This window comes from Gorilla gorilla, chromosome 8 (assembly GCF_029281585.2).
Source record: "Gorilla gorilla gorilla isolate KB3781 chromosome 8, NHGRI_mGorGor1-v2.1_pri, whole genome shotgun sequence".
NCBI lineage: Eukaryota > Metazoa > Chordata > Mammalia > Primates > Hominidae > Gorilla > Gorilla gorilla.
In genome coordinates, this window is record NC_073232.2 from 70,140,207 (window position 1) to 70,428,564 (window position 288,358).

Sequence of the window (288,358 nt, forward strand, 5' to 3'; positions counted from 1 at the left end):
TTTGTGGTGAGAGCATTTAAAATCTGTCTTACCGATTTTTACGTATTCGACAAGTATTCAAGTATTTCAGGTATTCAACCTTGTATCAGCTATAGGCACCATGTTGTACAGTAGATCTCCTGAACTTATTCCTTCTAGCTGAAATTTTGTATTCTTTGACCAGCGTATCCTAAATCTCCACTACCACATACCACACCAGCCTCTGGTAACCACCATTCTATTCTCTGCTTCTATGAGTTCGACATTTTTAGATTCCACATGCTAGTGAGATCATGCAGTATTTGTCTTTCTGTGTGTGGGTTATTTCACTTAGCATAATGTCCTTCAGGTTCATCCATGTTGTCGCAAATGACAAGATTTCATTCTTGTTTAAGGCCTTAACTCTTTGTTAAGGCCAAAGAGTATTCCATTGTGTATGTGTATGTCTTCCACATTTTCTTTATCCTTTCATTCACTGATTGACACTCAGGTTGATTCCATGTCTTGGCCATTATGAATCATGCTGCAATGAACATGAGAGTACAGATATCCTTTGACACACTGATTTGATTTTCTTTGGATCTGTGCCCAGAAGTGAAATTTCTGGATCAATGTTTTGGGAAACTGCCATGCATTTTTCCATAATGGCTGTACTAATTTATGTTCCCATCAAGAGTGTACAAGGAAGAGTTTCCTTTTCTCCACATGCTTGCCAAAACTTATCTCTTGTGTTTTGATAACAGCCATGGAAGATAAGTTTATTCTTAAGTGAACTCTACTTGATTCTTCAGAAATTAATGAGGAGTAAGTAGAGGCAGAAGTCTAAAAATCACCATTTAAAGAAAATATTGAAAACATGTTACAGAGTAGATTTAATGTAAACATGATTAAAATTTCATCCAATTTTTAAAGAACATAAGTATTCTATGCATTCCATCCAGAAGTAAAAGAATAGTGAAAGAACTTTAAGAACACAAGCATTGCATAAATTGCTTAAAGAAAATAAGTCTGAAAGGTTTCATGTTAACATAGTTTTTAATTTATTCACTTGTGTTTAAAGCTTATACACATACATGTGCATACACACACCCACATTCATGCACTCACTATTAACCAAACCAGTGAGAGAAACTGTCTTGTTGAGTCAACATAGGTGTTCAACAATTATTGAATGAGTGAGTGAATTAATACAATTAATATATGTGCCCTGCTTTTATTAAATATTACCATGAGGTGTTCTTTCATCTGCTTCTCTCGGTCATCTTCATCTTCTGAGTCCTGACTCCCTAGTGCCTGAGTTCCTGGCCACAAGCACCCCTCTGTGTTCATTCTCCTGCTCTAGAGAATGGCCTGTTGGCAGAGGGAACAGTGGAGATGCTGATTTGAGCTGGGCTTTGACTGACAATAGATACAACTTGATGTTTAATGGATGCTATGACACTGTGGAAAGGAAATCCCTTCAAATAGATGGGTATTTTCAACCACTCATAATCATATTAATCATTTTTACAAATCAGTTTTCTATTTCTAAACCACAATTTATCCGCAAATTTGTCAAGCTACCTTCGTATATTCGAAATTTCTTACTCTTGGGTTAGTCTCTGATGGCAGTGAAAAGTTACACTTTGCAAAATGTTTTATAGTATTCAACATTTGGGAAATGTATGGTTTATAAAAATAAAAATGACATGTCAGAACTCATAAATGGATAAATTTAACAAAGCCTTTCTCACTTAATCCTTTTTCCTATGACTTCACCATCTTTTCCCGCATCTCTGCAGTTGTAGTTTTTGGCATATGTGTTTGCTTAAAATAATGCTAAGTATAAATCAATGTATGCCACTCTAAAAATGGAATATAAAGTAAAACATCATATTTTCAGCATTTACTAGCACAAAATCCCAGTACCATAAAAACATGCCCATGGTACTTGAAGGCTTGAGGGTGGGTAAAATAGTTAGTATAAGATGATCCAATTTTCTTTTTAAAATAAGATGTGTGTGAATAAAATCTATGAGGCTATTAACCAGTACTTTAAGAATTGTCACCACTGTGTGACAGATTTATAGGAGATGCTTATTTTCTTCTTTATAGCTTTTATATTATTTTTATATTTGAGGATAATTATTTTAATAGCAGGGGGGAAAACCTGTGGCTTGGATTTTGTGTTTGTACTCATGAAGTTAAATAAACATGTGCACCTCACAAGACCATATCATTCAGACTAAGAAAGGAGATTCTAGGCCGGGCACGGTGGCTCATGCCTGTAATCCCAGCGCTTTGGGGGGCCAAGGTGGGCGGATCACGAGGTCAGGAGAACAAGACCATCCTGGCTAACACAGTGAAACCCCGTCTCTACTAAAAATACAAAAAATTAGCCCGGCATGGTGGCAGGTGCCTGTAGTCCCAGCTACTCCAGAGGCTGAGGTGGGAGAATGGTGTGGACCCAGGAGGCAAAGCTTGCAATGAGCCGAGATTGTGCCACTGCACTCCAGCCTAGGCGACAGAGCGAGACTCTGTCTCAAAAAAAAAAAAAAAAAGCACTGCTGATACCAGTGGTATATGTATTATTATAAGGGACTCTATACTGACCTCAGACAGCTCCCTGAGCTCAGTTGACCAAGTGAGATAAAGGGGAACAACCTTGGAATATCTCAGTGTAGTAGAGGGGAAGTGAGCACAGCATTTAGGATGGATCTTAATGCCAGGCCAGCCACTTAACTGCTATTCATGTGACTTTGTGCAAATTACTTCACTGTTATTTCTGATAATTACTTATATATATAGCACTTCGCTATATATATTTGTGTGTGTGTTTCCCTCTCTGTAATATATGTGTATGTATATATGTATAATAGTAGTTCTGAAAGTCAGATAATGTTAGATTAAGTGATTTCTGCTTCCATTAATGGATTTGCCAATCGTCACCCAGTTGAAGACTGATTATTTTCTAAGATGATATCCTTATGATAAAGCCTTGTGACATTTCCAGTGTTTAAGTGTTCAGCAATTTCAAACTGCTGCGTGAGTAATTTCTGGCTATAGATTCATTGAATTATGATGATTCCCCAAAAGGGCGACATTAATAAAATTTATTTTATAATTAGATTCTTATCCTTAATCATATCAATGCTGACACTTATTGAATACCATCACCAAGCTAGAGATTCGCTAGCTACAGTAAAAGTAACCCTTCCCCAGCCCTTCTAAAATGAGCCTGAGGGATTCATTTGCAATATATTGTGATGAAACTGAGAATTGCTCTCAGGGAAGATCATAGCTTTATTGAGGAACCTTGGCCTTTCTAGCTGCTATAGGCACTTGGAATTGTTTCTGAGAGACTCTGTTCAAATGACTAGGCATTTCTGAGCCCAGGATCCCAGCAGAGCCAGTGTTGACTTAGGTGGTGATGAAGGTTCTAGATCTGTCGTCTTGGTGGATCATTAGCACAAAAGGTGGAATTGGCAAGGAAAAGATGTACTATCCCAGGCTACAAAATACTGTGAGGAAACACATTTGTCCCTACATTGCATCTGCTAAACATTGACAACTGCTTAGGGAAGGTTTTACTATGAAGGGAAAAATACAGATTGTTGAACCACACGCTACTCTTAGGTTACAAAGGCTCAGTGACCTACTTTCCACTTACCACAAAGTAAGTTTCTCCAAATTTAATGTTGGTCTAAATTTCTCTAACTTTCTCATTATTTTTACATTTCCAATACTAGACATTCCATGAACTACAGACTGTTGATGTTTGTCCTTATTTTGGAATTCAGTATTATTAAATAAATGCTTATTTTATTTTCCCAAATATTGAACATTCCAAAAATATATTTTTGTGTTCTCATTACTTATGTGGCCAACTAGATGCCCTCAATCTGCTAAAAAAAATTATAGATCCAGTTTTCTTACTTCATAGATAAAGCACTTCATGAGGCAAGCTGAAGCAAGCCAGTGCCTTCTAAACCTTGATTATTCTTTCATTAAAATTGGATAGTAACATTAATTTGCCTTGGTGATAATGAGGAATTTAGAATTTCTCAATTTAAAAATTCTACATGCAGTAAACTGTAAACTAAGTTTTTCTCAGATCCAGTAATTCTTGACAAGCATTGGAGGGCGGAGCAGCACTTAGCATATGAGGTGTAAGCACCAAAGGGACAAGTGCCTTTGCTCATTGTCCTCTAGAGATGGCTTCAAAGCCCCAAAAGGAGTGGGCCCAGATTCACACCTAATATTTGCCTAAATTCTCTTTAATTAACTTGCAAGTCCCAGTTTATGGGTTGTAACTAATAGAAAGCTTAAAGAAAAAAGTAAAAACAAAATTAGTTTTAGATTTTTCTTTTTAACTTTTTCCCCATCAAGAAGCACAATAAATGAGTTTTTTTTTTCAGTTCTCTTCATTTCCTCCTATTTAATTTTTTTAAAAATTGGTATTGCTCAACTGTTTCTTCTCTTTGCTTTCTCAGTTGTTTGTAAAGAATTCAGAACGTGGTTGCATTCCACATTATTTTAGGAAAAAGTGGGCAATGGTCCTTTTGAAATGTTTCCTATTGATATTTTATTGAAATTGGCAGAGCGCTAGAGTGGATGGTGTAGTTTCTGTGAAATCGTTTGTTTGACTGTGTTACACTCCAATTTGCCTTAATTTGTTTGGCCTTCGTGTGCAATGGAACTTAGTTGTATACAAGTATGTGCTTCCCCATCCTCTGAATCATGCCTCCATTGAGGATAGCCATCTCCCAGCTACTTAGGTTAAAGTTAACCAGACAGATGACAGATCTGTCACTGCTGCTCTGTAATTCATGTGCCTCTCCCTAGAACCCATTTCTTTCTTTCTTTCTTTCTTTCTTTCTTTCTTTCTTTCTTTCTTTCTTTCTTTCTTTCTTTTCTTTCTTTCTTTTTTTCTTTTCTTTTCTTTTCTTTTCTTATCTTTTCTTTTCTTTTCTTTTCTTTTTTGAGACAGAGGCTTACTCTGTTGCCCAGGCTGCAGTGCAGTGGTGCAATCTTGGCTCACTGCAACTTCCCCTTCCCAGGTTCAAATGATCCTCTTGGCTCAGCCTCCTGAGTAGCCAGGATTAAAATCCCACAAGTTTATTCTATTTGCGGAATTACTCATTCTTAGTTTTCCTTCAGTTCTGTCATATTTCTTAGAACTATGATGAAGTTTGGAATTAGGCATTGCACAGTAATAAAGCCCAGAAAAAAAATAGAATAAAAATGAAATTTCACTACATGGCATAGAGCCTTACCCATTTCAAACAATGAATATGTTTTAAAGTTTTTAAGAAGGATGGAAAACAGTCATAAAAACAAATTATAGGGAATCATTTTACAGCTCAGATTTCAGTAGTAAATGTCTATCAAAATCACTTGTTGAAGATAGAGTTAAGAATTACTGGAGCTCCCGGTCCCATGGTGTGGACTATAGTCCATGGAGAAAGTATTGTTCAATTTCAGGGTGCTTCCCTTCCTCACAAGTTCGCATATGTCTGATCAAATGCCACCTCTTGCTCATAAACTCAACTTTGATATCCATCTTGCTCCTTGAAGAACTTTTTCCAAACCTCAACTAAGATTCCTTCTTTCCCTAGAAGACAATCACCCCAACTATGAGAATTTTGTGTGTATTTTGATTATACATGCAATTGTCTCTTCCAATAATGATGAGAAAGTGTTCAATATAATTATTTTATGATGCCTTTAGTCTGTCACCAAGTGTCTTCTCACTGAAGAATCAGGCTGATATTTTTTATCTAATGCAGTGATGGGATATATAGAACTTTAGAATATGATATATGTGTATAAATTACTTAATGCCTAGTGACACACTTATATCTCATTTTCTTGCATATGGCTTTGTTCATGTTAATTTTTTATATTTTCTTAGACTTTAGGTAATTTTACAAACTTCTGATATTATGTACATGTTTGATTTCTTATGAACAAAATTTGAAAGGGCATAACATCCTACCTTAAAGAAATGACTACTAGAAAGGATACAAGAATGTTTTAATCCATGAAATAAGTTGCCAGATATTATAACATTTACGTTTCACTGAATCAGGCTTTGAGAAGGAGCAGACTATCTTACATGATTGGTTTAGTTAGTTGATATTATTCTATTGCCATCTACAAAAAAATCTAAAATCCCCTCTCAACTTCCTCTGCATTTCCCCAGCAAACTTTCCTATTGTTCAGTATAGACATTTTATAAATCATTAATGAGTTTTGATTATGTTCACACCACTGCCATTTCATGAATGAACTTTCTGTATTTCAACTAGTTCCTTTAATCAACTATTTGACAACATAATCAAGTATAAGTCACACTTTACATTATGTTTCACAGCCTTTTCACAGTTTTCTAAGACAACTGCCACTGTCATCGTCTGTATCATTAGCCCAACAACTTAACAACTAACTCTTAAATACTTAAAGAACACATGCATAGCAGCCTAGTTGATTAAACGTGGGACCAAGATTTCAATCCAGTATCAGCAATTTTTTCCTACATTCTGTGATTTTGGTTTTATAACTTGATATATTGTTGCTAAATAAAGATATTTCTATAACTAATGCACAATTTTTTTATTATAAAACTCATTTACTTTGAATTTTAAAAATTCTAGTGGAGATTTTGATGTCTTAAAGACAAATACCGAGGTTGTAACTAAGGTACATAATTTGGCAATATTCAAACCATGAATCTGAGTTTAATTTATTTCTTTTTGGCCTCTTTTTCCAACATTGTATTGCTTCTAATTACATGAAAAGGTCATTGAAGTTCAGTCTTTCACACTTTCAACTTGTAGATTTATGCCCAATTAGAAATATTTCTATTCCGGGGTTTTCAAAATAAGGGCATTCTTTGAGGTTAATTTAAAAATGTACATCTTGCATTGATACCTCAAGATTTCTGCAGGTTGAATAGAAACTTAGCTAAGGAGGTGAATGTGTTCTTAAAATGATGTAAGAAGGGCTGGTAACTATTTAATGTACAGATATTTTTTTTAAAAGTATTGTCAAGATTCTTTCAGTGGCAAATTGTCTTCAAGTTAGCTTAGATACAAAGTAGGGTTTATAAGAAAGATACTGGGTGATTTCATCTCATCAAAGAAACGGCTTCTAGAAAAAAGGAAACCAGGGACAAGAATCTGTCAGCATGCTCTCTCTTCCCCACTTTTTGCTGCTTTCTACACAACAACTTCTTTTTCCTTTATGGCAGCCTGAGTTCCTTAATGTGTCAGGAAACATGGCTGCAGACATTTTTCAAGTTTAGTGTCTTTGGCTCCTATCATTGACTCTTATTCAGTTGCAGTTTGAACACATCTGATTGGCCTGGATTGGGTCTGATGCCATGCCTTGCCATTGATTGACTGGAGTTATCAATCAACCTATCAACCGTGGTCAGGATGGTGCGGTTGTATAAACAATAGCAACAGTGAATCTAATTATAAAAATATCTACCATGTCCATTAGAAGGTTTTATGGCACAATTAACACAAAACTTAATTCAACCTGGTATAAACACAAAGGAGCAATTCATTGGTTTTTAATTCTGGAAGGTTTCAAAGTTGGGTGTGCCTCAAATCTCTTAATTCAGCATTTTAATTATGCCATCAAATATGCAACTGTTTCTATTTTTACTTTGTGCTACTCCAGTGTGAGCCTCACCCTAAGACTGGCTCCTCTCATTGCTGTAGGGTTGCTTCTCTCACAGTGGGTACTCCTCACCCACATTAGAAAGAGAGATGGCTTCTATCCCTTGGTATGATAGAGATGGGTTGCATCATCTTACAAGAGTCAATTTTGCTCCTCTATTCCTATTCTGCATTTAATGACTTGTTGTTAATAGCTTGAAATTGGCTATTGTGGGAGTATTTATATGATGGAAATTGGCAAATGCCGCAAATCGCTCGGAGAGTTGGTTGTTATATTTACTAGCATACTACTGCCTCTATTCCAATTTCCAAATGTCAAACAAGGGTGTTGAAATTCACCTTTATTGGATTAGGTTAGGTCACACGTCCATCTTTGAACCAAGGTCTATGGCCAAGGCACTTGAAATTATAACGTAGATGTGCATAATGATTTTGTCAGCATGCTCTTTTAGGGAGAGTATTCTAACAGCAAACAGCTAACAGGATGTCTGATTTGAGAGTCCACTCTGCCATAGTATGTGCTTATATAAAACAATGTAGTTTTGGTCATTCCCAATGGGGAGTTTGTAAGTAGGTAAATTTTGTGTGTTGAGGTGATGTGGATCATTAGATATGTGTTCAAGTTAGCATCTCCATGAAATAAAAGTGTTTTGTTCTTGTGGTTTGTAAATGAAAATGGGAAAAATATTTCACATCATTAATCATCAGGGCAATTAAAATTAAATATCACAATGAAGTACTGTTTCACACGCACCAGAATGGCTAATTAAAAAGACTGACAGTGTGAAATGTTGGCATCCCTGCAGAGCACTGGAAGTCCCACATATTCCTGGTGAGAATGTATCTGATATAACCACCTTGAGGTATCAATTGGCAGTTTCTTATAAAATTAAATACATACCCAATTTGGGGGCCAATAATTTCATTCCCAGTTATATACCCAAAAGAGTTGAAAGCATGTGCCTAAACAAAAACTCATACATGAATATTCATAGCAGCATTATCCATAATAACCAAAAGGTGGAAACAAACCAAATATCTGTCAACTGATGAATAAACAAAATGTGGCATCGTTATAAAAAGCAATACTATTCAGCCATAAAAAGGAATGATGTACTGACACATGTTACAACATGGATGGACCTCAAAAACATTACGTTAAGTTAAATAAGCCAGACACAAAAGGTCATATATTACATGATTTTATTCATGTGAAATGTCCAGAATAGACAAACTCATAGAGACAGAAAGTAGTTTAGTAATTGTCTAGGGCTGGGAGAGCCATATATGGGAAGGATGAGACTGGAGTGATTGTTAACGGGCACAACATGTTTCTATGGGCAATGAAAATGTAGAATTGGCAAGAATGTCAAATGTCTAAAAGGCAGTGGAGGAGAGTTAGTTGGCAACACTGATCGGGGGATCATTCAACAACCTGAAAAAAAATCTTACCTTAGTGTAGGTATCTAACTTCTAAAAACTTATTCTGATGAAATAATGAAAAACTTCCTCAAATATTTATGTACAGGAACGTTATATATATATATTTGAGACAGTCTCGCTCTGTTGGCCAGAAATGTGGAGAATATAGAATTTCAAGCAATAGGGGATTGATGGAACATGGGATGGCACATCTATATTTTGGAATTTGATACGGGCATTAATATATTAGATTGGTACAAAAGTAATTATGGTTTTTTCCATTCCTTTCATAATGATATAATGTTTTATTTTATTTTATTTAAGATGGAGTCTTGCTCTGTTGCCCAGGCTGGAGTCTGGTGGTGCAATCTCAGCTCACTGCAACCTCCACCTCGCAGGTTCAAGTGATTCTCCTGCCTCAGCCTCCTGAGTAGCTGGGACTACAGGCATGCACCACCACACCCGACTAATTTTTGTATTTTTAGTAGAGACGGGGTTTTGCCATGTTGCCCAGGCTGGTCTCAAACCCCTGACTTCAGATGATCTGCCTGCCTCGGCCTCCCAAAATGCTGGGATTACAGGAGTGAGCCACCACACCTGGCCCTAATATAATGTTTTAGAAAATGTTTAATCACGTATAAATACATGATGGATGTCATTTCATATTAATACAAATTAGGTTACAATATGGGGGTCATTTTGTATTAATACAACTTAGGTATGGTCCCAGTTAATATTTTAACAGTATTTGTTCACCTATAAAAATCACTAGATATGTTGTAGTAGTAAACATCTTTTTAATTTCTGCTTTATTTTGTTTTTTATTTTTCTTTGGGGGATGGTAGGCTGGAGCATATATTCGCATTATAATTAGAAAACAAAACAATAATATATATTTTATAGTCCTTAAACTCTTATGCTAATAGTGTTTGTGTGAACATCTAAAACGGTTGTTCAATAAACATTAAGGAATTTCTGATGATATCTCCATGATAGGAGTCCCTTATCTGGACATAAGCTTGGAGCAAGTTTTCTCAGTAGCAGGACTATTGACATGTTGGACTAGGTAGCTTTTTGGGGGTCTCAGAGGGTCCGGAGTGTGGGGGTTGTCCTGTGTATGGCAGCATCTTCAGCAGCATCCCTGGTCTCTACTCCACTCTACAGTGTGACAGCAAAAATGCCTTCAGATAGTGCCAGGTGTTCTCGGGGAGGCCAAACTGTCCCCAGTTTACAGTCACTGAATTAAAGGAACCATTATATAAAGAAAGGAAATTCTGAATTGTTTCAAAGTGGAATGTATCTGTTGCGAAGTTCTACCTGTTTTCTTATACCTGTTCTTGTTTTGTAGTTAAACATCTTATCAACAGGAAACTAAATTAAATATCTGTTGTTTCTCATTTTAATTTTTATAGCAATTGCATGAATCATCATAACATTTTTGTTTTTACATTTATGGCATTAATTGCTTGTGTTGGTTCTAGTCATAATGCGGTTGTTCCATGCCTTGTCCAGCTTGTTCCTCTGTGACGGGAAGCTGTGTCAACGATTATGTGCACATTATCAGGGGTTACAGCGTCATGTCCACCCCATCTGCTACTGTGTGTGGGAATGAGATGCCAGCTCCCCTCACCATCATCAGGCCAGTACTGCTTAACTTCTACTCTAACGAGCAAATCACAGACTTCGGATTCAAGTTTTCCTATAGGATAACCTGTGAGTAGCCATAATGACAGAGTTTGGAATTTTCTTCTTTTCTGAGTAATTTATGCAAGGAGTTTTCACTGTGATTCATACAGCACCAATTTGAAGATTCAGAGAATTTAAGGGAAAAAATTGTCAGTGAGGTTCATGATAAAAAAATACACATTTATTCTTAAAAAGAAAAGGATCTTTTTCATGAACTTTGGCTAGAACTACTCTGAAAATCAAATAAAGAATTGACATTCATTTTGTAATTTAAGTTAAATAAACACTACTGCTATTTTTTTGTTTTTCATACCTTACACAAAGCTGCCTGTTAGTCCAAATTATCCAGATGCCTGTTTTATTTCCCCAAGTCATTTTGCTAATATAAAAATTAATATTTTATAAATTTAGAATTTAGAAGAAATATAAAAGAATGGCTTTACAATCTGATAGGACTTTTTTAAAACACTATGCAAAAAGCACAAGCCCTAATGGAAAAGACTGATCTGTTCAGCTATGCTATAATTTACAACTTCTCTGTATCAAAGGCAAAGTGAAAAGAGGAGCAACAGACTGGACAGAGGCATTTGTTGCTACCCAGAAAATTCTAAGGTTGCATTTCCCAGTCTTGAATAGTCTTTTCCCCTCCTGCTTGGTTAGTTTGCTGACAATATTTATACACTATCAATGGACATCTCAGCTGCAGTCAAACTGGCACACACATCTTTCTTGGGTCTGTTTCATCTTTGCTCCACCAAACCCATTGCTAAAGGTGGAAAGCTAAATAGTTTCCCTTTGAATAAATTACTGTTCCCATCCGCAGAGAAGACTAAAAACACGTATTTACTTCTGAAAAGGGCCTCCATAATTTGTCCACATTAGCTGCTATCTGCATCCTGACTCCCGTAGTTTGTGAAGTATGATTACATATGACTGTGTAGTTCTGTTGGCTCAAGCAGAATTGAACCACACAATTAACATTTCCTCTCCCATCGTCTTGTTGAATAAAGAGAAGGATTGATTTGTTCTATTATTTTGGCACAACTGCTGCTTTGGAGAGGTAAACTCCTGCTTTATATTCTTCTTCTCTTTAAATCCTCATTTTCCTACGAGGAAGTAGTCAAGATTCAATATGTTCTAGTATAAGAGTCCCACTTAAAGAGTGTCATTGATGTTAAGACTTCAAATCTTGACATTGTACAAAGATGAGAGTTATTTAGGTCTTGAGAAACTTCCAGAGACCACATAATTGTGTATAAAGGGAAAAGGAGTGATCGCTACCCATATCTGACATGTAATTCACTTACAAATGGACCCAGGGGTTTGAACACACAAGTACTTACAGGCACATAGAGAAGAGTGCTCCTTGCAAGGTGGGCTCAGCTGAGGCAAAAACAGTAAAGAATTAAAGAGCCTTACATGGCAGCCACAATTTGTTCCTCATTTCTGAGAATGTAAAGTGGAACGTGTCCATTGATAGTGTATAAGCCATAGAAATACTTCAAGATGCATTAACTCCATTATAATTTTAGAATCATAAAATAAATATACATAGATAGGTCTTTCCACTGCAGTAAGAGTGATCATCAGGTGGCACAATCTGATCCTCATATGTAAACCCAAGCAAAAATAGTAATTTTACATTATTGATAAGAGGGCCTTATTACATTTTTATGTCTGTTGTTTTATTGACTAATGGGTCTAGCTCAAGGCTCTGAGCTGTTAATTGCTGGAATCCTGGAGGGGAATGGGCCTGGCCTCCTCCTGCTTGTTGAGGATTAAAGATCAGTGATATTAATACAAATTGGGGCAAGTTTAGTCCTTACCAGTCTCACAACTGACTGCAAATCCACAGGGCTGAAGAGCTATGCATTTCAGCCCACAGAAGAAACTATACTAGAAAGTTCCAAAAATGATTTCCAGTACTTTACCATATAATATTGTATCCCTGACAGAAAAGACTTGGATCTCTATTATTTCAGATTTTCAGATCACAGCCTTTCCTAGATCTTATGCCCAGAACAGCATTCTGGCGCCTTTTCCATACTTCGTTACTGCTGTCATCCCTCTCTCAACCTGTCAATGAAATACAGGGAAGGGATGGTGACACTCCAGCAGGTGAAATGTTCCTTCTTGTCATTTTCACTCTGGCTATTAATTTGACTCAGACTGATTCCTTTCCAAGATGTGCCTTTAAATATTCTTCCCTGTTTCTACCCTCTTTCTGTCTTTTATTTTCCCTCCTAGAGGAAAAAAATCAGAATTATTTATAAACACAATGAAGGGAGATATAAGTCACTTTAAGAAAAATAATTATTATCTCTCTTAGGGAAAAATGCATGAGTATAGAATCTCTCAAAATCATTTTTCCATGCTGGGACTAATCATTATTCTCTTCATATTCCCTTGTCTTCTGTTGCAGCCTGTGGTGGTGTGTTCAATTTCTTTTCTGGAATCATCAAGAGTCCTGCCTATTCGTACTCAGACTACCCAAACAATATGCACTGTCTGTATACCATCACCGTTAGTGACGACAAAGTTATCAAGCTCAAGTACGTAAGACAAATTGGCTTTCTTAAGAAAATCCTCTCAGCATTATTTACAGAAGAGCTGTTCCTTTATTGATGGAGAGCACGGATTCCCATCGGCAATCTGGACGGAAATCTACACAGAGAAGTGAGGTTCCTAGACGATAGTTCAACCTGGGAAATGACACTCCCCCTCTCCACACAAGCTGGTAGTAACTAAGGGTGAAAAACAGCACTCGCCAGTTAAAACAGTCGTTGTAGTTTCCCAACACTTGTGAAGGAGCGTCATAAAATGGATTGTCAATGTACAAACCCATCTTGAAATCAAAGGAGAGAGGAAGGGCAAGAGAAAGCAGTTGCCATTTGTTGGGTATTTATCATACACAAAGAATTTTGATTCACACTTGCAATAATTGTCTCATTTTATTCTTAAAACAGTCATATGAGGTATATATAGATTATAGATTGGGAATTGTATAGATTATTCCCATTTCACTGATGAGGAAACTGAGGCTCAGAAGGGTCCGGTTGCTTTCCGAAAGTAACACACACATAAAGAGTCAAAATCCGTATTCATGCCAGGCTTCCTCCAAACACCACGTCCTCAGTGTTTCCCAAAACTGTCTCTCAAAGGATACATTTTCTTCTTTTTTATTTTTTTTGAGACAAAGTCTTACTTTGTGGCCCAGGCTGGAGTGCAGTGGTGCAATCTCGGTTCACTGCAACCTCTGCCTCCCGGGTTCAAGAGATTCTCCTGCCTCAGCCTCCAGAGTAGCTGAGATTACAGGCAGGCGCCACCACGCTTGGCTCATTTTTGTATTTTTAGTAGTGACAGGGTTTTGACATGTTGGTCAGGCTGGTCTCGAACTCCTGACCTCAAGTTATCCGCCCGCCTCAGCCTCCCAAAGTGCTGGGATTATAAGCATGAGCCACCATGCCAGGCCTTAAAGGATACATTTTCTAACTACTTAAGACATCTATTTTTATTCCTGTATCAGACCACCTCTAAACTGATGCTGTAAGAGATGGCTTGTGTCATTGGTCAATTTTCTCCCCAGTCTTACCTACTCCCAACAAGACTGATGAGGGCAATGCAACCTCCCGTTTTCCAGAATGATAAAGTTCAAGACTGCTTTCACCTGACAGCCTATTTCAGTGATATATGGCATGTGGTGGGAAACTCTGAAAGGTAATATAGTTCATGGCCATATAGGACTTTCCATATAGAAGCCTGATGGGCTAAGACCACACCTACCTACCTCCCCTCTATTTGTCTGTTATCATTTTCTGCCCTAAATATTCTGTACTCCCTGCAGTTTACTTCCAGAAACCTCATGTATCAGTTGGCTCTCAAACTGAAAGACATCTCTCATCAAGCCTGATTTGGTTCCTGTATCAGGCAGTAAGTGTTCTCTATAGGCTGGACCTCAAAGAAAACTGCAGCCCCCACCTAGACTATTTGTAGGAAAACAGAGTGTCCTTTAGGTCCTGGGGACAAAAGAACAAAAACTGTCAGATGGCCAGGAGCAGGAGGCTTATGAAGTATGCCTGCCCAGGCGTGGAAGCGTAAGGGGGAGCTGTTTGCTGCTGTGACTATCTGTTTCTTGTATGTGTAGGATTATTGCCTTGTTCTGTTCAGGTTGCTTTAACAAAATTCCATAAACTGGGTGGCTTATAAACAACAAAAGGCTGCAAAAGTCCAAGGTCAAGGCAGATTCAGTGCCTGGTGAGCTCCTGTTTTCTGGCTCATAGAAGGCACCTTCTTGCTGTGTCTTCGTGAGATGGAAGGGATAAGGGGTCTCTCTCAGGCCTCTTTTGTAAAGTTCTAATCCCATTTGTGAGGGCTCCTCCCCCATGACCTAATCACCTCCCAAAGGCCTCACCTCCTAATATCATTGGCTCATGGAACATATGAATTTAGGGGAACACAAACATTCCAACCATGGTATACACACCAACTCATAGAGTTATGTTATATATTCTCTCTCTCTCTCCTTCTGTCTCTCTCTCTCTCTATATATATATGTGTGTGTGTGTATATATATATGTATATATGTGTGTGTGTATGTATATGTATATATATGTGTGTGTATATATGTGTGTGTGTGTGTGTGTGTGTGTGTATATATATATCTCTCTCTAATCTAGGTATATTTTTTCAGTTTTCAGCCTGGATCCTAGAGCTCACCATAATCAAATTTATGTCTGCATGTTTATTTTATTTTATTTTACTTATTTATTTATTTATTTTTTCGAGACAAGGTCTCACTCTGTCACCCAGGCTAGAGTGCAGTGGCATGATCTTGGCTTACTGCAACCTCTGCCTCTCGGGTTCAAGCGATTCTTCCACCTTAGCCTCCTGAATAGCTGGGACTACAGGTGTGTGCCACCAGCCTGGCTGATTTTTTTTGTATATCTATATTTGGTAGAGATGGGATTTTGCCATGTTGGCCAGGCTGGTCTTGAATGCCTGACCTCAAGTGATCCATCTGCCTTGGCCTCCCAAAGTGCTGGGATTACAAGTGTGAGCCACCACACCCAGCCTACGTCTGCAGGTTTAGAGAATTATTTATTGTGAACTGAGGGTCTACATTCTATGAAACAGTTAAGATTCTAGGTGTGGTAGAAGATGCAGACATTGATAAAAGGCTCTCAAAGATTCTGGCTACACAAGTTTTTCTGTCAGTGGGCTTTTTCAGATCTCTTCTGTGCTCTCCTGGGAAAATTATGTAAAATAAAAAGCCAAAGCAGATTTAAGTCCTCTTAGAAACTAAGATTTTATCTTTCTTTGTGGATTCTTATTGTGGAAAATACATATGTTTTCTGTTGAGAATTAAAATGAATGCGGTGTTGCTGGAAATTATCTAGCTATTGTTCTTCCCTGATCTTTTACAATAACATTAAATGTTACATGTGGTAAAAGAAAATCAATACTTTTTTCATCTTCCTCATCATCAGTTTGAAAACTTTCAACCAACCAAAACCTTTTAGAAAAAAGATTAACAATTTTTTTTCTCAAGGCTGTTAAAAGGAAGAATTTATTATATATTTTCTTTTTTGTGTGTGCTGTTGGTGTGTTTATATGCATTGTGAAAATCCAAGAGTGAATATAGTAGGCTACATTTCTTAAAGGTATTTCATTACAGAACTTATGCTTGATCTTATGGACCTAGTGTTTCAAGGAGCACACTTTAGTAATAAACATAATTGAATGAAACTAAATCAGAAGATGATATGAAGAGAACATATCTGAGAAATAGTCCATCACAAGTGAATTTTAATCATTACCAATACACAATATTCTATGGTTTACAAAAAGACCCCACATGGAGGGGATGAATTAGGAAGTTACTGTCCATCTTGTTAAATTTATAAAATGATGAATACTACAAAGTAATATGACTAATTTTTAACTAACATATGAAAACTTCTATATCCAAAAGAGTACTGCCTTTTTTGATGTTGTCCCTTGAGAGGGCTAAATACTCATCATCACTGGTCATCAGAGAAATGCAAATCAAAACCACAGTGAGATGCTATCTCACATCAGTTAGAATGGCAATCATTAAAAAGTCAGGAAACAACAGGTGCTAGAGAGGATGTGGAGAAACAGGAACACTTTTACACTGTTGGTGGAACTGTAAACTAGTTCAACCATTGTGGAAGACAGTGTGGTGATTCCTCAGGGATCTAGAACTAGAAATACCATTTGACCCAGCCATCCCATTACTGGGTATATACCCAAAGGATTATAAATCATACTACTATAAAGACACATGCACACGTATGTTTATTGTGGCACTATTTGCAATAGCAAAGACTTGGAAACAACCAAATGTCCATCAATAACAGACTGGATTAAGAAAATGTGGCACATATACACCATGGAATACTATACAGCCATAAAAAAGGATGAGTTCATGTCCTTTGTAGAGACATGGATAAAGCTGGAAACCATCATTCTGAGCAAACTATCCTAAGGACAGAAAACCAAACACTGCATGTTTGCACTCATAGGTGGGAATTGAACAATGAGATCACTTGGACACAGGAAGGGGAACATCACACACTGGGGCCTGTCATGGAGTGGGGGTATGGGGGCGGGATAGCATTAGGAGAAATACCTAATGTAAATGACGAGTTAATGGGTGCAGCAAACCAACACGGCACATGTGTACATATGTAACAATCCTGCACGTTGTGCACATGTACCCTAGAACTTAAAGTATAATAATAATAAAAAAAGTAGTCCAGATATTATTTCCAAGCATATTTTGACCAATTGTAGTATCATTACAATAAGTATGTAGCCATCTCAAGGGACAACTTATTATATATTTTCAAAATTATTCCATATTATGGAATATTTATTAGAGCTACTGGCAAAAATAATATTTCCAAGCATATTTTGACCAATTGTTGTATCATTACAATAAGTATTTAGCCATCTCAAGGGACAATTTATTATATATTTTCAAAATTATTCCATATTATGGAATATTTATTAGAGCTACTGGCAAAAATAAATTGGAAAAGCAGGCTGGGCGTGGTGGCCCATGCCTGTAATCCCAGCACTTTGGGAGGCAGAGGCAGGCAGATCACCTGTGGTCAGGAGTTAAAGACCAGCCTAGCCAACATGGCAGAAACCCCATATCTACCAAAAAAATAAAAATAAACAAAAAATAGCCAGGCATGGTGGTACACTCCTGTAATCCCAGCTACTTTGGAGGCTGAGGCAAGAGGATTGCTTGAACCTGGGAGGCGGAGGTTGCCGGGAGCTGAGATTGCGCCACTACACTGCAGCCTGGGCAACAGAGTGAGACTCCATCTAAAGAAAAAGAGAGAGAGAGACAAAAGAAAAAGCAGAAGAACCTACAAAAATGAGGACAGGATAACAAATAATTTAAACAAGTTTAAAAAATAAGCTATAATAAACTCTAAAGTAAAACCATGTAGGAAGCCTTGCTTATTCAGGAACTCTGGAAATAGTTATTTAAAATGACAAAGAATAAGGCCTAAATTAAACACTGTATAAGACAGAGAAAAGTTAGGGATGCATCTGTCAGGATAGGTTATGCATGGTAACAAACAACCCCACAGCACAGCAGCTTAACTCAACAAGTTTATTTCTCATTCAAATGAGCATGTTCAGTGTGGCCTGGCATGGAAACTCTGCTCATCGTGGTCATTCAACAACCCAGGCTGATGGAAGCTTCATTTTCACATTTGCTTCCATGATCATCACTGCAGTGGGAAGGCAATGTGGCAAAGCAAGTAGCCATTTGTAAAACTTCTTCCATAGAGTAATATGTATCCCTTCTGCTTACATTTCTGTGGTCAAAGCAACTCCTAGCAGCCATGCCAAACATCGAAGTGTGTACCTAGGGCAGTCCTACTGGTGCTGGGGAGGGAGAGAGCTGGGACCATGTGCAGAAGTGTCAGTGACCACCACAGAGATCTTATATGTGAATTTCTTGTTCTTCACCTGACCTTAATAGAAACTCCATTTTAAAAGAGGGAAATGAGACTGTGAGAAGGAGAATGGAGCTATGATTCTAAAACCAGCATTTCTTCTCTCTTTTATATTAGCATGCTTTCCATAAGTTCTACTTCATCTCATAAAATAACAAGGGAAGAGTAAATACCATATTTTTAATGAGACCTAAAAACCTGAAGTGTTGCTGGGATAATAAATATCAGTTCAACTTGTTGAAACTTGATCTCAGGTGGACTTTAATATGCCCTAGACTGTGAATTCCTTCAAGTCTAAAACTGTATCTTACTCACCTTGACATCCCCAGCTGCTATCACAGTTTTTGTTATACTGTAATTACTAAAAACAAATTTGGCTAAACTTTTGAACTTATCAGTAAAATACTGTCTGATTTCTAATATTTCCTACCAAGTGAGGCTTGAATGCTCTGCTGTTAGTTATTTCCTTGTTTTTTTGCAAGCGCTAAAGGTACAATTTAATAGATGTCCAAATGGAAACATCAGTATTAACAAGCTACATTTCATAGGTTCAGAGATTTTGATGTGGTTCCTTCCACCTCCTGCTCCCATGACTTCCCGGCAATTTATGATGGTGCCAATACCAGCGATCCCCTTCTTGGCAAATTATGTAGTTCAAAGCGCCCACCAAACGTGAGGAGCTGCAATAATAATATGCTCCTGGTGTTCAAGACAGATTCATTTCAAATAGCAAGAGGCTGGAAGATATCTTTTCGGCAGACATTGGGTCAGAATTCTGGACATGTAAATCTATTTTTCAGGACTATTACCTTTCTGCTTTATTCATCTTTTCCCCACCTGACTATAGTTGCTTTTCACTGAAGCTTAGAAGAATATGCCATGTAAAGGCTTGGTTTTAAAAATTATGTATGACATATTTTAATGTTGTAAAAAATCACTCAACAAATGTACCTCTCCAGCATAGAAAGACAAAGTCTTTCTACACAATCACATTCAAAAGAGGCCTGAGACTCATTTTATCACCTATAGAAATGGTATAAGTTGAGCCTAAATGCAGACAAGGGCCAGGTCAAAAAAGAAAGCCCCATTGCCTGTGCCAACTTTGTCAGCCGGGCTCAGTGGTTCATGCCTGTAATCCCAGCACTTTGGGAGGCAAGGCGGGCAGATCACCTGAGGTCAGGATTTCAAGACCAGCCTGGCCAAAATGGCGAAACCCCTTCTCTACAAAAATACAAAAATTAGCTGGGCAGGGTGGTGTGGCCTGTAATCCCATCTACTCGGGAGGCTGAGGCGGGAGAATCACTTGAACCCAGGAGGTGGAAGTTGCAGTGAGCCAAGTTCATGCCATTGCACTCCAGCCTGGGTGACAAAGCGAGACTCTGTCTCAAAAAAAAAAGGATAACTTAGGTAGCATGGTGGAGGAAGGTGCAAAGAACTTACAACCTGGGAAGGAAGAAGCTTATGATAGAAATATCAATGGGAAATGTCAAAGCCGTGAACGAACACAGAGGGAAAAGAGATAAAGGGAACAGCAGAAATCTGAGAGACGGAAGGTAGAATACATTGGACTGTATTCTACATTGGTCTACATTGGAAGGTAGAATACGTTAGAATACAGTGTTTGGACTCTGATGATATTTTAATGAGGACGTGAATTGAGGGTGACTTTCTATAGGTAATTTGTTGGATGGTGGTGCCTTAGGAGACTAAGATTTAAGGGAGAAATGTTATATTTAATTTGGGGTATTTTAGGTTGGAAGACCTGTCTAAATGGAGCTGTCTAGTTGGAAGCTGATGCTTGAGAAGGAATTTGGTCTGGGGAGCGTGGGGGGAACAGGTAAAATTAGGTGTGAGGATAAACTGAAAATATGCCCCAGATTACTTCCACTGCATATGAGAAATAAATTATCAACATCAAACACTGCATGTGAGAAATAATCACCCAGATCAAATTAACTCAGAACTTTGAATAATTTAAAATAAAAGGTAATCAATTACCTGTTTGGCTATTCTAACATCATCAGTGGCACAGTCTAAGATCATTAATATTCTACTCTGGAAAGTGTTTTGATCGTTTTCCATTTGAATATAGATGTGATTAGTGTTCTAAAAATGCATAGCTCTCCAAACAAATCCCATACTGTGTAAAGACTAAGAAAAATCCAGGCAGTTTTCTGTAATGATAACCCTAATTCACTTTTCAAAAAACTCTTTCTCTTTCTCCGATAGTGTGGGTAAACTTCACTTCTCTGATGCAAAACAAAGTTTACCTTCAACTTCTTGATATTGGGCACATGAATTTTTTTATGCATTTCTTGAGGAAAGCAATTAGACGTTGTGTTTTGAAGGCTTCCCAGTAAACACCTCCTGACAAATTGTATCAGAAAATCCCTTTGCCACCTTTCCTACTTAGCTGTCTTAACAGTAACTTGAAAGCAAGTCTCATGGGCAGTCAGAGAGTGTTGCCTTAATAGAATCGTGTAAGTGAAATAGCATACAAAAGATACAAGGCTGTTTTGAAAGAAAAACTAATTTTCCTTTGGAGCTTTTTTTTTGCACAAAAAAGGGATATATTCTTGCCTTTAGCACAGACTTTAGACCAAGTGGCATATGTCTGCATTTGCTTTGCTACCTTTCAAGTTGTTTTTCTTTTTCGTAATATATTCTCATAAGAAAATGGTAATCATTGTGTTAACACTCTCTCACTGCTGTCATCTGCATGAAGCTTCTCAAGTGAGCCAGGGTTCCCTAGCCTCATTAAATTACTGTGTCTTTCCAAGCCACAAAGAATAGATTTTTAGACTTATTGTGATTTAACAGAAGGAAAAATCTTACACTGTCAGAAGCATTGTCTGTGCATGAGTCATTGAACAATTACAGTCACTTACTGTTTTCCTCTGGCCACAGTTAGAGAAAAGATTTAAGTGGAGAATGCAGAAACGGAATTCCTTGCCAGTGTTGTGTTACCCCTATTATTTCATGAACATGATTGTTACCTCTTTTTCATTTGTATAAATGCCATCGGCCACTTGGAAATACTTAAGAAGTCATTGTAACTACTCTTTGATGGTAATGTTTAAGTGAAAAACCTGAGTATTATAATTTTGCCTTGCAGTGGTCTTACAAAGCTTTCGAGATCACACTGACAAGTTTATTGATCATTCTGCGTAACTTTTAAATTTTGTTTCATTTTAATTTTTGTTGTTTGTGGTGAGGAAAGGAGGAAGGAACAATAAGAACAGCTTTGATTGTAGGGTTTATAGAGTCTTTTAGTTATAGATCTGGATGAAAACACTTAAACTTGGCTAATGAGGTGCCCCTTTCACTTCCAACTCATTTATGTAAAACAACCCTGTCTTTCCCCTAAAGAGAGGGAAAGTAACTTTGTGGACCAGATAGTGAATTTTCATTTACAAGACGGTTTGTTCAGCCTGGAAAAAAAATCTTCACTTTGTAAATAATTGATGTGAAGAGGAGACCACGTTAGTCTATGACATTTCTGTTTCAATCTTAACTAAAACACTAAGCAGGGTTTTGTAGATTTGCTATTTAGATTGTACACTTGACAATGCTTTATGTACATCTACTTCAATTTTTCAGGAGTCGATGAAGAGACTGGCTTATCTAATTACGTGACCATTAGGTTAATTTCATCTTGTGCATTTGTTATATTTGTATTGCTAGTGAGTCACAGCAAATTTGGAAGAACTATCTCCTAGTTGCTAATTACTAAATATGTAGTGAAATTGGGTCTCCTTTTTCCACAGAACTTCTGCCGCTGGAGGCCCATGTGCATGGGATGTGAGGTAAGGAGAAAGCACATTTGGCAAGCAGGAGCTGATCTCTAACTGCAATGGAAATGTGCCTGCTTGTTTCCTTCATGTGCTCCAACACTATATGAATAATTGAATAATGAATGGCTGACAACAAGCAAAATGATCACACTGGGCTGCAGCAATCTGTGAAACTCTGAAATAATCTGCAAATCTGAGCATTTTTCTTAACCAAGTTCATAGTTTGCATCAGATTGTCAACAGCTTCTATATTCCTATAAAGTTTTAAAAAGCTGTTGGTTCTGTGGATTTGGCTAAGTGGGCATGGCCTGTAGGCAGAGCGGATACTTTTAAGTGCCTTCTGTTCTGTTAACTTCTGCTAGATTAGTTGCTGCCCCTTCCTTTACCAGTAGGGTCAGCTCCAGCCTTGACTCTGCTTATGTGTGTCCTGCACAAAGCGCTTCAGACTTGCAAACATCAGAGCCTCCAGTTCTTCTTCCCAAATGAGTCTCTTACCAGAGAGTTGCTCAGTCTATTCGCAATATGCTCATCACACTACACACCAAACTTCTACACATAGGGTTAGATTAGGGGCTTTCAGTTAACTTATTTATTTACCGTGCAGTATCATCGTTGTTTCACTTTTTTCTAAAACGATGTATTCTATAACACTTCAGCAAAACTTCAGTGTAAAAAATGGAACTTGGCCCTACTAGATGTGAGGTCTGCAGGCATCTCAACTAGTGAGTTCCAAGAAGACAGTGAGGAGTGCCCCCTGCAGGACAGCACAGGAGGACAGATGGGGAAGATGGCACCCTCAGGGACAAGCGGTGGCAGTGGCTGGACTCAAAGCTCCCAGGCAGTCCCTGTCGCCCAGAGCACACATGCTGCTGACGAGAGCCACTGTCTGTCTTCCTCCACCTCGGGTATTTGTCACGTGGAGAATGAGTCAGGTTCCATTAAGGTCAGACTCAGAGACCTTTGCTAAGAGACCAAGGCAAAAATACTCAAGCATGTATATAACAAGGACAGAATGAATTACAGTCCAACAAATGTAGAAATATGGCCAGATAGGCCGAGCACAGTGGCTCATGCCTGTAATGCTGGCACTTTGGGAGGCCGAGGCAGGCAGATCACTTGAGGTCAGGAGTTCGAGACCAGCCTGGCCAACATGGTGAAACTTCGTCTCTACTAAAAATACAAAAAATTAGCCAGGCATGGTGGCACATACTTGTAAACCCAGCTACTCAGGAGGCTGAGTGAGGAGAATCACTTGAACCCGGGAGGCAGAGGTTGCAGTGACCCGAGGTCACACCATTGCACTCCAGCCTGGGCGACAAGAGTGAAACTCCATCTCAAAAAAAAAAAAAAGTAATATGACCAGATGGAAAGAGCTGACTGATGTCATTGCCTGGTGGTATGGCTTTAGAAAAGTCCTATAACATTTTGGAACTCAATTTTTATCTACTAAAAAACTGATCAATTTGAAATATTGTAACCGTAACCGTTTATCTTTTAAGAATGTGATGGGGATGAAGCAGATAATTTCTGGAAAGCACCTTAGCTGTCAGAGTGAAAGAATCTATGCATTAGAAAGTAATATTGAAGTCCCAAATTCTCAAGCCCTCCCCCCAACCCTATTTCTAAGGTTAGGGGATGGCTGAGGGTGGGGTGGGCAGGGATCAACATTCTCAACAGGACTACGTCATGCTACAATGATTTCTTGTTCGTCCCTACCCATTTTGCAGTGACACCTAACCCTCAAACCCTAAAGTACATTTCATAACCTAAATCTGAAATCAAAAGCTACATTCTGATTAAATCCTCACAACTTGCAGAGGCCTGGTGCACAATTGTTACTCCATCAATATTGTCCATATGAGTGATTTACAGAATAAATGGATAAATTGTGCCTACTTCAAAATCATATTTTATAATGAGAAATAATAATACACCATATAGTGTACTTTAGATTTTAATCTAGATTCAGCTCATTCTCAAAATTCAATTCTGATTTATAAAACTGTTGGTTAAGCTCTACACGGGGAGGTAAACTGAATCACTTTCATCCTCAGATAATTAGGAATACCAGATCACACTCAATATTTAGGTCATCTGTGTTTGTTGCCTGTGGATTTTTGCCTGTTACCTTAACATCTGGAAAATGTCTCTCAAGTATGTTAAAGGAAGGCAGTGGGAGTGACAGGAGGAAGCTGAAGGAGATAAAAAAAGAAACAAGAAAGGAAGAAGGAGACAGAGAAAGCTGAAGAGAGTCTAGGGCCACAAAGATGGAAAATATGGTCACAACAAATGGAAAAAAACCTAACATGTCCAATTCAGACTTCTGCTTCCAGTTATTTTTAAGTTTCCTGGTTTTGGTGTTAAATTTAAACTTTGTGAGGCATTCTAAAATAGCTAATCAATACAAGAATAAACTTAAAAATTCAATGGCATTAAAAATATATACGTATGTGTCTCTGGGTACCTCTTCACAGCCTGATTGAAGCTGTCAGCTCACGTTACTGTTAGAAGTACAAATGCAATAAGTTGAATTATAACTTTAATAATTTGATAAATCACTAATCAAATAACTCTCAGTTTAGCAATAATGGGGGTATTACTTGAAAGCAACGAAGCCTTGTTATTTTTCTGGTGTCCTAATGTCATTTGCTCTCTGTGATGAAGTTTGAGAATGAGATGAGCTGAAACTGTAAACCCATTTAAAGAAAAACCCAGCTAAGCTTGTTTCTACCCTTTTAAGCCCTGTACCTTTTACTGGTGATTAGTCTTCCCTTGGGGGATGATACCAAAGATAAGGTTATCTTCAGGTTATTCTTTATGAGTTTTATGGGGAAAGGTTTTTTGCTGAGCTGAGAATGTGGGAACGGGATAAAGAAAACATCAAATGCTTAGTTCACCAAAACTTTACAGAAGCAAGTAGACAGGAGTTAAATACCACATCAGTAAGAAGAAAGGAAAGGTTCTTAATAAATATATTTCAACACCGGAGTCTGTGCCCCTACTGATGACTAGATTATCGTTCCTGGTCTTGAAGGGTGGCGCTGTCCTTGTGAAAATAAAACCAGATGGTATTGTGGAGACCAAACTAAGTGATAAAATTGAGTTAATGTTAAATTATAAGACAACATTTTGAAAAACATTGAAGGGAACAAGTGCTGGGAAGAAGCATTTATTTTGTGTAATATAAAACATAAGACACAACCTAGTTTTATTGCAGGTAACTGGTTATTTTGGGTTAAATTACCCATAAATTTCCTATAATCATCATCCTTACTCAGATCAGCCTGGCTTTGATATAGTATTCCCAGGAAGGTAAAAACAAAATATATGCAGTCAGCAATAAAAATTATAAAAGATTCTTTTGTTATAAATGAATTGTTAAGAAATAAAATAGTGGGACTGTGTTCTTCTCTTCATTCTAATATGTGGAAAGTCTGTTAACTTTATGCGGTAGCTGTACATTTTGCTTGCTCGCAAGTAAAGGCTTGTCAGGAAATCCCAGGGCATCATGAAAATGATTGCCTGTCCCTGAGACTGTGCCCTACCAGATGTAGCATGAGCTGCTTGACGTATATTACTTCATCTTCAGAACCACCCCATGAGACAAGAATTACCCCATTTTACAAAGGAAGAAAGAAGATTAAGATTAAGAGATTAAGTAATTTGTCTATGGTCAAAGGGTTTGTAAGAGGTAAAGCCAAGCTTTTAACTAGGTTTGACTGTCCGCCAACTCAGGATTTTCTTAATAAGCCTTCATTGCCTCTGTGGGAATTGATAAAAATGCCCAGGTATGCTTTTTTTTTTTTTTTTTTTTTTTTTTTTTGAGACGGAGTCTTGCTCTGTTGCCCAGGCTGGAGTGCAATGGCATGATCTCAGCTTACTGCAGCCTCCACCTCCCGGGTTCAAGCAATTGTCCTGCCTCAGCCTCCTGAGTAGCTGGGATTACAGGCGTGTGTCACCACGCCTGGCTAATTTTTGTATTTTTAGTAGAGACAGGGTTTCACCATGTTGGTCAGGCTGGTCTGGAACTCCTGACCTCGTGATCCACCCTCCTCGGCCCCCCAAAGTGCTGGGATTACAGGCATGAGCCACTGCACCCGGACCCCAGGGATGCTTTTTAACAGAACTGTATGCAAATGGCACTGGAAGCACAAAAGAAGGGATCTAGGGTACTTGGATATTCGGTGGAAGAAAGGACACAGGATTCTTACAGGATCCACCTCAGAGAATGTGAGTCCTGAATTATGGTGCAATGGGTAAGAGGGAAACTTGGAGCACCACATCCCAGATTTAAACTCAGTTTGTACATCTCATTGAGGTTGACCTTGGACAATTTACCTATCCACTCTGGGTCTTGATTCTTTTTTTATCTGTAAAAAGAGTACACTAATAGTAACAACCTTACAGGGTTCAGTGATGATTAAATTAGAAAATACTTGTCACTCATTTAGCATGCAAGAATTTTTAGATATAAATAGTATTATTTTGGAAGGATAAGAAGGCATTCATTGGCCAGGCATGGTGGCTCACACCTGTAATCCCAGCACTTTGGGAGGCCAAGGCAGGCAGATCACCTGAGGTCAGGAGTTTGAGTCCAGCCTGGCCAACATGGTGAAACCTCATCGCTACCAAAAAATACAAAAATCAGCTGGGCATGGTGGCAGGCACCTGTAGTCCCAGCTACTCAGGCAGCTGAAGCAGGAGAATCGCTTGAATTGCTTGAATCTAGGAAGTGGAGGTTGCAGTGAGCAACCACTGCACTCCAGCCTGGGTGACAGAGTGAAACTCTGTCAAAAAAAAAATAAATAAAAAATAAAAAGAAGAAGAAGAAGAAGAAGAAGAAGTCATTCATTGGGAAAATGGACAATCTATGGGGAAGAAAAACACATGTACAAAGTTACAGGTGCATCCCATTTCAAGGGATACCGACTAAACTGCCCTTTGTAATGCTTTGGGGCATAAGGCGGAGAACAATAGGTGCTGAGAGAGGAGAGATAGGCAAAGGCTGGACATGGAGAGCTCTGTATCACGTGCAAAAGTGAGCCAGTAATTGTTTTGAGCTGGAGAGTGCTATGATCTAGTCAGATTTATTTTAGAAAGCACATCCCAGCACCGTGGGGATGATGTTTTGAAGCAGCAGTCCAGGGAAAAACTTAGGAACGTATTGCAATAGTTTAGGCATGGGATGATAAGAGCGGTGGTACTATGAAAATAAAGAAAGGGATTGAAAGGAGAAATCCTCAAGATATTGAATCAATAAAACAGTGTTCCACTTGAAAGAGGCAGCTTGGGAAAAAGAAATAATAATGCTCCTAAAGTTTCTGGACAATATCTTGTGACACCATCATTCAAACAGAAAATTACTAGGAGAGGACAGCGCTTTGCAGAATAAAATAATGAAAACTTTGGGCTTTGTCTGGAGAATTTGATGCCTTTAGGATAGCCAGCTAGTGTTCAGTAGGTAGTCAGATAAGAGAATTAGAAGATCAGTAGAATCATCTTGGCTAGAGTTTTGCTCTTTTTTATTTTGAAGCCAATGTGGCACATATACATTTGTAATTATTATATCTTTCTGGTGGATTGACTCATACCATTATGCAACAATGTTTTTAAATGCTTCTTGCTTTAATTTCTTCTTGTTCTGATTTAGTATGACTTCCAAAGCTTTCTTTTAGTTCATATTTGCATGATATATTTTTAAACCCTTTTGTTTTCAACTTTTCTCTATCCTGAAGAATATATTTGACTTTTGTTTGGCTATGTCTTTCAGTTGGAGAATTTAATGTGTTTATATCTGATAAAATTACGAACATTATTAGTTTTAAGTAGACCTTTGTACTATTTGTGTTTTGTTTGTCCCACCTCTTTTCATGTTCCTTTAACTCTCTTTTCTTTTTAAAATTAATCACTTTATTACTCCCCTTTTAAAATTATTACTTACACATCCTGTTACTCTTGTTTCAGTATTTACCTTAGAGATTACAGTATTCAACATTGATATGTTAGAATCTAATTTAAAATTAATACTTTTATCATGTTATAATCAATGCAAGGACCTTGGAACATTTTAAATTCATTTACCCACTTCTTGTCTTTTGTACTACATATGCCAAGTATTTAAATTCTACATACATATTAGGTACACAAAACATTTTTATTGTTTTACACAATTATTAATAATGTAGAATTACCATTGCTATTATTTTTCTTTTCTTCCTGAAATTCTATACTTCCACATGGGATCAATTTATTTCTTTTGGAAGACCTCTCTTTTATGTTTCTTTTATTGGAGATCTTCTGGTAAAATATGTTCTTTGTTTTTGTTTTTCGAAAATGACTTGATTTTCTTAAATTTTGTGGGATTCTTTCTCTGAATATAGAGTTCCAGTTTGGAATTTATTTTCATTCAGGACTTTACAATGCTATTCCATCGTGCTGTGGTTTGTATTATTTTGATTAGGAAGTCATTGCTTTCTATAACTGGGGACCCCCATCCCTCCCCTGCTCATCTCATTGTAGAGTACTGTTATTGTTGCTGTTGTTGTTCTTTAATTTTATTTTAGCCATTCTGGTAGGTGTGTATTAACATCTCATGTGGTTTTAATTTGCATTTCCCTAATGGTGAATAATTTTCATGTGCTTTTTTGTCATCCATATATCTATTTGCTGGTGAAATATATATTTATATCTTTTGCTCATTTTCTGTTTTTTTTTTTTTTTTGCTTGAGGCGGAGTCTCCTTCTGTCGCCCAGGCTGGAGTGCAGTGGTGTGATCTCAGCTCACTGCAAGCTCCGCCTCCTGCGTTCACGCCGTTCTCCTGCTTCAGCCTCCCGAGTATCTGGGACTACAGGCGCCTACCACCGCTCCTGGCTAATTTTTTGTATTTTTAGTAGAGACGGGGTTTCACCGCATTAGCCAGGACGGTCTCGATCTCCTGACCTCGTGATCCGCCTGCCTCGGCCTCCCAAAGTGCTGAGATTACAAGCGTGAGCCACCGCGCCCAGCTCTTTTGCTCATTTTCTAATTGTGTATTTTTCTACTGTTGGGTTTTGAGAGATTTTTATCTATTCTCAGTAATGATCCTTTGTCAGTATGTGGTTTGTAAATGTTATTTCCCATTCTATATCTTGCCTTTTCATTTTCTTGCCTTATATTGGCGTTTCTTTGAACAAAAATTTTTAATGTTGGAAGTTCAATTTATCAACTTTTTCTTTTATAGATATATGTTTTTGGTACCAAGTGTAAGAATTCTTTGCCTACCCCAAGGTCCCAGAGATTTTTCTGCTGTTTTCTTCTAAAAATTTTATGATTTTACATTTTTCATTTGTGTCTATGATCCACTTTGAGCCCATTTTGGTTTAGATGTGAGATTTAGGTGGAAGTCAAATTTTTGCCTCTGTATGTCCAATTGCTCTAGCACCATTGGTTGAAAAGGCTGTCCTTCCTTCATTGAATTGCTTTGGCACCTTTGAAAAAAATCAGTTGGGCATATTTGTGTGGGTCTGTTTCTGGGTTCTCTGTTCCATTCCATTATGTGTCTAATTCCTCACCAATATCACCCTGTCTTCATTACTATGGCTACATGGTAAGCCTCAGTATCAGGTGGAGTGATTCCTCTCACTTCATTTTTATTTGTGAAAATTGTTTTAGCTACTTGAAGGCCTGTGCCTTTCCATATAAATTTTAAAATAAAGGCTGGGTGCAGTGTCTCATGCCTGTAATCCCGGAGGCCAAGGTGGGAGGATCCCTTGAGACCAGGAGTTCGAGACTAGCCTGGGCAATATAGCAAGACTCTGCCTTCACCAAAAATGACAAAATTAGCTCAGCATGGTGGTGCTTCCCAGGTAGTCCTAGCTAACTGGGAAGCTGAGGCAGGAGGATCCCTTGAGCCCGGGAGTTCAAAGTTGCAGTGAACTGTGATCACACCACTGCATTCCAGCCTGGGTGACAGAGCAAGACCCTATCCTAAAAAATAAAAAATAAAAATAAATTAAGCTATATTTGCAGAAAAATCTTGCTAAGATTTGTATAGGAATTGCATTGAATCTGTGCATCAATTTGGGGAAAATTGATGTCTTTACTATGTTGAGTTTTTCAATCCATGAACATGTGTGTATCTAGACTTATTTAGATCTTCTTTTATTTATTTCATTATTTTGTAATTTTCATCACATAAGCCTATATATGCTTCATTAGGTATATACCTAAATATTTCATTTTTTGGAATGATTATAAATGGTATTGTTTTTTAATTTTGGTCTCCGCATGTTAATGGTTAGTATATTAAAATTTGATTGATTTTTGTGTATTGTTCCTTTATCCTGAGGTCTTGCTGAACTCACATATTAGTTCTAAGAATATTTTTCTATCTTCCTTGGGATTTTCTGCAGATAATAGTTAAACTTGTGAAAGTGGCAATTTTATTTCTTCCTTTCTGGTCTCTCTCTCTATTTTTTCTTGCTTTATTCTGGTAAGAATTGTAATACTATATTGAGTTAGAGGGGTGTGAAATAAATATCATTGCCTTGTTCCTGATCTTAGGGAGACAGCATTTAGTATTTCACCATTAAGTATGCTGTTAGCTGTAGATTTTTGCAGATGGTTTTTATTAAGTCAAGAAATTTCTCTTCTATTCCTTGTTTGCCAAGAGTTTTTATCATGAATGTGTGTTGGCTTTTGTCAAATCCTTTTTCAGCATCAACTGACATGATCGTATAATTTTGCGTAGTAAATTATTTTTTAAATTTCCAAGTTGGAAAGAGTGATTCTCATAAAATGTCCTGGGACTAATGATATATACATAGAGCATTTTCAGTGATATCTAAATAATGCAAGATAAATTATAAGATAATGATAAAATTTTCCTTCTCCTAAGTTCTTTATACAAGTATTGCCCTTTTTCTATTAACTATAGCTACTAATTAGCTTGCTGAATTTAACTTTCTTTTAGTAAATTACCATTCTTTTAGTTTTATGATCCTAAATATTACCAGACTAAATACACATTTTAATTTAGATTAAGCTAGGTTTCAAATTAGGATAACTAAAGTGAGTCAAATTGAGTGAAGCTATTAAAAACAAACAAAACAATAAAAAACATCACTACAAAAACTACTAATATTTTTTCCTGTATAACATAAATATTATACCTAAAGTATTGTACACATCAGAGGTTAGGAAGTAAAATAATAAACACTGTTTACTTTTAGAGAAAAAGACAAAACAGGATCATCTGAAACCTAGTTGAATGTTTTTATATGAATACACTGCTTTGGGGCAATTGTGTATCTGCAGCTTTAAAAATCACAGTAAGGCTGATTCCAAAAAAGGATAATGCGGTCTAGCCCTGCATCCCTGTGTGGTAGAAATGAAGCTGTCTAGGTGCGCTCGCATTTTCCTAAGGCACCAGCTTTAAATACCTTTGTATTCTGCTTCCTGTAGTTTCCAGTAAAACCTCCTTCAGCTGCAGCCTAAAGCCACAGATGGCTTGCTGGAAATAGGAAAGTGCCTGAAGTCAAGCCAGTACGTATCTTCCTGTACAGCTTGCTGCACACCTTCTCAGCAGTGGTCGTCCAGAGACAGGCAGAGATACTATCTAGACAACCTCAATAAAATGTCAGCCACATAGAATGTGAGCCACAAAAATGTCAGTTCTCCAAATAACAATTTAAAAATGTATCTAACTCCACTGAAGCCTTCAAGATGTTTTACCCTAGAGAATGTAACTATTTTTTCCCTTATCAGATTGATCCTGGCTTGAGCTTCACTCTGAGGTTTAGTCATTGGAAGATAATAATTCAGGATTTGGTTACTGTCTTTTAATTAAGTAGATTTAGACCTGGATCTCACTGCTTATTACGGAGTTATATTTCCAATATTTCTTTAGCCAAAACATTTATTTTCTCTGAAGAAATGAATCTTTTGTGTGACAGAGATATTTCCAATTTAGGGAAGAAAGTTAGAGTGACATTTATTCCTGGACACAGGATGTGTCATCAGAGAGTGACTGACACACCTGCCTGATGAGGCAGGTGCTGATGGATGAGAGCTGTCTGAGGGGTTCAAAAATGTGTAGTAATGAGGAAACGATGGATTGATGATGCTAAACATATCAAGGTTAAGACGGCTTATACATTAAAAAAAGGCAATTTCAAAATATCAATATAATAAATATATATGACCTTCTGATGCATAGGACTCCATTTCAGAGTCACAGAGTCGCCCTTGTTTATATTTCTCTACCATTGAAACACAGAAAGAGTAATGTGGCAATAGCTCCTTTTGGGAAAGAACACTTCTCTTGTTAATATTGATCCTTACATTTTCTCAAAGACACATACACTTACATTTATTTCATTTTGCATAGAGCAGTTGTGCTATGTTTAAGCACTAAAGTGGAGGAGTTAGAGCAATTGCTATTTCCTGCACTACACAAATACCTGTTCACTCATGTAATATGATATTCACTTCAAATATTTGACTATTTTGGCCAGTATTATCTGATGATAATTTTTCTCGATTTTCTTTATTCTGTGTGTATATTTTATGAATTGAGCAATAAACTCTATTATAATTTGATAGCTCAAACAAGCTATTAATATTAGTGTGTGTATTAGTCTGCTATTACCATGACAGTGCTGCATAACAAACCGTCCAGAATTCAGTGTCTTTTAATAAAAGCATTTGTTTTTATCACTTATGGGTCCACAGACTAGCTTGCCTGCCTCTGTTCCAGGCTGCAGGTTGGCTGTACTTTTCTGTAAAGTTGAGTCCGGGTTCAGTTCTGCTCCACATGAATCCACTTTTTCTTTGAACCAGCAGTTACTCAGGGCATGATATCTTAGTGGATCACAGGAGCACAAAGTCCTAGACAAAAATAAAAACAAGAACAAAACATAAGCACATTTACGGCCTCTGCCTGCTTCATGACCACCAATACTCATTGTCTAAAGCAAGTCGTATGGCCAAGCCTAACATCAAGTGCACAGAAAAATATACTCTATCCATTTTAGTGCAGTGCAAAGAGAGAGACTGAAGACAGAGGGACTGAAGAGTTAAAAATCAACCAATTAAGCTGGGCATGGTGGCATGCACCTGTAATCCCAGCTACTCAAGAGGCTGAGGTGAAAGGATTGCTTGACCCCAAGAATATGAGACCAGTCTGGGCAACATAGGAAGTCCTCATCTAGAAGAAAGAAAGAAAGAAAGGAAAAAAAGAAGAAAGAAATAAAGAAAAGAGAGAGAAAGAAAGAAAGAAGAAAGAGAGAGAGAAAGAAAAGGAAAGGAAAGGAAATGAAAGGAAGAAGAAAGAAAGAAGAAGGAGTGAGGGAGGAAGGGAGGAAGGGAGGAAGGCAGGGAGGGAGGGAGGAAGGCAGGGAGGGAGGAAGGAAGGAAGGAAGGAAGGAAGGATGGATCAGTCAATCTACCACTCAATCCGTCCAAACACAACAGTGATTTAAGGACGCTTGTTCTGGGGTTCCCTGGAATGAGGGTGTGTGCCTTATGGCATTAGTCATAGCAGTCGTACTAAACAATAAGTGTGTGTAATGGCATTCACTGTACCCAAGTACAATTGCCATTTTGCCCTTATGAACTTATTAGTAATAATTAATAAACAAGTAGTGTTAAAATATATAGCTTGAATGTTTAAAAATAACATTGAGTTTTGAAGCTGATGTATTAATAGAATAATGCCCAGCAACATCGTTTTCCTGTCTACCTACCTCCAACTCTTCAGCACTCCTACCTGCAGCCCTCGCTACAGCAATGTCCTTTTACCTGGTTTCATCTCCTTCAGTCCCATTCCCTTACATGTAAAATGCTGGTTGTGAATAAATTTTTAGATCAGACTTGATTAGCAAGTACATCCTGATTCTACTACTTCTCTGATTAAAAATCTTTCAAATGGATCCCATTGGCCACAGAACATAGTCTAACAGCCAAACTCTATATAATCCGGCATTTGAGGCCCTCTATAGAAGACTTCATCCTGTTTTCCCAAACCTAGTTCTCATTATTCTCCTCCATGTGCCCTATTGTTTTCTCAGAGTTATGCTTGCCCATGCATATAATGTAAATTCTTGCCCATTTAATCTTGGATCATGAGATTCTTTCAGGCTGGAGTTGCCAATACCAATTTCATTTTTACATGGTTTTATTCTATTTATGCTTCAAGACCCAGATCCAAGTCACCTCCTTCTTGGAACAGTCGAGATCCTTGTAGCCCAAAGTAATCTTCATCTTTTTCTAAAACTATAAGACTTTTCTGCCTCTTTTACTGAACCTATGATTTTCTAAATTGTGTCATCATTATGTACCTATGTCTTGTCATTACTAATGGACTACCATTGATCTTTTTCTACTTAAATACTAAATATACTTCCTTGAATATTAAAACAACATGTAATAAATAAATTTATCAATCCATTAATACCCTCAGTCATTGTTCTTCTGTACTATGCATGCCAATAAGCTTAAGTGGTTTCCTTAAGTAACAATCAGTTCACACTGAAATCAAAGCTGTTCAAACTTCACAAACTCCAACTCTCTTTAGTTTGCAGCCCCATTTCAGATGAGCAGAATCATTAGCAACATGTGGTGCAGCACTGTGTATTGCTTACATTTCAGAATAATTTTGTCCTAGATGCCATCTGTGATTAAATATGTCAGGGACTGGGCCTTTGGAAGCATTTCAACTTCGGGAAATGTCTGACTGTGCAAATACTCTGTGGTTTTGCCTGACTTAGAAGCTATGGACAGGGCAAGCCTGACCTACTAAGTAATGCACCTGTAACAAAAATCACCCTGGACATTTGCTATCCGTTGGATTTACAGTCAGAGTTGAGGAAAGCCACCATTGTTTGTTTCCTGCCAAGGTTCAAGTACAAAATTTTAGCACCCCCTAATGTTGAAAGCAGTCCTTTCACTGTGAGCAAAATACGGAATAAGAAAAATAGACTGAAGGCCAATCCCAGTGAAGTTTAACTTTGGAACTAGTGATGACCTCTATTTGTGTAGAATGCAAGCTTTACAGACATTACTTTCAGCACCTATTTAATTCTTGTTCCTACTAGGGCTATTTTGAGCTTATTTCATCCTCACCATTTCTTATAAAATTGTCAATAAATTGTTCGTCCCTTTAAGCTCTTCTTAAATTACTGCTGAGCTATCTGCTTAGGCCATGGAGTAGACAAAACTAAATCCTATGTTCTGAGGATTGTTTTTTGTATGTTTTTATGGTAGACCATTTAATTATCTTGAGATTATTATTTATGTCTCCTCTGTATTTTTATTCTGAATTATAAAATTTTTATCTCAAAGAAGGCCTTTTCTTCCATAAAGATTTTTTTCTTTAGCTTCTCATGTTTTGGAAAAGAAAAAGTTAAATATAGAGTGCGACTGAATATAAGCTGGACTGCAGTGTAAAATGCCACTCGGCCTCTTTCTTTTTTTTTAATATATATATTTTTATTATACTTTAAGTTCTAGGGTACATGTGCACAACGTGCAGGTTTGTTATGTATGTATACATGTGCCATGTTGGTGTGCTCCACCCATTAACTCGTCATTTAACATTAGGTATATCTCCTAAAGCTATCCCTCCCCACCCCCCCACCCCGCAACAGGCCCCGGTGTGTGATGTTCCCCTTCCTGTGTCCAAGTGTTCTCATTGTTCAATTCCCACCTATGAGTGAGAACACGTGGTGTTTGGTTTTTTGTCCTTGTGCCAGTTTGCTGAGAATGATGGTTTCCAGCTTCACCCATGTCCCTACAAAGGACATGAACTCATCCTTTTATAGGGCTACATAGTATTCCATGGTGTATATGTGCCACATTTTCTTAATCCAGTCTATCATTGTTGGACATTTGGGTTGGTTCCAAGTCTTTGCTATTGTGAATAGTGCCGCAATAAACATACGTGTGCATGTGTCTTTATAGCAGCATGATTTATAATCCTTTGGGTATATACCCAGTAATGCGATGGCTGGGTCAAATGGTATTTCTAGTTCTAGATCCCTGAGGAATCGCCACACTGTCTTCCACAATGGTTGAACTAGTTTACAGTCCCACGAACAGTGTAAAAGTGTTCCTATTTCTCCACATCCTCTCCTGTTGTTTCCTGACTTTTTAATGATCGCCATTGTAACTGGCGTGAGATGGTATCTCATTGTGGTTTTGATTTGCATTTCTCTGATGGCCATTGATGATGAGCATTTTTTCATGTGTTTTTTGGCTGCATAAATGTCTTCTTTTGAGAAGTGTCTGTTCATATCCTTCGCCCACTTGTTGATGAGGTTGTTTGTTTTTTTCTTGTAAATTTGTTTGTGTTCTTTGTAGATTCTGGATATTAGCCATTTGTCAGATGAGTAGATTGCAAAAATTTTCTCCCATTCTGTAGGTTGCCTGTTCACTCTGATGGTAGTTTCTTTTGCTGTGCAGAAGCTCTTTAGTTTAATTAGATCCCATTTGTCAATTTTGGCTTTTGTTGCCATTGCTTTTGGTGTTTTAGACACTAAGTCCTTGCCCATGCCTATGTCCTGAATGGTATTGCCTAGGTTTTCTTCTAGGGTTTTTATGGTTTTAGGTCAAATATTTAAGTCTTTAATCCATCTTGAATTAATTTTTATATAAGGTGTAAGGAAGGGACCCAGTTTCAGCTTTCTACATATAGCTAGCCAGTTTTCCCAGCACCATTTGTTGAATAGGGAATCCCTTCCCCATTTCTTGTTTTTGTCAAGTTTGTCAAAGATCAGATGGTTGTAGATATGTGGTATTATTTCGGAGGGCTCTGTTCTGTTCCATTGGTCTATATCTCTGTTTTGGTACCAGTACCATCCTGTTTTGGTTACTGTAGCCTTGTAGTATAGTTTGAAGTCAGGTAGCATGATGCCCCCAGCTTTGTTCTTTTGGCTTAGGATTGACTTGGCAATGTGGGCTCTTTTTTGGTTCCATACGAACTTTAAAGTAGTTTTTTCCAATTCTGTGAAGAAAGTCATTGGTAGCTTGATGGGGATGGCATTGAATCTATAAATTACCTTGGGCAGTAAGGCCATTTTCACAATATTGATTCTTCCTATCCGTGAGCATGGAATGTTCTTCCATTTGTTTGTATCCTCTTTTATTTCATTGAGCAGTGGTTTGTAGTTCTCCTTGAAGAGGTCCTTCATATCCCTTGTAAGTTGAATTCCTAGGTATTTTCTTCTCTTTGAAGCAATTGTGAATGGGAGTTCACTCATGATTTGGCTCTCTGTTTGTCGGTTATTGGTGTATAAGAATGCTTGTGATTTTTGCACATTCATTTTGTATCCTGAGACTTTGCTGAAGTTGCTTATCAACTTAAGAAGGTTTTGGGCTGAGACGATGGGGTTTTTCAGATATACAATCATGTCATCTGCAAACAGGGACAATTTGACTTCCTCTTTTCCAAATGAATACCCTTTATTTCTTTCTCCTGCCTGATTGCCCTGGCCAGAACTTCCAACAATAGGAGTGGTGAGAGAGGGCATCCCTGCCTTGTGCCAGTTTTCAAAGGGAATGCTTCCAGTTTCTGCCCATTCAGTATGATATTGGCTGTGGGTTTGTCATAAATAGCTCTTATTATTTTGAGATACATCTCATCAATACCTAATTTATTGAGAGTTTTTAGCACGAAAGGCTGCTGAATTTTGTCAAAGGCCTTTTCTGCCCCTATTGAGATAATCATGTGGTTTTTGTCTTTGGTTCTGTTTATATGCTGGATTACGTTTGTTGATTTGCATATGTTGAACAAGCCTTGCATCCAGGGATGAAGCCCACTTGATCATGGTGGATAAGCTTTTTGATGTGCTGCTGGATTCGGTTTGCCAGTATTTTATTGAGGATTTTTGCATCGATGTACGTTAGGGATATTGGTCTAAAATTATCTTTTTTTGTTGTGTCTCTGCCAGGATGATGCTGGCCTCATAAAATGAGTTAGGGAGGATTCCCTCTTTTTCTATTGATTGGAATAGTTTCAGAAGGAATGGTACCAGCTCCTCCTTGTACCTCTGGTAGAATTCGGCTGTGAATCCATCTGGTCCTGGACCTTTTTTGGTTGGTAGGCTATTAATTATTGCCTCAATTTCAGAGTCTGTTATTGGTCTATTCAGAGATTCAACTTCTTCCTGGTTTAGTCTTGGGAGGGTGTATGTGTCGAGGAATTTATTCATTTCTTCTAGATTTTCTAGTTTATTTGCGTAGAGCTGTTTACAGTATTCTCTGATGGTAGTTTGTATTTCTGTGGGATTGGTGGTGATATCCCCTTTATCATTTTTTATTGCATCTATTTGATTCTTCTCTCTTTTCTTCTTTATTAGTCTTGCTAGCAGTCTATCAATTTTGTTGATCTTTTTAGAAAACCAGCTCCTGGATTCACTGGTTTTTTTGAAGGGTTTTTTGTGTCTCTATGTCCTTCAGTTCTGCTCTGACCTTAGTTATTTCTTGTCTTCTGCTATCTTTTGAATGTGTTTGCTCTTGCTTCTCTATTTCTTTTAATTGTGATGTTAGGGTGTCCATTTTAGATCTTTCCTGCTTTCTCTTGTGGGCATTTAGTGCTATAAATTTCCCTCTACACACTGCTTTGAATGTGTCCCAGAGATGCTGGTATGTGTGTCTTTGTTCTTGTTGGTTTCAAACAATATCTTTATTTCTGTCTTCATTTTGTTAGGTACCCAGTAGTCATTCAGGAGCAGGTTGTTCAGTTTCCATGTAGTTGAGAGGTTTTGAGTGAGTTTCTTAATCCTGAGTTCTAGTTTGATTGCACTATGGTCTGAGAGACAATTTGTTATAATTTCTGTTCTTTTACATTTGCTGAGGAGTGCTTTATTTCCAACTATGTCGTCAATTATGGAATAAGTGCGGTGTGGTGCTGAGAAGAATGTATATTCTGTTGATTTGGGTTGGAGAGTTCTGTAGATGTCTATTAGGTCTGCTTGGTGCAGAGCTGAGTTCAATTCCTGGATATCCTTGTTAACTTTCTGTCTCGTTGATCTTCGTAATGTTGACAGTGGGGTGTTAAAGTCTGCCATTGTTATTGTGTGGGAGTGTAAGTCTCTTTATACGTCTCTAAGGACTTGCTTTATGAATCTGGGTGTTCCTGTATTGGGTGCATATATATTTAGGATAGTTAGCTCTTCTTGTTGAATTGATCCCTTTACCATTATGTAATGGCCTTCTTTGTCTCTTTTGATCTCTGTTGGTTTAAAGTCCGTTTTTTCAGGGACTAGAATTCCAACCCCTGCCTTTTTTTTTGCTTTCAATTTGCTTGGTAGATCTTCCTCCATCCCTTTATTTTGAGACTATGTGTGTCTCTGCACGTGAAGTGGGTTTCCTGAATACAGCACACTGATGGGTCTTGACTCTTTATACAATTTACGAATCTGTGGAACATTTAGCCCATTTACATTTAAGGTTAATATTGTTATGTGTGAATTTGATCCTGTCATTATGATGTTAGCTGGTTATTTTGCTCATGAGTTGATGCAGTTACTTCCTAGCATCGATGGTCTTTACAATTTGGCATGTTTTTGCAGTGCACTCAGCCTCTTTCTATCACACTATGTAAATAAAAGATTTGTTGGCAGCAATTTTCTTGGTGTATTGGGTAAATTCTTCATAAATTCAGTTTTCAGTCTGACAGTGTTCATAAAAGCGAATATAAAAGTAAAACATATGGACATTTTCCACCAGTTTTATTATGCAAAATACTTGATTTTGTATAAAATTGGATTTTTCAAGGCTAGGGAAATCTTCAATAAATCACATCAGCAGTTCTTCAATAAATCACATCAGCAGTTCTAAAAACATATATAGAACCCCGTGTGTTTTCCCACTGAGCAACTCTATGAGAAAGAAGGAGACCTGAAGGCTCTGCTATGGAAGCAAAGAGCGAGGGAGGGATGAACAGAGGGAGGGAGGGAGGGGTGGCAGGATGGGGGGGAAGGAAGGACAAAATGAAGGGAGAGAAAGAGAGAGGAAAGGAGGGAATGATCTGATCATATTTGCAGAGTGTGACAGAAAATGGAAACTATGTTCTTTTGAAAACCCTCCATGTACAATGTAAGGTCTGTTCTGTTTGGTCTGCATAGTGATGTGTCTTTGTTTTAATGCAGGGCCTCAGCAAGGATGTAGTGGTTATCTGACAGGTTCAAATAATACCTTTGTCTCTCCTGATTCTGATTCGAATGGAATATATGACAAGAATTTAAACTGTGTATGGATCATAATTGCACCTGTAAATAAACTAACTCACCTCACCTTCAATATGTTTGCTCTGGAAGCAGCAAGTACTAGGCAAAGATGACTTTATGATTATGTAAAGGTAAGGGTATTTTATTTTTGTTACTCACCCCAGACTCTAATATAGTGTATTCCAGTTTCTATCATTACAGGAAGTCCTGAAAATTGTGAGTACAGTTACTACTGCTTTTTAAATGACCTATTCTTCAATGATGCAACGTTTAATATTATAGATGCTCTACCTTCATATCAAATTAATCTTTAATATGGGTGACTCAAATATTTTGTGTGACTGGCTTCTAACATTAGCATTAAAATCTCCTATTTATCAATGTCTTGCAAGAGACGATCTATGGGAAGGTTGATTTTCTGGACAGAGATACTCAAAGGACCTTTGGCAAATCCTAAAATAAACAATGTCAGTGACACAAATAATACCTCTCAATTTGTCTATTTCTTAGGCTTATAGATTTGCTTATCATATTATGTTTAGATAGTAAAATGGTTCTGAAATCACATTAAAAGTAAATCAAGGCTGGGCACAGTGGCTCATGCCTATAATCCCTGCATTTTGGGAGGCCGAGGTGCGTGGATCACTTGAGGCCAGGAGTTCAAGACCAGCCTTGCCAATATGGTGAAACCCCATCTCTACTAAAAATACAAAAAATTAGCTGGGTGTGGTGGTGGGCACCTGTAATCCTAGCTACTAGGGAGGCTAAGGCAGGAGAATCCCTTGAGCCCGGGAGGCAGAGGTTGCAGTGAGCTGATAGCTTGCTAATGCACTCCAGCCTGGGTGACAGAGCAAGACTCCATCTCAAAAAATAAAAATAAAAATGAAAAAGTAAATCAAGAAACTTCTGTTCAATTGTTAAGACTCTTTAGTATTAAATTATTATACCTATCAGGTTATATGGGTTCAGATTACAAGTGTTAAGTCTCAATATTTACTACTGCACTCTCAGGGGAAAAATTAAAAGTATGGCAAGATTTCTATTTATGAGGAGCTTAAGTCTGATTGGAAAATTATGGGATGACACATGCAAATTAAGAATGTACAGTTCAGGATAGTAAGCATGTAAGTGCTAATGAATGCATTTGATGCAGGCTTGAAGCAATGTGCAAGCTTAAAAGGAAAGAAAGTTCATGAAACTCTGGCATGATCAAGAAAGACATGATACAACCAGGGAAAACTTACTCAAGTCAGGAGAGAATTCAGGCAAGGTGAATATTTTCAAAAAGGTGCTGAACTTGGTATGTGTGTGTTGTCGAAAGAGTAAAGAGGCTGGCTATATTGAAGCAGAATAGTGCTAAAGAGTAGAAAGAAAGAAGATGGCATAAGCAGATAAATACTGAGATTACAAAGGATCCTGAAAGTCGAACTAATGACTTTAGACTTTGTGAGGCTGAAAATAAGGAGTGGTTGAAGGTTTTCCAATGAGTGATGTGATGAGAGCAGTAGCTGGGGAAGATCTGAAATCAGCAGCTATGTGAACTGGAAGGAGAGGAGACTGGGAGGGCTCCAGGGAGAGGTCACCCCTAGGTGATGAGGTCACTCTTAGACCCAGATCAGGGGTGCAGCCATGGCGGAGAGGCAAGAGGGGTGCAAGAGAAACTTAAGTTCTAAGATGTCATAAAGTTTAAAGAAAATTGTTTTAAAAGAAAAGGAAAGAAAATTTGTGGACGGAATACCCATTTGAGTACATAATGATATGCTTATGTTTTTACTATGAAAAGGGCTAAGGCTGGGAGACCAGAAAAATAACAGTGTGGTTTTGGTGAGAGCAAGACAGACAAGTGAGACTGCAGTGGGCAGAGAATAGAATGGAGCTCCAGTGAGAAGACAGCTCCATGAATAGAGAGGACACAGCAAAGAGCCTTCCTTCCAGCAGGAGAAAGAATGCTTTCTTAGACGAAGTCAGCATGGATTCCAGAGAGTCAGGCTCTCAGCTCCAGGAGAGGTACCCAGGGAGGCAGTTGGAGAGGGCAAAAGGGGCAGAAAAAGAAACAGATGCATCATGAAAAAATAAATGTGAAGACCAGGAATAGTGCAGTATCCCTGAAGTCAAGGAGCAGGGGGATTCTTTTACAAAGCATGAGTGGTCAATACTATGAAATTGTAAAGTAGAGGCCAAGAAAGGTAAAGATGAAGAACAGCCTCATTCCGTTGGATGACAACCATTTTAATAGAGTATTGGCACAGAAGCTGGATCGGAGGAGTTCATGAAAGACTAAAGATAACAGGGAATGTCAATTCAGGTTGAATTCTCCTTTCCTAAAATGAGACCTGGCCGGCCGGGTGCCATGACTCACACCTGTGATCCCAGCAGTTTGGGAGGCAGAGGTAGGCAGATTGTTTGAGCTCAGAAGTTTGAGAATAGCCCTGGCAACATAGTGAGACCCTGTCTCTATGAAAAATACAAAAAAAGTATCTGGGTGTGGTGGTGTGCACCTGTGGTTCCAGCTTCTCGGGAGACTGAGGTGGGAGGATCCCCTGAACCCAGGAGGTAGAGGCTGCAGTGAGCTGTGATTATGCCATTGCACTCCAGCCTTGGCAACAGAGTGAGACACTTTCAAAAAAAAAAAAAGGTGGGGAGAGACCAAAATGACTAGAGTAGTCCTAAAGCTGAATTCAGAACTGTTCAAGAGCTCCCCTGGTTTTACAGAAAGGTAATAAGGTTTAGAGACAGACAGTATGGGGACTCAAACCCAATTTTGCTGTCAGACCAGTTTCCTAATCTCCCCAATTCCTCATCACTTCATCTATTTTTCTTTAAGTCACATAATAGTACCTGCCATGAAAGGCAGTTTTGAGGATTAAAATTATGTGTACTAGAGTGTTTAGCACAGTGCCTGACATAAATTGTAAACAAATTTACCTCCCTTTTTTCCCCCCCTTGGAGTAATTCCAAATAGGCATGGACACTACGGAATTTCTTTTTCTTAAAAATTAAAAATAATGGATTTACATATAAAATTACAATTTCAAGAATGTTTTGAGGATGGCCTTGCTAGGAGAGTTGATTGGATTTATTCTCAAGATCCATTTTTATAGAGCGTGATTTGATAATGTCATTAAAACAGCTTGTCATTGTCTGAATTTCCGCAATTCATTCAGGCCAGAAACTACAATATCAAAAACAAGGAGTTATTTTCTTGCTTCAAAATAAAATACTTTTTTTTCAAATAAATTCTATTCAGAACTATTCTTTTTTTCCCCCTTGGAAAAGCAATTTCCTTCAACTGGCAATGTTTCCAACTACCAGTAAACTGGAAGATCAAAGAACAGCCCTTGGAATGTGGAGCTTGGAGGTTTCTTTATTAAAGAGATTTTTCTGTGATAAATGGGACATTTGATTCCTTTTAGATTTTTTTTAGAGATTATAAATCACTTTTTAGAAAAGCTAATTTAACTGAACTCTGTGGTAGATATACAAGTAAAATCATACCAATTCCATTATTCATTCATAATTCTATCATGATTGTTTGTGAAAGGGTTGACTTGGAGAGTAATTATGGTAATTGAATCACCTAGTGAATTGTGCATTTCAATGAATGGTCTGTGTTGAAATCCACATCACATCCATTGCAGAAGGAGTTAGTTGGCAAGGGTATGTGCCAGGCCATGTACCAGCATCACTGGAGGTGTAGAGAGCTAAAGGCATATCTTGAGGAGTTCCAGCTTCTTGAGGAGCTGTCAATAAAGTGTAGAAGACTGACATATAAACAAATAATATACATTTAAATAATTACATTTAAAGTACAGATAAAATACATTTAAATAATGGACATTTTTGTCACGTTGTATAACTTCTTGTATAAATGATGAAAATCATAAATAGAAACAACGTAGAAGGGCAGAGCAGAAGAGGCTCTGATTGGCTTCGTTTTGGGGTTCAGGAAAGGCTTCCTAGAGGGGATGGCTGAGCTGGGATTTACAAAATAAACAGAAACTTACTCCCTTTTGTGATGCTTTACAAAATTGAGAGGAACATCACAAAAGAATGCTTCCTGTGGGAGGCTGACTACCAAAATGGAGAAGAAAAGGAGAGGCTGTGAGCTACATCCTCTCATGCCCAGGTTCTCGACTCCTAAATTACCACTTGCTTGTCACTCTTGTGGTAAGCAGTGACTTGGGCAGCAGAGAGGGGCCAGGAGCGTGAACCTAGTTGACTTTTTCTGCCAGGAAATACGGAACCAGCAGAGAGATGTACTCATCCTAACATTGCCCAGTTTTTCCTCAACCACATCAGTGCCCCTTTTCTGTTTCTTTTTTCTTTTTTTTTGAGACGGAGTTTTGCTCTTGTCACCCAGCTAGAGTGCAATGGTGTGATACTGGCTCACTGCAACCTCTGCCTCCCCGGTTCAAGCGATTCTCCTGCCTCAGCCTCCCAAGTAGCTGGGCTTACAGGCGTGCGCCACCACACCTGGCTAATTTTTGTGTTTTTAGTAGAGACGGGGTTTCACCATGTTTGCCAGGCTGGTCTCAAACTCCTGACCTCAGGTGATCCACTTACCTCAGCCTCCCAAAGTGCGAGGATTACAGGTGTCAGTGCCCCTTTTCATAGCCAATATTTTGTAATGCATCCTTTCCCACCTGAAGTGAATATCATCTATGCTATAACCTACCCATAATGTAATTTCAAAAAATCACTATAATATCCTAAAGGCAATGAAAAGGAGAAATAAAAGGAAAGTACATAAGATAGTGTATATTCGCATATGTCAGTATTCTAACACTGCTACGCAAAGTCATGTAATAAAATAGATCCCTTTTATATGTGGAATGGTGGTGAATAACAAGTATAAATTTAAACAAATATGAGTGGGTTGTATTTGCAACCCATATGCCAATAGTGACATCGCCATTTACAACATGAATTTCCAAACTGGTGGAAAGACTTAAAACAAACATTTCTAAACCAAACAAAGTACAGTCTTCCCTCAGCTTACACAATAATTACATTTCTGGAAATTTGGTGCATATTGAAACTGTACAAAAATATTTTTGTGTTTACATACAAAATGGATTTAGGTTCTGGGATCAAATAATTACAAAAAGTTTTGTTTACACAAATGTCAGACAGGACATTCAAAAGTTATGTGGGACATAAGTTCTCACTTTGCAAAACTGTACCATGAATTACTAAATGCCAGTTATAGCCCCAAATTATAGTGATGACCCAAAAACCACCACTATTGTGCAAAACACTCTCTACGGAGTGGTATTGACCTCATTGAGAAGGTCTGATTTAACGCGCTGGGCTTAACCATTCAGTCTGTGTCAGACACTGGAGCTGAGGAGGGGTGGTCCATCTTTGGGGAGAGGATCAGCAGTCTATGGAAGGTATCACGTTCCTATCCATATGAGGTTGCACCTACTATTCATTTATTCTTTCATTCAATCAATGTTAATTAGCATACATACTATATTCTAGACATTGCTCCAACAACTAGAAAAGAACATTGAGATTTTAGAAAACAATACTAGGAAAACTGCTGCACTTGTAGAGCTGATTCTAATCATTGCTTCTTTGTGGCTTTTTTCTGAGGCAACTGGGACTAATATAACTTTTCTTCCCCAGAAGATTCTGAAATGAGTCAGAGTTTAGCCCCAAAACTGAAAAGCCACTCTCTATTCTTCTACCCATACTAAATTATGCCCTGGCATGTTGCCCAGAAGACCCCATCAGACATTCTGCAATAAGATCAAAGAATTCATGAAGATACTCTAAGATACTCCAAGTAAGAATATCAAAATCCTCCTGTGATCAAACTTGCAGGGAAATATTAAAAGATAAAGTCCTAAGGATATTAATATATAAAAGTATTAAATTTGAAAAGAATTATAGTCCAATATCAAAGCCTATTGCCCTTGTGCATTAAAAGTTCTTAGGAAGTAAAATCCAAAAATTTTCTTTCCTAGTTTCTCTGACTGCTCAAGTCAATAGCTGGGTGAAGTGTGGGATCTTGCCGTGGTTGTAGCAGAGCCTGCCTGCCACTAAATTATTTGTACAATGCCTTCGAGACCTTTAGCAGATTCTAAAACTATCAGAGTTCTAAAAGTTGAGAAAATATAACATTCTTCTCAGCACTTACCCACATCCACAAGACTTAAAACGTAATTCAAGCTCCAGATCCAACGCGGTTGTGCTAGGAAATGTATGCTCCCAGAATGCAGCCCATAGCTGCGTATGATGGTGTAGATCCTAAAGACACCATTTATATCCCAGTTTATATATGATTCCCTCTCCTCATCATTGTATAGGGCACCCCCTGCAAAGCACTGTAGGGCAACCTGGCAAAAGTCTTTAGTGGAGACTTAGTGTTATCAGAGAATAAGAGAGCAGATACAGATCTTGGGTTTGACACACAGGAGTCTAGAGCCTCTTATGTCAGTTATCCCGAGGCCAAAAGCTATTTCAACGCACTTAGGAGAAATCTTACTGTGGTAGTGAATGAACTAACCCAATGCCAGCTTGGGGCCAGGCACATGTGTCATTTCCTTCCATCTAGCCCTGGCTTCTGCCTCATACCTTCTTTCACATTTACCAGTTATCCATTTAAAGCCCAAATCTGAGCTTACATCATGTAGGATCAGATCCAAACTCCTTGGCATGAAATGTATGGAACTTCACAGCCTTGTTTGTTGGACTTCGTCATTTCTCCTGTTCTCTCACCCTAGCCTCCAGGCCCAATGAAGGGGGTCAGAAGTTGTTGACACATGCCATGCGTTTCACACTTCCGTGGCCTGGCACTCATGTCTGTCTGGCTGGGATACCCTTCCTCTTTTGTAGGTCTGGAAGGTCTCTACTTACATTTAAGGGCCAATCCAAATGTCTGTCTCCATCATGTGGATTCTCATGATACACTTCCATTCTTTTATTGTGGCACTTACTTTTCTCTATTTTGTATATAATTTATGTACACACATATATTTGTATGTATACATATATAGTGTATGTGCATATACACACAAGTATATATATTTAATTTATAGACCTTTACTCTCCTTTGTTCATGAGGAGGTCTATGTCTTGAAGGTCTAGAAAGGGCTTTATACATCCTTGTATGCACAGGACCCAGCACAGAGGCCTGGCACACAAGTCCCAGAATAAAAATGCTTGCGGCCGGGAGCGGTGGCTCATGCCTGTAATCTCAGCACTTTGGGAGGCCGAGGCGAGCGGATCACGAGGTCTGGAGTTGGAGACCAGCCTGGCCAACATGGTGAAACCCCGTCTCTACTAAAAATACAAAAATCAGCTCGGTGTGGTGGCGGGCGCCTGTAATCCCTTGGGAGGCTGAGGCTAGAGAATCATTTGAACTCAGGAGGCGGAGGTTGCAGTGAGCTAAGGCAAGATCACGCCATCGCATCACGCCTGTTGCTTGGGCAACAGGGCGAGACTCCATGTCAAAAAAAAAAAATGCTTGCTAATATAAACGTGATCATAAAGACAGCAATGATTATCATGAAATTTTAACTTGCTTACCAGAAAAAGTGCATGATCTAAAACTTGGCAAATGTGCTGTTCCGTGAAACAAGGGGGTGAAGATTAGAAAACTCGAGCTTCTTCGGATTCTGAATTAACTAAAATCATATTTAAGTTGGAAAGACAGTGCCATCTAGTGGTGCATTTCTTTTTCTTTTGAAATTACTGGTTTTAGCCGTTTCTGTCTTATATAATTCTAGCACTTTAAGATAATGTCAGTGGTCATGATCATGGCTGTTCTGTGGCCTTGAGCAAATCATAGCTCTGTTATGAATTTAATATTTGGAGTTAGATACACACAGATACTCATTTAGAAATACAATAGGGCGGGGCGCGGTGGCTCACGCCTGTAATCCCAGAGGCAGAGGTTGCAGTGAGCCAATATCACGCCATTGCACTCCAGCCTGTGTGACAAGAGCGAAACTCCGTATCAAAAAAAAAAAAAAAAAAAAGAAAAAAAAAAGAAACAGAAAAGGGGCACTGCGGATCACGAGGTCAGCAGATCGAGATCATCCTGGCTAACACGGTGAAACCCCGTCTCTAGTAAAAATACAAAAAAAATTAGCCAGGCGCGGTGGCGGGCTCCTGCAGTCCCAGCTACTCGGGAGGCTGAGGCAGGAGAATGGCGTGAACCCGGGAGGCGGAGCTTGCAGTGAGCCGAGATAGCGCCACTGCAAGTCCGGCCTGGAGAAAGAGGGAGACTCCGTCTCAAAAAAAAAAAAAAAAAAAAAAAAGAAAAAGAAATATAATGAAGATTACTCAGAAGAAAACAAATGTTTTCTAGTTATGTGTTTGAGAGAAATCCAAGCACCCACTATTTCAAAGGATGTTTCTAGAAGGCTGCCATGGCTGTGAATTGTTCTGGGTGCTGGCGACACCACAGTGAAGAAGTCAGACAGTCTCCGTCTCCCCACCCGTGGGACTTACATCCTTGTTGGGAAAGAGACCGGACAAAGCAAATAAACAATAAATAAGATCGGTTTTGATTATAATAGGAAAATAAAACAGGATGATGCTGGGGGAGGGCAACATTCGATAGCACGGGCTTCTCTGAGGAGGTGACATGTGAGGTGAGGGCCCATGACAGGGAGTCCTTAGCTGTGCGGGTTCAGCTTCAGCTGAGGAAAGACGTCTCCTGGCAGGAAGAGCTGCAGGAGCAGGGCCATGGGCAGGAGTCCTCCTGGGATGAAGGAAGTGCAACCAGCAGTGAGGTGCGGGCGGCCTGGGAAGGAGGCACAGGCCAGAGCAGCTGGGGCTTGCAGACCGTGGGAAGGAGCTGGAATTTTACTTTAGGTGCAACGGGGATCTGCCGGAGCATTTAGTCAGAGCACGAGCAGCATCTCATTGGAGTTTGCAGACATGCAGGCAATTCAGTGGAGAACACTATGGCTGCTCCGGAATTAGGTCTATTAAGAAGATGTTTCAGTGGGAACAGGTGAAGAACAATGGTGGTCACCTGGAGATGGAGCCCTCTGAGATATGTTTTGAAGGTAGAATGGAGTGGATGTGGAGTGAAGAGAGAGAGAGGAATCAGAGATGACTGAAGTTGTAGGCTTGAAACATTGAGGTAAAAAAGCCTCAGGGAGAACAGTTTTGGGAGGGCTTGTGGAAGAGAGGAATCAAAGCACTTGTTTATTTATTTATTAGATATTTATTGAGTGCCTCTCATGTGCAGACACCTAAAAACTGGGAACATGGCAGTGAGCAGAACAGAAATCTGTGCATTCATGGAACTTGTATTCTCTTCAGCGGGAAATACAATGAAATAAACAAGTTAGCCTGGGCAACATAACAAGACCACATCTCTAAAATTTTTTTATTAGCTATGCATAGTGGCATGCACCTGTAGTCCCAGTACTTAGGAGGCTGAGGTGGGAGGATCACTTGAGCCCAGAAGTTCAAGGCGGCAGTGAGCTATGATTGTAGCACTGCACTCCAGCCTGGACAACAGAGTGAGACCTTGTCTCAAAAAAAAAAAAAAAGTTAAATATGTAGTATGTAGAAGAAGGTAATACTTGCTGTGGAGAAAAGTCAAGCAGGAAAGGAGATGGGAATGTTGGGAGAGTTTACACAAGGAAGGCCTTATTGAGTTGGGGCTATCTTTTTTTTTTTTTTTGGAGACAGTCTTGCTCCATCACTCAGGCTGGAGTGCAGTGAAACGATCTCAGCTCACTGTAACCTCCACCTCCTAGATTCAAACGATTATCCTGCCTCAGTCTCCTGACTAGCTGGGATTACAGGCATGTACCATCACGCCGGCCAATTTGGGGATGTCTGAGTAAAGACCTGAAGAAATGTAGGAGGACAAACGATGTGGATATACAGGGAAGAGCATTCCAGGCAAAGGGAGCAGCAAATGCCATACCCAAGAAGCAGGAGCATGCCTGGTTTGGCTCAAGAAGCAAAATGAACAAAGTGGAGACAATAAGAAATTAGATCAGAAAGGTCAGGGGTGGGATAGGAGGAGAGAAGGCCATTGTGATGGCTTTGGTTGTTCTATTGAGTGGATGGGCAGTTAGGAGGGTTTCAGCAGAGCGATGACCTGGTCTGACTTACATTTTAACAGTATCCCTCTCGATGACATTTTGAGAATAGACTAAGAGGAACAAGAGCAGAATCAGGGGCTTCGTGGGAGTCTCCAGTGATCATCAAGGCAAAAGATCAGAGCAACTAGGGCCAGAGTGTTAGTGGGTGCAGTGGTTAAGGTAGCAGTGGGTGAGCGGACTCTCATGACACATTCTTTTTAAAATCATAGGTTACTTTCCCAAAGAGGAAAAAAATGTTAGGCATCATACCAGGTTTTTACTGAAAGTCATAATATAATCAATCCAATTATAATTCTGTTCCTTAATTAAGACCACCTCTAAGAACATCAATGTAAAAATGTTTAATCATGACCTATTGCGACTTCACATCCAATTTAGTGTGAAAGATGCAACTTTTTTGTAAATAATGGAGAAGTAATGAATTGTTTTTCTTTTCAGTTATCCCATGGGGTTAGTGAAAATGCCAACTTGGCTGGAACGTTTTGTGGTTCCACTGTACCTGCTCCTTTTATGTCTTCTGGTAACTTCCTTATGGTTCAATTTGTCAGTGACTTAACATTAGAAAGGGAAGGATTTAATGCTACATACACCATCATGGACAGTGAGTAAATAGAAGCATTTTTATATGTTATGAAATACACATGTATTTAGGCACTGAAAAGAATGCCCTGCTTATTATATTGAAATTTCAATGTTAATTACTAAACTCAATGTCAATTACTATCTAAACTCAATGTCAGTTACTAAACACCATGTTAATTACTCTATGTTTAATCTGTGGTACAAAATTTGATACAATTTTTAGTCAAGGATATAAACCCCCAATTCTTAATGGAATGATGAAAATATAGCTCCTCTGGGGTGAGAGATGAGGAAGACAGAATTTTAAAGACTGCCTGAGATGAGACATGAATAAATTGTCTCCTGTGTTGCTTTTTCTTCCCAGTGCCTTGTGGTGGAACATACAATGCAACTTGGACCCCACAAAATATTTCATCACCCAATTCATCAGACCCAGATGTCCCATTTTCCATCTGTACTTGGGTCATTGACACCCCTCCACATCAGCAGGTCAAGATAACTGTGTGGGTGTTAACAGCTGAGCTCATAAGACTGCATGCAGAATTACTTACAGCTTCAGGACTCACCACAGGTAACAATTACAGGATGAATGACAGTCGCATCTTTTCACTAGCTTTTGCAAAACACTTGAAATAATGAGTCCATGATTAAATAATTTTCTAAGTTACTTCCAGCTTAATGTGTTTTTCATCTGTACACAAAGCCCTCGAATCAGGTGTGTCGAGAAACTTGTACTTGGTCCTGTAGGTCCAGAGCTCTCAAAGCTTTGTGTGCCTAAGAATGCGTTAAGATGCATCTTAAAAGTGCATCCTCCCTGGCACACCCTCAGAGACTGAGTTATAACACCCATTTATCTGACTTTTTGACAAACATCTCTGGTGTTTTGGTGCCAATACCAGAGCTCCATGGACCATGCTTGGAGAAATACATATAGTTAGTAGGATTTATGTATAGGCTGAATTGAAAGGGTCAATACAGAACACAAGAGAATCAGTGAAGAGGCTGTTTGGCACCAGTTTCAGAGGTCTGTATTCATGGTAATATAAGAGAGATAAAAAGAAAAGGGCCGGGTGCGGTGGCTCATGCCTGTAATCCTAGCACTTTGGGAGGCCGAGGCAGGTGACCTGAGGTCAGGAGTTCAAGACCAGCCTGGCCAATGTGGCGAAACCCTATCTCCACTAAAAATACAAAAAATTAGCCGGGTTCAGTGGTGTGTGCCTATAACCCCAGCTACTCGGGAGGCTGAGGCAGGAGAATCGCTTGAACCTGGGATGTGGACGTTGCAGTGAGCCAAGATTGTGCCACTGCACTCCAGACTGGGCGACAGAGCAAGACTTTGTCTCAACAACAACAACAACAACAAAAACAAAGAGGCTGGGCACGGTGGCTCACGCCTGTAATCCCAGCACTCTGGGAGGCCGAGGCAGGTGGATCATAAGGTCAAGAGATTGAGACCATCCTGGCTAACACGATGAAACCCCGTCTCTACTAAAAATACAAAAAAAAAATTAGCCGGGCGCGGTGGCAGGCGCCTGTAGTCCCAGCTACTCGGGAGGCTGAGGCAGGAGAATGGCGTGAACCCAATCGCGCCACTGCACTCCAGCCTGGGTGACAGAGCCAGACTCCGTCTCAAAAAAAAAAAAAAGGAAAAAAAGAAAGAAAGCCATTTTGAGCTTTACAAAATGCTGAGTCTGAATTTCCTCTGGAATAAGATGTTGAGGAGACAGTTGGACCCAAAGTGGGATGTTGACCTAAGGCCCAAAGATTTTGTGCATCATCATTATCATGATAAGTAATTGAAATAATGAGAAGAATAAGATTATCCAGGGAAAAATATGTAAAGGGAGAGGCCGTGAACTGAGGATGGATACCAGGGAGAACATCTGAGAATACCTGGATTGTCTTTCTGCAGTCGGGGGAGCAACTAACCCTCCCCAGTTCATTCCAAGAATGTCATGTTCAAGCCCCATGTGCTGGAATAGTAGAGTCCCATTTGTTGTCTTCTGAGTTTTCAGGGTCCTCTTCATTATAAATCTGGGGTCCCCTGCTTCTCACCTGGTCTTGCTGGGGAGAGAAAAGTCCCGTTTGTCTGACTCCAATGTGGAGAGGTGTGAGATGTGCTGGCAGCTGAATAGGCCCTGGACTTGCTCAGTTTTGTGCAAAGCATAGACGCTGAGATGAGCTCCTAAGCTCTCAAGATGGACAAGATGCTACATTATCATCATTCTGTTGGTAATGGTTTTCAGGACAAAATCCCTATTACCCAGTGGTACCCTTACTGGAAGGACTTAGAGCCAAGTGGAACAAGGTCCTTTGGGTGAAGACTTTTCCCCCTGCTTCATGAAGCTAAGACAATGAGGATCATGGTGGACCACTCAGCGGGGCACAGAGTCCCACTTACAGAGCACTGGGCACCAGCTGGAACATAACAGCAGCTGGAGTGGCTGTGAGTAAGACCCAGTGTTTGTCATGACTGAATAATGTTTTCAACTGAATGAATACAGGAAACAATCAAGGGTTTCAGACTGGGTAGGTAGGGAGGAAAGACAAACATTGACGGATGAGCTGGGAGAGACTGGGATTCTCAGGGTATCCAAGAATAGACAGAGAAGGTCTAATTGGAAGATCATGAAGGAATGATGTATAGGGCTGTTATAGAGGATGTACAGTAGCTACCTGGCATTGGGAATGAACGGAGACACAGAGATGGAAGTCACTGGTGTTAAGAAATATAAAGTGAGGGTGTTTAATGGCTTGTCTGTATAAACACTGAAACCTCTAAGGGTTCAGAAAGGAAATTGGGGGCAGGAGATTACTATGAGCTGAGACACCTCAAGTCTTTCATAAATGCTGGGAAGTAACCAGGAGAAAAGTAAGTGAGAGTGATGACAATGGTGAGAATATATTTGACCAGACGTAGAGACCCTCAAAGGTGAACCAGCTTTGAGGCAAGGATGGAAGCTGCAGTGAGGAACGTGGAGCATCCCTTCCTTCCCCCTAGGCTGACCCCACACCCTTCCTACTCAATGAACTGTGGAGCATGGGAAAAGAGTGGCCTCTACCAGGAGGCTGGTGGAGAAACAGGTTTTGCTAAGGCTACAAAGTGGAAAGGCGGGGGATGTATACAGAGAATGATTGACCGTGCAGTTAAAGTTCACAGGATACAGCAAAGTTAGACAAGGACCAAGAGCAGGAGATGGTTGGGAGGAGGAGTGGAAGTCCTGAGCAGTAAGAGGAGTTTGCAAGCAGAGGTGGGTTGGGTCTTTCAGTAGGTTCCTAAGGACTGCAGATATTAGAGACATACTTGTGACAGGGAAGCTGCAAATACCCTGACTTTGGTACAACTTGTTTTTATGCAAGAACTGATGGGAATTCAACTGCATTTACTCCAGGCTTTTGAGAGGTAATGAGGGCCGCCCAAGTGTTACAAAGGGGAACCGGCACCTCATTACAGGCCCTGGCTGGCTTGGGGATGTACAGTGGAACCAAAGGCTCTGATTAGATTTGCTAAGGGGTAGCAAGGGCTGGATCAGGGCGATGATGGTTGTTAGTCTCATGGAGCTCAGGACTGGCAAAAGCCCCAGGAGGAGAAATCCAGTGAACTCTCAAACAGCCCAGTGGTGCTCAGAACAATGGCACAGGCCTCGACTAGGAAGTCACATCAGAGGGGAGGGGTCTTGTTTTCAGCAGGGAAGTGTCTGTGGTTTCAGCAGAAACTTTGCCTCCCCTCCTCCCTCCCCTCTGGGAAGGTGCGACTTGTATCAGTTCCAAGGCCAATGTGAGTCTTCTTGCAGAGCACTTCCAACAACAGAGCTAGTTTCCACGATCAAATATTTAAGCCATACTTTTATAGGCAGTTTAATTTCTGTTATGCTGTTCTCTTCTAAAATAAATCTAACATGACTTGGCTTCCATTTCATTTCAGAGTCATGGAAATTCAAGAATTCAGTTCTGTGGCAGAAATGCTTCGGCTGTGCCAGTGTTTTATTCTTCTATGAGTACTGCAATTGTCATTTTCAAATCTGGAGTTTTAAACAGAAATTCTAGAATGAATTTCACCTATCAGATAGCAGGTGAGCCCTAGAACTTCATCTTTTATTAAGAAAAGCTGCCATCATTACAATTATTCCTAGAATAATTACAATTATTTCTAGAATTGACTCCCGTGAGTAAATAAGGATTTGTTAACAAAAACCACACCCATCTCTTAACTAGAACCCAGGCCCAATTTAGCAAATTACTAAAGTTGGTTTCTAAAGAGGTAAAGAGAATACAATACTAACCAAGATGCTTAGAATGCTAGCATTTTCTTCAACATCTATGTAGTTGATTTTAAAAATATACCAGTTATTTTGTTAATTTACCCACTTAACCACACTGAATATACATATTTATTTATGAGAAATATATATATATATTTACAAGAGCTTTATCAAAATATAATCCTCATATCATACAATTTACCCATTTAATGTTTATATTTCAGAGGTTTTTAGTATTTTCACAAGGTGGAGTTTAGGTGAAGACATTGCTCCTAATGACAGGGGGAACCATAAGAGGACTTCTTCAGAACAGACTCATTTTCCACCAATGTCCCACAGAGAGGGATCCTGGGGCATGAATGGTGTAAGCCAAGGGCCCGTCTAAGGAAAGGGATTTGCTGCATCCTGGGAGAAATCTCAGCACCCCCGACAGGACATTTGGGACAGGAATACACCTGAATGACCTGTCCTGGGCCAGTGACCCTGGACTTCAGCCAGATGTCAGCATCTCAAGGTACAACCAACATCTTCACTCCATGTTGGGTCAAAACAGTTAACACAGCCAAGGTATTCAAGGTATCAGTAGATACTGACTGTGTCCTGGCCAGCTGTAAAAAGAAAGAGTGATCTGATGCATTGGGAATGTGATCTTGTCAATCACTCAGGTGAGCAAGCCTGACATGAGTGGGCATAAAGGTCAGTAACAGAAGAGGTACCAAAATGTGCTACATGTGTCAGTTGTGACCTAAGGAACTGAAGGCATTCACCCTCCCTTGAAGTAATGAAGCTGACACAGCAGGGGGCTGCAAATTCCACTGCAGATCAGAGTCTTGAAGCTGATATACTGAAGAGTGGACTCTCACTTGAGATACAGAGTAGGAACTACTGTTTCCTATGGCTACTGAATATCCCACAAACTAATCTCCTCAGCATGCCATTATTAATTATTTTAAAGCTCTTGAAGGTCTCATTTTATAATAGATCACATCAGAAATAAAACTAATACAGATCAGGTACAAACTCATATTTGCTGGACATATCATTGCATATCATCCCAAAGTTTCTGGCAGTACATAATGCTGGAGTAAATTCTCGAATATTAAATTTTAAACTAAAGGAGAATATTGGCTTCTAAATTTTGCAACTATAGTATTGCAGCTAAACACAAGTGCAAATGGGCAGCCTTATAACTGCATGAGTAATCTTAATGAAAACTTATTGGCAAACATACGGAACATTTCACATGCATTTATCTATAAAGTACAACTCTTCCCAACCTCAGAACTTGATATGCATTAGGACTTTCCTCTCCCTTGGGCTGGTGATAAAGCTCCAATTGAAATGAGAAAGATTCTTCATGCCTGGTAAATATGCAAGTTTCCAAAGATATTGCCACTGGCCGATCAAACCTGAATCCGAAAAGCATTTGTTTCTAGCAGGATATAAGATCAATATGCAAAAATAAATTGTATTTATGCAATTGCATGGCAGAATTTAAATGTAAAAGGAATACCATTTACAATAATGTCGTGTATAAAATCCATAAATATGAATATGACTAAAAATTAGAGCATATTTCACAGAGAACATACTGCAGGCCTAATAACTGGAAAGATATTGTTTGTACATGTGTAAGAATATTGTTGAGATGTTCATTTCCCCTCATTTGATCTATGAATTCAATGCAGTTTGACTCAAAATTTCAGCATGCATTGTTGGTAGAAAATGGTCAGCTGATTCTAAAATTAACATGAACTAGCATAACCAAAATGCCTGTATAATGAAGAAGAAAATTGGAGGGCTAACTCCATCTGATTTAAAGAACAATCATAGAGTTGTAATGGCCACAGCAGAGCTTTGGTATGTGATCAGTTAAATGGATCAAAAGAAAATAGAGTCCAAATATAAACCAATACATATATTGAGAACAGATTTTTGACAATCTTGAAAAAGCAATGTATTTAAAAATACATAATATTTCAACAAATGATTGAGGATTTTCTTTTTAAGCAATTGATGTGACACATTTGTAATATATAAAATTAAACAAGTAGAAAAAATTGAATTAGTGTGTCATATATATAAAAATTAGTGGTTACAAGAGGCTGAGGAGATGGGGAGAAGGAAGAAAAGATATTGGTTAATGCATATGAAATATAGTTAAATAGAAGGAATAAGTTCTAGTATTTGATAGTATATTAGGGAGACTATAATTCAAAATAACTTCTTGTATATTTCAAAATAACTAGAAGAGAGGAATTGGGATATTCCTAACATAAAGAAAAGATAAAGTTTTGAGGTGACAGATATACTACTTACACTGATTTGATCATTACAAATTGTATATGTTTATCAAAATATCATGTGTATCCCCAAAATGTGTACAACTATTATACATTAATTAAAATAATGAAAAGTACATCTTAGACAAATTTAAAAAAAAAAGAAAATTATTTTTGTAAAAATCAAAAAGCCTTAAAAGAGTTACCTGATTACTATCACTGAGAAGTTTATTTTCACAGAACAGTTTGATATTTATTTTGAATTGATTCAAATGAAAGCTGCCTTTGGTTAAACAAACAAAAGTACTTTAGATTTTTTTTTACAAAAAAACAAAGGTAAAGAACGATTTCCCACAAATAACTCACAAATGGATTTAAAATCCTTGCACAAAACTCTGTCTTGGAGGTAGTGTCCTTGTCTAAAAGAGAGTCTGAATGCTAGCCAGTTCACCTCAATGTGATCAGAAAAGTTCAAAGGATCCTTGAGTATTCATCTTTAAAGGAGAAGGCTCCTGTGTCATGCTTCCTGTAGGGGTATTTGTGTGAACAAGCTGCTGCATCGCATCTGTGTGTGCTGCTTGAAATTCACTTCACTGCTCCGGGTCTCAATTATCTCAAAGGTAAACGAAGAAGCTGGATTACTTTTTTCTAAAGTTTGTTCACATGTAATGATCTTTTTGAATTATTCCTGTGAAGTTGAAAGAGCACTGAACACCGGAATGCATACATTAATTATGCATATTTTTCTTCTAAGATTGCAACAGAGACTATCACAAGGCATTTGGCAACCTGAGGAGTACTGGATGGCCAGATAACTACGACAGTGACACGGATTGCACCATTACTCTCACAGCCCCCCACAACCACACCCTCTTTTTTCATTTGTTTGGCATTGAGAAGTCAATTAAATGCAGAAACGATTTCTTGGAGGTAATATGCATTTGAATATCATTTAAATGATGATGGATTTTACACCTTTTCTTTAGTGCTTCTAATGCTCTATGATTCTTACTTGTTTCATTAATTTATTCATTACCCTTTCATTCCCTAAACATTTACAGAGCACCAGTCCAAACACCAGAAACTGGGAACCTCAGGGCCCTCGGAAGACTCCTAGTCTGGTGGAAAGGACAGATGGCGTATAGCCAATTACAGCACAATGTGGAAAGGACTAACTGAGTCCAGCAGGGGTAGGGGTTCCTAACTCAGTCTGGGAACTAGAAAGCTTCTTTAAGAGGGCAATATGTAAGTTGAGACCTAACAGGATCAGAGGAAAGTCTAAGAACAACATGCTGATTCTGTAAAATGAAACTGAATGATACTAAATAGCTCACCTAATTTCCCTGACAGCTACAGTAAGTTTGGGGCATCGTCAACATCCTCTAAAGACAAGTGTTGCCTTGAATAAGTGCTCCCTTGTTGCAGGAGGTGTGGTCTGTCCTTTTTCCACCACAACTCCAGAGCTCTAATTTGGACACAGAAGTGACTTTGCTGTTTGCCCATTCTCCACCCATTCACCCCCCACTCCCACCCCAGGACACACTGAGAGAGAAGCCCCCCTTGCACCTGGAGCAGGCAGAGCCATGCCCCTTGTGGGCCTGAACCTTTGGGGTCTTCCAGAGCCCCTGGTGAGCTCCCTCTGTGCTCTTTCTGCCACATCACCTGCATTGAGCATATGAGATGGAACATGAATATCATTGCTCATAGGCAGGAAACGGTCTGAATAAGACTCATCTGATGTGGACCCAGTGTGTGGAACTCAGCACCTGTGTTTTGCCAGAAAACCCCCAGAGCTCATGCGGTTGTGACCTTTGCAAGCTCTGTTGAAAATGCATTCATCCTTAGGAAATAAACTCAGGTGGAACCTGAGACTCAAAAGGATAAGGATGCTGAATTCCTCTGAGAGTGGAATTTAAATCTAAACCTCATCCCGATGCTCTCTAAACTGGCTTTGTTTCACCATATAAGAGGCTTCAGTAAGGTTTCCAAAAAGTTTGCTTGTTCCTCTACACCTGATCTGGAGTTGTATTTTTTGTTTCATTCAAAATAAGCTGCCCAAGATGATTTGATCTTTGTAACATAAACAAATGTACTGGTGTATGCAGCAGGCTTCTTTCCTTCTGTGGGAGGATTCTTTCCAGTGGGCTTCTGTTCAGCTGCTAGTTTCTTGGTAGCTGCAGCCTTTGTTCCCAACAAAACATCTTTTCTCGCCTGCAACCCACCTCATCTGATTTGGCTTCTAGGGCTGCTGTCACCTTCTGCCCAGCCTGGTGAGGAAGGGTGTTCTGGCACATGGTCTTTGCCTATGGGTTTAGCTTCAACATGATTCCTGATGCAGTTTTATCATCTTGGAAAGCTCTCCCCTTTGGAATTCATCTAAATCCTTTATTAATCAATAGCCTTAACATGTAGTGCCATAAATAACACTCAGAGGAAGCTCATGCCTTTTCTAAAGGAATATTCCCATGACAGGAAACCAAAAGATGTATGTAGCAGGGAGGAAATGAAGAGACAAATACAGTATTCTTTGTGCCGGTCAGGTTACTCAACTTGGACCTATGTACCTCCCTCACTATGGAGATCCGTATATTTATATGAAGTGTAAAGCAGAAAGAATGAGGCGAGTGGGATCTGGAGGAAAGACGGAATAATCCCGTTAGGTTGGAGTCACAGTGCAACTAACTCTTAACTCACTCCAGCTTGAATGGACCATTATTGATCAGAGTCAACATTTGCCATTTGCCTGATAGATGCTGGGAAGCAAAGCCTTGCTTTCCAGCCATGGACAGTAAGAACTCTTCCTCCTCGCTGTCCTTCATTACTCCGTAGAATGGATCTGAAACTTCCTGTCCCATAAGCAAAGAAAGGAAACCACAGCTTAGGCCTGTAAAATGTAGCTCCTTCTGGCTCTCAGTGGGAAGATTGTGGGCATAGTTTATTGGCAGCTGTACCAGGAAGCCTCAGCATTCCATTCTCGTGAACTGCCATAGGAACAGAAATGTCTGACTGAGGATTCTGTGTTACTACCAAGTGAGGGCCGAGCTCTAGACCATGCCTGGAATCTGCTATTGTTTTCATGCCTTCACCTCCCCTTCCAGGATCCTCTGATGTCCCAGGGATGCCTGCTGCTCTCGGTGGCCCCATTCCTCCTAGGAGACGAAAGTGAATAAGACAAGTTGTTGGCAGTGTCCGTGAAAATTAGTATCTCACTGCTCCTCTCAGAGCAATGCCATTTTAAAAGAGGACCCCTAGGTGAAAACACCCAAACTCAAGAGTATGGTGCTGGCAGGTCTTAAATATGGCAGCCCTCCTATCTACTAGTGGATAACTGGCTACTCTGTCATGGCAAGTCTACTTTATTTAAACACTTAGCAGAATAATCCCTGCAGCACTAGAAAGGCATTATTCTCTCCCATGGGCTACTACATAGACCTAAAAGGAATCTCACCTGATCAACACAGCCCAGCAAGATTAGACTGTCTTAACTCTGTGACTTAAGATACCAGCAATTAACCAAATTTTAAATCATGGAATTACAAAGGGAAGAGAGGAACTTCCGATATTTTGAATACATAGATCAGTAAAATCAGCATTTCTACATGTCAGGCTGTTTCCAACACACATTGCCTGTGTAACGTTTCCTTCAGAAGCGTCGAGAGCCCTCCTGGAAGCAGGGCTGGTTGTGAACGCAGGGTAGGAGCCAGGCTGGGGGACAGAAAGTGGTTGAATTCACAGTGTGGTTCTCTCTTCCCTCAAAACACCAACTCATTTCCTGTTTTTATATGTGTCTATTCAAAAATGAGGAGTTGAAACAAAAAAGCAACAAGGCCTCAGAATGTGTTTTTAAAACATGTTTAACAACAGTCAGAAGTTGTATAGATTTATAATTCTGTCCTTCACCCATACAGAAATTCCTTTTGTTCTGAACTTTATTATACTTTGCATTGTATTTTTTTCATAGCCCCTTTACAGCCAAGTAATTTTCAATGGGAAACCCGTGTGCGCGTGCATACATACACACACACACACACACACACACACACACACACTATGAAAAATGTATAATAGTTGGCTGGAAACAGGGCAGGCAACATTGCCCCCACCCATCCCCACCCTTTAAAAATTCACTTTACCTACATTCTTCCAAATGTTTCCCCAAAAGCAAAGGCTGCAGGATCATAGCACAAACTATTATATAAAAAAGCAGACTGATGTTTTAATTGCCACAGGTTAACAGATATTTCTGAATATAATACAAATGCTTTTTGATCTACACATGGAACATTTTTCCCCTTTGCAAGTGAAGATGACTTCTGCATGTATTTTCAGAAAACCCTTCATTCTTATGTATATAAAAAGACAAAGCTTTTCCAAAAAGTGTCATCATTCAAATTGTCTCACAGTGTAATGTATATACACTGGAGAAGAAAGTGTAAGTTTAATAATGAATGACTCCTTCCTAAAGGTGAGAAATGGAAGTAACAGCAATTCACCATTACTTGGCAAGTACTGTGGAACTCTGCTGCCAAACCCTGTCTTCTCTCAAAATAATGAACTATACCTATGATTTAAGAGTAATAGTGTAATTTCAGATCGTGGATATGAAATCTTCTGGATCTCATCACCCTCTGGTAAGACATTTGCACTTTGTACGGGAAAGCAGTGTAGGTGAATAAAACATAAGGTGTCTAATAGAAAAAGGCAAAGTAACGTTATATTTTTTAGCTACCTGTGTACCTGATTAATTCATGTTAAGAATAGAGATTTTTAACAATGAAGGTACAAATTATTTTGTTGTTGTTGTTGAGACAGAGTCTTGCTCTGTCGCCCAGGCTGGAGTGCAGTGCCACGATCTCAGCTCACTGCAACCTCCACCTCCTAGGTTCAAGTGATTCTCCCACCTCAGCCTCCCTAGTAGCTGAGATTACAGTTGCACACCACCATGCCCAGCTAATTTTGTATTTTTAGTAGAGATGGGGTTCTGCCATGTTGGCCAGGCTGGTCTTGAGCTCCTGACCTCAGGTGATCTACCCGTGTCGGCCTCCCAAAGTGCTGGGATTACAGGCATGAGCCACCACACCTGGCCTGATTACTTTAAATTCTACATTTATTCATTATTTCTGTTTATAAAATAATATATATTCATATATGAAGCACATATAAGGTATGAAGATTTAAAAATTCCTTTGTAAATTCAATTTTGTTAGACTTTTTGACTTTTGGTTTGACCATCAAGGAAGTTCTTTGAGAATTTAAGGAAAAATATTTACCAAAAATCCAACTTATGAACACATTCTGGCATATATATGAATGGTTGTGCTTCTCACAGGCCCTGACATTTGTTGGCAGTCCTGGAGAGAAATTGCTTTTTTAGGGTAGTAATTATCCTCTCATATTTTTGGTTGGCCACTTTTCAAACAGCTAAAGAAAATTTAAGTCATGTCAATACATTTAATGCAAGAGAGGAGAAATACCTTTATGAAATGTCCTGAAATACCAACATACCTTCCAAATAAAAAAAGATAAACAGAAATCACTTTAAATACCTTAAGAAAATAGTTCTATTAAGATAATCGTGGGTAATGGAATTTTGGCACCCAAAGGAAGAGAAAGATGACTTCCAATGCTCAAATTTTATCGACGAGGAAATAAAACACCAAGATTAGGCTGGGTGTGGTGTCTCACACCTATAATCCCTGGGAGGCCAAGACAGCTGGATCACCTGAGGTCAGGAGTTCCACACCAGCCTGGACCACATGGTGAAACCCTGTCTCCACTAAAAATACAAAAATTAACTGGACATGGTAGTGCATGCCTGTAATCCCAGCTACTTGGGAGGCTGAGACTGGAGAATCACTTGAACCTGGGAGACGGAGGCCGTAGTGACCTGAGATCACACCACAGCACTCCAGCCTGCGTGACAGAGCAAGACTCCATCTCAAAAAAAAACCCACCAAGATTAATGAGTTGCCCAAAATGCTCTGCTAGACTGAGGTGCAGATGGGACTAGACCTCGGTGGTCAGAGACCCAGCCAGCTTCTTCCTGTCCTGGAGGCGATCTGGATCTCCACAGATATGTAGTCTATATGTAGTCTAAATCATGACAGCCTTCATATACAGATTAACAAATTAACACCAAAACTTGAAGTATTCGACCTTAAGTATGTCAGTTATTAGGGTGGTAAAGTCACTTTTATAATGAAGTCATTCCTGCCACCACCTACAATCACACACTTCCTCTTGGTTTAGTGCTGAATTTTCCTTCTAATTTTACTTCACTCACATCACTGGCATCAACCCAGGGTAAGCAAAGATCTCCGCACCATCGAAAGCACAGAGGCAACAACTTGATTTTCTCCCACAGTTACTTTATCAAGTTTTTGTTTGTTTGTTTTGTTTTGTTTTTGTTTGTTTGTTTTCCATTCTGCTGTCAACCCCCGATTTTCAAAGTACAGTCCTGGAGGAAGTTGTCCTTGGATCGTGATATGCAGGCAAAGGCATGTGTGTTGAGGATGGAAGAGGTGGTGGTGGCGATGGGAAGAGAGGGGAAGTGAGGAGAAAGGGTGTAGCCCAAAGAAGAGGAACAGGAAAAGCGGTTTCTGCCTCTATTATTCTTGCAGAGTCTCAGCACCTTAAGAAAATAAAGTCTTATTGCCTAACAAGCCAGACTGGATGGCTTATACATTGTTGAATCAAACTTCCTGTCCTGTTTTCCTTGCAGGATGTGGTGGAACTGTTTATGGAGACAGAGGCTCGTTCACCAGCCCTGGCTATCCAGGCACCTATCCAAACAACACGCACTGCGAGTGGGCACTGGTAGCTCCTGCTGGAAGGCTTCTCACTCTCAACTTTTCCTTCATCAGCATTGACGATCCAGGAGACTGTGTCCAGAACTATCTCACACTCTACGATGGGCCCAACGTCAGCTCTCCATCCTATGGACCATACTGCAGAGGCGTGAGTAGAACAAACATTTTATATTCCCATTTGTTATGTTTAGACAATGAGTCACTTAATGTAGACTTTTTTTTTTTTTTTTTTTTTTTTTGAGACAGAGTCTCGCTCTTGTCACCCAGGCTGGAGTGCAGGGGCACAACCTCAGCTTACTGCAACCTCCGCCTCCCAGGTTCAAGCAATTCTCCTGCCTCAGCCTCGTGAGTAGCTGGGATTACAGGGGCCTGCCACCAGGCCCGGCTAATTTTTGTACTTCTAGTAGAGACGGGATTTCGCCATGTTGCCCAGGCTGGTCTTGAACTCCTGACCTCAGGTGATCCGCCCACCTTGGCTTCCCAAAGTGCTGGGATTACAGGCGTGAGCCACCGCACCCGGCCTGGTGTAGGCTTTTAAAGGCAGACACAAGCAGAGTACAAAGCACAGCCTTTAACAAATTGAGCAGTTTTCCGACTTGCCTTTCTATTCTCGGAGCATGAGTGCCATCTGGTGGGCATTGCATTAAATTACTATTAATAGTCACCAAAATCAGCTCTGCGTCAGAATCACCTGTGGAGTTACTTACATTAGACTTCCAGGTCCCACCGAAACCTATTGAATCAGGATTTCCCGGGGAGGAGCCACAGCATGCTGTTTTTTAAAAGCTCCCTCTGTGACGTCAGTGCACCGCCTAGGGTTGAATACCCATGTTTATTTCTGCATAAATAAAACTATAGAACATTTGGACACCTGGCTCTATTTTATCTACTTCTTGCTGAAAATTGCAGGAATTCTTTGAAGAAATGGTGACTGATAGTTTGTTTTTGTAAAGCTCATATCAGGGCTTTACAAACAACAACTCAGAATCTGATGTTGATTCAATATTGCAGGCATCTGTGCTTACGGTCCTCTCATTTTATGTGCAAGTAGATACTTAAAGAGAGTATGGGCTCACACCTGTAATCCCAACACTTTGGGAGGCCCAGGCAGTTGGATCACTTGAGGTCAGGAGTTTAAGATCAGCCTGGCCAACATAGGGAAACCCCATCTCTACTAAAAATACAAAAATTAGCCAGCATAGTGGCACACGCCTATAATCCCAGCTACTCAGTAGGCTGAGGCAGGAGAATCGCTTGAGCCCAGAAGGTGGAGGTTGCAGTGACCCGAGATTGCACCACTGCACTCCAGCCTGGGCGACAGAGCCAGACTCTGTCTCAAAAAAACAAGAGAGTAAGTAAGGGAAAAGTGGCTGCTGGCAAGTGGGTATCTGTTTCTAATTTTTCTGCTCTTTAATCACTTAGGCTTTGTAATCAAACTAGACAGAGAATTATATCAGCTGGAAATCTAGATGGTTTTTAAAATATACTATTTATAAAATTGATAAATGCTATTTTCAGAAGTATCAGAAAATAGACTAATTTTTCTGACACCCTAGCATTCTCATATATTCTTAACACCTTTCTTTGAATAGATTTGCATATATTTTACATGCATATTTTTTACTGTTTGATGTTGTGTTTTTTCCACTTACCAATACATCATTAATATCTTATATTAATAAAAACACTGGTGCATCGTATTTAGTTTTTGGAGAGTATTCCATTGCATAAGTGCAGCCTAATTTATTTAACGAAGCCCCTCTAAGTGGACATTTAGGTCTCTTGAACTTTTTGCAACTACAGACAACACTTAGTAAACTTTTTGTTAGTGATATCTTTATACACGGAGTTACATTACTTGGTGAGAAATGGTGATCGCAGGACCAGGAGATACTGTATTATGGGGTTGCACAGAAGGCCCACAGACAGAGACCCCAGTAAACGTGCCACACATCAGATTTAGAAGCTAACCAGCTCTTAGACATTGAATTGAAATTTACAAACATTTCAAAAGGGAGGAAAAGAGACAATTTTAACAATATCATGACTTTATATTGACAGGTTTTTTTTTTTTTTGTGTGGGCATGGTTTTCAGTGGCTTGCAAACATATAACCCCATTTGATCCCCACAGTGACAATCCCATAAGGTGGAAAGAACAAGTATATCCTGGACTTTGCAGATAAAAGAAAACTGAGTCACTGAGAGAAGTGATTGCCATTTAATCCAATGCCGTGTTAAGCTGTAATATATAGTGAGATACATCAATTTTTTAAACTGTTGGTGTTTACAGTATTTTCCCAGTTTTACATTTTCTTTTATAAATTTAGATATAATTTCATGTGTAATTGTTTTTTTCCTTAAAGGTACCACTGATTTAACACTTTATAAATGTTAAACATAAATTTAAAAAAGTAAAACGTAAGTATAAAACAGTCAATTTACATAGAGAGGTAGCTCTTATTTTGCTAATATTTACATACTTACAACTTTTTGTAAGTATGTAACTTTTTGTAAGTTGTAATATTTTGTTAATATTTACATACATACTTTTACATTTTACATACATACATATTTACATGCATATTCACATACAAAAGTTGTATACTTTTTTATGTATACTCCTTAAGTATACAATTCAACTGTTGTATGTATGTAAATATGCATGTAAATATGTATGTAAAATGTAAACATACATTTATATACATACAATTTACATACAGAGGTGGCTCCTTATTTTGCTAATATAAATACAAACCATCCCCTGATTTGGGAGATATTTTGTGTTATGGTAAATACCATTGTTCACAGGGAAATCCTCTATCCCTTGCAACTACAGAATATGAACATCAAGCAAATGAAAGAATAATGGGAAAAACAAGGAGAATCAAAGGAGATTCTAAAACTTCTGTTGACTGTCCATACTAGTTTGTCAATATAAAAGAAGTTGTTGAAATTTGGAAGCAGATTAAAGTGGAGGTAAAAAGTAGACATGCATAGGAATAAAAATATTGCATATACCTTGATATATCTCTTACAGAAAAAAATCTATACTCACTTGAATTAGTGAGTATCTTGGAAATAAGTCTGTGTTTTGATGACTTGGGGTGGGGCTGAGGCAGGAAAACCCAGTAATGTGAGCATCATGAGAGCAGGGCTTTTTGCCTGTTTTGCTCATTTTCTAATATCCCTAATACTAAAAACAATACCTGCAGCATGGCAGTGACTTGATCAATATTTGCCAAATGAATGAACAGAAAGTGAGAGAAAATGGGGACCCATCTATTCCCCTCAACACACAGACAAACACACACTGTTCTACAGAAGTATATGAAAATAAATCCCAAGAGGAAGCTATAAACATTGAGGATGAAAATAGTATATTTTACTTAGTGTGATCATTTCACTTACGTATGTTTCTTTAAGAAAAATTAAATTTGCAGTAAGAACTTGAATAAGAAGTTCAAATTTTTCGATAACAGTTTTATTGAGGTATAATTTACATACCATACATTTACATACATACAATTTACATACCATGCAATTCACCTCCTTAAAGTATACAATTCAGTGGTTTTTAGTAGATTCACAGAGTTGTGTGGCCATTATCAGCACAGCCAATTTTCGGACACTTTCATTACTCCCCAAAAGAAACCCTGTACCCATTAGCAGTCCTTCCCCATTTTCCCTTAACTCCCCATGCCCAGAAATATTTCTTTGTAAAGCATTTGCATTCATTCTTTGCAAGGTTACTTCAAGAAATATATGCAGGTTCACTGTAAATTCTATAAAATTTCTTTATGTGGTACTTTTTTACTAGGTTAACATTTCTAGAAAAAGGTTCAAATATGCGAAGTATATAATTTGATACTTTTTTTTCAACTTTAGGATACCAGCATAGCTCCCTTCGTGGCTTCCTCAAATCAGATCTTCATAAAATTTCATGCTGCTTATGCATGGCATCCATCCACATTGCAATTACCTTGGGACTGCTAAGTGGGTAACTCAGCATGTCCACTCAGCACTTTCCCTCTGCAGCATGCTAGACAGGACTTTGTCATCTTTATACACGACCCCTGCCAATGCCATGGAGAATAAGCTGTACTTTTATGGTTTTCACCAAACCATGGATAGAATCAATATTTGTAGGTTGGGCATGGTGGCTCATGCCTGTAATCTCACCACTCTGGGAGGCTGAGGTGGATGGATCACCTGAGGTCAGGAGTTTGAGACCAGCCTGGCCAACATGGCGAAACCCTGTCTCTACTAAAAATACAAAAATCAGTCGAGTGTGGTGGCAGGCACCTGTAATCCAAACTACTTGAGAGGATGAACCAGGAGAATTGCTTGAACCTGGGAGGTGGAGGTTGCAGTGAGCCAAGACTCCATCACAAAAAGTGACAGAGCAAGACTCCATCACAAAAAGAAAAAAAAAATCAATATTTGTACATTTTCTTGAGCATAGAATATACCTTCTTTAGTCTTGAGTGTGCATTTCATTCTAATATTTTGAGCTGAAATTTAAAAAAAATCTTTGAGAGACTTGGAAATGATTATGGCATATGTGACATACATTTTTCAAAGTTAATAACAATAGCCAGGGGCAGTGGCTCATACCTGTAATCCCAGCACTTTGGAAGGCCATGGCAGGAGGATTGCTTGAACCTAGGAGTTCGAGACCTGCCTGGGCAACCCAAAGTGAGACCTTATTTGTACCAAAAATACAAAAATTAGCCGGGCATGGTGGCATGGACCTGTGGTACCAGCTACACAGAAAGCTGAAGCAGGAGGATCACTTGAGCCCAGTAGGTTAAGGCTGCAGTGAATCCCTGTGAACCACTTTATTCCAGCCTGGGCAACAGACTGAGACCCTGTCTCAAAAACGACAACAACAACAAAAGTTAATGATAATATAGAAGTATAAATTTCATGTGAATGTTCAATTAGGGATAATAAATATTATTGAATTGTACACAATTATGCTGCATTAATTTTTAACTTATTAAAACTCTGTCTTTCACTATGGGGCATAAATTTTCAAGTTTAATTTTTACATTTTGGAAAAGAATTTAATATACATATGAATCTTCCAGAGAATCAATTCTGGAGAAAAGCTGCCTGAGTTTGAATTTTAACTTTACTAGTTAAGTGCTTACTTAATCTCTCAGTGCTCAGTTTCTTCATTTGTATAAGGGGATTATTTTACCTGTCCCACAGGGTTGCAATAATTATGTATATGTGTAAAGACTCAGAACAATACCTGGAACATATTAAGTAATCAGTAAATGCTAGCTTCTATGTCAATTAGTAGTAGTATGGCTCACCTCCCTAACATACCGATGTACCTGCTTTTCCCATACTCCAAAGCCAGGCCCAAGTCTCACCTATGTTTAACTTTTGCCATGCCCCTAAGTCAATCTGAGCTTCTCCAAAGACCTTGCCTTGACTACGGAGAAATTTGCTGTAACCTCTGATTCTCTATTTCCCTCCCATTTGCCTCAAACTTCTGTTTCTCCTGGCCACGCTGAACCTTTTCTCCATTTATCCCCAGGACCCTGTGCTCTCCTGGTTATTTAATCTCTCTGAGTATTCTCCACTCTCTTGTAAAATGGTGGCCCTCTTCATACAGCTCCACTAAGCAGTGCCCCAGTGGGAACTCAGTGTGAGGGCTCCAACTCCACATTTCCCTGCTACACTGCCCTAGTAGAGGTTGTCTGCAAGGATTCTGCCCCTGCAGAAGGCTTCTTCCTGGAAACCCAGGCTTTCCCATACTGCCTCTGAAATCTAGGTAGAGGCTGCCAAGAATCTACCACTGTTGTACTCTGTGTGCCTGCAGGTTTAAAACCATGTGGAAGCTGCCAAGGCTTATGGCTCTCATTCTCCAAAATTGCAGCCCAAGCTGTGCCTAGGCCCCTTTGAGACACAGCTGGAGCTGGAGTGACCAGGATGTGGGGAGCAGTGTCTTGAGGCTGTGCAGGGAAGCAGGGCCCTGGGCCTGGCCCATGAAATCATTCTTTCCTCCTAGGCCTCTGGGCCTGTGATGGGAGGGGTTTCAGCAAAGTTTTCTGAAATGCCTTTGGGGCCTTTTGTCCGTTATCTTGGATATTAGCACTTGACTCCCTTTTAGTTATACAACTATCTCTAGCAAGAGGATGCTCCACAGTCTGCTTGAATCCCTCTCCTGAAAAAGCTTTTTCTTTCTCTGCCATATGGCAGAGAATTTTCCATGTACACAAAATTTACATATGGCTGTAAATTTTCCAAAATTTTACTCTCTACTTTCCTTTTTAATATATGTTCCAACTTGAAGTCATTTCTTTGCTCCCACATCTGAGCATATGCTTTTAGAAGCAGCCAGGCCAAATCTTGAACATTTCGCTGCTTAGAAATTTTTTCCACCAGATACCCCGGGTTGCCACTCTTTAGTTCAAACTTCCACAGATCCCTAGGGCATGGACAGAATGCAGCCAAGCTCTTTGCTAATGCATAATATGTGTCACCTTTGCTACAGTTCCCACTAAGTTCCTCATTACCATCCAAGACCTTGGCAGCCTGGACTTCATTATCCATATCACTATCAGATTTTTAGTCACAACTATTAGCCAGTCTGTAAGAAGTTCCAAATTTCCCTCATCTTTCTGTCTTCTGAGCCCTCCAAACTCTTCCAACTTCTCTACCCATTACTTTGTTCCGAAGTCAGTTCCACATTTTCAGGTATCTTTATAACAAAACGCCACTCCTGGTACCAATTTTCTGTATTAGATCATTCTTGCATTGCTATAAATAAATACCTGAGACTGGGTAATTTATAAGGAAAAGAGGTTTAATCTGCTCACAGTTCTGTAGGCTTTATAGGAAACATGGTGCTGATATCTGCTTGGCTTCTGGGGAGGCCTTGGGAAGCTTATAATCATGGAAGAAGGTAAAGGGGAAACAAGCATGTCACATGGTGAAAGCAGGAGCAAGACAGCGAGAGTAGGGGGCAGGTGCCAATACTTTTAAGTAACCAGATCTCATCTGAACTCAGAGTGAGAGCTCACTTATCACCAAGGGGATGGCCCAAGCCATTCATGAGGGATCCACCCTCATGATCCAAACACCTCCCACCAGGCCCACCTCCAACATTGGGTATTACAACTCAACATGAGATTTGGGCGGGGATAAATATCCAAACTATATTATATATTTACTCTCAAGAGTACAAAGTTTCCATAAGCAGCACCACTGCCTATTCCTTAACTCAATATATTAAGTTATAAATGAACAATATAGTTTGCCATTTAACAACAAGTAGAAAGTTCAATAGCACATCCTTATCTCCAGTGCTGCCAGACATGTAACTTAGTGAGGTAGTTATCAGCTTCCTTTTTATAAGAAAATCCAATGCTTTTATAAAGTTTTTCACTGCCTCTAGAAAAGCAGAAGCCTTTACAAAGGAAATTTGCTTTATGTTAATTATGCAAAATCAAGGGGTATTAAGAACATGAGACCAAGTGAATGAAAGAAGCTGTGGAATATATTACTTCATCTTACTCTAATACTCAAATTTCAGAGAAATTATTCCTGGACAGAGTATGGAGGCACATAAAGAAAATACTCCCACCTTAAAAATTCAGCTACTTGGGAGGCTGAGGCAGGAGAATCGCTTGAACTCAGGGAGGTGGAGGTTTCAGTGAGCCAACACCACACCACTGCACTCCAGCCTGGGTGACAGAGTGAGACTCCATCTCAAAAAAACAAACAACAAAAAAAATTCCTGCTCCCTTTTTGTATTATGGATAGATATATCAACTTTATGGATGACATTTCTATTGGAAAGGACAGCGAATGCAATGAATAACACCATCAAATCCAAAGGGTCTTGATAAGCTAGAAAAATGGGCCAATTGTAACAGATAAAATGTGATAGATATAAAATCTTCCTCTTTTATCTAAAAAATGAATTGCAAAGGTACAGAATACAGGGAAAGTTTAACAATAACATGAAATGACATAGTACTTTTCTGAAAGCAAGATTAACATGATGTAGCTGTCGAAAAAATGATGCTTGGATCATGGATTGCATCATTAGAGTAATGGTATCATTTCCACTCAGAAGGGCATGCTTTTCTAGGAGGCATATGGGAATATCTGGGAGGGGTGTACATGAAATTGAGGAAAGCATAATCAATATTATTATGTAATTTTAAAATTAAAAATACAGAAAAAAGAGACAAAATGAAGCTTTACAAAATCTTCCAGGCTAACCATCTAGGAAATAAACAGTGATTTTTTAGTGGGTTAGGGGATTGTCAGGCTTGGAAGCATGACATTTTCATGTACAGCAAAGGGAAGTAGTTATTGAGCAATACAGTTTTTGAGTAATTCAGCTGGAAGAAGGAGAAAAGAGTCTTGACTCTACTCTCATTAGTAAGACCCATCATATATCCTCTGGTTTTGCTTTACATTTAATTCACTCATTTCCAAATGTTTATTGAGCATCAGATATGTGACATATACTAAGTGCACTGAGGATAAAGCAGAGAACAGACAGCCATACAAGACTATCAGCTGATTTCTCCCAACTTCACAAAGCACACTTCCCAGGTCCATCTTGCTTGATTTCCTGAGCCAGTCCCAAGGCAAAAACCTTAATATTCTTATCTGGTGAAACACACATTGAGTCAACTTCCCAGATCTAGTGGCCAAGGGATGTTTCCTGATTCCACGTTGTGTCACCATGAAGTCTCACTGCTAGCAATCAGGACCCTGGACAGGCTAACCATCATCCTAGCAAATTAATCAAACCTGAGAAGGGGGTGTGGGAATACTGATTTATAGGTGGTCAGAAGTATAGGTGACAGTCAACCTAAAGTAGGGGACAGTCTTGTGGAAATGCACCCTTAACTTGTGGGATTTGACTGTAAGTTGAGGTAGTATCAGAATTAAGTTAAACTGTAGGACACTTAGCTGGTGTCTGCTGGAGAACTGTTTCATGTGTGGGGGAATCTCTGGTGTCAGAAGTGTTGAGCGTGTAAGAGTAGCAAAAACAGTTTGGTTTTTACTATCTCAAACAGGAGTGAAAACAAATTCCTGTGAAACAGGAGTGAATGGAGGCATGCAGACCAAAATAACTTTGAGAGAGAAATGCAGAAGGTTTGGGACTCTCTGTTCCAGGTGTTATCTGGATGTGGGGCTGGCAGGTGCAGTGTGAGGAGCTAAAACCAAAGTCATGGAGTTGCCTTAACTGGCACTGACAGTCCATCATTTCCCTCCACCAGCAAAGGTAGCCTGGTGATGACCTGCAGGCATAACACTGGGTTCTTGCCTCTAAAGAAATTCAACAATCAGCCCAGGGATCTAGGAGGAAAACAATACACACAAACGAGAGGAAAGAAACCACTCCAGCTATCTAGAAAAACCATTTCAGATCCTCACACTTGAACTCAAAAGGACAACAAAGAATAAACCACCAGAGAGGGGAAGAATTTTTCTTTTCTAGGGGAAAGACTAGATAAACACACATAAGAATGGAGCCTTGAAGAAACATAATTTAGTGAACAGAAGAGAGGTTTAAAAACTATTATCCTCAGTGATACTTGAGAAGAGAGTACATTTATGAAACAAAAACAGGGTGTTATTATAGAGAAACAAGAGTGGGGCTGTCCAATAGGACTGGTGTCCTTATAAGAGGAAGAGACACCAAGGGTGTGATTGCACAGAGAAAAATACCCTGGAAGGACACCAAGAGAAGACAGTCATCCACAAGCCAAGGGGAGAGTCCACAGGATAAATCAAATCTGCTGGCACCTTGATCTTGAACTTCCAGAACTGTGAGAAATTTCTGTCGTTTAAGCCATCCAGTCTGTGGTATATTGTAACGACAGCACTAGCCGACTAATACAGGTACTACTGTCTTCAGCCTACACAGTCAAGATTCACTATTAGAAATTGATGGAACAAGAACAATTCTGATTTTTTCAAGAAAGTTCTTTTGCTTTAGAAGAGTTAGTGATTCAAGAAATAAATGTATTAGGAGATTACCAACTAATACATACAGATGAAATTATGAAGTTAGAAAATCATCAGTGGATGCTAAAACTACTAGGTAAAAATTAGATGAGAAAAGGGACGTAATCCAATAGCACCTCCCCCCCAGCATTATTTTTAATTATAAAGAAAAAATAGTAACTTTATGGTGAAGAAACCTCGCAGACACCACCTTACCCAAGTGAACATCATCAATACTGGGAGAAACCGATGTTATCTCTACCTTGATAACATGCACTGGAAAAGACACATCACTTAGTGGTGTTTCTCCAAAAATTCATAACCTGAAAGGGAACATCAGACAAACTCACTTTAAAGGATATTCCACACAATACCTGGTCTGTACTCTTAAATAACGTCATTTCAATAAATATAAAAGCCAAGGAACGGTTCCAGATCAAAGAAGACTAATGCAGGAATAACCCTTTCATCTGGAATGTTTTTTAAGCAATAAGTTTCTGCTTTCGAATTTAAGAGTGCAGATCCTTTTTTAATCCAATTGGTTCAGGGCTAGAATTACGTTATTTTACATCTCCTTAAAGCTTTGATCCCCGCTACAATCTACAATATATAAATGCATATGTGTGGTATCCGTCTATCATCAATTTAGGTGACAATAGGAGAAAAGTGCCTGGTGCCAATCTTTATTTCATAGTATGAAATTGTCTCTCAGGACAGGGTTTTTGGTGAGAGCAGCACAGGATATTGCTGGGTAACTGAGACTGGGTCAGGAAAGAGGGAGGCAGAGGGCAGCAGTTTTGGTAGAATTTAAAATTTGGTTGCTTTTGGAAGAGAAAGCGGGAGGTTTCCTGGGAGCCAGAATGTTATGTTTCACAGATGTAAAAGTCATAGTCGGGAAAGACACATCGCTTTAGTGGTGTTTTCAAATGACCTTTAAATGGTAGGGTTTTACTTGTAGCTTCCAGCCCTGAGGGTGGTTCTTGTTGCTTAAGGGCAAAAGGGTCAGGGGTAAAAGCCAGCCTTAGAAACCTGTCAAAAAAGATTTCCAGCGGGGCGCTGGGGAAACGCAGACCGCGCCAGAATTCCTGCCTAGAGAAGCTCTTAATAGGGCGAGAGGCTGCGTGCCCCACAAGGTCCTTCAGAGGCACATTGTGGGACTCAGGGTAGCAACTTCTGGCGAGTGGAGCCGCAGTTACAGAAGCGGAACATTCGGAGGCAATTTACTTCCAGCTTTCGCAACACCCACCCTCAGCCATTACCCTCCCTTGCGCAGTCGCGCCATAAACTTCCCCGCTTTCCCCCACAGCCCTCTGGGCTTCGACCCATCAACTGAACACGCGCCAAACGCCGCGCGCCCGCGCCAAGCTCGGCCCAATCAGAGTTCCAAACCGCGGAGTGTTCGCCAGGGCGATAAATTAACCTCAGCGTGGCGTGGGGTCTCGAAGCCGAATAACGTACGTGATTGGCCAGCCTCTTCCATATTCTTTTAAGGGCGGAACCTGGCCCTGGAGCCACGCCTAGCGAGCTGTTCTCTTAATATGGGTAGGTTCGGGCGTGGAGCTGGCAGGTGCGCGGTGTGCCGAGACAGGGCGTGTTAGTTATTTAGTGCAGGTATAGCAGGGAACGAGGGCATCTCTCGCCGCCGGAGTGCGTCCTGCCGAAGCCTGTGGTTGCACGCCCACCCTCTTAGGGGCTGCCCTCTGCGGTGAGTGTGTGCGGCGTCGCACTTGGGGTTGCTTCTCTCTGCGTGGCCGGACCGGGGCTGGACCCTTCCCACTCCCCTGCCCTGCCCCATCCCCTCCCTGCACCCGGACCAGCCCTGGGGACGGCCTCGGACGCCCACCCTCTCCAACCCAGAGTGGCAGCGAAGGCCTCTTTCCTTTCCGCCCCTACACTTGGTGCCATCGCCCACGTGCTTTGTTGTTGTCGTTTGGTGCAGACCATGTCCAAGTCTCTGGAGAAGTTGGTGGAGGAGAGCCGGTAGAAGAACCAGCCCGAAGTGGACATGAGTGACCGGGGCATCTCCAATATGCTGCATGTCAATGGCCTGTGTGAGTTCTCGGGCAGGACCCTCCCGTGGATGAGCTGGAAGGGTTTCTAAGTTTGCCAAGTCACTGCTAGTCCTGCTGTGAGCGATTGTAATGGTTTAGACCCCAGCCCCTGCTTGTAAACATCACTTGTCAGGGGCTTCGTGCAGAGGGTTTGCAGTAAGATGTGTTCTGTTTCACCTGGAAAATGATCCTGAGAGTCCACGATGAGAATCACACAGACAGCTGTGCCTCATCGTTTGTCTCTGCTGCATGGCATTGGGGTGGATTTTCCACATAGTTTACTTAATAGTCACTTTATTTTTAATAGAGAATTAATTTTGAATCCTTCCTGTCTCCTAATACAGTCTTTGTCCATGAACAAATGACACACAAAAGTTCCAGGATTAATAGGCATTCTTGTGCCTGGAACATTTTAAGCATTTCTTTAATCTTTACTTTCTTCTGAGTATTTATTCTCCTAACTTGGTTAAGGCTTTTGTTACCTCCTCATGCTGTGGTGAAATCCTCCTAACTTGCCCTCTTGCCTTCAGTTTCACTGCCCAGTTTAATCAGTGGGTCACTTTCAGTGTTATTTTCCTGTAACCCCGGTATATGGTGTTACCCTCTCCCTTGAAATCAGGGATTGCAAATTCACGTGCCTCCAAGTGAGGGTAGTCATGAACTAGGTGATACGTATCCCACCTGAAGGGGCCAGCTGGTGCATCTGCTACTCAGACACGTGTCACCATAGGAATGTTGGCCCAGTATGCCAGATTTATTTTCTTCAAGGAGCCAAGATTCTATATTTGTATATGAAACTTGCTAATTTTTAGATGTTGGCCACTAATTCCGATATTTGGAACACCCATGATAAGTGAAATAAAGCACTTCTTCAGGCTGACGTGGCTTTGGTTTAAACCCTCTCCACACTTTTCCAGGTTGTCCGTTACCGACTGTAATGCTCCAGGTTTCTAGGCGTGATGCACAAGGCCTTTCCGAATCTGAACACTGCCTTACCCTTCCATGCAGTTGGCATTTCAGCCATTCTGAATTTATTGTCCTTTCTGGACCAGAGCCTACTTGTTCAGATCTCGGTGCTTTTACGAATTCTGTTTTCCCTCACCCTCAGTCTTTTTCACCTGAAATCGTTTTACTTCTAAGAGTCAGCTTAGACATCACCACCTGTGTAAAATCTTCTCTGTCTGCACCAAGCTAACATAGCCACTCCCTGCCCTGTGAAGTTGGACGTGTGCCTTGCTTTGTGACTTCTGTCACGTAGGATTGTAATGATTTTTTTTAACCTAGAAGTCTCCCTTCTCCACTGGGACATTGGGAAGACAAAGGCAGTGCAATGTTCATGCTTGCATTTTTTTTTTTATAGTAGTGAGCGATTTTGGAGCACAGTAGATGCTCAAAAATAGTTGAGGAATGAAAAAAAATGAAAGAATGATGGATTAGGCCCATGAGTGTGTGAGATCATGTCCAGGATGTGACGAGAGAAGAAGGGAGATGTTCAGGAGACTCTGAAAGGTGATGGAAAGCCATTTAGGCATGGAAAGAATGGCATTGTCAGGTTTACTGTGAAGCCATGCTTTTCCCGGTTTGAAAACCTGCCTGGGACGGAGATTGGAGTTGATGCCATTAATACGTCTTGGCAGAAGGAAAAGGGAGGAAATGTAGTTGATTTGCGTTTCATAGCCTTTATGGAAATAGATGCCATTAAACTTAGGTTGTGTACTAGTTAGCCTCTCAGCCTTGGTGTGTGTTGGTCTCTTGCATTCCGTAAGGGTCCTTGCTGTCAGCAACAGAACAGATGCCTCTGGAACTGAAGATCTAGGTGTGTCCCTTGCTGCCCCTGCCCAGCTCTGCCATGATCGTGGTCATTATTGGGGGCACTGTTGATACAGAGGAGAAAGAGAAGGGGATAGGGAAGATGATGCCTGGCATAGCGGGACCCTTGGCCCCCATGGCTTTCCTCCCTCCAGCACTCGTTCTCACTGGGTAGAAGAGAGAGGCTGCTTTCAGCAGGGGAGCTTTATACCCTTCGGCTTTTGAAGAGGAGACTTTATGTGATATTTATAAATGGGAAGAATGGCTTAGCTATTTCGGTTGAGCTCTATTATCTCTTTGAAGCCTTTGCTTTTATTAGGGAAGAAAAGATAGCCACTTGCTTCCTGCAGTTTATTTCCGGTATAACATTGGGTACTGAAAAGCAAGATCATTCTTAAATTTTCCTAAAGAAGTAGCTAATGAAGAATAATAGTGCTTTTTGGGAAGTTGGGTGGAAGTGAATTTGGAGATGTCAAGAGTCCACCTCCTCTGGCTTCTGTAGCATTGACCCAAGGCTGCTCTCTGCAAACTCCCTGACCTCGGGACTACTTGGAGCCTAGGGGGTTCCAGGATGCTCTTCGGAGCCTCCACTAGGGCTCAGTTCTCAGCAGTGCACACACAGTGACACAGTGCTTAATATATACAAGTATTAAAATATTTCACTTGGCTACATTAATTATAAGTGTAATTTTTTTTTTTTTCCTGAAAACAGGGTCTCACTCTGTCACCCAGGCTGGAATGCAGTGGTGCATTCACAGCTCACTGTGGCCTCAACCTCCCAGGTTCAAGTGATCCTCCCACCTCAGCCTCCTGAGTAGCTGGGACTGTAGGTACACACCACCACGCCTGGCTAATGGTTTTATTTTTTTGTAGAGATGGGGTCTTGCTATGCTGCCCAGGCTGGCCTCAAACTCCTGGGCTCAAGGAGTCCTCCCATCTTGGCCTTCCAAAGTGCTGGCATTACAGACTTGAGCCACCACACCTTCCTTCATATTTCTTTACTGATAACATTTTAGCTGTTACCAGGAAGTTTTATATATTAGTATCCAGATAAAACACAGGGAACAATAAACTGGCATGTACAGAGAATAGTTCTTGCATCTCAAGCTTTCCCTTCATTATTTTAATTTCTCAAAAGGTAAGAATTAAGCTTTGAAGATAACAGTAAGGTATTGTACTACTAAGCGTATGAGATGCCTGTCTTTCTTCTTGGGAGAGTTGTATCTTCTAACGCAGCACTTCCTTAGAGACAGCAAATTACCTTTGAAAGCTGTTTTGAGGAGTTTAGGTACCAAGAGCTTTCTGATGGGGAAAACTTCTTAGGCTGGAGACAGATATTAGACAGGTTCTACAGTTTTCTTATAGTCCAGCCAGATTCTAGAAATGCTCAGTTCCTACCGTAAGAGGCAGAGGAGTACAGTGAGCATATGAGGGGAACTTGGATTTGGATAGATGTGGGTTCAAATTCTGCTGCTTAGTACCATGTAACCTTAGAGAAGCTACTTAACCTCCCTGATCCTCAAGTTCCTTAACCAATGGTAACCTAAGTAACCACTTCATAAGACTGGTTGAATGGTTCACTTTAAAGGCAATAATGCACATTAAATGTTAGTTATTAACTAGTTAGTGTTAGATGCAATAATGTACATTAAATGTTAACTATTAATGTGAATATCCAGCTACAGGCCCAAATGCCTCAGACATACCCAGTTCCAACATAGTCAATGGCCTGAACTAAGAATTTCACTTCATTAAGTAGACTGGGTAAGGCATTTGTAACGGTGTTGGGATTTTTTGTGTGGCTTATTAGAACCTGTAGTGTTTGGTACTTTTGCCTAGGGTTCTAATTGATTTAGATAGCTATTTATTTAAAATTTGTCCTGATTTATTTCTTTTCCTTCTTTTTGTTTTAACATGACATGTAATTTGCACATACATTCTCAAAGCTTCCAAGAAGATCAGTGTGGGCAATAGAGTGAGACCCCATGTCTACAAAAAATTAAAAAACAAGCTGAGGGTGGTGTGCAAGTCTGCAGTCCCAGCTGTTAGGGAGGCTGTGGTGGGAGGATTGCTTGAGCCCAGGAGTTTGAGTTTGTAGTGAGCTATGATCCTGTTACTAGGCAACAGGACAAGACCTTGTCTCTTTAAAAAAAAAAAAAAGAAAAAAGAAAAAGAAAAAGCTTCCAGGCATAATCATAATGCTGCTGATTTTGTGTATTAAAGAGATTTCACTGCAGAAACTCTTTCCCAAGCAGCAACTGTCTTCAGCTGGTTGATGAAGCTGATTTTTGAAGGGCCCTGTAATCAGCTTCCATTTCCATAGAGACAGAATCCCAGCTGCAGCCAGAGGAACTTGCTTTCATTTGTCTTGTTTGTTTCCTAATTTTTTAATCTCTTCAAGTTTATTGCCCTCTCTGGGTGATCAAGCCTTTATTATTTTTTTCCAGGTTAGACTGACATTTTTCAGATAAATCTTGAAAAACAACCTGCTTTCAAGGAAGCGAGTGGTCTTTCTAAAGGACCAGGCAAAATAATAAACAAATATGATCATGGGTTATCTGGAAGAGCTGTCTCAAAATCTTGTTAAGTGTGGAACACATGCCATCCATATAGACCTTCTTTGGGGGAAAGATAAAAGAGCTGGGGAGAACCTGTAATTTTAGCTATAATCTTTATTAAAATCATTTATTTTTTATTTATTTAGTTTTTTGAGACAGAATCTCACTCTGTTGCCCAGGCTGGAGTGCAGTGGCATCATCTTGGCTCACTGCAGCCTCCATCCACCTCTTGGGTTCAAGCTATTCTCCTGCCTCAGCCTCCTGAGTAGCTGGGATTACAAGTGTGCACCACCACAGCCAGCTAATTTTTGTATTTTTAGTAGAGACGGGGTTTCACCATGTTGGCCAGGCTGGTCTCGAACTCCTGACCTCAAGTGATCCATCTCGGCCTCCCAGAGTGCTGGGACTACAGGCGTGAGCCACCGTGCCTGGCCTTAAAATCATTTATGTTTTCACTCTTCTAAGTTGTGTGTATGTGCTCACCTTTGTGTTTTTAAACATGCCACATCTTGGCCTGAGAAGCTCTTTTCCTTTTTCTGTCTCCAGCTAGCCTTTGTCCCCTTGTCAGTTAGTGCTTGCTGAAAGAAGGAAGGACTTATTTATTCACATGACTCCATTTCATGTCACCTCCTCCAGGAAGCCCCTTGAGTATACTCAGTTCTGACCCACCATCCCATCCAACCTAGCTGAAGTGTCTCTCTACTTGGCGTAGTGTTTGGGAAAAATTTATTGAAGAAAGAATGTTACTGCTTTTAGTAAAGAGATTCAGGTTAGTTAATGAAGAAAGCATAGCTCTGGAGAAAGAGCATGTACTCTGTCTCCTTCCTGCAGGCTTCTTCCCAGTTTCCAGAGTGAAGTAGTTTCCAGCTATCAGGAACAAGATGGAACTGACAACTTCTATTTTTGATTGTAGGATAGGGTTAAAACTGGAAATGTTTCACTGAAACAAAAGTTGTAGCCTCTTTGATATAACTGAGCCAGTAATGACATTTGACTGTTTTTCAGTCCTCTGACATTCCGGCCCCAGTGGCCACGGTGGCTTTTTTGTAAGCATCTTTTTTGTTTGTTACTAGCTGTGTAACCTTGGGCAAGTTGCTTAACCTCTCTGTGCCTCAGGTGCCTCATCTATAAATTGGGAATAATAAGAGCACCTCATAGGGTCGTTGTGAGTTAATATCTATAAGGGCCTAGCATACCACCTGGTACCTATTGGTCTTAATAATACTCGCTATTAGTACAGCCATGCATCACTTAATGATGGGAATATGTTATGAGAAATGCTTAATATGATTTTGTCATTGTGCGATCATCATATAGTGTCCCTGCACACACCTAGATGGTGTAGCCTACTACACCCCTAGGCTAGATGGTATGCTTGTGACTAAGGCTTTTGCTTTTAGGCTACAAATCTGCACAGCATGTGACTGTACTGAATATCACAGGGAATTGTAACACAGTGGTATATGTGTCTTTATAGAAAAGATACAGCAAAAATACAGTACATTATTGTACTCTCATGGGACCACTGTCATATTTGTGGTCTATTGTTTGTTTGTTTGAGACAAGGTCTCACTCTGTTGCCCAGGCTGGACTACAGTGGCATGATCTTGCCTCACTGTAGCCTCGGCTTCCTAGGCTCAAGTGATCCTCCCACCTCAGCCTCACAAGTTGAGACTACAGGCACATGCCACCACTCCCGGATAATTTTTGTAGAGACTTGGTTTCGCTGTGTCTCCCAGGCTGGTCTTGAACTCCTGGACTCAAGCGATCTGCCTGCCCTGGCCTCCCAGGTGGTCCATTGTTGAGTGAAACATAATTAAGCGGTGCATAACTATTTTAAAAACCGTTTTATCTGTGATGATATAACCAATGCAAAACAATATCTCTTTATTTCTAGGAAATCTTAGTGATGGTACTTCTCAGTGGTCTTTGCCCACCTGTCTCATGGTCTCATCGTACCAGCACACCCACTGCCTCATTCTTCATCTGATTCAGAATTCCCAGGAGAAGTTGGGTGGCTGGGCCCAGTGTGCTGGGGTCAAGAGGAACAGCTATGGCCACACACTGGTGAGTTCAGAGCTGTGGATAGCCCAGGGGGTGGCTGGGGGAACAGCAGCAGGATTTTTGTTGGGATGTGCTTGTGGCCAAGTTTCTGTTGAGAATGAAAGACATGCTTTGGAAACTGGTAATTTTTCCAGTAATAATTAAAATACTCTATGTCCTGCAATAACAATTTATTGAATGTATTTTTTATGATAGGCATTATGTAAGCAGAGTCTGGGAGTTTATATTGAATTTTATTATTTCTATTTTTTCAATTTTTTTTATTTTTTGAGACAGTCTCTGTTGCCCAGGCTGGAGTACAGTGGTGCGATCTTGGCTCACTGCAACCTCTGCCTCCCGGGTTCAAGTGATTCTCCTGCCTCGGCCTCCCAAGTATTTGGGATTACAGGTGCCCACCACCATTCCCAGCTAATTTTTGTATTTTTAGTAGAGACGAGGTTTTCCCATGTTGGCCAGGCTGGTCTTAAACTCCTGACCTCAAGTGATCTGCCCGCCTCGGCCTCCTGAAGCGCTGGGATTACAGGCATGAGCCACTGCGCCCAGCCTTATATTGAATTTTAAGATTATCTAGTGACAAAGTATTATTTGCTGTGTTAAGATGACGATAAGGTGTTTATTAGATGTGAATTAGTTATACTTTCACCATAAGAAACCATAACACCCACTGCTTTGCCATTATAACCAGTGCTACAATTGGTATGGATAATAATTGAAAACCCTGCCAGCTTGGAAACTTGGATTTACAAGATGGTTGCAGAGCTTTAACTATTGCAGAAAACATAAGAAGCAACTTAATCTCTATCTGATCAATATTAGCAGAACCCTCCCCACTTTCTTCATGGTTTCCTAAAAAACTATTAATCTCAACAGAATGGAATGAACAGATGTGAGACCTTTTTATACCATATATTAATTCATTTTCTTCTGTCTTCAAACTTAGAACATTAGCTTAAAACAGTACCAAGTATGGAGCTGGAAAAGATTGTGTTGGGGAAATATTGGTTCATGTATCAAACAGAATAAACGCGAATTACATTAAATGGTAATTTTAGTTGTAGTACCCATACCTCATAAATATCCTTTTTATTTCATCTATTTCTCTGCATATACATTAATTATTCCTTTGGACTCTGTGTGGCTTATAATTTTAAGGGTGAGGTCAAATGAAAGGCACACATCAGAACGGGCAATTACTTGGAACGGGGGTTTGGCCTGATGGTTTTTCAGGACATAGTGCAGACCAGAGAATGGTAATATGGTTTGCAATCTCAATATTTGAATGGTAGTCTATGTAACTTGGTTGTCTTAACAGCTGTAAGTGAGGCCGGGTGCAGTGGCTCACACCTGCAATCCCAGCCCTTTGGGAGGCCAAGGTGGGTGGATCACCTGAGGTCAGGAGTTTGAGACCACCCTGACCAACATGGTGAAACCCCGTCTCTACTAATAATATGAGAATTAGCTGTGCATGATGGCCCATGCCTGTAATCCCAGCTGCTTGGGAGGCTGAGACAGGAGAATCACTTGAACCCGAGAGATGGAGGCTACAGTGAGCTAAGATCACGCCATTTCACTCCAACCTGGGTGACAAGAGTGAGACTCTGTTTCAAAATAAATGAACAAATAATAAAACAGCTGTAAGTGCTTAAGTCTTTAGGCCGTGTCAAAGATACCTATATGATTTATTATATATTTGTATTCTACGAAGTTGTACAACCTTTGTTAGGAGGATGAAAATAATAGATAATATGATCGAAATACCATGCCATATATGCATGGGGTGTATTAATACACACACACATTTACTGTGTCCCAGGCATTGTGCTAAGCCCTCTGTATGGATTAATCTTTCAAACCTCACAGTTTAATTGTTATTATCTAATAGGTAAGGAAACAGATTTAGAGAGCTTCATTAACTTGCTCAAAGTCACCCAGAAAATAAGTAGTAGAGCCCAGATTTGAACCCACGCCAGCAGACTTCAGAAGCAGTGTTCTTAGCTTATCCTGTTTCGCCTTACTCATTTCTGACAGTCATATACACATACCCCGTGGAAGAGAAGAAGATGAACAGCTAATTCAGCGAGCACGCTGAGCGCCTGTGGCCATCTGGTCATATTCTAGAAGCTATGGTAGCTGCCCTGTCTGGGCTAATGATTCTGTATCAATTTAGGAATGCATTCAGGGATGCAACCTACCTATCTTGATACCATTTGAACCAGGGAAACAGGAAACTTCATCTTCTGAAAATACTTACACATAGTTTTTAAAAAATCCTACTCCAAAAAGCTTTACTGAAGTATTCACATAGATAAGTGCATATATGACAGTACAAGTTGACAGATTTTCAAAGCAAGAAACGTTAGTAGGTTGGGAGCTCCTGCTCTTCCCAATCACTCTCCCTTTAAGTCATGAGACTGCCAGCATCGTGAGCTTATACTGGTAGTTCCAATGGAAATACATAACAGACTGCAAAGCTTTTATTTAACTCCTTCTATGCCTCATCTGGGCCTTCTCCCTTCCTCTCAGAACCCTGCCTCTCACAGATTTTGGTGGTTATAGAATTAGAACATCTCACAATCACGTGTTTGGTACCCAACACACAATTAACAATACTAATTTTACTAATGTCAGTATTGCTAAAAACAATTGTTTTATGCATATGCTATCTTCATTCTCCCTCTTTGAAAAAAAATAGGCTTTTTTTTTTAAGAGCACTTTTTGATTTACAGAGAACTGGAGCAGGAAGTACAGATTCACATCTCTCCTCCATCTCCCCTTCCTAGTTTCCCATATTAACATCTTGCATGGTGTGTTACATTTGCTATGATTGCTGAACCAATATTGATGCATTATTGTTTTTATTTTTATTTTTGAGACAGCGTCTCGCTCTGTCACCCAGGCTGGAGTGCAATGGTGCGATCTCGGCTCACTACAACTTCTGCCTCCCAGGTTCAAGTGATTCTCCTGCCTCAGCCTCCCAAGTAGCTGGGATTACAGGTATGCGCTATCACGCCCAGCTAATTTTTTTTTTTGATTTTTAGTAGAGACGGGGTTTCACCATGTTGGCCAGGCTGTTGATGCATTATTATTAACTAAAGTTTATAGCTAACATCAAGATTCACTCTATATAGTATAGTTTTATGGGTTTTGACAAATTAACATCATGTATTCACCATTACAGTATCATATGGAACAGTTTCACTGCCCTAAAAATCCTCTCAGCTCTACCTCTTCATCCCCTCTCCCTCATTATCTACCTCCTAAATCTCAGACAACCACTGAAATGTTACAGTTTGCCTTTGTCTCTATAATTTTACGCTTTCCAGAATGTCATATAGTTGGAATCATACAGTATAAGGTCTTTACAGATTGGCTACTTTTGCTTAGCAATATGCATTTAAGATTCCTCCACGCCTTTTGTGGTTTGATAACTCATTTCTTTTTAGCAGTGAATAATACTCCATTGTCTGGATGTACCACACTGTGCTTATCCATTCACCTGTTGGATGACATTTTGGCAGCTTTTAAATTTGGACAATTATGAATAAAGCTGTTGTAAACATTCTTGTGCATATTTTGGGTGAATACCTAGGAATGTGATTACTGGATCATGTGATAAGACTATGTTTAGCTTTGGAAGAAACTATCAAACTGTCATCTCAAGTGGCTGTACTATTTTGCATTCTACCGATAAAGAATGAGATTTTCTGTTGCTCCACATCCTCACCAGCATTTGGTGGTGTTGGTGTTTTGGATTTTAGCCATTCTAGTGGGTATGCAGTAGTATCTCATTGTTTCCATTTGCAATTCCCTAGTGACTATATGATGCTGAGCATCTTTTCATATGCTTATTTGCCATATGTATATCTTCTCTGGTGAGATGTCCATTCAGATCTTTTATGTACTTTTTAATTGGGTTCTTTGTTGTTGAGTTTTAAGTCGTCTTTATATATTTTGGATACCAGTTCTTTATCAGATATGTGTGTTGCGAATATTTTCTCCTTGTTTGAGTTGGTCTTTCTTTTCCCTAATGATATCTTTCACAGAGCCGAAATTTTTAAATATAATGAAGTCTCACTTATCGGGTTTTTCCTTCATAAGTTGTGCCTTTGGTTTTGTATCTAAGAAGTCATTGCCAAATCTCAGGTCAACTAGATTTTCTCCTTTGTTATATCTAGAAATTTTGATAGCTTTGTGTTTTATATAACAGGTCTGTGATTTGAGTTTATTTTTGTGAAAGGTGTTAGGTCTTTGTCTAGATTGACTTTTGTGTGTGTTGATGTCCATCTGTTTCAGCATCATTTGTTGAAAAGACTCCTTTTCCCACTGAATTGCCTTTGCACTTCTGCTAAAGATTAGTTGATTGTATTAGTGTGGTCTATTTCTGGGCTATTTTATTCCAGTGATCTATTTGTCTATTGTTTCACCAATACTGTACTCTAAAGTTTTGAAGTTGGGCAGTGTCAATGCTGCGATTGTATTTTCTTCAATATTGCACTGGCTGTTCTGCCTTTCCATGTAAATTTTAGGATCAGTTTGTTGATATCCATAAACTTTCTGGTATTTTGACTGGAATTGATATGTAGATCAACTTGGGAAGAACTGACATTGTAACAATGTTGGGTCTTCCTATTCATGAACATGGGATATCTCACAGTTTATTTAGGTCTTTGATTTGTTTCATACTAGTTTTGAAACTTTTCTCATATAGATCTTGTACATATTTTGTTAGCTATATATCTTACTATTTCATTTGTTTGGTGTTAATGTAAATGATGTGTTTTTAATTTAAAATTCTAATTATATAGAAAAGCAGTTGTCTTTGTATATAACCTTGTATCCTGCAACCTTGCTGTAGTTGTTTATTAGTTTCAGTTATTTTTTGTTGATGATTTGGGATTTTCTATGTAGACATCATATTATCTGTGGATAAAGACAGTTTTAATTCATCCTTCCCTATCTGCATACATTTTTCTGCTTTTTCTTACTGCATTAACTAAGACTTCCAATATGATTTTGGCTAAAAGTTGTGACAGGTGACATCCTTGCTTTGTTCCCAACCATAGTAGGAAAGAAACTTGTTCCTTACCATTAAGTATCATATTAATTGTAGGTTTTTTGTAGATTTTTTTTATTAAGTTGAGAAAATTTTCCTCTATTCCTAGTTGGCTAAGAGTTTTTATGGGTGTTGGATTTTGTCCAGTGCTTTTTCTGCATCTATAGATATAATCATATGGATTTTCTTCTTTCACGTGTTTGAAGTGATGGATTGCTTTTATTTTTGAATTTGAACCACCTTTGCATACCTGGAATAAGTTCCATTTGGTCATTGTGTATACTCTTAATACATTTTTGAATTAATTTCAAATGCTTTGTTGAGAATTTTTGTATCTATGTTCATGAGAGATGTTCCTCTGCAGTTTCTCCTTTTTGTAATGTCTTTGACTTAATGCTGACCTCATAGAATGAGTTAGGAATTGTTCTCTCTGCTTCTGTTTTCTGAAAGGCATTGTAGAGAATTGGTATAGTTTATTCCTTAAATGTTTGATAGAATTCATGAGTAAACCTTTGATAGAATTCATGAGTAAACCTATCTGGGCATGGTGCTTTCTATTTTAGAAGGTTATTAATATTTCTGATTCCATTTATTTAATAGACATAGGCCTACTAAAAGGATCTATTTCTCCCTGTGTGAGTTTTGGTAGATTATGCCTTTCCAGCAGTTGGTCCATTTTATCTAAGTTATAACATTTTTGGACATAGAGTTGTTCATAATGTTACTTTATTATCCCTTTAACATCCATGAAATCAGTAGTAATGGCCCTTCTTTCATTTCTGTTGTTAGTAATTAGTTCTTTTTTTTTTTTTGGCTAGCCTCCCTAGAGGATTACCAGTTTTACTGATCTTTTCCAAAAACCAGATTTTGGACTCAGACATTTTCTCTATTGATTTCCCCTTTTAAGTATCATTGATTTCTGCCCTAATATTTATTAATTTTTTTTCTGTTTACTTGTAGTTCAATTCATTCTCATTTTTCTTGTTTCCTAGGGTAGAAGTTTGGATTATTGATTTTATAAGGTTGGTGCAGAAGTAATTGCCGTTTAGCCATTACTTTTGCACCAACCTAATAGAACTTTCTTGTTTTGTAATACATGCATTTAATGCTATAAATTTCCTTTACCATTGATTTTGCTGCACTTCACAATTTTTTCTTTTTTCTTTTTTTGAGTCGGAGTCTTGCTCTGTCGCCCAGGCTGGAGTCCAGTGGTGTGATCTCTGCTCACTGCAAGCTCCGCCTGCCGGGTTCACGCCATTCTCCTGCCTCAGCCTCCCGGGTAGCTGGGACTACAGGCGCCCGCCACCATGCCCAGCTAATTTTTTGTATTTTTAGTAGAGACGGGGTTTCACTGTGTTAGCCAGGATGGTCTCGATCTCCTGACCTCGTGATCTGCCTGCCTTGGCCTCCTAAAGTGCTAGGATTACAGGCTTGAGCCACTGCGCCCAGCCCCTGCACTTCACAAATTCTGATAAGTAGTATATTCATTTAATTAAAATATTTTAAAAAATTTTTTGAGATTTCTTTGACGTGTTATTTAGAAATATGTTGTTAATGACCAGATGTTTTGGGATTTTTCAGCTATCTTTCTGTTTGATTTCTAGTTTAATTGCAGTGTGAATTGAGAGCTTATATAATTTCTATTCTCTTTAAGGGGTGTTTTATGGCCCAGAATGTGGTCTATGTTGATGAATGTTCTGTGCAAGCTTCAGAAGAATGTGTATTTTTGTGTTGTATGGAGTAGTCTATAGATGCCAGTTATATCCAGTTGATTGATGGTGGTGTTGTGTTTTTAACTCTGTCCTTACTGATTTTCTGCCTGCTGGATCTGTCAGTTACTAACAGAATGGAGTGTTGAAGTCTCCAAGTATAATAGTGGGTTTGTTTCTTTCTCTTTGCATTTCTGTAAGCTTTTGTCTTACTATTTTGACCCTGTTGTTAGATGCATACACATTAAGGATTACTGTGTCTTCTTGGAAAGTTTACCTTTTAATCATTATATAATATCCCCTTTTATTTCTGATAATCTTCCTTGCTTTGAAGTCAGCTTTGTCTGAAATTAACATGACTACTCCAGCTTTCTTTTGCTTAGTGTTCAGTGTCATGTATCTTTCTCCATCCCTTTACTTTTAATTTGTTTCTATATTTTATAATTAAAGTGGATATCTCATAGATAACATATCATTAGATCCTGTTTTTTTCTTTTAGAAAAATCCACCCTGATAGTCTTTTATAGTCTTTTAATTGATATGTTTGGTTATCAACATTTAATATGATCATTGATATTACTTAGATTAATACCTACATAATAAGTGTTTTCTATTCTTGCCCTTGTTCTTTTTTTTTTTTTGTCTTCTGCTCTTTTTCTGCTTTCCATGGCTTTAATTGAGCATGTTGTATGATTTCATTTTCTCTCCTCAAAACATTCCATTTTCTCTCCTCTCAGCAAACTTACATGTAAAAATGTATGCATGTATTTATTTATTTATATATATTTTTGAGACGGCGTCTCGCTCTGTCACCCAGGCTGGAGTGCAGTGGTGCGATCTCAGCTCACTGCAAGCTCCGCCTCCCAGGTTCACACCATTCTCCTGCCTCAGCCTCCCGAGTAGCTGGGACTACAGGCGCCCACCATGATGCCTGGCTAATTTTTTTTGTATTTTTAGTAGAGACGGGGTTTCACCGTATTAGCCAGGATGGTCTCGATCTCCTGACTTCGTGATCCACCCATCTTGGCCTCCCAAAGTGCTGGGATTACAGGCGTGAACCCCTGTGCCCAGCCAAAAATTTATTTTTTTTAGAAGGAGGATAAGGCAAGGAATAAAAACTTCTTAATGATAGCCCTAGAGTTTGCGATAGACATTTACAGTGAATGTCAACTCACTTTTAAATAACACTGTGCCACTTCAGAGCCAGTGCAGATGCCTTAAAATCAAACATTTCCAGTTCCTTCCTGTTGTCCTTTACAGAACTGCTAACATTCATTTCACTTATCCGTAAACTATAATCAACGAACACATTGCTGCTGTTACTATTTTGAACAATCTGTTATCTGTTAGATTAAGAATAAGAACAATACACCATTTTATATTACTTTTGTTCATTCTTTAACACTCTTCCTTTATGTAGACACTATTTTCTGCTGTATCGTTTTTATTCTCTGTGACGAGCTTGTTTTTAACACATTTTATGTCTCTTCAATTTTTATTTTGGTGAGAAAGTATTTCTTTATATTTGATGGATAATTTCACTGAATACAGGATTCTAGATTGGAGGGTGTTTTTCCCTTCAGCACTTTATATTTTACCCCATTGCTGGCATGGTTTCTTAAGAAAAATCCAATGTGATTTTTATTCTGGTTTCTTTATAGGTAAGGTTTTTTGTTGTTGTTTTGTTTCTTTCCTGTGACTTCCTTCAATATTTTGTCTTTGTCTTTGACTTTCTACAGTTTGAATGTCATATGTGTAGGTGTAGGTTTTTTGGTAATTATCCTTTCTTATGTTCCTTGAGCTTCTTGGATATGTGGTTTGGTCTCTGCCATTAATTTTGGAATATTCTGAGTTATTTAAATATTTTTTTCTGTTCTTTCTCTTGTTATATTCCCTTTATGTGCATGTTATGCCTTTTGTAATTTTCCCATTTTCTTAGATATTCTGTTTCACTTTTCCACTCTTCTTTTTTCTCTTTGCTTTTCAGTTCAGGAAGTTTCTGTTGACATGTCTTCAAGATCACTGATTTTTTCCTTGGCTGTATCCATTCTACTAATGAGCCAGTCAGAGGCTCTCTTTATTTCTGTTACAGTGTTTATAATCTCTAGTATTTCAGTTCTCTCTTAGGGCTTTTGTCTTTGCTGACATTACCCATCTTTTCTTGCATTTTGTCTACTTTTTCTATTAGAGCTCTTAGCATATCAATCATAGTAATTTTAAAGTCCCAGTCAGGTAACTTTAAAATATCTGCTATATCCGAGTGTACTTCTTTTGCTTTATTTCTCTCCTCAGCCTGTATTTTTTTCTTTTTAGAGTAGCTTGTAATTTTGTTGCAAGCCAGACATGATGCATTGGGTAAAATGAACTGAGGTAAACAGGCTTTTAGTGTGAGTTCTCACATTTTTGTAGCTGTGGGTGTCAGAGGGTAACATTTTCTCTTTTGTCTTCCTTGTTTTTTCCTCCCCTTTTGTCTTAGAGTTTCCCTGTTGAATCCTTAAATACTGTGTGAGCATTGAAGTTCTGCCATAATTCCATGTTATTTTATAGGAGCCCTTCTGACGAGACAGGATCGGGAAAAGGGAAATGCTCTGTAATCCTGTGCTTAGATCTCTGTCCTTTAGTGAGCCTTGGCTGTGACCTTCACAGCTGTTTCTCAACTTCCCTGCATGTCCCCCAAGTGAGACAGGAAGGTGTGAGCGGGCTGGAGTTGGGTATTTCCATTACTTCCTATTGGTCAGGCTCTGGTAAAACCCAGGTAGCCTAGGCTCTGCTAAAATCATTTCTCCTTTGTTAAGGAGAGCAGAATACTTTGGCCTTATTTCACAGTGGTTGCTCTTCTCCCCTTCCATGAAGCACAAAGGGATTTTTTTTTCCTATCTAATTTTTTCACCCTGAGAAACCGATAGGGCTCTTGGAGGTAAAACTCAGCAAAGTACAGGAGACCCCTTAAGACCGGGCTCCCAGAAGTTGTTTTTTGTTGTTGTTTTTAATCTCTCAAACTAGTCTACCACTCAGTCTCTGGCAATTAGGCAGTTATCCTTGAAGCATCCTTACCAGTTGCTGGCTCCAACAGGTATTTCTGCTCCTAGTATGCTGTGATTCTCTGTGTTTGCCTGTCTCTGGTTTTCAGTATGGTGGCTTGCCCTGTGACCTCAATTTTCTGATGAATCTACGGAATAGTTTTTTGTTTTGTTTGCTCAGCCTTTTTCTTACTGTGAGCATGGTAGTGACAACTTCCAGACTCTATTTGCTAACCAGAAATGCGATACATCTCTAATCTGTTTTTAACTGTGGAAATATGGCTCCCTGCTCCTTGGAACTTGAACTGTATCTAGATTTTCAGCACATATAGCCATTTCCTATGATACTTTCTCTCCTTTAGCCCTCACATAGTCTTAGTTCTACAGGCACCTCTATCTTTTATGCACATCAAGAGTCCTTAGGTCAATGTATCTCTATTTATTTTGATTGTCTGAAGCTTGTACTCTGAAATATTCCTCAGAAAGGTATCAAGAGAATAATATTCCCAGTTTTTCCTGTGGATAGTACATAAAAATTTGTGTTCTTTTTACATGAAAATCAATTTTACAGGTATACAGGCTCAAAGTTTCTTTTCTGGAGTGTTGTCAATGTGTTACTTTATTGCTTCTGGCATAAAGTGTTGTCTGAAAGCCTGTTGATACAATTTTATTTCCTGTAATTTTACTGGAGTATGACTTGGTGTAGGGTATAAGTCATTCTGGTCTGATTATTTCCCAGGTATGTAGTATGTTCTTTAAATTTGTAGTTTGAAAATTGTATTAGTCCATTTTCACACTGCTATAAAGAACTGCTCAAGACTGGGTAATTTATGAAGGAAAGAGGTTAATTGACTCACGGTTCAGCATGGCTGGGGAGGCCTCAGGAACCTTAAAATCATGGCAGAAGGGGAATCAAGGCACCTTCTTCACAAGGCAGCAGGAAGGAGAAGTGCTGAGCAAAGGGGGAAGAGCCCCTTATAAAACCATCCTGTCTCATGAGAGCTCACTAACAGGAGTTATTATTTCTTGAATTTCTTATTTTTCCCAGGATGTCTTTATTATTTTCTTACCGTCCTGTCTATGTTTAGACACATGGCCCTTCGAGGTGACTTGTCTGCAAAATGAGGAATTCATCACTGTTCTTTTGTCAAGGTAGAGGGAGTTATGTAATTCCATAAACTGTTCATATCTGATGACAGAAATCAAAAAAGAACTGAACAGATGGAGGAGATATATACATGAATAGAAAAACTCAGTATCATCAGGATGCCAGTTCTCCCCAATGTATAGATTCAAAGCACTTCTAATCAAAATGGAAGCAAATTATTTTATGGATATAGAAAAGCTAATTCTAAAGCTTATATGGAGAAGAAAAAGACCTTGAATAGCTAACACGATATTGAAGGAGAACAAAGTTGGAGGAAAGACAGGCACTAATCAACTTCAAGAATTACTGTAAAGCTATGGTAATCAAGGCTGTATCATGTTGATGAAAGAATAGACAGATTAATGAAACAAGACAGTTTAGAAATAGAGACATATCAATGTATTTAATCTTTGATGAAAAAGTAAAGGCAACATGATGAAACAAAAATTGGTTTGTTCAGAAAGTGCTGCTGGAACAACTGAATATCTACATGTAAAAAAAAAAAATGAATCAGATCTTACCCCCTCACCAAAGTTAAAATGAATCACAGACGTAAATGTCAAATAGACAACTGCAAAACTTCTGGAAAGTAACGGGAGAAAATCTAGACTCTCTTGGGTTTCATGATCTCTAGAGAAAGTTACAATACATAAAAGAAATAATATGATAAGCTGGACTTGATTTAAATGCCACATTTTTGTTCTGTTAAAGCCATTGAAAGAGAAGACAAGCCACAGACTGGAAGAAAATATTTGAAAAACATATTTGATTAATGAATTTTATCCAAATTATACCAATCTTATTAAAACTAAACAAACAACCCAATTAAAAAATGAACTAAACAGTGTAACAGGCATTTCGCCAAATAAAATGTACAAATATAAGCATATGTAATGACATTCCACGTAATATTTTCTTAAATGCAGTAATGAGCTACTACTGCACATCTATGGGAATGACCAAAAGCAAGAACATGGTCACCCACTTTAATCACATGGTCCCTATCACATAATTAGAGGGCGCTGGGGGCTTTAACTCTACAAGTTGATGTGTAAAGAATTCGACTTAGATATGATATAGTGACTAGAATTCTTTTATGTATGTGTGTATGTGTGTATGTATGTATTTATTTATTTGTTTTGAAAGAGATTCTCTGTTGCCCAGGCTTGGAGTACAATAAGCAAACAATAAGCAAAATCCAGAAGAATGAAGACGTCAAATGCTGTCAAGGATGTGGAGCAAAAGGACCTCTCATTACTTGTTTGTGGCACAATCACAGTTTACTGTACCCACGAACTCCTAGGCCCCAGTGATCCTCCCAAGTAGCTGGGGCCACAGGCACGCACCACCATGCCTGGCTGATTTGCCTTATTTTTGTAGAGATGAAGTCTCCCTGTGTTGTCTAATCTGGTCTGAAACTCCTGGGATCAAGTGATCCTCTTATCTTGGTCTCCCAAAGTGCTGGAAGTACAGGCGTGAGGCACTGCACCCAGCCTGCAAGTCTTTAAGCAGGATGAGTTCAATCTAACTTTTTCTCCATCTGCTCTACTCAGCTAAGTCTCCTTCTCAGCCCGAGGGGGAGAACCGCAGCTCAGCCCTATCCAGGATGGGGACAGATTACCCAGTGCCACCGCCATACTCCAGATGCGGGTCAACGAGGAAGGGACCCTGAGGCCTGGCAGCAGGTGCAGTCAACAACCTTGAAGCCGTCCAGACGGGACCCGCCATCCGTGCCTGTCTGAGTTGTAGGGGCTGCCTGCATGTGGCGCACAGGCAAAATGGCCAAGCAACCTCAAACTCCCCACTTCCCCTCTGGGCCCAGGCAGCGCGAACTAGAGACAGATGCCGCTGCTGCACAGAAATCTGTGGATCAACCCTATACTGCACCAGGGCAGGAACCAGCTCCTCAGCCCCATCCTGGCGGCTGCACAGTGCCCAGACCCCTCAACCCAGCGCCCTGGGCACGAGCCAAGGAAGAGCAGGGCTTAGAGAGGGAGGGTGTGTTCCACATGGCGACCCTCTCGCCTTCTGGGTCCAGCCCTGCAGCCACCACCGTGGGCTCAGCTGCAGCTGGCATTTGAAGGTGGCAGCAGCGGTGCCAACCCTAGAAGCTGTCCGTGCCACCAGCTGCGGTGAACCCTAGGGTCAGACGCTGCCACTGCGCCTAAGTCAGGCTTTGGGCCCTGGGCTGCAGGAGGGCGGGAACCTGCAGCAAAGCCTCATCCCCGCAGCTATACAGGGCCCAGAGGTCGCGAGCCTGAGCTGCCAGCATTGGCAAAGGTAGAGCAGATCCCAGGGTGAAAGGCTCATGCACTCGACGGCCCTTAGCTGTCTGGGCCCAACCCTGCAGCCTCCAGCGTGGACTCATCTGTAGCTGCTGCCTGAACATGGCACGCGGCAGCAGGGGCTGCATCCCTGACCCTGCCAATACCACCAGCAGTGCGGATCCTTGGCCAGAAGCCTCCAGGGCGCCCAAGTCACGGGATGGGTTCCCAGCTGCAGGAGGGAGGGAACTGACTCTCAGCGTCATCCAGGATCCTGCAGGGTGCCCAGCTCCAGGGCCCAGCTCCTGGATCACGGGTCCAGGAAGAGCCGGGGTGGCTCTGTCAAGCGTGCGGTGTGGAAGGGCGCCCCTCACGTTCAAATTATACTAGAGAACCTTCAGAAACTTTTTTTTTCTTTTTCTGATATGGAGTCTCGCACTGTTGCCCAGCCTGCCAAGCTGGAGTGCAATGGCGTGATCTCGGCTCACCACAACCTCTGCCTCCCCGGTTCACGGGATTCTCCTGCCTCAGCCTCCTGAGTAGCTTGAAATACAGGCACACACCACCACACATGGCTAACTTTGTATTTTTAGTAGAGACGGGGTTTTACTATGTTGACCAGAGTGTTCTCCAACTCCTGACCTCATACTCTACCAGCCTCTGCCTCCCAAATTGTTGGGATTACAGGCGTGAGCCACAGTGCCCAGAAAACAAATTTTATGGCTTCATACATCAAAATTCAACAATGATGAACAGTGAGAATGACATACAATTAATTTAGGAACACTTACGGATTGATTTATGGTCTTGGACATCCATTATTTCTCCAAAAGTTAAGCTCACGACTCAGTAATTATTTCCTTTTTCATGCATGGATTTGGTCCTGGTCGGTTTGTGACCCAGAAATTTTTTTTTTCAAGAAAAGAGCACGTATTCTGTCTATTGATCCACAGACAATAGACTCTGCTTACAGATTGAAATATAAACTACTCACCTGATTTCTTTCTGCTGCTGGGACAATGGGCTCAGGTTTATGTTCACAACAGCCATTGAGCGCATAGACGCTGGGATAGGGGCTTGTGATCCTATGAGTTTACTTCCCCAGAGAACTACAATTGTCATCTCACCTGTAGATAAAAGGACAGTACATATTTGACGAGTTACAGTGATTTTTGAATAACTTTGTCTTAGTTTCCAATTACCAAAAAAATGACAACGTTATACCCAAGCACCTTCAAAGACATGAAAATGGGGAAGGCTCTGTTTTTCCGTAATCCCTGGAGGCAGACAGGGGCTCACATGGAGAGAACTGGAAATGCTGAGTCTGAGACATGAAAGACTGACAGCAAAGCACATGTGTCTTACCAGATTCCGTGCTTCCCTGAGATCTGCCTCTGCTGAAAATCTGATTTTCAGTTAACCCCGAAATTCCTGAGCCGAAGTATTAGTGAATTGTAAACAGATGGGACCACACAAAGAGCTTGAGAAGGAGGTGTCAACAGGTTTCCGTGCAGAGAAGAATTTAAAGTCATATATTAAAATGAAAAACAGGAACAAAATTGTGTGATTCAATGCGAATGAGCATTAAAATGTGGCTCATATATAGTCTAGGAATATATAGTTTAAGGTCATTTACCCCATAGAGATAGAGGTGCTAAATTAAGTAGTATTCATAGAAGAAACGGAACGTTTATTTAAGATTAGTTTTGCACAAAAGAAAGCACCAAATTTATATTGTCCGGAAGAAAATTTTACTCATGAACTAATTAATATACCAATACCGCTTAAACTATTTAAAAGTTATAAGGTAACCAATATTCCCAATAGTTTTTAGAAAGGATATATAAAAGTGATATAACTTTACTTGTTTGATGCTGTATAGAATATTATAGATAATAAGAACATATTATATGAAAGTAAAATTTTTAAATGTTAAAAAGCATTGTGTCAACCCATTAAAATATTAGATCATTAGGAATTCCATTTATGCCTGAAATGCAAGTGAGAGTCATCGAATTAAGAAATTCATTAACACAATAAATTATGTTAATTGAATTAATGAGACTATCTTGTGTTCATGTTCAGAGATGGAAAACAGATAATGCCAAAATTTCATGAACAATTATTTTAAATCAATTTGTATGGAATTGTTGCAAAATATTTCTTGAAAACATCAAAATAGATTTGTATAAATGAAAATTATGACATTACATGATTAGGCAGGGTCAACATTATTAAGACATCAAAGGTACTTTAATTAATAAGCTGATTTTTTGGTTGCATAGTATTCCATGGTGTATATGTATGTTTGCAAGGACATGGATGGAGGTGGAGACCATTATCCTTAGTAAAGGAATGCATTAACAGAAAACCATCTATGGCATGTTCTCACATATAAGTGGGAAATAGATGATGAGAACACGTGGGCACATAGAGGGAAACAACACATACTGGGGTCTACTTGGAGGGTGGAAGGTGGGGAGAAAGAGAGGATCAGGAAAAATAACTAATGGACACTTGGCTTAATATCTGGGTGGTGAAATAATCTGTGCAACAACCCTTACCCCTAAAAGACATTTACCTATGTAACAAACCTGCACATCCTGCACATGTACCCCTAAGGTTAAAATAAAATTTAAATAAATAACGAAAATTAAACAAGTTGAGTTTAACTCCAATGTAGATACCATCTGTGTTCTGAATATAGAAATTTTATTGTATAGAAGAGCAAACAAAATATCCATGAAAAGTCTGAAAATTGAGAGAGTGACTTCCCCTGTAAAATATTGTAGAGACTTGGAAATTAAAATTGTGTCATATTGTTTCATCATTAGTCTGAGAGACCAATAGAATACAACATTGAAAAATGGAATAAAACATATATGAAAATGTACTGTGCAATAAAAGCAGGAGTGTAGAAAGAAGAGATGAACAGCTTGCTGAGTCTCATTGGGCACTGAAGCTCACAGATAGGCAGCAGGCTTTGTCTCTCACCACGTGTGCTTTCTGCAAGTCTGGTATTGCCACGTGTGCAGGAAGAACATTTAATATTTGAGCAAGAGGATTTTGGGGCGAATATCTGATTAAAGTGAATTTTTCTTCCTCAATCTTTATTGTAACCTGTTCTCATAGCCCACAATATGTTTCCTGCTGGGTTGAGATGTTACTGCCTTTAATAAAGCTTTATTACCTGCAACTGTCCCCCTCTGTATGTTTGGGAACCTTGAGAACAGTCACACATAATTGTGGTAATTCTTTAGTTGGTCACTTGCCTGGTGAAACACTATCTGGGGGGGCTCCTTTCCACACTGGTCACACAGGGCAAAAGCTTGTGAAGAGTTCTGGGACAGAACACTGCATGGGGCCACTGAGATGGGTCACTTCAAGGTACAATGCTCTTAACCTATACCTTAAACTGAGGCAGACAGAAAGTTCCACATGTCATCAGAAAAAGAAAAATAAAAAAACATGTTTGAAATGTTGAATCATCTTTGGTTGTTAAAAACACTATCTTCTTCAGAGGATGTGCTGAAATAAAAAGTAACAGATGATTTTTGCCTGAAATATATAAATATTTGTTAACAAATGCTGGCGAGGCTGCAGACAATAGAAAACTCCTATTCACTGTCACTGGGAATGTAAATCAGGTTAGCCACTATGGAAAGCAGTTTGGAGATTCCTCAAAAAATGTAATATAGAGCTACTAGTTGAACTATCAACCTCATTACTGGGTATATACCGAAAGAAAATATAACACTCTGCCAAAAAGACACATGCAAACCTGTACACGCAGCACCTCTAATATAAAAGTTGACATTATTTTAAAAAGTATTTATTTGTGAAAATATTTCACCCATGGTAGGGATAAAGAACTACATTCTCGCTAAGGTCAAGAGGCACACACCCGAAGGTAGCCCTGGGGGCAGGGCCGGGAAAGCCAGGAGCACCAGCATCCTCGGCCCACACCAGCAGGTATTGGCTGAAGCAACAGGTGCACTGGGTATATGGAAAGGAGTTACTTAGACACAGTTGCTGATTCATGAATTTCCTATGTTTCCCAGGATCTCTATCATTTTCTTACCCTCCTGTCTATGTTTAGACACATGGCTCCCACAGGTGACTTGTTGGCTGCAGAATGAGGAATTCATCACTGTTCTTTGGTCAAGGTAGAGGAAGTTATGTAATTTCATAAACTGTCCATATCTGATGACAGAAATCAAAAAAGAACAGATGGAGAAGATACATTATATTAATGAATAGAAAAACTCAATATTGTCAAGATGTCAGCTCTTCCCAATGTACGGATTCAATGCACTTCTACTCAACATGGAAGTAAATTATTTTATAGATATAGAAAAGCTAATTCTAAAGCTTATATGGAGAAGAAAAAGACCTTGAATAGCTAACACAATATTGAAGGAGAGAACAAAGTTGGAGGAAAGACAGGCACTACCCAACTTCAAGACTTAACTGTAAAGCTATGGTAATCAAGGCTGTATCATGTTGATGAAAGAATAGACAGATTAATGAAACAAGACAGTTTAGAAATAGAGACAAATCAATATATTTAATCTTTGATGGAAAAGTAAAGGCAATATGATGAAACAAAGATTGGTTTCTTCTGAAATTGGTGCTGGAACAACTGAATATCCACAAGTGAAAAAAAATGAATCAGATCTTACCCCCTCACCAAAATTAACTCAAAATGAATCACAGACATAAATGTCAAATACAAAACTATAAAACTTCTGGAAAATAACAGGAGAAAATCTAGACTCTCTTGGGTTTGATGATCTCTAGAAAAACGCCAAAGTTACAGTACCTAAAAGAAATAATATGATAAGTTGGACTTGATTAAAATGTCACTTTTTTGTGTGTGTGAAAGCCATTGAAAGGGAAGACAAGCCACAGACTGGAAGAAAATATTTGCAAAACATATTTGAATAATGAATTTTCTCCAAAATATACCAATGTTCTTAAAATTGAATAATAAGAAACAAACAACCCAATTAAAAAGTGAACTAAAGACTGTAACAGGCATCTCACCAAATAAAATATATAAATAAAAAATAAGCATATGTAATGATGGTCCACATAATATTTCCTTAGGGAAATGCAGTAATGAACTACCACTGCATACCTATTGGAATGACCAAAAGCAAGAACGTGGTCACCCACTTTAATCACATGGTCCCTATCACATAATTAGAGGGTGCTGGGAGTTTCAACTCTGCAAGCTTTGTGTGTAAAGAATTCGACATAGATATGATATAGTGACTAGAAGTTATTTATTTAGAGAGCGAGTCTGTGTTGCCTAGGCTTAAAATGCAGGGGCAGAAATAACCAAATAATAACAGAAATCCAGAAGACTGCAAATGTCAAATCTGTCTAGGATGTGGAGCAACAAGGCCTCTCATTCCTTGTTTGTGACACAATCACAGATCACTGTACCCACAAACCTCCAGAACCAAGTGATCCTCCCACAATCAATCTCCCAAGTAGCTGGGGCCACAGGCATGCACCACCATGCCTGGCTGATTTGTTTTATTTTTGTAGAGATGAAGTCTCCCTGTGTTGTCTAATCTGGTCTGAAACTCCCGGGATCAAGTGATCCTCTTATCTCAGTCTCCCAAAGCGCTGGAAGTACAGGCATGAGGCACTGCACCCAACCTGCAAGTCTTTAAGCAGGATGAGTTCAATCTAACTTTTTCTCCATCTGCTCTACTCAACTAAGTCTCTCTTTCAGCCCAAGGGAGAGAACCGCAGCTCAGCCACATCCAGGATGACTGCAGATTACCCAGCGCCACCACCATATTCCAGATGCGGGTGAATGAGGAAGGGACGCTGGGGCCGAGCAGGGGGCACACTCAGCAACCTGAAGCCGTCAAACGGACCCGCCATCCGTGCCGCTGTCTGAGCTTTAGCCTCTACCTGCACTTGGCGAACAGGCAAATATGGCCGAGCAACCCTAAACTTCCTTCTTCTCCTTGGGCCCAGTCAGCGCGGACCAGGGACAGATGCTGCTACAGCGTTGACGTCAGTCGGTCCGCCCCATATCTGCACCAGGACAGCAACCCGCCACTCAGCCCCATCCTGGCGTCTGCAGTGTCCAGAGCCCGCAACCCAGTGCTCTGGGCGCGAGCCAAGGAAGTGCAGGGCCTAGAGAGGGAGGGCGTGTGTCACACGGCGACCCTCAGGCCCTCTGGGCCCAGCCCTGCAGCCTCCGCCGTGGGCTCAGCTGCAGCTGGTATTCGAACGTGGCAGCAGCAGTGGCAACCCCAGAACCTGTCCTTGTCACCAGCAGCGGCACACCCTAGGGTCGGACGCCGCCACTGCGCCTAAGTCAGGCGGTGGGACGTCAGCTGTAGGAGGGCGGGAATCTGCCTCAGTGCCTCATCTCGGCAGCTGTACGGGGCTCAGAGGTCGCGAGCCTGAGCTGCCAGCGCCGGCCAAGAAAGAGCAGAGCCCAGGGTGGTAGGGCGGTTCACTCGAAAACCCTCAGCAGTCTGGGCCCAGCCCTGCAGCCTCCACAGTGGACTCAGGTGCAGCTCTCATCTGAACATGGCACGCGGCACCAGGGGCTCCAACCCGGACCCTGTCAGCGCCACCAGCAGCGCGGATCCTTGGGCCAGAAGCGTCCAGGGATTCTAAGTCAGGGGTGGGTCCCCAGCTGCAGGAGGGCGGGAACCGACGCTCAGCGCCATCGAGGAGGCTGCACGGTGCCCAGCGCCAGGGCCCAGCTCCTGGATCGCGGGTCGAGGAGGGGCCAGGGGCGGCTATGTCAAGCGGACCGTGTGGCAGGGCGTCTCCCACGTTCTGCTCCAAGGAGGCCAGCCCGACAGCGCCTCAGCGGCAGGTGCCACCTGCATGCGGTGCCCGGGGGAGGGCGGCCAGGGCGCGTGGCTCCTCAGCCTGCTGAGCTGCGCATGCACTGCTGCCTGATGGCTTTGCTCAGCGAATTTCTCCCAGGAGAAGCCGTAGTGTCCAAGAGCTTGGCCAGACAGCAAGTTTTACTGGTGTTGGAGCGGGTGTGGGGACTCAAGAAGGGCGAGGGCGAGCGGCGGGGGCTGGGGAAGGGCGAGCGGGAGGCACAGGCTCTCTCTAGCAGGTGGCCGCAGCCGTGAAGAAGCTCTCTGCCGCAGCTGGCAAGGGCGTGAAGGGCCCGGAGCGCCCGAGCCCCTTCAGTTAGCTGGTCTACACCAACAAGGACTCTTGCGTGATCCACTGTGGGGATCTCAGGAAGATCCACAAAGTTGTCTCCCTGGGCCAAGCCTGGAATCTGGAGGGGATAACCATGAGGAAGACCATCGACCTGAACAAAAGAGATGTGACGAAGAGATACCAGGCCCTGCCTGAGCCGGGGCTGCAGGAGGAGGAGGCGGCTGTAGGAGGATCGCCCCTTAAGAATGGGGTGCTGGGAGGCCTGGGGACGAGGGGAGCAGGTGGAGGAGTGGCGGGCGGCAGGTCGGCCCTCCTGGGCCCCAGGGTCTAGGCCTTCTTCCCGGGTAGGCCCCCCAGGCCTGGGATGGGGGCGTCCTGCAGGTCAGAGGGCCCAGGCCACCTTAAAATCAACCCCAAACTTTCGCTGCTTTCTCCTTCACTTCCACTTCCTCTCACAGAGCACTGTGTAGAAACTTTTAAAGTGATTTAACTCACAAAATTAAGTACATACAGGGTTTTACTTTTAATGTACAGGTTTTAAAAGATAATGTTAGATACATTATGAAATGGTGCATAATGAAATAATTCCTATATGAACTTCTTGGCTAAAAGTTCTTTGGATGAAGTCCAATATCCATTTTGATATCAATGAATGTCTGTAAATATGTTCTTTGCTGAGGGGTCTTAGAAAGGAAACTTTGAGGTGGGAAGGTGGTTTATGTTCTTGAATTTAAGAAGACTCATTTTTCTCAAGATGCGAGTTCTTTATCAGTTTTACATAAACCAAATAAAGTTATCGTTTTTGTTTTTTTTTTTTTTTTTTGAGCCGGAGTCTCGCTCTGTTGCCCAGGCTGGAGTGCGGTGGCGCAATCTCGGCTCTCTGCAAGCTCCGCCTCCCGGGTTCACGCCATTCTCCTGCCTCAGCCTCCCAAGTAGCTTGGACTACAGGCGCCCGCCACCGCGCCCGGCTAATTTTTTGTATTTTTAGTAGAGATGGGGTTTCATCGTGTTAGCCAGGATGGTCTCGATCTCCCGACCTCATGATCCACCCGCCTCGGCCTCCCAAGGTGCTGGGATTACAGGCGTGAGCCACCGCGCCCGGCAAAGTTATCGTTTTAACGTTTTTTTTTAAATTACACAGGCTGTCTTTTACTACTGTGATGACATTTTAAATATTTTGTAATTGAGTAGAAAAGTCTTGCCCTTCTGGATGTCAAAATGTGCTATCAATTTGCACAAGATGGGCCAGCAGCAGTGGCTCACGTCTGTAGTTCCAGCACTTTGGGCGGCCGAGGCGGATGGATCACCTGAGGTCAGGGGTTTAAGACCAGCCTGGCCAATATGGTGAAACACCGTCTCTACAAAAATACAAAAATTAGCCGGGCATGATGTCGGGTGCCTGTAATCCCAGCTACTCGGGAGGCTGAGGCGGGAGAATTGCTTGAACCCGGTGGGCAGAGGTTGCAGTGAGCCGAGATCCCACCACTGCAATCCAGCCTAGGCGACAGAGTGAGACTCTGTCTCAAAAAATAAATAAATGAGATAAAATAAATAAAATCACAAACTGTTTGCTAACAGGTAAATAGATACAATAGAATAGAAAATCCAGAAACACCCAAATATATGTAAGAATTTAGATCTTGATAATGGTCACACTTTGTACTAGTAGGAAAATAACTAGTTTCATAAGTGAAATGCCTGCTTTTTGGAGAAAATTAGATTTTTATGCCACAAAATTCCAAAGTTTTTAATATACAAAATGATAAAAATACCAGAAGAAAACAAAATGCCTGTTCACACAGATATATTTTTATGTTGACAAAACCTTTCTAAGAAGCTCAGAAGCAAGCATTCTGAAGGTTAATTTAGTAAAACAAAAATTAAATCACCGTGCATATGAGAAAAAATAAAAGGCAGCATACTTGTAAAATATTTACTACATATGTATATGCGTGTGTGTATACATATTAGATTTAAAAATCTTCGTTTTATAGAGAATTCACTCAAATCAACAAAAAAACCCTCTAATTTAAAATTGGGCAACATAAATTAGAGGTCTAAATTGCAGATCTAAAAAAACTACTTGACCTCTAATTTAAAATTGGGCAAAGTCCTTTTTTAAGATCTGTAAGTGGCCTATGCACACAGAAAACAATATTTAGTGTTCCTGGTTAGAGAAGGCATTTAAGTTAAAAGAGGACTCAAATACTGTTTCCTGTCCACAAAGTTTGTGAGTATAAAGAGCAGTGATATTTATAGTGCTCCTTAAAGTTTAAGTTGCAGATGACTTTTCAATAGACAATTTGATGGTAAGTACCATATTTAAAAACTGTTTATGCCTGTTAGTGATCAATTCTATTATACTAAAATGTTTTTACAAAATAGTGAAACATACACACAATTTCTTTTCTGAGCACTGCTTAAAATATCAATGTATTAAGAAGAATCGATATAATGGCTTTTATAAATACACTTCAGTGAGTTTACAGCATGGGATAATATGTGACCACTCAAGGTAGAAATATATACAGAAGTATGTTGACATTTGAAAATATATTTTGGTGTATCAAGTGAAGGTAAAGTTCAGTTTGATTACACATACAGACTATGGTCTTGTGTTATCTGAAATTATGTACGAAATATGATAAAATTTATTATTTGAGGGCCTTTGTTTAAATTTAAATGTTTTTCCTTTTTATTATCTTTGATTTCTGCATTGAGCATGTACAATGCTGTTAGTAAGTTTGTTATTGATGAAATAATTTTTGAGAAGTGCAGGAATATGAATTTTTCACAGATAAAAATAATTTCTCATGTTCTATAATTTTTTTGTGGATTAGTATATTCTGTGAACTTTTAGCATCTTCAGAAGAGAATCTTTTATCTGTGGTTATTGATTTACATATACATTTTATTAGACACATATATAGACTTATGTATATGTCAATAATTATAGATTAATCATTTTAGTGTAATTATTAGAAAAATAAAATAGCAAATATAAGTGCTTTATTTATAGCAGTTTTTTAAGATATTGAACTTCCCAACTGTATTGATCCATTCTTTTAATCCATTTATCACATGTAAGCTGAATGCCTATTATGTAGAAGAGACATCCTATTAACTCTGAAGACCTTTTCATCCTTAAAAATTTCACATTTACCTGCTCAGCCTGAGCAAAGTGAGAGATTTAAAATTGGAGTATTAGGACTGAATCTCAGTTGAAGCTTTCCCTCTCATCTTTAAAACAAAAACAATTCTGAAGTGGGAAACTAGTAAATGATAACTACCACCCACGATGTTGGACATTTATAACAGCTTTAAAGAGTAATATTAATCATTGGAAATATCTAATTTACATGCGTTCTATAAATTTAAATATGAATTTACTTACAGTCTGTAAATCTAAATACAGAATAAAATGAGCCATACCTATTTATTTGAATCCCAAGTTTTCTTTGGCTTGAAGTTTTTAAAATATTAAAGAAGTTATTAAATATTAATTTAATATTAAATATTAAACAGTTGTTTTTATTTCAACTCTCTTTTTGTGTAGTACTCTTAAAAGTTAAAATTTCTTTCAGTGTTAATCCTGTGACTAGGACTGCCATCGTCCTGTTGTATATACCGTATTCCACTTCTTGGAAGGCACTGTGAATTGTGTGATGCCTCCTTATTTTATGCACCAATAAAAGATTGTTTAAATTTCTGCTAAATATAGTTGTAATAAATAATGAATTATAAGTGGCATTTCAATGTCAGAAATGTTAAAATATGAGAAACTGAGCATCTTAGAATCATTAAAATACCGTGTTATCTCTAACCTTTAAAGCACACCACAAAGCAGGCATAATTGCACCTTTTACTTAAAATGTTGCCTTTGTTAAGTAGTAGTAATAATTATATCTAACAATTACTGAGCTGTTACATGTGCTAAGAACTCTCCAAAATACTTTGCGTAGATTCTTATTGAGGCATCACAGTGATGTCCTGTGAGATAACTGCTGTATTCATCTTCATTTTATTGATGAGAAAATCGAGGTGCAGAAAGTTTAAGTGACAGCTAGAAAGTGAAACTCCTTAAAGTAATATTCAAGCCCAAGTTGAACTGAATCCAAAGGCCAAACTCTTTCTATTCAAATAGGCCACTCTTTCATTAATGCAGTGAGTAATAAGAGTCAACAAATGTTGTACTTTCTTCAGGAGAATATTAAATATTTCTTTTGAAGGCAGAGAAAGAGCATGGTATTTAATGTTTACAATTACATAAATCGTTGTATGTTTTGAGACAGTGGACTATACTTTGCCTAAAAGTCCTCTCACTCTCGTAGGACTGCTCTACACTGGGCCTGTGTCAATGGCCATGCGGAAGTAGTAACATTTCTGGTAGACAGAAAGTGCCAGCTTGACGTCTTGATGGCGAAAACTGGACACCTCTGATGAAGGTAAATCGTAGCCAGTTTTTTCAGCAGGAGATGGATTTGGTTTAAATACAAAGAATAAAAATGAATTTATCTCATTGAAATACAACTAGTTTGTGAAACCTGTGGAATATTTATTTTTGTTTCCTATAATTTATAATTTACTTCTTGTTTTAATACTGACAGGCTCTACAATGCCAGAGGGAGGCTTGTGCAAATATTCTCATAGATTCTGGTGCCGAGCTAAATATTGTAGATGTGTATGGCAACACGGCTCTCCATTATACTGTTTATAGTGAGAATTTGTCAGTGGTGGCAAAACTGCTGTCCCATGGTGCAGTCATCAAAGTGCAAAACAAGGTGGACGTTAACCAATGTTATTTTCAAAATATTTGAAATCCATTTGTTTTAACATTAACATATGTAAGGTTTTTTATATTTGGAAGCTCAAACATTCCTTGAATGAAAATGATTTGAAAGAACTTAATTTCCTAAGATTTTACTTTAAATATTAATATTTTTACAAGAATTACCAGAGAGTGTGGCTTTTCTGTGCATTTATGATAAATATTTGAATTTGTTAAAGGTAAAACTTTTTCAAATATTCTTTCTTACCCAAGTTTTTTTTTCTTTCCAATTAGTGTAAAACTACAGGAAAGCAAAATTTGCCTGCATAAATTGAGTCAACATGTAAAATGTAGGAGACATGCAGAAATCTGGATTTCCTCTTAAAGGATTGAATCTGGTGTCTCTTGAGCCCATATGACTGTTTGGTATGCTATGAAGACGTTCTAACTTTACACAAAGCATATGTTTCCAGTTTGCTACTGTGCCCACCTAGTTACGTCACTTCCTCAACTTACCTCTTTTGCCTCTGTAAATATTTCAGTTATCAATTCCTCTCTCATAGTATGTTTTGGTAGAGATTTCAAGGTATTCAAGACAGTTGATAGCTGTTTATAATATATAGTTTATATTTTACATTAATTCATTAATAATGGGCTACTTCTAGAATTTAGAAGATTTTTTAAACAATGATTTTTCTGTATATAAACCATAAATAATCATCTTCTATTAGAATGACTTTAAGCCTTTTTGTATTAATCATGGTTGTATTTGAATAGGTTGTGCATATTGTAGAAAATATTATATCCTTCTCCTCAGAATCGTCCCTTAAAATTCAAATGATTTAGTGACTTATATTATGCTAATCCACATAGATGAATTAGAACTTTAATTAATAAGCCATTTTATTAATATTTTTGATATTTTGCCAAAAATTAAGTAGCAGTTACAATAGAAACCAGAATAAAAATGGATTATTGCATTTTAAAAAGATATGCATTAGGATCCTAGGATGATTATTATAATTGAGAATAAACTTTTATACTGAATTTCTAATAGCTGAGATAAAATTCTGTTGTCTTGTAATAGGAGAAACCCCATTATTATTTAATAATAAGCAATCAAAGTTCATTTGAAGCCAAACTCTTTTAATTTAGAGCCACTTCCTTAGTGACCCATTTAGAGAAGATGTGCCTGACATTGGCATCTGGGATCTTGGGATTATTGGTAGAAGAGAATCAAGCGAGTTTGTATCACCCAGAGGAAACCTCCATTTTTCTTGCAAAGCTTTCAAAACTGTATCCCTGAAATTCTAATTTGTCAAATGTTAATGTCTGCCACAAAAATATATTGTCAAATAAGGATTAGGCAAAGTTCAAGTCATTTATTGAATAATGGACATTTAATTCACAGTTTTATAATATTTCTTCAACATAGATAATGGTGGAATCTGTTGGGGTACATTACTTCTGGTAAGGTAATTATCTTTTAGAATATAGTTTAAGAAACACTGCTCTAGAGGTAATAATTTAGATTACTAATTTAGTCAAAAACAAAATATTTACTACTATGTCTTAGGGTTTAAGGATATAGAGATAAAAGATACGGCCCTTGCCCTCAAGAAGCTCCTGGTTTAGAAGAGAAACCATAAAATCATTACAATATAATGATTTTTGGAGATAACCAGAGTTAATTTGGTGATGCAGAGGCTGAAACAAGGTAAGGTGCAGTGCATGAGAAAGCACAGAAAAGGGAGAAGGAAGGGATTGCTATTGATTGACTTTATGTTTTATGTGTTTAAGTTCATAGGATATTATATAAAGTATTCAGTTCAGCTGAGAAATATGTAATTTCATGAATTATAAATTGTTTTACTGTTTTACAGGCTAGCCTCACACCACTTTTACTGGCCATAATGAAAAGATGTGAGCAAATTGTGGAATTTTTACAGACAAAAAAAATGCAAATGCAGTTAATAAGTTTAAATGGTATAGTAGTTCTTTTTTTATTAAAAAACACTTGAATAGTGTTCTAGAGAAATAACACCCAAGTCAGAAATATTAAATTAATATTTACTTAAAATTATTAGATTATAGTGAAACATATCAACACAAATTATCAGAAGAAAAGCAATTATTTGGACTGGTCAACATAAAGAGCAGTATGTAGTAGGACTTCTCTTATTATATTGATTGATTCTTATGTGTAATCTGATGTTTTTGGTTGCATTATCTTCCATAAGCTAAAGTGGTTCTGTATTAGTTTTAAGAAGTATGAACTTTTTTAAGTTTACTTTGTAATTCAATATTGAATGATTAACACTTTTATAGTATTTTTCTAACTTCCGTTTTTTTATACACTTTTAAAAAAATGCAATATTTGCTGGACACGGTAGCTGTTGCCTGTTATCCCAGCACTTTGGGAGGCCAAGGTGGTTGGATCACTTGAGGCCAGGAGTTTGAGACTAGCCTAGCCAACATGGTGAAACCCCATCTCTACTAAAAATACAAAAATTAGCCGGGAATGGTGGCACATGCCTGTAGTCCCAGCTACTTGGGGGGCTGAGGCACAAGAATCGCTTGAACCCGGGAGGCAGAGGTTGCAGTGAGCTGAGATCGTGCCACCACACTCCAGCCTGGGTAACAGAGTGAGATTCTGTCTCATAGAAAAAAAAAAAGCAATATTAAATAGAAATAGGAGTTTAAAATCATTTTGTCTTTAGGATGATTGTTTGCTTTGTTTTCTTTGAAGAGTATTAATTTTAGGTTATCCCTATGTGACTATTAATTGCTATCACCAGATACTGTGAATTTATTATTTTTTTCTTTTTTATTCATAGTGTATTTTTATTTTTAATTTGTATGGGTAGAGGGAAGAAAGACATCTTTAATTGGATTAACATTTTAGTTAATTAAGATAAGCCATAGGTGAGTGATAAAGAGAAAAGAGATAGGCTTTTGATTCACACAATACTAAATTTAATTTCTAGCTTCCTCACTTGATAGGTGTGACCTTGCAAACATTAGTTAATACCAACTATGATTTTCTATATGAAAAGGAGAATAATAATATGTCCTTTAAGGACGATTGTGTTGAAGTAACATTATAAATATCAACAGCATTTAATTCAGTGTTTCATACATTCTTGTCAGCATCATTAAGTAAACTTACTATAACTACTACTAATATCATTATTCCTAATACTGTTTTAAGCTTTCAGATTGCTCTTATTTGTCTGACTTCTAGCTGATTTTGAAGTACAAAATATTATGTCAGAATAAGGAAGAAATAGATAATTCTTCACTTAAATCTTTGCCTCTTTTAGGTTAGTGAACAAAGCATAAGTCTTTGCCCCTCAAAGGACTTTATGTTAGCCGATTCTAGTATGCCATATTCCAGTGGGACATGAGTCTTTTTGCCCCTTCCTTTTAGCCTTGGTGGTGATTTACAAGGATAAACACTTGAGCACTCAAGATAGTTATGTTTGTTAGTACATGTAAATGGTTAATTCTACACTGACAGGCACATATTAAATTGGTTCTGTTCCTAACAATGAAGTTAACTCTTTGTTATTTTAGCACAGCCCTCATGCTTGCCATATGTCATGGAGCATGAGAGATAGTTGGCATGGTTCTTCAGCAAAATGTTGACATCTGTGCTGAAGATACATGTGGAATGACTGCAGAACGTTATGCTGTTGCTTGTGGACTTAAAATCTGTGTTTACATTTAAAGACTAGGTGAGATTTTATAGTTTGTTTCAGGTAATTTTTGAATGACAGTGAGTTAGTTCACTTCATCGGCCAGAAACTAGTCAAAAAGCTAGACTAGTTAGAAGGAATAATGGGTCCAGGATTCTTTATTTTAGAACTTTCAACAGCTTTATCCCTAGGGATCCTAATGTTGTGTACTTGATTTTAAGTATAACCCCTATGCATGGGATAAACATAGTGTCACAATTTTGATTTTTCTAATTAGTTATTTGGGTCTTGAAATGTCTACTTTACCAGAAAACCTGATAGTGTCCCCTGGGGGCTGTCTTCCATACCTTAATACTTGAATTTTTAAAAAGAATCTAACGGGTTCCTTAAGTACAAGGAAGAGATTCATTTTGTGTAAGTCAGAAGGATTGGGGGGGAAATGGCCATTCTCTTCATTTTGTTGTTTCCATTGATTCTGTTGCTGCATCGTTGCCATTGAAACTGTTCCTGCAGTCTGGTAATGACTGACCTTTGCAACCAGGTGCCCTTACTAACACAGATTTTATGGTGATCCATATGTAGACTTCAAATTTATTACAGTTTTTTAAAGTTCACCTACATATTCTCAGCCATTGTTTCCAAAGTACCAGCACCCTGCTCTGGCAGCTAGGACTTTTATCTTTTGCCACACACATAGTGAGCAAATTGACCCTTCTCCCACTCAAAACCTGATGTGAAACCCACATCTTAGCCTGAACTTGGCCTAGACCTTCATAAGTTATCCTTTGAGTGACTTTTTTCTGTTTTCTCTAGCAAATATTGGTTGTGACAGTTTAAAACTGTAAGTCAGGTTGAAATAATGTTACAGGAAGGAATTAGAGTTCCATTTTTATTTTGTTACCAGATCTATATCCCTGGCACTTTATATCCCGTGTAGCACCATTTTGTAGGTAGTGGAAGGTCTCATCTTATTCTGTAAGATCGCATGTCATCTTTCCAAAGTTGTAGTGGGTTCCAACTTGTGGTTGTCCCCTCAAGTGATTCTTTTTTTCCCAAAAGTTAAAAATCTCCCATGCTACTTGCATCTCTATCTCGAGTTTTTAAAATATTTTCAAATTCTGCATTACCATGAAGCCATTCAATAGACTTCACTCTATCTCAAGTAGGTTGCTTAGATTAAACAGAGCTAAGCCTCATCCATCACTGATCAGTCTTCACATATAAAAGTAGGGATTTGTGCTGGCTTCAGGGGTACATATACTAAAATTGAAACGATGTTGAGAAGATCAGCATGGTCCCTGCACAAGGATGACACAGAAATCTGTGAAGTGTTGCATATTTCTCGCAGTCCCCAAAAGGACATTTGACTACTTTCTAACTAGCTCCAAGGAAATGGTGTGAGTCAAAGCAAAATGGGTGACAGCCAGTATTGCAATTGTGATTTTCATACGAAAAATATTTATGTAAGGTGATCTATGAAATGAGATGTGGTAACACATAGGATCTTGTGTGCAATATGTTGTTAGTAGGCCAATGAGAAAATACCAACTGGCATCTTCTTTGTGGAACTTACAAAAAATAAAGGTAGGGTTTTGTCTTCCACAGCAGCTGGAAATGAGCATAGTGACTAAGCATCATTCTAAGAAAGATTTGTTGGTTCAGAGTTTAGGGAGGTAGAGAAAGAGTAGTAGTAGTCCAAGCCAGATGCTGACATCTATTAGTTTTCTTCCCTTGGTGTGACTGATGAGCTCAGTAATAGAGGATAATCAGATTGTCCAATTTAATAATTAATATATTCATAAATTTCATTACAAATTATAAAATAGCTTGGATGCCTTGAATTACAAGCCACAAAGAATAGAACATCTAATAATAACCAAAAGTAGGAATTAATAACAGAAAACTGTAACATTTGAACATTATAACCTATGAATAAACAGTTTTTTAAAAAAAATAAATTTATTTTTTGTAGACACAGGGTCTCCCTATGTTGCCCAGGCTGGTCTTGAACTTCTGGGCTCAAGTGATCCCCCTGTCTCAGCATCCCAAAGTGCTTGCATCACAGGCATGAGCCACTGCACCAGGCCAACACATTGGGTTTTATTGGGAATTTTAAAATAGTTTCAGCAATAAGGTTCAAGAACAAATTATTTCATTGCCTCACTATTTCTCAGAGTATTTTAAAAATGTTATCTTGTTAAATCCTTATAATAACCTAGTGAAATAAGGCTCTAAAATCCTCATTTTTAGAAGACATTGAGCCTAAGAGAAGCAAGTTGTTCAAGAAAAAATACCTGTTGGTTACCATGCTAGGAGTTTTTCTGAGTTAGGGGCATTTTCCGTTATGCCAAGCTAACTCTAGTTAATTTACTGAGTTAGACTGCCCTCAATTCATGAGTATTTCATCTTACTTTATTTCTTCTTTAATTAAAAGCTTAGTAAGTTCATAGAGCTTACAAACTCAAAGTCTATGAAATAAGTAATGTTCTGATGTTAGCTCTGATATTATCTGAAATACCCTAATAACTTAATAAATTTGGTAAATGTTTTTTATATCAGTGTTAAAATAGTAATTTTATTTATTACATTTTTATACATAGCATTCATCAACAACTTTTGGAATATATATGACAGATATCTAAAAATCCTCAAAATAGCAATCCAGGTAAGACCTCTGATAGTAAACTACTCTTGGTGGTGCTACCATAAGATTATGGAACTACTGATCACAAAAAAGCAATTCAAAAAGCAATGTGTAAATAGCATGTGTTTACATATATACATATATGTGGGTATATACATATATATATATATAGCTTTGATTTAAATTTTTTAGTTTATAATTCAGAATTAGTTAAGAATTTAGTTGTAGGTAGCTTATAATCTCAAAAAATATTATCTGAAAAAATATTTGTTTAGTTATGGTCCCTAAAATCCTACATAATACTTTTGTATAAATAAGTAATGCAATGTTTAAGTTTGTATATTGTATGTTTCTTCAATTGTCATAACAACTTAGGCTTGTTATAAAATGTATAACCCTTAGTGTGATTGATGAGCTCAGTAATAGGGGATGATCAGGTTATCCAATTTAATGAATTAATATATTTATAAATATTATTACAGATTTTAAAGTAGCTTACACGCCCTGAATTAGAAGCCACAAAGAATTGACCATCTAATAATGAAAAGTAGGAATTAATAACAGAAAACCGTAACATTTGAATATTATAACTTGCGGTGGTCTGTCCCACAGACCCCGGCTGCATGACGGATGAGACACATACCCAGACACCAATATTCAGTGAAGGAGCAGCAAGGGTTCTGAGTGGATTACAGGCACCAAGGAAGGTGCTGTAAAAGAGTCAGCAGCCACAGCCCTGGCTAGCCGGCCCTGTGGGCATTTATTAGCAAAGTTTTAATGATAAAGGCTTTGAGCCAACACACCTGTGGGTAATTAATCTGGGTGCCCCTACCCCAGGAGAGCCATCTTGCCTGTGGGTGATCAAAGGGTAGTCTTAAGACCACATGAGTAAACAAGCTATTTGGATAAACTACTCTACCTTTCTTTGTACCCACTTTAAGCTGCTTACTCAAGGTAAGGATTAGGCTGCTTTCAGCCATAACCCTATCTTGAGACTTTTACAAAACCTTTGGCATTCCAAGAAGATTTGTGTCTATGTCCTATAACTTCATCTTAAAATGTTTCCCACCAGCCTGATTGAACTCCCACAATAACCTATGAAGAAACGTGGTTTTATTTATTTATGTATTTTAGAGACAGGGTCTCCTTATGTTGCCCAGGCTGGTATTGAACTTCTGGGCTCTATTTAATTTTTACAATAAACGGTTTGCATTTAGTAAATGAGAATTAATTACAATGGAGTCTTGTGCAATATGAGAGTTAGGGTGCTGATCCCCCATGCAGCTGAAAATCTGCTTCATATGAAAATCTGTTTCTTTTGACTCCTCCAAACCTTTACTAATAGTCCACTGTTGACCTGGAGCCTTACTGAAAGCATAGTCAATTAACACATAGTTTCGATTTTATATGTACTATATACTGTATTCTTACAATAAAGTGAACTCGAAGAAAACTGTTATAAGGAGGAAAAAATATATTCACTATTTATTAAGTGGAAGTGAATTATTATACATAAATGTTTTCATTCTTATTGCCTTCACATTGAGTAGTCTGATAAGGAGGAGGCAGAGGAGAGATTTGTCTTGCTATCTTGCAGTGCCAAAGGAAAAGAAGAATCTGTCTGTTAGTGGGCTCCTACAGTGAAAACCCTTATTCAAGGATCAACTTTGTGACATAGTGACTTGTGTCACTAAGAAAGTAACTATCTTGGCCAGGCGCGGTGGCTCACGCCTGTAATCCCAGGACTTTGGAAGGCCGAGGTGGGTGGATCACAAGGTTAGGAGATTGAGACCATCCTGGCTAACACAGTGAAAGCCTGTCTCTACTAAAAATACAAAAAAATTAGCTGGGCTTGGTGGTGGGTACCTGTAGTTCCAGCTACTCGGGAGGCTGAGGCAGGAGAATGGCATGAACCCGGGAGGCAGAGCTTGCAGTGAGCCGAGATTATGCCACTGCACTCCAGCCTGGGTGACAGAGCGAGACTCTGTCTTAAAGAAAAGTAACTATCTTTAGAATAGTCAATAATACTTAATAATACTTTTCTGGCACCATGAACAAATGTCAACAAGAATTACAAAATTTAGCCAGGGTGCCTCAGTACCAACAGGAGATTATTTTCCAAAGATACCTACTGAGTGCAGAAGTCAGAAAAGCAATTTTTTGTTGAGAAGTGCAGGTTATGTTACATAGTCTTGTACCAACAAGTTCTCACTATTATCAACTTCATTCCAAGCTGAAACCAAATAAGATATATTTACTTCATTAGAACAAGATATGTTGTTCTATCTGCTGGATAATTAGTGTGTTAATAGTAATTTTGTTACAACAAGATACTCTGTTTCTAATAGCCAAAATATTATCATTATAAATATTCAAATAGCTTAACTCTAGGCTCAACAAATTATAATAAAATTACAAACATTTTTCACAGTAACAAAAATGCTACTGTGATACCTAAATGTGACACAATGCATGGTACAATATGAACTGTATGAGCACATCTTTATTATATATTTATCAAAGGATAAATTATCAAACGATAAGTTAGGTTTTGCAAGTTGCAGGAGACAAAGATGGAATACACATAGTCTGGGTCTTTAAGGTGCTCATAATACAGTAGAGCTGTCCCTATTGAATTTCTGCATTTTTTCCAACAGAATTTCCTAAAAAATGTTTTTTATTTATTTATCCACTTTTCCACTTAACAAATAACTGTCAGGTATCTTTAAGGTACTAAGCATCTTCCTTGTTATTATCATTGTCATTTTTTATTATTTACTACTTTATTAAGGTACTAAGCATTTTTCTTGTTTTTTTTATTATTTATTACTTTATTTAGCGCTTATTCTGTGCTAGAACCCCTTTGGGAGCTTCTAATTACTTATTATGTCATGTCGTTACCATATTCAGCGTGTGTCAGACGTTTTATATCCCTATGGATTTGAAGTGGGGTGCGTGGCACTCGCTGAGTCTTCAAAGACCAGCTTTTAGGTGCAACTCAGTTGGCAACTACAAACTTAGGTCACTGTTTGTATGTTACTTGCAGGATTCATGTACCTAGTTTTTAACTATTTATACTACTTTAAGTCTCTAAAAATTCATATATTGAAAAAATTGAAAATTTTAAGTTTCTACTCCTCATTACTTTTTGTGATATTTGATCTCCCCTAATACTTGATTATAAATCAGCCAGTGATCAATAAAGAGTCTCTCCCACTTTTCAAATCATTATATTTTTAAGTCATGCAATAAAATAGGTCAGGTGGTGAACATTGTTTATCGTTAGAGATACCACTGTGATGTCACTAGGATTCGTGAGGAGATGACACCTGAGAAGAAGGATCTGCATGAGAGGCCTCACCTCTGCCCTCCTGTTTTTTTTGGAAATTGAGCATGGTAAAAAGAACCTGCTAAACCTGGCTGGACACAGTGACTCAAACCTGGAATCCCAGCACTTTGAGAGGCCGAGGCAGGAGGATGGCTTTAGGCCAGGAGTTTGAGACCAGCCTAGGCAACAGAGTGAGACCCCATCTCTGCAAAAGCATTAACAATTAGCCAAGTGTAGTGGCATGTGCTTGTGGTCCCAGCTGCTCGGAAGGCTGAGATGGGAGGATTGCCTGAGCCCAGGAGTTTGAGGCTACTGCACTCCAGCCTGGGCAACTGAGTAAGACCCTGCCCCTAACAAAAAAAGATAAAGAATCAGCTAAACCTAATAGAATCATTGACCCTTGCCACCAAGCAAGCTTACTTCTTTCTCATAGAAGGAGGAGACTGTCGAGTTATTTTGCTCACATAATATGGCCATTGGAAAATATTTTGGCTATTATAGCTAAAACAATAGTTTATTAATAACAGTTTATTAATCATTTACTTCTAAACAATAAAAGCTTGGCTCTCTTTGTACTGCTCATGGCTTTAGGTGGATCTTGGAACGTAACCACTTGTGAGAAGCTAGTAGTATTTGCTGCTTCCCTTAAAGCTCCTGAAAGGCAGAGAGGAAATCTTAGATTTTTCATTGCTATGAACCACTGCAAGTATTGAGGAAATATTCACTACTTCCAACGTCGTAATCCTGCAGCCATTTGGCACCTGTGAGTCAGGTGCCAGAAACTGGGCAGTGCAGAAGGCAGTGTGCTGCGTTCCACAGTTGCTTGCTATCTAGAACTTCTAGGACTTCTGCTTTTCTAGAACTTCTGCTTTTCATTCTCAACTCCAAGAGTTTTGTTGTTTTGTTTTATGGGAAGTTTGTTAGAAGTAGGTTTATATACTTTCTTTCAGAATTAACAGAAGAATTATAATTAATATCACTTCCTGGTGTGACTGAAAGCCTCTAATCCTTTACTGTTATTTGTTTATGAGCACATCCTTTTAACAGCTATGATAATTACTACATCTTGTGTGGTTTCTCAAAAATACATTTGTTTCTTATTTCAAAGAGTTTCTGTAATGGAGCCCTTCAGATTTGGTGCTAATAACATGAAGTAAGAATTTAAGAAAGAAGATCTTTTATTTTATTTATATTTATATTTTTTGAGATGGAGTCTTGCTCTTGTCACCCAGGCTGGAGTGCAGTGGCGCCATCTCGGCTCACTGCAGACTCTGCCTCCCAGGCTCAAGTAATTCTCCTGCAGGGTTTCACCATGTTGACCAGGCTGGTCTTGAACTCCTGACCTCAGGTGGTCCACCTGCCTCCGCCTCCCAGAGTGCTGGGATTACAGGCATGGGCCATCGTGCCTGGCCAGTTGCAAAATATTTAAATGTTACATACAGAGGTGCGAGGGAGATCCATATAGTACCATGTAAATTGCTTGACTCTTTTCAGAGTACTGTTTGTATGTGGTTTCAAAGCAGGGATTAATATATTTATCTTTTAGTTACAATTTGTATACCTATTTAAAAGTAGAGAAAATAGTAAAAGTAACACTAAAATACCCATTATTCAATTTCTGTGATCAAGATTGTCCTACATTTTGTTCATCTATCTGTTTATCTATCTTTACAGGAATATTATAAAGCAAATCACAAGCATCATGCCATTTTTTCTGTTCAGTGTGCATCCCTGGACAGCACTAAAGTTTCTTTATTTTTTTTTTCTTCAGCTTTTAAGTTCTGGGGTCCATGTACAGGATATGCAGGTTTATTACATAGGTAAACATGTGCCATAGTGGTTTGCTGCACAGATCAACCCATCACTCAGATATTACACCCAGTATTGATTAGCTATTCTTCCTGATGCTCTCCCTCCTCCTGCCCCCACAACAGGTCCCATTGTGTGTTGTTACCCCTCATGGATCTGTGTGTTCTCATCATTCAGCTCCCACTTATAAGTGAGAATATGTGTTGTTTGATTTTCTGTTCCTGCATTAGTTTTCTGAGGATCATGGCTTCCAGCTCCATCCATGTCTTTGCAGAGGACATGATCTTGTTTCTTTTTAGGCCTGCATGATAGTCCATTGTGCACATGTACCACATTTTCTTTATCCAGTCTAACATTGATGGGCATTTTGGTAGATTTCATGTCTTTGCTGTTGTGAATAGTGCTGCAGTGAACATACATGTGCATGTCTCTTTATAATATAATGATTTATATTATTTTGGGTATATACCTAGCAATGGGATTGCTGGGTCAATGGTCTTTCTGCTTCTAGATCTTTGAGGAGTCAACACACTGCCTTCCTCGATGGTTGAACTAATTCTTGGCAAGCCTCCCAGCAAGCCTCTGTGTCAGCCTCCTAGCCAGCCAGCCTGAAGACTGGCCTCCCATGCAGCCAGCATTCTGAACAGCATTCCAGCAACCCTCTTCCCCTGCCAGAAGACTCGTGATTTGATTAGCCTCCCATGCAGCCAAGCTCTAGGCCAGCCTCCAAAAAACCGGCCTGCCACCAGGCCTCCAAGTCACATTCATCTTGCCAGACTCTTCAGCAAGCGTTTTAGGAAGCATTTAAGGCAGTCTCTCACACAGCCTCTCCCGCAGGCTCTTGGCCAGCCTCCTAGACAGCCAGCCTCCGATCCAGCCTTTCAGAAAGTCTCTAAGCGAATCTCCCAGACAGCCAGCTTCCAGACCAACCTCCCATGCAGCCAGCGTTTTTAACAGCCATCCAGCAAGCCTCTTGCACAGCCAGATAATCTGCCACTCTGCCAGTTTCCTTGCCAGCCTCTCGGTTAGCCTCCCATGCAGCCAGCCTCTAGGCCAGCCTCCTAACAAGCCAGACTTGCATTCAGACTCAGCCAGATTCAGCCTGCCAGGATCTCAGCAGGCCTTTTAGCAAGCGTTTATGGCAGCCTCTCAGAAAGCCTCTCCCACAGGCTCTAGGCCAGCCTCCCAGTGAGCCAGCCTCTCAGCAAGCCTCTATGCTACTTTTCAAGAGAGTCCTTCAGTACACCAGCCTCCCATGCAGCCCGGGCCTTGGCCAGCCTTCCAGCCAGCCTCTAGGTAAGTCTGTTAGCCAGCTGCTTAGCCAACCAGCTTCAGAATCAGCCTCCCATGCCACCAATGGCATGGCCAGCCTCCCAGTATGCCTCTCAGAGAGCCTCTTAGGCGGCCTCCTGACTGGCCAGCCTCAAAACCAGCCTCCCTTGCAGCCAGCGTTTCCAACAGCCTCAGTGGGAGTGAAGGAGAAGGCAGCCAAAGTTTGGGGTTGATTTTAAGGTGGCCTTGTCCCTCTGCCCTGCAGGGCGCCCCCATCCCAGGCCTGGGGGGCCTGCCCAAGAAGAAGGCCCAGACACCGGGGCCCAAGATTTCCGCCCCGCTGCCGACCCACTCTTCCACCTGCTGCCTTTGTCCCGGGGGCACCCACCACACCCCGCGCTGAAGGGGCGATCCTCCCACAGCTGTCACCTCCTCCTGCAGCCCCAGCTCAGGCAGGGCACGGCGCCTCTTCTTCACATCTTTTATGTTCAGGTCGATGGTCCTCGTCTTCACATCATCCCCTGCAAGCTTCCAGGCGTGGCCCCGGGAGGCAGCTCTGTGCATCTTTCTGATATCCCTGTAGTGGATGACTTAAGAGTCTTTGGTGGTAGACCAGCTGAGTGAAGGCTCTCTGGCGCTCCAGGCTTGTCACGCCCTTGACAGCAGTGGCAGAGAGCCTCTGCATGGCTGCAGCCACCTTTTAAGAGACAGGCTGCTCCTCCCACTCGCCCTTCCCCAGCCCCAGCCCCCGCCGCTCGCTCTTGCCCTTAATCGCCACCACATCCGGCCCAACATCAGTAAAAAGTGTGGTCTAGTGAAGCCCTTGGACACTCCGGCCTCTTTCTAGAGAAATTTGTTGAGTAGAGCCATGAGGCTTTCACGGGATCTTGTAGCCAGCCTCCTAACAAGCGAGCCTGGTACAACCAGGCTCTTAGCCGGACTCAGCCTACCAGGCCCTCAGCAAGCAAAATTAGCAAGAATTTGAGGCAGCCTCTCAGACAGCCTCCTAGTCGGCCGCCTCTCACCCGGGTTCTTGGCAAATCTCCCAGCAAGCCTCTATATCAGCCTCCTAGCCAGCCAGCCTGAAGACCGGCCTTCCATGCAGCCAGCATTTCGATCAGCATTCCAGCAAGCCTCTCCCCTTGCCAGAAGACTTGTCATTCGACCAGACTCCCATGCAGGCAGGCTCAAGGCCGGCCTCCAAAAAACCGGCCTGCCACCCAGCCACCAAGTCATATTCATCTTGCCGGACTCTTCAGCAAGCATTTTAGGAAGTATTTAAGGCAGCCTCTCAGATAATTTTCTGGAATATTCCATTAAACATTCTTTTCTTATTAAATACCGCTTGCCTCACCATGGCAACATAAATCACTGAAAAATACTGTTTATCCGAAGAATAGTCTCTCAACTTGTGGGATAAATGATGTATAATTTTTAACCTTCTTGAGGGTAGATATTATGAGAAAATATTTAATTATAAGAAAAACATTGCAGAATTATAGCCACAGTTTTAAAAATAAGCACATTATAATGATAATAAAATTGTAATGCAACTAATTATAATGAACATATAAAAGAAGTCTCCCCATGGAGATTAGTATCATAAAACAATTTATATTATTTCACCAGCTATAGATTCACTGTTGGCATGTTACTTTTAATACATACTTGACTTTCAATTCGAAATCATTTTTTCATTAAATCCTGTATCTCAACTTTGAGATTAATGTGGTAATGTGATGCAGCTTCTAGTGAAGCCTCAGACACACATTGTTTATTGAGATCAGCCAATTTTTTTTGAAGTTGTCTCACAGTGACCTGACAAGACATGTTTGTTATTGATTTGTAAATCACCTTATCAAATTAACAATATTTACTTTCAAAAATATCCCCAAATATATTGGTTCAGCTTATTTTCTTTATGTGTACACATTCCTGCTTATTACTGAATCCACTTAAGGACACAAGAAGGTATTATCTTCCTGCCAAACTGGTACTCTCTTACTAGACACCAGATTCATCCCACTAGTCATTTGTCCCTTAATGAATCTGTAATGCTTCACAACTTACTGAAGTCTCAAGAAAATATGTGGGCAGGACTAGTGGTGGTAAATTCTATGCTGTGGAATGCTTTCCTTCTTTTTTATTGAAGCACAAATCAACATCAAAGTTCCTCACATACTCAATCACCTGGTGAAATTTTTCCAACAGGTTTCTATCTCAGAATAAAAGTATTTTTGTTTCAAAGGCTTTAGAGGCCCCAGGTAACCTGGTCTCCACATCCCTCCTGACCGCAGCTGCTAAGTTTCTCTCCTCTACTCACTTTTTTTGTACTATACATGAACCCTGCCACCCCCCATGAATTGAAAAATGGGGATCCAATGCAAAGCTAATAAATCACAGATAGCTATAATGATCTTTCTCTGGGACAAAGTTCTATCCACATGACAGTCTTTGAGCCTTGAAATAGAAATTATGAGCAAATTATTTGTAACAATATTCAAAGTAAATTATAAATACCAGTGGGATGATTAAATCAAATTTGATATTGCTAAAATCCACTACATTTGTCCTAAGCTATTATTTGATAAAACACAGATGGCTTTAAAAAATTAAGTTGTCATAACGATACATAATTTGAGATTCAGATATGTTCAGATTTAAGTCAAATTGACATAAATGAAAATAAAATTCTACCAACTAAAATATACAAAAAGTTACTGAAAAAGTAGTATTACAAGATGCAGAAATGTACACTTCAAAATATACTTCAAATACACTTCAGTTCCTCTGGAAAATTTAGAATTAACTGTCAAAGTAAATTGTTGAATCAATTTCAAAATACTCGTTGCTGATATGGGCATTCCCATTTATCTGCTTCATCGTGGTCATAAAATGTGGCCACAAAGAGATATTAAAACCTTTATTTCAGCAGTATAAGCCAATGTCATTAATGTTAATCTATTAAAAACCTTTAACTTAAATTCTTAAAATTTCGTAAGTGACACAATGTCTTTACTTAAAGTAAAACATCTCTCAGCTTTAACTTGCATTTGGTGGAAATAAGCCATGTTTCTAAGCTGACATGGTAAATATATTTATTATCTATATTAAACTAGATTCAGCATTTATCTAAGGCCAAATATGACTTTAAATTTTCTTTCAGGAAGGTTGAAAAATATTTTTTTTTGATACTTCTCTTTCAGCTTTCTGTTTTTCATATTGGTATGAACATTCTTTTAAATGGTTACAGTTATTAAATATCTTCTCATTTTTCTCTTTTAGGAGGTGATGTTGCTTTTTCCTCTCAAAAAACTGAATATTATTATCTTGCTTTTGTTATCAGCTTTCTTATGCACCTGAACTAATTGCTGTGGAAGCCACATATTTTTGCTTTCTAGTTGAAATAATTTCTGCTCCAGACTCCTGCTGTTCAGTGTGCTTGTTCACATTATCTTGTTTGTTTTGATACATGTGTTCAGCTTTCTTCATTTGACACTATGTTTCACTTAGGTCTCTTTGTGCATGTTCTAAAACCTATGTATTTTCTCTTTGAGCGTCTCCTGCATAATTGAAATTAATTTTTAGACTTTTGGATTCCCTTTGAGCTTCAGAAAGTGGTTGATGAAGCTTCTCATTGTTATATATTATTCACATCAACATTCATTTTTCTTGCAAATGAGCACTGTGGAAAGCAAGTTCTTGGTTTTTTCTTGATGTCACACTTTATCTTGGTCTTGTATAGCAGAAGCCAGTCTCTAGAATGGTATGATTCAATTTCTTTCTCCAGTATTTCTTTGTCTTGTTTTTCCTTCAATTTAGAAGTGAGCATTGTGTTCTTAGCTATCAGAACTTTAAGCTGCCCACTATACTGAGGTGCCCTTTTTGTTAATGTTTTCTTTTTCAGTTTTAGGGTCATTTGAAGTTCAGCATTCTTTTCTCTTAAAATCTTAATGTCCTCAAAGTATTTATTTTCCTTCTCCTGGTGCTGATGTTTTAGTATGTCCATTTGCAGTTTTAGCATGGCAATTTCCTTTTTCAACATGCCATTGTCATGTAAGAGATCATTTTCATTTTCATAAGCATGAGAAACCTAAATAAAATAAATTTTTAGCTAGCACTCAATAAAATGGGATATCATGGTCCCTCTTAAAGAATAATTTGTACATTTATACACTGAAAGGGTTTCTGTAAGTAGTTATCAGTTGAAGAACCATTGAATCAAAACTTCAAATGCTATAGAGCATAAATTCCCCAAAGTTCAAACATTTATTTGAACACAATGAATTCATGAAAGTAAAAAAGAAATGACTAGAGAATTTTTAAGAGCTTCAGAATTGAAACAAACTTTCCCTGGATTACAACACATGCAAAAGCATAAAATAAAAGATTAATCACTTTGACTACATACAAAAATTTGATTTACACCCTGATGTCTAACCTATACAAGACCCCATACTAGGAGCTTTAGTGTGTAGGGAGACCCCTTGAAACTATTGCTTTGGAATAAAAGATGAAATACTCCTGATTATTGTAAATACAAAATTGCGTGCAGGATTGTGTAAAGACAATGCCAGGTTAGACTGCCAGAATAAGCCAACAGTGCGTGATATGCTTCCCCCTGCAGAGAGCCTATGAATGGATATGCAGTCAGGGAGGTTTCACGTCACCATGATTCCTATCCCAGAAAAGCAGATGTTCATAGCTCTGGGAATGGAATGCGACTCTTGTGGAGAGCCTATAAATGAACGCATGAGGGGCGCCTGTTCATATGGATAAGATGGGGCTATAAATGCCCTTATCTTGCCACGGCTCTTCTAGGCCTCTTTAGGGTTAAAGCATACTCCCTTCTGAGAATTTGTGGTCTAACCAGTTGTCTAGCTTCACGTCCTGTTTCTATGGATTGTTTGCAACCAGCTTTTGCTGCAACTGTTACTGCTGATTAATATCTTGCTAATCATAGGTTATGGAAAGACTGTGTTTCTGGTTTAAGGCTCTGTTAGAAATTGCTGATGCACACACTATATTGTAAATTCTTATCTCTGTATACTGTACTTCTGCGTACTGATGTTATGTTAAATTACTTAATCCTCATGTGACCATCTCACCTCATAATCAAATGACCCTAAATCCCTCACTAACCTATCCCCACCCTCACTAAACTTAATAATAAATGCTGGTATATCCAGTGCATTGGCGGCATCACAGGACCAGAAGGTGGTGACCCCACTGGACCCAGCTTTCACTATCTTGTGTGTGTCTTTTATTTCTCAACCTGCCAATCCACCTGGGAACAAAGAAGGAGCCCCATTGCATTGCGGGCTGCTGGCCAGTTCCTGCAATATTAGTGCTGCATATATTTAGACAGATAAAATTTCCCAAAGCCCTTTCATTTCCTTTTTCCTGAGAATATTCTATAGATATTCTATTTTTTAAAATATAATTTTAAGAATTATATTTATAAATTATAAGTTGAGACATTGTAACAAGCACTTTTAGTTATCACAATTCTGAAAGGAAAAGATTAAAAATATAAACAAGTATTTTCCTTATATTCCATACACATTAAAATTAAAAGTGTACAATTAAAGGAAATTGATTCTTGGGGGGAGAGGAATGGCTGTTTCACACTCTTTGTTGAAGTGTAAATGAATATAAATTTTCTTGAGAACAATTTGGAAGTAATGAACAAAGAACTTTTTAAAACTTCCTATATTTAACCAAATATTTTTATATTGAAGAATTTATTCCAAGTCAATAATTAGAAAGGTAGAAAAATATTTACTTGCAGTTATGCCTTGCAGCACTTATAATACAAAAAATTAAAAATCAAAAAAATTTGTTAAGTAAATAATGGGATTTCCAAATAATGGCCTTCTATATAGCCATTAAAATTGTGATTTAAATAAATATGCATTTAATTATCAGTAGAAGTATTCAAAGTTAAGAACTTGTATTATTTAAAGGAATTTGACACTCTACAAGACAGGTTTTTTTCTGCAGTTAAACCTCAGAAGGTAAGTCAGCTATTACAAAAAGTATCATACATAATTTTAGTATAAATAGTTGAAATATTTATTTAAAACTAGGATGTCATACCTCAAACTGCAGAGCTCTTGTTCCCATTTAACCTTTTGATTCACTTACTGCAATTTTATTTTTGCTTCTGATAGTTCCTTTTGTAGTACACAAAACTTATTTTTCATTTGTTTTATTTTTGCTGTAAGTTGTTCACAGCGGTATTTTTTAAGTTCCCTTGCTCTTTCATGAGAAGGAACTGCACCCAAGAATTTTGATAGGCTAGTTGAATCTGTCTTGAGGAGATAGAAATAAAATATATTAGTACTTTGGGATATAAAGGACAGCATATTTTAACAATCACTAATTCATACACTGAACAAATATATATTGATTGCCTACCACACCTGGCTAATTTTTTTGTATTTTTAATAGAGACAGGGTTTCACCATGTTGGCCAGGTGGGTCTCAAACTCCTGACCCCAAGTGATCCACCCACCTTTCCCTCCCAAAATACTGGGATTACAGGCATGAGCCACCACATTCTGCCTCAGTAAATAATTTCGATTTAAAAATAATGACAAGCATCAATATTTTTTATTTCAAATCTTTTTTAAAACACATTTCCTTACTTTAAAGGCAATTAGATTTCAGGCTGTTCACATATTGAAAACCAAAACATTTCAAGAGAAAACCTTGCATATGCTCTGTAGATCACGCTTATCTTTTATCTTCATGTGGCTATTGACTGGGTTACTGAGCATGAAAAATAAATCATATTCACAAAAAAATTCACTGTGTGTATATTTCAAAAGGAATTAACTTCAAAGTATCTGCCTTACACTGTAGTCCTCACCAAAAATAATAGGGCATTGCAAACAAAATACAATATGATTAAACATTTGACATATGCATAATTACAGAATTTTTGTTAAAAACTATGCATGGCATGAAGAGAATTTTCAGAGTATGTCATGCGGAGTAGGAAAAGAACTCTGTAAATCTGTTTCATTTAGGAAAACAAAGGCTTAATAAGAATAATTTTGATAAGTTTTTGCTGATAACTGCTTGAATAAAATGAAAGATTCATAAGGAAAATATATATTTGTTATTTTTAAATGAAAACAAACAATCATTAGATAAAGTATGCAATTGATTCTTAAGACATAACTTCAGAAAAGTAGAGCAAGCCTTCATAAAAAGAGAAAAATAAAAACATGTATTCGTGAAACATCTAACATGTGCCAGACACATATTTGCAGATTTTTCTTCACCTTAGAATAATGAGGATGATGATGATGATGGTGGTTACCCCACTTTCTGCTTCCTAGTCATTCTAGGTTGTTAAGAACAAAATGATGAACAAATATGGCCCACTGTTCTCTGTTCAGAATGTCTTCCTCCTAGACTTTCATATGGCTTACTCCTCATCTTTGAGACAGGAGATTGAATGGCAGTCGCAGAAAGATCTACTCTGACCATAGAATTCCACTGCCACTCCCATACCCATGCTAATTATAAAGTTCTTCAATTTTCTCGAACCAAACATTCTGTTTTGTTTTTAAGAAAAAGTTATAGTGATTTATAAGTGTTTTTCATTTGTTATTATCTTCCTACTACTGCAGCATAATCCCTCATCTTGGATATTCAGAGACTCACTGCCTAGCACACAGTTGGTACTTAGAAAGAAATTACTCCAGGTCAAAACATTGAAAATCTCAACAGGAAAGTCTAATTTTCCAAACTGCTATATTTCTATGGAAAATCTGCAGTAGTAGCCTGCTGAAAGTTACCATCCTCTTACCCAAAATTAGAAATCCACATGCCTGTTCTTACTCCCCATTCTTGTGCTAACAATTCTGCTTTCACATAAATGCCACTTTGATCGTTTTGTCTTACATTTGGATACAGACTTCCCAGTTTACAAAATGTTTTCACATTTGTTACAACATTATTTCATCACACGTACCTAAGAGGTAGATATGAGCACTATTTTTTATACACAAGGTTACTGGTATTTGATTAGGTTAAATGATTTTTTCCAAGTTCCCATAGCTAGTAAGTGACAGAATCAAAATACAGACTTACCTTTTGACATCCACTCATTGCTGTTACCACTATGCAGCTGCTGCTTCTATCTTAAGTGGTGAGGCCTTTCCTATCTCTTCCACATTCATAGCTGTGACCTTGGAATACATCATTATTATCTGATACCTATGTGGTTGCAAACATGGCTGCCACAAAGGGACTCAAAGAGTTCTATTTGTGAAAAGAATGTCTACTTATTAAAATACTACTCAACCAAATTGTTGTGTTATAGTTTTACAGGTGTCCTATTTCTCACGTTTATCCAACTCCTGAAATGTTCCTTCAGATCTATACTGGATAATCGAAATATACCAATACTTTCAAGTCCCAGGCATTATCTTTTCAAGTTCCAAGTTGAGCAAGACTAAGACTACAGTTTAAACTCTTTCTCCCTGAATCCAAGTAAAGCTTTCATACATCTAGATATACACAGAATCATGTATTTGCCCATAAATGAATGCAGAGAAATTATTTTGTTTTTAGACAAACTTAACTTCAGAACTCAAATAGATTCCTGGTTTCTTCTATGCCTTATTTTCTTTTGCTCTATTCTACACTGGCTTTGTAAATTAATCCTGCAAATTAGCAGAATTGTACTATGCAGCTGTTATCTACTTGGCATATGATTATAAAGTATGTTCTGATAAATGTCAGAAAATTTCTTATGGACACATGCAGACGTGAGACAATAAAGTCATCTTTTTATGGTTTAAGATTACTCATTACTTGTTTTAAAATAACAACAACAATACACGGTACCTCAGAAACTGAAGGTGATTTCGTATCTTCTTTTTGTCCTGACTCTGATATGAGCATCTTATCTACAAAATGGTATTCACAGACACATATATGAGAACATTTATTACTGTAAATTATAAAAACGTATACAAATCTATTTCCATTTATGAATATTTCAAAAAGTAATAGCAAATATAGAATTTCAGAATCAAAGCAGGTTCAGAAAATTGATAGTATGATGAAAGATAGCAAAAAGTATTTTTTAAGGTAGACATTGTATTTCAGTCTATAAAATTGTTTTCTAAATAATAGCATTTAAGCATAGAAAAATTTTCAGAGATACTAACTTACCACTTCTATTATTTTGGTATAAAAAAAGAAAATTGTCATTACTTGTTAGATCTTATGGCGCTCATTCAATAATGCCAATATCATTTTCTTGTTGTTCAGTTGCTGTCTTTGTTGCTTCCTTCTATTACGAACAAAAACCAAAAAGCACCAAAAAACAACTTCAGAAAAAACTGTATTTATTCACTCATTCACTCAATTTGTCAGTAAGACAAAACAAAACACAAACAAAAAAACCCATACATTGTATCTCTCGAATCACAGGCACTATCCTGGGAGAAGCAGGAAATATACACAGAAGATAGATTCTGGCCTATATTCAAGAAATGGTAGAGACATGTGAAAACAAGAACAGAAAAGTATAATTCACCAGTTCTACAATTTAAGTCAATATAATACATAAGGGCACAAAGGAGAGAACAATCAGTTTTACCTGAAAAGCATAGAAAATGCTGCCATAATGGGGCCATATTGGGAAGGACAGACAAAGTGCAGAGTCAGGATACAAAGACTCTAGGTGCAATAGGATGTGTAAAATAATAAGGCATGAAACAGCATGGCAACTGAGGGGTGCCAAAGTGATGTCGTAAAACTGGAACACAGTCAGAGGAAAGAGATGAAGAGATAAAACGGGGCCAAACCATATAAGATATGTGTCACGCTAGAATGTGAACTTACCCTTTCGTGTAATGGGTATTCACTCAATATGCAGATGAGTTACATCATTACAAATACATTTTAGAAAGGTGACCCTTCCAGCGATGTAAAGATAGATGAACATGGGGAGATGGGGCAAAACTAGAAAGGAGTACTTCAAAATTATAGAGAGTTAATTATGGTAATAAGATATGGAAAATTATAAGAAGGTAGAAAATACAAAATTAGGTGTGTGACTGGTTGGGTGACATGGAAAAGGGTTGAAGTTTAGGATGTGGGGGAGGGTTGAAGTGCAGGTTTAAGTGCTTGAGTGTTTCACCGCTACTTCCTAGGTGTTATTTCATAGGATAGGGAAACCAGATGACAGAGTAGATTACGAAGAGTCAGAAAACAGTCAGGAACAGAATAAAAATGATGCTTTCAGTTTGAGACCTATAAGATTTGGGGCACCCAAGGGGCTTGGAAGAAAGATCTGGATAAATAAATTTGGAGTATGAGTAGATGACCTACATGAAGAAAATTACATAGTGATAAGATAAATATAAGATAGGCTAAATGGGTAGAATTAAGTAACCTATGCAGACTGTTGAATTTTTGAAAATGAAATCGGGCCGGGCGCAGTGGCTTACACCTGTAGTCCCAGCATTTTCGGAGGCCGAGGCGGGTGGATCACGAGGTCAGGAGTTTGAGCCCAGCCTGGGCAACATGGTGAAACTCCGTCTCTACTAAAAATACAAAAATTAGCTGGGCGTGGAGGTGCATGCCTGTACTCCCAGATACTCGGGAGGCTGAGGCAGGAGAATCGCTTGAACCTGGGAGGTGGAGGTTGCAGTGAGCCGAGATCGCGCCATTGCATTCCAGCCTGGGTGACAGGGCGAGACTCTGTCTCAAAAAAAAAAAAAAAAAAAGAAAAAAGAAAAAGAAAAAGAAAAATCAAAGGAGAGACAAAAACATGGGATTAAGTTTCTTAGTTATATATTTCCAAATTTGTTTCAAGAAAATTATTTATATAGGTAAATATTTATTTGTGAAATATTGCAATATGCATCTTTGAATTGAATGAAAACATTTAATTCTAAAACACCAAGATTCTGCAAAAGAACCTTTATAAAAATTAACTTTGAAATTTTTAATTGTACAAGAGAAATGCTTACCTAATTATAGAATTATGAGGCATTTTTAAGTACCATTATAAAGTGAGATAGAAATGTGAAACCCTGTTTTAAAATTCACATGTTTTTCTTATGTTCCTGTAAACAATAGAATGCTAGCTCACATTGCCTATTTACACCGTATAGGATGGTAGTTTAAAATTGGAGAAAAGATCTCATATAAAGAAAATCAACCAATAATTATTCAAGTTGAAGATTTAATAGTTTTTACATATGTCTATGATTGTCAAGCAGGATCCAGTATTTACAGGAGAAGTGAAGAAAGAAACTACAAAATTCAAGTCGACAGGATTCCTGAGTTTTAGAAATAAACAAATATATGTGCAAGGTTTAATAATTATGAAGACTAAAGTTAAGGCTTCCTGGAAATAATATAAAATATCCCGATTGCAAGAGATATTTTTAAGAGCAAAAAAATCCTTCCAATGATAAGTTTGTTTACTCTGTTAACAATTTTCCTTACATATGATTCTATAATAATAGGTACTTTAAAAAATTCACAAAGATTGATTACATTCATTTGATGTGTGCATATAATACCATTACATACAGATATTATGAGCAAAAGATGTCAGAATATTTCTAGAGATTAATAATTTCTACATTTATTTCTTTGAGAGTGTTGTAGCTTAAAAGTGATTTTTCTCTTTTTTTTTTTTTTTTTTTTTTTGAGATGGAGTCTCGCTCTGTGGCCCAGGCTGGAGTGCAGTGGCGCAATCTCGGCACACTGCAAGCTCCGCCTCCCGGGTTCACGCCATTCTCCTGCCTCAGCCTCCCGAGTAGCTGGGACTACAGGTGCCCGCCACCACACCCAGCTAATTTTTTGTATTTTTAGTAGAGACGGGGCTTCACCATGTTAGCCATGATGGTCTCAAGAAAAAAGATTTTTCTCTTTTAAGAGATACAGATTAAGAACCTTGTTCATATGATCAGAAAATTTAATTTTAATAAGATTAAATAAAATGCTTATTTATTTATACTCGATTAACAAAAATATTCAAAACAGCTACCAAGGTTATATCAAAGAGTAGGATAAATTAGTTAAATAACCTAAGACTATGTCAAACATTAAGTTAGAAATCTTAAACCAGAAACCAAAGAGTCAAAAATTAATAATTCACAATAAAGCTGACAAGGCCTAAAACCAATTTAACTTTGCATTCTGCATTAATATAAGTATGACTAGATTAAATATAAAACATAAAGTCACTAAAAGAAGTGAGAAATTCTTTCCTTGTTAATAATTTTTTTGTTCACACAATATAAATGTATATGTTTTGAGGGTACATATAATAACTCAATACATTCACATAATGAAATCAGAATAATTGAGATATTAATCACCTTAAGTATTTATCTTTCCTTTATGCTAGAAACATTCAAATTATTCTCTACTAGGTATTTTAAAGAGTACAACAAATTGCTCTTACCTATACTCGTCCGTATATTTTCTTTCAGCTTTTTGTTAAAATCAGCTATAAGTCAGTCGAAAACACCTGAGCAGTATTTTATTACCTGGCTGTGTTTTCTTAATTTTTATTTTAAATAATTTATATTATATCTTTTATTCTAGAGAGTTCCTGCTCTCATTTAAACCACTATTTTTGCTGTGTTTTTATAATAGTCTGTCTCATCTTGACTCTCTCATGTAGTCTCTATGTTTATCTTACCCTTCTTCAATGAATAATTTCCTTTCATCCCCCTTCATCTAATTTATTATTATACAAATATGGTGGTACCCATTAGATTTTTTTTTAACCAAAATAACCTAGGACAAAAATTTACCATTACAGAGATTATCGAATTGTAGAAATAATTAAAATTTAAAATGTTAAATTACATGTTATATTTTGAAATATGTCTTCACAATTTACAGTTGTATTAATTACCTCTTGTATGGAAAAGTGTGAGAGCTTAGTTTTTAATAGTACCTTATTTAACTGGGTTTGCATTGAAATAGCATAGGTTGTTTCTATTCTGTGTGGCAAAAAGCTAAGTATAAATAATTGTATAAATTCTGCTTCTTCCAAGAAACAGAGAAAAAAAGAATAAATCATGGGGGGCAGAATGATTGATTAATGAAAATAATACATAGCAACTAAATAGAAACCTGTAAATAAATATGCTGACAATTGAGACAGAGATGCCCTAAAAAGCAGACACTGAAGAAATGTATTCTGTGAGAAAAAAGTCTGGGGTAAATCATTTTTAAAAAGGTGAAGGAGGAGGGAGAAACAAACAAGAGACATAACCAGTCAATCAAATATGAGCTTCAGTCATGAAAGAAAAAAGGAAACACAACTACTATATAAGACATGTGATGAAATACGTAAAATACAGACTTCTGTTCATAATATATTCCTATAATGCTGGTCAGTATTTGCATTACAATTAGTTATTTTGTTAATACCTGTGTAATAAAGATTTTAATTTCATTATTATATAATAAGACAATTAATTAAACATGGTCTTCAGCCAATACCTAAAAGCTAGAACATTTTTACTACAGAGAGACAAAATTTAAAAAGGAATGTTTCGTAAACTTTTCACCTGAAGAAAGTTTTGGTAATCAGAATTCTAAAGAGTAATGCATTCCTTGAAATGATATGTTTAATAGAACATGATTTTCGGCTGGGTGCGGTGGCTCACGCCTGTAATCCCAGCAGTTTGGGAGGCCGAGGCTGGTAGATCATGAGGTCAAGAGATCAAGACCATCCTGGCCAACATGGTGAAACACTGTTTCTACTAAAAATACAAAAATTAGCTGGGTGTGATGGCACATGCCTGTAGTCCCAGCTATGCAGGAGGATGAGGCAGGAGAACTGTTTGAACCCAGAAGGCGGAGGTTGCAGTGAGCCGAGATCACGCCACCTGCACCCCAGCCTGGCAAAAAAAAAAAAAGAACGTGAGTTGAGACTAAAATATATTAAATTTTTTTTAATCTAAACTCCACTTGGAGGATATAGTGTAACCTTCTTTCCTGTTTACTACATACCTCTGATTTATTGTCTTATTTAAGACATATTTTCTCAAGATAACTCACATGAATTTATGCATTCTAAATATTAAAAGAAAATATAAATTTAAGCCATATTTTGGAAATGCATTAGATTTTATTATAAGATATATTATGCATATTATCTTACTTGTAACATTTCATTACATAAAAATTCATTTTTCTGCTTATTTATTCACATTGAAAACCTTTTAAAACTCTTTTTATAGGCAAGACTGTATTCTGGGTACACTAGGCTGCACACAAGTATGTTTTCTAACCTGCAGTATCTTATAGTGATGCAAGAACTTCAAAATGATTATTTAAACAACTCAATACAAAATCTTCCAAAATTTAAAATTTTCAAATGTGATAAAAAATCTTTGAACAATATGTTTAAAAATTGCAATTTAAAAATTCTGAAATTAAAATCCTACCATATGCTTAGTAAGAATCTCTGCTTCCATAAACTGGTTGTTTACTTGGGGAAAAACCTGCATTCTTCATTGAGATGAAGAGTTTAAAATATACTTTTAATGAAATAATTTAGAAAACACACTGGCATGCCTTAATAATGCAGACTCTGAGAAACAGATTTTACATTTCTAAATTTCTACAATTATTTTTTAAAATTAGAGATAGGCCGGGCGTGGTGGCTCACGCCTGTAATCCCAGCATTTTGGGAGGCCGAGGAGAGTGGATTACGAGGTCAGGAGATCGAGACCGTCCTGACTAACACGGTGAAACCCCATCTCTACTAAAAATACAAAATAAATAAATAAATAAATAAATAAATAAATAAATAAATAAATAAAATTAGCCAGGCATGGTGGTGGGCGCCTGTAGTCCCAGCTACTCAGGAGGCTGAGGCAGGAGAATGGCGTGAACCCAGGAGGCGGAGGTTGCAGTGAGCCATGACCGCGCCACTGCACTCCAGCCTGGGTGACAGAGCGAGACTCCATCTCAAAAAAATAAATAAAAAATAAAATTAGAGATAAGGTCTCGCTATGTTGCCCACACTGGTCTCAGACTCTTGGGCTCAAGCAATCCTCCTGCATCAGCCTCCTTGGTAGCCGGAACTACAGGCATGTACCACCACGCCCCAAAAAATTTTCACAATTTCTAATATTATTTTGGTGTAATTAAAGAACCAAGAAGAGAAACTGAGAAAAAACTCTCTCCTAAAAACTACATGATATCAAAATAATACGTGCAAAAAAAACCCTATATGCTATGTGGCACAGTTTTGGAACTGAACAGTATCAGAGAGATTCCTTGATTACTATAGTAAGTAACTGGATCCATTAAATATAAATTTAAGCATGAGTTTTTTAAGTGACAATAGAATAATTTTAAAAGTCACAGTAAGTACACTTATCCAAATAAACCTTTACCAGATTTTATATATTCTCTATTGTGGAAAAGTTTTTTCTAATATAATGTTCCTATCACTATGTATTCTCCAGTCCATTCCTTTTGTTGGCACTCACACCCTCAAAATATTTACCAATCATTTGTTATTTACTAAAGTAAAAAAAAAAAAACTTTAAATCAACTACTCATATTTCCATAAAATATTTTTATCTGACCAACTTTATTTATATTACCAACATGAAATAATGGTAATTACACCACTGCTAAACATGAAAAGTAAATACTATGCAGAACTAGATTCCCACTGAGAAAATCAACTTCACAAGAGACCATTTTACATTGGTAGCAAGATTAAATCTTCCTTAACTTTTGTAGACTGTGAATTTTCAATAGTCAGTTTGCTGAACAGACTTTAGAGAAAAAAAGATACAACAAAAATAAGCAAATTCATATATTTAAAAAGAAAATCTGCTAGTTCATATCTTGGTGCTCACTCCAAAAAATGAAAACAAAAAACAAAATCTGGGAAAAATCAGTCTTTGTATATTAAATCATGTTTCTTGGTATAATTAAAATATGCCCTCTGTTTTTAAAAAAGATTTTAGCTACCTATTTTTGACTCTACCTCCCCAACCTATAACATCCAATGAAGACTGACTCTTAGTTCCATAATAAGTAGTGACAGCCAATATAATTGGCATACCCTGAGTATAATTCGTCCTCACAAACTGTCCTCAATGATGAACTGAAAATCTACTTAATGGCTGACATAACTTTTGATATCTAAACTGGAACAAACTTGATAACCTAAAATGAGGTAGAAAGATACATTTACCTTGTTTCTTCTCCATTATCTATCTCTGATTCAAAGACTAATCTGTGTCACTGGAAAATGACATTCTTTGTTTTTCAGCATAAAAACCACTTAAGAAGGCCCTGTTGCTTCCCTTCACCCTAAAACACTGCAGAGAGTGCCCTGAAATATTTGAAATGTTGAAAAGCTGAACCTACAAATGTCAAAACACAAATGTATATTTGTTATTGGGAATGTTTTTCTCAACAAAAATTGAAACATGAAAAATAATAAAATCTAATTACTTATTTTGTACTTGTCTTTCCTTGTTCAGGTCTACATAAACTAGAAAAGCCTTAAAAATCTTCATAGGTACTTATACCCAAGGAGAGAGACTGCTAGGAAAACTGAGTCCTGATAGTTGGATTTCTCTAAATACTATATTTACACAGAGAGAAAGATCTGGAAGTGGGAGCCACTATATATAGTAAAAGTGTCTCCCACTTCCAGATCTTTCTTCTGCAGAGCTTCATGGCAGTCTCCAACCTTTAAATATTCTGCTCATCAAAGCACAGATTACTGAAAAGATAAACTCAATGACCAACCTAGAAGCTCTGTATTTACCTGTTCCTGGAAAACAACTAAATGGAGTCTCAGTCAGTCATTCACCTCCAGCGTAAGCATGTTATCAAAAACCCAACTGAACCATGACTTATTTGACAGCCAATCTTACCCCTGCTTTACATGTACATGGGTAAGACATCAGAGGCTTGGAAAAAGAGGCAAAGGGGAGGGGACGCCTGCCCTGGGCCACAGATCTATGTAATTCAGCAAACTTCAATCCCCTAGCACTCAAGGGGCTCTAAGCCTCTCCTGTGAGATTTGGGGTGAAAGAACACAATAGGACATTTCTATCTGCTTGCAGAGACTTTTTGCAGTGGCTTTTTTTTTTTTTATCTTTCAATAGAAAGCATGAAGTGTGTCCATTTCTCCAATTAAAGAAGCGAAAAAGCAGCGACCTATTCAGGACTTCCTTTGAACCCTATTTTAGTATGACTTTCTAGATGACTCCCAATGTCATCTGTGTTTTTGTTCCTCTAATTTATCTTCATCAAACTTGTCATAAGATCCAATATTCTGATCTCTTTGGTAAAATCCTTACTCCTACCAGTCCTGGGATTGTTTCTCTTCAAACTTGGCCTTTCCCTGGTAATTCCATTCTTATCTACTTCCACTGGGTTCTCCAGCTAATTCCATTCTTATCCCTTTCCATTTCTTTAATTAGACCCATTCCCTTTTCTTTCTATTATTCAAACACTCACTTACATGATGTTATAAAAACAAGAGTAATGGGCTTTGAAATGAGTTTAAATATTACTTCTGCTACCTCTGATATTTAAATAAGTCATTTTGAGTTTCAGATTCTCCATCTGAACAACCATTTTTCCAGGATATTAAATACAGATTGAAATATGAAAGTATTTTGGTTAGTCTCCAAGAGTCCTTACAATCCTAAAATTCCATGTGCTTTTAATTTTAGCTATAGAAAAATGGGGCTGGTGGAAAGAATAAAATCATACACGAAAAGAACACCGAGGAAAGCAGAGAAGAAAGTAATCAGGAAAAGACTATAGAAAAGTCATGGAAGAAGAAAAAAGACTCTAAAAAAAAACGAAGAGTGCATGCAACTAGGCAGCGTACTGCTTTGAAGAAAAACTAAACTGGGAAGTCAGTAAATAGAGAAATCTATAAGAAATAGCCTCTAAATATGATTAATATAACATATCTATATGTAGATATTCTCCACTAAGAGTAAAATAATTCATCTATAGGATTCACCAGGTCTTGCTTATGAAACAAAAACCTATGTCTTGTGGCCACAGCTAAGTAAGGTCTGCTCTAAAAACTTTGGTAATAAAAACAAGGTACTGGTTATCACTTTGACTATTAAACATATTAGAACAAAGTCTTGGATTAACCAGTGTTCTAAGGGAAAACTCTAAAAAGAGGTAACATATAACAAAATGTGACTTTGTGAATTGATCCCATCTGGACCTGTACCTTGATTCTAGTGATGCACAGGTCTCCATCAGTCTATGCCTTGGGGCAAGAGAAGGGATTTGGGAGCAAGGTAGGCTGATGGCAAACTCAAGGGTCAGCTACTTTTTAGCTATGAAATCATAGGCCAATTAATCAACCTCTCTGAACCACATTTGCCTGGTTAATACAAAGTAGGTGATAGTAGCACAGATGCTTTGCAAAACTGTGTGATGACTATGTGAGATAATACATATTAAGCACATAATATGTTGTTTATCCCAGAGTAGAACACTCAAAAGATAGTGGTTTCTTTTCTCTATATTTTCTGAGTTAACATACATGTTTTAAAAAACTGGAAAGTCTTACCTGAATATAGACTCTACAGAACTCACATCCACTATTAAAGAAAAAAAGTAAAATATATTAAATCAACAAATATAAATAAAAAATACAGAATATTAAAAACATAAGAGGGCATGATGGCACATGCCTGTAATCCCAGCTACTTGGGAAGGTGAGGCAGGAGGATCACCTGAGAAGCCCAGGAGTCTGAAAGCAGCCTGGGAGACATCATGAGACTTCAACTTAATTTAAAAGAATCATGCACACTTTCATGCATGATTCAGGTCTTGTTTAAAAAAGCATAATACTCCAATACTTTGTTACCAAGACTCAGATGATTTGTCATAAAGCATTCATTTGGGACCATACATTGAGACTATAGTAAAATTATTATTAAGCATAATATTAGTAGGAAATTAATGCATTAACAACTCTTATTTCCACTCCTTTATAGTTCTCAAGTGCAAGGAAAGATAGAATTTATCACAATTTGATATCTACAAGTGAACTACAATATACAATAGTCATAATCCAAACAGAACCCTGTAAGACTGACAGAAAATTGTATTCTTAGCAGAATTAGTGTAAGTGGACAGTGTCAATCTTAGAAACTATAATTTCTAGACAAATGAACTAGAAGCAGTTAGAACAGAGTATACAGTAGTCACTCTTTATCTGCTCTATGTGTAGAAAGAAACACACACAACATGATTTCCCTCTGCTCTTACACCACAACAATCATCAAAACAGAAGACTTCTGTGACCAAATGTGTGGAGGATTTTCTCCACCAACAAGTAAGCAACCAATTCTGTAGCAGAAACCAGCTGGTTGTCCTTTATTTAATTCCAACACTGTCTATCTAGAAATAGTCTCAGATCCCACAGGCGGAGGGCTCAGTCTCACAAGACTGCTCTCCCATAACAGTTGCAAATCTGGGTCTCTGAAACATCTAACCAGCTGGTTTCAAGTTGGGGTTCTCATGACTCACTCTTTGGGTTTGATTAACATGCTAGAGTGCCCCAAATACTAAGGGAAACACATTTACCAGTTTATTATAAAGGGTATCACAAAGCAGACACAAGAATAGATGCATAGGGCAAGTTATAGGGGAAGGGGCATGGGGCTTCCTTGCCCTCCCAGGGCACATCAGCCTCCAAACACTTCCATACATTCAACTATCTGGAAGGTCTCTGATCCCAGTCCTTCTGTGTTCTTAAGAAAGCTTTATTACATAGGCATGAATGAACAAATCTGTGGCTATTGGTAATTGACCTAACTTTCATCTCCTCTCACCTCCTAGGAGGTTGAGGGGTGGGGCTGAAAGTCCCAACACTCTAATCATGCCTTGTTCTTTTTTGTGACCAGCTCCTATCCTGAAGCTACCTAGGGACTGCCAGCCATCACTCAATTATTAGCATACAAAGACATCACTTTGGAGATTCTAAACATTTTATGAGTTGTATGCCAGAAAACAGTGTTGAAGACCAAACATATGTTTCACAATATAATAGCCATGGTTTTGATTTCCATGATTTCAGTTACTCATGGTCAACCATAGTCCAAAAATATTAAATGGGGAATTCCAGAAATATACAAGTCATAAGTTCTAAATAATGTGTCATTCTAAGGAGTACGATGAAGTATTAAGACATCATGTTCCATCTCACCCAGGTCATGAATCATCCCTTTGTATATGCTATCTGCCCATTAGTCATCAAAATGGTCTGTTCCTGAACCCCAACCATCAACATTATCATGGCTCAATGATCCACATGAAGCAGATGATCCACCTTCTGATATGTAGTCAGATAGCCAGAAATAATTAGTAGCTTAACACCACATGACAACTCCTACCTCATTCACCTGACTTCATCTCATCACACAGGCATTATATCATCTCACAGTCATCACACGAAAAAGAAGAGTGAGTACAATACAAGACACTTTGAGAGACCACATTCACCTAACTTTGATTACAATATATTGTTATTGTTTTATCATAAGTTATTGTTAATTTCTTACTGTGCCTAATTTATAAATTAGACTTTATCATAAATATGCATAAATAGAAAAAACATGTATATATAGGGTTTCATACTATCCACAATTTCAGACATTCACTGGGTGTCTTAGAAAATACTCCCCATGGATAAGGGTGAATTACTGTACTTATTTGTGTATGTGGGTGTGTGTGTTCGTGTGAGAGACACACACAACACAGATCTCCACTATCCACAAGAAACAGATAAAAAAGACAACACTTTTCCTCACACATGACCCTTAGGTTTTGACAATTCTGGAAAAATGTTGGCAGGTGTACTCACCAGTCTAGATAATTTCCCAGACCCTGTGTATGTATGCTGCTTTAGTTACAAAAAGGTAGGATCTTGGGAGATTTCTTCTTGGACAACAGAAATATCAACCACATCAACAGTATACCTAACAACTCTAAAATGATTCTTTTGAACAGATTACCACTGAAGAACTTGTAAGTTAAATCCAATTCACTTTTCAGTAATCTTACTGCTTGAAATTCTCACATTTAAAAAAAATTTGCAACATCACTTTCTCTGACTCCTCTCCTACTTTTCTTTAGCCGCTGCTCAGTCTCCTTTACCAAGTCCTTTGACTCTGTGAAATGTTGATATTCCCAGGGTTTTGTCAATGGCTTTCTTCTTATTCTACATCTTCTGCATCATGGATAAGCTCATTGAGATCTATGGCTTTGCCCAATAATTATAATAAAATTATCCTAAGCCTACATCTCCAACCAGAGTTCTATGTCCAGCTAGAAATGCCTATAATCCAATTACCTACTGAAAATATCCCACATGAATGTTTCATTAAACTCATCATGTAAAGAAAACTGCTGGTCTGTCCCATGACTGTTTGCTCTTCTCTGTTAACCTGACAATTTCCTACTCCTTCCCCATGAGCATTGTAAATGCTCATGCACAATCTGGAAACTTATGAATGACCTGAGATTGTATCTGTCCCCTAGCTTTTTAAACTCAATAATCACTAAACCATATTAACTGTACCTCTTTTCTGCCTTTGCTTTATCTTTCCAGTGCCACTGGAAATACAAACTATTTTATATTTATATTGCCTAGTTAGACATGGCCCCTTAACTGATGGCTTTCACAGGGAAAAAGAAACCCTAACAGTTACTACTGTTATTTTTTAAGTTAAAAAAATTTCAGTAAAACAAATCAATATAAAATAATGGCAAAGAAAGACTTACATATTTAAATGTGTAAACTGAGCTTCTGAACTTGATTCATTTTATCCTGGATGGGTCAAAATTTCATAATAGATTGATACTAGGCCACAGATTGGTGACAAAAAAACAAAAAAGAGACTATAGCATGAACTACTACACAAGCTTACTTTGTCTTTAAATCTTTTTATGTAATTACCCTCCATCTATCTTTTATATGAAGGGCCAGCAAACTATAGGCCACAGGCCAAATTCAGCTTATCAAATGGTTTTTTATACAAAGTTTTATTGGAGTACAATCATGCCTATTTGCTCACACATTATCTATGACTGCTTTCACCCTACAATGCAGAGTTCAATAGCTGTTATAGAGACCACATGGCCTAATATATTTCTTTTTCTTTTTCTTTTTTTTTTTTTGAGATGGAATGTTGCTCTGTCACCCAGGCTGTAGTGCAGTGGTGCAATCTCAGCCCACTGCAGCCTCCGCCTCCTGGGTTCAAGCAATCCTCCTGCCTCAGCCTCCTGAGTAACTGGGATTTCAGGTGCATGCCACCACACCTGGCTAATTTTTGTATTTTTAGTAGAGACAGGGTTTCACCATGTTGGCCAGGCTGTTCTTGAACTCCTGACCTCATGATCCACGTGCCTTGGCCTCCCAAAGTGCTGGGATAACAGTCGTGAGCCACCATGTCCGGCAGCCTAACATATTTCCTATCTGGCACTTTACAAGAAAAGTTTGCCAATCTCTGCCTTATACCATGACCAGTATGCCCTGATACTCTATCTTGTGACTCCCTTGCTCAAACTTTTCCAGTGAATCCCTGCAGAAAGCATTGCTGGCTTCCTATGCATAGACATTATTCTTTCTTGCTGCAGAAACACAAGCTTATTTAGATATTCATTATTCCACTACCCCCATCCCATCTTAAAAAGAGAAATCATTATTCTAAGCTAATCACAGTAATTACATTTGCTTTCCTAGTGACTGGTTTAGAAATGAGCATGTGGTATAATCCAGCCAATAAAATGTCACAGGAAGACTACTGCAAGCTTCCAAGTTTTCTCCCTATTTAAAAGAAACATGTGAACAAAAGCAGCCCTTCCAGCCTTTAAATATTGTCTTGAGAGAGCATGATGATTGGAGCTGTTGCTAATTAGCCAACCAAAAGTGGAGTCCTGGCTGGGCACGGTGGCTCATGGCTGAATTCCCAGCAGTTTTGGAGGCCAAGGCAGGCATATCATGAGGTCAGGAGTTCGAGTCTGGCCAATATAGTGAAACCCCATCTCTACTAAAAATACAAAAAATTATCCGGAGTGGTGGCGGGCACCTGTAATCCTAGCTACTTGGGAGGCTAAGGCAGGAGAATCACCAGGAGGCAGAGGTTGCAGTGAGCCGAGATTGCTCTTGCCATTGCACTCCAGCCCAGACAACACTGTGAGACTCCGTCTCAAATGAAAAACAAAAAAAAGTGGGATCCTATAATATCCCTGTACCACCAAAACAACTTTGGTTCCTATGGTTTTAGCCATTGTTAGTTAGTTCACTTAGTATTTACAGCCAGAAGTATTGTGAGAATTTTTCCAGGGCCTACGGAATAATATCTACTTATTTCTATACTATGAAAAAGTGTTGCCTAAGCTTGCCTTATTTAGATATTCAAGTCATTCCCAGCTACTCCCATATCACACTTTTTTCACTAAGAAACCGGAAATGCCAATAAACCTTACAAAGTTCACTCAAGCATCTTACCATTTGTACTTGCTTTTGTAGATGTTTCTTTTGTAGGACATGTGAGCATCTTAGATGTTCCTTTTTCCAAAACTTCAGTTTTATTAGGTGTTACTCCTGCCACGCATTCAGTCTTTACAGATGTTTCTTTTTCCTCCCATGTGATCTTCCTAGGTCTTTCTTTTGCTGGCCATGCAAATTTCTCAGATGTTTCTTTTGCAGGCCTCATAATTTTCCTAGGTGTTTCTTCTGCTGACTGTTCAAACTTTCCAGATGTTGCTTTCCCCAAACATTGAATTTTGTCAGCTGTTCCCTCCACCAAGGGTGCAGCCTCATCAGGTGGTTTTTCCACCAAGCTTTCAGCCATGTCAGGTGTTCTTTCCGCCAAGGGTGCAGCCTCGTCAGGTGTTCCTTCAGATGTTCCTTCTGCCAAACACACAATCTGGTTAAATTTTCCTTGTGCTAAATATCATCCTCCTGACTCTTCACCTGGCAAACTTCTACTCATTCTGTATGCTTTCCTTAAATACTACCAAAGTTCTCTTTTCTCGCGTTTTTTTTTTTTAGACTGAGTCTTGCTCTGTCACCCAGGCTGGAGTGCAGTGGTGCAAACTCAGCTTAATGCAATTCAAGCAATTCTCCTATCTCAGCCTCCCAAGTAGCTGGAATTACAGGTACAGGCCACATTGCCTGGCTAACTTTTTGTATTTAGTAGAGACAGGTTTCACCATGTTAGTCAGGCTGGTCTCAAACTCCTGAGTTCAAGCAATCCATCTGCCTTGGCCTCCCAAAGTGCTAGGATTACGGGAGTGAGCCACTGTGCCTGGACACTACCAAACTTTTTAAAGCTCTAATCCTTCACCTTGGATGTTTTTTACTGTGCTGCAGTAGGAGGAAAAATGTCAGTCAGCACTGCTTCGTGGAAAATAAAAGGATGATGAGTCAGCGAGCCTCAAGGCTGAGGTGTGATGGTGCTCAGTGAGACCTCTCCAATATGGTCATGTTTAAACTGTGACACAAATAGAAAGGAGAGGCACAGAAAGCCCTAAAGAAAGAGCATTCCACAAACACCACCCCTCAGCATGACAGTGCAGGAGGCTGTGACTTGAGAGGAAGAAAGGTACACAGACCACCATGGTGGCTGGCACAGAGCAAGCAATCCACAGAGGGGATGATGGGATGACAGAGGAACAGCAGGGCACAGCTCACCCACGCCCCTGCAGGCCTGATCAGGGGCTGTGAGGTTATTCCAGGTACAGTGGGAAGCCACTACAGATGACAGACCAGAGAATGACAGGCTCCACCTCCTACTTCCAATGAAACTGACCTGGCTGTTCTGTGGCATGGCTTTGACTGAACGCTGGAAGGCAGTGAAGGAAGATAGGGTATGGTCTGGGATTTGTATTCAGGGCGGAATCAGCAGGCCTTGCTAGGCTGGATGTGGGAAGGGAGAAAAGTAACACCTCAGGGTAATTCCTGGGTGTCTGGCCAGGTAGACTCGAAGACAAGTGCATTGGAGGAAAATGGGGACTCTTCCTGGGACAGGTCAGGTTCCAGAAGGGGTCAAACAAGTGGATGAATACAAAGATCCAGTGTGAGGAGAATTTTAAGGGCCGGGAATGAGAGTCATGAAGATATGGACAATATATTTTTTTAAGATGTGGGCAGAGTGGGATTATTTTATTTTATTTTTTGAGATAGCATCTTTCTCTGTCACCTACGCTGGAGTGCAGTAGTGTGATAAGTAGTCACTGCAGCCTCAACCTTCTGAGCTCAAGCAATCTTCCCGCCAAGTTTTTATTTTGTTTAAGAAACGTGGTTTTGACCTGGTGTTGTGGCTTTTGCCTGTAATCCCAGCATTTGAGGAGGCTTTGAAGGGTGGATTGCTCGAGGCTGAGAGTTGGAGATCAGCCTAGGCAGCATAGTAAGACCCTGTCTCTACCAAAAAAAGGAAGAGGATGAATTCATGGAAGATAATTTTTCCACAGACCATGGATGGAGAGGATAAATTCAGTATGATTCAAGTGCATTACATTTATTGTGCACTTTATTTCTATTATTATTACTTTCTAATACATAATGAAATAATTATACAACTTACCATAATGTAGAATCAGTGGGAAGCCCAAGATTGTTTTTCTGCAACTATACAGTCTCAACTGAGGATGATGGGAGACAGTGACAGATGATCAGGCAATAGATTCTCATAAGGGCAACACAACCTACTTCCTTGGCATGGGCAGTTCACAACAGGGTTCACATTCTTATGAGAATCTAATGTTGCCTCTGATCTGACAGGAGGCAGAGCTCAGATGGTAATGCCAGCGATGGGGAGGGACTGTAAATACACATGAAGCTTCACTCACCGGCCACTGCTCACCTCCTGCTGTGCGTTCCACAAGCTGGGCATCCCAGCTGAAGTACATTTGAAAGGATCCATCCCCCGCCAGTCTTTATAGTCATCTTTACTGCCATAGTGGTGAAGTATAGCTGCCACTTAGCTCCCAAGGCATGTGCCTCAGCACGCATTTCATCACAATCAACAAACGGGAGCTTGGTTCATTGTGAGGTCACTTCCTATAAATTACCCGCATTCCATTTCCCATTGGCAAGAAGCTAAGCACTGCTACTTGAATAACCAAACCTATGCCCAAATCCCATCTTTGTGGGGCTATCTCCTGGTACTCTTCCTAGCATTTTTCTCTTTGTCAGAGTCCAATCAGGAGACATAAATCACTTAAATACAAACTGGTAACATTTAATGTAAGTATTACAACAGGGGAACAGCATAATGAGGGATTGGCCAGCACAAGGTAAAGGCAAATGCACCACAACATAACCTGTTTCACTTTATGGAAAGCACTGATGTTTATAAAATAGTCATGGTAAATTTATAAAACTAATAGCTAATTATTTTTACTCAGAATAGTACTAAATTAAGAATATAGGCCAGGCATGGTGGCTCATGCCTGTAATCCCAGCACTTTGGGAGGCCGAGGTGGGTGGATCACCTGAGGTCAGTTGTTCAAGACCAGCCTGACCAACATGGTGAAACTCCATCTCTATTAAAAAATACAAAAATTAGCCAGGCATGGTGGCAAGTGCCTGTAATCCCAGCTACTCAGGAGACTGAGGCAGAAGAACTGCTTGAACCCGGGAGGCGGAGGTTGCAGTGAGCCAAGATAAAGTGGAAGCATTTATTATGTATTTATATGCCAGGAATTAATGTGAAGCACTTTACTATCTTATCCAATCTTCAGGATAGATCTTCAGTTCTCATGACCACAAAAGACCAAGGTTCAGACAGGAGAAGAGACGTGGCCCGGCAGTGTGTCCCTAGAGCCTATGATCTTGCCACTAGGTTACAGTGCTTCCAGGTAGCACATGGTATGAGATTTTGCTTTAAACAAACCAATAAAAAACACAGGCAAAAAAGGCGTAAACTATTAAAAAGTGAAAGAAACATTAAGAGAACCTTAACCAAATAACTAAAAATATTATGGAAAAGTTATTGAATTCATGAGCAAATTTACTCTAACTCTAGATTTTCATTGAGGGGTAGGTTGTATTACTCATGATGAATAAAACATGTTCATTTTAAGTGTGTTAACATAAATATCATTAATATGGCTTATCATATTTAAATGTTCACTTAAAGCAATCCAGTTAAAGTTCTGCATATCATACAATTTTATACCTTGCTAGTTGATTGCAAAGTAAATAGTTATCCAAATAAAAACAGTAAAACGTGATGTTTTTCACTGGTTGATGCTATTGTGAGGTGAGCATTTGATATATACAAACAGATGATAATAACAGATTGCTTACTTCTTTCATCAGTATATAAAGGTGGCTTCAGGATAGAATAGTATTAAAGGCAAAGAAGAATTTGAAATTTAACGTCAACTGAGTGATGCATTAAGATAAAAACAGAGACAACAGGGGCATCCTGGTGAATACTGATTTTAACAAAGCAGATTCAGAGAAACTATTAGTTTAAAAAATCTTCAATTAAATCTCTATAATCCAGGGCTTTGCAATAAATATGTAAATAAATCCCCAGATATCCATGCTAGAAGTTTAAAAGAAATGCTAGCTGATAATTAAAGAAATATAGCTTTTCCTTAGCTTTGCAGTAATCTAGAAACAAAGAATGTTTCTAATACTTAGACAGCCACTGCAAAGCACCTTACAAAGAGAGACGTGTAAGGATGACTCGATTCACTGGCAGCCCTGGGCTTGTCCACAGTACCCCCAAAATGAACAGTAACTCCACTGTGTAAATGCTCATGAACAAAGTATTACAGGACTTTTCCAGTTTAAACATACCATATTTTCTTTCAGACAATTCTTCAATTGTTTACGTAGATAAGTGATGCAACCATTCCATTTCTCTGAAAATTGAGCAAAAGTTGATTCTCAGTAATAGGTCCCTATGTCAGAGCACCACTAACATATAATGACTTATATCCTATGTTTTACATCCTAACAGTCCATATCATTTTACTGCTTTCCAAATAATTTTTCCAAAGAACTTTTCCCTTTTTTGGTGGTTCTTACAATTAGTTTAATGGGAGACTAAAAGAGAAGTTTTAAAGTTTAGGTCCTCTTTTTAGCCTTTAAATTTCTGAAAAGCAGGAGGGCAGAAAAGATCAATCAAATTAAACACGACAAAAGGGAGACCACAATAAGGAGGTCTCCAGGGGTATTTTAGCAGACTTCCTAAAACATGTCTTAGCTGTGTGGAAATAAGACTTTAGAGTGGCCAGGTATGGTGGTGCAGGCGTGTAATCCTAGCATTTTGGGAGGCTGAGGAAAGCAGATCGCTTTGAGCTCAGGGCAGCATGGTGAAACCCCCATCTCTACCAAAAATACAAAAATTTGCCAGGCCTGATGGAGTGAACCTCTAGTCTCAGCTACTTGGGAGACTGAAGCGGGGGGATGGCTTGAGCACAAGAGGCAGAGGGTGCAGAGAGCAGAGGTAGCACCACTACACTCCAGCCTGGGCAAAAGAGCGAGACCCTGCCTCAAAAAACAAAACAACAACAACAACAACAACAAAACCTGCAAGGTACCTGGGGCCTCTTCTCCTTCACTGACTTCGGGTCTGCACTGGGGCAGCTGCATGGGCCTCCCGGGCCAGGAGGCCTCCTGGGCCAAGTCCCCATTGTACTACTACACGACTGGTGGCAGTATGACGCAGAGCTGCACCAGGAGCTGTGTTGCAAGATCGCTGCTGGCGGCTGAGGCTCACTGCCAGGCCTCACTGGTGGCTCGGGCCCATGAGCAAAGAGGTGCAGCTCTGAAGAGAATGAGGGAGACAATGCCAATGCTACCAGTGCCAACGATGTGGAAAAAGTGTGGCAGCTGCTGGAAAATGGCATGGATCCCTGTGCAGCTGACAAGGGCCGCACAGCTCTACACTCTGTCTCCTGCAATGGTAATAACCAGATTCTGGCTTGTACCAACCACAACTCTGTCATCATCATACTGCTGCGACGAGGGGCCTGGTGGATGCCCTGGACCAAGCTGGCCATATGCCTCCATACCTGGCCAAGTCGAAGCTGAACATCCTGCAGGAGGACCACTCCCAGTGCCTGGAAGCTGTGTGACTGGAGGTGAAGCAGATCATCCCAATGCTCAAGAAGTACCCGGTGCACCTATGGTGACGTGAACAACAGGAATGGCTGGACCACCTCTGCACCCACCTCCAGATGACCAGTACCAAAGAGCAGGTGGATGAAGTGCCCAACCTCCCAGCCAGCTCCACCTCCCTCAGTCTTTGGATACAGAGCATGGAGGAGGTTGCAACAGAGGCTCCCTGGTTTCCTGTCACTGCCCCCACTAGTCTCTAAGTACAAAGAAAAAGCCCAGCATCTGGGACTTGGAAGCTGCCCTCGTCAGGTGAGGAAATTGCCGTCACCCCCAGATGCTGTGGGGTAGAGATGCTCTCCCCACAGCCTCAGGGCTACTCCTAGTGCCACAGTCTCCAGCATCTCTGTGGACCGGGACGATAGCCCCCAGCTGCTTCCTCCGGCTCCTGTGGCACTAGGCCAGGCTCTACAGCCTCACTTCAGCTCCGCAGACCTGCACTGTCCTAGCAGACCTCGCTCACCCCATGGCCTCCATGGTGCCCTCACCAGGCCCTAGACCCTTCTCTATGTTCCTTCCCAGCCATGAGCTTGTTTCAGTCACTTGGTTTGGCCTACGTGGGCACCCTCTGGCCAAGGGGGCTGCCTTGGGGGCTGCTGGTTGGCCCTGTGCCTCTCATCAGAACTTAGATTTAGACATGTCACCAGACTTTCAAGGAAACACTGCAGTGGGTGTCTCTGGTTGGAAGAGAGGGTTGATGAGGGCTAGACCTTAAAAATACAAGTTTAAGAGGGACCCTAGACCTTAAAAATTCAAAGTTAAGAAGTACCCCAAAGCAAAAAATCCCAACTGTTTTTCTCCCAATCATTAAAACACCAGAGGGTGTAATGGTTTTGCAGTCTACTTGTAGTATTTTGCAGCCTAGCTGTATTAGGCTTATAAGTGGCCCCTCAATATGCCCATATCCTGATCCAGGAACCTGTGAACATTACCTTATATGGTAAAAGAAGCTTTGCAGATGTAATGAAGTTAAGGACCTTTGGCAGGGAAGATTATCCCGGCTTCTTTAGGTGGCAAGTTGATGTACTCACTGATCCTTGTAAGAGCAGAGCAGGTGATGGGAGAGTGGTGGGAGGTGTAGTGATGGAAGCGAGAAATTGGAGTCATTCAAGGAGGGCATCAAAAGTCGAGGAGTGCAGGCTGCCTCCAGAGCCAGGAAATGGATTCTCCCACAGAGCCTCCGAAGGCACTTGCCCTGCTCCCACCTTGACTCAGTGGGAGGGAATTTAGAATTCTGGCCTCCAGAACTGTGAGAGAATACATATATATTGTTTAAAGACACTAAGTGTGTGGCTCACGCCTGTAATCCCAGAACTTTGGGAGGCCAAGACAGGTGAATCACTAGGTCAGGAGACCGAGACCGTCCTGGCTAACACGATGAAACCCTACCTCTACTAAAAATACGAAACATTAGCCAGGTGTGGTGGCGGGTTCCTGTAGTCCCAGCTACTTGGGAGGCTGAGGCACGAGAATGGCATGAACCCACAAGGCGGAGCTTGCAACGAGCTGAGATTGCACCACTGCACTCCAGCCTGAGCGACAGAGCGAGACTCCATCTGAAAAATAATAATAATAATAATAATTTGTTGCAGCAGCAACAGGAAGCTAGTATTGCAGTGAAGCCTCAAAATCCACCTGAAGAAGGTTTCCCCATGACACATCACTTGGCTGTCTCCCTTGTCGCAGCCCTCACATTAAGCCCAAACGTTCAATATCCTTTGTAACATGGCCTGGCCCCAGTAGTGACTGGACAATGGTAGTCAATGGCTTTAAAATGGAATCTTTGACTTTCAAATTCAACGAAATCTTGAAAATTTTATCCACTGCAATGGCAAGTGGTCCGAGGTTTCCTATATTCAAGCTTTCACTTACCTCCGCTACTAACCTTACCTTTGTCAATCTTGCACTTCTTACCAGGCTCTTAACAAACCTGTTACCAGAAGGAAACTCATTAGCTGGTTCTGCAGCTAAACAGTCAGCCCTTAAGCCCCAACCCATACTACCTGTTTACCAGCTCAACAGCCCTCATACTCACAAGGAGAAAGCCTCAATCTTTCTTTGGCTGGGGCCACAAACAAGGAGGCCTGGTTCTTTCTAGACAATAAGCTCGTTTTGCCCATGTCCCAGAAAAATCCATACTCACTCACATTCACAGACTCTTTCACACCAGCTATCATCCTCTGCTTCAGTTTTTATAACCTCGCCTGCAGTCTCCTGCCATGGCCACCACCTTTCAACAACTCACGCAGGCCCGTACCATCTGCAAACAAGTTTCTTTCCAGGGAGCACTCAGACCACCCACTTAGCCCAGAAATCAAGCTAAAGGGCACCTTCCAGTGTTCAGAGGCCACTACAAACCTGGAAAATTGATTTCATTCATATGCCCCCTCTCAAGAAACATGACTATATCCTCACCCCTGTTGACCACTTTCAACAGGCAAATTGAAGCCTTTCCCACCACCACCAAGAGGGCAAAAGAGGTTACCTCAATCTTCCTCAACAAATTATCCCAAGGTTTGGACTGCCCACAACCAGTCTGGGCAGAGAGTGAGCTCCTGTCTCAAAACAACAACAGCAGCCACAACAACAAAAAGATAAAAAGAATATTGTAGATAAATGGGAGAATGTGTTCTTAGAACTCACCCACTCGAAACTCAAGGACATCAAATTGACAGTCTTGGTGACTTTCTAGGTAAAAATCTTCAAAATGAATATAAACAGATGAATTTTCCTGATTTGGATTGCTGAGAGTCCAGTCACAGTTTAGGTTTCTTGAGTAATTCCTGACTCCGTCATAGCCAGGAGAAGTAAAGTTTCCTTCAGGAGTATTTGGAAGAGACCCACCACACACTAAGAAAACAGAAGGCAACAGAAAGTAGTAGTAAGATTCAGGCCACAACAGAAGAGATAAACAATACAGGAACAGTAACTAAAACATCAACATTACTGCTTTGATTTGTTTTTCTAGATGCAATCAGGATTATGGGTAAAAGGCATGCAAATTATGGAAGTTTCTGCAAGTTTAAAAAGGAAAAATGTGCAAAAATCAACAACTTCTCTATCTTCCTGTTGGTGTAGATCAGGTGGCTGGGGTTTGGCTCTGTATCAATTTGTCCAAATATTGAGGCCCTGTGCTCATTAATATTTAATTTAGAGGAATCCCCAAATATAACGGTGGCAGGTCCTAATGGCTTGATTAGCAATTCTCCACTTGATCTAATAATTTAATTTAAATCAAACAGATAATAGGACCTTGGCCTACCAATGAATTTGCCCCCTTTTAATAAAGGAACAGATGCTTCTTGTACCAGTGAAATAACTTAGTGGGTTTTTTTAAATATTCACTCCCACTTCTAAATTTTAAAACCCTTAGATAATAGCACCAATCCAGGAAATAGGAGGATATTTATAATTAGAGGCCATATCTTGCTTAATTTTGAAATATTGTATATCAAATCAAACCTCCCATTTATTTTCACTGGAAATACGTATGTGAATAGACGACCAGAAACAATAAAGCCTGTTCTGTCCCCAGCAAAATTAATTACTCTCTGAAACTAAGTTACCTTCTAGGAGGTAGATGGTCTCTTTCAGCACCAAATAATGGACCAAGGAATATGGAACAGGTCACACCAATCCTCATGGTAACATGACTGAAACTGTGCTAGAAGCTCATCTAATGGCATTACAAGTTTTAAATTCACCATAGCAGCTTCTTCCTGAAATCAGAAAGCTTTTTTCTGTCTGCAGTAAGTTTTTGATCTGCTTATATGTGTTTGTCTTATGTCAAAGATTCCAAGTGAACTTTGATCACTAAAGGGAAAATGGATGGCTCTGCTGCCATTGGCAGTAGCTGGGGGGCATCTGCAATGCACCTGATTAAAATGAAGTACATTTACAACATCCCACTTTATCTGCATCTTCACTGGAGGTATAAGAAGCAGTGAAGCCTCCATACAGCCTAGATCCATCCGTGAAAAAAATGACTTTCATTGTGTTTCCTGAAGATTTAATCTCACTGCTTACATTCACACTACTACACAGTTTCTCTAGCTGGGGTGAGTTACTTCTAATGCCATTGAATACCTGTTGGAAAAAGAGTTTAACCTTCAGACACACAATCCATCTTACTGCATATTTCCTAGGAGGTGATATTCCCAGCCCAGACCCACTTCCTTCTATGGGAACCCTCCCCTAAAATGAATGACCTAACAATGCAGGTTTCTATCCCAGTGCCACAAGCCACTATGTTACCCTGAACACATTTTGTGACCTCAGGGTGATTTCACTAGAATGAAAGTATTGCAGTAATGTCTTCCTGCCATGTGGTGATAGATTAAAAGCTGCTATACAGTTTGGAACGGGAAACCGAGCTCCCAATGTAAAGGAGATAAGCCATCGTGCTTACAATGTGGTGTGCAGAGCTCACTGATGGGCAGTTTTTCTTAACAATGCATCAGGACTTTTGTTATTTGGAAAGGAAGCTTAAATGTTAGTTTCTGATGATTTGATGTATATAATAAAGCAGATGTTTTTATTTGAATTTTTATTTATTTATTTATTTATTTATTGAGATGCAGTTTTGCTCTTGTTGCCCAGGCTGGAGTGCGATGGCATGATCTCGGCTCACTGCAACCTCTGCCTCCCAGGTTCAAGCGATTCTCCTGCCTCACCCTCCCAAGTAGCTGGGATTGCAGGCATGCACCACTGTGCCCAGGTAATTTTGTATTTTTAGTAGAGATGGGGTTTCACCATGTTGGTCAGGCTGGTCTCGAACTCCTGACCTCAAGTGATCCACCTGCCTCGGCTTCCCAAAGTGCTGGGATTACAGGTGTGAGCCACCATGACCAGCAAGCAGATATTTTTAAATACCTTGAAAAGTAATTTGAAAAATCAATCTCCATATGCAATTAAACATAACAGTTCTTTCCTTATTAGTTATGGATTCAAAGCTTCAATTTTCTTACTCAGTTGAATTTTTAAGAATGGATTATTATTGACTCCAAAATATTAAATAATAACTGTAGTCATTCACATAGTTACAATAATTGGCAAACATTGTTCCAATGCTGTACAAAATAAAAAACATTTAGATGAAATAACTAAACAATAATTCATTGATTGAGTGATTGATATTCCAGTGTTTAAAAGGATTTGAATGACTCAAGATTAGAAATAATGACTCAGACTATGGCACTAAAAGTTATGCAGTAGGAGAATGCACTCCACAACAAAAGATGTCAGCTTTTAAAATTTACTATAATTAATTAAATTTAGCTGTCTGGGGGCTTCTGGTCTAAAGTGTCTTCCGGCTCACGGGACCAGAAGAAGAGTTTGCTATCATTTACTGAGCAGGCAAAAATGCCAGTCTTTGCTCATCATCTACTCAGTCTGTCTTATCCAATCAGCACAACACCCTCCCAGGCAGATAATAGTATCCCTGTTTTCCAGATTAAGATACCAGAATTCAGAAAGATGATGTAATTTGCTGAAGTTCAAATAACTAGTAATAATAGAACTGGGATTCAAACCATCCTTCTGATTCCAAACCGGGAAGCAGTGTATAAAGAAATAGATGAGGACAAATATTTCTATAACGCTGAAAACAGGAATGGGCATCACATTGCCAAAATCAAAAGGGATTAGAACCAACTGTAAGGTTAATGGGACATGTTGGAAACCGTGATCAATGGCTGTTATCCTGCCTCTGAGTCTGCCTTTGGCGTAGAATCACAATGACTGAATATGTTACAGTCATCCATTTATCACATGGACTTCTGCTGTTAGAAGCAACCAGAATGCAATTCCCATCATTGTCCTCTAATCCCTTTTGTACTCAGAAACTACAACTCTCAGAATACAAATGGATAGGCTGTAGGCACGTGAGATTTAGGACAGGCTATAAAATTTGCTATGAACGGGACAAAATCAGATATAGGTCATATTGTAGGTCACACCAGGTGGCATAGCTTTTCATTTTCTCTGTCTGTACAGACAGTCAGATAGGCAGGTGGGTTTGGAGAAATTTTAGGCTCAGACCAGCTGAATAAGGCATTAGCCACAAAGCAGTGCAATGAAAGTTAAAGCTGCCTCTGCACCAGCAGATCTTCTTTCTTCTTTACTCTTTTTTTTTCTTTCTTCTCCTTCTTCTTTTCTCTTTCTCCCTCTCCTTCTCAGTCTCCTCTTCCTTCTCTTTCTCCTTCTTCTTCTTCTTCTCCTTTTCTCCTTCTCCTTCTTTTTTTCTCCTTCCCCTTCTCCCTCTGTCTCCTTCTCTCTCTCCTTCTCCCTCTTCTTCTCCTCCTTCTCATCCTCCTTCTCCTTCTTCTCCCTCTTTCATCTTTCTTCTTCATTTTTTTGGCAAGTTCTCAATCAAATAGAGTGGGGGCAAAGGCCAACCCACATGCCCTTGTTTGGAGCAGAGCAAAGAGGAACCAAAATAAACATTGAACATATAAAAATATATTTTAGAGAAAGGAATGTGGACATTATGCTAAAGATTCAGAAAAAAATTAATTCTTAGAGTGATTTCTTGCTGGAGTTTTAACCTCCCCAAGAGAAAGACCTGTGGATATGACATTTGTAGGTTTGTAGGTTTCCCTATTTAAAGAGTCAAGGCACCCTCATGCATACAGAGATGCCAGTCATCCTTTCGGTAATTCATTCTTAAATATGAATGAATAGCCAAGGATCAGCAGATATTTAGGGAAGTGACTAATGTAAAAGGCAGAGACCAATATAAGTAAACAGGAGATAGGAACATGAAGAAAACTGACCCCAGATAAGCAACACAAAACTTCAAAATTATTAATATATTCATGGATATATTAATATAGTGAACATATAAAATATTTAAATATATATTTTTCAAAGAACAATGGTAAAATAAAGATAATTTCAGGTATATCATTTCTTAAAATATGTATTGCCCTTGCCCATTTCCTTGGGGAGTTACAAGAGGTTATGCCTCACAAAAGAGGAAATTAACCAAGAAAGGGATGTACATAGCAACACAAAGCCAGCTTTCTAGCCCAGGAGCAGAATGAAGGAACTTGCAAATCTGATGGCAAAGGGAAATTCTGAAATGACAGCTATCATCAGGCTTGCAGCTGATGGACAAAGGCTCAAGGAAGGATATTACTAAGGAAAAGAAATGTAACTGACATGTTTTACTACAGAAGGTGAAGATGCACACCTAGGGTGGAAAGGGTGTGGAGGAATTAGTGATCAATGCGTAAAACCCAAGAAAATGTAAAGAGGACACAATTATTATTATTCCTTGGGAAAACAAAAGCAAATGTTGCCATAGTACACTACTTGGCTCAGTTGTGAATGGTGTTTACATAATCATGGTAATGTCAACTGAATGACAATTTCAGCAAAAGCTGTGACATATGTATTTTGGGGGACTTTTGGGAAAGTATATAAACAGTGTATACCCCATGTGCATTTGTGGTGGCAGAGGGCTAATTCTCATCTTCCAGAGTAGGATGTGGATAGATAATGTCCAAAAAAAGCAAAGAGTAGTAGAATAGGAATATTATTTAGAAATAATGACATAAAACCCACCAGCAGTAGCTGCAAGAGTTATAGGTTGATAATTAAGGGATAGAGAGATGACAAGTAAGATCTGCTTTGGAATTTGTGGTTGTGGCTATAACTTTTATCTTTATTTGAGCTCCAAAACTATGACTGTTCGTATTCTCTTTCCTAAAGGACATGTGAATACTCTGCTTGTAAAATTCCTAATAATCATTATATTCAGTATGATTTAAACTATAAAAATAATTTCAAAGGTAAAAAACAACTGTTAGCATATATATCTAAATTTTAGTAATAGATGAGTAGAATTAAAAATATCTTTATATTTTTTATTTTCTGAACTCTCCAAATATTGCTCAATAAGCATCCATTTTATTTATAACCAGAAAAATAGACTAAAATTAGAATTCAAGTGGATTTATATCACATGATTACAAGTACCTAAAATATGCTTTGCCAAAAAGAGATGAGAAAATGCATCAAAATATGGTATAGTGGGAGTGGTTAGTATTTTTTCTACTTCATCTTTCTTTATATATATTCAATCAATAATAGGAAACAAAGTTTCTTTATAATAAACAACCTTAGTCCAAAATTTCCTGGCTCTCAAATAAAAGAAAACACACTTGGTTTCTTATTTTCAAGATCTGAAAGACAATAGTTCAGTCCTTCAGATATTAGAACTTGGAAATAAAATCTGAAGGTTGAATGAGATCATTTTAGGGCGATACAAAGTGGTCATAAGATACAAATATATTTCATATTTTTGAGATTCACTACCCAACAGTAGACAATTAAACTGAAAACAGAAGTGGCTTCTTATTAAAGGGATAATGATAGTACCTCTAACATCCATTCATTCAACAACTATTTATCTCTATTATATACAGGCATTGGGGATTCAGTGAGTCCCCAGCAGTGAATGAAACTATGGCTTGAGCTCAAGGAGCTTACATTCTAGTGGGGGAAGCAGACAATAAACTGATGAACAAATCAAAATGATGTATGGCAGCAGTTGTAAAGTGCTATAAAACAACACGGCAGAGAAGTGTCAGGCTAGGTTGGGGTCTGTAATATAAGGTACTTACACCCTGTGGATTAAAAGGCATTCAAGCAGAGACCTGAATGAAGTGAGGGTGTGGAGCAGGCTGCCATCTGAGCGGGGGCATTCCAGATGAAGACAACAGCTGGACAGGGAGCATCTCAGCACATTCAAGGAATGGAACGGAGGCCAGGTGCCTGGACCCCAGCGAGCAGAGAAGAGGGGAGTTTGAGATAACACAGACAGGTAGAAGAGGGAGGGGCAGCAGATAATGTTGGCCAGGTGGGCCACAGGTGCAATTTGGGATTTTCCTCTGAGTGAGATGAGAAGCCATTAGAGGATTTTCAAAGGGAGCAACATGATCTGATTGAGGTTTAAAACCATCACATGCTGCTGTGTTGAGAATGTAGGGAGATGAGAATGGAGGCAGGGGCACCAGGGGCAACTTATAAAATAATCCAAGTGAACGGTGGGGGTGGCAGTAGTAGATATAACAAGTAGTTTGTGAATATTTTTAAAGATACTTGCTTATAGATGCCATATAGGGTGTGAGAGGACTTGCTTGTAGATGCCGTACAGGGTGTGAGAGGAAGTATTCCAAAATAGACATCAAGATTTTTGACCCTAGCAACCAGAAGTTTGGAATTATTTACTGAGATAGCATATACTGCAGAAGGGGCAAGTTGGGTGGAGAAATGTACTAATATTAATCTACCTATCTACACACACATATGTATGTATAGCACTTCACAGTTAACAATCTATTTGTTATTCACACTCAGGGATCTCATTTGCTTTCTTTCACTGCAGGAAGCTGAGAGTGCTGAGGGCACATCTGAAACCACTGGAGGTTGGCGACATATAGGTCAGGTAGTAGTGCTCTCCCACCAGGAGTCCCTCTGCACCCCTGGAAAGAGCAGTCATTATGCAGGACAACCCATCTGCTCAGAACTTTCCGCGGTGGCTTGTGCTGTGACTGTGGTCCCATTCGTCTATGTGCTCCTGTAGGCTTAGCTTCCCACAGCCTCCCCGGTTTTGCCATTTGTCATTATCATTCACTCTTAAAATGTATTCTATCTATGACCCTCATGCATGGAGTGATAGCTGATAGTCTCTTAAAACAATGTTTACAATTATTTTGACAGTTTACTGTGTTTTGTTCTCTCAACAATACTTAGAATTTGTCTGAGTTATAGTTGCATAGACAGCAATTTTCCTGACCTAGTTTTCCAACTATGATTTATGGGTCAGTAAACTCCTTAAATGATGGAATATAACATCTCAGTTCACAGGGAACACTTACTATCACATGCTCATTGTTGCAGGACAGATGCATGGCCAGCCTCAGGTTGCTAAACGTTAGGGTGCTCTGCCTTCCTTCTGGGGCGGTGATTCTCCACTCATAGATCCGGCCATGAGGATTTAGGTTCGGGTAGTTGGGAGAAGTAGATGTTCCAGCAGAGCCCTGAGATCCCCACCCCACTCTGATATGGGGGAAAAAAGCCAAGAAAACTTCCAATCAAATCAAAATATCTCCTTCCATCAGGAAAGCTTTCAAAATTCAGGTATTTAAAAATTACCCTTCTAGACAAAATTATTCTCCATATTTATGTGCGTGAGGATTTTAGTGAACATATACATTCATTTCCTATCTCTATTAATATTTAACCCTGGCTTCCATGGATGAGAGTCCACAGACAGCAATTTAATTATCATCATGACCCAAGAAATATAAGAGACCAATGAATATAATGAACTTAAGAATCAGGAAAATCGGGTCGGGTGTGGTGGCTCACACCTGTAATCCCAGCACTTTGAGAGCACAAGGCGGGCAGATCACTAGGTCAGGAGTTCAAGACCAGCCTGACCAACATGGTAAAATCCCGTCTCTACTAAAAATACAAAAATTAGCCGGGCGTGGTGGCGGGCACCTGTAATCCCAGCTACTCAGGAGGCTGAGGCAGGAGAATCGCTTGAACCCGGGAGGCAGAGGTTGCAGTGAGCTGACATCGCACCATTGCACTCCAGCCTGGGTGACAGAGTGAGACTCCATCTCAAAAAAAAAAAAAAAAAAAGAGAATCAGGGCAATCAGCCAGGAGTGGTGGCTCAAGCCTGTAACCCCAACATTTTGGGAGGCCAAGGCAAGACCCTATTTTTACAAAAAAAAATCAGGAAAATCAGGAGGTTAATGTAAGTATCCAGTTTTTCCAAACAAGATCTTTATTTCATCTGAGTTTGTTGGATTTGCAGTAAAGCAAATTCTGAGTAACTACAGGACTTTCTTAAGGTGAGCATTGCAGTATAACTCTCATCCTCTTATTATAACTAGTTTTTCCTTATAGCATTGATCACAGCTGTAATTTTTCATTTATCAGTGTGACTTTTTGATTAAGGTCCAAGAAGATAGAGGTCATGTTTTATTTTGCTTTTCAAACTATTGTAACACCAGTGCCTAGCACAGTGTCTGCCCAATGCAGGTGCTCAATGTTGTTTTGAATGAATCAATGAAATCACCTTCCATGCTGGATTCAAATTGCAGTCTGAATCCTGAGGCAGTCAGAGAGCCATCTATGACAAACCTGACCACGGCAGTATTGCTAGAAATGTCTACGCTGTCAGGAATGGTGTTTGCACAGTATCTTCCCAAGATGTTTCCTGTGAGAGACAAATAATTAAATATATATGTCCAGGTGATTGATTTCTTTTAACCTCTATTCGAGGTGTCCTGCATGTACAAAGAAAATAATAAAAAACAAGACCTTGCCCATGAAGAAAAGTTACTCTCTGTCAAGAAAACAGGAAAATATGAATGAAAATTAACATGTTCAAATATATGAAGAAGTGAAAAAAATGCAACCAGTTAGGGAAAGGATATCTCAGGACAATGAGGAAGGCTTGCTTATCTGGTTGAAAAAGTGGTCTGAGACAAACAGAGTGACAAATATCTGCCTTATGCTACTGCCAGGAGACATGCATGACCCTCTGTCTGCCTCAAGCTATAGAACACCCCTCAAATAACGGCATGTGGCAATGGGATGCCTCAGCAGCAACAGGTTGCCTTCCCACTACCGTTGCTCTCCCCAGGTGGCCTCCAGGGTAGGCTATATGACACCTGGGCTCTGGACATCCATTGTAATGATAGAATTGAGGTAGAGAATCACTGGTACTGCCCAAAGCTCATTAATCTGCACTTCTCTGCAGAGTATAGACATGCTTTTGCCTTTCTCGGAAGTGCAGAAACTTCAGAGGCTGAATAAGTACATGCGAAAATAAACACCCCAAAGAGAGCAGATATATTTCACTAACCAGAAATATGATAGTCCCAGATCTCCACGAAGTCTTTTTCACAGCCAGAGGAATTCTGAAGGTTAAAATCTTCAAAAGAGATGGTGAGATAGTGTCTGGAGAGCCCCTGGAGATGCCACTCACAGAATAAGTTGTCTCTATATGGAAGCGTTAGATGGCCAATGCTTTCAACAACACCACTTTGCCCTGTGTTATTCTTCCCCCACACTGAGCTGGAAAAAGAAAGAAAGAAAGAAAAAGAAAAGAAAGAAAAGAAAGAAAAAGAAAGAAAGAAAGAAAGAAAGAAACACAGAAAGAAAGAAAGAAAGATTCTATTACAAATTTTGTTTTTTTTTTTTTCATTTCACCAGCACATGTGAAAACTTAGGTGCCAAGTGACTATGAATTGAAGTTTTTAAAATTCTGAAAATGGTTAGTGCTTTCCTCATTATTTGAATTCTAGGGTTGATGTAAACAGAAATGATACCACAAGTCCAATCCAATAATGGGAAACAAGATGACGGCCAAATGGCATATTCTGTAATGTCACATTAATTCTTTTGGGACACTATATAAGAGCTATTAGTTGCAAGCAAGTTTCATCTCAAGAACAAACTGGTAGACTCATCTGACCTGCCTAGAACCCTGTGTTGATTCTAAAGACTGAACCCAAGCTCACCTGGAAGGGGGGACACCTGCCATTTCTAGTTTTACTATCAATTAAACTGTTCACTACAGTAACTGATATCTCAGGGCCTTGAAAATTACTATTCAATTATGTCTTATTAGCTGGATGTGATAGCTAATTGAATTATATGCAGCTTGACTCGGGATATAACATGATCTATGGTGTAGTTAAATATTGTTACAGCTAGGCTTTCTGAACTTTTGCTATATTAAATATTTGTTTGGTTTGTGTCTAGACCTATTAGATACTAAATTCTGTGCTAATGTGACCATACTATAGTGAATCTTCAACAAGCAAAGGTACTGCTCAATTTTTAAATAAGGAAGTCAAAATCCTGAAGAGATATATTTGCTTTTTATCCAGTGACTGATTTGGCACTAGAGACTCAGAGAAAAAAAAAGCTTAATTATTTTATATATGATGAGGAATTCAAAGACATTGTTCTAAATATAGTTATCTGGTTCTTAAACAGTTTTATTACTTAAAGTAATAAACACACTGTAGTTCTTCCTTTTCCTTGGGGGATACATTCCAAGTCCCCCAGTGAGTGCCTAAAACCTCGGATAGTACCAAACCCTATATAGACATATAGACAATTTTTTTCTATATATATGTGCCTATGATAAAGTTTACTTTGTAAATCAAACATAGTAAGAGATTAACAACAATAACTAATAATAAAATAGAACAATCATAACAATATACTGTAAGAAAAGTTATGTAAATGTGGTCTCTCAAAATATCTTGGTGTACTGTACTCACCTATTTTTTGGGCCTCTGTTTACCAAGGGCGTTGAAACCATGGAACATGAAACCATGGATAAGAGAGAACTACTGAATTTCATAGTAAGCAGGAGAAACAGGAGTTTGATTTAACTACACATATTTCTTCGCAGATAAGTTAGAAAAAATATAAAATATTCAAGTTTACTAAGATTACATTTTAAAATAAAAATTAAAAGAGAAATTAAAGTTGATGACTGTGGTTTTAAACATTTACACTCCTTATCTCTAGCATTAAAATATTTTTAAAATTAGGCAGATAGAATGACTTCTTTTTAAAAAGTCATGATTTAAAAAAAGTTTTAACATATTCATTCTATAACAACTCTTTTATTTAACATAAAAATGTTTTCCAGGGTTCTTATAGTTTTATGTTTTACAGTTACATCTTTAATCCATCTTGAATTGATTTTTGTATATGGTATAAGGAAGGGGTCCAGTTTCAATCTTCCACATGTTGCTAGCCAGTTCCAGCATCATTTATTGGATAGGGAGTCTTTTCCCCATTGCTTGCTTTTGTCAGCTTTGTTGAAGATCAGATGCCTGTAGGTGTGAGGCCCTATTTCTGAGCTCTCTATTCCATTTTATTGGTCTATGTGTCTATTTTTGTACCAGTACCATGCTGTTTTGGTTACTGTACCCCTGTAGTATAGTTTCAAGTCAGGTATTGTGATGCCTCCAGCTTTGTTCTTTTAGTTTAGGATTGCCTTGTTTATTTGGGTTTTTCTGGGGTCCATATGAGTTTTAAAATAGTTTTTTTCTAGTTCTGTGAAGAATGTCGTGGTAGTTTGATAGGAATAGCATTGAATCTGTAAATTTGGGGGGGCAGTATGGCCATTTTAATGATATTGATTCTTCCGATCTATGAGCATGGGATGTTTTTTTCATTTGATAGGGTGGAGGGTGGGAGAAGAGAGAGGAGCAGAAAAAATAACTATTAGATACTAGGCTTAGTACCTGGGTGATGAAATAATCTTTACAACCAGCCCCATGGCACAAGTTTACCTATATAACAAACCTGCACATGTACCCCTGAACCTAAAATAAAAGTTAAAAAATATATATAACCTATAGAATACTTGGCCTTGAATCCCATATGATTGGGGCTGTTGTCAGATCGAAATCTGAATACATAACCTCTCCTGACGACCACTGACTGCTGAGCAAAGATGTCCCACAAAATTTGGAAAGTATTGGTGCATCTGAATCCACTCCATCCCACAACTAGAGGTAGTTAGAAGTACAGTTAAAGTGGAAACAAAATTATGTTAAATTTACATGGTCAATTGCCTTGACTTATTTTGATAATGACAACTTCACTTACTTTCTTTGACGATATTATTAAATCATCATTTCTTAGCATAAAAGACTATGATAGAATCAGCGTAAGCCACGTGTCACATTAAAATGCCGTATGATATTTTTCCTAGTAATACATCCTTTCATTAGCAGCTCAAAAAGACAGGGTTTACATGTTCTACATTGAAGAATATTTACTTCCCTTCCATATTCTGTATTGGTTTTACAAATATAAATGTTGTTTTCAAATTAATCCCTATGAATTTCAAAAAACAACAAGTATTTTGTTCCACACAGTGATTTGATACATTTCACATGACAAAGATAAATTCTCTAACAGCTCTGTAATTGGGACTAATGGAGAGTCCCAACCAGAATTTTCTGTGTCTGTAAAAGTAGACAAGCATGTATCTAGCGTTTCTTGAGGAACTTACATCAGCTAATTAATGCTCCATGAGTGGAAGAGTAGTATTAAATCCAGTGCCAGAAATAGCAACAAAAGCTCTTATATCTAAGTTTTGCACCACAGCTGCATTCATGCAAACGTATACACACTTTTGTTAAAGGAAAGAGAAAAACAGTTTTTTTACAATCTATATAGTTTTCCTTTCTCTTCAACATAGTAAGACTTACTCTCTGTTTTGTAATACTTTCAGAACTCTTATTAAATAAAGACTGAGAAATTATACTGTAAGTGCTTTAGTACTGTTCTGACACTGGTGACCCCTGGTGACATATCACACAAATTCCCATTGTTAAACAGACATTTTATCATTTGTGACACTGAATACGAGGCTGGGCAAATAAATATTCATCTCTCAGAAACACGATATATTTCCTGTGGGAGGAAGAAGGGGTAAACATCAATCTCAAGTAGCCACCCTCAGCGTCCCTTGCAGGAAGTGTCTAGGTTCACAAAGGACAGTATCCATGTACATAACCCGCTCAGCTGATGAGAGAGTTGCTGGCAGACTGTTTTCAGGCCTGAGTTATTAAGCATTTCCCTTTTTCCCTAGATTTGCTTGCAGTATGTGCTATTGCAAGAAATGAATTGTTCTGAGACAAGACAGTTAAAAAATACTAACTTCGGGTAGGAAAAAAATGAAAATGGAAGTGCCATACTTGGGTGTTACTTCAATATCGAATTGACCTTCAAATTGCAGCCGTATGCGTGTTTCCGGTGGAGCCGCTAAGATCCAAATGCAATCAGCGTGCAGGGGGATAATTATCAGGGTGGTTGGGGGAGGTCACATACCCAGCAGAATCAGCTTCATGGATGTAGATGTTGCCCCCACAGGCTGTCAGCAAACACAGTTAAATCAGTCTACGATCTGGTGAAGGAGATGCATTTAATGGACACAAATCATCTTTTAAAGTCGACTTCTCTGTAACTTGTCTCAATTTCCTTTCATCTGTTATGATCCTCATTTTTTTTCCAGCAAATGAATTCTCGATTTGCTATGGAGGGCGCTACCAGGTGTGACACTTTTTAATTTGCCAGACCATCTATCTATTCTCATTGGAAATTTAATTCTTTCTTAAAACCAACCAAATGATTATGGCACATGTGCATGGGGCAGAACGTCACAGAAGCATGAATAAATATCCAGCACTTCGATAAGCATGTAAGTATGCTAGCAGTTACCGCTTCCCACTGAGCGTTCAGTACAGCAGAATGATGCAGAGCTATGATCTTGGTATATTTAAAAGACTAAGCAGATATATCTTTGCACAACTCTGGGGGCATTCATTCATCACATTTCTTCAGGATTTAGATGCATTTGAGAAACAAGATCAATGGCATGAGACAATTTATTAGCCATGTTGTGCCAGAAGATAAAGGAACTTTTTAATACTTCTTTTCTAAAAAAAACAAAATATTATCAAAAAATACTTTTCTATTATCAATAAATATTCTTTGGCATTTTCAACAAACAAACCAGACAGGAGTAAATGTACTTACAATGCCAGTGAAATTAACCTGTCCAATCACTTAGCCACACAGATACTTGATCTGCTCAACTCTAGCAACATTTATGTCCACTGTCACTCATCCACTTACAGTCACATCCTGAATTCTGTCAATACCTCCAACTCCCCCATCTCTGAAACTCTAAATTGCAAATCCCTTTGATGACCTCCAACTCCCTTGCTTCATGTCTTTCCTTCAGACTTCCCTTGCAAAATACCAACTCCGTGGTTGTGTTCAAGTCAATCCATTCATTCATGGAAACTGATGCCTCTGCAAATATATGTTCTCCCATCTCAACACTGCGAAGCAATTCACCCATTTCTTTTCATATAAACTACAACAGCCTTTTGGAACTTTACTCCATAAACCCTTGACTTTCCCCAATTCCTCTTGGTTCTCAGCACACTACATTAGGCTCCACTTTACAAAGAAAATAGAAGAAATTACATAATAATCCCTTCCATTTTTTAGCCTTCATTTGTTACTATCCTTAATAAACTCATCCACATCTCTACACTCTATTTTCTCCTCTGTATATTATCTTCCTGTATCTCTGGATCAAGTTCCCATCCTATTGTCTCCTCCGGGATCCTGGTCTATTTAATCTCTCTGTCTGTCTGTCTGTCTGTCTCTCTCTTTCTCTCTTTTCGCCCTTCTTTCTTCAACCCTATGAAAGCACTCATGTTCTCCCAAGTCACCTCACAGTTATATGCTCAAATAACTTTTTAAATTATTATTTTATATCCACAGCATTTAACATTGTTGATCACATTGTCTTTCTTTACATTTTTGTCGCTTGGCTTCTGTGACACCAAGCTCTTCTCCTCCTTTTACTCCTCGCATCATTCTGCCTCTGGTTCTTGGGCGCCTCTCTTCAGGGCTTCCCTGACATTGCTGAAGGCCCTCAGGAATCCTCCTGTAGGCCTTTCTTCTCACTCTAAATAATTCCCCAATTGCTGTTATACATCCTAATGACTTAAACTATAAGCAGTCTATTGATAATTCCAAATTCTGGATAATTCAAATTCTGTTGATATTTACAGATTCAGTCTAGACCCCTGTTCTGTCCTCCAAACTCCTGTTCCGACCACTTACTGGGCATCTCCAATGGGGGTAATTCAGAAGTTTCAAACTGAAGATGTCTCAAATGAACACTCTCATTTGCTCATCATCCAGAGTTCCATACCTGAGTCTGCTGATGACAGCATCAGCCCCTCTTCCTATGGACACTCTGTATCCACCCTTACTGCCTTATTTTTCTCCTTGATACCTTTCACCATATGGCATGTTATATATTTTACTTATTTATTGTCTACGTCTTAACACTAGGATTAGGCTCCATGAGGACATGGATTTTGTTTGTTTACTGCTATATCCCCGGGACCTAATACAGTGTCTGTCCCATGGAAAGTTCTTAATAAATGTCTGTGGGATGAATGGATCCACCCAGCCAAAAACCTAACAACTGCTCCTAAGGCTCCTCCCATCCCTTCCCTCCTGCCTCACATCCAGCTGACCTCCAAATTCACTCCATCCCGTGTTGATAATATATTTGATATGCCCTCTCTCCTACTTTCTTACTGGCATTGCCTTAGTTCAGGGAGTAATATTTTTTCCTAAATTACTCTTTCATCTGGTCTCTCTCTCTTTAGTCTTCCCTGCCTCCAATGTTTTCAGTGTTGCAACCACATTAGTGTTTTTAATCTGATCACACTGTTCAGGCTTTGGAGTAAAATCTTCCAATGCCTCCCATTACTTTTTGATTAACATCTAACTAATTTATGGTGGCATCCATGGCCCTGAGCACAGTGATTCCTGCCTGCTTCATCACTATTATGTTTACCTCTTTTTGACTCTATTCCAAAGCAGTGGTGAATTCTTTCAAATTATTAAATATGACTTTTAACATTGAGACTTTCTATGCACTCACATCTTTTTATCACTGATTGGCAAATCTCTTCATCTACTTCCTCTGGAGCCCTCTCTGATGTCCTGGGCTGAAGTAGGTGTTTCTGTTCTGTACGTAGCGCTTATTATACCATATACCATATACCATGTTCTTTTTTTTTTTTTTTGAGACAGGGTCTTGCTCTGTCACCCAGACTGGAGTGCCATGGTATGATCATGGCTCACTGCAGCCTAAATTGCCCGGGCTCAAGTGATCCTCCCAACTCAGCTTACTGAGTAGCTGGCACCACAGAAGTGTGCCACCATGCCCAGCTACTTTAAAAAATTTTTTGGTAGAGACAAGGTCTTTCTGTGTTGCCCAGGTTGGTCTCTAACTCCTAAGCTTAAGTGATCCTCCTGCCTTGGCTTCCTGAAGTGCTGGGATTACAGGCATGAACCACCGTGTCCAGCCCTATATCATGTTCTGACTGTGCCTTTGCTTGTCTGTCTCGTCTACCACGCTGTGAACTCCTTGCCAGAACTCTAGTAGTTTTCATGATGTGAAACACTTTGTAAATGTTTGATTAATTAATTAATAGGCCTATTAATCAGGTGAGAATAAAAGGCATCTACCACAGGATCCTAGAAATCTCAATCAACCATAGCGAAGGAGTGTCTCTGGAGAAAAACGGTATAAAACTAGGTGATTCAGTGTCGAAAGATGTTCACAAAAGGACCTATGTTAAAGGCTGAGAAATAAGAGTGGCATGGAAGTAGATATGGTGGGAAGATAGCCAGATAGATGTGGGAAGTAGAAGGCTGGCTATAGTTATGGAACATGATTGAGTTGGTAAGTAGAGGGAAATAAGAGTGATGCTGTTGTTTCAGGTTGCCAACAACAGGTTGTGAAATCAAAATACTTTTGTTTAAGTCTGATGTTAACGGCAGTCATAACAAGCTTCAAGAAAGATAGGGAGAAAGCAACAGCCATGACCATACTTGCATGAACAGTGAGTCCACAAAGAAATAGAAGAGGTGCAATGTCAAATACACCCTTAGTGTATCTCTTAGTGTATCTGAATTACCATTAAATGTTGACTTTAAAAATTTAAATCAAGACTAAGTCTATTGGCTGGGCACAGTGGCTCACTCCAGGAATCCCAGCACTTTGGGAGGCTGAGGCAGCTGGCTTACCTGAGCTCAGGAGTTCAAGACTAGCCTGGGCAACATGATGAAACCCCATCTCTACCAAAAATACACAAATTAGCTGGGCGTGATGATACATACCTGTAATCCCAGCTTCTAGGGAGGCTGAGTAAGGAGAATCACTTGAGCCTGGGAGGCAGAGGTTGCAGTGAGCTGAGATTGCACCACTGCACTCCAGCCTGGGTGACAGAGCAAGACCCTGTCTCAAGAAAGAAAAAAAGACTGAGTTTATCATAAATAAAAATAGAAAAGTAGAGTCCTGTAGGATGGGCTGACATCTACTCACTAGACTCAAGACACTGCTACTCTTGAAATGCTTTGGTACCAGGTGAAAACCTGCCAATTCATGACTCAGCTGCAAAGCTCAGCATGGAGAGAGGGAGGGATGAGAAGGTCCCAGCCTAGAAAGCCATAGTGCAGACGCCCACAGAGCTGCATTAAAGCTCCCTCCTTGTGCCAGAGCTCTGTACACTGGGAAGTGACCAAAGCCCCTTCTCTGGTGTTTTGGACCTTACTCCAGCTATTCAATTATTTTTGTGTGTCAGTTGGTAAACACTCTTACTCATTTCTTTTAGCAAAATGAAGAAATGATGTTGACTTTAAATTTCATACAATGTGCAATAAAACATGATTTCACTGATATATATATATATATAAATACATTTAGGAATCTGGGATACAAGTAATAGGATCATTTTGAAATCTATATTATCTAACTTCTGGTGGGACAGAGCAAAAATTTATTATTATACTGCTTTCTACTGACATTATTCCGTTTTTTGGAAGTGATGCCTATTTATTTATTTATTCAATTAAACATTACTAAAAAGTAAATGTCACCAAAATCAAATCATTACAGTAAAATTAAATGCAATTATAATCAAGTGTAATTAAGTACAAGCAATTAAGTAAAGATCTTAGGTAATATATAATTAAATCAGTAATAATAGAATCAAAAGATTATGTATTCTTTTAAAAACAGCATACACATTATTACAAAATAAGGCAAATGTAATTCTTATAATGTTTCTATAGCTAGATTTAACTTACAATTAGACATCTTATAATGGAAAGGTCTAAGGAGTTTCAGGGATCAAGAAGAATAGTGTATCTTATGCTCATGGAACATTTCACTTTGGTCACTAATTAGATATGTGGCCTTGGAAAAGTCCAAGCCTCGTTTTACTTATCTTTAAAATCGAAATAATGATACTTTACTTGAAAAGTAGTCACGATGAGATATTGAATGTATCAAAGATAATAAGTACTTGAGAGTAGGCATTCTTATTAATTCTATTACTGTTAGTTCAGAAAAGAAAACTTTATATGTTTTTTCTCAAATCTATTTAATCAAAGAAGACCAAGCAATTGCAGGAAAAGTAGATATAATTCTCAGTGAAAATACTTAGGTAAACTCTTTTCCCCATATTTGATCTGAAATCCTTGCCCTTCATTACTCTAATCAGAAATAAACTGAACAAACATTTGATTATCTGAGGTGAACACAGTCGATGAAGCACGACTGCCACAAAAATGACCATTTCCTCCACAGGGTCCGAAGGGTGGAGAATAGATATCAGGACCATTTCTTAGCTGGAAAGACAAATTAAAATTGCATCAACTCCTTTACATTGCAAAAGAAAGAGTACATAATTCTTATCCATTTATGTCCCAGGAGAGAAAAATTATCATTTTGTTTTCTGAATGAAGTCTATGGAAAACGTAATTAGAAAGGGTAGCAAGCAAGACCTACCACCAAGTAATCCCCCTGGTTGCAAGAAGAATCTCAGAAAGGCTGTTCAAAATGGACAGCAATGGTCAGGCCACTTTGGACCAGGATGTGCCAAGAACAGTTGAGGTTGGATGGGTAGGTCTCCGGATACTTGGGGGACGTGATGATCCCATGTCTGCATGCAAATATCCGCCGCAGCCTTCCCACAAAGAAACAAAGGTAGATTATTTAAATAGGATTGGCAACTGGATTTTTATGCTTTCTTAGTTTTCTTGGGGGGTTTTCAAAGTGTAGGCAATAAAAATTCTTGAAAATAAAGCCAGAGTGTAGGAAATGATTAGTATAACAAGCATGTATTGAGCATATGCTATTGGCTACTCAGTTTGTGGTGGTTGACTGAGATATGGGATATAGAGGTAAGTAATGAAGACAAACTACCTACTTTCATAAAGATTTCTTTATAGATGGGGAAGACATAAAATAAACAAATACATAATATGTGAGATGGTGATAAATTCTATAAAGAAAAATGGACGGGAGGAAGGAGAAGGGTATTTTATTGTTAGAGTTAAGTTGGAAAAGCCATGTCATTGGAGTAATATCTTAGCAGAGACATTAATGAAATAAAAGAATCAAGCCAGATGGTTATGTGGGAGAAAACATTCCAGTTCAGAAAACAGCTAGTGTAAAGGCTTGATGTGGTAGAGGTACATCATGGAAGTCAGAATGGATGAGGCAGAGTGAGAGATTCCAAAGGTAGCAGCATGTCTAGGTCATGCAGGAAGCTGAAAAGACTTATTCTGAGTAAGAAGAGGAAGATGAAGTGTTTTGGGCCTCAGAATGGCATGATCTCACTTACATTTGAAAATATCACTCTATGTGCAGTCCTTAAACTGTAAGGAGCGGAGGGCAGCAAAGGGCAGGAGCAGAGTGTCCAATAAAAAGGGGACTGCCTGAGGCCAAGGAGAGATGATAGGTGCATGGGCTAGGCTGGTAGCAACAGAAATGGAGAGGCGTGGTTGAAATCTAGATACATTGTGAGGGTAGAGCCAGTGTGATTTGTTGATGGTTAAGTATGAGACCAACAGAAACATCAAAAATAACATCAAGATTTTTGCCTTAAATAATGAGAAAAATGTACTTTCCATTTGCTAACATTGTGAGGAGTGTAGAACTGGGGGCGGGGGTAGTGGCATGGAAAAGGGTGGGAATTAAGTGTTCAGTTTTCAAAGGTTAATTTTTTTTGTTATGAATTATCTATCTATCTATCTATCTATTTATCTAATTGGGGTACAAGTGGTTTTTGGTTACATGGATGAATTGCATACTGGTGAAGTCTCAGGTTTTAGTGCACTGGTTACCTGACTAGTATACATTACACCCAACATGTAGTTTCTTATCCCTCATACCCCACCCATCCTCCTTGCTTATGAGTCTCCAAAGTCCATTATATCACAGGTTAAATTTGAAATATATTCTAGACCATGAGCTGCCATGTATATATATATACACACACATATATACACACACACACTCATAGATACACACACATATTTATATATATTATATACATACATACACACATATATATACACACATACAAATAAATTACAATGGTTCTACCATCACTATATACATACACAAATGTATGTATGTATACTGAACTGCCATACATATTAATATATACATGAGAGTGAGAGGGCAGGAGATGAAGGAAGAGGATGAAAGGAGCAGGCATTAATTCTCCAGTTTTCAGGGACTAGAAGCTCATCAACAAGGAAAGGTAGACAGCTCACAGAGCTAGTTAAATTGCAGAGGTGAAAATTTATCTTAGGTCTAATTCCAAAGCCCATGCTCTTAAGCCACTATGCAGCCTTCCTCTGTTGAGCGTGAGGAACACAATTTATCATCAGTTGCTCCCTACTTTATAAAAGGTATATATAAGCATGGAGGAAATATTAGATTAATTTTTAATGTTAGATTGAGAATCTACTTTAAAATTATGTTTTACAGTTAAAAACATGGGAGTCTTTCACTCTTCCATGGACTACTTTATTATCTTTCATTTAATTTGGATTTAAGGCTGTTACTGGACTTCACATGTCAAGTTTGAAAAGTCTCAATCATATTGTGCATGATGGCATCCCATATATGGTGCCTGTTTTTGACTCATCAAGTTCATATTTCAAGAGCAACAAACTCTTCCTGCCAACCCTCAAATGGATGACTTTAACCAAGTAATTCATAAGGATAAATGATGACGTTTTGCTCCGTCGATGAGTTATGGATATGAGCTGTGCTCTAGTTCCAGCCCTCAGCTAGGCTGAAAAATTGCTTTAAAGCTCTCTCTCATGCATTCCATGGACACACCTCCTCTGGAGTGAAGATGCCCCACCCAGAGACCTTAAGGCAGGACACTTTTGTACGACTTGGCCACAGTGCTTTGGATCAGGACTCAGCATTGACATAAGGGGAGCCAGCCATCCAGAGCCTGGGCAGAGACCCATGTCCTCTGACTTGCCTTGTGTCCTGGTGCCCAGAAAACTATATTAAGAAGAGAGAAAGAGAGAGGAAAGGAGAGGAGATGGGATAACATGGGATTAAAACAATATTTAAACTCATTACTCTTGTGAAAGGATGCATTGAAGCCTGCCCTGGTTACACTGGAGTCCAAGATGAAGCGGATGACCATGTACTCTCAGTAGACCGGATGGGCCCAGGGATCTCTCTGCCACAGAGAACTGCTAGCTGCTGGGCCAAGTCATTGTCTCCTACATTGAAAGAAAGGAAACAGCATGAAAATACAGTCCTGAGAATCTACTCTACCATCATTTGCAACTTAGCCAAGCAGCTCACACATTTTTTTCAGAACATCAGGATTCATAGGAGATAATGGGATTCTCAAAAAGGAGGACCCATCAGGGGTGATATCATTTTGGCTCCAGCTTGCAATGGTGCTACCTGTCCTTGCAATGGTGCTGCCTGTCCTTTTCTTTACCACCCTGCCTTTTTTTTTTTTGTGAGATGAAGTCTCCCTCTGTTGCCCAGCTTGCCCAGGCTGGTCTCGAACTCCAGAGCACCCACCTCGGCCTCCCAGAGTGCTAGGATTCCAGACATGAGCCACTGTGCATGCCCCGAGACCTCAGTATTTTTTAAGGAGCACTTCTGATTTCTTCCACATTGGCCACTGACAAATTGCACACGGTGAGAATCTGGGTTTTAACATTCAATGCATTGAATAGCATTGAATCTGTAAATTTGGGGGCGAAGTATGGCCATTTTAATAATATTGATTCTTCCTATCTATAAGCATGGAATGTTCTTTTCATTTAATAGGGTGGAGGGTGGCAGAAGGTAGAGGAGCAGAAATCACTGGCAATTGGGCATGTGTTCCTATTTTTGGCTTTAGTGAGTGAGCTCCTGAGATTGTCCCATGGGAGGATCTATTGACCCAGGGACCCAGAACCAGTGCAACCCAAGGCCAGCGGGTGAAGTTGAAGAAGTGTCCGCCCGATGGCATCTTATCTATTCTCAGCTTGTAGACTGTGGCCACCCCCTTGCCCCCATTCTCTTTGTTCTCGGCCCCACCAACCAAAATGTACCTGTTCCAGAATCCTTTTTCTTGAGGTCCTGTACTGTGCTAAGTGGAAGCTAGCTAACATGCTAATTCCTCCACAGTATATTTTTGAATGGAACCACCCCAATCGTGAGAACTTCAGAACGGTGGCAGGCTGTGGAGAAAATAAGACAGGGGAGTGTAAGTCTGTCACTTTCCAACTCATAGTTAGCCCATGTGCGCGGCTGATCCTGAAAAAGGTTTCTTTTGCTATTGATGATAGAATGTCTATCAAACAGAATTGATGTAATAGCAAAATATTATACATAGATTTTCAGTTGATGCACTCTCTCCTAAATAACTTGGTGTGTGTGTACATGTGAGTGTATGTGCAGGATGTTAGAGGAGATACACTAAGAAGTGCGATACTTAGGTGCATACATTCTTCTAGAGCATCTCTTCTCTTTTTTTATGTTTTTATTTTTTAGAGATAGTGTCTTTATCACCCAGGCTGGAGTACAGTGGCATGATCCTAGCTCACTGTAACCTGAAACTCCTGGGCTCAAGCAAGCCTCCTAGATGGATGTGCACCACCACACCTGGCTAATTTGCCCAGGCTGGACTCGATCTCCTGGGCTCAAGTGATCCTCCTTCGTCGGCCTCCCAAAGTATTGGAATTACAGGCCACTGCGAGCCACTGTGCCTGGCCTTCTTAACTTTTCTTAAGTCACTGACTTTTTTAAATAATAGAGTGAAAACTACAACCCTGATTCATAGAGAAGTGCACGTGATGGTTCTAATTTCAGCAGGCTCATGGATCCCATTGTGTTCATCCACAAATTTTTTAGAGGTCTACGTAGCTCAGATTTAGAAACTCCAGAGTTGGGTGAAGATAACACTAGTATGTTTGTATGCAGTGTGGACATAGTGATGCTATTTTTTTTTGTTTGTTTGTTTGGACAGGGTCTCACTCTGTCATCCAGGTTGGAATGCAGTGGCACGATTTTGGCTCACTGCAACCTCCGTCTCCCAGGTTCAAGTGATTCTTCTGCCTCAGCCTCCCTAGTAGCTGGGACTACAGGCATGCATCACCATGCCCAGCTAGTTTTTGTTTTTGGTAGAGACGGCTTTCGCCATGTTGGCCAGGCTGGTCTTGAACTCCTGGCCTCAAGCTATCTATCTGCCTTGGCCTAGTGATGCTATTTCTTAAAGGAGACGCTTCTTGGAAATTCGTTTAAAACTTTAGATAATTTTTAATGCATCACAGAACTCATTCTTAATGGCTTCTTAAAAATTGTTGATAAGTGCCACCTTATTTATCTGCTTAAATTTACATTTGGTTAAATAAGAATTTGTAATCTTTAGCTCCCAGGCTTGAATGGAACATGGTGTGGACACATGCAGATATTTTTAAATGGAATACCTTTCCCATTTCCATTTTTCGCTTCCTTCGTCAGTCAGCCTCATAGGCCAAAACCACTTGAATACAATTGATAACCAGTTAACAAACTAATGGACCTTGCATTTTGCTGTTTTCAGTCTGAACCCTCTTTTGTCTAATTTTTTGCTATTTCTTTAGCTTTTTTTCCCCTGCCTATATATTTTTTGTTCTAGTTACCTGTTTTTTTCTAAAATCTTAAGTTCCTACCCCTCTCTCTGAATTTTGCTCATCCTTCAGAAAGTTGAGATGAATGCTCATCTTTCTCTGTGAAGCCCTCCTTTTCATCCAACTGAACCAGCACTGTGTGGAAAGAAATACAAGGTACCCCACAGCCTGGGGACCATCAAGAACAACACCTATGTAATAACTTTAGCAGGAGATGAAAGGGAAAAGAGCAAATTTGTTGAATCCCCACTCTATATCACGTGGAGGAACCAGGTGTAAAGTGGTTAAGTGACCAGAACAAGGGAACGACAGAGCTTTCTGCATGGCTTCCAAGTGGCTGCTCCACCATGTCCCCTGCTGTCTCTGCAAGTGATGTATGTGTGCACTTGAGATGCCCCATCAGGTCAATCTAGGAGCGCCATGGACGAAGTGTTCCTGTGGCTCTGGATCCTTACTCATTCCATTAGAAGAACAGGGACATTTCCTAAGGTTAAAAGCCATAGTTGTGTTAGTTCAAAGGGGAAGATCAAAGCTCCCATGTGGATTTGGTGGATTTTCCCAGCCCTGGGCCTCTTCCTTTCCCTCCCATTCCTGCCCTCCTCATGCAGTGACCCTAAAGATAAGGTCCAGTAGGAAGAGAAGCAGTCCAGTTTTGGCCTCTTGCTGGATTAATTCCTTTTTTTTTTTTTTCTTTGAGACAGGGTCTTACTTTGTTGCCCAGGCTGGAGTGCCGTGGCACAATCTTGGCTCACTGCAGCCTTAACCTCCAGGTTCAAGTGATCTTTCCACCTTAGGCTCCTGAGTAGCTGGGACTACAGGCATGCACCACCATGCCAAGCTAATTTTTTGTAGAGGTGGGGTTTTGCCCTGTTGCCCAGGCTGGTCTGAAACTCCTGGGCTCAAGCAACCCACCCATCTCAGCTTCCCATAGTGCTGGGATTACAATTGTGAGCCACTGCACCCAGCCTAGATTAATTCTTAATTGTAAAAGAAGACAGAAACTAATGACAAAACATGCTTTTTATGTGTGCGTGTAAGAGAGTGCAAGATAGAATGTGACTTGCTTACTGTCTACCTCGTAATGTTAATAATCGAGGCTTACATATAGATATACATTCATATATATTATACATAATAAAGACATGTACTCATATAAAAGAGCCTGGATCACTCCTTTTATAACACTGAGCTTGTTATTCTCCATTGATGGGTTGAAGTTTTTTTTCATATTCTCCTTCTCTCTCTTCCCAGTGTTTTGGAATTTCCTGGGCATTTTTCCTACCCTTCCTTTTCTTACCCTTCGCTGGATGTCACCTCCTCCCCCGGCCACTGAATGCCATTGAATGCCATTTCCTTTCCTCTCAGCGCTGCTTCTCCCTCCCAGCTCCCCAGTTAAAGCTCTTTATTGATGTACGGCTTTGCTGGAGGGGTAGCGCATCAGAACTGGAGTGCAATTTAGAAGCGGTGTTCCTGCAAGAATTCAGAGTTCATATGCCCTCCTGAAGATGCTTTGGAGGTTAACACAAGATTCAGAAATTAACTAATTTTTATATCCTCAGAGGAGAAGAAATCTATGCTTGTCAGTTTTTTAGGAGATTTGTTTGGTTATGCATACACCTTTTTATAGCTCAGGAACATATATTTTTGCACGTTTGGCTTTATACACTAAAATCTACCTTATTACTTGCTTATACCTTTTTTCTCTAATTTTCATGCAATTCATTTTCACATTGCTGCTGAAAGAGTAGGACCATTGTGTTGCAGTGAGTTAAGCCAGGGACATTTTTGTTTACTAAAATGACTTAGGCTATAGAATCCTGAGGCGGCTCATAATAGGACAGAGTGAGCATGTGCTTTCGGGACACAGGTTCTCAGTAAATACTTGTTGTTTATTAACTGAAAGTAGCATTACCTTTGTTATTTATAAAACTAATAATATTTGGAGAACTTTCTTATTTATAAAGCTAATAATATTTGTTGGCCTTTCTTGGGGTAGATGCTTAGATATTTTCTATTTTATGTTTACCTTGAGGAACATGTAGAACCTTTTAAATGATAATTTGTTTCACTGTTTCATAAACTTTAAATAACCTAGAACTACTGTAATTCACTGCTTTAATAGCTGCTTTGGGTGAAATTCCATAAAATCTGTGAAGCCAGTTATCATTAGTATACTTTTGAATTTCAAACTCTTATGGTAATATGTAATAAGTTCATTATCCACCTTGTGTTTTTGGCCAGAAAACAAAGGTAATTAATCACTATAACTACAAATGACCTTTTTTTTGCATATAAAGTGCGTAGGAGGACTTGAAGGTAATTAATCACTATAACTACAAATGACATTTTTTGCATATAAAGTGCTGAATAGTTTAATTATTCCTACGCGAGACTGAGAAGATTCTTCTTTATGTATAATCATTAAAATGGCATCGAGAACTATGATTTGCTGAAAGAATTGGCATGTCTATAATTAGTCTAGACACCACCTTTGTGCTATGAATGGACTAATGTTCTCCAGTTATTACGGCTAGAGATTAAAAAGCCTGTGCTTTCACTTTGACCACGGATGCCCCAAGTCATATTTCATCTCGTTTCTGCTAATTTGTTTTTTTTCTCCCTTGCTTCATTCAGGCCAAAGTGGGGCACTTGTTTTTCAGTATCATATTCATCAAATGCTGGGGCAAGGAAATGTTTACTTTCACCATTTTCTCATAAGTGGTCCTTCCCTCTCCCATATATATAATGAATAATCTCACTCATTTTCATCTATTCTCAGGTTTTTAGTGGTTTTTCTAGTAACTTAGTTGTAGTAATGTAACATACTAAGTTATCTAAGTGACAAGCTAATTTTATATCCTCTACCATCCTCTATCCTTCTATGCTTTATTTTAAAAAGCTGTAGAAATATACGACATTGTGAACATCTGACCAGGCATTTTCATTTGTTATGGCAACAGACAAAAACCTCCTTTTTTTTAAAATAGCAGTATGTCAGGTTTTTAGAAGCAATGCTACTCGGCTTCATTTTGCTGTGACTCATTCCATGTGGTTTCTTTGGGGACTCTTTGGCCTGAGGGTTGGTGGCATTTTTGCATCCTGGAAATGGGCACGGCACAGTATGTTGCCTCCATTGCAGCACAAGGGCGGGCATGCCCCTGTGCCACCTGCTGTCCTAGCCCTGGGTGTGAGCAGTTGCCTGCCCTAAGTCCTCCTCTTCATTCCCTTGCTGTAATTCACCATCCATCACTGGAAGCAGAGGTTCAGCCATCAGTTCACTTTTTTCAAAGAGGCTTTGTCCCCTGGCTTTCATGCTCTGGGCCAGCCCTAGCTCAGGAATCACTAGTTCTAAAAACATCCTTTGGTGCTTCTGCAAAAACAGTTGGGTGTAGTGCAGCCCCCAACTCCCCAGAAGTTTGGTGGAGATGGTGGGTGGAGGTCACCGCCAGATTTCATGCCCGTGCTGTGGATGGAAAGTGCCATGTGTTTGGAGCAGCTTCTGGCTTCCTGGCAGCCGTGGGTATGCGTTAGCATGGTGCAGGGTCTAGTGCTGCCCTTCTGGAGCTGAAGAGAACCTGACTGTTGCTGGTAACCATATGACTCTAAAGACCAAAGTGTGACCCCCTCACCCTCCCGTGGGCTGCACCCAAGCAGACCTCCTGTCCTTATGTTTTTGCATTGTGCCTGCTGCTCCCAGAGTCTGTCGCTCCTTACAGCTTTCTTTGCCTCAAGGGCCACAAGATGCTTTTGCTCAAAAAGCCCCCTAATCAGCTGCACCCAAGCCGGTCTGTCTGTGCCATCACTACCACCCAGCATCCTGCCATTAGGACTCAGTGTTTTGAAGCTGAGCAGTATAGCAGGTGACATCTCTTTGTATGGCCACCCTTGGTCATGATGAATTTGCCACTGAGTGACTTAATTCAGTGTGCTAGGGAATTCAAGGCTTTTCTCCTCTGGAACGTTGTCCATCTTAAGCAATACTGATCTTACCATAAAATCTTGTGTGGGGAAGCAGAAGTTGACTAGAAAGGGTTTGATTGTGGCACCCACGTTGAACGTGTTAGCTATCTAGAGTATCATTTGTTTCACTTCTCATCAATCCCCAGGCTCAGTAGGCGTCTTCATTTGGATAAGATTGATTATTATACTCATCGCATTATTGCATGGGGTAAGGGACATATGTGTTGGATCGATAATCGTGATGCTGCCAATGAATTAAAAGTTTTCTGAGCCATAATATGGTTCCCAGAGCAGCAACATCAGCATCCCCTGAGAAGCTGCTGGAAATTCAGATTCTCAGGCTTTACCCCAAACCTACTACTAAATCAGAAACTCTGGGATACCCCTCCATCTCTGTTTTAGCAAGGCCTCTGGTGATTCTGGTGTCTCCGTGGTTTGAGACCCACTGCCATAGAGCAGGGCTGTCTAATAGAACGTTCTGTGGTGATGAAACGGTCAGTATCCCCGCCATGCAGTAGTGGAGCCACTAGACACCACATGTGGCTGTTGAGCTCTTTAAATGTGGCTGCTGTGACCAAACAATAGCATTCATCATTTTATTTTTGATTAATCTAGGTTTAAATTCAAATAGCTGCATATAGCTAGTGGCTGTCCATCAGATAGCCCAGCCCCAGAACACACCCTGCTAATTATTATTGTGTAAACTCCTAAAATGCTTTAAGTTGTTGGTTGTGGAATTATTAATTTTAGATCATAGAACAGGATCTTCCTTACTCAATTCAACAGAATTGAAACTATTGTTATAACAGTAGTTGATTTTAATTCTTCGTGTGGAGGGGAGATAGTTTGCGGGCTGCTGGCTGGTTGGGGGAAGGCTATTCTTGAGCTGATTGATTGTTGATTTTGTGAATGTGCATCAACTGTGCAGTGCCGGGTGGCTCATGCCTGTTGCAGATATAACCAATGGCCGTAGATACATGTCCTTTTAGGAGTAAAGCTGTTGCTCAGGAAGGGGCTGTGCCAGTGTTTCGCACAGATGGACTCTGGTTTCTCCAGCCTGTCCAGCAAAGGGGAGGTGCTTCCAGCCAAAGAGAAGTTAATGAGCCCTTCAGGCACTTTGGGCTGCTTGTGGAACCTTCCAGAAACTGTGCTGCAGGAGTCAGGGGTGCTGAATTGCCAAGTCTAGGGCTGGCACATCAGATGGACAAAACTCTTGAATCACATTCAGTTTCTTCAGTTTAGGAGAACTTGAAGGAAAAAAGGTCATGCCAGGTGTGTTAGGTGGAACTGCTGCAGAGCCTAGAAGAAACTTTGAGATTTGTCTCTGGGGTGATGTGACCACATCCTTGTCACCTTTCCAAAATACCAGCAGATGCTCTGGGATGAGAGCATCCCCAGCAGTCCTGTGATCTTGCGGCTAGAGCAAAATGTGACATTGAGGAGCCAGGGAATGTCTGGGTCCTTTGGGACCGTTCCCCCAAACCTAGCAACTGAAGTCTCAAGCTTAAAGCAACCGTCTTTGGCTAGGCAGAAAATGATACTCAATTGTTTGTCAGAAGCAAAGTTCTACATGACTAAGCTTCCTAATTGAGGGCCCCATTTTTTGAATTATTTAAAGCCATATCATTGATTTTCATAATCCATCTCCTTTTAGAATCCTAGAATGTTAAAACAAAGTGGAAGAGACCTTGGAAATGGTCATAATCCAGCCTTCTTATTTTACAGAGGCCCAGAGAGGTTATGAGTTGAGTAAGGGCACACACAGCACTGTGGGGCCAAGGACCACATTGCTCTTCAGTTTCTTTGGTGTCATAGGTCAGCTGGGGTCATAGGTCAGAAGCTGGACAGACTGATGAAAAAGGAACGTTTCAAAGACATGGTAAGAAATATACTGACACACACTATTAGGTTTTAAATGCTTCTTGCTCATGCATCCTATAGCTATCTGGAAAATTCCAATAAAATATTTTGACTGGTAAGGTATTGCAGTGGCCTTTTTGAAATAGCTAAAATTGTTCCTGCCACATATGTATATGATTTAGTCATGACACAATTCATATTGCTAACTGGTTATTTTTTCTGGACAACTAGTTTGGTTGGGAGTAGTTTATATTCCAAGCACTAGGCCTGTTTCAGTTTATTGACTTTGATACCCTATCTTTTGTAACTTATTTTCCTTAAGTAACATTCCTCTCCTACTTTATCCCCAAAGTATTGAGATGCTATGTGTAAAAAGTATGGTGCTGTGCACCTAATCAGCATTCTCTAAGTATTGGTTCAAAGAGTGAATACCATCCCATCCAGACGGGTCTGCATGTTAATTTCTTTAGATTTTCACTATGACTGGGGGTTTAAAAAATTCTGTATATTAGGGAGAATATTAGCTGTGTAATTTTTTTTCTCATCTAGCTTGAATGGAGTCTTAAGCAAAAAATTCACATGCTCACCAAAAGGCTGGGAGAGGTTTTGTAAATTGAATATGAGGTTATTGTTTGCATCCACAAGACAAAGCCCTAAACCACATTTAGCATAATTTGTGGTTTTAAATTGGACTGATTTAGCAAGGAGAGTGAAATAATCTCTCATCCTGTCAAAAAGGCGATACCTTTAGACGAGCATTTAATTCAACTGGCAGAGTAACTTTGGGAAGATGACAGTAATTCTGGCTGCATTATTCTTGGTTTGTGGCTAAATTGAGATCATCGTTTTCTCCTGATTTCACTAACTTTTGTTATTGCTCTTCAGACTAATCAGATGAAGGCTTAGTGGTAGCTGGAGGATGGACAGGGGAGGGATGAGGTCTGTGGGCAGCTGCACTGTATATACTTTATGATCTGGGGGGAGAAGATGACATCCAGTGACCTAGAAGACACAGCCTGGTGATTTGCTTTTCCTTTGAGATAGAGTTTCACTCTTGTCACCCAGACTGGAGTGCAATGGCATGATCTTAGCTCACTGCCACCTCTGCCTCCTGGGTTCAAGTGATTCTCCTGCCTCAGCCTCCCGAGTAGCTGGGATTACAGGCACCTGCCACCATGCCCGGCTAATTTTTGTATTTTGAGTAGAGTCGGGGTTTCACCATGTTGGTCAGGCTAGTCTCAAACTCCTGGCCTCAGGTAATCCACCTGCCTCGGCCTCCCAAAGTGCTGGGATTATAGGCATAAGGCACCACTCCTGGTCCCGGTGATTTTCTTGATAATTGCTTACACAAGGTGAATACCATGCATTTCCACAGAAGTGTTCCATGGACTGTGCACCTAAGAATGTGCATTTGCATCCATATTGTACAGGTAGGATTCCTTTGAATTCCTGCAGGTATCCAAGAGGGAGGGTTCTGGAGGAACTTCCAGCTGTCTAGATTACACCATGAAAACCTGTTATTTTATCAACAGCCACTTCAGGAGCTCACCCAGGGGCTGCTCACTAGACCACTGCTCCCTGCCCATGTGCCCTAGTTCAGAGTAATCCTTATTCTTCGCAGTCCCTTCTTCCAGTGAAAGCGTTTCTTTTACCTTTCACCAAGCCTTCCCTCTAAAAGAAATCAGGTCAGCGATCCTGTAGACATTTCAGAAAGCTGAAAATGATTACTCAAAACTATAATTAGCAATGTGCCTGTCCTTTTAATTTTGTTGCCCTGGGAGTTATCAATTGGTGTCCTTGAAATGGCTAGCTGCTTAAATATTTTAGATGTATGTTTGGCATTTTACACTCACCTTTGTACTGGTTCTAATCACAGGTGCTCTTGGGTCTGAGTTTAGGTCTGACTGCAGGCAAGCAGGTTGGTTTTCCAGCCTCCTGGGGCACCCCTGGAGGAAGCAGATGGGATGGGAAGTAAACCTGACTGATATGAGACATCACACTTTTTCAGGCTGGGCTCCAGGCACCTGTTCATGTTTTTAGTTACCTGGATAGTCTTGGTATCAGAGTTTACATGAACCATGGCCAAGCTTATCACCCATACAAATGTTTGTAGAATGATTGAATAGCAAATGGGATAGATGAATTACAGCCTATGGAAAGTCCTTCTACTGCCAATTTATAGTTTGTACTTTTGAGATAAAGATGCCTTTGGCTTTTACATTTGTATTTTCAAGTATATATATGCTAGGGAAGGAGGAACCTTTCAGGTCCCCAGTGGTTGATTTTCACCTTTGATCTGCACACTAGTGTTCATAGCATGTTACTGAGTTGACTTTTTTATTTCTATATAATAACAGTATATCGATGTGTTGCTAATCTGATGTAACCTTTGTGTGTGTGTGTATGTGTATATATGTGTGTATATTTGTATGTGTGTTTGGTATTGCTCAAGATACATTACTCCAGAGGCCAAAATCAGAAACTAGGGAGATAGAGTATTTCATTATTTAAAATTGAGCTAATATAATGCAATGTTAAGAGGACAGCTCTTCAGATACTGGGTTAAACAGCTTCAATGTACATCACCCAGGAAGGGATTTGGAGGTTGTTGTCTTTCTTCCAGTGGCAATGCAAGAAAACCGAAAGAAAAAAACAATTGCACTTAAAAGATCCTATATGACAGCTATAAGTGTATATGCTTCGTAATATTCACTTTTATAGGCTGCTATGGTACAGAAATTCTCTTTTGTGCCTTTTTGCTCTGTTTCCCTCTTCATTGTCTGTCTGAAACAAACTATGCCAAACACTTAGCTAATGATATACGAAGGAGCATTTCAGCGGCCACTCAGAAGTGAGTGACTGCTTATGAAAAACCCGTAAAAAATAAGTAAGACCGATAGGTGAATTCGATGGTCCTTTTGGAGTTATATGTTTCTTAGCTTTGAAGAAAAACAAAGTGTGCTGCTGCCATCCCTTGCTAGGAGTTCCATTCCCAGATTCACACTCAGCATTTATGTTTCCATGGTGGTGCCACCAAACACAGCAGAACTGAAGAATTTGGAAGTGCTCAACTTTTTAAATAACCAGATTGAGGAGCTGCCAACACAGATCAACAGGCTTCAAAAACTCAAACACCTGAACCTTGGGTGAGTATCAGTGGAAAGGAATGGATGGAGAGGAAGAGAGTGGAAGGGGCGTGCTGGGTAGGGCCAGGGGAGGGATTCCATTTATATCATTACACAGAAGTGGATTTCTAATTTCTTTTTGTGTTTTGGGTTTTAAAAAAAGTTTTATTGTTTTAATATATCCTTTCGGTGGCCTACATTAGTGAAGATTTGAGAGCTAATTGAGAAGCTAATAGTTGGCACAATAAGGAAGTTAAATTTTTACTGTATTTTGTGTCCAGTAAAATTTTATCTCAGTTCTGTTGACCAAGAAGGGACTTATTTGCATAGCATGAACTGACAGACAAGTTGTAGTATAGTTGATTTTTTTTCTCTCTGTGTTAAATAGGAATAGTTTATAAAGCACCTTCATGCCATGGAGGGAAGAATATATTCCCTAATGCTGCTTCATTCATTTTTGCAGTTCTTCTCTGTAGTTGAGAGGTGACAATCCTCTGTCTTTCTTTATGCAAAGGTGAAGAGAGGAGTTTTGGTTCAACTGAGGTTGCAGAACCGGGGAGCGGTAAATAATAATAATGATAACATGTCTTTGTGTATTGCTTTGCAGCACTTGATCCTCTTAACATTTGTGAGGTAGGGAAATCAGGTTTTAGTACTTTCATTTTATACAGAGGAAGCCAAGCCTTTTCAAAGGGGCTAAGGGACTGGGTTCTGGTCACCCCTGAGGTTAGTGGCCAAGCTGGGAAGAGAACCCCATGGTTCTGGGTCTAACGGCTCCATCAGACTCCATTAATATGGTCTGGATCTGTGTCCCCACCAAATCTCATGTGGAATTGTAATCCCCATTGTTGGAGGTGGGGCCTGGTGGGAGGTGATTAGATCATGCGGGTGGAGCTCTCATGAATGGTTTAGCACCATCCCCTCTTGGTACTGTCTTTATGATAGTGAGTGAGTTATTGCAAGACCCCTCGTGCTCTCCTTCTCCTGCCATGTAATACACATGCTCCTGCATTGCCTTCCACCATGAGTAAAAGCTTCCTGAGGCTTCCCCGCAAGCAGCAGCTGCCATGCTTCTTACACAGCCGGTAGAACCACGAGTCAGTTAAACCTCTTTTCTTGTAAGTTACCTAGCCTCAGGCATTCCTTTATAGCAATGGGAGAACAGACGAATACATCCATAGACCCCAACCGGAACTGCAACATCAGAATTCCATCTTCATTGGCACAGCTATTAGATGAAACTGCCCACTCATGCGTCAGTCTCTGTGCAAAGTCGTATACTCATTAAATTGTAGCCACTAAATGCTCTGGTTAAATTAGTGATTGATGTGGAGCAGCAATAGATGCTGGACAGATATTTGCCAATTTTTTTATTTTTATTTTTATTTTTGAGACCGAGTCTTGCTTTGTCGCCAGGCTGGAGTGCAGTGACACGATCTCAGCTCACTGCAACCTCTGCCTCTCAGGGTTAAGCGATTGTCCTGTCTCAGCCTCCCAAGTAGCTGGGACTACAGGCGCACACCACCACACCCAGCTAACTTTTGTATTTTTAGTATAGACGGGGTTTTACCATGTTGGCCAGGATGGTCTCAATCGATCTCTTGACCTCATGATCCACCCTCCTCGGCCTCCCAAAGTGCTGGGGTTATAGGCATGAGCCACCGCTCCCAGCCGCGAATGACATATTTAAACACTCACAGCACTGCCTGCCTGGGGCCTAGGAATTGTCGGTTTTTTGGCACTGTTGAGTATAAAGTGTGAGGCAGGTGGCTGTAAGGTCAGAGGTCAGGCTAGACAGGGAATCCTGGATATCTGCTGTTCAGTGAACGAGGACTTACCAAGTTCCCAATCGTGTACCAGGCATTATTCTAGCTACTGGCCATCCAGCCCTGATGGAGCTTCCATTACAGTTGAGGAAACCAACTATAACAAATAAATGTTTATAATAATGGCAGGGAATCAAAAGTGCTAATGAAAGTCCTCTGTGCTAAATAAACAAGCTCCTCCTAGGCGTGGTGGCTCATGCCTGTAGTCTCAGCACATTGGGAGGCTGAGGCTGGAGGGTCAGCTGAGGCCAGGAGTTCAAGAACAGCCTTGTCAAGATGGCGAAACCTCATCTCTACTAAAAATACAAAAATTAGCTAAGTGTGGTGATGTGCACCTATGATCCCAGCTATTCTACCCAGGAGGCTCAGGCAGGAGAGGCATTTGAACCCAGGAGGCAGAGGTTTCAGTGAGCTGAGATCATACCACTGCACTCCAGCCTATGTGACAGAGTGATACTGCATCTCAAAAATACATAAGTAAATAAATAAACGACCTCCAATTTTATCATGCTGACCATTGAGAAATTTGCATAGCCAAGTGGTGGATATGAGATATGGTCAGATTTTCCTATGAAAGATCAGTGTGGAGAAGAGGGTGGAGGGATGGAAACTAGAGGTTAGGAGACCAGTAAGAACATGAGCTTCATGTCCCTTGTGAACTAGGACAGTGACAGTGGAGGCAGGGAGGGATTTTATATGAAAAATATACAGGTGGTAACATTGACAGACAGTAACTGATGGGATGGAATGATACCTATGTTTCTGTGTTGGTCAGCTGAAAAATAGAACAGATGGAGACAGGTTTGGGAAGAAAATAATAAGCTCAGGTTTTTTTCTGTTTGGTTTGAGGCACCATAGGACAGAGCCATAAACTTTTCTTTTTCTTTTCCTTTTTTTTTTTTTTTTTTTTTAGACAGAGTTTTGCTCTTGTTGCCCAGGCTCCAGTGCAATGGCATGATCTCAGCTCACTGCAATCTCCACCTCCTAGGTTCAATCGATTCTCCTGCCTCAGCCTCCTGAGTAGCTGGGATTACAGGTGCATACCACCACACCCAGCTACTTTTGTATTGTTAGTAGAGATGCCGTTTTACCATGTTGGTCACGCCGATCTCGAACTCCTGACCTCAGGTGATCCACCTGCCTTGGCCTCCCAAAGTGCTGGGATTACAGGCGTGAGCCACTGCACCCAGCCCTCAACTTTTCTTTTTCAATGAATGCATCTTAGTTGCCTTCTTGTTCTCTTTGGAGTTGTTTGCATTTGGGGCTGTTGGTGCTTTATTCATTGTGTAAAGCTTTTTGTATTTAATTACACAGCTACATAGACGGAGTTGTCAAAGTTTGAAAAAACCTCCCAGTTCTTTGGGAAAGGAGCTAAGATGGGTTTCACTAAAGGATACCTCTGTCCTCAAATGGCATAAAGAATTATACTCACACAGTGAGGCAAGTTATAGGGAGGATCTCCATGAGGTACAGGGTGCTTCCAGACACATGTCACCTTCATCAGTCACTTCTGAAGTCTTTGCTCCTTACTCTCTCTTAGGCTTTTTTTCATCTCGAGATAGCATTAATTACAAGCTCCATCCTGCCTGTATTACAAGGTAATACAACAAGCGAAGTACTTGCCATAATGTGCTTCACAAATTGTGACTTCATGGAGAATGTTCATTGTTGCTGTCATTGCAGTAGATAGTCGTGGAGGTAGTTTTGCTGGGTGTAGTCTGTCTGGGTCGTTTTCTGCCTGAGAGGGGGAACCCACGTTTCCATTTTGGTTTCCCCCTGCTGTCTGCTGTTTCTGGTGAGGCCGACTTGGTAGGACTGGACCGAGCTGGATCTGTTATGAGAAGCATTGATGACTAGAATGATTTTTATTGTCACAGTCCCTTCCACCTTTCAATATCTGTCAACTTTTATTAAAGTTTATTTTTAATTGGCTTTTAAGTATGCTCAAAGGGAACGGCATTAAGAAAAATAAGGGGCTTAAAGAAAAGGATAAAAGTGTAGAAAAAAAATTCTCCTAACATCACACACCGGGGCCCATTCTCCTAACATCACACACCGGGGCCTGTCAGGGGGTGGTGGGCTGGGGGAGGCATAGCATTAGGAGAACTACCTAATGTAAATGACGAGTTGATGGGTGCAGCAAACCAACATGGTGCATGTATACCTATGTAACAAACCTGCACGTTGTGCACATGTACCCCAGAACTTAAAGTATAATAAAAAAAAAGAAAAAAATTCCCTTAGACTTCATCGGAGACACACACACAGACACAAACACGCACACACACCCACACACACACCACACACACATACTGCGTAAACACACACACCACCACACCCCCACACACACCCCATACACATACCACACCATACCACATCCATACCCCCACACACACACCACACACATACAACACACACCACCACACCCTCCACACACACCACACCACATACACACCCCACGCCCACCCACACACATCACACACACACCACACCCCCTCCACACACCACACACACAGCACACCCCCCACACACCACACATAACATCCCCGTACACACACACATAACACTACACACAACACCACGTACACACCCACACACACCACACACCCCCGCACACACCCACACACAATTGACCCTTCAGCAACACATGGGTGGAGGGAGCACCACACTGACCCCCCATGCAGTCGAAAATCCACACGTAACTTTTGACTCTGAATAAACTTAAGTACTAATAGCCTACAGTTGACCGGAAGCCTTACCAAAACAAAAATGTCAATTAACACATATTTTGTGTGTTATATGTATTCTATTCTGCATTCTTACAATAAAGTAAGCTAAGGAACAGAAAATGTTATCAGGAAAGTCATAAGGAAAACAAAGTGCATTTACTGTTCTTCAAGTGGAAGTGGGTCATCTTAAAGGTCTTCATCCTCTTCTTCATGTTGAGTGGGCTGAGGAGGAAGAGGAGGGTTGGTCTTCTTGTCTCAGGGGTAGCAGAGGCAGAAGAAAGATATCCATGTGTCATTGGACCCAGGCAGTTCAAACCCATGTTGCTCAAGAGTCAATTGTACGATTTAAAAAATTTTTAAGTTGTGATAAAATGCACATAAAATGTACTGTCTGGCCAAGCAGTGGCTCACGCCTGTAATCCCAGCACTTTGGGAGGCTGAGGCAGGAGGATCACTAGGTCAAGAGATCAAGACCATCCTGGCCAACATGGTGAAACCTTTCTCTACTAAAAATGCAAAAATTAGCCGGGCATGGTGGCACATGCCTGTAGTCCCAGCTATTCAGGAGGCTGAGGCAGGAGAATTGCTTGAACCAGGGAGGTGGAGGTTGCAGCGAGCTGAGATCTCACCACTGCACTCCAGCCTGGGCGACAGAGCCAGACTCTGTCTCAAAAAAAAAAAAAAATTACTGTCTTTGTAGTATACAGTTCAATGGTGTTAAGCGTATTCACATTGTTGTTCAGCCAATCTCCAGAACTTTCTCATCTTGCAAACCTGAATCCTACACCCACTAAAATACATCTCTCTATTGCCCCTCCCTCCAGCCCCTGGCCATCACCATTCTAATTGAAGATAACTTTGAATTTTAACAGTTGTAGAAAAAAAAAAACATGATTTTCCCTCCTAAAAGGAAAAAATGAAATGAAATAAAGCAAAAATCTGAAAACTACAAAGCTTCATGTGTGTAGTTTCAGATATTATTACTACATTCATAAGGAAGTTTTTCTTTACAAGGACAGATATTTTGTGATGGTTTGAGTTTCTGTGTAAAACAATGATTAAATTTCACCACTGGAGAAAAATGACAACTAAGAAATTTCCAAATGTTTCAGGAATATATAAGCTCTCTAAAATTATTAGTTTAAATAAGACAACATACCACATCATACCACTTATATGTGGAATGTAAAAAAGTAAACCTCATCAAAACAGGGAATAAAATGGTTACCAGAGGCTGGAGGGAGAGGGGAATTGTGGAGATGTTAGCCAAAGGACACGAAATTTTAGTTAGACGGGAGAAGTAAGTTCAAGAGATGGATTGTACATCATGGTGACTGCAGTCAATAACAATATGTAGTATATTTGAAAATTGCTAAGAGAGTGAATTTTAAGCATTCTCACCACAAAAGACAAAAAAATGACAAGCATATGATATGAGGCAATGCATATATTAAATAGTGTGATTTAAGGCATTCCACGATGGATGATACATAGATCAGAAATATCATGTTGTACACCATAGGTATGTACAATCTTCATTTGTCAATGTAAATATTAAATAAATACTTTTTTTAATTAAAAAAAATGGGATGGGCATGGTGGCTCACACCTATACTCCCAGCATTCTGGGAGGCTGAGGTAGGAGGATGGCTCGAGCTCAGGAGTTTGAGACCAGCCTGGGCAACCTGGCAAAAACCCATCTCTGCAAAAAATGCAAACATTAGTGGGGTGTGATGGTGTGCACCTGTGGTCCCAGCTACTTGGGAGGCTGAAGTGGAAGGACTGCTTGAGCCCATGGAGGTCGAGGCTGCAGTGAGTCGAGATCGTGCCACTGCACTCCAGCCTGGGCAACAGAGCAAGGCCCCATCTCAAAAAAATAAAAAATAAAAATAAAGTATAAAGTGACTCTAGGATCATGGCACTCTCTTACACTTTCAGCCTGTGAAACAGAGGTGCCCTTGATAGTCTGTATAAATGTGTCTTTGGTGTCCTGATGTAGATTTTTGTCCCCCTGCAACAGCATGAACAGGCTGAACACTTTGTCATGAGGCTTCTGCTCCCTGCCAGCTCTTGAGGTTCTGGACTTGACTTACAACTTGAACGAAAATTCTCTTCCTGGAAACTTCTTTTTTTTTTTTTTTTTTTTTTTTAGATGGAGTTTCACTCTTGTCCCCCAGGCTGGAGTGCAATGGCATGATCTCAGCTCACTGCAACCTCTGCCTCCTCCTGCCTCAGCCTCCCGAGTAGCTGGGACTACAGGCGTGCACCACCATGCCTGGCTAATTTTTGTATCTTTAGTAGAGACGGGGTTTCACCTTGTTAGCCAGACTGGTCTCGAACTCCTGACCTAATGATCCGCCCACCTCGGCCTCCCAAAGTGTTGGGATTACAGGCGTGAGCCACCGCGCCCGGCCCCCTGGAAACTTCTACCTGAGTAAGAAACTTTCAGTTCTATAAATCTCCTCAACACTATACTTTGTGTTCTCAGAGTGAAATTTATTTGCCAGGACCTAAACTCCAAGAGAAATTATTGGACAGAGATAATTTTTTCTTTAGAGACTCCTTTTGAATATTCCTTAGTAGCTCAGCAGTATGTGCATTTGATATATCGTTATGTGACACCATTGGGCTGAAGTGGACTTAGTAACATCATATTAACATTCTGAGAGAGATTATATACCTAAATGAGATCAAGCCTCACATTTAGCTAAGAGACTTGACTTTCTTTTTAAATAGCATGCCAAAAAAAAGTATCCTCCCATGTTGGTATTAATTCTTTGCAGGATATTTGCCCAGGAAGTCCGAATCAATTATTTATAAAAATATTTATTAATAAATCACTAACAGAATTCTTAAATTTTCTAGCCAGGATTCTTATTTCCAGCCTTTTAAAAAGTACTCTTATTGACCTATTTATCCAGTACACAGGCATTAAAAATTATTGGCCATAGGTGAACACACTTTATTCTTTTATATGCCAACAAATTTCTTGCTGAAGATGCTTTTGAAAATTAAAAAATGGTTTCCTCTGGGAACTCATGCACTATTTCAGACAAGGTTTGCTTCTCTTAAATGAGTGTTCTATTTCTTCAATTAGTAATTTATGTGGCATTCAGAAAATCTGAATTTTCTGAGCTGGTCTCTAAAATTTCACTTTTTACCTTATATACATTATCTCTATGACTTTCTCAAGCACATGAAACCAACTGTAAAATATTTTCTTGGGCAGTGGAACACCTGTTTTTATTATGTTACATTAACATACAGTTCTGGAGTCTGAGCTCCAAAGATCACTTGAGGCTAGGAGTTTAAGACCAGCCTGGGCAACACAGAGAGACCCTGTCTCTAGAAACAAAGATTAAAAAATTAACCAGGCATAGTAGCATGTGCCTGTAATCTTAGCTAATCGGGAGGCTGAGGTAGGAAGATTGCTTGAGGCCAGGAATTTGAGGCTGCAGTGACCCACTGCACTTCAGTCTGGGTGACAGAACGAGACTCTGTCTCTAAAAAATGAATAAATACTGATAAACAAAACATACCTCTAATTATACTCAGCTTTTTTGGTTGAGGATAAACAGATGCTTTAGAATTTTAGCCTTCAGTAGTTTGTAATCGTATTATCATTGTGTAGTAATTGTGAACAAATTTCTGACTACTGATATTCTGCTTAATTTCTGACTACTGATATTACTGCTTAAGTTAGGATTTCTGACTGCTGATATTCCGCTGAAGTTAGGATTTACTCTGTTAACATCATGCCATTATTTTAGCCCCTTTGTCTTCATTTACTTTTGGCCTTAAGGCTGTAGAAACAAGTAGTAATAATTAGTCAGATTATGGACTGATGAGCTGTGGTTATAGCCTCCATCGCCAGAAAGCCTTTCATTAATTTTTAACACAGTGCTATTTACATAGGAAAAGGTCTATTTTAACATAGTTGTATTCCCTCGAAAGAACCTTTTTGCCCTAGGTATCCATAAAAGTGGCACAGTAGTTTTCTTTGTTTTACTTTGGATGCAAATGGAGAAATAAATGTGAATCAAAAGTAATCTGTGAGAAAAATAGCAATCTTTTTTGAAAATGTGTTGAAACTCTGTGTCCCAAAATGCTAGAGCCCACATTGTTAATTGTATCAGTCCTCTTGGATATAGATGTTTTCCTGGACACACCAGCTACACAATAAGCCAGTAAATGTAAGTTTGACCTGCTTGTTATTATTGGGAGCCCTAGGTATGTCAAAGGCTTTTCACCAAGCCAGGGTTATTAATCAAAGCTGACTCCCTCCTATTGATCAGACCTCAAATGGTTGGGTTCCATGCCACCCTGTTTATATATTGCTGTTTAATTTGCAGCCACCCTGTGTGCACTCTATCTAAGTGACAATGGTTTTGAAATCCTGCCACCAGATATTAGGAAGCTCACAAAGTTGCAGATAGTAAGTAAGTTATCTAAATTCTTAGAAAATCAATTCACTGCTGCAGCCTTGTAGGGGTAGAATCAAGTAAATCTGAGCAGAAGTAAGGTTTGTTTTGCAGGAATAAACCACTACTTCTGATAGTGTTTCTTGATTATCCGCCAGGACTTGTAAATAAATGGAAAGGACTGAGCTGTAGTAGAAGAGAGGACACGGAGGAGGATGAGAGTTTCTGTGGAGCACCTTTTCATGTGAAAATGTGTTGACAACTCCCTGTTTTCTTCTGTTAAGCTCAGCAATACGGATAAAGACCTGATCTCACTGCTTAAGGAAATTGAGGAGCTTACCCAGCTTAAAGAGCTCCATATTCAGAGGAACTGCCTCACTGTTCTACCCCCAGAACTGGGTAAGTTTGCTGTTGAATGAACTTAGTTCTGGGTTTCATGAATAACAATTATCCCAATGTAGCAATTCTGAACAACCTCCCTCCTCTTCTTGGCAACTACTCTCCACCTAGACACCCAATGTGTCAACAATGACAAATGTTGAGAAACATTTGTCGTTGACCAGAGTTCAGCTGTTATAGGTTTGACCTTCCCCGATGCTGTGTTCTGCAGCTGTAGTGTCCCGTGTCTTAGAAACTGCTGATGAAAGATGACCCTGCTCAGCTCCCTGCATGGTGTAGTGGAAAAAGCATGGGGTTAGTAGTAAGAGCCTTATGCATGGGTCCTCGTTGACTAGCTGGGTGAGCTTTCTGAGTCTTGGTTGTTATTGATAACTTTATCGAAGTATCACTCTTACTTTTTAACCCCTTACTTTTTTATTGACCTAGAAAAACTTTTACCAAAGAATTAAAGTAGTTGTTACGGCTACTTGAAGATGTTGATACCTCTTCTGGTCGTGAATTTGCCTCTCTCCTGATCCCATTTCTAGTAGGAATTGTTAAATATGTTCTTGCTGGGAATAGGTCCTACTTCTGGCCACTGAATCCTAATTCTCTGCCAGGTCGTTCCTATTTCCAGAGTGGGTTTATGTCCCCTGCCGGAAATAACCTCCAAGCCAGTCGTTCTGTTACTGCTTCATTCCACTGCAAAAGGTTCACAAGTTCCCTTATCTTTTCCTGTGCAGACCCTCAATAGCCTCTAATTTCTTTAATCCTTTGAACCACATTGTTATCTCAAACTGCGGTTATTTGCTTTTCTGCCCCAAAATACCATCATTTTTAAGAAACACATAGAGGAAGCAGTTCTTTAAACAAGTCTGGCGGTTTCAAGAGGCCATTTGTTAGAAATTAGAATGCAAGCACCAGGATGGCAGGGGCGTTTTCGCATTTGTTCCCTGGGGTGCAGTACTTGCTCAGAAAACATTGACTGAATGAATGAAAGAAGCAAGGACCTTGGATGGCAGGAGGTTAGGAAGGTTATGAGGAGGCTGATGGGGCTAATGGTTACGCACAGGAGGAATGAGACACAGAGCACGCCCATCAGCACCCAGAGTTCTGCTGGCAGCCTTATTAGGCTAAAGAGAAGGCAGTCACGTGATTTCCTGGAACAGATGGAAAGTCCCACCTCCTCCCTTCCCATTTCCCTTAACTCTCTTGTTAGTATTAAAAGACCAGATGATTATTTAATGATTTTTAAGGGCTGAGGAGCAACTCAACATTTCTCTTTACTGAGTTGCAAGCAGTCAAGTTTTGTTTTGGGAGCAGGGTTACAAAATCAAGAAACGCTTTTTGCAAACAATTTCAAGGCAAAAAACTTCTTGTCAAAGGAGAGATCTTGGGCTGGACACGGTGGCTCACACTTGTAATCCCAGCACTTTGGGAGGCCGAAGAGGGTGGATCGCTTGAGCCCAGGAGTTTGAGACCAGTGCCTGGGCAACGTGGTGAAACCCCATCTCTACAAAAAGTACAAAAAATTAGCTGAGCATTGTGGTGCATGCCTATAATCCTAGCTACTCAGGAGGCTGAGGTGAGAGGATCACCTAAGCCTGGGAGGTCAAAGCTGCAGTGAGCCGTGATTGTGCCACTGCACTCCAGCCTGGGTGACAGAACAAGACCCTGTCGAAAGGGGGGGGGAAAAAAAAAAGAGAGATAGAGATCTTGCACAGTGGTTAATAACCACAGATGTTATCATTAGTAATAGCTGCGGAGCTTCTACAGAACTCCAATACTTGCTTCCTCCCCAGCCTACTAAGTCAGGATCTCCAGGTGTGAGGTGAATTCTTGTGTAACTTGGTGTAAAGCTCATTTAATGCCTCTGACATGTGTCCTTGGTTAGCATGGTTAGTAGAAACAGAAAAATGTATATTTTGATGTCATTTGATCTTATTTCATTTTTCAAGCAATGAGGCAACGTAACATATTAAACAATTATTTTATCAGACAATAATTTGCCACAAAAATGTCTAGTTGAACCTGCACATGCCTATGTATATATTTTAAAATCTTACTCATTTTGCTTATCTTATTTAAATACTATATGAGGTCATCTTTGTTCAACATTTCTGTTAAGCTTTCCATTAACAAATCATGTATATTTTTATTCAGGTGTAGAATTGAGGGGGCAGACTTTAAATGACTTTATTTTTGCCAGCCATATGTAGAAAAGCTTAATCTTAACATTTGCCTGATAGCAGTTTTTCCTGATTATAGGCAAACACTTAGTTGTAAGTAAATGATAAACCTTTAGAAGTCATTGTCACGAGCTAAACTCAAGATGAAGACAAATGTACTATTTATTTTTGAATGGTGATTAATATAATACTAATATAGTAACAGCTATTATAATAATAGGTAGTGTGTATTAAGGCCTGGAATTGCAAGGCACTAGGATAAGTGTTTTTCCTGCAATATCGCCTACAATTACCATAAGAATTACAAGCAGACTTTTTAGAGGTGAGGACATCGAGGTGTAGAGAGGGTTGGTTGGTGACATGTCTGTGGGGGACACAGCTAGTGAGTCACAGAGGTGAGATTTGAACCTGTCAGTCCCTCCTCTGGGTCCAGCTTCCTGATCATGGTGAGGTCCTCTTTCCCACCCATATGCTGGTAAAAGGATTCCTAGAATTGCAGTTTTAAAGTTTGAACAAAACACAACCCCAGCACACCCCCCCAAAAAAAGCAGGCAGAGAGATGTTGCTGGATGGTGAGTTGGCATGGGCTTTGCTGGTGTGTGAGGAAGGCTAGCATAACACTTTGCAAAATGCAACTGAGATGGCCTCTGGAAGACAAATTGCTGTCCCATTCCAAGTCAGTTGCATTGTCCCCATGTCTCTTTCCCCTCAACAAACATAACCCCCAGTGGGAACATCTTTTGTTTGTTTGTGTCCCCAACACCTGAGGTGACCATCTGGATGCTGCTCCGAGCTGGCTGATGGGCAGTGCCGGGCACTGATGATGCACATGAAGCTTATGCTACAGGTTTGCTTCTGGGGGTGTTTTAAAGCATGGATGACGATCTCTCCCTGTATATTTGTTACGTATCTGAATATACAAGATAAATGCTTTTGAGATTTCTGTGAAATTTCCTTTCATAATAAATCCAGAGTTTATTAACTTGTAACCTTTTTGGTACTAGTATTTCATCCAAGCAAGAGAATCTAGATGAGTTCTGATTTGTCAGGTCTGAGAACGTGCAGGGACACAGCAAAATAAAGTCAGGGGCTTAACTGGAGTTTTAATATGTGATTGTGTTACTTTCCCTTTATTGTATGTCCTTGAATAAGCTACTTAAACTGTTATGTCTGATTTCTAAATAGTAAAGCACTTGCTTTCATATTAGTCTTTATACCTATCAAAAATGAGATGTAAGTTGAGTCTCTTGTGTAGCCATTCATTCATTTATTTATTCAGGTTAAGTTCCTACTTTAGGGCAGACCTTTGAGTCCAAGGAACTTTCTTTTCCAGTAAAGTAAGATTCACTTATTCAACAACTGTTTGTTGAGCCCCTGGTATTTGCTAAGGGTTATGACAAGAGACAGAACACCCGTTATTGATGATGTTCTAGTGGGAGAGGACAGAAAAAAGAAAGAGAGAATATGAATGACAGACACATGATATTAAGAGTTCTGGGAAAAAATTGAGCATGGAAGGGAGTGTCCGGCTGGGGAAGGGGTAATCAGAGAAACCCTCACTCATAGGGTGGTGCCCTTTATGCAGAGACTTAAAGGAAGAAGAGAGGTCTCCTGATGGAGAGAGAACAGTAAATGCAAAGGTCCTGGGTGGGCTTGTGTTGAGGAAGAGCAAGGCCAGTGTAGCTGGAACAGAGTGAGTGAAGGGGAGAGAGTTGTAACCAATGAGCTTATACAGGAAGTGGGGTCCGGTTCACCTGGGAACTAGTAGGACATTGTCAGAACTTGGGCTTTTACTGTGTGTGAAATGGACACCCCCATTGATGCTCCCATCCTAATCACCAGTATATGAGAATTTGTTACCTTATGTAGGGAAACAGACTTTGTTTATGGGCTTTGGAATCTTGAGATGGGGAGATTATCCTGGATTGCCCAGGTGAGCCCAATGTAATCACAAGGGTCCTCATAAGAGGGAGGAAGGAGGGTCAGACATAGGAGTAGAAGACGTGGTGACAGGAGCAAGAGGCTGGAGTCACTCGTGAAAGGGGCCACGAGCTGAGGCAGGCAACCTCCAGAAACTGGAAGGGCATGCAGCTGGATTTCTGCTCCCAACCCTGAAGCTTCCAGAAGGAATGCAGCCCTATTGGCACCTCAATTTTAGTTCCATAAAATCCAATTTTTGGACTTGTGCACTGTAGAACATTAAGAGACTAGATTTCTGTTGTTTTAAGCCACCACTTGTGGTCATTGGTTAGAACAGCAAAAGGAAACTGATACAAATGGGAAGACATTGAAGAGTTTTGAGCAAAGGCATAGCATGATCTGACTTTCTTATTTAGACATAGAGTCTTATGTGATCACACAGGCTAGAGTGCAGCAGTGCAATCATAGCTCACTACGGCTTCCATCTGCCAGGCTCAAGTGATCCTCCCGCCTCAGCCTCCCAAGTAGCTGGGACTACAGGCATGTGCCATTATGCCCCACTGATTTTCTCATGTTTTGTGTGTGGAGATGGGGTCTTGCTATGTTGCCCAGGCTGGTCTCAAACTCCTGGGCTTGAGTGATCCTCCTGCCTCAGCCTCCCAAAGTACTGGGATTACAGGCATGAGCCATGGTGTGCAGCCCCTGACTATTTTTCGGAGGAGTTCTTTGGCTGCTGTGTTGAAAATAGGCTGGAGGGCAGAGGGAAAGGGTGGAAGCAGAGAGTCTGAGAGACAGGAGACTATTGTAGCAATCCTGGTGGGAGTAGATACTGGCTTCATCCAAATGGTAATGGCAGTGATACAAGTAATGGTCGGATACTGGATCTGCTTCAAAGGCAGATCTAACAGGAATTGGTAACAGTTTAGATGAGGGGTGAGAAAGTTAAGGTTAACTGTGAGGTTTTAGTCTAAGCAACTGGAAGGCTAGGAAAGGTTATAGGAAGAGTAGAAAGGTTATAGGAAGAGTAGATTAGGAGAGGGATTGAGGAGAGGAGGTTGTACTGAACTGAGTTTCAATATGTTAAGTTTGAGATGCCTTTGGGGTATCTCATTGAGAAGGCAATGGGGTATAAGAATCTGGAGTCCAGAAGAGACATCTAGGCTGCATATATAATTTGGGGCATTATCAGCATACATTTAAGGCTACAAATTGGATGAGATCCTATGGGTGTGACTGCAGAGAATGAAAGATTGAGCCATAAAGCACTGTGGTTCCTAAACACTGAAGCCAGAAGGATTGAGGATGTTTATGGGTTGGGCTGACTCGCAGGCAGACATCTGTGGCCAGTCAGGGACTGTGGCCCCCTCGGTTGGCACCACAAATGGCTCCCCATTGCTGGGGCTGTGTGGTGTGTTTTTGCTTCATAGGAAAAAGGGGTTCTTTTAGGAGGCAGATAGGGGCTATTCTCTTTTTCCTGACATCTGCAGTTAACGCTGCCAGGGCAGGACAATGGAATGCATATAATTGAAATATCATCTGGAGCCTGCCTGAATGCAGAAGTCTCTTTTTGGCCAGTATTTTCAGCCAGCTTCCAGTCTCCTAAAAATCAGCCAGCCATGTGGCTAACTGAAATTTCGCCCCTTTTTTGTTCCTTTATATATTATTTCCTGGAAGAATTAATTAGTAGAGAGGATAAAGACCTTCATTGGTAGTGAAGAAAGGAAACTCAATATATGCCTTGACCAATCCTCAGAATAGGTCAGCAGCCCCGGAGAAAAAACAAAAAGGTAATTTGGGAGCTGGCGGCATCACCTGGGGTTTGCAAGCAGTTCTCTGTCCCACTTCTGCATTTTCTCACCCGCCGATGAGACCACTGTCATGTGAGCTGAATATTTGGATTATGTGTTTTGCATAATTCTCTTTGCTAAGCATTCCGTGGTTTCCACTGCTTGTTCTGAATTGGAATTGTTTCTGGTTTCTTGGCTTCTAGGCAATGATGGGACCTCTTCTCCTGCATTTGTTACCCAGATAATTTTGCCTTTGGAGAAGAGAAGAAAATCACATTGGTCTGCTCGGAATGCAACAAAACAAAGTATTATTGACACCAAAACCTTATTTGCACCAATCCAAACAGCCTATGGGACATATGTCTGCAATGCTGCACACACCTGGGGCTAGCCAGCTTAGTGCCCTACGATATGTGCCAATAATCGATAGCATTTTTTACTACAGTAATTATGAGAAGCATAGTATTTTCTAGCATACTTGTGAAGAGTGGAAACAAATATTAATCCCCTTCAGAGAGTAAAGGACATTATGAATTGAGAATTTCCTCCCAATTTATTCTCCAGAATGAACAGAATTAACAGTGAGTGGATGTACGTCCAAAATTTCTTCTGTTATATCTCTTAATCCTTTTCCTGCAGACATCGAGAAACTAAAGAAAAATAACTTCTTTACTGAGGCAGGCAAGAAGGAAATCCAGTATTCTTTGTTTGATCAATTAAGTCTCTGATTGTAAGTGTCTCATTTATTTTCTCTTTTGTTATTGTCACTCTGTCAACTGGCTCCCAATTATTTTATCCAGAGGTTTAAAACTTTTTTTAAATGTAAACAGCAGAGAATAGAGGTTAAGTGCTGCACTCTTCGTCACTAGGCTTGGGTTCAAACCTCACTCTCCCACTCCCTTGTTCTGTGACCTTCAGATATTGATACGGTTTGAAAGGAAAGGAAAGGAAAAAACAGATCAAAATGTTTCAATAATCATGAACGTATATGTATCTGATAATGTACCCTTTATTTATGCTCAATGAGATTTAACATGTTCATCTCAGAAAGGGATAGATCAAGCTGCAAAAAGTTTGCATACATAGAAGATCTAAATAGCATGACTAATAAGTTTAAAATATTAATGTAGAATCATAAAAATATAATTTTTTCAAGCACACATGTAATATTTGTAAAAATTGACCAGGTACAAATCACACAGTAATTCTCAATAAATTTTAGAAAAAGGAATAGCATTGTATAAACTGTGTTTATTTATCACAATGAGGTAGAAGTAGAAATTATTAACAATTATTAACAAAAGTAGAAATTATCAAAAATGTTAGCTAATAAAAAATTAAAAGTCCATATGTCTTGAAACAAAAACACATGCCACTAAATACATCTTATCTGATTAAGAAATTATAATTTTGAAATATTAAAACTGAACATCAATAAAAAGTACTTTATGTCAGAACTTTAGGGTAAATATGGTCAAATGTAATTTATGGGTTTTTTTTAACTTCCATAGGTTTTTGGGGAACAGGCAGTGTTTGGCCATATGAATAAGTTCTTTAGTGGTGATTTCTGAGATTTTGCTGCACCCATCACCCAAGCAGTATACACTGTACCCAATTTGTAGTCTTTTATCTCACATCCCCTACCCTTTCCCTCGAGTCCCCAAAGTTCACTGTATCATTCTTTGCCTTTGCATCCTCATATATGCATCCTCATATCATTCTTTGCCTTTGCATCCTCATAGCTTAGCTCCCACTTATGAGTGAGAACATACAATGTTTGGTTTTTCATTCCTGAGTTACTTCACTTAGAATAATAGTCCCCAGTTCCATTCAGGTTGCTGTGAATGCCATTATTTCATTCCTTTTCATGGCTGAGTAGTATTCCATGGTGTATATGTATGCCACAATTTCTTTATCCACTTGTTGACTGATGGGCATTTGGGCTGGTTCCATATTTTTGGAATTGTGAACTGTGCTGCTATAGACATGCATGTGCATTTACCTTTTTCATGTTATGACTTCTTTTCCTTTGGGTAGATACCCAGTAGTGGGATTGCTGCATCAAATGATAGTTCTACTTTTAGTTAAGGAATCCCCACACTGTTTTCCACAGTGGTTGTACTAGCTTATGTTCCCACCAGCAGTGTAATATGGTATATTTTTTCTTTTTCTTTTCTTTTTTTTTTTTTTTTTGAGATGGAGTTTTGCTCTTGTCGCCCAGGCTGGAGTGCAACGGTGTGATCTCAGCTCACTACAACCTCAGCCTCCTGGGTTCAAGCAATTCTCCTGCCTCAGCGTCCCAAATAGCTGGGATTACAGGCTCCCACCACCTTGCCTGGCTAATTTCTGTATTTTTAGTAGAGATGGTGTTTCACCACATTGGCCAGGCTGGTCTCAAACTCCTGACCTCAGGCGATCTGCCTGCCTCAGCTTCCCAAAGTGGTGGAATTACAAGCATGAGCCACTGTGCCCAGCCAATATGGTATATTTTTAAAAGGCTAGAAGAGAGGATTTTGAATGTTCACAACAAAAAGAAAGAATAAATGTTTGAGGGGATAGATATGCTAATTATCCTGATGTAATCATTACACAATGCATACACATTGAAATATTCTGTATCCCATAAATATGTACAATTACTATATGTCAAATAAAAATAAAGGGGAAAAATACTTCATGACAATATGTATGTGATAAAACAAATGCAGTACTCAGAAGGAAATTTATAATTCCAGATATATTTATCAGAAACCATGTGAGATCAAAAACAAATCACCTAAGCCTGTGCCTAAATGCAGAGCTTATCTGCACTGAAAGCTTTTATCTGTAGCTTTAATTCAATGCAGGAAGATTTGAGGAGGCATGCCACCTCCTTATTGAAGATATCCATTTATATTCTTCTAGAAACTGGCAGAATCATGTTGCTGGGAATATATATTTTCCACCATTCTATCAGGGCTCAGTGATACACTGATTTCACCAGCACCCCACATCCACTCAGTGACATAGCAGCAGCTGCTCATTTCAGTGCCAGCCCACAGCTTTCCACTGCTGACTCCGCCGGGTCCTTTCCCCCAGGCATCTGTGTCAGACCCTGAGTGCAATCACCTGGCTCCCTTCTTCCCAGGCAGCCCCAGACAAGCAAGACCTGCAGAGACTCAGGCCTTTCTATTCTCCTGGTCCTGAATCTTTTCATTTCCCCTCACTTATTCCAAATGTTGATTTGGAAATACAGATGCTCCTTGGCTTACAATGGGGTAACCCCCCGCCCCGATAAACTAATTTTAAGTTGAAAATATAGTAAGTCAAAACGCGTTTAATACACCTAAGCTACTGAACAGCATGGCTTAGCCTAGCTAGCCTACCTTAAACGTGCTCAGAAAACTTACAGTAGCCTGCAGTTGGGCAAAATCATCTCACACAGAGCCTATTTTATACTGAAGTGTTGAATATATCATATAATTTATTGAATATTGTGTTGAAAGTAAAAAAAACAAAGTGGTTGTGTGGGTACTTGAACAGTTTCTGCTATATTGACAATTAGCAGAATAAATTAGTTACCATTTATGTGAAATTTCCTTATTTAAGAATTAAAAAGGGCAGGTATGGTGGCTTATGCCTATAATCCCAGTACTTTGGGAGGCCAAGGTGGGCAGATCACTGGAGGTCAGAAGTTTGAGACCAGCTTGGTCAACATGGTGAAACCCTGTCTCTACTAAAAATACAAAAAGTAGCCAGGCGTGGTGGCGGGCACCTGTAATCCCAGCTACTGGGAGGCTGAGGCACGAGTATTGCTTGAACTTGGGAGGTAGAGATTGCAGCGAGCCGACACTGCACTCCAGCCTGGGTGACAAGAGCAAAACTTTGTCTCAAAAAAAAAAAGGTATATGAAATATAAAACAGGGCTAACTGCTCTGGCTATACATACACACACATATTATATACATATATATGCTATACATACATATGCATACACACAGAGAACACTTAGTCCTGTTTTGCTCCAGGTTCTGAGGATACAGCAATGAACCAAAATGACAAATAGCCCTGCCTTGGGACCTTACAATCTAGTTGAGAGAAAGGCAATAAAACAAATAAATATATTGCATGATGATGCTGGGAGAAAAGTAAAGCAAGTAATGGACAAAAGGAGAGTGGGAGGTGGGTGTTAATGATTAAAGGATGGATTTAGAGGCTACATCTGACTCCAATCAGGAAAAGGAGATGGTATCACCATTTCCTAGTCTACAATTACCGGAATGTTTTTCACTTCCTTTTCTTCATCCCTGATCCTATCAAAGTAGCCACCAATTTCTTTAGTGTCTTCATTCCCAAAGTCTCTGTCATCCACGGCTCCTCCCCATTCCTGTATGAAGACATCCTCATCCTGCCTCCTCTCGCCAAGGTCCTGTTCACACCTTTCCCCTTCCAGGAAGCCTCCCAAGCTCCTTGGCCTGAACTGCATTCCGTGTTATTTAATTCTCAGCAATTCTCTGTGGGCCACTTAGCACTGGCTGCCATAGCTGTGTAAGTTCAAATAAAAATCCCAATTATAATGCTTGTGGGATGAAACTTTCTCTGTATCAAATCACATGATTTTATGATTAGAAAAAAGCTGCAGAAACTGTTGAAGCTGTGCTGCAAAGGCCTGCAGCTGGCATGACAAAATGCTGCAAGGAGCTTCCTGGGGATTGGAGGAATTTCACTGTGTAGCCTCCTGAAGGCTCAGCTTCCTTGTCAATAAAATGGGAGTGAATAATCCCTACTTCATAGCATTGTTGAAAGGACTAAGTGGAATTAAGTAGTCAGCTTGTGCCTTGCACAAAGTAAATGAATAAGCCTTCGTAGGGCCGTTGAGGGAAACTGAGGACCGGGGAGACTGATATGGAGAACAGGAGGATTGTTTATTTTAGGCATGCACCGGCTCAGTGGATTTGCATCCAAAAAGCTGAGTCTTGAACAAAGACAGAGCGGGGTTTTTATAAGCAGACTTACAGAAGCAAAACAAAAGCAGTTAATCATACAGTGATAGGTCCCATAATCTATAGCATAACGTAACTTGTGACCTTGCGTAGCTGGTGGCCTTGTAGCTGCATCAAAAGAAAAACAAGAACTGGCTAAATACAGACATTTGTAAAACATAATCATGCCTAAGAAGCCAGGAAAAGGAGTAACAGTAAAATAATTTGTCTTTCTCTTCTTTTTCCTTCAACCTTGCTCTGGAAGGGGGGCGGGGGTGTCTGGAGCCCATTCCTTTGGCCTTGGCTTCTCAAACAGCATTATAACTGTCCTTCAAGTGAACTTGCTAGGCAGAGGAAAACTTGTTCTTTTCTTTTTAACCCTTGCCTTGCCTGTTACTTTATTTATTTTTAAATTTCTGCCTCAGGGCCATCATCACAGCAAATGTGAGGTTTCTCTTCTGCTTCTCCTCTTGGTGTTCCCTCTCCCTGAGTTCCGACTCCCATAGCTACCCCAAGCTCCCTCCCTCCACCCTTCCCTATCTTAAAGTTTACAAAGCAAGTCTGCTATTTGTCTTTTATACTTGACCAGCAGTGTGATTTTATTTAGTGGGCATAAATTCCAGTGTGTCACCTCAACCAGGATTTGCATTTTAAAACTTCAGTCTGATTTGGGAAAAGCTCCCAGCCTCACCCAGTAGGCTGGGAGAAGTGTGGGCAATTAGGGGGTTTTGGAGTCTGCCTCCAGAACGTCTCCTTCCGGCTTTGCTGAGATGAATTAATTAACAGCTTGCTCAATTGCAGCTGTGGAAAACTGCCTTCATGGTCAATGACATTTTCCAGAATCTAACATTCACCCTCCCTGACTCCAAACTCCTCTCACTTCTCCCTTCCCGCCGTGATTCAACTGAATGCAAGTTTCAGCTCACAGCCTCCCAGGAGAAGCCTCAGCACCCTGAAGAGAGGTGCTCCCTTTTGAGAAGTGCCACACAGAGATGCACATTCTTTCCCCAGGAAGGACCGCCTACAAGGCAAGTGTCTCTATATAGGGCTGTTATAAATAGAATCCCAATCTCCACAGTTAAGTTTCTCAGCATAAATGTTTAGCATCAAGTTCATCAATCCCCTTTTTGTTGTGAATTTGGGTCACTTGAACTGAAGACCCAGAAGCCAACAACTCCCACTGGAGCAACTACCAAGGGAGGCCTTTAATCTGCTCATGGTCACAGCCAGCCCCTGGATGGGCCTTCAGGGATGCCAGCAATGAGCACCGAATCTTGCCTGGACCCCCTATCCTTACTACGACAGTAAGATGATGAAATCCATTTTGGATCCGTTACCTAACAGAGTCTTATCTCCCCACTCTGAATACAAGCTCCTTCCAGGAAAACGAATTCTCTATTAAAAGGTGCATTCTGTCAGTTCTAGCATTTTCTACACGACATGGATTTCTTTCTCACATTAATTAATCAAACACACCAAGTACAAAAGCAGGCTTTCCCCACGCTCCACATTTCATCATGCGTTGTCTGTGGATGGGCCCCTGGTGGGAGAGCAGTGATCTCATGGCATCTTCAACCCTGTAGATTTAGAGTCCTACATGTAATTGAAATCGGACAACATCACCCCATGGCTGACTGGGGGGGATTTGAATGTCAACAACACCAAAAACAAAACAAAACAAAACAAAACAAAACAAACAAACAAAAAATGCACAATAAAGTTCTGAGATTCTCATGTCTAGTGTGTTTTGTAAAAAGGGACAAGACTTTCCTGAAAAGTGTCCATCATTCCTGCAAGCTTTCCCTTGTCCATGACTGATTGGAAACATGAGGTTGTAAATTACTTCAAGCTGGTGGGGACTGTTCTTAGGGATGCCAATTAGCATGGACTCTGGATTGACAAGGAGGAGACCTTGTGTGAGCCATTCAACTCTGCGAAGCTACCAGTGATGAAACTGATCCTCTGAGGCAAAGTCCTTCATCAATGGGATTATTAGCTACACGGGCAAGAAAACGAGAATGCTTAGTGAAAACGAAGAAAAAAATGTTTTTTAAGAAAAATCACCTAAGCAAAAGAATTTCTTGTTTTGGCAGTTTTAATGATGACTGTTAACAAGCAGCCAGCCACCATGCCGCGTTCTTTTCAGCTGCATCTAATCTCACACCTGCATCTAATACTCATTAATCCTTAACATCTGATAGCATTTCCATAATTTCCACAGAAGGGGGCATTTTCTCCTCATCTCAGTAATTAACTGTGTGGTGCATGCAGCTGAAGAGAAAACCTAGCAAGTGCTCAGGATTGATAAGCAGGGTCCTGAGTTACAGGGTCCAAGCTGGGCATGGGGTGGCTGCTGTGGTTTGTGGGACACCCAGAGGCAGAAAGGCCTGTTCTCTCCCTGGGCCCCCCGAGGCTGCAGGTCAGCAGCACTGCTCACTGAGCCAACACCAGGAGCTCTCTCTTCATCTAATCAAATGCATTCTTATCACAGGTTTGATATTATTTACAGATACACAATGTATTAGTCTGTTCTCATGCTGCTAATAAAACATAATTGAGACTAGGTAATTTATAAAGGAAAGAGATTTAATGGACTCATAGCTCCACATGGCTGGGGAGGCCTCACAATCATGGCGGAAGGCAAAGGGGGACCAAAGTCACATTTTACATGGTGGGAGGCAAGAGGGCTTGTGCAGGGGAACTCCCATTTATAAAACCATCAGATCTCATGAGATTTATTTACTATCACAAGAACAGCATGGGAAAGACCCACCCCCATTATTCAATTACCTCCCACCAAATCGTCCCATGACACGTGGGAATTATAGGAGCTACAATTCAAGATGAGATTTGGGTGGGGACACAGCCAAACCATATCAAATGACATTCACATTATTTAATTTTCTCCCTGGAAGCCTAAGCCACACAGACAGTAATCATGTTTAGTGGAGTATCCAAATTAACTGGGATTTGAAGGTTTCCAATGACCTGTGCTGTCTATTAAATACTTACATTAGAATAACTAGAATTATACAGGAAGTTGCAAAGATATTCACAGCCATGTGGGGTGATCTTGGGAGGGAGCAGTACAGAGGCAATAAAAGTTATTCCTGCAATTCCCTTCTTGCAATTACTCTGCCTCAGTCACAGCATGTATTTTTAAGAATCCATTTTGTTAGAATGGCACTCTGATATATTTCTTTGTCAGTGATCTTGTAGCCCCTGTTGGTGCTTACTTCTGGAGAAGGCCTGTGGTCTATGTGAACATCGGAAACCTTCTGGGCATGGGCTGTGGCTCAGTGAATGTCATCAGTGCCTGATGCTGGAGACCAGCCTCTGTCGAGGCTCTGTGTCATGACTGGCTCTGCCTTCTCTCCCTTTTCTGAGCCTTTCTTACCTGAAACAGAGAAAAGCAGAAAAGACACGCCTCCAGGGAAGCTATTTTGGTCACCACTGGGGAAGTTTTGCCATGGCTGATGCCTGATTCTGAGAAAGCGGGCACTCCATTTTTGGCTCGGAGCCACAATTGGCCTCCTTCCCTGAATCCCCTGCTGATGGAGACAGCTGGGGAGAGATCCGCCTTACCAGACAACTGGTCCTGGAAACCGTGCCCTGAACCAGCCCACAAAGCTACTTGCCATCTGAGGGAAATGTTACTCATAATTTCCCACCTTAGATATGTCCACCTGCATGTCTGTCTGCAAGACTTAAGACTGTCCTGGGGAGCAGAGGGCTTTGCTGTGGCTCACACTGCATACTGGGATTGTGTACAAGGCCTAGCATGTCAGAGGCATGTTGTGGATGTCTTTTTTTTTTTTTTTTTTAAGATTCTGTCTCCCAGGCTGGAGTGCAGTGGCACGATCTCGGCTCACTGCAATTTCCGCCTCCCCAGTTCTCCTACCTCAGCCTCCCAAGTAGGGCTAATTAGCCCTAAAATTAGCCACCGCGCCTGGCTAATTTTTTGTATTCTTATTAGAGGGGGGTTTCACTGTGTTAGCCAGGATGGTCTCTATCTCCTGAACTCATGATCTGCCTGCCTCGGCCTCCCAAAGTGCTGGGATTACAGGCGTGGGCCACCGTGCCCGGCCCGGATGTCTTTATAATAAATGAGCAGATGTGTGGGTCTATAGACTCCCTTACCCTGCATCTTCTGGCCCTCACTTGGCCTTTTATGATTCTCCTTCCCCTCCATTCCCCACGTGGCATCTGATTTTACCTGGATAAAAACAGTGGGGAAAAAGCAGAAAGCACCATGGGATCTTCTCATGAACCTCTTTGTGCTGGCCCCAACAGACACAAATAGTTCAGAGAGCAGTCCTCACTCCCGGATGTACTGATCTGTGACCACCCCCAGGGTACTGGTCTCCCAGCCTGCAAAGGTGTGACCCATGCCCAACTAGACCCCACTACAAACTGACCACAGAGAACCAGACACAGAAAGTGGTCTAATTATTTGCATTTAATTTTCCTTCCTTCCTTCCTTCCTTCTTTCCTTCCTTCCTTCTTTCCTTCCTTCCTTCCTTCTTTCCTTCCTTCCTTCCTTCCTCCCTCCCTTCCTCCTTCCCTCCTTCCTCCACTGTTACTGAACCAGTTACCAGATTTCATGGGAAAAAGAGTTGGGTCTCCCTTCATCCTACCAAGTGCTCCCAAATTTTACCCACTTAATCTGCTCCAAAACAAGACACTGACCTGCAAGACTTGTGGGGAGAGACTCTCCAGAGGTCGGAGCTTACTGCTCTCCTGCACCCCCACTGGCTCTGTGACTCTGAAAATCTCACTCAACCAAGTTTTCTCATTTTTCGAAAGTGAGATGACAGCATGTGCCCTTGTTTCCTCCTGGGTCCCTCTGGGGATGCCAGGAAACCACATGTGAGGGGCTCTGTAAATGTAAATTCCTACCCAGGGGAGTAGTAATTGTTTCTCAGCTGGTAAAGATTTGGAATTTTGTAGTAAATTAGAGGGGAAACTGTTCTGCCACCTTTTTTTCTTTTTTAAATTTACAGACAGGGTCTTGCTCTGTTGCCCAGGCTGGAGTGCAGAGGCACAAATATCACTCACTGCAGCTGTGAACTCCTTGGCTCAAGCAATCCTCCCACCTCAGCTTTCTGAGTAGCTGGGACAGTGCATGCCTCCATGCCCAGCTATTTCTTTAAAAATTTTTGTAGAGTCGAGGGTCTCACTGTGTTACCCAGGGTGGTCTCAAACTCCTGACCTCAATCAATCCTCCCACCTCAGCCTCCCAAGTGTTTGAATTACAGGTGTGAGCCATGGCACCCAGCCCAGAGAGCTCTTTCTAAAACATAATTCTATTTATGACATTTCCTAATTAAGACCTATTTATGGGACATGTCTCCCCCAGTCCAAATACAGAGGAAAAAAAATAGATTAAATAGAAACACAGAACACTGAAAGCATAATGAGACTCAAATAACAAGATAAATCTCCCCATGAACCAGAAACAGAAGAGAAACGCAAGTCAGTGGGCTCTGCTGGAGCCAGGGGCCTGCTGGACGGCTGTTCTGGAAGGAGGCTGTGGCAGTCTGCAGTTTGGTTCCAGTGGGGTAAAGAGGATACAATTACTCCACTCAAGAGTCTGAGACTAGCATCACTCACCAGCTCCCACCCCCGCTCCCAATACCCACCCATAAAACAAACTAAAAGCTGTGGCTAACCCTTCCCTCGGAGCTAGAGTTTTGAATAAGCTACAAACCTAGGAAGGAAAAAGAAGACTGAAACACAGTGTCCGATCAAGACAGGAAGGAAGCCACAGTATATCCCCAAAGCCACTGTGGGACAGGAGCACTGCAGCACTGCCAGGTTTAGGGCAGGGAGTCCTGAACAGCTGCAAAAAGGTGACCACAAAATCCCCGGCCCAGGAGGGGTGAACACAGAAGGAAACAGAAAGAAGAAAAACAAAAACAAAAGCCTCCCACTCAAAATAAGCCTGCAAAGCAAAATTCCAAAACAGAGGAAGAAATCTAATACTGAGAAAGACAGCCAGCAAAATCAACCTTCAAAACATGAATATGCCTCAGAGGAAATTAAGTGTGTGGATCCAGCTGGCAAAACTTTAAAATAGGTATGTTCAGTCGCCCAATGAGATAAATGAATAACTTCCATTTTAAAAGTGTGAGAGATTAAAATAAAGGCAGATATAAATGAAAAAAAAATGAAGGCATTGAGTTAAAAAAAAAAAAAAAACCTTCAATGAATGATATATGCCCAGATCTGAGACAGAGAGAAGCAGAGAACTGCTAGGAATCTGCCCCAAACACAGTGCAGAAAGATGACACACATTAACATCCACAGAGAATGACTGAGAGGATTTAAGTGTCCAACAGGAATTCTCCAACAAGGAAACAGACAAAATAGTGAAAAAGCACTATTCAGAATTTAAGATTTTCCAGATTTGAAAAAAGACATGAATCCTTAAATGGACAGTACACCCCAACTACCCATCAGGATAAATAATGGTAAAGCCATTCCCAGAATTGTCACAGTAAAACTGCAGAACATGAGGAATAAAAATAAAACGTTTACAGCTACCAGAGAGAAAAGACACATTATCTGCAAAGGAACTACAGTTAGAACAACATTGGAACTTCTCATGAGCAACAATAAATGATGGAAGCCAATGAAATTATATCTTCAACCTGATAAGAAAAATTTGTAACTCTCAACCTGAAGTTTTATACACAGATAAACTATCAACTCAAGACTAATGGGGGGTGGAATCTGTGTTTAGAAAAATCAAGAGTTAAATACCCATAGACCCTCACTAAGAAAATAATTAAAGGATTATTTCAGGGGGAAAAAAAGTAAGCTCAGAGATATATGTATATAGAATTTTAAAAGTAAAGGTGATTAGGAAAAAAGGTAACAAGTTTTAGTAAACGTATTTAAGTGAAAAAAATATTTTTTAAAAAAAGAAACTAAAAAGAATGCTAAGATGGATACAATATTCCATGGATGGTTGATATGTGCCCATGTCACATTCAGGGGCAGGAAGGAAATACTATGTTAGAAAAATGTACAGCTAATGGTGTTGGTTAAAAAGTTAAAAAACCGAAAAATGGAAACAGAAAAATGTACAGCTAAGGGTGTTGGTTAAAAAGTTAAAAATAACTGAAAAATGGAAACACAATGTGTAGCTTCCAAATCAGTACAGATTAAAAGGGGGAGCTCTAGAAAACTTTGTCCATCCAATAGAGAGCTGAAAAGTGAAAACAAAAAGGCAGATAAAGATGGTATAAAGAAAATTCAAGCTGGGTGCGGTGGCTCATGCCTGTAATCCCAGCACTTTGGGAGGCTGAGGCAGGGGGATCACTTGATGTCAGGAATTCGAGACCAACCTGGCCAACATGGTGAAACCCTGTCTCCACTAAAAATACACAAATTAGCCGGGCGTGGTGGTGTGTGCCTGTAATCCCAGCTACTCAGGAGGCTGAAGCAGGAAAATCACTTGAACCCAGAGGCAGAGGTTACAATGAGTTGAGATTGCATCAGTGCACTCCAGCCTGGGTTACAGAACGAAGACTGTATCTCAAAAAACAAAAAAAAAAAAAGAAAAGAAAAAGAAAAAATTCAAAATAGGGTGGTAAAAAATGTATCAGTAAGTACATTAAATGTAAAAGGATTTATCCATATATTCAAAGGTAGAGATTATCCAATGATTTTAAAAATAGGCCAGAGGTGGTGGCTCACACTTATAATCCCAGCACTTTGGGAGGCCAGGACAGGAGGATCCCTTGAGGCTAGGAGTTCAACACCAGACTAGGAGACACCAGACTAGGAGGCACCAGACTAGGAGCAAGACTCCTGCCCTACAAAAAATTAAAAATTAGTTGGGTGTGGTGGTGCACAGCTGTGTCTTAGCTGTTCAGGAGGATAAGGCAGGAGGATAGCTTGAGCCCAGGAGGTAGAGGAAACCGAGCTATGATCACACCACTGCACTCCAACCTGGGCAAATAGTTAAGACCCTGTTTTTGAAAATAAATAAAATAAAATAAAAACTCCTGCTATATGCTACTTGTATGAGAACATCTAAAACAAAAGATCTTACAGGATTAAACATAAAGGAGAAATAATATGCCATGGAAACACACGTTAAAGACAAACCTATTACAGCAATGTTAATACCAGGCAAACTATGAATTAAGAAAAAACAAGTAAGAAGAGACAGAAGGGGGATAGAAAGAAATAGTTGTATATAATTCTGCACTCAAAGAACTAGCAATATACATTATTTTTATGTCAAATATTTTTAATAGTGATATCTTAGGTTACAAAGGACATCTCAATGAAGATCAAAGATTTAGTATAATATAAACCACATTTTCTCATCAAAATGTAATCAAATTTTGTAAAAATATACAAAGATGGAACCAAAAAATATGTGACTAGAAACACATATTAACTCATAAGTAAACTCGTAAGTAAATTAACTCATAAGTAAAACAGAAATTCACAATAAAAATGAGTACTGTTTAGAACTAAACAATAATAATGAATTAACTACATATGAAAACTTATGAAGCCATAAAAATATTTAAGTATAGAATTATAATGTTAAATGTATTAATGTATAAAATATGTAAGATGAAATATAGATAGGTTAAGCATTAAGCATTCAACTTGGATGCTTGGTGGGAAGACTATATATAAGAAGGAGGAGGAAATAATAAAGATAATAAATAAAATAATAGCAAAAATGTAACATAAGGTAATCTAAAGCTGACTATTTTAAAATGATCATGACAAATCACTTGAAAGACTGCTTAAGAAAAAATTAGAAAACATATATTAATAATATTAAGAATAAAAGGAGGCCATGATTATAGGCATAAAAATTTTAATTGAAAGAATTCACTAAACAATTTTATAAAAATAAATTTTAAAACTTGATAAAATAACCTTTTAGAAAATAAAATTACCAATTGTATTCGGCTGTTCTTGTGTTGCTAAAAACACCTGAAACTAAACCATTCATGGGAACTCTTCCCCCATGAGCCAATCACCTCCCACCAGGCCCCACCTCCAACACTGGAGATTATATTTCAACATGAGATTTGGTGGGGACACAGATCCAAACCATATCACCAATATTGACTATAGAAGAAATTTATAACTGAATAAATCAATAATCTATTTTAAAATTAAATTAGTAGTCAAATCTTCATCTCTAAGAGTCATCAGACCCAGAGCATTTTAAAGGAGAGTTTTACCAAACATTGGTGGAATAGATAATTTCTCTTTTACTAACTGTTTCTAAGTTGGAAGAGAAGAAAAAGGTACCTTTTGGGGGTATTAGTTAAAACCTTGATACCCAAAAGAGACAGGCAGGATCAATACCATAGAAGAAAGTTACAGATAAATCTTGTGTATGTACATACATGCAAAAATCCTTAAAAATTAATTTTTAAAAAGCAAATCAAATTTACATGTTTGTAAAAGTAATACACCATACACCATGTAGTGGATCATTTGAGGTCAGGAGTTCGAGACCAGCCTGGCCAATATGGTAAAACCCCATCTCTACTAAAAACACAAAAATTAGCTGCGTGTAGTGGTGGGCACCTGTAATCCCAGCTACTCGGGAGGCTGAAGCAAGTAGAATCCCTTGAACCCGGGACGGGGAGGTTGCAGTGAGCCGAGATTGCACCACTGCACTCCAGCCTGGGCAACAGAGCCAGACTCTGTCTCAAAAACAAACAAACCAAAACAAAACAAAAAAACACTAGATGAAATTCAACATATTTTTATTATTAAAATATATTTGAAAACTAGATAGGAATAGGACAATTCTTAAACTAAAATACCTCGCTACAAACCTACACAAATGTTGCACTTAGATTTGAAATTTAGAAAATTTTTATTCAAGTCAAGAACTTTCTAGTTACAATTTGTATTTAACACTATATTGAATGCCCTACTCAATCCAATAGGACAGGAAAAATAAATACTATGAAAATTAGAAAGAAAAAGACAAAATTTGCCTTTATTTGTAGGTGCTATAATTGCTCACAGAGGAAATCTAAAAGACTAGAGTTATTATTGTAACTCTTTCAATATAGAAATTTTGCAGTAATATAGGTACATTGACAATCTTCAGCTTTGATCCTATAGTTGTTATATATATATATATGGATTTATAAACAGCACAAGTCATTCTTATAATTTATGCCTTAAATAAGAATATGTACTTTCAAGTAATTAGGAGGAAAATATAGACTTGGAAATTTATCTATTATTCTAACTATTTCTCATGTTCTTCTCTCCTTCAGAAAGATCTGGTATCATTTCCTTTAAGCATGACAAACTTCCTTTAGCATTTTTATAACTGAAACATTTCTTGAAACTTAGCATTGCTAGTTCTGCTGGCAATAAACTTCATTTCTTTCATCTGAAAAAGTTTTTGTGTTGTTATTACTCCTATTGTTTTCTCTGGATATAGAATCTGGGTTGACAGATTTTTTTGTTTTCTTTCAGCACCTTACATATGTTATTTCACCAACTTCTGGACTCTATTGTTTGATAAAGTCACCAGTCATTTGAATGATTGCTTCCTATAGGCAATGTATCATTTTTCTCTGTTTTCAAGACTTTCCCTTCATCTTTGATTTTCATCAGTTTGACCTTGATGTGCTTAGGCATGTTTTTCTGTCAATTTATCCTACTTGGGATTTATTGAAATTCTTGAATCTGTAAATTTGTATGTTTTATCAAATTTGGAAACCTTTCTAGCATCATGACTTCTTTTTTTTTTTTGAGACAGGATCTCTGTCACCCAGAGGAATCACAGCTCACTACAGCCTCGACCTCCCAGGCTCAGGTGATTCTCCCACCTCAGCCTCCTGAGTAACTGGGACTACAGACATGCACTGACTTGCCTGGCTAATTTTTTTTGTAATTTTGGTAGAGACTGGGTCTCGCCATGTTGCCCAGGCCTGGTATTGAACTCCTGAGCTCAAGCAATCCACCCATCTCAGCCTCCCAAAGTGAGCAAACATGCCCAGCACATTGTCTTTACATAATGTTTTCTGTCCATTATCTCTCTTCTCTACTTCTGGGACCCCAGTTATGCATATGTTACATATCATTCTTTCTTCACAGTTCTCTGGGGCTCTGTTCATTTTTTCTCTTTTCTCTCTGTTCTTCATGTTGCATAGTTTCTATTGATCAATCATTAAGATAACTATAATTTCCTGTCATCTCCATTCAATTGTTAAGACTAGTGAGTTTTTAATATATTTGATTTTTTAGTTCTAGAATTTCCATATTTCTGAATTCTTATTCTTCTGCTGAAATTTCCTCTGCCTTTGTCCGTTCTGAGCATATTTTCTTTTACAGCATTGAGCATTTTTATAGTTGCTGCTTTATACAGTTTGCCTGATAATTTCAACAGCCAGGAATGGTCCTTGTTGATTTTCTTTTCTTAGAGAATGGGTCACATATACCTGAATCTTTGCAGTCAGATAACATTGGATTTTATCCTGGACATTGTGAATATTAAGTTATGGAATCTCTGGGTTTTATCATTAGTCCTTCAAAGAATACGGATTTTGTTTGTTTTACAAGGTAAAAACTCTGTGTGTTTGATAGCAACTCAAATCTCAGTTCACTTTTTGTATTGTTAGTTGAGCTTCTCAGAGTCTGCCTCACATATAATATGGCTCAAGTGTTAACCAAGATTTGGGCAGAGTTTATGCAAACAATTTGGAGATTCCCTTTCTGGCTCTCTGCTCTCTGAGATTCCTCCTTAACTTTCCAGAGACTGTTGTTGCCTAAATTTTTCCTCTGGTTCTTCATGCCAGAAATACTATAGATTTCCTCTTGGAATTTTAGCTGCCTCACATGCTACAGAATCCCCTGAGGCATTTCAGTGCCTAAAAATGAGTCACTCATCTAGAGTCATTGCCTTCTTTCAAGCATTAACTCCCTTTCATAATATTCCTACTTTGGTTCACCTTCCAGTGCCACCTCTGTTTTCTCTTTTTCCTTTAATTTTCCTTCTCTTTTGTTTGTCTGTTCAATGTGTATAGTTATTAAAGGTGAAATCTCAGTCTGATACGAGCTTACTTGGCTATTAGTAGAGGAACTAATATTTTTAAAAACTTATAAATTGTTTGAATATATAAAAGAGTACAGTAAGGCACTAGATACAAAGTCAGCATCATTTAATTTCACACCAGTGATAGCCACTTAAAATGTAATAGAAAATATAATTTTTTAATTCCCACAGAAATTTTCTATCAAAATTAGAAATACCTTGTATTAATCCAAAAAACAAAAATATAAAGAACTTAATAAAAAATAATTATTAACAGACATACAGGAATTTTGGGATAAATGAGAGAGCAACTATATTTATAGAGAGAAAAACTCAGAGTAAAGATATCAGTTCTTTAAAAATTAATCTATAAATTTAAAGCCATTCTGATTAAAAGCCCCAAAGAGGTTTTCATTGACAAGCTGCTCCTTAAACTCATATGGAGAACAAACGTCAAGAGCTAGAACAAACAACAACTTATGAAAATACCAAGACATTTTATGAAGTTACATGTTCTATAAGTAGTGAGACCTACAAGTAAACCCATGGAAGAGAACAGAGAGTACAGAAAGAGAACCACACATATATGAAAACTAGACATAAAGAAAAGGTGACAATATAAATTAAGAGAAGGAGAAAGAATGAAAAACTCAAATGGTACTAGAACAATTGATGATTCCTAAGGAAAATGGAGTAAAATTACATCCATACCCCAAAATAAATTCAGTTAGATTCAAGACCTAAAAGTGAAGTATCGGACTCTTAAAGATTTAGAAAACAATATGGGAAACAACTTAGAATAGCATCTTGGGTAATGATTTCCTAAACTAGACAATGAAAAATATAAACCAGAAATGAAAACATGGCATCCTTTCACTAAATTAAAAGTTAAAGCCTATTGTATGTCAATAAACATCATAAACAAGATAAATCACTGACCTGAAGTTATTTACTGTGCATACATACCTTTGTTTATTACACTCTATAATTTTCATTATGTTTGAAATACAATATTTCAACACAGTTATTTTGAAGATCGTTCCATTGCCATTCACTTTTCTTAGAAGAAAGACAAAAACCCCAAGCTGCTCTTCTTCCAGCTGTTTTCTTTCCAGACTCCGTTCCCCACTGTCTGTGACTTTTCCTGTTTTGGGGCCTTCAGATAAGTTGTGCTATTCCTTCTAATGAAAACACCTGCCCCCCGCTTCACTTAGTGAACTCCTCTTTCACCATCAAGCTCACATGTAATCCTGCCATAATGATTTTTCTTGCCCATCCACTATAGCACAAGTTAGTCCCCTGTTACAAACTCTCACACACTGTGAACTTCTCTTTCATTGTCATAAACGTTAACATTAATTATGTGTGTATTTTTGTAATGTCTGCTCTGTAAATTTCATGAAAGCAAATAAAATGTCTGTGCTATTCACCACTTAATCTACCACAAGACTTGACACATAGTATATGCCCAGTTGATGTACTGGGGAAAAAAGGGCAATAGAGGAAAGAGAAAAAGGGACAGGAAAGGAGGGAAGGAGAGAGGGGATGAAGGAGGAAAGAAGGAAGGAAGGGAAGGAGAGAGGGAGGAAGGAAAGGAGGGAGAGAGGGAGGAAGAGAAGGAGGGAGAGAGGGAGGAGGAAGGGAGGGAGGGATGGTGGGTTCTGGCCATTATGAACTGTTGGTTGGGGATGGTGAGATTGAACTGGGAGTCCAAAAAAAGTGGAAGAGGAGAGACAAAGATGAAGCAAGATTATACCTAAGATAGCTTCAATTTCTTAAACTCTATATTGAAAGGAGCTTGGGGGCTGATATCTATTGGCATTGGCCTACATGCAATTTTCCAGTGTTCTGTTATTTACAATTTCTGACCCGTAATTATATACTTCCATCAGGGGCCCAGTTGCAGGAAGTCATGATTAAGAGTTCCTGCTAAATTGGCCCCTTGTATATTAGTCACTATTTTAACACTGAGTGTAACAACATATTCGACAGTGTATCTGTATATTTAAAAGGGGGAAAGGAGTCATTCTCTGTTAATACGAGGCATTAGTTCTGCAAATGAAGCAATTAATTTAAGTGGATCGGAGTTTTTAAAGATTGGATCCACTAAAACACACACATACACACACACATACACTCATCAGCACTTTCACACACTAATACTTACGCTCATACTCACACACTCACACACACACACCATTTAATTTGTTTCTAATGCAGTAAATACCTATTAGAAAATAAACCTAAAGAAAGCTATTTTTGAAGGGTGTAAAATTCATTTTGTATTTTGAAATAAGAGGACAAAGGTGATAATGGTGATGATGATGATGATACATGTTGACACAGAATAGTGACTAATATTTAGTGCATGTTTACTATGTGCTAGGGATTATACTAAGTACTTTACATGCAATAATTATCTTAAGTAATCCTTATAAGACCTTATGAAATAAATAATTTTATTACTCCCTTGTACAGTTGAGAAAAGTAAGGTATTCTTACCCAAAAGTTATCTAACTTTAAAGCCTATGATATGCCTAGCCACTTGGCTAATTGTCTCACCTGCCCCCACCACATCCCCAAAATTGTCACTCATGTGCCACATACCACATGCCACAAACATACACACACACACAGCTTAAAGTTCATTTTCACAAATATATAGTGGAAGCCAGATGTAGAAAAACTTTCATTCAAATGCTTAAAAATAGAGGCATTCACAGTAAAAGCAGATCTTCATACTGAATTCCCCAAATTGTAGAATGATTAATCTAATTTCCTCCTCCATGTTTTAATTCTGAACAGATGGCCACACAAACTGTTTAGTCTCATTGGTTAGTATCTATTTTCCAGACAATTCAAAGTCCCAACAGATGCTTGAGCCTAAATGTCACAAATTTATAAATGAACCTCCCACTCCTGATTTTTTTGTGCATTACAAAGCACCATACCTGACATAGTTGATGTGTTCATTTTAAAATAAATAAAGTTGAGGTTTTTCATAGCAATAACACATTAAATGACGCTTTCAGTTATGGTGACCATGTGATTGACAAAAATAAATGGAGATCCAGAAACCTGTATCTGAGAAAGAAAATAATCTGATATATTTCCCATGAGAATTTAGAGGCCATCCAGATGGAAATAGCCTGTTTGCTAGGATTGGATAAGAGTTCAAGTGCCCCAAGTGAGTACTGAATGTCCAGGATTCTCAAACAGCCTTTATTACCTTAAAATGCCCAATTTGAAAGGCATCCTGAGCGCAGATGGATTTTAAAAGCAAGGCAGGTATCTGTCTTTGCATATCAAAACAGAAGAGCATAATTGGAATATTTGCAACACAAAGAAATAATCGATACTTGAGGTGACAGATACCCCATTTACCCTGATGTGATTATTACACATCGTACGCCTGTATCAAAATATCTCATGCACCCCACAAATATATACACCTATGTACCCATGAAAATTATTTAAAAATTTTTAAAAGAAATATCAAAGAAAAAATTAACAGAATTTTAGAAGTAAAAGGGAATTTTCTTCTTGCCTTAAGTAGAATTGGAACAAACGGAAACTGATATTAAACTTGGGACAAAAAGAAATAATTAAATGAAAGAAACATCAAAATATTTCCATGATTTTTAAATGCGTCTTTTCTCTTGTCTCTCTCCCCTCCACACCCTTACCAGAAAAAAACAAACTCTCATCTGGAGAGAGGGGCAAGTGGGACCATAGTTAACCGCCTTCAATTCTCAAATCTCAGATGCAGTTATCAATACTTCCAAGCCAGAGGCAGTGGCTTTACTGTCTAACAAAGAATGGCATTCCCAACATCATTTTCTGACAGCTTCTGACGCTCATCATTGTAATATGGAACTCTGCAATAGGACAGGAAGAGTTAGAGAGACTTAGTCTTCCCTAATCTTCCCCTTTGTTAGCTCCTTGATTTTGGACAAGTTACTAATATGAGTCTCTGCTTCTTTGGCTCTAAAATAAGAGCAACCCTACCTATCTGATAACAAATGGAAATGCCTAGAATAACACTAGACAGGCACACAGTATACTGTCAACAACAGTGCGTAGTTCATGCAAGTAGAGTCAATTCAAGGAATAGAGTTTTGAGAGTCAACAGAGAATATCGTCACAAAATCAAAGAATTTTAGAATCAGAAGGAAACCTTTAGATAATTCTAGTATAGTTCCTTCCTGTTTAAGAAGAGGAAACTGAGAATCTTACCATCCATTAGCATCTTTTAATACTTAATGGAAGCACAGACTTAAAATGATAACCATTTAAAAAAAAAAAAAAAAAGAGAAGACCGGTTCTTAAAAAATGGTCCTAACACACAGTAAAGTCCCTAGTGGTCAGGGCCAAGCCAGAGCTCAATATATTTCTAGTGGAAGAATGACTTCATAGAAAGACTGTGCAGCACTTTGGGATGCCAAGGCAGGAGAATTGCTTGAGCTCAGAAGTTCAAGACCAGCCTGGGCAACATGGTAAGAGCCCACCTCTATAAAAAAGAAACAAGATCACAAGGTCAGGAGTTCAAGACCAGCCTGGCCAACATGGTGAAACCCCATCTCTCCTAAAGATACAAAAAAATTAGCTGGGTGTGGTGGCACACGCCTGTAATCCCAGCTACTTGGGAGGCTGAGGCAGGAGAATCGCTTGAACCCAGGAGGCAGAGGTTGCACTGAGCCAAGTTTGCGCCATTGTACTCCGCTCATTGCAATGAGCGGGGATGGCACCACTGCACTCCAGCCTAGGCAACAAGGTGAGACTCCATCTCCAAAAAAAATCCAACAACAGGGCTGGGTGTGGTGGCTCATGCCTGTAATCCCAGCACTTTGGGAGGCCGAGGTGGGCAGATCACAAGGTCAGGAGATCAAGACCATCCTGGCTAACACAGTGAAACTCCGTCTCTACTAAAAATACAAAAAATTAGCCGGGTGTGGTGGTGGGCACCTGTAGTCCCAGCTACTCGGGAGGCTGAGGCAGGAGAATGGTGTGAACCTGGGTGGTGGAGCTTGCAGTGAGCCGAGATTGTGCCACTGCACTGTAGCCTGGGCAACAGAGCGAGACTCCGTCTAAAAATAAAAAATAAATAAATAAATTAATTAATTAATAAAATAAAATGAAATGAAATAAAATAAAATCACCACCACCACCAACAGCAAAAAAGAAACAAAATTAGCCAGCTGTGGTGCTGCAGGCCTGTAGTCCTAGCTACTTGGGAGGCTGAGGTGGGAGGACTGCTTGAGCCTGCCTGGGAGGTCAAAGCTACAGTGAGCCATGACGGAGCCACTGCACTCCAGTCTGGGTGACAGAGTGAGACTCTGTCTCAAAAAATAAATAAATACATAAATAAATAAAATTGATGTGTGTGATCACTGAGATGCCTGAAAACCCATTGAAAGCAGTTACCCAGTCCCTTCCGAAACTTTTTTCTGTGCCCTTAACCGTATCCTTTATCACCTCCCTCAAGACTCTAGAGGCATCTGTAACGCGTCCAGCTCAAAGAGTCGGCTGTTCAGAACTGGGCCTGGTCCTTCATATAGGATCTGACTATTTTAGAATACTAAGGCATTCTCAACTTTGCCAACCCGGGCAATATGCTGTTATCCATTTAGCCATTATCTTTTTCAGTAGCTCATTCACACCACTGATTAAAGCGAAGCTTGATTTTTAACAAAAACCTTCACTCCGTTTCACACGCACATTTGTTAAGCCAAATTTTCCCGATCTTTTCTTGCACAACTGATTGTTTAAATGTTAAAATTCATGATTATCTTGATTAAATGTGCAGTTTCCTACAAAGACTAGATAACTCTACTATAGTATTTATTATTGTTATTAGTTTAGAGACAGAGTCTCACTATGTTGCCCAGGCTGGTATCGAACTCCTGACCTCAAGCAATCCTTCTCACTTGGACTCCCAAAGTGCTAGACTGCAGGCATAAGCCACCATGCTGGCCATGTTTATTATCCATATTTATTATTCTTAATAACAACTATGATGACAGTAATAATAGCTAAAAGGTATTGGGGGCTACTATGCTAAGTATTTGACATGTCCTATCCTATCAAGTTCTATTCTAGGTACTAATATTATCCCATTTTCTAGATAAGAACATTGAGAATTTTAGAGACTAAGTGTAACTAGCTCAAGGTTGTACGAATTAGTGTTAGAACAGGGATTCAAATGCAGGCTTAAATGTGCATCTTGTTAATTGCGTCTTATTTTAGTTGTTTATGCGTGGATCTCCCAGTTAAAATTGTAGAATCCCCAATATGATATGTACCCACTCCCGAGGATCTAAATTGTGAGTGCTCAGATATTTGTTTTCATTGGATTCTACATTAAATGTTGGTAGTTTCATCAACCTTGGTGGCTATTCCACCTGGGTTTCCACAAGTGTCTTCTTTGTCTTCATGCAGCCATTAATAAATATTTTGAAAGATATGAAGCCCTGTAACATTCCCCTGAGAACCTCTGCTCTTTGGGATAATATTGGTGACTTTCGATATATGGTTGTTCACAAGCTATGGATCTTTCTAACTAGATTTCTTCTTTTGACATTTCTCCCTACATATAACAAATGCTTCCTGGGTGTCAGCTGTCATTATTGTCATTATTTCCACTTGAACACTCACATGCTACCATGAGAGAATTTTTCCAATGATTTATTAAATCATGATTACATCAAGTTTATAGCAATCCACTACTCTTAACAGTAATCACTTTATCAAAGAATTAAAAAGCAGAGGAAAGGAGTAAGCTTCCTTTTCTTTGTTCACCAATGCAGGCTCAAAATAATCCACCATTTTCTATTCTGAGCACTCTCTACTGCATTTAATAATGTATTACTCAAATTGATGCAGATTATGATTAAATTCACAAGAATAACTTTTCCATCTTCTAATGAAGGCACACTCCAATAGTGCTTTGCAATTTACAAAATAGTAAATACTCCAATAGTGCTTTGCAATTGACCCACAAGAAATCTTTCAGAAAATGTGAGGGTGTAATGACTCCCCTGCTTAAAGGGGTCATTTACTGTGCCTCCTTGATTCAAAAGATAAAAGCAATAAAATAGATATTTGCATGCACAAGATTTTACATTGTTTTCAATATTCTTATACCTGCAACTTTTGATCTGGAAAATCTCTCCTAAAGTTTTCTTTTAACTGCAGCATTCAACACGGAAAAGATTGCAGAAAGCCTTCCAAGAGCTATAAAAATAGAATTAGTAACATTTGGCTTGTGGGGAGGGCTGTGTGTTTACCAGCTTTAAGGTAGAGTGGTGCGCAGCAGCTCTATGCATTTTCTCACGGGGCATGGTTTCAAAGCCCTTCCTTCCTGTGCTCCCCCAAACCTGTTTACAACAATCTCTCTCCTCCACAGTACTTGCCACACGTAGTTAAGTGTGAATAATGACAACCAAAAAAAAAAAAAAAAAAAGAAACAAAACTAAATTCCCATCACTACAGAAAAACTCAAGTTAGCCCTCTGGGGGAGAAGCTCACAAGGATTAATTATATTGTAGGTGTTGATATCTCCATTTCCCTTTCCAGCAGTTTTGCAAATACATTTTTCCACAGTTTTAAAGAAGTGTAAGACTTCCCAAGTTCCACAACCAGAAAATCCTGTGTCTCTGATAGCTGAATAATGGATGAATCTCCACTGTTTACTTAGCAGGAGAAAAAAAAGAACGATAGAGAAGTCCAGATAAAGTGCAGGAATCTGACATCCTCTTGTGCTGAACAATGGTGAGAAGAATATCCCAGCTTCTTTTTTTTTTTTTTTTTGTCCATGTGCAAAACGTATATGGAAACAACAGTTCAGTATGGGATTTATTATTATTTCACACCTGTACCTAAGAGTTAATCGAGTGATTCTCTTCCGTGTCAATGTGATTGCTTCCTTCAGTAATGGGCTAAGACCCGGAACACAGATTACTAAGCATTTCCATCCCAACAACTCCACTCCATCCCCTACTCCACTGTCACTCCAGAGAACTTTCTCTAAGATACCGCATAATTTTCCCAGCCAGGAAACACCTCCAATATTACCACATACTCATTTACTGAAATGTTGATTAAAACATTAAAGTATAATTAGCAAAGCTGAAGGTTTTCTTTGCAATAACGTTCAGTATTTCATGGCTGATTAATTCACATTCCTGTACTCCTTTGTAGGGTCAACCATACCAAGTCAGTCAAGTCGAAAGCTGTGGGGGGAGGTGTCTGTCTTCTGAGAGAATCCTCCCCATGAAATCTCCCACAATGCCTGTCACTGGTATCTAAAATTACACCATTAGAGATTCAGTCTTCTGGTTCTGGAGGCGTTTTAATCCCTGGGGGTCCTATTAAAATGCAAAATCTCCGAGAAGAATAATAGCATTGAAAGCTATTATTAACTGACAGCAAGGAGGCCCTTGGGAATTGGACACGGGATCGAGTCTGAGGAACAACTCCAGGAAATTGGGGTACAAGCAGAGGGAAGGTAAGATGGCAGCAAAAATAAACTTTATCTACTTCGCCATTTTGCAGGGGCAAGGCAGCCCCACTTCTGATATTCTGTACACTGAGGAAATTCCATTCAAGGTGAGATGATGGACACAGTGAGAGCAACTTATTTTCGGTTGTGCTAAAGGAGAATATCAACAGTGACACAGAATAGTGTTTATGCAGAACTCTGACTTCAGTGCAGCATGTTTAATCAGCATGTTGCCCCTGCCTGCCAGTGCCTTGAAGTACTCACTTGGGCTTGTCAAGGGTCTAAATCATATGATTATAAGCTCCTGTTCTTCTATTCTCTCATCCTCTTTAGAGACAGCGATATGGAACTTTTCTTTCTCTGCTTGCTTTTAAAATTGTACTTTTCACAAACACTGGGAATGTTTATGTAGAAAATGTGGAAGTGACTTAAACTAATAAGGTGTCACCAGAAGAGAAGAACTAGGAGTCTACGGAAGCTGACTTTGTAGATTTCAGAAAATCTGCCTGTATCTGATAAGGTGCTGATAGGCAGGAGCAGAAGTTGGTCCCAGAGCCGTTTCTCTCCCTCTCAGAGATGCTTCCTACCTTGAAAAGTCATATGGACACTAAAAGCTTTAAAATGCCAGGAAAGATTGAATTTCTGTTATTATTGTGTGGTGGTGATATGCGTATATGTGTGTATATGCATATGTACGTGTGTGTGTATTGAAAAATGTAAATGCACAGTGGGAAAAATTGCAGTGGGAGATTAGATTTCCCCTAGAAAGATAACGTAAAACATTTAAACGTGTTAGGACTCTAGGGAGAAAAGAATAGGTTGAGGCAATAAGTTTCTACACTTTTCTTATGTACCTGAAACAAAAAGTTATGGAGGTATTTTGGGCGTTTTATTATCGTTGCCATTGTTGTCATTTTTATAGTATACAGACGGAATGATTTAACCCAAACTTAGATCCACCTCAAAGAACGTCAAAGTCCAAGGCTTCTCAGTGAAGGCTGCCCAGGGTCAAGTCAGAGAACCAGGATTACAAATTGCTTCTGGCCAGAAGGAGAGAAGTATGGTGCAGAAAATAAACTCCTGGGGAAACAAAGTGAGTAGGCCTTTAGAAAACTGTAGATTTAAGAAGACAGAATAGATGCATTTTTTTAAATCATGGTGTCTTCACCATAAGCAAGTAACTGTGTAACTGTACTTCATTAAGGATGAGCTGATGGTTATAATATTTTAACAAAGAGTTACACTTTTGTGGAGAAAGCTTAATCAAGGGTGTCTTTACTCTGTCACTCATCTCAGTTATCTGAACTTGATGTAATATCTGTATCTCCACTTGCTTGCGTTATACCATAACTGGCCTTCATCAGACAGGATGTGCTCCATTTCTAATGCTCCAGAAGCACAAACACAAAACTCAGAAATATCTGAGAAAAATCCAGCAAAACCCTCGCCAATATAAAGATATGGAAGACTGCACACTACAAGAAAAAACAGAAAATGAGTATCCTTCAAACCACAGGTCAACAGCTTCATCTACATGCATCTGCAAAACAGCAGCTTATTTTCCCCCTGACCAGCATTTAGTGGCCTTATTTCATGCTCTACTCTTTCCAGGGTAAGGAAGGAGGAGCAAAGACCCACAGGAATCTCCTGAAGTTGCCTTCCATAGCCACTTCTGAAAGAAGTAAATAAGGAATACAGTGTCTGGGGATTGTCAATATTTTGATTACAGATATGGAGGAGCATGAGAATGTACATGCGTGTTGGGTGTGTTTTATAATTTTAAAGTCAGTATCACCGGTTGCTGATAACAGTCACAACCATTCATCCAATCAACAAATACTGATTACCTATTAGGTGCCAAGGAATGTCCTATTAAGAAAAAAATAAATGAGAGTTTCTGCCATTTAGTCTAGGCTAGGAAATAATTCCATAAAATAATTACTAGGGCCAGGTGTGGTGGCTCACATCTGTAATTCCAGCACTTTGGGAGGCCAAGGCGGCTGGATCACCTGAGGTCAGGAGCTCGAGACCAGCCTGGTCAATATGGTGAAACCTCATCTCTACTAAAAATACAAAAATTGGCAGAAGAATCGCTTGAACCAGGGAGGTGGAGGTTGCAGTGAGCTGAGATCATGCCACTGCACTCCAGCCTGGCTAACAAAGTGAGACTCCTTCTCAAATAATAATAATAATTGTTGTTATTATTGTTATTACTGGCCAGGCATGGTGGCTCACACTTATAATCTCAGCACTCTGGGATGCCAAGGCAGGAGAATCACTTGAGGCCAGGAATTTGAGAACTGCCTGGGCAACATAGGAAAACTTCATGTCTACAAACATGTTTTTAAAAATTAGCTGGGTATAGAAGACATGAACCAGCAGGAGTTCATCAGAGCTCTGGCAGCCTTTCTCAAAAAGTCTGGGAAGCTGAAAGTCACCGAATGGGTGGACACCATCAAGCCGGCCAAGCACAGAGAGCTTGCTCCCTACGATAAGAACTGGTTCTACACGTGAGCTGCTTCCACAGCGCGGCACCTGTACCTCTTGGGTGGTGCTGGGGTTGGCTCTATGACCAAGATCTACAAGGGCCGTCAGAGAAACAGCATCATGCCCAGCCACTTCAGCTAAGGCTCCAAGAGTGTGGCCCGCCGGGTCCTCCAAGCCCTGGAGGGGCTGAAAATGGTGGAAAAGGACCAAGATGCAAACTGAAACCTCAGGGAGAGAGAGATCTGGACAGAATTGCTGGACAGATGGCAGCTGCCAACAAGAAGCATTAGAACAAACCATGCTGGGTTAATAAATTGCCTCATTAAAAAAAAAAAAATTAGCTGGATGTGACCAAGCATGGTGGCTCATGCCTGTAATCCCAGCACTTTGGGAGGCCGAGGCGGGCACCTCGGTCAGGAGTTTGAGACCTGAGGTCAGGAGTTTGAGACCAGCCTGCCTGACATGGTGAAACCCCATCTCTACTAAAAATACAAAATTAGCTGGGCATGGTGGCAGGTGCCTGTAATCCCAGCTACTTGGGAGGCTGAGGCAGGAGAATCACTTGAACCCAGGAGGCGGAGGCTGTGGTGAGCTGGGATGGTACCACTGCACTCCAGCCTGGGCAACAGTGTGAGACTCTGTCTAAAAAAAAAAAAACCGGGTGCAGTGGCTCATGCCTGTAATCCCAGCACATTGGGAGGCCAAGGCGGGTGGATCATAAGGTCAGGAGATCAAGACCATCCTGGCCAACATGGTGAAACCCTGTCTCTACTAAAAAAAAAATTACAAAAATTAGCTAGGCGTGGTGGCGTGTGACTGTAATCCCACCTACTCAGGAGGCTGAGGCAGGAGAATCACTTGAACCTGGGAGGAAGAGGTTGCAGTGAGCCAAGATCACGCCACTGCACTCCAGCCTGACGACAAAGCAAGACTCTGTCTCAAAAAAAAAAAAAAAAAAAAAAAAAAAAATTAGCTGGGTGTGGTGGCAGGTGCCTGTAATCCCAGCTACTCGGGAGGCTGAGGGAGGAGAATCACTTGAACCCATGAGGCAAAGGCTGCAGTGAGCGGGGATGGCACTACCGTACTCCAGCTTGGGCAACAGGGTGAGACTGTCTCAACAACAACAACAACAACAAAAATGGCCAGCCGCGGTGGCTCACGCCTGTAATCCCAGCACTTTGTAAGGCCAAGGCAGGCGGATCACGAGGTCAAGAGATCAAGACCATCCTGGCCAACATGGTGAAACCCCGTCTATACTAAAAAAAATACAAAAATTAGCTGGGCATGGTGGCGTGCGCCTGTAATCCCAGCTACTCAGGAGGCTGAGGCAGGAGAATCGCTTGAACCCGGGAAGCGGAGGTTGCCGTGAGCCGAGATCATGCCAATGCACTCCAGTCAAACAACAGAGTGAGACTCTGTCTCAAAAAAAAAAAAAAAAAAGGAAAAAGAAAAAGAAAAAAAAAAGTAACTGGGTGTGGTGGCAGGTGCCTGTAATCCCATCTACTCGAGGGGCTGAGGCAGGAGAATCGCTTGAACCAGGGAGGCGGAGGTTGCAGTGAGCTGACATCCGCCACTGCACTCCAGCTTGGCGAGAGAGCGAGACTCTGTCTCAAAAAAAAAAAAAAAAAAAAAAATTAGCTGGGTGTGGTGGCTTGTGCCTACACTCTCAGCTACCTAGGAGGCTGGAGCGGGAGGATCGCTGAAACCCAGGAGTTCAAAGTTATTGTGACTGTGATGACATCACTGCATTCCAGCCTGGGCAACAGAGCAAGAGCCTGTTGGGTGGCACTGGGGGCGCCATGCCTCGCCCGGAGCCTCACCCAGAGCCTTCTGGGGTGGTGGATAGGTGAGGACCTCATCGAGGTAGGGGTTGTGTGGTGGGGAAGGGAGAGTGGCGGGGTAGCTTAGGGAAGCTCGTGAGCCAATCAGCACACAATGCGCCAGAGTGTGGGCGTGGACTGAGGGAAGAAGTGAAAAACACAGCCTGCAACGGTGCCTCAACAGTACCTCCATTTGAAATTTCGCCGGCTCCTGAGCAGGCTGGGGGTCTGGAGGGCTTTTGACATAGATTGTCAAGATTGTTTCAATTATACACTTGCAGTTATTGAGGCTGAGAGAGGTGAAGCACCTTGCCTAAGGTCACACAGCCAGTGTTCGAGCCCAGGTGAGTCATAGCTAGATGACCTCACCAACCCCTCCCACCCCTCTGCATAGGAGATCAGCTAGTTCTGGAGGAGGATTATAATGAGACCTACATTTTAAGTGAGCAAGAAATTCTTGAATTTGCCCGGGAGATTGGTATTGATCCCATCAAGGAAACAGAACTGATGTGGCTGGCATGGGAGGGCACTGTGGCCCCACTGCCTGGGGAGTGGAAACTATGCCAGGACATGGCGGGTGACAAATATTTTTTCAACTTTGCCAACAGGTAGTCTATGTGGGACCATCCACATGACAAACACTATCAGAACTCGGTGATCTGAGAGTGGGCAAAGCTGTCAACTCTGGGGTCATTAAGAAGAAGAAGAAAAAGGAAAAGAAAGACAAGAAGGACAAAAAAGACCCCCAAAAGTCCCCTGGCCCTGGGTTCCTCGTTAGCCCCAGTTCATGTTCCTTTTGGGGCCTGGCTCCTTTAAGAGGTCTTGTTAGAAATACCAAAACTGTTAGAAATTGATCATCGGTGCTGTGAAGAAAAGTCAGCACAGAGACAAAAGATCTCTCAGCAAGGCAATCTTTACTTTCTGCAGAAAGGTTGCTCAATCACAGATGGACCAATGGTGAAAGCACACCTGAACAAAGGAAAAGCAGACATATTTATCCCTTACACATTTGGGTTGTCCTTACTGCTGTGTCCTGCATCCATTGGCTGGAACGGAACCTCACACTCTTAAACTGATACCCGATTTGCTAATAGCCTAAAACTTCCTAAATAGGTAAGTGCAGGGACGAACAAAGAAGTTGCTTACGAAAAGTTTAAGGAAGCAATAACATTTCCAAATAAAGAAGTGGCATAGGCTGTGAGCTGGAACGTGCCTGTGAGCATGTCCAACAGTTACATAGAATAGGGTTTAACAAAGCAAGGAGGCTTGAAGAAAGTTAGTCTTTAAAAGAAACTATTATTTCTAACACTTATGATTTATTCTTTAACAAGAAGGGAAACTTTGAAGAGGAAACTTTTTACTTTCTACAATTCCCTCCTCTTTACAGTTTCAAACTTGCTTAGCAAGTCTTGACTTAGTTGTTTTGATTAACTCCTGGATGTATGGTACAACATAACACCTAAGAAGAAGGAGTATACTTATTATAGTTGTTAAAGAGGTAAGAATTGAGGCTATGTGTTTTTTTTTCTTTTTCTTCTTTTTCTGGTTGATGAAATGCCAGGGTAAAAGGGATAGCCAATTGAATTAGAGCATAAGTACTGCTCTAATTATTTGGCAGAGTGTCCAGTGAAGGTCCTCCATAATACCACCACACATCCAATCAGGGATGAATAAGGGCAGACTGATGGGTCAACTCTTGGAAGTGCCTGACTTCACTGCATGCTGTTAAGTCTCCAAGGAACACGAAAATTTTCCTCTTGTTGTTGGAGACATGAGGTAAAATTGGTCTTGGAAGATGGAGGCTGACCCGCAGGGTGTTGAACTTCAGGAAATAGCAGAGAAAGAGCTTGGCACAATTTTTTATTCCAGGCAGTGGAATCTTGAAAGAGAGCTACCATGCACTCCATGTCCACTTGATTTGAGGACCATCCTAGTGGAAAGGGAACAACCTGGGCCTCTGGCCTACCATGCGCACAACTGTAATAGTCGCTGTTGTTTAAAGTGCGAATGGAATATTTAATCCATTCTAACCAGGCATTTACATCTTTATACCCTGTTTTAATGGCTATGGTTTGCCTTAGGTCTCTTATTTGTACTACTGAGACCTTGGTTTCGCCATTGGGCATGAGGCGAGGTATAGTTTGATTTTGTAGGTTTGAGAAAGGGGCAGTTGTAGGAGGTGGAGAAAGGAGAACAAAGCGCATCTTAAAGAAGCCTATAGGATTCTTTCCAGTGACCTTTGCTCCTAAACCATAGAAACGCTCTAAAGTGGGGTTAGAGTTGCTAGTGGTAGGAATAGTAATGGATACAGGCACTGGGTTAGGAAAGAAAAGGAAAAAATAGATAGACTAAGCTTTTCTTAGCTTTAATCTGGTAGGGCTTGATCCAGGAACAATGGCCCATGATTCTGATGATAATGGTGCTTGCTTGACTCGGGTGTAATGTGTACATTCCCTTTCCACTGTGTGAACAGCAGTCTCGGTGGTTAGCAGCACAAAGTAGGGTCCTTCCTGATCTGGCTTGAGTTTCCCTTCTTTCCACCCTTTGATGAGAACATGATCCTCTGGCTGGTGCTGGTTTACCGGAAATTTTAGGGGTGGTACCTGTGCTAAAAGACTTTCAGTTCTGAGGGAAAGTGGAAGATAAACCAAGTATAAAATTTCTGAGAAACTGATCTTTTGTTTTAAGTGTGGGCACATCAGCAAGAACACACATTGGGGAAACAACAGTCTCTTCAATAAATGGTGCTGGAAAAACTCAGTATCTATATGCAGAAGAATGAAACTAAAACCCCTATCTCCCACTATATGCAAAAATCAAATCAAAATAAATTAAAGACTTAAATCCATGACCTCAAACTATGAAACTAGTACAAGAAAACATTGGGGAAACTCTCCAGGACATTGGTCTAGGCAAAGATTTATTGAGTAATAACTCAAAAGCACAGGTAAGCAAAGCAAACATGGATAAATGAGATTACATCAAGTTAAAAAGCTTCTGCACAGCAAATGAAACAGTCAACAAACTGAAGACACAACCCTCAGAATGGGAGATAATATTTGCAAAGTATCCATTTTACAAAAGATTAATAACCAAAATATATAAGGAGCTCAAACAACTCAACAGGAAAAATATCTAATAATCCCATTAGAAGTGGGCCAAGCATCTGAATAGGCATTTCTCAAAAGAAGACATACAGATGGTAAACAGGCATATGAAAAGTTGCTCAACATCATTGATCATCAGAGAAATGCAAATCAAAATACAATGAGATATCATCTCATCCCAGTTAAAATGGCTTTTATCCAAAAGATAGGCAATAACAAATGCTGTCAAGGGTGCGGAGAAAAGGGAACCCTCATACACTGCTGGTGGGAATGTAAATTAGTACAGCCACTTAGAACAGTTCGGACCTTCCTCTAAAAACTAAAAATAGAACTACCATAAGATCCAGCAATCCCACTGCTAGGTATATATCCAAAAGAAATTAGTATATTGAAGAGATATATGTACACCCATGTTTATTGCAGAACTCTCCACAATAGCCAAAATTTGGAAGCAGCCTAAGTGTCCATCAACAGATGAATGGATAAAGAAAATGTGGTACATAATGACAATGCAGTACAATAAAAAAGAATAAAAAGCCATAAAAAACTGAGATCCTGTCATTTGCAACAACATGGATGGAACTAGAGGACATTACATTAAGTGAAATAAGCCAAACACAGATAGTCAAACTCCACATGTTATCCCTAATTTGTGGGAGCTAAAAATTAAGACAATTGAATTCACAGAGATAGAAAGTAGAACGATGGTTACCAGAGGTATGAAGGGTAGCGGAGTGGGGGCGGGGGAGTGAGGATGGTTAATGGGGACAAAAATGTAGTTAGATGGCATTAATAAGATCTAGTATTTGATAGCACAACAGAGTGCTTACAATCAACAATAATTTACTGTACATTTTAAAATAAACAAAAGAGTGTAATTGGAATGTTCGTAACACAAGGAAATGATAAATGCTTGAGGTGAAGAATACCCCATTTACCCTAGTGTGATTATTACACATTGTATGCCTGTATCAAAATACCTCATGTGCTACATAAATATATATATCTACTATGTATCCATAAAAATTAAAAATTTTAATTTTAATTTTAAAATAAGAAAAACAAAATCAAAACACAAAACCAAAAAAAATCAAATAGCCCTCAGAGAGATTACTTGTTACTGCTATTCACTTCTGGGTGAACTGTTTTATCAGATCCCCTGGCTCAGAATATGCATTCAACTATTTGTTGAAATAATTAATGAATCATTTATCTGTCCAGATGGATTTAGGCAGAATTAGAGCACTCAGCACAGAAAATAAATTTCAGCATTGACAAGCAGAGCCGCTAAGGTGTGAATGTGTTTCCTAAAAGTTAGAAACTTGTGTTAGAAACTTAATCCTCAATGTAGCAGTATTGGGAGGTGGGTTCTAATAAGAGGTGACTGGGTCATGAGGACAGAGCCCTCATGAATGAATCAATGTCATTATCATGGGAATGGGTTTTTTATTGCAAGAGTGGGTTGTTATAAAGTGAGTCCAGCTCCTGGAGCCTTTCTCTGTCTCATTGGCTCATTTGCCCTTCCACTATGTTAGGATACAGCAAGAAGGTCCTTATCCGATGCCAGTGCCATGCTCCCGGACTACCCAGCCTCCAGAACTAAATTTATTTTCTTTATAAATAACCCAGTCTATAGCTTTCTGTTATAGCAACAGAAAACGAACTAAGACAAAGGCTCCCAAAGAAGATGTGAGAGGTATATAGCTAACCTACTTTGTAATTTTGCCTTATCAGGGAATTAAAACAAAAATCCTCACATGAAATGATTCAGTACTTTTCAGATAGAATGTAATTCGTTTGAGTTTACTTTTTTAAAAAAATCAGCAGAAATCAATTTTATGTTCCTTTTGGTAATCATTTAGTATAATATGTGCTACTTAATTATAATCATGTCGATATACAGATGAGTATTATAGCTAAGACTTACGACATACACTTCCCTCCCAATAGCTGCTAAGAAGACCGCAGCAGCCTTCATAAGTTGTATCTTCTCCTTTACTGAAGAATCACCAGTCACCTACAGTTGCACAGCAAGCATGGGAAAATAACTGAAATTTTGATGTGCCATTTCTCACTTCTTTAAGAACCCTCCTTCAAATTCCTGAATAAAGCTGCTAACTAAGACAAATGAATTTTAAAAGTGAGCCACTTATTTTTATGAATGAATGACAGAGAAAAGAAATAGGATTTGTAAAGTGACTGGAAAGTGATAATTATAGTTAGTTAATATTTTCTTCTTCCCAAATTTCAGGTTTGAGACTTAAATACCTCTCTACTAAAAGGGAAATGGATAAAAAGGTAAAGTAACAGGGCCCAGTTACCCCTTCTAGTCTCTGCTTGAGGTTGTCAGGGCTTTGGAAATTTGGCGGGACTGAATTTCAATGCAAGAATAATCACCAGGTGACAGATTAATAATAAGAAAGAGAGAAGGTGCACAAATGCAAGGCAGTCTAGAAATGAGAAAACACGGCTCTCAGCTGGACATAGTGGCTCACACCTGTCTTCTTAGGCAGGACCAGAAACTGTGCACCAAATCTCAGTTTCCGAGGTGTCCATGTGCCTGTCCCTATGTGTGAAAATACATCTGCCTTCTGCATATCTATTGAAATACATTCAAGGACAAATAGTGACCACTTTTCAATTAGCCATGACTTTAGAATGCCCACTTCAGGGCTTCTGTCCACTAGATGCCACACTCTTCCCCAAGGCTCACAGGGCTGTCTCTTTATCATTCAGGATGACGTTCAAAGAGCACCCCCTTATGAAAGTTTTATCTTGCTTTCCAGCCTAAAGAAATTTCCCAGTCATTTAAACTGATATCACACTGTTTTGTTTTCATTATAACACCCATGATTTCTTATGTACTACTGCATTCTTTCTTTCTTTCTTTCTTTTTTTTTTTTTTGGAGGCAGAGTCTTGCTCCGTCTCCCAGGCTGGAGTGCATTGCTGCTATCTAGGCTCACTGCAACCTCCACCTCCTTGGTTCAAGCAATTATCCTGTCTCAGCCTCCTGAGTAGCTGGGACTACAGGCGCACGCCATTCACACCTGTCTGATTTTTGTATTTTTAGTAGAGACAGGGTTTCACCATATTGGTCAGGCTGGTCTCAAACTCCTGACCTCAGGTGATCCACCCGCCTCGAGCTCCCAAATTTCTGGGATTACAGGCGTGAGCCACCGCACCTAGCCCATTATTTCTTTATTATCTCTGTTTCTGCACTGGAGTGGAAGACTCATAAGAGAAAGTAGCTGTCTGTCCTGCTTACTACTTGTCCCCGGAATAATGCCTGGTACATATTGCATAATCAATAAGTATCTGTTGGCAAATCAGTGAATTCACATTCTAAGAATGCAGTTGTGATTTTTCTTTAATTATTCCACTCCTCATTTACAAATGAAAGAACTACCTGGTAGCATAGGAAGTTTTCTAATTTACTTTAGGAAGGTTCTGCTCTTTTGTCATTGCTGTAACGATGCCAGGGCCGCAGTGTTCTCAGAGCTCTTGACTCAGCCTTTCTTCCATTCACCCTTTGAAACCACTTCCTTGTACAGAGAGTAGCTAATTAACGTACTTCATTGCAAAATCCAGGCAACTTCAAAATGTTTAATAGCCTTGTGGGTTTTACTGGGGAATAAAGGGATATTTAAAAGCTATCACTGAGCATTTTAAAATTCAGTCTCTTCTGTGATCATATGAAGTAGAAATAGTATATTCTCGAATGACAGAAAATGGAACCCTCAAGGGGTTTAAATGCTTGGATCAGGCCCAGTGTGGTGGTTCACACCTGTAGTCCCAGCAGTTTGGGAGACTGAGGTGGGAGGATCGCTTGAGGTCAGGAGCTCGAGATCAACTTGGGCAATGTAGTGAGACTCTGTTTGTATGAAAAAAGTAATTTTTAAAAATATTTGGCTGTGCACGGCAGCATCCCAGCACTTTGGGAGGCTGAGGTGGGTGGATCACCTGAGGTCAGGAATTCGAGACCAGCCTGGCCAACATGATGAAACTGTCTCTACTAAAAATACAAAAATTAGCTAGGTGTGGTCGTGGGCACCTGTAATCCCAGCTCCTCAGGAGGCTGAGGCAGGAGAATTGCTTGAACCCAGGAGGCAGAGGTTGCAGCCGAAATCACGCCATTGCACTCCAGCCTGGGCAACGAGAATGAAACTTCATCTCAAAAAAAAAAAAAAAAAAAAAATGGGGAGGCCAAAGCGGGCGGATCATGAGTTCAGGAGATTGAGACCATCCATCCTGGCTAACACGGTGAAACCCCGTCTCTACTAAAAGTACAAAAAATTAGCCGAGTGTGGTGGCGAGCACCTGTAGTCCCAGCTACTCGGGAGGCTGAGGCAGGAGAATGGCATGAACCCGGGAGGCGGAGCTTGCAGTGAGCCGAGATCACGCCACTGCACTCCAGCCTGGGTGACATAGCGAGACTCCGTCTCAAAAAAAAAAAAGTTTAAAATTAGCCAGGCATTTGGCATGAACCTGTAGTCCTAGTTCTTGGAGGCTAAGGCAGGAGGATCACTTGAGTCCAGGAGTTTGAGGCTGCAGTGAGCTATAATCATGCCACTGCACACTCTAGCCTATGCAACAGAGTGAGACTCTGTCTCAAACAAACAACAAATGTTCAGGTCATATGAGTAGAAAGTGGTCAGAGCTGCATGCAAACCTGGGTCTTTTAATTTCATATCAACCATACATCCTTTCACATCTCCTAACACCAGTTTCTAAGAGGCAACATCGTCTCATGAAAGCAGGCCTAGACCAGAAGTAGGAAAATCTCTCCTCATTCAAAGGTCAGCTTGCCATTTGCCAGCCATGCTATCCTCAGCAGCTTCTCCTTCTGTAAAGCTGGGATAACAAAAAAGTTTCCCTCCTTGCCAACCTCCTCTGGTGACTGGGATAAGCACACAAGATGATGTACATCAAGACACAACACTCCCAGCAAACAATGGCGTCCCAGCGGACTCTTGTGGACTGCCTGCCACGTGATGGCTTTCGCTTCAAGTCTACTGCCGAATCTGCTAAAGCGAGGGAGGAGTCGCAGGTGAGAAACACAATGACGTCATGGGTTTGTTAGCTGAGGATGGTGGTAAGCGAAGAAACCTCTTCTGGAAGAATAAAAATGGAAATAGCAACTAATGCTATTCAAATGGCTTGTTGCCATTTGAAGTGAGTATTAGCTTGCCTTGTCTTGGCAAGTCCTAGAGAGATATTTCACCGTGAGCACCGGAGTTAAAGGCGGCATGCTTCAGCTAGCACATTTCAGCTGGCTTAACACAACAAACTCAGAGGAAACCAACCAGCCCCAAAGGGAACTGAGCGCACAGCTCTACATCCCCATAAGGGATAGTTCATACTCACTGTGGCAAGCTGCTGGAGAAGATGCAGGGAATCCGTTCCTTCTCTAGCTGAGGATTCAGATCTGACAGGTCCAATGAACCAGGATCACCCTTTCCTCCTCCCTGATCAAGTTTTTCAGAGAAACTGTGAGGGAACAAAAATAAATCCCTAGAATAATCCTTCACAGACTCCTTCTCAAAATTGTAACTAATCTAAAATGAAAACCAATCAGAAAAAAGCTAAAAGTTTTATTCATTTTGGCTGAATTAGAATAATTTTTGTTATGACCTAGATAAGAGGCTCTTCCATATTTTTTTCTTTTGACTTAAGACACTATTGAAATGAGGCTTTTAAGGCCAGGCGCGGTGGCTCATGCCTGTAATCCCAGCACTTTGGGAGGCCGAGGCTGGTGGATCATGAGATCAGGAGATCGAGACCATCCTGGCTAACATGGTGAAACCCCGTCTCTACTAAAAACATACAAAAAAAAATTAGCCAGGCATGGTGGCGGGCACCTGTAGTCCCAGCTACTCGGGAGGCTGAGGCAGGAGAATGGAGTGAACCCGGGAGGTGGAGCTTACAATGAGCCAAGATCACACCACTGCACTCCAGCCTGGGAGACAGAGCGAGACTCCATCTCAAAATAAATAAATAAATAAATTAGGCTTTTAATATCTTATCCTAAAAAGCCTTGGACATATCTATAATTTATGTTATGATTTTTGAGAGGTTTCACCTGAAGGGAGCGTGGAGACTATCAGCGCTCTATCGAGCTCTCCTTGAAAATGCTTTCCATTACTAATAGAACCTCTTTTTCTTATTATTTATACAAGACCTTCTTTGATTTCCTGCTTGTGACACTTTGGAATGAAAAACTGGTGACTGCATTAATTAAAAACAAAAATGAGATGGCTTATTTTTTTCTTTCCAGAAAATCCTAGCCAGAGTCCCTGCAAGCAGACCTCAGTGTGAGCCTGCAGTCTGCAGGGCCAAATGTTCAGGTTTCTGTCATTTGATCTAATACAAGCTTAAGTACTGATTACAATCATTTTGTTGGGTGTGTGTGTGTGTGTGTGTGTGTGTGTGTGTGTGTGAGAAAGAGAGAGAGAGAATGACAGGGTCTCATTCTATTGCCCAGTCTGGAATGCAGTGGTGCCATAATGGCTCACTGCAGCTTTGAACTTCCTGGTAAGCGATCCTCCCACCTCAGCCCCCCAAGCACCTCAGACTCCCAAGTAACTGGGACTACAGGCTATGCCACTAGGCCTGGCTATTTTTTCTTTCTTTCTTTTATCTTTTTTTTTTTTTTTTGAGAAGGAGTCCCTCTCTGTCACCAGGCCGGAGTGCAGTGGCACCATCTTGGCTCACAGCAGTCTCTGCCTCCCGAGCTCAAGCGATTCTCCTGCCTCAGCCTCCCGGGTAGCTGGAACTACAGGCACATGCCACCACACCCAGCTAATTTTTGTATTTTTAGTAGAGACGGGGTTTCACCATGAGGCCAGGATGGTCTCAATCTCCTGACCTCGTGACCCACCCGCCTCAGCCTCCCAAAGTGCTGGCGTTATAGGCATGAGCCACCGTGCCCAGCCGCTGTTTTCTTTTTTAATTTTTTGTAGAGATGAGATCTCACTATGTTGCCCACACTGGTCTCAAACTCCTGGCCCCAAGCGATCCTCCCGCCTCCGTGTCCCGAAGCGCTGGGATTATAGGTGTGAGCCACTGCGCCCAGCAGAACCATTATTAATTGGAGAGTAAGATGAAGCCGAGCAACAGAGGCAGGTGGAGGTGGCAGTTTGATCGGCCATCTTAAAATTCAAAGAGGAAAGGAAACTTCACCTGCCTCCTTGACCTCCTACTTCCTTTCCCTCTCCTCCCCTCCCCTACCCCAATCAAATTGCATGATCAGACCTGAGAAAGAAGAGAGACTTAAAAGAGAAGAGGGTGAGGACTTCTGCAGCAGCAAAATGACCAATGAAGAGCTTGTGACCCACTTTTCACTACATGGAGGAATAGCCCAGGTGCTTGGGGGACAGCTGCAGCTGGATGCAAATCCTGAAACCAGGAGGTCCTGGCCAGGTGCGGTGACTCATGCCTATAATAATCTCAACACTTTGGGAGGCCAAGGCAAGAGGATCACTTGAGGCCAGGTGTTTGAGAACAGCCTGGGCAACATAGTTAGGCCCCATCTCTACAAAAAGTAGAAAAATTTGCTGGGCATGGTGGCATGCTCTGTAGTCTCAGCTATTCAGGAGGCTAAGGTGGGAGGACAGCTCAAGCCCAGGAGTTCAATGCTGCCATGAGCCACAATGGCATCACTGAACTCTAGCCTGGGCAACACAACAAGATCCTGTCTCTACTTGAATAAATAAATAAAATAAAAGTAAGAAGTCCCATCTCTCTCAGAAAACCACCAACCAGTAAATGATAATACCCATACATGGGAGATGAACAGGAGCTTTCAGCTGTATTATCCCACACAAATCCTCCTTCAGTCAGTTCGTTCAGTAGGAGACTTCTGCCGTTGCGAGGGTAAGGAAATGGTCAGCTTGTGCAAGAATCCTCTGTATGAGAAAGAAAAGACACAATACCAGAATTTGGATTTTCCGTCTGAGTCAGATCTCTCTCTTACCTCTCTGACACATTTAACTGAGTAACTATCACAAAGCAAAGGAAAATAAAGAAATACTAGACTTGATCTCTACCCTTAAAGAGCTTCCTGATCTGTGTGGGAATTCAGGGCATCATCTGGCTGTGAGTTACAGCTGTAATAGCTCAGTACAATGGCTGGGATGTTATGTAAGGGCAATGAGTTTATGCTTGCATTCTAGGGATAATCAGCTCTCACCTGCTCTCTAGAATGCCCAGCCCAGAGGCGATCAGCAGTACTTAATCAGAAAGGGCCACACTGGGTGATACGGCTTGGCTCTGTGTCCCCACTGAAATCTCATCTTGAATGTAATCCCCATGTGTTGGGGGAGCGGCCTGGTGGGAGGTGATTGGATCATGGGGGCTGATTTCCCCCTTGCTTTTCTTGTGATAGTGAGTTCTCCTGAAACCTGGTTGTTTGAAATTGTGTGGCACTTTCCCCTTCACTCTCCTGCTCCGCAGTAGTAAGATGTGCTTGCTTCCCCTATTCCTCCCACATGATTGTAAATTTCCTGAGGCCTCCTAGTCATGCTTCCTGTTAAGCCTGAAGAACCGTGAGTCAATTAAACCTCTTTTCTTCATATAAATTACCCAGTCTCAAGTAGTTCTGTATAGCAGTGTGAAAACAGACTAATACACTGGGGCAACAAATGTAAGTTCATCTGTTATCCTTATTGCCATCAAAAATTCATATTTTGCAAGTCAATAGGGCAGCTCCTCAAAAAATTAAAGTTAAATTACCATGTGACCCAGTCATTCCACTTCTGGATATTTCCCCAAATGAATTGAAAGCAGGGTCACAAAGAGATATTCAAACATCCATGTTCATAGCAGCTCTATTCACAATAAGCCAAAACATAGAGCAACTCAAGTGTTCATCAAAGGATGAGTGCATAAAAATGATGGTATATACATGTGAAGGAATTCAGCATTAAAAAGGTAGAAAATTATAACATGTGCCACAATGTGAATGAATTTCTTTAATTCAGACAATGAAGATGGTACAGCCTAAACCCTGACTTTTGATCCTGGTATTGTTTTTGGTTAAGCTGTTGTTTTTGATGGTAGACATCAGGTCCATTTTTCTCTTAAAACTATTTTGTGTCTACCATAGTAAAATTATGTTTCTAATCCATCTAAAAGCTGCATGAAATTATTTAGATCTGGAGGAAGAAGGGGGCTAGAAAAAGCCTCGTCTCACACCTCTTGGGATGAACCTTGAGGACATTATGCCAAGTAAAGTGGGACAATCACAAAAGGACAAGTATTGTCTGATTCCACTTAATGAAGTAGTGAAAATCATCAACTTTATAGACAGAAAGTAGAATGATGATTGCCAGGGGTTCGGGGGAGGAGAGAATGGGCAGTTACTATTTAATGGGGACAGAATTTCCATTTTGCAAGATGAAAAGAGTTCTGAAGATAGATGGTGGTGATGGTTGCACAACAATGTGAATGTATTCAATGCTATTAAACTGTATACTCACAACGATTAAGATGGTACATTTTCCAGCCTGGCCAACAGGGCATAACCACATCTCTACTAAAAATGCAAAAATTAGCTGGGCATGGTGGTGTGTGCCTGTAGTCCCAGCTACTCAGGAGGCTGAGGCACGAGAATCACTTGAACCCAGGAGGTGGAGGCTGCAGTGAGCCAAGATTGCACCACTGCACTCCAGCCTGGACAACAGCATAAGACTCTGTCTCAAACAAAACAAAACAAAACAAAACAAAAAGATGGTAAATTTTATGTTTCATATATTTAACCAGAATTTAAAAAATAACAATAGATACATTTATAAAAAATTGTTTTAATGTTTTGCAAATGAACATATTGAATGTCAAAAATGGGTTTTCATTAGTGAAACAAGTAACTTTCAAGTAGCATAATTAATATTAGAAAATGACTTTCATTGGTGAAATGAAATGTAGTCAGAGCATGTGGATTCACTAAAATTGTCATTGCTCCCCAGCCTTACATGAACCGGGCATAGAAGAGCATTCAGCCAGTGCTGGGTACTCCAAGGACAGCACTTGAGGTCTGATCCCTGGGCAGAGCACAGTGTAGTCAGTGATGTTTGTAGAGATGGGATCTCATCATGTTGCCCAGGCTGATCTGGAACTCCTGGCCTCAAGCAATCCTCCCGCCTCAGCCTCCTGAGCTAGGATCAATCCATTGTTGAAGAGTACATGGATGTTACTTTGCAGACTGTCAACCTGAATTTGTGTTTGCTTGACATTGCCTAATTATTAGTTTCAGTTTCAGCTTACTCACTTTCTGTCAGCAATATGCAGAAGAGACTGTGCCCTTTTTAGTGTATCATATCAGGAAGCATCTCATATTGGTTTGTGCCATTACTGGTGCAGTGACTTTCAGCCACTTGGTTAAGGTGGAGTTGGCCATATTTCTTCACTGCAAAATTACTGATTTTCCTTTTGTAATTAATAAGTGTGTTTGAGAAGATTCTTTGAAATGAGGTATATATCTCATTCTTCATCGAACTATAAGGTTTTTTTTTAAGTGAAAGAAAATTTATTAAGAAACTAAAGGAATAAAAGAATGGCTACTCCATAGGCAGAGCAGCGTCACTTTAAGGTTTTGACGTCAACTGATTTTTGTCCAAATCAATAATTACTGCAATGATTGAAAAATGATTATTACTAAGTTTATTTTCATTGTCTCAAGGTCTGCTGAACTCTGGATCCAGGCTGTGTCAATAGGGTAGTGTGGTGCCTCCTGTACCTGTCTCGGTCTCCTACAGTCCTTTTTATTTATTTTGTTTTTTATAATAGAGACAGGGTCTTACTATGCTGCCCAGATTGGTTTTGAACTCCTGGGCCCAAGCAATCTTCCTGCCTCAGCCTCCCAAAGTGCTGAGATTACAAGCGTGAGCCACCACACCCGGCCAAGTCCTTTACCATTTTCAGAAGGCTTAGCTTGCACTTTCAGCAGAAGGATAGACTCCAGGAAGACTGTGAGAGAGATTTAGGGCCCAAGTTGATAATATCAAATACACTGAACTTGACTGTGTTCACCATGTTCTGGCTCTAGAGAAATGAGAGTGCTAGTGAGGTTGGTGCCATTTTGTGTATCTTCTGTACCTTGAAGTCCCTCAGAAATCTTGCCCCTGGTCTTCTTGTTCTAAGGACATAACAGGTTCCCTTTTCTCTGGAGATGAAATCTAGATCTTCAATTTTTGGAACCAAATTTGGACTCTTGACTCTGGAGCACCAATTTCTTCAGCAAGTTGTTCTCTGGAATCAATCCCAGGGTATGGATTTTTCATAAATGCCTTGATGAGAGTGTGTAATTGAGAGGTGCTATAGGTGGTATGACACCGTCTGGCTTCTCTACTTTGAAATTCCACACCAGGTTGATCTTGCCCATGGCTCTGGCTTGAATCTAAAGTCTCAGGTTCTGGTCTTTTCTGGAATCCATTCCTAGCTCTTTGATTCTGAAACCAAATCTGGATTCTGTACTTTTCTGTATTGATTTCTAAAGCAAGTTTTTGTTTGGTAGCATAATCTGCGTAAGGTTTTTGATTGAAGGTATTGATAAGGATTTTCAATTGATCTTCTGTGAATTTGGTGTGATTGCTCCTGCGATTTGTGGCTACCATCTTGTGTGAAGAGGTGTCTTTGGCCATGCTGGAAGAGATTCCTGGAGGCTGAGCTACTGTCTGGGAGACTGCTCACAGCTCATTTTTAAAAAGAAAGATTGCATATAATACAACATAATTCACAAATCTAAAGCATATGATTTTCTGGGTTTTGACAAATGAAAACACCTGTGCAACTTCAGCCTTACCAGGATATGGATGAGAGTTTCTACCCGAAAGCACCAGTATTCTAACAAACAGCTTTGGATTTTTTGAATTGTTCAGTGCCTATGAGGATTCCTTACTCCAAGTTTATGACAAATATATTCAGAAGGCATAGTCTATAATTAGTGTTTGGGTAAGTATTTTCATTGATTGTCTGATTATTTGCTGTGATTTTAAGTATGCTGATTTTTATGTAGTTGTCTTCTGAGAAACATTGTGCCATTTTTCATGTGGAAACCACTTGTAGAATAAACAGAGATTATTAATGCACGGAGTTGGTTGTGATGGGCACGTCTACCTGTGGCTGCCATTTGAGTGGAAAGTGGAATCCGACTCTGGAGCATCAGCAGCCTGAGCCGGTGCTGGGCTCACACTGACCCTGGGAGTGCTCTATGTGTGCTTCACCTTATGAGGGGTGCGGCAGGAACAAAAATAGAAAAGTGTGCTCTACTTTCACATGTTACCAAAGGACAGAGGATACCACCAAGGAATTAGAAAACTGTTAAGTGAGGATGTATTCTTCTTAATAGCCTTTCAAACAAGGAATTTGAAAACAAGATTCTACTCATCCCACACCAAAATGTAAACAGATATATTATTTTTTATATTCCCAGGATGATTTTGGTTTTACTTAAGCATCACTATGCAATCATGAGCAAAAGAACAAAGCTGGAGGCATTGCACTATCTGATTTCAAACTTTACCACAAAGCTATAGCAAATAAGACAATGTGGTACTGACCAAAAATGGACACACTGACAAATGGAACAGACTAGAAAGCTCAGAAATGAACTCACTCATGCACAGTAAATTAATTTTGACATATGTGCCAAGAATACACAGTGGGAAAACATAGTATCTTCAATAAATGGTGTTGGAAAAACTAGATATTCACATGCAGAAGAATGAATCAAACCCTTATCTCACACATATATGAAAATAAACTCAAAATGGATTATAGTCGTAAATGTAAGACTGGAAACTGTAAAACTACTTGAAGAAAACACATGGGGAAAACTACATGACATTGTTCTGGGCAATAATTTTTTGTATTAAACCCCAAAGCACTGGCAAGAAAAGATGAATGACATTACATCAAACTAAAAAGCTTCTGCACAACAAAGGAAACAAGTATCAGTATGAAGAGACAACCTACAGATTGAGAAAAAATATTTGCAAGTCATACATTTGATAGTGGGTTAATATCCAAAATACATAAGGAACTCAAACAACTCAATAGCAAAAAAATTTAAAAGTCAATTAAAAATTTGGTAAGGGACCTGAATAGACCTTTATCACGAGAATACCTACAAATGACCAATGAATATACGAAAAAAATGCTTAACATTGCTAATCATTAGGAAAATGCAAATTAAACCCATAATGAGATACAATCTTACATCTGTCAGAATGGCTATGATCAAAAAGACAAAAATGATAACAAGTGTTGGTGAGGAAGTACAGAAAAAGGAATCCTTGTATACTGCTGGTGGGAATGTAAATTAGTACAGATATTATGGAAAACCATATGGCAGTTCCTCAAAAAACTGAAAATAGATTTACCATATGATCTAGCAATCCCTCTTTTGGTTATTTACCCAAAATATTTGAAATCAGTTTGTTGACAAGATGTCTGCCCTCTCATATTCATTGCAGAACTGTTCACAATAGCCAAGTTATGAAATCAGCCTAAGTGTTAATCATCAGATGAGCGAATGAAGAAATGTGGTATACATACACAATGGAATACCATTCAGTCTTCGAAAAGAAGAGTATTCTGTCATTTGCAGCAACATAGATGGAAATGTAGAACATTATGCTAAGTGAAATAAGCCAGGCACAGAAAGACAAATACCACATGATCTCACTTACATGTGGAATCTAAAAAAGTCAAACTGATAGAAGCACAAATTAGAATGGTGGTTACAGAGTCTGCCAGTGGTGGAGACAGAAATGGAGAGATGATGGTCAAAGGTTACAAAATTTCAGTTAGATAGGAGGAATAAGATTTTTTTAAGATCTACTGCACAGCATGGTGAATTTAGTTAAAAATGGTGTATTGTACATTTCAAAATTGCTAATACATTTCAAATGTTCTCATCACAAAATAAATAAGTATTTGAGTTGATGGGTATATGTTAATTAGCTTGATTTAATTATTCCACATTGTATTTTAAATCATAACATCCCTTTTACCTCATGTATATACAAATATAAATTGTCAATTTGTAATTTTTAAAATATATGTTTCCAAATGAAGAAAAACTAAGATATTTTGTTGCCATCAGACCTACTCTTCCTCTACTGTTGCTAAAGAAATTTCTTCAGACAGAAGGAAATGATACCAGAAAGGAACTTGAAAAATCATGAGTGAAAAAAGAACAATAAAAAGGGTAAAAATATGCAACTCAAATGATGTAACATTTCTGAGACTAGGATTTAACAGGCATCACAATGTCTGCTTTCAGTCTCTTAGAACATTGAGACCTCTATGTTGTGAAGAAGTCCAACCTAGCTTACTAGAGGAGGAGAGGCATGTCAGATAATAGCTAGTACCAACTTCCAGAATGTAAATAGGGTTGTTTGGGACCTTTTAGTTTCAGTCAAGCTGTAAGATATCTGTAATTGTATGAGTAATCTCGTGTAAGACCAGTTGGAAAACCACCCAGATGGCCAGTCTACAGAACTGTTTGTTTTTTTAAAGCCTATTTCAAAAAATTCTTAAGAAAATAAAGATGAGCAACAGATTTTGAGAAAATATTTCCAAAACACATATCTAATAAAGGACTTGTGCCAAGAATATGGGAAGGACTCTTACAATTCAATAAGAAGAAAACAATCACCCCAAATAAATAAATGGAAAATATATTTCTATCAATACTTCATTGAAGAAGGTATATAAAAGGCCAGTGAGTATAAAGAAGATGGCCACAAATCGTTGGTCACCATGGAAATGGATTTCTACTTAGAAATTAAATGAAATCAACCATTGATGTTTGCAAAAAGTATAGGCATCTCCAAAACATGCAGAATCAAAGAAGCTAGACACAGAGAGTACATATTGCATGATTTGAATTATATGAAGTTTTAAAATAGATGAAACTATTATATGATAGTGGAAAAAAGAACCGTGTTTTTCTCTTGGGGCAAAAGGCAGTAATTGAGGAAAGAAAGAAGAGAGCTTTTGGGGTTTTAGAAATGTTCTATATCTTAATTAAAGTAGTGGCTACACATATGTATACATTTTTCAAATTAATCAAACTTTAAACTTATAAACTATGCTTTTTATTAAATATAAATTATGCCCCAAAAAGATAAATAGAAAAAATAAATGCTAAATACAAGCTGACATTTTCATACAAATTATAAAGATACATAGTTTTAATCTCAAGACATAAAAGTCCTTACAAAAAATAAAAAATAAAAAATTATGTGTTCTTCAGAAACATAATCTTACAAAACAAAGTGTTACAGTCATCTGAGTTGTGAGTGTATTTATGTGAAAAATTTTTCTAACTGTTGAGAAATTCTTAACTCCAATGGGAAGAACAGTACAGAGATAGTTATGAGCTGACAACAAAAATATTCTCCAACTCTTTATTGTTCAAATAACCCATTTCTTGTTTGATAACTTTAAGGAAACTTTTAGAAAAATATTGGAGTTTTTGCAGAGGCTAACCTTTATATTGATAATGAATTGTGGTCTATTTTCAAGAAAACTGATTGTGCCTTCATATTCTTTATTTCCATGATGTTTAGAAAGAAATCCCAATGCAGGAGCACATGAAAAATTTCAGTGTTGTCATGAATACATTCCATTTGCTGAAAATTTCTCTAAAGTAAAATAAGAATTTTTCTTGTAATAAAATTTTAATCCTATTCAATTACAAATTGTAATGTAGGATGTATTTTCATCATGAGGCATAATAATTTAGGTCATTATAATATATTATATTAATAAAATCCATTCCTAGCTAAATACAAATTTATATGATGTTAAAAACTGGTAAGAAGCCAGCCAAGGAGTCTCAGTGGGTTATCGAAGTGATATACAGAGAACAGGATGATACCATAGTTGTGAAGTCTGGTTTTAAAAGTGTGTTTGTCCAGAGTCACTGTAGTCAATAATAATTTAATTTTACATTTAAAAATAACTAAAAGAGTATAAATGAATGATTTGTAACACAAAGGATAAGTGCTTGAGGTAATGGATATTCCATTTCTTTTGGGGGGATTATTACACATTGTATGCCTGTATCAAAATATTTCATGTATCCCATAAGTATTTATAGCTACTGCATACCCATAGAAATTAAAAATTAAAAAAAAAAAGTGTCTGTGAAGTGCACCCAGCTCTCCTGAAGGAGGGCAAGCCAGGAACAAAGATAAGTGGATTTTACCAGAAAGATGCTACTGGGGATAAGTGCCAAAGTGTTATCAGCAGACTGTGGAGATTAAAATCCAGGCCAAGAGAGAGAGCAGACATAGAATGGAGGTTTTGGCATTGCCAGCCCGTCACACCCAGCCTACCCATATACCCTCTGCCTACCCTTTCCACCCCACCACCACTTGGTGCTGGTGACATGTTGTCTTCCAAGCATGGTAGGAAACCAGTTCAATAGGTCTTTACAATTTGACAAGCAACCCACACCTAGGATGCACTGTTTTTGCTCATTATGCCACTGCCAGCCAATAACTAATTTCCTACTCGCAGTGGTTCTCAAATTTGGCATGCATCACTATCACTTGGAAGGTTTGTGAAATCGCAGATTGCTGGGCCCTATCCCAGGAGTTTCTAATTCCGTACGCAGGGTCCAAGAATTTGCATTTATAACAAGGTGCTGTATTGCTACTGGTCCAGGGACCACAGTTTGAGAACCAATGTCATATTTCATTCTTCTGACACTCATTTTAATTCTCTTTCGCTAAGTGTAAATTAGTTTTTCCAGAACATTAACAGTAATGGAAATGAAGCTGAGGAACTAATGAGCTGTTTTACATACAAGAACAAGGCGGGGTATAAGCAAATCTGTATCACAGGTCGTATCAGTCTTAAATGAGGTGCTTATTATAATCATGCTGCTTGTAGGGGATAGAAAGACTGGAGACATGAGAGAAGAAAGGGAAAGTTTATTTTTGCCTACTTTGCACCAGCTGGCTCTGAGAGCCATGAGCAGAAGTGGCTTCAGTGCTAGTTAGTGGTAATTGTGATAGAACATTTTCAGAGATGGGGATAGAGTTCTCTAGGGTTGCCTAAAACCCCTGTCATCCATTAACGCCACAAGTAAAGAGCTGCCACAGAATTTCTCTGCCCATTTGGGCTTAAGCTAGAAAGTGATAAGTTCATTACCTGGCCTACTGGTCACTCCAATGGGGATAAATAAACAGATAATTAATTCTTCAGAGAGTATATTTTCTTCCATTGTTTAGTTCAACTTGAAAATGTTTTCAATGAAACTAACATGCCTGTGGGAAATTATAATAGCTTGCTTTAATTATATTACTAATGTGCTAAGTAATTAGTGTAGAAAAGTAGTTATAAGGCATTTCCTATTATGAAATGCCTTGGTGAGTTGAATCTTTGAACTCAGGGCAGGGCTAGGCAAGGGAGTTACAATATAAAATGTCACTTAACAGTATAGTGACATAGTATTGATTGGGGAAGAAAGAAAATGAGGTGAGACCATAAGATGTTAAAAAACTAGAGGACAATATTAGGTGTAGGTGATGCGTGACAATAGAGGAATAAATAACTTGTAGGAGCCAGTTTTAGATAGGATGGAGAAAACACATTCCACCCTGTCTCTACCACTGAATGCAGCTATGAAATAGAATATATATTGAGCAGTTATTATCGGACTCTAAAAAATTAGTAGTAGCAGGATTGGAAAGAAGATCAGAATCCAAAGCCCCACCAAATCAGTGGCGAGTTTACCATTTTTCAGTCTTCTTGTCCTCTTGTGTGTTGCTCCAGGACATAGGTACAGTCACAAAAGTAAGCAACAGAGAAGAGTAACTAAGGCTCTATGTTTCTGGCTACAGAACCTAAAAGAAGAGCCTCAAGGAAAAAAGATGTACTGAGGAGACTGTAATGATGAAGAACCTTAAGAAAGAAACTCCATTATGTTAAATAATCCCAAAGTTTACTCCAAAACTACACATGATTGGATCTGGCACTAATCAGTATAACAAAGACATTGAAAATTGAACTAACAGAAAGATTTCTGGCCAGAACCCACACCACAAAAGGATAATACACAAATGGGACAGATCTGAATAGCTCTTTAAAAGTTTTGAAGACTGAGCTGATGGGAAACCACTTCAGGTGGGATAAAACTTTTGGCCCAAATTTAACCAGGTCAATTTCTTCCCAAAATAAATATATCAAAATTCTCCAGATGATTTTACTTCAAGCCTCAAAACATGATACCTCAGTCCAAAACTACTCAGCAAATGGACACAACAGATACAAACACTGAGATGGCACAGATGTTGGAATTATCTGACACATACTTGAAATCAGCTATTTAAAAGTGTTCTAACAAGCAATTGCAGACACGCTAAAATTTAAAGAAAAATGGTCTCAGCAATGATATGAAAAGAAAAACAAATGAAAATATAGAACTAAAAAATACAATAACTGAAATATAAAACTCATTGAAAGAGCTCAAAAGCATAATTGAGATGACAGATTAAGTGGTAAGTGAAACTGAAAATAGATCAGTAGAAATTATCCAATTTGGAAATCAGAAAAAAAAAAACATTTAAAGCAAATGAACAGAGCCTCAGACCTGGGGGAAAATAATAAAGGTATAACATTCTTGTCATCAGAGTCTCAGGACAGCAGAAAACAGTGCTAAAAAGTACATTTCAAGAGATAATGGCTGTGAAATTCCCAAGTTTGGGAAACTACGTAAACCTATAGATTCAGGAAGATGAGTGAATCTCAAATGGGATAAACTCAAAGAAATTTCATGCTTAGACCAATCATAATCAAATTACTGTAAACTAGAGGACAAAGAAAAAATAATTGAAATCAACCAGAAAATAGGCACATCACCTATAAGGAAAGAACAATTTGTGTTTTTTGTTTTTTTTCAACTTCTAGTTTCTGGGGTTACATGTGCAGGTTTATTACATGGGTAAATTGTGTGTCAGCGAGATTGGCTGTATGAATGATCCCATCACCCAAATAATGAGCATAGTACCCGATACGTAGTTCTTCAACCCTCACCCCCTCCCACCCTGCCTACTCTAGTAGTTCCCAGTGTCTGTTGTTCCCATCTTTATGTCCATGTATACTCATTTTTTAGCTTCCCTTATAAGTGAGAACATGTGGTAGTTGGTTTTCTGTTCCTGCATCAATTCACTTAGAATAATGGCCTCCTGTAGATTTCTAACCAGAAACTACAAAAGGAAATAGCATAATATTTTTCAATTACTGAAAGAAAAAGACTTTTGGGGCCAGGCATGGTGGTTCACATCTGTAATCTCAGAGCCTTGGGAGGCCGAGGCAGGAGGATCACATGAGCCCAGGAGTTTGAGACTAGCCTGAGCAACATAGTGAGACTCTGTCTCTACAAAAAATTTTAAAAATTAGCCAAATGTGGTGGCATATGCCTGTAGTCCCAGCTACTTAGGAGACCGAGGTGGAAGAATCACTGGAGCCCAAGAGGCCGAGGCTGCAGTTAAATCCTGCAGCAAAAATCCTAAAAGTATATACATGTTTGTGCCACTGCACTCCAGCCTGGCTGATAGAGTGAGACCCTGTCTCGAAACAAAAACAAGCAAACAAACAAACAAAAAGAAAAAGAAAATAACTGTCAACTTGAATTTTTTTTTTTTTTGAGGTGGAGTCTCACTCTGTCACCCAGGCTGGAGTGCAGTGGTGCGATGTCGGCTCATTGCAAGCTCTGCCTCCCGGGTTCATGCCATTCTCCTCCCTCAGCCTCCTGAGCAGCTGGGACTACAGGGGCCCGCCACCATGCTCAGCTAATTTTTTCTTTTGTATTTTTAGTAGAGACAGGGTTTCACTGTGCCAGTCAGGATGGTCTCAATCTCCTGACCTGGTGAGCTGCCTGCCTCAGCCTCCCAAAGTGCTGGGATTATAGGCGTGAGCCACCATGCCCAACCGTCAACTTGAAATTTTACAGTTATCAAAACAGCCTTTAAAAATTGAAGGTGAAATGACAGTGTTACGGATGAAGGAAAACTAAGAATATTTTGCTAGCAGATGTGCTGTAAAGGAATTGCTAAAGGAAGTTCTTCAGACAGAAAGAAAATGATACCAAAAGAAAATGGTACAACAGGGATAATAAGAGAGAAATTGCGAATATCTTGGTAAATATAATAGGTTATTCTTATCCTCTTGAATTCTTTAAAATACATTTGATAGTTAAAAGAAAAATAATAACATTAAATAAATGTTTCAATGTATATAAATGTAACCTAAAAGACAGCTATAACATAAAGTGGGGAGGGTAAAGTGACACATATGGTTGTGGGTTTTCTACATTCCACTTAAGTGATAAAACATTGATTCTAATTAACCTGTGAAAACTAAAATATGTTCATTATAATTTTCAAAGTAACACTAAACAAATCTATTCCAAGAGATATAGCAAAAACATGCTTGGTAAATTAAAAGATAATACAAAAAAATCAAAATAATCCAAGAAGGCAGAAAATGGGGAAACATAAAAAAGCAAAACGGGGGAAATCAAACAAATAATAATATGGCATAGCTAAATCCAAACATATCAATAATTAAGTTAAATAGAAATGGCCTAAAGTCACAAGTTAAAAGACAGAGATTGCCAGGACAAATCCTACATGATTCTATTTTATGAGGCATCTAAAGTAGTCAAACTCTTGGAAACAGAAAGTATAATAAATAGTCTTTACTGGAGGCTGGAAGGAAATGGAAAAGGGGAGTTGTTGTTCAATGAGTATAGAATTCCAGTTTTGCAAGATGAATAAATTCTAAAGATTTGTTGCACAACAATGTGCATATAGTTAACATTAGTATATTATAGACTTAAAATGGTTAAGATGACAAATTTTATATTTGCAAATAAATATATGGCAAAAATTTATATTATGTGTTTTAACTTAATAAAAAAGATAGATTTTCAGATTCATTAAACAAATAAACATGATCACAGTATATACAGTTTCAAGAAATAAATTTCAAATATGCTTGTATAGATAGGTTACAAGTAAAGAATGAAAAATGAGATAGTATGCAAATACTAAATTGTACTTTGGTGAATATACTAGTATCAGACAAAGTACACTTCAGAGCAAAAAAAAAATTACCAAGGATAAAGAAGAACATTACATAATAAAATTGTCAATTCATCAGGAAGATGCAAAAATCCTAAAAGTATATACACATATGCCTAACTAAAGAGCTCCAAAATAGTTGGAACAAAAAAAGGGCAGAATTGAAAGGAGAAATAGAGAAATTCACACATATAATTGGAGACTTCAACACTCCTATGTTAGTAATGGGTTTAACTAAGAAAAAGAAAAAAGCAAGTATACAAAAGAACTGAACGACACCATAAACTAAATAGATACAAACAACATTTACAGAATGCTTTACAAGACAACAGCAGAATATACTGTCAGGCCTCTGAGCCCAAGCTAAGCCATCATATCCCCTGTGACCTGCACGTACACATCTAGATGGCCAGTTCCTGCCTTAACTGATGACATTCCACCACAAAAGAAGAGAAAATGGCCGGTCCTTGCCTTAACTGATGACATTGTCTTGTGAAATTCCTTTTCCTGGCTCATCCTCACTCAAAGCTCCCCTACTGAGCACCTTGTGACCCCCACTCCTGCCCACCAGAGAACAACCCCCCTTTGACTATAATTTTCCTTTACCTACCCAAATCTTATAAAATGGCCCCATCCCATCTCCCTTCACTGACTCTCTTTTCGGACTCAGCCCGCCTGCACCCAGGTGAAATAAACAGCCTTGTTGCTCACACAAAGCCTGTTTGGTGGTCTCTTCACACGGACACGAGTGAAATTTGGTGCCATGACTCAGATTGGGGGACCTCACTTGGGAGATCAATCCCCTGTCCTCCTGCTCTTTGCTCCATGAGAAAGATCCACCTACGACCTCAAGTCCTCAGACCGAACAGCCCAAGAAACATCTCACCAATTTCAAATCCGGTAAGTGGCCTCTTTTTACTCTCCTCTCCAACCTCCCTCACTATCCCTCAACCTCTTTCTCCTTTCAGTCTTGGTGCCACACTTCAATGTCTCCCTTCTCTTAATTTCAATTCCTTTCATTTTCTGGTAGAGACAAAAGAGACACGTTTCATCCGTGGACCCAAAACTCTGGTGCCAGTCACAGACTAAGGAAGGCAGCCTTCCCTTGCTGTTTAATCATTGCAGGGACGCCTCTCTGATTATTCACCCAGGTTTCAGAGGTGTCAGACCACATGAGGATGCCTGCCTTGGTCCTTCACCCTTAGTGGCAAGTCCTGCTTTTCCGGGGGAGGGGCAAGAACCCCAACCCCTTCTCTCCATGTCTCTACCCCTTCTGTGCTTTTCTGGGGGAGAGGCAAGAACTCCTTAACCCCTTCTCCTTCACCCTTAGTTGCAGGTCCTGCTTTTCTGGGGGAGGGGCAAGAACCCCTCAACCCCTTCTCCTTCACCCTTAGTGGCCAGTCTCACTTTTCTGGGGGAGGGGCAGGAACCCTGACCTCTTATCTCTGGGCCCCAATCCCTTATTTCCACACCCCGACCTCTTATCTCTGTGCCCCAACCCCTTATTTCCATGCCCCGACCCCTTCTCTGCTTTTCTGGAGGGCAAGAACCCCCCACCTCTTCTCTGTGTCTCTACTCCCTTTTCTCTGGGCTTGCCTCCTTCACTATGGGCAAGCTTCCACCTTCCATTCCTCCTTCTTCTCCCTTAGCCTGTGTTCTTAAGAACTTAAAACCTCTTCAATTCACACCTGACCTAAAATCTAAGTGTCTTATTTTCTTCTGCAATGCCGCTCGACCCCAATACAAACCCGACAGTAGTTCCAAATAGCCAGAAAATGGCTCTTTCAATTTTTCCATCCTACAAGATCTAAATAATTCTTGTAAAATGGGCAAATGGTCGGTGATGCCTGACGTCCAGGCATTCTTTTACACATCGGTCCCTCCCTAATCTCTGTGCCCAATGCAACTCATCCCAAATCTTCCTTCTTTCCTTCCCACCTGTCCCCTCAGTCCCAACCCCAAGCGTTGCTGAGTCTTTCTAATCTTCCTTTTCTACAGACCCATCTGACCTCTCCCCTCCTCGCCAGGCTGAGCTAGGTCCTAATTCTTCCTCAGCCTCCGCTCCTCCACCCTATAATCATTTTATCACCTCACCTCCTCACACCCGGTCCCGCTTACAGTTTCATTCCGTGACTAGCCCTCCCCCACCTGCCCAGCAATTTACTCTTAAAAAGGTGGCTGGAGCTAAAGGCATAGTCAAGGTTAAATGATCCTTTTTCTTATCCCAAATCAGATAGTGTTTAGGCTCTTTTTCATCAAATATAAAAATCCAGCCCAGTTCATGGCTTGTTTGGCAGCAACCCTGAGATGCTTTACAGCCCTAGACCCTGAAAGGTCAAAAGGTCATCCTATTCTCAATATACATTTCATTACCCAATCCGCTCCCGACATTAAATAAAACTCCAAAAATTAAATTCCAGCCCTCAAACCCCACAACAGGACTTAATTAACTTCGCCTTCAAGGTGTACAATAATAGAGTAGAGGCAGCCAAGTAGCAACATATTTCTGAGTTGCAATTCCTTGCCTCCACTGTGAGACAAACCCAGCCACATCTCCAGCACACAAGAACTTCCAAACGCCTAAACCGCAGTGGCCAGGCATTCCTCCAGAACTGCCTCCCCCAGGAGCTTGCTACCAGTGCCAGAAATCTGGCCACCAGGCCAAGGAATACCCGCAGCTTGGGATTCCTTCTAAGGCATGTCCCATCTCTGTGGGACCCCACTGGAAACTGGACTGTTCAACTCACCTGGCAGCCACTCCCAGAGCCCCTGGAACTTCTTTTCAAAGGCCTGTTTCCCTTGCCGCTCAATGCCAATATCCCATCCCACAGCACGCTTTAAAAGGATTAAAGCCTGTTATCACTCACCTATTACAGCATGGCCTTTTAAAGCCTATAAACTCTCCTTACAATTCCCCCATTTTACCTGTCCTAAAACCAGACAAGACTTACAGGTTAGTTCAGGATCTGTGCCTTATCAACCAAATTGTTTTGCCTATCCACCCCATGGTGCCAAACCCATATACTCTCCTATCCTCAATACCTCCCTCTACAACCCATTATTCTGTTCTGGATCTCAAACATGCTTTCTTTACTAGTCCTTTGAACCCTTCCTCCCAGCCTCTCTTCGCTTTCACTTGGACTGACCTGACACCCATTAGGCTAAGCAAATTACCTGGGCTGTACTGCCACAAGCCTTCACAGACAGCCACCTTTACTTCAGTCAAGCCCAAATTTCATCCTCATCTGTTACCTATCTTGGCATAATTCTCATAAAAACACACATGCTCTCCCTGCTGATCATGTCCGACTAATCTCCCAAACCTCAATCCGTCACAAAACAACAACTGCTTTCCTTCCTAGGCATGGTTAGTGTGGTCAGAATTCTTACACAAGAGCCAGGACTGCACCCTGTAGCCTTTCTGTCCAAACAACTTGACCTTACTGTTTTAACCTAGCCCTCATGTCTGCGTGCAGTGGCTGCCGCTGCTTTAATACTTTTAAAGGCCCTAAAAATCACAAACTGTGCTCAACTCACTCTCTACGTTTCTCATAACTTCCAAAATCTATTTTCTTCCTCATACCTGATCATATAATTTCTGCTCCCTGGCTCCTTCAGCTATACTCACTCTTTGTTGAGTCTCCCACAATTACCATTGTTCTTGGCACGAACTTCAATCTAGCCTCCCACATTATTCTGGATACCACACCTGACCCTCATGACTGCATCTCTCTGATCCACCTGACGTTCACCCCATTTCTCCACATTTCCTTCTTCCCTGTTTCTCACCCTGATCACACTTGGTTTATTGATGGCAGTTCCACCAGGCCTAATTGCCACACACCAGCAAAGGCAGGCTATGCTGTAGGACAAGCCACTAGCCCCTCTTAGAACCTCTCATTTCCTTTCCATCGTGGAAATCTATCCTCAAGGAAATAACTTCTCAGTGTTCCATCTGTTATTCTACTACTCCTAAGGGATTATTCAGGCCCCCTCCCTTCCCTACACATCAAGCTCAGAGATTTGCCCCTGCCCAGGACTGGCAAATTGGCTTTGCTCAACATGCCCTGAGTTAGAAAACAAAAAATACCTCTTAGTCTAAGTAGACACTTTCACTGGATAAGTAGAGGCCTTTCCTACAGGGTCTGAGAAGGCCACCGCAGTTATTTCTTCCCTTCTGTCAGACATAATTCCTCGGTTTAGCCTTCTCACTTCTATACAGTCTGATAACAGACCAGCCTTTATTAGGCAAATCAGCCAAGCATTTTTTTAGGCTCTTGGTATTCAGTGAAACCTTTATATCCCTTACAGTCCTCACTCTTCAGGAAAGGTAGAACAGACTAATGGTCTTTTAAAAACACACCTCACCAAACTCAGCCACCAACTTAAAAAGGACTGGACAATACTTTTACCATTTTCCCTTCTCAGAATTCAGGCCTGTCCTCAGAATGCTGCAGGGTACAGCCCATTTGAGCTCCTGTATGGACGCTCCTTTTTATTAAGCCCCAGTCTCATTCCAGACACCAGACCAACTTGTACTGTGCCCCAAAAAACTTTTCATCCCTACTATCTTCTCTCTAGTCATACTCCTATTCACTGTTCTCAGCTACTCATACATGTCCTGCTCTTGTTCACACTGCCGGTTTACACTGTTTCTCCAAGCCATCACAGCTGATATCTCCTGGTGCTATCCCCAAACTGCCACTCTTAACTCTTAAAGTAAATAAATAATCTTTGCTGGCAGGACTATGCTGAATCTCCTTAGGCACTCTCTAATTAGATGTCCTGGGTCCTCCCAATGCTTAGACCTTTAATTCCTGTTTTTCTCCTTCTCTTATTCCCTTTAGTTTTTCAATTCATACAAAACCGTATCCAGGCCATCATCAATAATTCTAAATGACAAATGTTTCTTCTAACAGTCTCACAATATCACCCCTTACCACAAAATCTTCCTTCAGCTTAATCTCTCCCACTCCAGGTTCCCACATCGCCCCTAATCCTGCTAGAAGCAGCCCTGAGAAACATCGCCCATTATCTCTCCATACCACCCCCAAAAAATTTTCGCTGTCCCAACACTTTACCACTATTTCATTTTATTTTTCTTATTAATATAAGAAGACAGGAATGTCAGGCCTCTGAACCCAAGCTAAGCCATCATATCCCCTGTGACCTTCATGTACACATCCAGCTGGCCAGTTCCTGCCTTGACTGATGACATTCCACCACAAAAGAAATGAAAATGGCATGTTCCTGCCTTAACTGATGACATTATCTTGTGAAATTCCTTCTCCTGGCTCATCCTGGCTCAAAAGCTCCCCTACTGAGCACCTTGTGACCCCCAATCCTGCCCACCAGAGAACAACCCCCATTTTTCCTTTACCTACACAAATCCTATAAAACGGCCCCCCCCCATCTCCCTTCGCTGACTCTTTTCGGACTCAGCCTGCCTGCATCCAGGTGAAATAAACAGCCTTGTTGCTCACACAAAGCCTGTTTGGTGGTCTCTTCACACAGACGCGAGTGAAATATACATTATTTTCAAGTACACATAGAATATTTACCAAGGTAGATATGACACAGTTGTTGGCATTATCAGACAGATAATTTAAAATAACTATCACTAATATGTTAAAGCCTGTAATAGAAAAGTAAATAACATACATGCAAGGTGAGTAATGCTCTTAGAATATTTATTAGGAAATGCTCTAAGAGAAAGTTTTTTTTTTTAAGTTAGGAATAAAAAAGCCACCGTAAAAAAAAAAAAAAAAAATAGAGAATGCCTCTGATGGGCTCATCAGCAGAGTTGGTACAAGTGAGAAATCAGTGAGCTTGAAGATAGGTCAGTAAAAACTTCCTCAACTAAAATGCACAGAGAAAAATATAATTTAAAAATGAGAAAAGGTTAGAAGATCCTAACATGGAATACAGAATGTAATAAAAGTATTAAAAAAAAAACCTCGCTGGGCTAAAAAGTTGCTGATTTAAGTAACTTTGCTATGAATGGAGCCTGTAAGCCTAAAGGCTAAAGAAGTTGTATGTAAGCACTGTATTCTGATTGATAGTTATTTCTCACAGGGGTATGTTTTAACAATTCTGATGCCACGATACATGTATACAGGGATTGAAATTTGCATAAATAATTGGCAGATGGGAGCTAGGTTTCACACTGTTGGAGCTGGGGATTACTGGTAATAATGGGAAGGAGGCTAGAATGATCCATGTGGTAATGAATGAGAGTTGTAGACATCAGTATGAACTCATGTTTGGCTTAATATAGACAGTACAGGACTTATTAAGAAATTATTTTTAGGCAGATAGAAAGGGGAAAAGTTCTCAGTGGAATTTTCCTTTAATGAAAGCAGCCCTAAACCATTTCTTTTCTAACAGAAAGCAGCCTGATAGATATGAGAACTAGGGGCTTTCATATGTAAATGCAAGCAGCTGTACCTGGAAGCCAGGTACCTTCAATATGGCATTTACCACCCTCTTTTCCTTGTCACCACATGTGCCGGTGTCTTGGCGACCTCCAGGTAAAAACGTGTGCAGATATCATGGCAACCTTCAGGTAGAAGTCACATCTGCACAATAAAAGAACCTAGTCTTTTATCGTGGGAGGGTCTGTCTTTCGCAGGCTATGTGAATGGCACACATACTCAAACCAATCCCCTGGGCCCTATGTCAATCAATCACTGCATCCTCAAGCCTCTGTACAAAATCAACTGTGTTCTGCCACAAACCAGAGATCCTCTCTTGGGCAACCCACTTTATCAACATGAGAACGCTTTTCTTCTCTTTCTTCCACTTTGTCTATTAAACTTTCCACTCCTAAACCCACTCCTTGTGTGTGTCTGTGTCTTGAACTCTTTCTCAACTGAGACAAAGAACCAGTCTTTGTATTAATATTGGTTTATTTGTAACAAATATGCCATGATAATATAAGATGTTAATAGTAGGCAAACTAGGTATAGGGTATGTGGAAACTATATTATCTTCATAAATATTTCTGTAATCTAAAACTATTTTAAAATAAAAATATTGTTTAAAGAACTTCTAATAAAGAAATTTCTAGGTCCAGATGGTTTTAATGGTAAGTCTACCAAAAATTCAAAGGAGAAATAACACTAATTTTAGAAATATATCCTAGAAAATACAAGAGAAAGAGACAATTTCTTACTCACTATATGAGTTCAATATCACCCTGCTTCAAACTAGACAAAGACATGATGAAAAAAATAACTACACATAAATATCCTTCATAGACATAGATTTAAAAAAACTCAACAAAATATTAGCAAACTCAATCTAGAAAAATATTAAAATAATAATAAAATACCACTTATGGGGCTTATCCAAAGAACTCAGGGATGGTTCAATTTTTAAAAACCAGTAAATATAATGCATAATATTACTAATCAAAAGAAAAAGCACATCACAATACCAATTGATGCAGAACAGACATATGACAAAATTTAACATCTATTCATGGTGAAAATTTCCCAGAAATCTTCTTCAATGTAATAAGGGCATTTACAAAAAAAGTCATGATATACTTAAATGGTAAAAGGGTGAATGCTTTCCCCCTAAAAGTCGGTAGCAAATCAAAGATGTCCCCCTTCACCATCCCAATTTAACACCATACTACAAGTCCCAGCCAGTATAATAAGGTAAGATAAAAAAGTAAAAGACACACAGACTGTAAAGGGAGAAACAAGACTGTACCTACCAACAGATGACATGATTATCTTCATAGAAAAACCCAAAGAAACTCTAGAAGGCTTCTTAGATCTAATAAGTGAGTTCAGTAAGTTGCAAGATACAAAGTGAACACACAAACCTCAATCATATTTCCATACACTAGCAATGTAAATAGAAACAGAAATTTTAAAACAATAATTAAAATATCTCAAAAATGTAAATAAGTATAAATATAACAAAATATGTACAGGTGTGTTGTGCTGAAAACCACAAATTAATGAGCAACAAGATCAAAAAAGATCTAAATAAATACCGTGTCCATAGACTATACAATCAATATTGCAAACGTATACATTCTTCCCAGATTGATTTAAATTTTAAGTCAATTTCAATGAATATCTCAGCAAGATTTATTACAGATATAGAAAAATTGATTCTACTATATATGGAAATGCAAAAGATTAGAATATCTTCAATAATTTTGAAAAAGGAGATAAAAATGGAAGAAGGTAAAGCAGTGGAAGGTGAATATAAGTGGAGTCATATTAGAGCTATAGTGAAGAGCCATAATAAAAGACTTCCAAAACCACACAGAGAAGACAAAACATTGCTATGAAAATTTGAATCCTATTATATGCTTACTGTCCAGGGATCCTAGACCTAAAAAACAAATCTTTCTCAGATATAGAATAAATAATTATTGAAACCTACCAAGGGGAAATTGAAAAACATTTTTAAAATTCCACCATGCATAACAGTAAACAAGAACTAGAAAGAACAAGAAAAGTAGGGCAAAACTCCAAGAAGGCCATCTGAAGATTTTCTTTTATAAACTAATATCTAAGGTTATAAACAAGAAAAAGAAAAATGTAGAGAAGATTTTTGGATTCTACTTCAGGAGACTTCCAAAAAATATTCTGAAGCAGGCCCAAAGCTATTGTAAAAGGAGCCCTGTCCTCTCTTTATGTAATAGATGTGCTAAAATCTGAAATAGAAAATTTGGTTAAAAATTGCTTGGAAAATTGTAGTTATGGGGGAATCTCCAATATTTGGCGAAGTGATTTCAAGTGGACTTACAACAGTTGATATGCTAAAGGCCAAGACAAACTTATGGCCCTTCAGGTAAAACAACAGGTCTCTAAATAGAAACTGAATTGAAGGGCCTTCCATAATCTAAGAATTAGGGAATTATTACTGAGGATATGTACAGCTATTGCAAGCAAAAAAGCAATTGGTAGAGCCAATGTCTCATATTATTGAAAATCAAAACAAAGCAAAACTAATCACCCCTTTCACTAGTCTATGTAATATGCCTGATTTGCTCATAAGGGCCAAATGGATGAGATTGTAGTTCTTTTCAAGATTTCCAAGTAACTAATACAAAGCTATGTGGTTATACTTTACTTTCTGGTATTTCCTAACCCACTGAGCATACTTTGCTCAGTCTTACCCTGAAGATAGAAAATTCTTCACTAATGTAGACTTCTATTCAGCATTCTTTACTATCCCGGTAACTAAAGATAGTTAATATTTATTTTCTTTTCCTGGGAAAATATATTACTTGGACAGTGAAACCTGTGTAATTACTGGGGCTCTAGCTCATGTCTCTCAACTTTTAGATTAGGATATCTAAAATAAAATTTCCATTTTGATCTCCCTTATACAATATGTAGATGATCTCCTTCTACACTTCACTGATTCAGATTCTTCTACAACTAACTCTAAATATCTATTTGCTGAAGTGGTTTAAAAAGGATACATAGATTAAGGAGAAGCTTCCCAGTTCTAAAAGGCCAATCATTACCTCAATCATGATTTGTCAGCGAAAGTTAGGGTGTTATCTGGGGAAATATTGTTAACTATTCAAAATTATCCAAAGCTATTTTCTAAAAGACAAAATTTTTTGGATTTGCTGTATTTTTATACAATGGTGACTCAGCTTTACTGAAATAGCAAGGCCTATACATGAGCTTCACTTCTGTGAAACTCAGAAATTAAAAAATGCCCTTAGTAACCTCAAAATACCTCTTCAATAACTACCTTTGCTGGGTCTTCCAGATTATGATAAACAGCTGTTTTTGTTTGTTTGTTTCTTTGTTTGTTTGTTTTTTCTGTGTTTCCAGATAAGTTCAGATCATGGTCTTAAGGCATGAATGTAAAACACCCATCAGTGACTCATTGCCTATAGCCTGTCTCTTGATCCAGAAGCCAAGACTTATCCTTTTGCCTCCAAGTGACTGCAGCTTCAGCTAAATTTTTCAGCTAGTGAAATTAGTTACTCTTTTCCCCTTACCTGATGACTGAGCTGCAATGATGTTTTTATCAGGAAGAATGCCAAAGGCTGATAATCTAGATTTTCCCCTTCAAAATCTTAATGTGACTTTATTTGTTGATGGGTCTTATCTAAAAAATGACAAAGGTCAATACTACATTTGGTTTCCTGTTTGCCTAAGCAAGAATTTTGAAATTTTTTTGTTGGAGATTTGAGAAAAGTGTGATTTCCTTTAATTAGCAGCTGCACAACTGTGCCACGGTTCTTAAGCAAGAGAAGAAATTCAGAAGCTGTCAAGCTAATTGTTAAAACAACTAAACTAAAAGCTGAATTTTAAGAACATAAATGATTATTAAGATTCTGCATAGCAAAATATACATTTATATGAACAAGTCAAGTGCAAAATGATAGATTGGAAGAAAATAGTTGTATTTTTTTAAAAATTCAATAGATTTGGGGAAACAGGTGGTATTTGGTTCAATGGATAAACTCTTTAGTGGTGTTTCCTGAGATTCTGGTGCACCCATCACCCAAGCAATGTACCCTGTACCCAATGTGTGATATTTTATCCCTTACCCCACTCCCACCCATTCTCCCATGCCCCCAAAGTTCATTGTATCATTCTTATGCCTCTGTGTCCTCATAGATTAACTCCCACTTATAAGTGAGAACATATGATGTTTGGCTTTCCATTTCTGAGTTACTTCACGTAGCATAATGGTCTCCAACTTCATCCAGGTTGTTGTGAATGACATTATTTTGCTCCTTTTTATGGCTGAGTAGTATTCCATGGTGTATATACATATACCACATTTTCTTTATCCACTCATTGATTGATGGCATTTGGGCTGATTCCATATTTTTATAAATACAAATTTTGCTGCTATAAACATGCGTGTGCAAGTCTTTTTTGTAAAATGATTTCTTTTCCTCTGGGTGGATACCTAGTAGTGGGATTGCTGGGTCAAACGGTAGATCTACTTACAGTTCTTTAAGGAATCTCCACAATGATTTCCATAGTAGTTGTACTAGTTTACATTCCCCACAACAGTGTAAAAGTGTTCCCTTTTCACTGCATCCATGCCAACATCTATTATTTTTTTATTTTTTATTATGCCTATTCTTGCAGGAGTAAGGTGGTTTTGCACTGTGGTTTTGATTTGCATTTCCCTGATAATTAGTGATTGTTGAGCATTTTTTCATATGTTTGTTAGCCATTTGTATATCTTCTTTTGAGAATTGTCTGTTCATGTCCTTAGCCCAATTTTTGATGAGATTATTTGTTTTTTCTTGCTTTATTTGAGTTTCTGGTAGGTTCTGGATGTTAGTCTTTTATTGAATGCATAGTTTGTGAAGATTTTCTCCCACTTTGTGGGTTTTCTGTTTATTCTGCTCATATTTATTTTGCTTTGCAGGAGAATTTTAGTTGAATTAAGTACCACCTATTTACTTTTGTTTTTGTTGCATTTGCTTTTGGGTTCTTGTTCATGAAGTCTTTGTCTAAGCCAATGCCAAGAACGGTTTTTCCAATGTAATCTTTGAGAATATTTGTATTTTCAGGTCTTAGATTTTAGTCTGATCCATCTTGAGTTGATTTTTGTATAAAGTGAGAGATGAGGATCCAGTTTCATTCTTCAACATGTGGCTTGCTAATGATCCCAGCACCATTTTTCAAATAGGGTGTTCTTTCCTCCAAGTTATGTTTTTGTTTGCTTTGTCAGAGATCATTTGGCTGTAATTATTTGGCTCTATTCCTGGGTTCTCATTTTGTTTCATTGGTCTATGTGCCTATTTTTATACCTGTACTATGCTGTTTTGATGACCACAGCCTTATAGCATAGTTTCAAGTTGGGTAATGTGGTACCTCCAGATTTGTTCTTTTTGCTTAGTCTTGCTTTGCCTATGTGGGCTCTTTTTTGGTTTCATATGAATTTTAGGATTGTTTTTTCTAGTTCTGTGAAGAATGATGGTGGTATTTTGATGGGAATTCCATTGAATTTGCAGATTGCTTTTGGCAGTATAGTTATTTTGCAATATTGATTCTACCCCTCCATGAGCATGGGATGTGTTTCCATTCATTTGTGTTGTTTATGATTTCTTTCAGCAGTGTTTTGTAGTTGTCCTTGTAGAGGTCCTTCACCTACTTGGTTAGGTATGCTCCTAAGTATTTTATTTTATTCATGGCTGTTGTAAAAGGGGTTGAGTTCTTGGTTTGATTCTCAGCTTGGTTGCTGGTGTATAGCAGTGCTACTGATTTGTGTATACTGATTTGGTGTAGCAGTGCTACTGATTTGGTATATAGCAGTGCTACTGATTTGGTGTATAGCAGTGCTACTGATTTGTGTACATTGATTTTGTATCCTGAAACTTTACTGAATTCATTTATCAGATCTATGAGCTTTTTGGATGAGTCTTTAGGGTTTTCTAGGTATACAATCATATCATCAGCAAGCAGCAACAGTTTGACTTCCTCTTTACCGATTTGGATGCCTTCATTTCTTTCTCTTGTTTGATTGCTCTGGCTAGGACTTCCAGTACTATGTTGGATAAAGGTGGTGAAAGTGGGCATCCTTGTCTTGTTCCAGTCTCACAGCATTTGCAGTGGCAAGCTGCTTCTTTCAAGGCATCTGCGAATTCTTTCAGTTTTCCTATGTTCCTGTGGTGGTTCTTGGAGCAAAAGTTCATGATGTGGGTCTCCACATGCTGTTCTGCCCACCTGAGTGGGAGCTGCAAGTTAGTCCTTCCTTCTATCCACAATTCTCATCAAACCTCCCCTACATCATATTTGACAGACAAAGGTTAGTTTTCTTAACACAAAAATCTCTCTTAATAGATAATCCAATAGAAAAATTGACACACGACATAAAGAGACAACTCTCAGAAGAGGAAGTGTGCATGTCAGTCATGCTGGTCACCAAAAAAAAAAGCAAAAGAATAATACATAATAAGTAATAAAATAATAAATAACAGTAAAATGACATTTATCCATGATATTGGCCCACACTTAAAAGAAGTACAACAGTCAGGGCAAACAAAAGATACAGGGAAAAAGCCCCATTCCTCTGCTTTGGGTGAGTTGCTGCAGCCTTTGTGGATCAGAATGTGCAGTACCTAGTGACACTGAGACTTGCATACACTTTTATTTTTTAACTTTTAAGTCCCAGGGTACATATGCAGAATGTGCAGGTTTGTTATATAGGTAAACAGGTATCGGGGGTTTGTTGTACAGATTATTTCATCACTCAGGTATTAAGCCTAGTATCCATTAGTTATTTTTCCTGATCCTCTCCCTCCTCTCACCCTCTGCCCTCTGGTAGGCCCCAGTGTGCATTGTTCCCCTTTATGTGTTCATGTGTTCTCATTATTTAGCTCCCACTTATAAATGAGAACGTGTGGCATTTGGTTTTCTGTTCCTGCATTAATTTACTAAGTATAATGGCCTCCAGCTCCATCCATGTCCCTTCAGAGGACATAATATCATTTTTATGGCTGCATAGTATTCCATGGTGTATATGTACCACATTTTCTTTATCCAGTCTATCATTGATGGACATTTCAATTGATTCCATGTCTTTGCTATTGTGAATAGTGCTGCAGTGAACATATGCATGCATGGGTCTTTATAATAGAATAATTTATATATACCCAGTAATGGGATTGCTGGATCAAATGGTATTTCTGCCTGTAGGTCTTTGAGAAATTACCACACTGTCTTCCACAATGGTTGAACTAAGTTGCATTCCCACCAATGTAAAAGCATTCTTTTTTCTCCACATTCTGCCAGCTTCTGTTATTTTTTGACTTTTTAATAACAGCCATTCTGACTGGTGGAAGATGGAATCTCACTGTGGTTTTGATTTGCATTTCTCTAATGATTGGTGATGTTGAGCTTTTTTTCATATATGCTTGTAGGATGCAGAGACAGGCATACATTTTGACAAAGCAATCACACTTGGGGGAGTCTATCCCACAGAACTTAAAGCCCTAGTACAGAAAGATCTATGTGCAAAATTTGTATCACAGTCTCAGCTTCCACACTGGTAAATAGTTGACTGTGGTGTGTACTTCATGAGTCCATTACTGGGGTTAAAGCTGATGAACAGGAAATGCATTTTGAAAATTAGTTATCACTATTAAAACACATGGCAACATGGAAATACTGTGGGATTTCCAAAAGAAGATCCCAGATTTCCTACCCAGACTCCTCACACAGCATCCTTTGTGTTTCCCACAGTGTAGTACTCAGAGGACACAACATGGGAAATAGCAGAGATAAATGTGACAGTACAGGAGAGAAGCCTGTGCTTCCTCAGCCCAGAATAGAGCCACCCTAGAGGGCCACTTTCTGGAACTTTGACTAACTAGTCTACTGAGGTTTCTCTTGGTATTAATTACTCCAGAAAGTTTGGGGAAACTACAAAAAGAAGCCTCTGGATCTTGGAAGCAGAGACAGCTCCAGCCATGTCTGCAGGGATCCTGGAGTTCAGTCATTATCTGCCTGTCTCTGAGGACTTTGTTATCTCTAGGAGGCTGGCCTCCCAGTGGGCTCTTCCAGGCAGCTTGGAGGCTCTGGGGTGTTTTCAGAGGTCAATTCTAGACTGAAGTGACCCGGAGCCTTTGGGAAATTTCCCCTAGTAGATAAGGGATGGATAAATTCAGGGGAATTATTGTGACTAAGAGAAAAGTCTACAGGCTGGAGTAAATGTATGCCAAGAAAATAGAGGCTGCAGAGGACCCTTTGCTTTGGGAATCATATATCTTTCTACCAATGATGTCCCAAGTTAGTGAGGGAGCTTTCCCAAAAGCCTGCAGGGTTAGGATACTTGCTTTGAGTAATGAGAGATGTGCAGCGTTTATAGGGCTTCCCCTCCTCCACCATCACCCAACATTTATCCCTCTTACCCCATATCCCACCCTCTCAACCACAACTTCACTGGCTTTAGGGTGGCATGACTCTTTTTAAAAAAATAAAATGTGGAGACAATGCTATTATGTTAGTCTGATAAGTGAGGTAACTAGAATTTGGCTGGAGTTAATTCTATGAGATCCTTGGTCTGTGCAGAGAGGCAGGAATATGTAGGTAATGTGGAGTTACACAATGTTAGGACATCACCCTGTCACTTGCCTGTCATGTGCCTGTCACAGTGATTTCACCTCTGATATCTCTCTCTTGTGTAAAGTGGCCTGAAACCACAGAAGAGCTCAGCACATGTTAGTTTCCTTTACCTTTGAAATTAAGGCTGTGCAATTGAAAGTTTCTTATATGGGTTTTATCACTTGACTATAGAAAATCATCATAATCTAATAGAACAGAAAAATGGGCTCCAAACAAACTTGTAGCACATAGTTTCACAAATAAATGCTGGTGTTTGAACAATGAATTATTTACAAAAATAGCTACTCACTTTATAATATATGGTAAACTAAATTCTAGTTGAATTAAAGAGTTAAATATGAATAATGAAACAATAGGAAAGTACAGTGGATATTTAACTCATCTCTTAATCACAAAACTTAAGCACAAAAGTGAAAAAGAAGGAGAAGAAGAGGAGGAGGAGAAAGAGAAAAGGGAAAGAAGAGAAAAAGGAGAAGGATAAACACGTAAGATTTAACTGTATAAAATGCTAAACTTCTGTATTAAATGTAAAAATAGCCAGAATATATAGGAGAAAGAGTTAATTTCTTAATGTGTAAAAAAGCTCAACCAAGTCACTCAGTAAAATACATACATTCTAAAACTGTCAAAAGATAGTAATAGAAAATAGCAAAATCATTTCAAGTGCTAATAAATGTGTGAAAAATCCAACAAACTATAACACTTAAGAGAGCAAGATCTAGACGTTGACTATAAAATGAAAAGGCCGAAGTGTGCATTAATACTGAATGCTGGAATGGATGCAGACAAATGGGCCCTGCTGGGAAGTGGGGGCATAAGCAGTTCCACAGGGATGTGCCACTGGAAACACCAGGAAGAGCATGTGCCAACTGTGGGGCAGCCTGATTCCAGGAGGAAGGGAAAAGGAAGGATGAGGACATACCTGCCCAGCTTTTCTCTCAAAATTCACCAATAACATAGGTCATCCTCCAATTCACATCTCCTCAGTAAATGAGGTTGGGGGAAAGCAAATGTCTTACAGTTGGAGGAGCTCTCTCTGCATGAAAAGAAACATCAGGAGTTGGAAAGAAGTCCCCCCTTCCAATGACAAGTGCATTCCATTATCTTCTCCTTGCCCTCAACTGTTTAACTAATTGTATTACTTTTCAATTGCTGAGTAGCAAATTATCACAAATACACCAGCTTAAAACAACACAAATTTATTATCTCACAATTTCTATGGGCCAAGATTCTGGGCATGGTTTAACTGGGTCCTCTGCAAAGCTGTAATCAAGGTGTCTGTCAGAGCTTGGTTCTCATCTGGAGGCTCAAATGGTGATGAATCCACTTCTAAGGTGTTGACAGAATTCATTTCCTTGTTGCTATAAGATTGAGAGTCAGCTTCTTGCTGGCTGTTGGCTGGAGGCCATCCTAAACTCCCAGAGGCTGTCTGCAGTTCCCTGACACCTGACCCTCTTCAGAGGCCCTCTCATAATGTAACAGTTTGGTTCTTCAAAGCCAGCGTGGGAGAAAGAGTGAAATTCTGGCAAGATGGAGTCTTAGATAATGTAATCATGAGAGTGATAGCCCATCATCTTTGCCATATTCTGTCTTGATAGAGGCAAGTCAGAGGTCATTCCCATTCAAGGGTACATCACACAGGGTCTGACCACTAGGAGGTGAGCAGCATAGGGGCAATCTTAGAGTCTGTCCACCACAACACTGCATAACAGGGACAACGTGGCCACAGATCGAGGAATGCTCACGTTCCTCATTCCCCCATCTCATCATATTTTACAATCTGTCGTTTATAACACTCCAATTCCAAGAAACATATTTCTATATTAATCAAAACTTCCAGTTTTAAAATAACATACACCAAACCAAAACTAGTTTATGAAGAAGCTAAATTTGTTAACTCACAAATACAAGAAATAAAAGAATATCCCAACTATAAGAAGAGACCAGGGATTGTGGCTCATGCTTGTAACCCAGCACTTTAAAGGGCTGAGGCAGGAGGACTACCTGAAGTCAGGAGTTCAAGACCAGCCCGGGCAACATAGTGAGACCCCATCTCTACAGAAAATGTAAAAAGTAGTCAGGTATGCTGGCACACACCTGTAGTCCCAGTTGCTCAAGAGGCTGAAATGGAAGGATTGCTTGAGCCCAGAAGTTGGAGACTGCAGTAAGCTATGATCATGCCACTGCATTGCAGCCTGCCTGAAAGAACAAGACCTTATTTAAAAAAATAAAATAAAATAAAAATGGGCCTCAACAAAAACTGAACCTAGGACTCCAGGACTTTAAATGCTATCAGGACATGTTTTCCATCTCTCATAAATGCATCTCTTTGTGTGTTAGCTTCTTTGTTTCTTAGAGTGGTGAAATTTCTCCGGCACTATTAAACATGGCTACTGATAGCACTCAGGTTTTATGTCTTACAGCTTCTACAACTGGGAAGATATCAACCCACTTTTAATTTCAATGTTAAAAATACCACATGAGGGGTTTCACTTATGTGTAGTGGACTACTACATGTGGTATGGTTGAAAAGACAAAAAAGATCTTGAGACCAATTTGAGAAACCAGATAAGATTTTGTTTTTTCTAATTTAAAAGCACCGGCCAGGCACAGTGGCTCATGCCTATAATCCCAGCACTTTGGGAGGCCGAGGTGGGCAGATCACAAGGTCAGGAGATCAAGACCATCCTGGCTAACATGGTGAAACCCCATCTCTACTAAAAATACAAAAAAATTAGCTGGGTGTGGTGGCGGGCACCTGTAGTCCCAGCTACTCAGGAGGCTGAGGCAGGAGAATGGTGTGAATCTGGGAGGCAGAGTTTGCAGTGAGCCCAGGTCGCACTACTGCACTCCAGCCTGGATGACACAGCGAGACTCCATCTCAAAAAAAAAAAAAAAAAAAAAAAATTAAAGGCACTAGGGAGTTGTTGAATTAACCAGGACTAGAAGCACCAATATTTTACACAGAGGAGAGAAATCATGGATTGATTAGATGATGCTTTGCAGTCACATTTTTCCCTAGAAGCATTTGCTGACTCCTGTTGCAGGAAGTCAGGGACCCTGAACGGAGGGACCGGCTGAAGCCATGGCAGAACATAAATTGTGAAGATTTCATGGCCATTTATTAGTTCCCTAAATTAATACTTTTATAATTTCTTATGCCTGTCTTTACTACAATCTCTGAACATAAATTGTGAAGATTTCATGGACACTTATCACTTCCCCAATCAATATCTTTGTGATTTCCTATGCCTGTCTTTACTTTAATCTCTTAATCCCAACATCTTTGCAAGCTGAGGAGAATGTATGTCTCCTCAGGACCCTGTGATGATTGCGTTAACTGCACAAATTGTTTGTAGAGCATGTGTGTTTGAACAATATGAAATCTGGGCTCCTTGAAAAAAGAACAGGATAACAGCAACGTTCAGGGAACAAGAGAGATAACCTTAAACTCTGACTGCCGGTGAGCCAGGTGGAACAGAGCCATATTTCTCTTCTTTCAAAAGCAAATGGGAGAAATATCGCTGAATTCTTTTTCTCAGCAAGGAACATTCCTGAGAAAGAGAATGTGTCCCTGAGGGGAGGCCTCTAAAATGGCCGCTTTGGGGTGGCTGTCTTTTATGGTTGCAGCAGTGGAATGAAATAAGCCCCAGTCTCCCATAGCACTGCCAGGCTTATTAGGATGAGGAAATTCCCGCCTAATAAATTTTGGTTAGACCGGTCGTCTGCTCTCAAACTCTGTTTCCTGATAAGATGTTATCAGCGACAATGGTTGCCTGAAACTTCATTAGCAATTTTAATTTCACCACGGTCCTGTGGTCCTGTGATCTCACCCTGCCTCCATTTACCTTGTGATATCTTATTACCTTGTGAAGCATGTGATCTCTGTGACCCACACCCTATTCGTACACTCCCTCCCCTTTTGAAATCACTAATAAAAACTTGCTGGTTTTACGGCTCAGGGGGCATCACGGAACCTGCTGACATGTGATGTCTCCCCTGGACACCCTGCTTTAAAATTTCTCTCTTTTGTACTCTGTCCCTTTATTTCTCAGACCGGCTGACACTTAAGGAAAATAGAAAAGAACCTACATGAAATATCTGGGGTGAATTTCGCCTGATAGACTCCTAGTGCAGAGAAAAGAGGCTAAGAATCTGGTTAGGTAGAGGATCATTAGTGGGAAGCAAAGAAACTAGTCGAAACTCTAGAAATCTTCTGGAGTTGAAGAAGAGAAATTAGAGATTGGAAGAAACAAGATCTTAATGAGAAGAAAAGAAAAAAAAATCCTGTGCCAGATATGTGGACAAGTTTCCCTTTAAGACATTTGCTGAGTCCTGAAGCTTCACAGAAAAGAAGGCAAGCGGGGGCACAGCTGGGGGGTGGGAGTGTGGGGGGAAAAGCATCTGGATAGTGGTGAAGCATGTTTAGCAAGCATGGCTAGTTGAGGAAACAAGGCAGTTGAGGAACCTCCAAGAGAAGGGGCCCAGGTGAATATGCTAGGCTTTCAGTTAGAATCACTAAACAACTGTACCCTAAGAACATGGATGAGCCAGAGGCAGATGGAGCCTTTCTGAAGCTGCAATCACATTTGACTCAACACAACACAATTCCTCATGAAAATAAAGTGATCAGCCAACTCCCAGACTAGGTAACATAACAAGCCTCTGTCTCTACCAAAAAAAAAAAAAAAAAAAAAAAAAGGCAGGTTTGGTGATGTGTTCCTATGGTCCTAGCTACCTGGGAGGCTGAGGTGGGAGGATTTCTTGAGTTTGGGAGGTGAAGGCTGCAATGAGCTGTGATTGTGCCACTGCATTCCAGCCTGGGTGACAAAGTGAGACCCTGTCTCAAAAAAAAAAGAAAAATTAAAGAAAAATGATGCTAGATGGAAATGCAGAAATGCAGGAGGGAATATAAATATAAAATATAAAAATTAAAAATGAAAGGACTTACAGGTAATTCAGCTATTGAGGTTAGCAGATAAGGGCTTAAAATGAGTTATTTAAAAACATTAACATATCCAAGATATAGAGGAGAAGGTGGAGGAAACAATGGAAACAATTTCACCAGATAATTTGTATTTAATAAAAAGAATCTAGTTGAAATTCTGCAGTAGAAAAATATTCAAAATTAATAACTGAAAAGAATAGATTTAACAAGCAGATTAGAAACAACAGAAGAAACAATTTGTAAATTAGAAGACAGCTCAATAAAAAATATCCAAATGAAAGCACAGAGAGATTAAAAAAATAAAAAGAACAAAGGAGTGTAAGAGTCATGAGGTACACAGTGAAAAATGCACATATAACTGGAGACATACAAGAAAACAGAATGGGGCAGAAGAAATATTTGAAAAATAGTGGTCGAGAACTATCCAGAACTAAGAAAAAGACTTCGGCCCGCAGACGCAAGAAGCTCTGTGAATGATGAATACGTTAAATACAAACAAAACCATACCTAAATATATCATAGTAAAACTTCTGAAAATCAAAGACAGATAATTTTAAGAACAACCAGAGAAAATAATTTAATTTAGTAGCAATAAAACTGAAGTCAAATTCTCAATAGAAACAAGAGAAGGTAGACTATAAGAAAACAATATTCAAAGTGTTGAAATAAAATTAACTGTCAACTGAGAATTCTATACCAAGAAATATGTTCTTCAAAAACAAAGATAAAATATTTTGATAAGATACTTTGCAAAAAACATTGAGTAACTCTATTGCCAAGTAACTTCATTAAAAGAAACACTAAAGGGAGTTGTCTAGGCAGAAGAAAAGTGATGCTAGATGGAAATGTAGAAATGCAGGAGGGAATAAAGGAACATATAAGGAAATATAAGTGACTGAATATTGCCTGTACAAACAATAATAACAGTTTCTTATGCAATTTAAAATACATATAGAATTAAGATGCATGCCAAACTTAAGATAAAAGGCATGCAGATGATAAAAGAAGTGAAATTGTTCTAAAGCATTGGTATTATCAGGGAAATAATAAAAGTAATTATATTGGACTGCAAATACCTAAGATACACATAATTATTAGAGTAACAACTAAAAGGGTAAAATTTTGTATGGCTAACAAGTTAAGATATATATATTTATATAATATTTGTAATATTAAGTAACATTTAGTAATTGATAATAATTAGTATTAATATAATTAATATATAACATAATTAAAATAAATAATATATAGTAAATAATACATAGTACTATATGGTAAATATATAGTAATTATATAATTACTATATATAATAACCATATAATTAAATAATATACAGTACATTCATATATTTTAAAATGTATTATATATATAGTATATTTAAATATACTATATATAAAAATTATATAATTAAGAAATATATGGTACATTTGAATAGATTATATAAATATCTAATACAAAATATTAGATATATAAATATATAATATTAGATATACAAATATCTAATAAGTAATATTAGATAATTCTAATATCTAATATTAGCTATAATATATACATATCTAATAAGTAATATTAGATATAATATATAAATATCTAATATGTAACATTAGATATAATATATAAATATCTAATATATAAATATCTAATATGTAACATTAGATATAATATATAAATATCTAATATATAAATATCTAATATGTAACATTAGATATAATATATAAATATCTAATATATAAATATCTAATATGTAACATTAGATATAATATATAAATATCTAATATGTAATATTATATATACTATATATAAACATCTAATATGTATATTTGTGTAATTAATTATTGAATATTGTACATATTAGATGTTTATATATAGTATATATAAAATTAAATCTTTCTCCCACAAAAAAAGAGAAGGAAAAGAAATATATCAAATAGAAAAAAGTTAAACCATATAAAGAAAAAAGACGGTATATATAAACATATTTATCTCTGTAACTATGTTAAATATAAATAATGTAATTGTGTCAATAAATAGACAATCAAACTGAATTAGAAAAGTAGAAGACTAATTCACCTATATGCTATTACAAGTAAACAACTTGTTAAGGACACAAAGTTTAAAAGCAAAATTGTGGGAAAAGGTATTAAGAAAACAGTGAAAAAGGGAAAGTGATATAGAAATTAATGGCAAAGTAGGCTTTAAGGCAGGAAAAGTCACTAGAGAAAAAGGAATATTTCATAATTAGGAAGGAATCAATTTACCAGGAAGATATAACAATTCTCAATGTATATGCACCAAATAATATAGTTTCTAAATATATAAAACAAAAATTGACAAAATAGAAGAAGAAACAGACAAAACACAATTAAAGTAGGAGACTATAATATGCCTCTCAATAACCAATAATATAATCTAAAAAGGATATATAGTAAAGATAAACATTCTGAAGAGCTTAACTGAGAAATGTGACCCAACTGATGTGCATAGAATCCAACAACATCAAAATACAAAATCTTTCAAGTGTACATGGAACATTCACCAAAACTGGCCATATTTTGAGTACAAAGTAAATCTCAATACAAAATAATCAAAATTATTCAAAGTACGTACTCTAAGCATAGTTCATAGAGGAAAATTTCTGGCCTTAAATGCATACTTAGAGGAAAAAGTACATCTGAAATGTTGTGTTTTAACTTTCCTCTAAATAAGCTAGAAAAAGAAAGTAAATCAAACTTTTGAAAGCCTACTAAAAACATAAAGAAAATAGCTGAATTCCATGACATTAAAAAAACAAATGAAAATAGAAAACTCAACAATTTCAATAAAATGACTTTTTTGATATGTTAATAGAATTGATGTTAGAATTGATATGATAGCAAGACTGATAAAGAAAAAAACACAAAAATTACAAATAACAGGAATGAAAAAAGGGACATCACTCCAAATACTACAGATATTTTAAAAATAATAAAATATTTTGGCAGTTTTTTGCTTAATTCATATATATCATTCTCTGGGTTCTTCCCTGGAAGGACTACACCAATAGGAGTTCTTTGTTCTCTGTTCTTCCATTTGGGGGTACCCTGACAGATTGGAGGTTGGAAGGAGAGTGAAGTCAGGGTATTTATTCTAACAGCTTCCTCCCTACTGTGTCATTTCAGAGGAATGGAGGCTGGTTGCCTCCATCAAGTGCCCCAGCTCCTCTCAATGGTCACCCTCACCATACAATTATCCTTCCCACTATGACAATCATTCCTTCCCCTCTTCTCCCCTCTTTAAGCCTAAGGGTGGTTCCAGCCACACTGCTACTAGCCCCAGGGTGCTGCACTGTTTCTTGTGATTTTCCCACATCTTGCCCATACCTTTAATAATTTTCTCTATAAGAGATAGTTTCTTTAATAAACCCTCTACAGAAAATCCTAATTGGAACATACCATCTGTTTCCTGCTGTGACTTTCACTGATAAAGCTCCTTTGTCCCCAATATCCTTCTCCTAAGATATAGCTTTATCTTAATTAGCAATGTCACATTTCAATAGGTTGTCCAAGCCAGAGATGCAAAAAAAATCATTCTAGCGCCCTTCCCTTCTCTCATCCCTCATACCTAGCCATTGCTGAGTCTGTGTGATTCTTGCTTTTTTTTTAAAAAAAAAAAGAAATCACTTTTGTTGCTCCCCTCTTCTATTGTCACAACCACTGGCCTCATTAATCAGGCCCATATCTTTTTTCTCTGAAAAAAAAAAAAATGCCGCACTCTTTCAGTTGGCACCTGCAAGGTTGTTGCTCTGCACTCTACTTGTGCACTCATCAGTGGAAGGATGAAGGGGGCTGAAACCTCACTTCTCCTCCACATTACATGTTATATGTCCTGCAGCAGAGTCCTGTTAACTTGGAGGAAAGGATTCCTTTCTTATTCATACAAAAGCAATGAAACTAGTGGTGGTCCTGAATTTAGCAACCTACAACCCATGTAATGTTCTGACCACCAATATAATCCAGCCAACACATGATCTAGTAACATAATCTAGAGCCTTGCTTGGCATAAGAAGCCCACAAAGATGTGGTCCCTGCTTAGTTCAGATTTTACTAATCTCTACTTTGTATTCTATTCTCCAGCTATGCTAACCCCTGGCAAGTCCCTAAATGTGACATTCTATCTCAAACTTTCATATCTTTGTACAAACTGCAATCTCTGGAATACCCTTCCTCTGCTCCTGTGCTGTGTGGGCTTCAAGATGGTCCCTAGTCATCTCTGCCTCCTAATGTTCACATCCTGTGTGGTTCCCTCCCTTGAGTTTTGATGGAGGGGGAGCTCTAAATTAATTCTAACCAATAGAACATAGCAGGCATAATGGAATATCACCTCTATGATTATGTTACATATGATTGTAACTTCTATCTTGCTAGCAGACTGTCTCTTGCTGGCTTTGATGAAACAAATTGCTATCCTATGAGCTGCTATATGAGGAGGCAGGCCCACATAGTAAAGAACTATGAGAAGCTTCTAGCCAACAGCCAGAAGGAAATTAAGTCCCTCAGTCAATAGAACACAAGAAACTGAGTTCTGCCAATAACCACATAATTGTGGAAGAACATCCTTCCCCAGTCAAGCCTTGAGATGAAATTGCAGCCGCAGCCACCATCTTTTTTCTCCCCAGTTGTTTTCTTTTTCTTTTTAGTTGACACATAGAAACCATACATATTTATAGAATGATAATAATATTTTGAAGTATGTATAAAATGTGTAATTACAAAATCAGGGTAATTGGTATATCCATTACCTCAAACACATCATTTCTTTGTGTTGTGAACATTCAAAATTCACTCTTCTAGTTTTCTGAAAACACACAATAAATTATAGTTAACCATATTCATGCTACAGTGCTACAGAACACTAGAACTCGTTCTTTCTATTTAGCTGTAATTTTGTATCAGTTAGCCTTCTCCTTATCTCCCCTCCCTTCTACCCTTTCCAGCCTCTAATACCCACAATGCTACTCTCTACTTCCATGAGTTTGGTTTTTATTTAGCTCCTACATATGAATGAAAACATTCAGTATTTATCTTTCTGTGCCTGACTTATTTTGCTTAACATAACATCCTCCAGCTCCATCCATGTTGCCATGAATGACAAGTTTTTATTTCATATTTTTTTGAGACAAGGTCTCTGCCACCCAGGCTGGAGTATGGTGGCATGATCATAGCTCACTGCAGCCTTGAACTACTGGGCTCAAGTGATCCTCCTGTCTCAGCCTCCTTCAGTAGCTGGAATTACAGGTGTGTGCCACCATACCCAGTTGCTTTTTTGTATTTTTCCTAGAGACAGGGTCTCACTATGTTGCCCAGGCTTGTCTTGAACTCTCAAGCAATCCTCTAACCTCAGCTTCCCAAAGTGCTGGGTTTACAGGCATGAGCCACCGTGCCCAGCACAGGATTTCATTTTTTATGGCTGAGTAGTATTCTATTGTGTATACACACCAAATTTTTTTAATCCATTCATCTGTTGATGGACATTTATGTTGATTCCATATCTTAGTTATTGTGAATAGTGCTATGGGGGTACAAGTATGCCTTTGATATACTGATTTCATTTCCTTTGGAAAACACTCAGTAATGAGATTGTTGGATGGTTTGGTAGTTTTAGTTTTTTGAGAAACCTCCACACGGTTTTCCACAATGCCAGCCAACATCTTGATTGCAGCCTCGTGGGAAGCCAGGAAGCATAGGACCCCAAGAAGCTATGCTTGAACTCTTGACTCATAGAAACGATAAGATAATAAATGTGTGTTGTTCTAAACCGCTAAGTTTGTAGTTATTTGTTATGCAGCAACACATAACAAATACAGCCTCTGAATTCAGAAAACTCTTGGTCATCAGAGGCTGGGATGCTCCTTCCTCTTGATTCCAATACACCAAGTGCATTCCCCATCATGCTAGCCAGAGACTCGAGAGCTGAACTCTGTCCATTGTAATTCTCATTTTTCTTTCTTTCTTTCTTTCTTTTTTTTTTTTTTTTTTTTGAGATGGAGTCTTGCTGTGTTGCACAGGCTGGAATGCAGTAGTGCCAACTCAGCTCACTGCAACCTCCAACTTCCAGGTTCAAGCAATTCTCCTGGCATCAGCCTCCTGAGTAGCTGGGATTACAGGTGTATGCCACCACGCCTGTCTAATTTTTTTTGTATTTTTAGTAGAGGCAGGGTTTCATCATGTTGGCCAGGCTGGTCTGGAACTCCTGACCTCAAGTGATCCACCCTCCTCGGCCTCCCAAAATGTTGAGATTACAGGTGTGAGCCACTGTGCCCAGCCTCATTTTTATTTCTATGTTCTTTTTCTCTACACTCTGGATGTGTCTCCTGATCTCTCTTTTACATCATTTTGTTGTCTAAAATATCTGCATTGGTCTCTGCTGCTTTCAGTGTGGATTTCAATTGCCTGGATTTCAGTTTTAGATTTCTTGCAATCTTTCCTAATCCAACTGTTTTCTTATTTTGTCTTTTTGCTTTCTGAACTTGGCTTCTCTCATATTTGTGAGGATGAGAAGCATTTTGCTGCATTTCAGTAGATAGTTTTCAGAAGTATTGTACCAGGTCTGGTGCCAAACTCCCATCCTCTCAGTCTTGCTACTGATTCCAGCAGTGACTGAGGCAAACAACTTAGCATGGGCTTTGACTCACGTCACACCACGACCGTCTTGCTCCAAATATGCCCTGCATATTCTTTACTTTCTATTTTTGGATGTCTTTATCATCATAGACTGCAGCCCTATCTCCAGCACACAAGAACCATCACAATCTGGAAGTATGTGGGGGATTTAGTGTCCTGGGCAGCGGCCCTATCAGAGCCAATGGATAAAGACTGCTCCCTGTGGGTCCTTGGATAGACAAATGGGAGAGACACTCTATAGGCTCCTTTGAATGTCCTGATGGAATTAAGTTCCAGTTGCTCTCAGCCTTTCGTCTTTTTATCACTTTCCCAGGGGCCTCCCTTCCATTCTCTCAGATTTTCTCCCAAATAAATTATCCTATATAGATATTCTTGCTTAGTCACTGTTTTTGGTAGCATCCAAGCCAAGCCAAGTATATTCTTCCTTTCTAATGCCAGGATAATTCCTTTTTACTACTCTGTATTATTTGCCAGCAACCTAGATGACCTGGAAGCACCTTCTTGCCCAGAGACTCCTGATGAGAGCCCAGGCTAAACCTTGATTTTGGTCTTGTGAGACCCTAAGCAGAAAACTCTGTTGAGCCCATCCAGACTTTTGACCAATAGACCTATGTTGTTTTAAGCTACTTAGTTGGTGGTACCTTGTTTTCTCACCGATCTTGAATCACAGGAGCAGGCCAAGAGACAGAACCTGTACTGGGTTAGATAGTGTCTCCCCAAAATTCATGTCCTTTCTGAATTTTAGAATGTGACCTTATTTGGAAATAGGACCATTGAAAATGTACTTATGGTTAAAATGAGGTCTTATTGGAATAAGTGGGCCCTTAATCCATTCTAACTGGTATCGTTATAAGAAGAGAAGAGGCACAGACACTGAGACACATCGGGGAGAAGGCTTTGTGAAGATGGAGGCAGAGATTGGAACAATGTGTCTATAAGCCAAGGAATATTAAAGATAGCCAGCAGCAACAAAACCTAAGAGAAAGGCATGGAATAGATTATTCTCCTCCAGACCCCACAAGGAGTACATGGCCCAGTGTACACTTTGATTTCAGACTTCTAACACCCAGAACTGTAAGAAGACAAATTCCTGTTATTGAAAGCCACCCAGTTTGTGTTACTTTGCTATATAGCAGGGCTAGAAAACTAATACAGGACCTAAGTGTTTTTCTGCTGTTTTTATGTCATCTTTGTTTCATCAGTCAAAGCCTGAGCCTTCCATGTAACAAAGTCTGGACTGTATTCCTTAATCTAGGCTTATTTGTTAATAGGTTGTCTATCATTCTGAGGTTTTAGTGAGAGCATGGGTTTGTATTCTCACCTGTGTGTTCAGGAAGATATCAGTGGGCAGTTGAAATAAGCTCTTTTAGAGACTGCTCTAGTAGTCAGGGCTCTCCATGGAAGCAGAAAGAGTCAGATATATATAGATGCATAAAAGGAGATTTATTTTATTTTATTTTTTGAGACAGAGTCTCCCTCTGTCACCCAGGCTGGAGTGCAGTGGTGTAATCTCAGCTCACTGCAACCTCCGCCTCCTGGGTTCAAGCAATTCTCCTGCCTCAGCCACCCTAGAAGCTGGGATTACAGGCATGCGCCACCATGACTGGCTAATTTTTGTATTTTTAGTAGAGACAGGGATTTCACCATGTTGGTCAGGCTGGTCTCAAACTCCTGACCTCAGGTGATTCATCGGCCTTGGCCTCCCAAAGTGCTGGGATTACAGGAGTGAGCAACCGCGCCCAGCCTATAAAAGGAGACTTATCATGGAAATTAGTTCACATGATTATGGAGGCCAAGAAGTCCCACGATCTGCCATTTGCAAGCTCAAGAACCAGAAAAGCAGGTGGTATAATTCTGTTTGACTCCAAAGGTCTGAGAACCTAGGGGGCTGCTGGTGTCAGCCTCCAAATATGAAGGCTCAAGAATCAATAGTATCAGAGCCTAAGGGCAGGAGAAAATGGATTTCCCAGCTCCAGAAGAGAGTGAATTCACCTTTCCTCTGCCTTTCTGTTTTATCCCAACTCTCAAGGGATTGGATGATGCTCATCTACATTGGTGAGGGCTTATCTTCTTTATTCTGTCTACAGATGCAAATGCCAATCTCTTCCCCACATACACATCCAGAAATAATGATTTATCCGCTATGTGCATATTATTTAACCCAGTCAAGTCAACAAGTACAATTAACCATCATAACCACTGTGAAGCATGACCATTCTGAGTGTTGTTGTTGCACATTTTGGAAACGTACTATAATTTTTTCTAGGACCATGTGAGGCATTAATTAATTATCAAAATAATAAATGTTGATAGAAGATAAGTAAGTCCTTCAATCCACTACATAAACTTTGCCTTGGCTTTGGAGTTCTGGAGGTTTAAAAGGCCAGCTCCAGAAAGGAAAGGCCTAAGCCACTCAATTTCCCTTGAATTTCAGAAAGGAAATAAAAGAATATATGATTGTCAACTGGTATTATTTGGAATAACATACCCTCAACATCGGAAAATGGAGAAGAGGAAACTGAAAAGAATCTGTAACATGCAATAGCATATAAACTTGAGACATTCTTCTACATGGCTGCCAGAAAGATCCATTAAAAATGCAAATCTGGCCAGGCGCAGTGGCTCAGGTCTGTAATCCCAGCACTTTGGGAGGCCCAAGGCAGGTGGATCTCTTGAGGTCTGGAGTTTGAGACCAGCCTGGCCCACAGGGTGAAACCCCATCTCTACTAAAAATACAAAATGAGCTGGGCGTGGTGGCAGGCACCTGTAACCCCAGTTACTTGGGAGGTTGAGGCAGGAGAGTTGCTTGAACCGGGGAGGCAGAGGTTGCGTTGAACCGAGATGGTGCCCCTGCACTCCAGTCAGGGTGACAGAGTGAGGCTCCATCTCAAATTTAAAATAAAATAAAGTAAAATAAAATAAAAATAAAAATAAAAATCTGACTCTATATTGCCCCTACTTAAAGCCCTCTGGTAATACCAGAATGACTTCAGGAACATTGGTCACACTTCTTAGCTGGTCATTCACACCCTCCATGATTGGTGCCCTCTCTACCTCCTCATCCTCGTCTCCTCCACTCCCAGCACACACTCTAAGTAACAGCCACACGGGGCTGTGCACAGTCCCCTGAATATTCCGTGCTCCTTTATGCATTGTGCCTTTGAGCATGTGTTCCTACACTGGCATGGCTTCTCTTCCTCCAACCATCTCGGGCTGAACTGGCAAATCCTTCCTGGCCCACCCAACCAGAGGAGGTTCTCTCATCCTTGTTGCTGTGCTGGGGCCAGTGCATGTCTCCATTCTGCATGTATCCCCATCTTAGGCATGATTTGGTTTTGTGGCTCACTTTTTGCTGTAGCTGGGGCCCAATGAGTCCCCCACTGGCACTATTGGCATGGAGTCCATCAGCGTTTGCTGATTAAAGACACAAAGTGGAGTGCTGGCCGCCCATCCAGAGTCACATCAGAGCTGAATAGCAAGTCACATCAGAGCTGAGTAGCAGCCTGGTGTCTGCATAGTATAAAGTTGTGGAGATAGACAAAACCTGGAGTCTAGTGGGACATGGCTACATAACTTTTTGAAATGAAAAAGAAAAGACAAGCCAGTGCAAACACATAACCTTAAAAAGCATGACTGTTTCCACTTTGTGACTCTCATGCCCATGCACAGTAACCAGATTTGCATCTCCAAGATTATTTTACAGGAAAAGGAACCATCACCTCTCGGAGGACAACTGATTCCACGGCTCAGGAAAAATCACCATGGGTCTGGACTTACTAGTAACAGAAAACGGGGATGCTCTCAAGATGTCAGGGCGATGGGCTCCTACTAGTGAGAATCAAAGACCACAATCATAATTATGTTTAATTAGAAGAGCTTAAGCCAGTGAAAGATCATGAGTTCATAAAGTGCTTAAAAGAGGAGAGTTAATATTATGTAATAAAACAGTAGTAATATTTAGAAAGATGAGTATAATAGGATTAAAAGAAATTTATATATATTTCAATAAATATCAGAATATTAATATGAGAAATTTTTCTCCTAATTACATGTTAATTAAAAGTTTATACACATCTAGGTAAGAATACACACTTTTTATTGGAGCACAGGAAAGAGAACAAAATAATGTGGTCATAGTAGATATATGCAATCTGAAAGCTAAGTTAGAAAATATGGCTTAATAATTCTGCTATGAAGTATAAAGTTTAAAACCAGTACTTGAATTAAACCAAGATTTTTTTAAAGAGAAAATTGCCTGTGAGGAACTTTTCTCAAGTAAGTGTGAAGTAAAAAGCAATTTAAATGCAGGCAGACCTCATTTTACTGCCTCCCTTTATTGCACTTTGCAGATATTGCATTGCTTACAAATGGAAGGTTTGTGGCAATCCTGTATGCAGCAAGTCTATTGGCACCATTTTTCTAACAGCACGTGCTCACTTCATTCGCATTTTGGTAATTCTCACAATATCTCAAACACAACAATACTGAAATTAGGCCAGTCAATAATCCTACAATGGCCTCTAAGTGTTCAAGTGAAAGGAAGAGTTGCATGTCTCTCATCTTAAATCAAAAGCTAGAAATGGTTAAGCTTAGTGAGGAAGGCATGTCAAAAGCTACGCAAACAGTGAGCCAAGTTGTAAATGCAAAGAAAATGTTCTTGAGGAAATTAATTTTTTTCTTTTTCTTTTCTTTTTTTGAGACGGAGTCTCACTTTGTCGCCCAGGCTAGAGTGCAGTGGCGTGATCTCAGTTCACTGCAACCTCCGCCTCCTGGGTTCAAGCAATTCTCCTGTCTCAGCCTCCTGAGTAACCGGGACTGCAGGTGCCTGCCACCACACCTGGCTAATTTTTGTGTTTTTAGTAGAGACGGGGTTTCACCATATTGGTCAGGCTGGTCTCGAATTCCTGACTTTGGGTGATCCACCTGCCTCAGCCTCCCAAAGTGCTGGGATTACAGGCGTGAGCCACCGCATCCAGCCGGAAATTAATGTTTTTTTAAAAAATCATCATTCATGGATTCAGTGAACATACAAATGAGAGGAAACTGAAACAACCTTATGGCTGATATGAAGAAAGTTTTAGTGGTCTGAATAGAAGGTCAAAACAGCCACAACATTCCTTAAGCCAAAGCCTAATCCAGAGCAAGGGCCTAACTCTCTTCAATTCCATGAAGGCTGAGAGAGGTGAAGAAGCTGCAGAAGAAAATGGAAGCCAGCAGAGGTTGGTTCATGAAGTTTAAAGGAATGGGCCATCTCTATAACATAAAAGTGCAAGGTGAAGCAGCAAGTGCTGATGAAGAAGATGCAGCAAGTTATCCAGAAGATCTAGCTAAGATCACTGATGAAGGTGGCCACACTAAACAACAGATTTTCAGTGTAGATGAAACAGTCTTCTATTGGAAGAAGATACTATCTAGCTAGGACTTTCATAACTAGAGAAGAGAAGTCAATGCCTGGCTTCAAACATTAAAGGACGGGCTGACTCTCTTGTTAGGGGCTAATGCAAGCTGGTGACTTTAAGTTAAAGCCAGTGCTCATTTACCACTCTGAAAATCCCAAGGCTGTTATGAATTATACTAATTCTACTGACTCTGTTCTATAAATTGAACAAAATCTGGATGACAGTTCATCTTTTTTAAAGTATGGTTTACTCAATATTTTAAGCCAACTGTTGAAACCTAATGCTCAGAAAAAAGATTCCTTTTAAAATATTACTATTCATTGACAATGTACCTGGTCACCCAAAAGCTCTAATGGAGATGTACAAGGAGATTAATGTTGTTTTCACAGCTGCTAATACAACATCCACTCTGTAGTTCATGGATCAAGGAGTAATTTTGATTTGCCAGTCTTATTATTTAAGAAATATATTTTGTCTTTAGTTTCCATATTGATTCCTCTGACAGATCAGGGCAATATAAAGTGAAAACCTTCTGGAAGGTATTCGCCATTCTAGATACCATTAAAAACATTTATTATTCATGAGAGAAGATCAAAATATCAACTTTGGAAGAAGTTGATTCCTATCCTCATGGGTGACTTTGAGAAGTTCAAGATTTCAGTGGAGGATGGCACTGCAGATGTGGTGGAAATAGTGAGAGAACTAGAATGAGAAGTGGAGCCTGAACATGTGACTAAATTGCTGCAATCTCATGATAAGACTTGAATGCATGAGGAGTTGTGTTTTATAGATGAGCAAAGAAAGTGGTTTCTTGAGATGAAATCTACTCCTAGTGAAGATGCTGTGAACATTGTTGAAATTACCACAAAGGATTTAGAATATTCCATAAACTTAGTCGGTAAAGCAGCAACAAGGGTTGAGAAGACTGACTCCAATTCTGAAAACAGTTATATTGTGGGTAAAACGCTATCAAACAGCACCATATGCTACAGAGAAATCTTTCATGAAAGAGTCAATTCATGTGGCAAACTTCACTAAGAATTTTCCATAGCCACCCCAACCTTAAGCAACCACTATCCTGATCAGTCAGTAGCCATCAACATCAAGGCAAGGCCATCCTTTAGCAAAAAGATTGAGTCTGTGAAGGCTCAGATCATCTTCAGCATTTTTT

The 288,358-nt window shown here is 39.4% G+C and overlaps 2 protein-coding genes, 1 long non-coding RNA gene, 1 other non-coding gene and 5 pseudogenes across 10 annotated transcripts; 7 read left to right on the plus strand and 2 right to left on the minus strand.

Annotated features, from left to right (window-relative positions):
- The first annotated feature begins 10,596 nt into the window (after positions 1–10,596).
- On the plus strand, positions 10,597–13,404 carry LOC134759173 (cubilin-like). The gene is made up of 2 exons (XM_063709781.1): positions 10,597–10,781; positions 13,177–13,404. The coding sequence occupies exons 1-2, from the start codon at positions 10,646–10,648 to the stop codon at positions 13,377–13,379; spliced, it is 339 nt and encodes a 112-aa protein (XP_063565851.1). The 5' UTR covers positions 10,597–10,645; the 3' UTR covers positions 13,380–13,404.
- Positions 13,405–20,524: 7,120 nt separating this feature from the next.
- On the plus strand, positions 20,525–68,843 carry LOC101133093 (cubilin-like; annotated as a pseudogene).
- A 7,858-nt stretch (positions 68,844–76,701) lies between these two features.
- Positions 76,702–202,306, plus strand: LOC101131975 (ras suppressor protein 1-like; annotated as a pseudogene). The gene is made up of 7 exons (XR_004071595.3): positions 76,702–76,810; positions 117,036–117,042; positions 185,682–185,846; positions 192,401–192,537; positions 194,733–194,815; positions 195,086–195,200; positions 201,279–202,306. The product of XR_004071595.3 is annotated as a ras suppressor protein 1-like (transcript).
- LOC115936065 (U6 spliceosomal RNA) lies at positions 113,298–113,404 on the plus strand. The gene has a single exon (XR_004071650.2). It is a non-coding gene; the product is annotated as a U6 spliceosomal RNA (small nuclear RNA).
- On the minus strand, positions 127,283–147,135 carry LOC115936021 (ankyrin repeat domain-containing protein 30B-like). 4 transcript variants are annotated; one of them, XM_063710130.1, is made up of 6 exons: positions 147,013–147,135; positions 144,654–145,058; positions 139,704–139,734; positions 130,352–130,430; positions 129,980–130,041; positions 129,243–129,346 (listed from the first exon to the last, which is right to left on the minus strand). In XM_063710130.1, exons 1-4 carry the CDS (start codon positions 147,056–147,058, stop codon positions 130,355–130,357), a joined length of 558 nt encoding a protein of 185 aa, XP_063566200.1. In that variant the 5' UTR covers positions 147,059–147,135; the 3' UTR covers positions 129,243–129,346; positions 129,980–130,041; positions 130,352–130,354. The 4 variants fall into 4 exon arrangements, with proteins under 4 accessions (XP_063566203.1, XP_063566200.1, XP_063566202.1 ...); XM_063710131.1 differs by having other exon boundaries at positions 129,245–129,318; XM_063710132.1 differs by lacking the exon at positions 130,352–130,430 and having other exon boundaries at positions 129,244–129,346.
- Positions 147,911–150,487, plus strand: LOC115936017 (ankyrin repeat domain-containing protein 54-like; annotated as a pseudogene).
- Positions 202,307–211,483: 9,177 nt separating the features above from the next.
- Positions 211,484–229,403, plus strand: LOC101131611 (small ribosomal subunit protein eS19-like; annotated as a pseudogene).
- Positions 229,404–230,857: 1,454 nt separating this feature from the next.
- On the plus strand, positions 230,858–236,131 carry LOC129525012 (uncharacterized). Of its 3 annotated transcripts, none has more exons than XR_008669037.1 (3): positions 230,858–230,918; positions 231,174–231,236; positions 235,950–236,131. It is a non-coding gene; the product is annotated as an uncharacterized lncRNA (long non-coding RNA). The 3 variants fall into 3 exon arrangements; XR_010135105.1 differs by lacking the exon at positions 231,174–231,236 and adding an exon at positions 231,501–232,005 and having other exon boundaries at positions 230,863–230,918; XR_008669036.1 differs by having other exon boundaries at positions 230,869–230,935.
- An 8,890-nt stretch (positions 236,132–245,021) lies between these two features.
- Positions 245,022–245,636, minus strand: LOC101130055 (double homeobox protein A-like; annotated as a pseudogene).
- Between the last annotated feature and the right edge of the window lie 42,722 nt (positions 245,637–288,358).

Coding starts and splice junctions, on each gene's coding strand:
- LOC134759173 (XM_063709781.1), top strand. CDS start 10,646: ATGTCCACCCCATCTGCTACTGTGTGTGGGAATGAGATGCCAGCTCCC. Junction 10,782..13,176: donor GTTTTCCTATAGGATAACCT/GTGAGTAGCCAT, acceptor CTTCTGTTGCAG/CCTGTGGTGGTGTGTTCAAT.
- LOC115936021 (XM_063710130.1), bottom strand. CDS start 147,058: ATGTACTTCAGCTGGGATGCCCAGCTTGTGGAACGCACAGCAGGAG. Junction 139,735..144,653: donor TACAAAAGCAAGTACAAATG/GTAAGATGCTTG, acceptor TTTCTTTAATAG/TGGATGTGAGTTCTGTAGAG. Junction 130,431..139,703: donor TCTGTAGAGTCTATATTCAG/GTAAGACTTTCC, acceptor TGTTCGTAATAG/AAGGAAGCAACAAAGACAGC.